Raw genomic sequence first — 243,793 nt, 5'->3', positions numbered from 1 at the left:
AATCATTTACACATGTGCATGTAAGCATCTAAAATAATAAATGTAGTCTCTCTCCTAACAAAGATAGCATAATTTTCCCATTTCAAATTCTCTGAGAATGTGTACAATTATATGTACACCAAAATATATTAGGTCATTTGTTACTATAAAACTATAATCTAGTTATTTTTATGCATTGAATAGGCATGGATTCTAACACTAATTGAAGCAAGTTACTTGGTTTAGTGATCTGGCAATTTACATATTTTTTCACAAAACTGATTTGAGGTGGAGTTTGGCTGACTTGTTTTTCTTCTTGCCAGACTTCTCAGTGTTGCATCCCTTTTGATTTTTGCCCAGTCAGCTGCTAGTAATCATTCTGGGTACTCAGATAAATCCAGGAATGAATTTCTTCCAAGTGAGCACTCTCTTGAGAAGTTGTTCTGAGAGATATTTGAAAATAAACCTGTGTTAGAAAGCTCAAAAACATCTGCCATATTTGTGTAATTTTCCATTTGTTACATTGTAAGACTAAGTGGAAGCTGGGATATGTTTAACTCAACCAACCTCTTCAGAGGATATATTGCATTTTTGTCCTTCAAGCCAGATATTGATTAGGGTAGTCAATTTCTGTTGATATTTCAAAATGATCTTTGATTTTAGGGACACCAACATAAATGCCAATGATTGGCTGTGCTTTCATTTCTCTTTTTCTAGATTTGGGAATTAGCTGTAAATTAAAAGTGTAAAGCAGCAGCTCTGATTTGTAGTTCATCAGAGTTCATACAAGTTCCGGGAAGGTAAATGCAGATGGCTTATGTATGAATATCAGTTCACATGTTGTCTATATTGATCAGTCACTTTCCTGAACTCCTCTGTTGAAGGGGAGGTTTAATGTATGAACATTTATTATATCCTAATAATCAATTATTTATTTTAATGCAAATAATTATTGAAAAAATGCCCTATGTTGGATATATTTTAAATTCTAGTGATTTAACAAATGACTGTTACTAAATTTCAAATAATGGAATATCTGTAATATTACCTGAGATGGCTCTAGACTATGTACCACCACTGGGCATTTATTTTCTTTTTAAAAATTTCATCTAGGAATTATTCATCTGAAAAACATACCTAATACAAAATCACCTCTTGGTTAGCAAGCATCTCCATATCAATGTTGTTGTATTTCTCATACTTGCTTTTTCACAGTCTGGATTTTACTGCCTTTATTTAAACAAACTTCATACTCTTAAATGCAACAAGAGGAAAAAAAGAGAGAAAATAAGCTTGGTTTTTTTTTTTTTTTTTTTTTTTTTTTTTAACAGAGTTTTGCTCTTGTTGCCCAGGCTGGAGTGCAATGGTATGATGTTGGTTCACTGCAACTTCCACCCCCAGGTTCAAGAGATTCTCTTGCCTCAGCCTCCCGAGTAGCTGGGATTACAGGCACGCGCCAACACGTCTAGCTAATTTTTGTATATTTAGTAGAGGTGGGGTTTTACCACATTGGCCAGGCTGGTCTCAAACTCTTGACCTCAGGTGATCCATCCACTCCGGCCTCCCGAAGTGTTAGCATTACAGGAGTGAGCCAACGTGCCCACGCCAAGAAAATAAACTTTCAAAACAGCTTCCTTTTGGGAATGGTTCAGATGGAGGGCTTGATTGCAAGGCTTGAGGAAAGAGACATTGTTGTGAGTGTCTAATGAGAACTAAAAAGTACTAAAATGTTTGGTTGACCTTTGGGCAATTGTTGGCTTTCTCCTTTTCAGATAAGGGGAACCACACATGTGATCCCCACGCTTTTCTAAATCTCATCTGACAAGAGTGAAATATTACATTCAGTAACAGCATCTGTATTATCTTCCGCATTTAAAATTATTTTTGCTTTTTCCCTTATCTTCATTGTGTATTTTATATTATTCATCTTTTCATGTAACATTTTTAAGCTTCATAAATTATTTTTCTGAAAAATGTGAACGATAAAGTTTAATGAAAAATGCATTGGTTCCAATAAAATAAAAAATTATAGAGTTAATTTATCTTTAATACATGTTGGAGGAGTAAATTTTCTAAAATGCATATCTGGTCCTACCATCCCTTTAACATCTTAAGTTGCTTTCAGCATAAAAATCTAACTATTTTCTGTAGGTTATAGTTCACATTATCAATGTGCCTGCTTGTTTCTCTATGTATGTCCCATATTGATCCTCTTCTCACACCCCATATTCTAGTCTTCTTAAACTTGTATTTGCAAAACATAATATTCTTTCCAAATTCTATACAGGCTTCTTTCTTTACTTTTCCTCCTTTTCATTGTCTATGTAATTTATTCAAATCTTCTAAAACACAATTCCAATATTCTTTACTATAAAATACTCTTCAAGATCTTCCCACCTTTTTTAGCCTCACCCAATTCCACATCATGCATGAGTTAAATCACCTTCTTGTTTTCCCATAACATGCTGTGTAGTTATGTTTCAAAACATTTGCTGTATTTTAATTGTCAGTCATTTTGAATAAGTTTATAACGTTTTCCCTTTATTATTTTCTATAACCCTGGTGCATACAATAACACCTACAACATGACACGAAATTGGTCAAACAAGTGATTGTTGACTTAATACTTTTAAGTTCATGGGTCTCTGTGAAACTTTGAAACTCCTGTACGTGACTACTAACAAAGTTCATGTAAATCGGCAAGAGATGGGGCAGATTCTATACATGGCACAAACTGCTTCCATAATTCTCAAGTAAGAGCTTCCCCCATAAAAATCCATGCTTAACAATTTCAAAAATTATCATAAAGTATTGGGGAAAAAAATTACAAATAAATACATAAAAAGTGACTAATCTCTTTTTGGCTCAGGATAATAGAATATTGGTTTGAATAGTGCTCATTCACAGCTTTTCTTCTATTCCAACATTTTAATTCTCATCTGAAGAGGAAATGACCCTCTTCAAGGCTAAGTATGATGCATACTTAGCATACAAAAGTAAAAAATTTCCAAAGCAATTTTTTCCTATGACTTAGCCATCAATAAGAATTTTATCAATTAACAAGCCTCAGTTTTCTGATTAGTGTTTATTTTTTAATCACTACATATTTCTAACATAGTGTAGGTATCACTTTTCTAAATATCTTCCACTTAATATCTTCTTTAAGAGTTGAACATCAACTCTGTAATGGCTGGCATTCTATACAAGATTCTTATATTTAATTAAAAAATCTATAGTTAGATGAGAGATTTTATTCACATGTCCAAATCTAGATATTTTTAAAAAGTTGTAGGTAACATGAAATATGAATCTCAGTATGAAAAGTATTGGAATATAATTTCACACTACAAATGTTATATATACGGAAAGCAAGAGCCAGTGAAGTGAAACTTGCAGAGTATTACAAAAATATGGGACTATAATATAATTGTTTTATTCTTTGCCCACTTTTCCCCTCAATATAGCTTGCTTTATGAAACTAAGAAATCACTTAAGCTGTGAGGTGGATGGGAGATAAAAGTTGGTAACAAAAAGAATAATTATTTAGGAATTTTTACTAAGAAAGAAAGCCATAAATCTCATCAGACTTCGCAGCCCTCTGTATGACAATGGGATACTAGTAGAGGATATATTTTCGTCTTTCATTTACAAAATTAAACCTGCATCTAAATGGTATTTTCTGACTTGTTCTTCTCACTGAGTCAGTCACTGAAACTTAAAAATTTATCAAAGTGTCCACTATCATGGGCTCATCCAAAGTCGCTATATACACTTCATTGATCACCTGGTTAAAATACATCGGAATTCATTTCTAAAATTAATTTCTAGGCCCCAAGTTTTTATACATTTTACGTGTCTGTGTGGCACAGTAATATTTTTCTCCCAATAAACACTGATACCAGCTCTCAAGTTGATCTACTGAAACTTAAATCTAACCTTGACATTGTTTTAAGACTATAGGGTAGGGTAGTGAACCAAAAGAAAGTGGACTTGAGATACATTCTTAGATTCAGAATACTGAAGTTATAGATGTTAATTTTAATCCATTTTGTTTTGTTTTGTTTTATCTTCCACAAAGAAGTATAAAATAAAATAAAACCTGGCCAGACATTTGTTCACAGACTGTGACAGAAATAGATTTTTAAGAGACTAATTAAGCAATGTATGGGTAAATATATTTCTTCACAAGGAAAGATGTCATTAATAGCAATAAGTGCCTTCTCTTGTTTTAAAATGTTCATAAATATACTTAGATTTGGGAAAGAACATACTTTAAAAAATTATTCTTATATTCTCTTTTTATAAACGGGAAGAAGAAAGAAATGTTAGTGAGGTAGGCAGAATAATGACCCCCAAAGAAGTTTATATCTTGGTATCTGGAACCTGTGAATATATGACTTTACTTTGCAAAGGGCACTGGAAGATGTGATTAGGCCAAGGAACTTCAGATTATGAGATGGTGAGATTATCCTGGATTACATACCCCAGTGTAATTGCAATGTTTCCCACGGTTGTTAGAATAATGTAGAACAGAGTCACAGCTAGATGTGTCTATAGAAAAAAGGCAAAGAGGGAGGTCATTTTGCTGGCTTTGAGGATGGGGGGAAGGGCAAACCAAATAATGTGGATGGGCTCTAGAAATTGGAAAAGACATGGAAATGAATTCTCTTCTAGAGCTGCCAGAAGAAACTCAGCCCTGGTAAGACATTGACTTTCGCCCAGTGACAGCAATGTCAGACTTCTAGCTTCAGAACTGTGAGACAGGACATTTGTGTTATTTAAGCTGCTAAATTTGTGATAATTTATCACAACAGTGATACTATAGTCTAATTAAATACATTAAGTTTGTTCATTAAGACTCAAAATAACTTAAATATAAGCATTTATTTATTTATTTATTTCTGAAATTACTAAAACAATAGTTGGGGGATATTAAAGTATAGTAGAGCAAAGAGGTCAGAAAGGAAATGATAGCAAGAAACTCACTGAAAGCCCATTTAAGGAGCAGATTCCCTTCTAATCAACTCAACTTGTTGATTGCTTCTCTCATATCCTGGCAGAAAACTGAAGGTTTATTTCTGGATGGGGGCATAATTGTATATAGAATCAGAAGCCTAAACAGTCTTGAGAATGAGGATACTGTTCTGAAAGTAGGATAGTCATACTTGAACTCACTCTTCCCTGTAAACACTGGTGGCCAGATACAGACCCTTCAGAGACTGCAAGAGGAGATTGAAAGTCTTACCTGGGCACAGTTACTGACCTTAAATAACAAGCTGAAGGATATACTAAGCTCAGGTAAATAGCTCAACCACATCACACATCAGTGAAGATCAGTTTGATTTATTCCATACATTTGAACAGAACTTCATTGATCATTGCAATTGCTCCATTTTTAAGTATGAGAAAAGACCTAATAATCATCAGATATATGAGAAAACAATCTAATATGAAATATAGACCCCCAAATCATACATATAAAAAGAAATCAGAAATAGGTACAACGCAGAGAGAAAGAAAACATTTAAAACATGCTATCTTTAATAATTTGAGACAGCTAAAATTAGCATTCATGAAACAACAAACAGACTCAAAAAAGGAAACATTTATAGAACAGGAAAAAGTACTTGAAAATTAAAACTAGTATAGCAGAAATGAAAATCTGGAAGATAAATGACCTAAAGTGTAATAAATGGACAGAAATAAAAATCATGAAGGATAAAGTCAAGAAAGTCCCCAATAAAGTACAGAAAAAAATGCAAAAAGACAAAAGAGGAAATATGAAGGTATTAGAGAATCATTCCAGGAGCTCCAACAGTCAAACAATAAAAATTTCAGAAAGAAAGAATAGAGGAAAATGGAGAGGACCATGAGGATACAGATTGCAAAGGCCCAGCAAAAGGGATTAAGTGGGCCCATACGTAGGTAGATCATTTGAAAATTTTAGAACACTGAGGAAGAGTAGAATATCTTAACAGCTTTAAGGAGAAAAATTAGTTTCATACAAAAGATTAAAATTCAAAACAGTATTAGACATCTCAATAGCAACACTGGAAACTAGAAAAAAGAGAACAATGTCACTGAAATTCAGAAGAAAAAATAATTTCTACAGGAGGCCAAACAATTAATTACAAGGTAAAGATTTATTTAAATATATTCAAGCCTTCTAAAAGCTAATCACTATTTGTTTCTCAGAAACCCCTGGAAAATGTGTTTTATCAAAATAAATTTTATCAAAACAAAACAAAGGGTAAAGACAGAAAGAAAAAAACATGTTCCATGAAACAAGGTTTCTACACCAAGACAAAGGGAATGGACTCTCCAGGATGATGACAAAGGAAGATCCCAAGAAAACACCTGTACAGCAGTCAAAAGAATTTTCCTTCATAGAGCAGGTCAGGATGTCTTGGTGGAGGCTTCTTCAAGAAGATGAAACTGGTAGATTATCTAATGAGTCTGACAAATTAACAGGAAATCATTTACATAATTGGGAAAGATTCTATGGCTGTATTAATGATATATACATAAATGAACAAAGAACAAAGAAGTCAGTTATCAACTCTAGGAGGAAGAAGCTGCAAAGGGTGAGAAAAATCAAAATACATGGGGCTCGATTGTGACAGCACTTAATGAGGACATTGATAATTAAACCATTAAAATATAACTGTTGGAAGTCTAACCATACTAGAGTGGATGCTGAAGACATATAGTGGGTAGCAAGGGTTAAAATAGAACTAAATCATTTACCACAGTGGAAGGCAAACAAATAATACCCCTAAATGGAAAACCAAAAGAAACAATAAAAGAATGATTAGAATCTGCATGTAAATAACAATGGAGTCATTTAAAAGGGTTGAAAGTCTTTGTCTCTGGAGCGAGAGTGAGGAGAGAGTAGGTAGAGAGTGGGGGCTGTTTTTATTGTAACAAACCTTGTAAAAATTTCATGACTTTTTATATGTATGTGTGACTTTCATCTATCTATCTATCTGTCTATCCACACATATGAAACAACGTCTTTAAAATTCAGCAGTTTCTTCCATGTATGTGTGTGAGAGAGAGAGAGAGAGAAAGAGAGAGAGAGAGAGAGAGTAAATTCAAGAGAATTAGACATGGAGATAGGTTCTAATTTGGGTACTGAGATTTTAACACCTATAATGGGAAAGGTGCAACTTCGACACCTGTTAAACAGGAAACTAGAACTGAAGACCCTGAATAAGTCTAGGGCTCTGTAAAACCTTATCAGGAACCAAACTTTCCACCTAAGGCCCAGTGACAAGGAAGCTTGTCTGTGCACGGGGCTATGGAGACAGCAGAAGGCATTCTGGGAGAAGCTGAAACCTCAAACCTAAGCATCATGCAATTATGGATATTTTATCCAGGATATCCCATGTGAAGAAATTTTTGTTACCTGGCTCCTGATAAATGAAATCCTAGTGAAACTGAAGAATATGAAAATATCTTGCTTCCTGAAAACACATCAATTAGACATATAATATATTTTTAATCAACAAGAATGTCCAGAAATAAAAAATGTAAAAAAAAAGAAAAAAGACATTTAAGATGATCAAGAACTGCGGCTTTCTTATCACAGATGCTTGCCTAAATAACTGTTAAAATATATACTTAATTAAGAAAAAAAGAAGAATGAAGGGGTAGGATGCAAGAAGCTATGGTGAATGATCAGTAAATATATAGGCAATTATAAAGATGCATTGACTTAAAAATAACAGTTTTTTGTTACAACATTAAAAACAAGTGTAATACTATGCAAAAATAGCAGAGAAAACAGGAGAAGATGTGGCTGAATTTAATATGCTGTAAGATCCTTGCGTTGTTTGAAAGGAAGGTGGAGATGTTAATTAGCTTTGGTTTCATTAGTTGCTGTACGCAAGCTTAAATTTTGAACGTTACTAAAATAATAGACATGGCACTTTTTTTAAAAAAGGCAATGAAAAAAATACAAAATCCAAGAGAAGAAAAAATAAAAACAAATTTATCAGTAGCTATGTGTCTATGAATATTTATATTAAATATATATTTATATAGCGTGTTATATATAACATATTTTATAGAAACATATTTATATAACAAATATATTTTATGTATTTATATAAAACATTTGTATAGAAATATATTCAAGTAAAATATCAGATTGTTATAGTATGTATTACATATAAATTTATGTATATGCAGTATACATATACACACCAGCACAGGAAATATACAGTCATTTCTAAGTAGTGATGGCTTCCGACGAGGAAGAGAAATGGAGTAGCGTAGAGTTTGGAAGAGACAAAGTGACTGTTTTAGGTTTCCTTCTTTTTCTTTTTATTCTTTCTTTTCTTTTGAGACAAGGTCTCACTGTGTCACCCAGGCTGGAGTGCAGTGTCGTAGTTCATAACTCAATACAACCCCGAAATCCTGGGCTCAAGAGATCCTCCCACCTCAGTCTCCCTATTAGCTAAGATTATAGGCACATGCCACTATGCCCAGCTAATTTTTTTTAAACTTATTTTTAGTAGAGATGAGGTCTCACTGTTGCCCAGGCTGGTCTTGAACCCCTGGGCTCAAACAATCCTCCTGCCTTGGCCTCCCAAAGTGCTGATACGATAGGTGGGACACTATGTCCGGGCTGTTTTAGATTTCTATGACACTTTATTTATTTAATAAGTAGGAGGTAAATACAGCAAAATGTTACTGTATCATTTTTTAAAAAAACCTCTGGGTCTGAAGTACCTGGGTTTGAAGAAACTTTCTGCTTATTTGAGGTATTTTTTCAAGTATCCAGTGAACTCTTGATTTTTTAGCTTGTCTTTTTCATTTTACCTCTTTGCAACTTAGGTATGTCTTTGTGCAACACTTCAAGTGTCTACTTTCCTCCACATTTTCTTCATTCTTATTTGTCCTTGCTTTCTACCTACTTTTTTCCCCCCTCTAACCAACACACAATTCTGACCACAACTACTCCTTACACTGCTATCATTTTCCATCCACCACTTCTCCAAATGACAGCTAGGAAAAAAGCAAACTCCACTGTAAAAGGCATTCTGTTAGGTTAGAAGCCATTGCACACAGTCATTGAATATTTATGTTCATGCATCCAAATTTTCTGGAATATGCAGTTGTTTAAAAAAGGGATTCTCTCTATTCTTTATCCTCCCAGGGAGCAGAGACTATACCTCATGTTTGTGTATTTAATTAAAAAGCCCGCTAAACAGCCTCTCTGAGAATAAGTTTCTTCAAGTGTAAAATAGGGATGATTTTTACCATGCAGAGTTGTTTCTTAATATTTAAATAATGTGTACAAGTCACCATGTATGTGATTGATACATTCAGAACTGGGAAAGGTTAAATAGAAGTATGGATTTGATTCTTAGTAAACAAGGAGGATATAGTAGGTCCTACTGTATTTGTTCTCTATAGCATCCATTGGTCAGAAAAAGCCCAGATAGTATGAAAGAGCTATAATTTCAAAAAATCTTTACAAGTGGATTAAAAAATCCCAGAGAAATCACAGTGAAACTGAAGAATATCTAAGTCAAAGAGAATGTGCAAACATCCTCCTCTCTGAAAACACAGCATTCAGACATATAATAGACTTTTAAGCAACAAGAAAGTCCAGAAGAAAATTGTAAACCCAACAACAAAATGTATTGTGAGGAACAACTCTAACAATTCTACTAAATGATAAAAGACCATCTGCATGGAACGCTACCAGGTCAGAAGCTGCAGCAACTTAGCTTTTCTAAATTAATTCTCTGAGGTGCCTGGGAGTTGGGTACATAACACATCACAAAACTCATCTAATCCAAGATTAAGAACACATTTTTCTATGAAACACAGGTGAAGCAACTGAATGCTTTATTAAAAGATGATTAGATATTTAAACAAAATTGAAAAACTATGCATTTTACTTACTGCTTTACTTACTGTAGCTTTTAAAACACTGGTTCAGCAAGGGGTAGGATAACCATGAAGCTTCCTCCAAGAAACATAGGTCCTGAGTATCTGCATTATTAAGCTGACGTTTGGTACTGCTGAAGCATCTTACCAATAAGCAGCCAAAATAAAAGGAATTATCAAGGAATGACTTGTGATGGATTTAATGATTGTCTTTCAGGAATTAAGAGTTTTATGATAAACAAATGGAGTCAAGAAATGTGAATAATTAAGTGGTCAAGAGTGCAAAAAGGATGAGTACACTAAAAATTAAACCCAATCATGTTTCAAAAGTTTAATACCATTTTTTATAAAATTGAACTTGCAGTATTGAATACATGAGTTTATATTTTTGAACCTAAATGACCTTTTACACTTAAATAATTATAGATTGCATGCCAGAAAATGGAATTAGGTTGATGCTAATTTAAATATGTACAATGTAATTCAAACATAAATTCTGAAGAATGTAAGAACTAATAGCATGTACGCCAGCTTTCCCATGACCCAGCCTTCCTCCAGTAGAAATACTGTACTATGAGCCATTTTGTCCAGACAAAAAGGCTCTTCTCATAATATTTTTAGCCATATATAGATAAATTTAAAATAGCATAAGAAGAATCTTTCAGAAATAATTGATGGTAAAATATCCTTATTTTTCATTTTGTATATATTTACAAAAGTGTATTTACCTATTTCTGAAAAGAAGAAACATTTAAAATGAAGATAAGCATTATCAAAATAATTGTTTCTTTTATTTACACCATTTTGATAAATAGAATGAAATATCTTACTATAACAGGACCTATATCATGAAAATGCTACAAAAAAGGTCTAGTTTCCACTTGTTATGTAGAATTATTCAGTTCAATGATCACATTAGGTTTTCCTTTCCAATAGTCATGACATTGGTGGTTTGAAAACGATCTTGGCTTAAATTGACTTTTACTTTCTTTAATGTGAGCTCTTACAACTTCCAGAAATGGAAATAGCAGAGGTTAGGTTTTTATTCATTCAACAAAATGCATAACTTTTCATTACTGAAAGGCATGTCACGAACATATTGAACAAGTGTTACATGAAATAACTTTGGTAAGAACTACTTCAGGCTGAAATATATGAAGCTGAGATGATTTTGCTTAGAATGATGTATCAAAAAATCAGCAAAAGGAGAAGAAAAGCAATTCTTTATTTTTATCCAAATATATCAGACTTCATAATTTAGTTTCAACAAAAACTTCACCATATATCATCCAAACCAAGACATTGTAAGAGTGAAAGGGAGTGCTACCAATAATTACACAGGTACAACAGGTATAAACTGGAATCTTCCTGGGTAAACTGGGACCTACGATCAACCTAGAAATAAGGGTTAAACTGCAATTACATGCAGAAATCATACCTTTCCCACGCATGTGTGGAAAAGATAAAAAAAAAACACCATTCACTCAGATAAGGTAATTTCAACAACAGTAGCTCTTTCTCATCAGATAGATTTCTGTTCACATATTATCCCTGTCCTAAGCCAGTGACATTTTTCTAAAATAATCAATTTTTACCCCACACAGTTACTTTGCATTATGTTACCCTGTTTTTATTCTTTTTTTTTTTTAGATGTTGAGATGGAGTCTTGCTCTGTCACCCAGGCTGGAGTACAGTGGCAGAATCTCGGCTCACTGCAACCTCTGCCTCCCAGGTTCAAGCGATTCTCTTGCCTCAGCTTCCCCAGTAACTGGGATTACAGGTGCCTGCCACCATGCCCAGTTAATTTTTGCATTTTTAGTACAGATGGGATTTCACCATGTTGTCCAGGCTGGTCTTGAACTCCTGACCTCAGGTGATGCCCCAACCTCGGCCTCCCAAAGTACTGGGATTACAGGCGTGAACCACTGCGTCAGGCCTGTTTTCTTCTCTTAACTGATACTTTGTCTGAAGTGGTCTTATTTGTTGTTTGTCTCCTCCCCACTCTCCTTCTGGTATACAGTGTTCATGGTGAGCAACAGCCTCCTCTGACTTAGCTATGTCCAAATCCCCAGGAACTAAAAATGCCTACGACATAGAAGGCATGCAAAAATTTTGTTGAAAGTGTGAATACACTTGGAGAGTTTGTTTTTGGCTCTGTCTTCTCGTTGGTACCAAAGACAAATTCAAATGACTCTCCAAAGTAAATTATGGCTCTATTTAGTTTTAAGTTCTTGGACTAAATGATCTATGCACTTTTTTCCCACTGCTGATCAATATACCATGCCCTGTGTACCCCTTTCTCTCTCTCTCACTATTTTGTTTCCTACATCCACAAAATAAGAAAGCTTGGTTATCAATGGGTATAGGGCAGTTCGCTCCATTCACAGTGGATGCACACTCAAGATAGATCATTTTGCCAGTAAGAATTCCCTGGTATATGTTTGCACCTACAGAATTTGGTTGATACAGAGGTAGCCAGAAGGTATTATTATAGTCAGTGATTTAAGTGATGTATTAATTTGCCAATAATAAAATTATCACAAAATTGTTAAAAAATAGGAAATAATGAGAGCCCAAACTAGCAATTAATGACTTACATATTAATGAGAACTTTTTAAAATTTGGGGCAGACTTAAATTATAAATACTTAAGTTTTATAGGAAAACCCATGATATTCTGTTAAGGAGCACTTTTACATTTTCATAAAAGTCTCTGCATTCCAAATTTTTATTTTGAAAATGTTCTACTGATCACTAGTTTTGATTCCTGCTTATAAGTCATAAATATCAGACTTCAGGATTAGAAAAAACAGTACTGTTAAAATTATTTGGGTAGACCAGGGATCCAAGACACCAATAAAATCAGTGTTCACCAAAAAACTGTGTGTAAGATATCTTCAATTTATCTAATTTTAATTTCTCTCTGGTCTGTGCAAAAACTTCCTCCTGAACTATAAGTGACAAGCATGGGATAGGTTCCCCAGGTGAGGAAAAAGTCTATCCTGTTACAACAAATGCCATAAACAAGAAAACAGAGTTAAAAAGAGACTCAAATAGACATACATATTTTAAGCATAAATATTTATCATCTGTTTCATTGCATTGTCATGTCTTCTTAAAATGATTGGTCTTTAAAATGGACAAAATTTCCAGAAAAGGAATGAAAATGTTTCCAATTTACTCAGTTTGAAAACAGGGACCATTAATTGTATAACTTCACACAGATTCTGATATATTCAATATAACCTGGCTACTGTCTAATAACATGATTCAGTGTTTGTTCAGAGCTCATCTTTGTATTAGATCATATACAAAATAGATTTCCAGATTTTAATTAGTCTAGGAAAGGAATGATTCTCAAATTAATCAATAATTATTTCTCCCCAGTACTAGCAACTTTTAAAAATCATAAGAAATGTTCGGTGCTATACTGAGTACTGGTATGCTCTAAAGTTTACAATTTAAACATGTAATGGTTATATTTTTGCAGGGCCATAGATAGCACAAACTTGTGTGATTCTCTCATATAAAATACAATTGAAAGCCTCCCAGGACCTTAAACAGCAGAAAACATTAAATCAGATTTTAAAATGACAAAAATTTAAGGCTAAAATATTTGGTATTAATAATTAATGCCAGTAGCCTTCCTACTCTAATAAAGTAAACATGCACAAGAACTACAACTTTGAACAAAACATCACAATTTTATCAGATATATATGTATGTATGTATGTATGTGTATGTATGTATATATATATATGTATATGTGTGTATACATACACACACACACAGACATATATTTAGTTTTATCGCCCTGAAAACTATTCACTCATGTTTGGCTTAATATATATGTTAGAAATGTCGGGGAGAGTATTTCCCCTTTAAATATATATATATATATATATATTTTTCCAGAATATACAATATAAATATGCCATATATAAATCATGCCATAAAACTAAATGCAAAATTTGCACATTATTGCATGCTTGATGTGATAATACATGCCCGTTAATAACTTCCTTATGATGTCCTCCCTCCGTAACTGTTGCTTTCTGCACATTAGCAATACTTGGGAAAGGAAGGGTTCTCAAATATGCTTGTAGAACTGGGAGGAAAATATACTTTCAGATTCCTTAGGGAGAATTACCTCATCGCCAAATATTGGACTATTACTAAATCAAACATTAAATAATGCCTAAGGGAGTGCTTTGTTATGTGAAGCGATCAGAGTTCATTTTTCTTAATTTGGCTGGAAGGTTCCCTTCCATCCTAGCTGCTCCTCCAGCCATCTTTTGAAGCTTTGGTGGCAAATCAGCCACAGACTGGCTCATGGGATCAGATAACATCTTGGTCGTTTTAGATACCAGTTTTTCTTCTGAGTTGCCCGGAACTGAACTTATTCGTTGAAGTTTCATGGGCAAGTCTCCCAAGCTGTAGGCTTTTTCTGAAGTTGTAGAACTCATCCTCAAGAGTTTTTTGGGAAAGTCTTCTCTTCCAGTAATTTTCTGCAGCTTAGATGGTAGTTTTGTAGTAATATCATCTAGTCCATCTAAGCATTCCACAGAATTATGTCTTTCTTTGCTGTTAGTTATGGCTGGTGCTATTAAAGGGGATGACATGAGAAGCATTTCCTCCTGCTCTTTCACACTGTAAGGTGGGGTGGGGACTTCAAATGTTGCATGGAACTGGGAGTAATCAACTTTAAAGAATCCCTCTTCTAAGGAAATTACAGGAAAAAAACGGTGACCCCAAAGAACTTCATCTTCAGTATATGATGTTCGAGCTTGACAAGTCATCCCTACAAGAAAAGAGAAAATTCTTGATAAATTATACATAGTGGAAGCACATGTAAAGCTGGTTTGGCCTAAATAATTCATTTCACTTTCTTATCTAGGTTTTGGACTGTTTATCTGAAGCCTGAATAATAGAATAGATTAAAAGTTGTATTCTACGTTAATAGCTTTGATACACAGAAGGACGATGCGTCATTACATAAATATTAACCACAAACCAAAAGCAGAAGTAGCATAGAATAATTTCAGAACATACGTGTCCCTATAAGGAGATAAGTGGAAAAATTATGTAACAATTTTTCATCATTTAAGAAACAGTGTCATAAATAAAGCAAATCTGACATTGAATCTAAACTTTAATACTGTGTAAACTTAGAAAATATATTTAACTGAGTATCACTTTATTCTTCTGCAGAGTAAAGCACTGTCAACAACACCTGTCTCACAATGTTGATGTGACCATGAATTAACACATACAGAAATGTAAAATTTGTCATATAATATCTACAATAGGTGACTCCATTAATGAGAGCTTACCTTTTTCTCTTTACCTAGCAAAGGCTTGCTATGGGGCGGGGGGGAGGGGCGGGGGGCAGGAGGACAAAAGGTAACTCTCCCAAGTATTTGCTAAACCAATAAAAGGTAGTAATATTTACATGCTAGAAAAAGAAAAGCCATTATGGTGGTTCCATTCTTTTGCATCTGTAAGGCCAGAATAAACTTTTGCTCAAGTTTCAGAAATCCATAGGCTAAAATCAGTGATCTGGGCCATGTGATGTATCAAGTTGCACTCTTGCTCTAGGAATATCTGGACCCGGATGCTGGCTATCAGATGTAAATTTTTTCAGTTTATCAATTATGTTCCTTGAATATCATTTGCCTCATGGTATTCTAATTTACTCAATTTTGTTCTCTTCATAAATCATTTATTTCGATTGTGTTACAATCAAATCAGTCAACTTGTGAATATTCATTTTGTGAAGACTGGAAGTACAGGAATAAATTAAAAACATGTATCAAGTTTCTGTCTCATGTTAGTCAAAAGACATGATTTTCTGTAAGTAGTAAAATTCACCAATTTCTCTACTTTAATAGAAGTCTATCAGACTTCTATTAAAGGCTATTAAAATGTAAGATAATGATGAATTTTAAAAATCATCCCTTCAATAATTAAGTGTAATTTAAATAAATGATGATAGTTTTTCTTCATTCATTTCAATTCTCCCCCATCCATTATAAGTAATTTCTATTGTTTTTGAGCCTGGCATAGTTTGGAGGAAGGGATGTCTGTCTTTTTTCTAACTGACTAGCAATCACACATACAATACATATAGATAATTAGGATATAATGCGTAATTAAGAAGCCACATTTGAATCCTTCCAAAATCTTGCCTTATGAAAATTGTTGGATATTACCAAAGAATTAGTTACCACTATATACTATTTTTTATGACAGTTTTAAAATAAACTCATGTAGAAAATTAGTATCTATCATGTGACTAGCACTGTGTTAGGTGCTCTCTCTCTTCTTCCCTCTTTTTTTTTTTTTTTCCATTCTAATCCTTAGTATGGTCCTGTTAAGAAGATATTCTTGTATGTATTTTAAAAACAAGGAATTTAGTGCTCAGAGAGGTTAAGTCTCTTGACCTTTCTTGAGCACAGATCTAATAAGCTATAGAGAAAAAATGTATCATCCTATTTATGTGTGTGTGTGTGTGTGTGTGTGTGTTTAATTGTCATTGTTATTTTACTTTGCTGCAATGTCTCTAATATTTTAGTTAGGAATGCAGTTATCACTTAAACTCTGTAATGGTGCAAATCTGACCATGATCAAATATCCGTGTTTATAATCAATTTTATGTGAGGAATAGCCCCAGAAACATTTATATATAAGACAATAAAATGAGTTTTAAAATATTAAGTGTAAACACACACATAGCAGCATTCCGTATTTTCTAATAACTTTCTGGCCTCTAAGTATTTCATAAGAAAAATCATAGATTATCACTTAATCAGGAAAAATAAACGTATTTCCTGATATATCTACTTGGTTTTATTTTGAGAAATTTAAAGATAAAGAGAAGTATCTAGAATAAAGAATAAATATCTGATGTTATTGTTAAGAAATAATAAAACAAATAATGTGGAAGTGCTTTATATTTTCTCCCTAAAAGCAACCACTGTCATTTTAAGTCTTTCCCATCCAAGACATTAATTTAAACTTGAGAAAAAAGACTATATTTTTACTAAGTGATAATACTGCCTTACAATCTTTTTTATTTTTATGTTTTCAAGATGAGGTCTCTGTCGCCCAGGCTGCAGTGCAATGGCACGATCTCAGTTCATTGCAGCCTCGACCTCCCTGGGATCAGGTGATCCTCCCACCTCGGCCTCCCAAGTAGCTGTATTTTTTTGTAGAGACAGGGTTTTGCCATGTTACTCAGGCTCATTTTGAACCCAGCCATTTTTTTAATTTTAAAAACTTCTTTCATTGAAAATTGATGTCAGGCAGAATTATCCTAAGTGAGGTCACATACTTAATATCATTCAGTGTCTTAAAATGTAAGGAAAGTTTGTAAGTTTGTCCTTTGATTAATATAAATACATATTAACATCAAGTTAAAGTAAATTCAGGTTATGAAGTCTGTTCAATTATTTCTAACAATCACAAAGTAAATTTTGAAATAAAATTTGATGATATCGCCATCTTAGCCCATTTCATTTTGGTGGTCTTTTTTTTTTTTTTACATTGGGAAAATAATATTAAATAAGAAATCAAAATTTTGCCCCTGCTTTTACCATGACAATTGGGAAAATAAAGTCTTATAAAATGTTAACACTGGGAAAACAGGCCATCAATTATTAAGTTACTTAAAGTGCTACGACATCTACAGTGGAAACGTGTGTTCAAATGTTTGTTGGCATTAAAATACTTGTAATCATTGTTACTGAAATGCCAATGCATGATTTCGACTGAAAAGGAAGGTGGAGAATCTATTTTACTATATAAAATTAACTTTACTTATTTTCCCAGCAAACTCACATACATGAGGCAACATCTGAAACATAATTAAAAAGTTTATGAATTTGGCTGTCAATGTCACTATTAAATAGCTTGTGAAAATTACCTAAAGCTCTCTCGCCCTGTTTTCTCGTTTATAAATTAGGCATAACAACATATCTTCTCTTAGAAACCTACTGAGAGTTTGAAAGTAAAAGACATAGAACCTTGCTTGCTGTGTAGGCAATGCCCATTAATGACTAGTGTTTTTATTGTTCTATACTAGTCACTTGCATTTCCTGTTCTTCCTGAAAATTAGTAAGGTGACTTAATATGTGTGAGAAATTTTTACATTTTTGTAATTTATCCCATATGAGTAATATAGAAAATTAAGAATTAAGTTTAAAAGTCACTGGCTATGATATAACATTCTTTTTTTTTTTTTTCAGATGGGATCTTGTCCTGCCACCCAGGCTGGAGTGCAGTGGTGGGATCACAGCTCACTGTAGCCTCAAACTCCTGGGCTCAAGCAATCTTCTTGCCCGTTGCTCCCAAGTAGCTGGTATTACAGGCATGAGCCACCAAGTCTGGCTAATTTTAAATTTTTTGTAGTGATGGGGTCTCACAAAAGGCTGCTCTCAAATTCCTGGCATCAAGTGATCCTCTCAGTTCAGCCTCCCAAATCCTAGGCTGCTCTCAAATTCCTGGCCTCAAGTGATCCTCCCACCTGAGCCTCCCAAAGTGCTGGAATTACAGGTATAAGCCATTATGCCCGGCCAGTAATTTGCTTTTAAAATTGTCAGACAATTAAACATTCAAAAATATTTAAAAATATAGAAAAAAGTTATATTACTCATATTTCCAGCTTTTAGGGTTTCTCAACATTTTCCACCTAACTATCCCTAATAGCAGAGGAGACTAAGTATGGACATATGGGGTGTATTAAAAGGCTTGCAGCAAGCAGAATGGCTAAAATCAATGTTAATACTATGTTAAACATGCCAAGAACATTTGCCAGCACCTTAACCTTTGTTTGTTTTTCTACTGTTCCTGTCCTACTTTCATTAGATGTAGGTACCCAAATAGCAGACATTTCCAATTCACAATCATAGTTTTAAAACCTGGTTTCATCTCAGGTTTTATGAATTTGCAATCAATACATGGATAAGGATATGGAAGATTTATAAATTGGATAACAGAAAAATGTCTATGTTTGCCAAACTGCATCTCAGACAATGAACTAAGATAAATATAATTGAGAGAGTACTTCTTTTTGCAAAAGTTATCCCAAAATGGTGATGAAAAAATAAAATGCAAATTTCAACTGAGAAGATTTAAAGTAGATATCATTATGGTTTCTAAGAACATGCATGTATCATTTCATTCTTCCTTCTAGAATTAGAATGCTTTATATTTCTTATTCTAATTAAAGTTATTTTAAAATAATCCATGCTTAGATTCATAACTGGAAATGCCATTTGAATTAAAATAAATGCAAGTGACTACTATTATTCAAAGGGTACTATGCGATTGCACCTCTTAGCCAGCAACACAACTGTTTGCATGTTTTAACCAGATTCCAGACTTGAACAAATGTGGTGAAAATCAACACGAGCTCATCTCTGTGGAAACTGGCAAAGCAACAGATGCTGCTACTGGAAATAGCTGGAACTTTTGAATCCTTAGATAAAAAAAAATTTGTATAAAGAAAAAAAAGATTTATTCTGTGCATTGCATTGCAATATTCACAGATTTAAAAGGGTATATATTACTGTTTAGTGTAATTTATTCCAGTATCAGCATGTCCATTTAAAATGGTAGAAGCAACATAGTCTAACCTCTTTATTTTTGACATTTTCCTTTCCTGACTCTGCCTTTAAACTGAACTAAGTTCATCCTTTTAACTGAATTAAACATTCATTCAAAGAACAGATCTGTGGAAGGTTTTAAAGTGAAAATGACAAACTGAGTTGTTATTTGACAAGTCCTTAATTAAACTTTCAGGATATCTCTAACTCAGTTATTTTCCATTGTTTCTCCTAGCTGGAGATGGTGGATGTGTCACTCACACAAAAGGGGCACAATATGGTTTAAAACAATATAACTACAGGCCAATAGGGAATGTCTGAATGCTGTGACACAGAAAGTATCACACAATCAATAACTTCTGCACATGGAGGCTTTATCTAAACCTTACCCAATATAGATGTGTTTGGGGTGGTTGGGGGAGAGAAGAAAGGGAAGGAGGAAAGACGGATAGAAGGATAGAGAGAATCAGAGCCAGAGAGAGAAAGAGAGAGGAGAGAGAGCAAAAGAGCATTCTCCTGTAATGGTGGCTGTGGCTGTGTTTTGTCACACATACGTTAAACAAAAGCAGAAAAAAAAAGAGCAAATCCCCTTCAGTTAAGCCATGTGGTAATACTGCCTCTATAGGATTATATGTCAAGTATCTCTCTAAACACTATTTGCAAGTTGTCTTTAATCCTCACAACTCCTCGAGGAAGAGACTGTTATCCCCCTTCCTGTTTTCTAGAGGTGGAAACTGAGTCACAGAGGGATACAAGATAGTAGGATCCCATAAAGTTGAAGCAGCTGGAAATTGAACATAAGAAATCAGGCTTGAGGATTCATGCTCTTAATCCTGTCTCTCTATCAAGTAGTACTGTGTAGGCAAAAGAAGAAACAAAAGAGAGTTTAGCACTAGTAATATAATTAATGAATATTCAAATTAAAGTGTCAACTTTTGGGTACAAGAGCATCAAGTCTGTGATTTTGTGGTCAAGGGGACCAGATTTGACACAATAAAAATAAAAGCAAGTGATGAAAGAAATGAACCTTTCTTCAGGGATGAACACCAGAGGCACTCTGCACAACTCCCTGGAGTAAGTACTGTGGTGTCAGACAACCATGGGGCCGCGTCCCACCTCTAGCACCTATGCTGTTTAACTTTGGGACAGTGCTTTGCCTCTCTGAACCCCTGTTTTCCTAATCTTGATAATAATAATAATAATAATAGTACTTGTATTCTAGGATAATTGGAATAATTTTATGAGATATTGTATGCAATGTGTTTAGCAAATGTCTTAATAAATATTAGTGATATTTATTGTAGCTGCCATTACATGTGGAAAAAGTATGGGAAACCAATTGATGAGTGAATTTTTAAGAATTAAAATAATGAATGAATCATCTTCCTACTGGATGGGAAAAATAAATATTTGCTCATGTGACTGTTGGTTAAAATTGCTAATTATAAACATAAAAATCATAGTGGTGATAATAATTACATGTTGAGTAACAATGTACCAAGTAGTGTGCTATATATAGGTTTTATATATTTCATCTCACTATCTCATAAAGGCAAAACTATAAATAAGATTTTATTATTTTCATATTTCCAGGAGAAGGATAGAGCTTGAAATTTCAAGTAACAGAGAGTAAACAGCAGAGCTAAGTCCAGAACTCATACTGATTCCCAAACCTAAGCTCTTAACAAATAACTTTACTATCTAATGACTTCCTTAGTGAAAGCATATTAAACCGAAACATAGAATTAAACATTAATATTATTTGTACAAATATATACAGGTGGTATATGTGTATATGTATATACATATATTTGAGTTATTAGTTATTAAGTAAATTGTACACTGTTCGTTTCTAGTGTGGGATCCAGATTTCTTAATTACTTTCCTGAATAAACAAAACCTTTTGGTATCACTATAAGGATCTGAAGCAAAGAGATTCTATAGGACAATGCTAGTTGATATTCTGGTATCCACAGTAAGCAGGTCATATCAGCCCTAGAGGCCAGTTGCAGAGAGGGTAAAGCATCGGTTTTAATGCCAGATGCACCTAACATCAAACACTGAATCCCAGCTCCACCAGTAATTAATACGTGACCTTAAAAAAACTAATACATCTCTTTAAGCTTTAGTTTCATTATCTGTAAATTAAGGCCCACCCTAATTTCACATGAAGATTGTGAGAATTAAATGAAATTAAGTGACATATGTGAACTACATGCACAATAAATATTGATAATTTTTTCCCAGAAGAATCCTTAAATACAGGCTATATGACTACAGCTTTAATTTACACAGGCACATACACAGAAGAATAAAACCTGAAAATTTAACCAAATAACATATTAGTTTTTTTCCCTGAATCTATTCTATTATTTTCTTCAAATTGGCAGTTGTTTCAATAAATGAATCAGCTAATAGCTTAGCATGCAGAGCATGTTGTATATCACCAAGTAACTTCTTAGTCCACTCTACATATTGCCCTGAGGATTACTAAATGAGGACTATAGCTGTTTCTTCTCTAAGGTACTTCCAAAATTTCACCCATCTCCCAAGATACATTAACTATAACACTAACTTGGCATTCTCTGCATGTTCTCTATTGCATTGTACTGAGCTGAACCCAAATGCAAAGTATAAACTTTCTGAAGAAGCTTATGATGTTTTTATTTTTAAATCTTGTTTATAAAACACAAAGACACTGCATACAATACAGTTCAACAATATAAGGTTACTGGCAACAGGCTCTTTTGAGATATAGGTTGCAAAGTCATTAAGAATACATAAATTGCTTCTAGAAACTGCAGTTTTCAAAAAGATGGAATCTCTTTATCTCCACATATTCTGCTCAAAATAGACTTTTAGTGAGGAGTAGAAGGTTCTGGCATGCATTCAACTCAATATTATCCTCTATTATTTACAAGCACTTGGTCTTACAACGTGTTCTCAGACATCAGTTTGCCACTACTGTTCAAGCTAGGTCAAAGAATTTTAAAAAACTAAAAATACAAAAGAAGAAAAGCCCAGTTATATTTGTCAGAAAATAAAGCTTCAGTAAGAATTTTATAAACAAATATTTCAAATACAATACTTAAGGTTTCTAAATTCTCAGAACAAGAGAAAAAACAGATTTTTAGCAATGATTAACAGAACACAACGTTAGATGTTCTAAAAGGAAGATAAGGGCAGATGCTAAAGGTTCACGGTCAGGTAGAAAACATGACAGAAACTTCACAATCGTATTGCTGAAAATAGATTTAGGAGAGACAGGGAAATATTAAGCAAAAAAACATGGGCTTTGAATATAAACTTGAGATTGTTCCTGTTTGGATATCTCACTGTTAGTAAGACCTTGGACATGTTATAATTATCTGAACCTTGTATAAAATATGGGTAGTAGTACCATATAAAATATATAATGTATATGGTTATTGTGACTACAAATGATATAACCTAATTATGGGCCTACTATATTAGCTGGTAAATAATAAAGGTTCAATCATTGATCACTATTATCAGTCATGATTATTAAGTTTCCAATTAATTAAAAGATTAGTTCAGATATATTTTAAATAATTCTTTAGTGATCATCTAATTTCTCAGAAACAGATCAATGCATAGAATAATTTTCACTAAGTTAATTTCTGGCAATTTGATACAGACTATGTTGTCTATATTTCTGGAATACGAGGAAGTGTATATAATGAACTGAGTAAAACAAACATGAGGAACTGAGCCCAATTTACTATCACTGTCAACCTGGTCTTCTCTGAACAAATTTGACTTAACTTTGTAGTAACTAACTTTGTAGTAACTACTTTCTTCAAAATATAATTGATTTATCTGCTGTGTTGACAAAGCACTACCTTTAACTCTCTACTCTTACTTCAATTAGAAGCATTGCAGAATTTGCCAAATTCACTTTCTTTCTTTTTTTTTTTTTTTCTGAGACAGAGTCTCACTGTGACGCCCAGGCTGGAGTGCAGTGGCACCATATTGGCTCACTGCAACCTCCACCTCCCAGGTTCAAGTGATTCTCCTGCCTCAGCCTCCTGAGTAGCTAGGACTACAGGCACATGCCACCATGCCCAGCTAATTTTTGTGTTTTCAGTAGAGAAGGGGTTTCACCATACTGACCAGGCTGGTCTTGAACTTCTGCTCTCAAGTGATCCACCCGCCTCAGCCTCCCAAAGTGTTGAGATTACAGGCGTGAGCCACCGCACACAGCCCAAATTCACTTTCAACTGATTATTATTACTTAATAATAATCGAACCGTGGAACAGTGGAAATGTCCCAGTCTCCTCACACCTTTTTCTGCTTTCTCCTTATGATATTTATTAAAGCATGTTTCTTTGCATTGTTAATTATAGAATAAAAGCAATAGCTACCTAAATAAATTCATGCTATTGTTTTCCCCAGTAAGATACAATTTTTAGCTTTCAAAATATCTTCGCTATCTAACTACAATATAATATAACTATTGTTGAAAGATATTCCATAAGACTGACATCAGAAAAGATATTTTTCAGGCCCAGTGTGGTGGCTCACACCTGTAATCCCAGCACTTTGGGAGGCCAAAGTGGGTGGATCACTTGAGTTCAGGAGTTCGAGACCAGCCTAAACAACATGTTAAAACCCCATTTCTACTAAAAATATAAAAATCAGCCAAGCGTGGTGACATGTGTCTCTAATCCCAGCTACTTGGGAGGCTAAGGCATCAGAATCGCTTGAACCCAAGAGGCAGAGGTTGCAGTGAGCTGAGATTAAGCCACTGCACTCCAACCTGGCAGACCTAGCAGACTCTGTCTCAAAAAATACATTTATTTTTCAAAAGAAAAATAGAATAAATTTCTGGCTTAAGGCATTCCAAAATGGCCGAATAGGAACAGCTCTGGTCTACAGCTCCCAATGTGATCGACGCAGAAGATGGGTGATTTCTTCATTTCCAACTGAGGTACCTGGTTCATGTCATTGGGACTGGGTGGATAGTGGGTCCAGCCCACGGAGGGTGAGTTGAAGCAGGACAGGATGTCGCCTCACCCAGGAAACGCAAGGAGTTGGGGGATTTCACTTTCCTAGCTGTGGGAAGCTGTGACAGACTACCTGGAAGTGCCCAAATACTGCACTTTTCCAAAGCTCTTAGCAACCAGCAGACAAGGTGATTCTCTCCTGTGCCTGGCTTGGTGGGTCCCACGCCCACAGAGCCTTGCTCACTGCTAGCACAGCAGTCTGAGATCAATCTGCGAGGCGGCAGCCTGGCTCGGGGAAGGGCATCTGCCATTGCTGAGACTTGAGTAGATAAACAAAGGGGCCGGGAAGCTTGAACTGGGCAGAGCCCACCACAGCTCAACAAGGCCTACTGCCTCTAGACTCCACCTCTGTGGGCAGGGCATAGCTGAACAAAAGCCAGCAGACAACTTCTGCAGACTTAAACATCCCTGTTTGACAGCTCTGAAGAGAGCAGTGGTTCTCTCAGCACGGCGTTTGAGCTATGAGAATGGACAGACTGCCTCCTCAAGTGGCTCCCTGAACCCTGTGTAGCCTGACTGGGAGACACCTCCCAGTAGGGGCTGAGAGCCACCTCACAGAGGCGGCTACCCCTCTGGGACAAAGCTTCCAGAGGAAGAATCAGGCAGCAATATTTACTGTTCTGCAATATTTGCTTTTCTGCAGCCTCTGCTGGTGATACCCACGCAAACAGGGTCTGGAGTGGAACTCCAGCAATCTCCAACAGACCTGCAGCTGAGGGGCCTGACTGACAGAAGGAAAACTAACAAACAGAAAGGAATAGCATCATCATCAACAAAAAGGTCATCTACACCAAAACCCCATCTGTAGCTCACCAACATCAAAGACCAAAGGTAGATAAAACCACAAACATGGGGAGAAACCATAGCAGAAAAGCTGAAACTTCTAAAAATCAGAGGGCCTCTTCTCCTCCAAAGGATTGCAGCTCCTCGCCAGCAATGGAACAAAGCTGGAGGGAAAATGACTTTGACAAGTTGACAGAAGTAGGCTTCAGAAGGTCGGTAATAACAAACTTCTCTGAGCTAAACGGGGATGTTCGAACCCAATGCAAAGAAGCTAAAAACCTTGAAAAAAGATTAGACAAATGGGTAACTAGAAAAAAAACAGTGTAGAGGAGACCTTAAAAGACCTGATGGAGCTGAAAACCATGGCATGAGACCTTCATGACACATGCACAAGCTTCAGTAGCTGATTTGATCAAGTGGAAGAAAGGGTATCAGTGATTGAAGATCAAAATAATGAAATAAAATGTGAAGATAAGGTTAGAGAAAAAAGAATAAAAAGAAACTAACAAAGCCTCCAGCAAATATGGGACTATGTGAAAAGACCAAATCTACATTTGATTGGTGTACCTGAAAGTGATGGGGAGCATGGAACCAAGTTGGAAAACACTCTTCAGGATATTACCCAGGAGAACTTCCCCAACCTAGCAAGGCAGGCCAACATTCAAATTCAGGAAATACAGAGATCACCACAAAGATACTCCTTGAGAAGAACAACACCAAGACACATAATTGTCAGATTCACCAAGGTTGAAACAAAGGAAAAAATGTTAAAGGCAGCCAGAGAAAAAGGTCGAGTTACCCACAAAGGGAAGCCCATCAGACTAACGGTGGATCTCTCAGCAGAAACTCTACAAGTCAGAAGAGTGTGGGGGCCAATATTCAACATTCTTAAAGAAAAGAATTTTAAACCCAGAATTTCATATCCAGCCAAACTAAGCTTCATAAGTGAAGGAGAAATAAAATCCTTTACAGACAAGCAAATGCTGAGAGATTTTGTCACCACCAGGCCTGCCCTACAAGAGTTCTTGAAGGAAGCACTAACATGGAAAGAAATAACCAGTACAAATCACTGCAAAAACTGGCCAAATTGTAAAGATCGTTGATGCTATGAAGAAACTGCATCAATTAATGGGCAAAATAACCAGTGAACATCATAATGACAGGATCATACTCACACATAACAATATTAACCTTAAATGTAAATGGACTACCTGCCCCAGCTAAAAGACACAGACTGGCAAATTGGAGAGAGTCAAGACCCATCAGTGTGCTGTATTCAGGAGACCCATCTCATGTGTAAAGACGCACATAGGCTCAAAATAAAGGGATGGAGGAAGATCCACCAAGCAAATGGAAAGAAAAAAAAAAAAAGCAAGGGTTGCAATCCTAGTCTCTGATAAAACAGACTTCAAACCAACAAAGATCAAAAGAAACAAATAAGGTCATTATATAATGGTAAAGGGATCAATTCAAGAAGAAGAGCTAACTATCCAAAATATATATGCATCCAATACAGGAGCACCCAGATTCATAAAGCAAGTCCTTAGAGACCTACAAAGAGACTTAGATTCCCACACAATAATAATGGGAGACTTTAACACTCCACTGTCAATATTAGACATATCAACGAGACAGAAGGCTAACAAGGATATCCAGGACCTGAACTCAGCTCTGCAACAAGCAGACCTAAAGACATCTACAGAACTCTCCACCCCAAATCAACAGAATATACATTCTTCTCAGCACCACCTCACATTTATTCTAAAATTGACCACATAATTGGAAGTAAACCACTCCTCAGCAAATGTGAAAGAATAGAAATCACAACAAACTGTCTCTCAGACCACAGTGCAATCAAATTAGAACTCAGGATTAATAAACTCCCTCAAAACTGCACAACTACATGGAAACTGAACAACCTGCTCCTGAATGACTACTGGGTAAATAACGAAATGAAGGCAGAAATAAAGATGTTCTTTGAAACCAATGAGAACAAAGACAAAATGTACCAGAATCTCTGGGACACATTTAATGCAATGTGTACCCAGGGCCTGTCGTGGGGTGAGGGGAGGGGGGAGGGATAGCATTAGGAGATATACCTAATGTAAATGACGATTTAATGGGTGCAGCACACCAACATGGCACATGTATACATATGTAACAAACCTGCACGTTGTGCACATGTACCCTAGAACTTAAAGTATAATTAAAAATAAATAAATAAATATAAATAAAGCAATGTGTAGAGGGAAATTTATACCACTAAATGCCCACAAGAGAAAGCTGGAAAGATCTAAGATCGACACCCTAACATCACAATTAAAAGAACTAGAGAAGCAAGAGCAAACACATTCAAAAGCTAGCAGAAGGCAAGAAATAACTAAGATCAGAGCAGAACTGAAGGACATAGAGACACAAAAAACCCTCCAAAAAATCAATGAATCCAGGAGTTGGTTTTTTGAAAAGATCAACAAAATTGACAGACCACTAGCAAGACTAATAAAGAAGAAAAGAGAGAAGAATCAAATCGACGCAATTAAAAATGATAAAGGGGATATAACCATCGATCCCATAGAAATAAAACTACCATCAGAGAATACTATAAACACCTCTACGTAAATAAACTAGAAAATCTAGAAGAAACAGATAAATTCCTGGACACATACACCCTCCCAAGAGTAAACCAGGAAGAAGTTGAATCTCTCAATAGACCAATAACAGGCTCTGAAATTGAGGCAATAGCTAATAGCGTACCAACTAAAAAAAGTCCTGGACCAGATGGATTCACAGCCGAATTCTACCAAAGGTACAAAGAGGAGCTGGTACCATTCCTTCTGTAACTATTCCAATCAACAGAAAAAGAGGGAATCCTCCCTAACTCATTTTATAAGGCCAACATCATATTGATATGAAAGCCTGGCAGAGACACAACAAAAAAAGAGAATTTTAGACTAATATCCCTGGTGAACATCGATGCTAAAATCCTCAAGAAAATACTGGTAAACCAAATCCAGCAGCACATCAAAAAGCTTATCCACCTCAATCAAGTCAGTTTCATCCCTGGGATGCAAGGCTAGTTCAACATTATGCAAATCAATCAGTATAATCCATTACACAAACAGAACCAATGACAAAAACCAAATGATTATCGCAATAGATGCAGAAAAGGCCTTTGACAAATTCAACAGCCTTCATGCTAAAAACTCTCAATAAACTAGGTATTGATGGAACGTATCTCGAAATAATAAGAGCTATTTATGAAAAACCCACAGCCAATATCATACTGTACAAGCAAAAAATGGAAGCATTTCCTTTGAAAACTGGCACAAGACAAGGATACCCTCTCTCACCACTCCTATTCAACATAATGTTGGAAGTTCTGGCCAGGGTAATCAGGCAAGAGAAAGAAATAAAGGGTGTTCAATTAGTAAATGAAGAAATCAAATTGTCCCTGTTTGCAGATGACATGATTGCATATTTAGAAAACCCCATCGTGTCAGCCAAAAATCTCCTTAAGCTGATAAGCAACTTCAGCAAAGTCTCAGGATACAAAATCAATGTGCAAAAATCACAAACTCACAGCCAATATCATACTAAGTGGGCAAAAGCTGGAAGCATTCCCTTTGAAAACCAGCACCAGACAAGGATGTCCTTTCTCACCACTCCTATTCAATATAGTGTTGGAAGTTCTGGCCAGGGCAATCAGGCAAGAGAAAAAAACAAAGGGTATTCAATTAGGAAAAGAGGAAGTCAAATTGTCCCTGTTTGCACATGACATGATTGTATATTTAGAAATCCCATCGTCTCAGCCCAAAATCTCCTTAAGCTGATAAGCAACTTCAGCAAAGTCTCAGGATACAAAATCAATGTGCAAAAATCACAAGCATTCCTATACACCAGTAACAGACAAACAGCCAAATCATGAGTGTACTCCCATTCACAATTGCTTCAAAGAGAATAAAATACCTAGGAATCCAACTTACAAGGGATGTGAAGGACCTCTTCAAGGAGAACTACAAACCACTGCTCAACGAAATAAAAGAGGACACAAACAAATGAAAGAATATTCCATGCTCATGGATTGGAGAATCAATATCATGAAAATGGCCACACTACCCAAAGTAATTTATAGCTTCAATACCATCCCCATCAAACTACCAATGACTTTCTTAACAGAATTGGAAAACAAAACAAAACAAACAAAGAAACAAAAAACTACTTTAAGTTCATATGGAACCAAAAAAGAGCCCGCATTGCCAAGACAATCCTAAGCCAAAAGAACAAAGCTGGATGCATCATGCTAGCTGACTTCAAACTCTACTACAAGGCTACAGTAACCAAAACAGCATGGTACTGGTAGTGAAACAGAGATATAGACCAATGGAACAGAACACAGCCCTCAGAAATAACACATCTACAACCATCTGATCTTTGACAAACCTGACAAAAACAAGAAATGGGGAAAGGATTCCCTGTTTAATAAATGGTGCTGGGAAAACTGGCTAGCCATATGTAGAAAGCTGAAACTGGATCCCTTCCTTACACCCTATACAAAAATTAATTCAAGATGGATTAAAGACTTAAATGTTAGACCTAAAACCATAAAAACTCTGGAAGAAAACCTAAGCAATACCATTCAGGACACAGGTATGGGCAAGGACTTAATGACTAAAACACCAAAAGCAATGGCAACAAAAGCAAAAATAGACAAATGGGATCTAATTAAACTAAAGAGATTCTGCCTGGCAAAAGAAACTAGCATCAGAGTGAACAGGGAACCTACAGAATGGGAGGAAATTTTTGCAATCTATCCATCTGGCAAAGTGCTAATATCCAGAATCTACAAAGAACTCAAAGAAATTTACAAGAAAAAAAGCAAACAACTCCATCAAAAAGTGGGCAAAGGATATGAACAGACAATTCTCAAAAGAAGACATTTGTATGGCCAACAAACATATGAAAAAATGCTCATCATCACTGGTCATTAGACAAATGCAAATCAAAACCACAATGAGATACCATCTCATGCCAGTTAGAATGGTGATCATTAAAAAGTCAGGAAACAACAGATGCTGGAGAGGATGTGGAGAAATAAGAACGCTTTTACACTGTTGGTGGGAGTCTAAATTAGTTCAACCATTGTGGAAGACAGTGTGGCAATTCCTCAAGGATCTAGAACTAGAATTACTATTTGACCCAGCAATCCCATTACTGGGTATCTACCTAAAGGATTACAAATCATGCTACTATAAAGACACATGCACACATATGTTTATTGCAGCACTATTCACAATAGCAAAGACTTGGAATCAACCCAAATGTCCATCAATGACAGACTGGATTAAGAAAATGTGGCATATATACTATGCAGCCATAAAAAGGATGAGTTCATATCCTTTGCAGGGCCATAGATGAAGTCGGAAACCATCATTCCCAGCAAACTATCTCATGGACAGAAAACCAAACACTGCATGTTCTCACTCATAGGTGGAAATTGAACAATGAGACCACTTGGACATAGGGCGGGGAACATCACCCACTGAGGTCTAACAGGGTATGGGGGGCTGGGGGAGAGTTAGCATTCGCAGAAATACCTAATGTAAATGATGAGTTGATGGGTGCAGCAAACCAACATGGCACTTGTATACCAATATATCAAACCTGCACGTTGTGCATATGTACCCTAGAACTTAAATTATAATAATTAATTAATTAATTAATTAAAAATTTCTAGCTTAAAAAAATGGAACATTCAGGCAATGCTGGAATTTAATTATTTTGGAAAACATTATCCCTAGCATAGGGAAGAAAATCTTTTGAAATATCGTATAAAGCAATGACATATGTGTCAACTTTTTCTAAATCTTACATGCAAAGTACAATAATCAAGTGCTTAGATTAATCTCTGTTTTCAACGATTACTAAAGCTTTCTTTACAGTGAAAAGAAAGAAAAGAAAGCTTTCTTTACAGCTATGCTTTACAATGTTACATTTACATAAAATAAACAATAAAATTTAAGTAGGAAATAAAAAAAAATAAAAATAAACCCCAAATGTTCTAGCATGTCTTTCTAGTTCCTTCAAAATCTAGTTCTAACTTACCACTACAGTTTTCACTCTCAAAAATCTTTAAAAACAATAACCACACACCTAGTAAAAAAAAAAAAAAAAAAAAAACAAAAAAACGTGCCGGATCCTAAGTGTCTCTTTGTGTATTATCATATAATTCTCCTCACTACCCTAGGAAGTAGGTACGGTTCTTTGTCTCACATGACTGATAAAGATACTGACGTATAGGGAGGTAAAGCCACTTGTCCAGAATCACAGGACAAGAGATGGTTGTAGTCAAAATACACACTCAGTCTCTCAATTCTAGAGCCAGCCTTTCTCACCTCCACGCTATTCTGTTATTTTGTTTTCATAAATTATTGACTTTTCCGCTAGATAGAAACACTATTTCCTATTCATATTACTTGGTTGATGCTGTTTCAACTGCCTGGCATGTCCTTTTTTTTTTTTTTTTTTTTTTTTTTAAGAATTCTAAACATCACAAAGATTTTATTTCTTCCTAAATTAATCCATAAACTTAACCCAATAAAAGTATTATTTATTTATACATTCGCATGTCCTCTTCCATCTGTCCATCTGTTGACATAACTCCTCACATTCAAGGCTGACCAAATGGCTCTTAATTTTATGAAGTCATTCCTGACTTCTCCATTTTAATTTGTCTTTTGAATGTGTCATATTGTCACACACACAAACATACATTCATATACACACACTCATCTCACACCTGCTACGTACTGTAAACGTCTCAATGACATACATACTTGAGTTCAATCAGTAATAATATTTAACATTTATTTATTTATTAAAATTTCCTTTCTGCCAGGCTTTCTAGACGCTAAATTACAAGATGCTATGGCAATAAAGTGAAGAATAAACTCTCTCAAATTCCATTTTTAAACCTATTCTTGAAAGACAAGTAGCAGTTTACCATATAGTCTATATCCACAATGTGAGAAAACTACATTCTGGAGTGGATGAGAAAAGAGCACATGCAAAGGCATCACCAGTCAACATATAATTCCTATTTATAATCCACTGCAGTACAGATACATTTCAGATTACACTAAGCTTCTTAAACGAGCTCTTATATACATTATTCATCCCCTTACCCAGCATTGTGCCAGGTATGAGATGATTAATTCATTCCACAGGAGAGACAGCAGAAGGAATGGAGAAAGAGGAAGAATGGGAAGGTTGAAAATGTTAGCAGAGGTGAAGTCAACTTTCTGAATAATACAGATCTTCCATTCCCATTACTATACCAATCCACTTCACCACCACTCCAGAGGGTCACAAATACAAATAAAAGGAATATAATTATTATTGAAATAGATATATGCAACATTTCAATCTGGATTATTTCCTGTGCTTTTACGACAATGATATGTTAATCAATTCAACTCATGAACTCAAAAATAGACTTTGAAACATCCATACAAAGAGCTTCTTATATTGATTAGTGAGGGGGAAAGAATGTCAACATAAATTATATATAATCGTTGTTTAAATCATGAATGACTTTTACACAAAAAAGTAAGATACACTTGCTGACAAATCAAATTCAGTAATAACCAGATGTGTTTTTTTCTTTCACCTTTATGAAATTATACACAGATAGATCCATATCTAGTTACATTTACTAAAGAAGTTGGCTTTATCGTCATTCAATCATTAAACCATAGAATAATTACAAGAATTGGACATTTTGATACACTTAAATACTTGACCTCTATGGAATCTAAAGTTTTGGTGAAATTTCTATCCCTAGTGCAATTATAATTGATCACCTTTAAAATACACTGTTTCTATTTTTACCTGACAATTTTAAAATTGTTTTACCCCAATTCATGAGTCTTACCCTTTACATAGGCTGCCACATCTTTTTAAATCACAAACTATGGCTATTTTTTAACATCTCCTTTGGCAGAAATTCAAATACATTTTGTTTGCTTGCAGGCTTAAAACAGGGCCTGAATAAATAATTGCAATTCAGCAGTTGTTCTGGTTCTATGCTTTGCAGTAAAAGGTCAGAGAATTTTGCTTCTAATTTTGTTTTTGTGCTATTTATAGAACCTAAGTGAAAAATAAATTCCCTATAATTTTATGAAAACATTTTGGAATGCTTTTTATTTTGGTTGCGAAAATGCATCACACTGATAATCACAAATATATATTTTAGTCACATGTATTTTAAAAGAAAAAATAAATGATTGCTTTGACCATGTATATACAAGTCTGATAAAGGAATTTAATTTTCTGCCATCATATAAATAGGCATTTAAAGTCAAATTATTAAAAGTTTCCTAAACTACATGGTTTCTCATTTCCTTAGATGTAATTTATTTCAATTAAGAAAAAAAAAAGAAAATCACTTTTAAAAAGTCAAAGATATAAAAATGCTGAGACAAATAACATATGAGATGCAAACAGTGACTTCCTTAAAATTGACATTTTCAGAAAAGAAATGATAATTTAGCTCTGTAAGTTTAATGCTGAAATGTAGCTCAACTCCAAGGCAGGCTAGATTTTCTCCTATATATATATATATATATATATTTGAGATGCAATCTTGCTCTGTCACCTAGGCTGGGGTGCAGTGGCGTGATCTTGGCTCACTGCAACCTCCGCCTCCTGGGTTCAAGCTATTCTCCTTCCTCAGCCTCCTGAGTAGCTGGGACTACAGGCGCATGCCACCACGCCAGGTTAACTTTTGTATTTTTAGTAAAGACAGGGTTTCGCCATGTTGGCCAGGCTGGTCTCAAACTCCTGACCTCAGGTGACCCACCTGCCTCAGCCTCCCAAAATGCTGGGCTGGATTTTAAACTAAAAGATAATCTGTCTATAAGCATTCTGTCAAAATAAAGAGACAAGGTCTAGATGTAAAATTCTCTAATAGTCTGGTGACCTTTCAGAAAATTTTTTTCATATGTGAAGAATGTTTTGACATTTACAAACATAATTATCCATATTATATGAATGATGTTAAGACATAAAATATATTAAACTGCCTAATATTCAAAAGCTTGTTAATATTACAAAATGACATAGCTAACGTCTAAACAAGGAAGGGAAAGAGAAAGGAGGAAGGCTGGGTAAATTAATCCACCTGGGATTTTGGAAATCGAGCTCTTTGGCCATATACTCACTTAGGAATCATTAGATAGTAATAATAATTGGTGAAGAAAAAGTTTACGTTGTGACCAAACTTATCCATAGGTATGAATTATTATGTCATTCAGAAAATGCCTACCTTCATATGTAATCTGCAAATTTTTAACATCCTTTTAGCTAGTGATATTTACCCTTAAATATATTACTTTTTGAACAGTAAACAAAAAAAACAAAAAGTAGAAAATAATTTATTGTCATGAAGTTATTTTAAGTAACATTTTAAGCTGCCTATAAGCATTTCAAAAATTAACAAGGTAATAATCCAATTAACCTGAAAAATATATAAACTGTATATGATTAAATCCTTTCTTACATATATTGACAAAAGCATCCAAAATTTTTCTGAGCCTACTTAATGAAGTAATGACTGATTCATGTCTTATTTAACAAAAGTTTCAGAGAAATAAAATGACAGAAATTTTCCTGTACTTAGTTTATGAATCAAGAATAACAGAAATACTTTAAGCCAAATCAAAAGGAAGAATATCAGAGGTATTGATGTTAAAAAAGAAAAAAGAAGAAGAGAAGCTGGTTGGTGGGGTGAGGAGGAGTGAGCAACATTTGGTTCTAATTATTATAATTGATTAAAATAATTCATAAAGCTATAATTAAAGGTATTTTAAATTTTTAAATTTACTATTAAGGATGGAATGAGAAGTTGTTATTAAGTATGTTATTATGATGTAGATAACTCATAAAAATGGCATCATTTAAAATTTACTGCATATATATTATATGCTAGGTTCTATGGTAAAAGATTTAAATGATTTATTTTCAAATCCTTGTAATATAATTAATATTTTATTTGTCAGATGAAAAATCTATACCTGAATAAATATGGGCAAAAGACCTTAACAGAGACTTCATCAAAGAAGATATACAGATGGCAAGTAAGTGTATGAAAAGATATTCAACATCATATGTCATCAGAAATTGCAAATTAAATTGCAATGAGATACCATTACATGGCTATCAAAATGGCTAAAATCCAAACCACTGACAATACCGAATGCTGGTAAGGTTATGGAATCACAAGAACTCTCATTCATTGCTCATGGGAATGCAAAATGGCACAGTCACTCCGGAAGACAGTTTGCCAGTTTATTACAAAACTAAACATATTTTTTACCATATGACCCAACAGTTGTACTCCCTGATATTTACCCAGTTGAACTGGACAGTTATGTCCATGCAAAAATCTTCACAATTGCCCAAACTTGGAAGCCATCGAGATGCCTTCAGTAGGAGATAGACTGTGGTACATCCATACAGCAGAATATTATTTAGTAATAAAAAGAAATGCACTATTAAGCCACAAAAAGACATGAAGAAACCTTAAATGTATATTATGATTTGAAAGAAGTCATCTGAAAAGGCTACATCCTGTATTATTTCAACTATATAACATTCTAGAAAATGTAACTATGGAGAGAGTAAAAAGATCAGTGATTGCTAGGGGTTTAGGGAGAGGGAGGGATGAATAGATAGAACACCAGAGATTTTTAGGGCAGTGGAATTATTGTTTGATACACAGTGGTGGTTATACATCATTATACCTTTGTTAAAACTCAGAATATACAACACAAAGCATGAACCTTGATGTAAACTATGAACTTGGCTGAATAATGATGTGTCAGTATGGTTCATTGATTGTAACAGATGTACCACAATGTGCTGCAAACTGATGGTGTGAGAAGCTGGAGTAGAGACTGGGCTGGGGGGAACATGCATGGAAACTCCCTGTACTACTTGCTTAATTTTGCTGAGAGTCTGAAGATGCTCTAAAAATAAAGTCTATTAATTGGAAAATTTTTAAGTTTAAAAAATTTAAATAACAAAAACAGAAAAACCTTGTACTTAAGAGAAGTTACATAACTTGCTTAAGGCCTCACAGCTGGTAAGTGGTGAAGCCACATTATTTCTATACTTTAACTATTCCACAAAGGTTGTATGATTATATGCTACATTTCAACCATTTCACTATGCCATAAAGGACCTATGTACCATGATTCATATAATGAAATGAAATAAAAATTATTGACATAAAGATTTACCACCAAATCTGCTTACTTGTTTAACAATTCCTAAATTTTCATTATAATAATTCCTAGAACCAAACTTAAAGGAATTTTAAAAATTTAAAAACAATACCTTTAAGGGTGGAATGAGAAGTCACATAGTCAAACCCTATTTTTGTTGTGCTGAAATTTGTGTATTCTAAATACCCTGCTCACCACATTTGGCAACATTTTCCCTAGTGACCTAACTAAATAGGCAAATCTGTTTTGTCATACCTATTGCATATCTCCACACAACTCCCCAAAACAAATGAAAGCAAGAAACATGTTGATTTTCTGTGCCTTATAAGCCAATTTAAGAAGCCTCAGTCTAATGTTAAAGTTTTCGTGAACAAAGATAAAATTATTTAATCATTCTTCAAAATGTAAAGCATCTCCATTTAAAGCCATCACTATTGCTTATACACTCTATAAGCTCCATTTCCTCTGATGTTAATAACTCCAAGTTATGTATCGGCTGCTATCATACTCATTCATATCTGCTTCTTCCCTCAAGCAATACATATTATTTTCTTAATTTTCCTTTAGACATCAATTAGTTAAGTACATAAAATATCTAATAAATGGTGGAAGAAGCAGAGCTTACTATAAAGTATTATCACATAGGATCCAAGTTTAGGACTATAATGAGAATATGCTATAATCTTAAAAGAGAAATGTTCCCACACCATCAAACAAAGAGAAAAATGCATAGACTATGTTTCAAGATAACTAAACATTCAAAACTTCAATTGGCCAGAGGTGGATTTAACATACTTGTGAAGATTAAGCTTCAGGGACTCACTAGCACAAGTCCTTTCCATTTTCATACATTTGATTTCATACTTTTTTTTTTATTAAATTGAAACCCACTCCTACGGTTTGGATACTTGAACCCTTCAAATATCTTCCTGAAATTTGACCCATAATGTTGGAGATGGGGCCTGGTGGGAGGTGTCTGAGGTATGGGGGCAGATCGCTCATGAATGTCTTGGTGCTATTCTCCAGGTGGTAAGTTCTCACTCTATTAATTCCAAAGACAGCTGGTAAAAAGAGCCTGGCACCTCCTTCTCTCTCTCTCTCTCTCTCTCTCTTGCTTCCTTTGTCACCACATGATCTCTGTGGTTTCTGCACACACTGGTTCCCCTTCACCTTCTGCCATGACTGGAAGCAGCCTGAGTCCTCACCAGAAGCAAATGCTTCTTGTACAACCTGCAGAACTATGAGCCAAATAGACTTCTTTTCTTTACAATGTACCCAGCCTTGGGTATTCTTTTACAGTAACACAAATGGACTAAGATACATCCCCACCTAGATGTGCTCCTGCAAAGTGCTACAACATGTAATCAAAGCAATGTTCCCTGACCTAGACTGCATGTACAGTTAAAAATATTTGCCAGTACCTTGGTGGTATTGTTGCATAAATTTTCTGTTCTTAATATTTATGAATACTGAGAGCAGAATACACATTCTGTACACCTTTTATAGACATTGCCTATTTTCCCTCAATTACACATCTTATCCGTACCTATAGCCCATTGGACACTGTCCTTACACCTGGTATCATCTCCCCGACCTCATGCTAAAGCTAGTCCTGACAATAGTCTTTGACAGACCTGGCAATTATCCTGACTTTAAAACTGTTCCTCACAATCGCCCTTCTTCTCGTTCAAGGGCTACTCAATAAATATTGACTATTATTAGCACCATAATTATTAATATTTCAAGATTTTATCTTATGAAATGGGGTCTTATACAAAACTATTTTTAGAGTAAAATAGATTTTTCCATTTCTTTTGAATGATGACAAACCTCCATCAGATAGGGAGTATTTGGTGTTGTATATTGAAGGGAAATTGCACTTATCACCTGAAAAAAATGTTATTCCATTCAGTGAGGGGTAACTGTTGTGCTTTATCAAAGGCTGTGACACAGTCTTATGAGACTGTGTTTTGCAGAGATCACTTTGACTGCCCATTGGAGAAAATATCTGATGAGGTCAAGACTGAAGCAAGTAAACCAACTGGGATGGTTTTACTGAAGCTGCAGTAAAAGACAATGGCCAAACAAGTGACCACAGAGATAGATCAAAAAGATATTTAGGAGGCAAATTTAGCAGGACTTGACAACTAATTGGATTTAGCAAGTGAGGAAGGCTGGCTACGAACAATTTCTTATTGCTGCAGTGATGAAGATGGACATACTCTGAAATTTTACTTGTACTTCTTGTAAGAAAGAAAAGATAAAAATAGTAAATTAAATCACGCCCTTTCATTTTCTGAACTTTTTGATCAAATTTGTCTGACAGTTTTGTAGAGTCATGCCTGCCAACAGTCTTAGCAGCCAGTAGAATGAGAAAAATAACCATTCTCATCTAATCATGTGCCATTAAACTAAGAACAATTACTTCCAACTAAGCTGTCTCTCCATTCTGCCAAGTTCAAAGGAAATGTTATGACCAAAGTGTCACCTCAAGTCTCAAGTTTCTATATCTGGCATTGATTTCATTAATTATAGCCTCTTTATTTTACTCCTGATCTGCTGACAGAGCACTGGCTGGGTCTCAGCCAACTAATCAGATTAAATACATTAAGTTTGAAACACAAGATGTGCATCTTAATGCAACTGTTTTTTCCAAGGCTCTTTTCTGGACAAACAGGTATAATAATCTTATAGTGTTTTGGTGACGTTAAAATACAGTTTTAATAAAAGCCATTAACTTTCTTATAATCAACAGGAATCTGCTGGAATATAGCCATAATTCAGTGCTACATTTTCAGGAATATGAGAACAAAACAGGCAAAGAAAATGTACTTTATTCAGATCTGATGAAATAAAAATTACGTCTTTTGTAAGTGAATAACCTTATCGCCTGAATAGTGCAATTTAAAAATCTAGACTAATTTGAGTTGAAGAAGCCTGCGGAAACATAATTTAAAACACTAGCTTATATCAAAGAGGGAAACTGAGGTACAGAGGAGGAATTACCTGTACATATCCTAGCCTTATCTATTTTCACTTTTTATAACATAATTCAAGGTTTTCTAGATGAACTTCTGTACAGGTTTACTTACATTCTGAGTTACCTCTTATTTTAACTACAGGTTGCTACTAGTATATGTGAAGGAAACAGCCATCTGTGTCCTTCTCTACTATCATTTATAAATAATATTTAGGACTTTTCAAAAGAAGACATATCTGTCACCAACAAGTATATAAAAAATGCTCAACATACTAATCATTAGAAAAATATAAATAAAAACCACAATAAGATATCATCTCACATCAATCAGAATGGCTATTATTAATTGATAATAACAATGTTATTATTAATATTTCCTATTGATTAATAAATGTCAAAAATAGAGGCTAGTGAGGTTGCAGAGCAAAGGGAACACTTATACACTGAAAAGCAGCGTGGCAATTCCTCGAAAAACTTAAAATAATTACCATATGACTTAGCCATCCCTTTATTGGGTATATACCCAAAAGACTATAAATCACTCAACCATAATGACATATGCACACATATGATCATTGCAGCATTATTCACAACAGCAAAGAAATGGAATCAACCTAAATGCTAATCACTGGTTGACTGGATTTTAAAAGTGTGATACATATACATCATGGAATACTATAGAGCCATAAAAAAGAACAAGATCATGTTCTTTGCAGCAATATGGATGGAGCTGGAGGGCATTAACCTAAGCAAACTAATGCAGGAACAGAAAACTAAATATTGCATGGTTTCACTTATATATGGGAGTGAAACACTGAGTACACATGAAAAATAAAGAAGGAAACAATAGTCATCAGGGCCTACTTGAGTGAGGGTAGCGGCTTGGAGGAGGGTGAGAATTGAAAAACCACCTATCGGGTACTACGCTCATTATCTGGGTGACAAAATAATCTGTACACCAAACCCCTGTGACAAGCTAATTGCCTATATAACAAACCTGGGCATGCACCCCTAAACCTACAATGTCGGTTATAAATAAATAAATAATGTTTGAGTTTCAGTCCCTTAGTATACCCATTCTGAAGTCCCTTCAGATATTTCAACCTCTACCAGGGCACAGAAGAAAGTAACACAATCAAGATGGTACAGCAGATATAGTCATTATTAAGTGTTTATTAAGTTTTTTAACTTCAGACATAAACATTATCTAAAATCAGATATATATCATAAGAGCACATACCTGGCATAATATATTTTTTATTTAGTTAATTGGTTAAATAAGTTTTATTTTTTCCACTGTATTTTGTTCGAAAAACAAAATTAATCAAACTAAATATTTTACCCCTAAATCTCCCTATTTAGCAATATAGAGCAAATGTTATTTATTTTGAAAAGATACAAGACTTTACATACCCAAAGGCATGGAGAGAAGAGATAATTAGTTTATAAGCAATTTCTCACCTCTGCCAAAGGGAATAGCATTCAAGGGGCAGTTTGGGAACTGAGGAGATGCCCAAACTTGTGCTTCACATTGGACTAGAATAGCCCTGTTTGGTCTGAGCTAAGAGTCTAGTTACTGTTCTTATTGCCGGGTAATGTTGACATCTCTCAAACTCAAAGTCATGAAATACACTGATTATTTCAAATCTCGACCAGTCTTGACAAAGCACCACCCAAAAATTCCAACACTTATGCCCCATTCAGTAAACTGATGATCCTGATCATACTGATGCTTCTAACTCAACTTTCCCCACTCCCAGAACATGGGAACTTCCACGCTTCCCTTCCCTGATGGCCTTTGCATGTGGGAGGTGGGGAGGACTGCGATCACTGGGAGCCCCAGTAGGATATCTAAAGCTTTTAATATCTGTTTAAAATACTTGGATAGCTTTTACAAAGTTCAGGTTCATGTGGTTTTCATATGATGGCTCTCACCAGTGAAATCTACCCATGTAGTAACGTAAAAACCGTGCCTTATAATTTTTAAATGTTGACAATAATAGGTAAGTAGTAGTAATTCTTCAGAACTTTGTCATTACAGTATAAATGTTTGTCTTCTAAGACTTAGTTTTAGCGTAACTACAATGAGGATATCAACTTTGCCAGCCATTTAATGTGAAAAGAATTCATACGAAGATAATGAAGTATAGAAATCAAAAATTATGTTCTTTTGCCTAACACAAGAATAAATATCTGACAGTATCTGTTTATATTTTCTAAAATCTAAGTTAGTTACAGAAAATATATTGTTCTTTCCAGAATTTGATCATTAGAATTGTTAAGCTATATTGAAGAACAAAATTGCTTATAATGCTTATAAGGTATTCTATGACTAGGATGTGTTTATATTTATTAATGTCTATTAAGATGCACTTGATTACAGTATATTACACTGGATATGGCTAATATAGTAAAAGCCTGGTTAAGAATAAAACCTTAAATGCACATGCCAAAAAACTAATAATTTCTTGAACATTTATAGAAAGCACCTATATAAGACTATATTCAATTTGTTTACACCTTCCTCTCCTCCTGAGTCTTCCAAATGTCACTAGACTGAGAGGCTTCCAGAGGCTTAGAGCCTGTTGTAAATTGTGTTTCAAGCAGGAGTCATTACTGGAAAGGGTCCCTGTCTCTTCATACTTGCCAAGCAGAAACAGTCTCATTAACATAAAGCAGGATATTAAGCAGAACATCTGTTATATTGATTTAGGAAAAATATCACCTTTGAAAGGCCTTAGGGGAAATTTCTGGGTTAGAGCACTAAATCACAGGACAATGATAGATTTTATCAACATACAAGTGAAAAAGAATGAGAGGTTCTTTTGAAAATCTTTTTGAATAAAATAGAAAAATACCCCAAAGATTAATGAAGCCAAGAAATTAAAAAGCTAAAGAAAAGCCTATGCCTAGAATATTTTGCCTTTAGGAGTCAGATTTTCTCAGCAAATCAAAAAAGATATAAGCCAATTAAAAGATACGCTTATTTTGAACTATCAGAATGGAAAAAATTCAAGCAAAATAAAAACAGACTTATTAAGCTGGGAGAAGGATACGATTCGGCAAAAGGTTGTTCATCCCCGAGAACAGGATATACCACTCAGAAAAGGAAACAAGGATCTTGGAGGCTCAGCTAAACAGAGACACACACACTCTGACCTGCTCTGAAAAAGGAAACTGTCCAAGATGCCCAGAGGTCCCCAAATCACACATGCTGTTTTGAACAAGAAATACAAAATATACAAACTTATTAAGTCCAAAATTCTGATAAATGAAGTGTACCTGCTTTAAATTAAAATGAAATTGCAGAAAATATCTCCCCACTCCTGACATGCACACACATTCACACATGTGCACCAACAGGTTCATTAATAAAAATAAAATGTCTGATCTAAACATGCATAACAAAATTGGTGCTCTCTGAATTCACTGTGGAGCATTTTGTAACAGGGAGTCTTGCTAACACTCATCATATATCATGGTGGGACAACCCCAATCCTCGAGGTGCTCCTGTCAAAGAGAAACAACAGTCCAAAAGTATCAGCATGTATTTATTTCTAGCTCCATATAAAACGAGGTTTAACTTTATGTCTGCAAAGCTTATATTATTGACAATTTTTAGTAAATTATGTATGTGAAAATAGTAATGGCTTTTCCAACATTAAGTTAAATTTTCAAAACTTCATTAACCAACACCGCAAATGACTAGCGTCTTCAAGAAATTCCATTTTATACAAGAGGAAAATATAAGGATCTGAAATTCTTTCAACAGTTTGTAAGTATTTGAAAATTTCTAGATGCCAAAGTTAACATTTCAGAATGAAAAGCTGTTGTTAGCCAAACTGCTATGTATTCTGAACCACTCTTTATAAATATTTTCACATATCCCATTGGGCAGACTATTTCTTATTCATCTGTGCCCCTTCTAATGATTAGTCTAGTACATAGCTGGTCCTCAATAAACAACTCATGAATCTTGAAACCAAATGACAAAGGATGCCATAGGTAAGTTAGTCAGAGCCTCAATCAATTTCTATTATTCTTCCCTCTAAGTTAAATATGGGAAATATTTACGCTATAAGACCAATAAATGGGAGGGAAGTATTAGCAAAGATTTGTTTCAATAGAACAAATTGTGAGTTTATGTTAGGTAATTCTACCACTGACTATTAACATTTCTATCACAGCCCTGTATGGGTGGAATGTGATTGCATAATTAAGCTTGTTTGTAACAGGTTATTAATTTAAAAAAAAAAAAACAACAGGTGCAGTGGCTCATGACTGTAATTCTAGCACTTTGGGAAGCCGGGGTGAGAGGATCACTGAAGCCCCATAGTTTGAGACCAGCGTGGGGAACACAGCGAGACCTCATTCTCTACAAAAAATCAAAAAAATTAGCTGGGTGTGGTGGCGTATGCCTGTGGTCCCAGATATTTGGAAGACTGAGGCGGGAATATCACTTTAAGTCGGGGTGGTCAAGGTTGCAATAAGCTGTAATCATGCCATTGCACTCCAGTCTGGGCAACAGAGCAAGACCCTGTCTCAAAAAATAATAAATAAATAAATAAATAGATAGATTCATGAGTTCTTGGGGCCCCTGAACCTTCATTACTATGACTAGATCTTTGAAATTGCTACTTGCTACTCAACATTTCTCCTAATATTTCAGTTACATCATTAACATTCACTCATACATTAGTTATTGAACATTGTACTAGGCACTGAAGATAAATTGGTAAGCAAAAGAGGTTAGATTCCCACTCTTATGGACCTAAGAAACAAACAATGAATAGATTTTTAAATACAACATTTTGGCAAAGTTTGAGAATTCCATCCCAGGCACTTTTGGAACACAAAGCTGGGCATTCACCCTTAGCATGAGGTCAAGAAGAGTGAGAAGACTTCCCAAGGTAGGAAAAACACAGAAGGATGACAGGGAAGGGTAAGTTGAGAGGAAGACTATTCCAGGCCAAGAGATCTGCCTACCAGCATGCTCAAAAGGGAAGTCAGAAAGTACCTTCAATGTATTAAAGAAAACAAGTTATAAACAAGGCATAGACTATTCAAAAGGAAGGGGAGAGACATCAAGTAAACAAGCAGTGACCGGGTCACAGAGAACCATGAAACCATAGTAAGCAGATTGAACTTTATCTTAAGAGAAATACTCAAAACAGATGGCACAGAACTGCAACACCAAATCATCCACATACTATTTTCCCATAGAGGATTCGCACATGCTTCACTGCATTACTTTTGAGAAGACCCCACTGCAGTCATTAGTGCACGGCAGTTGTTTTGGTCTGCACCCCTGCAAGGTAAGTTATTAATGTGGTTTTCATATAAGCCATCTTCCAGTTACACAACTATTCATCCGGTTTCTGAAACGTTCTTTTCTTGTGGCTGGATTCAGCTTCCTGATTTCCATACATGACAATGGTTTGTATTACATAATTTAAAAATAAACACTGTTTTCCTATTTTTAAAATACATTTATATTTTTTCTCAACACAAGAAATACCATTGCAAATAAGAGGTATATCTTAAGCTTCTTATAGATCATTCACTAGTTTTATTTCAGTGTTAGAACCTTGAAAAATTCTTGACTTTAAAATCACTTTTAAAACACAAATTTGGTGCAGTGAAATTTACATAGTCTGTCATATTTTAGGCACTCAAACCATTGTTAAAATGAAAAGTTGATATTTAATATTTAAGGAGACTGGTGTGAATATATCAAGAATAAATATTAATAAAAATAATATGACAGTAATATATTCTTAAGTATAGGGCAATTTTTTATTTTTATTTTTCTTGAGATGAGATCTCACTCTGTCATTCAGACTGGAGTGCAGTGGCACCATCGCAGCTCACTGCACCTAGGACCTTCCAGGCTCAAGTGATCTTTCCCGCCTCAGCAAACCAAGTAGCTGGGACTACAGGTGTTTGCCACCACGCCCAGCTGATTTTTGTATTTTTTGTAGAGATGTGGTTTCACCATGTTGCTTAGGCTGGTCTCCAACTCCTGAGATCAAGCGATTCATCCACCTCGGCCTTCCAAAGTGCTAGGATTACAGGTGTGAGCCATACTACAACAGGCCTAAGAATAGGGTAATTTAAAGCCAAATATAATTTTCTCAATTTCTCATTCCAAAGGGAACAAACAAAACTCTATACACCAATAAGTTTTAATTCAAAGAAGTTGTAGCTCTTCATTCATTAATTAATTTATTCAACAATTATATGATGAGTACTTCCTTTATGCTAAACACTAAAATGTCATAAGATCAAAGATGAATAAATTACACAAAACCCCTGACTCCATGGACATCACAGTCTTCTATAGGGAGGCCGAGGCAGGCAGATCACGAGGTCAGGAGATCGAGATCATCCTGGGAAACATGGTGAAACCCCATTTCTACTGAAAATACAAAAAAATTAGCCGGGTGTGGTGGCGGGCACCTGTAGTCCCAGCTTCTCGGCAGGCTGAGGCAGGAGAATGGCGTGAACCCAGGAGGTGGCGGAGCTTGTAGTGAGTGGAGATCACGCCACTGCACTCCAGCCTGGGCGACAGAGTGAGACTCCGTCTCAAAAAAAAAAAGAAGAAGACAAAAATATAAATATAAACACCTTACAAAAAAGAAATATAAATAAACTAAGATGTATGTGTATAAATATTATGATAACAGGAAACAAACTAATTTATATTGGGCTACGATTGGGGGACACCACTTAGGAGGCAATATATGAAGTGAGTTTGTAATGCAGATATACATTATATTGAAAAGGGCAATAAAAAACAAGGAATTGATATATTCAAGAGTCAATGAAGGCAGTAAGATCAGAGAAGGAGTTTACATTTGAGAGATGTAGGCATTAGGATCTATGTTCTTACCACGTGGTAGATGTTCTAAATATCTGCTGGTTGAAGAGATAAAAGACTGAATAAATAAAACCATTATTATTGCTGGACTTTAGTCATTGACTTGATGTAAAAAAAAAATAATGTGGTAAGTTTCTATGGTACTGCAAATCTCTTTACTTTATCCTGGCCTCTTTCTCTCTCTCTCTCTCTCTCTCTCTCTCTCTCTCTGTTTTCCATCTCCTTCTGCCCTTTTAATTCTCTATCAAAACATTAGCTGTTCTTTATTTTATCACTGCTTTTTGTCCTTTTGATTATTATTTATATAATTCCATTAATTGTGCAGTAATAAAGGATTAAAAGTCAACTCAATATTGCATATGCATGATTGTATGTACCATACTTTTTATTAGTACCATATCAATATTATTTTGCAATGTAAATTATTAGAAACATCTGTTCAGGTTCCCAGTAGTCAAGCAATGTATTTCAAACATGTACTTCATAAAAATAATATCTTTCATGTTATAAAAATATCAGATTTGAATATATTAATATGCATAAGAAACATATTAATGTTAAATATTAATTACATATGATTAATACATAGTAATTATATACTTGTATTATTGGTTTCATATAATATCCAGTGCCAAATTTAACAAATATTACACTATTACTTAGTCAAGCTAAAAGCATTTAGAATTATGGTACCACAAACTGTGTCTACTATATCAGATTATTTTATTCAACTATTTTTGATATACTGTGAATTCAACTGCTGGTACTTTTAGAAAATATATTTTATTTTAATAATTTGAGCAATTTGAAGATATATATTTAAAAGTATATTAGCATATTAATTAATGTTTCATTTACTTGGAGGAACGAAAACTTTACTCCTGTAATCAAATAGGTATGTTTACTCCCATTCAAACATAGTATTCATTAGCACAGCAAAATGTTCAGAAACTGCTACATAAAGTGTCAACTACATTAACTAAACTGGTTAGTTCATCTTGTCAATCTTGTTCATCTTGTCAATGAAGAAATGACAAGAGGAAAGAAAACTATTTTATTTGTAAAAATGAATGGATAGATTTTCACGGATCCAATTCTAGTATTTGCCACAGTACTATTCCATTTGGTCAATTAGAGAAACTGAACAGACCATTTGTAAATGTCATCCTAGGTCAGTTAGAGCTGCAGAAATGCCTTAGTGGTTCAAGATAATTATGAGGCATACAGATCAAAAATATAAAGTATAATGAATTTTAGTACTGTAGATTTAGTACTGTAGTTTCAATCTCACATATTAAGAAAATTTACATGATCACATACATTTGACTTATTCCACTTCAGATATTTGCAAACCTGCTCATGTTCATTTGTAAACATCTGCAAATATATTACAAAACTATTTACTGGAGTCAGAAAAATGTTACACTGCTGCCTTGTTTCTGACGGTTTTGTGGAGAACATCATCATTAAGTTTGGCAAGTGTAATACTGTATAGGTAGTGAACAGTAACATTGTCATATGTTAAGTCCAGAAATAAGAGAGTAGAATGATTGCACTCTTTGGTGTAGTTCTGTTGTCAATAGATGTACATTTTTTAAAAAAAATCACGTATTCAGGCTGGGTGCGGTGGTTCACCCCTGTAATCCCAGCATTTTGGGAGTCCGAGGTGAATGGATCACCTGAGGTCAGGAGTTCGAGACCAGACAGGCTCACATAGTGAAACCTGGTCTCTACTAAAAATACAAAAAAATAGCCGGGTGTGGTGGCACACGCCTGTAGACCCAGCTACGTGGGAGGCTGACACAGGAAAATTGCTTGAACCAGGGAGGCAAAGTTGCAGCGAGCTCAGATCATACCACTAAACTCTAGCCTGGATAACAGAGCGAGACTCCATCTCAAAAAAAAAAAAAAAAAAAATCACATATTCTCTTGTTCTTTTTTGGAAAAGTCACTGCTAGCATATCTGCTCAGTCACTGTAAGCTTTTGAGGTAGGCTGTTCTTTAAATTAGAAAGGCATCCCAAGGAAGGTACAAAATACACTAATGAAATCTTGTTGCAATTACTGTGCAGAAACTGATTTGTAGATAGCTTGGCTTTGAAGGGATACAGGGAAAATATTTTCAAAACAAAATTTCCTACCTTAAACTTTGTAGTGGATTGTTTTCTAACAGTCAGTTGCCTAGTAATCTGCTCATGAAAATAATGCACTTTCAAGAAATAGTGTCTATGTCTTGACTCTCACATCCAGGCTATGATCTCCTAATACCATTTTCACTTTCTTTCACAAAGAGAGAAATTTGGGCTTTTGGAAGGATCGGCTCATTCCAGATCTGGGGCAAAAAAAGCACAAGATGAGACTGACAACTTGTGCTGACAAACAAGAAAACTGCCAATGTCTAATGAAATTGTGTGCAAAGGGCATGAGGGCCAGCTTGACTGGGCTAGTACTGATAAGAGACAAGGAATTTGAGCACGGAAAAGAATAACGAGCATAATTAAGAGAAACATTGAATGTATAATATCCAGGAGCTCATAATGATACCTAAAAACATAGATGTGATAGAGACAAATTACTCAAACAAAATGAAAGAGAAAATCAAATCTCTTGTCGGCTGAAGGTAGTTACAGCACCAACCCTTTACTCTAAAAGTTGGTAATTAAAGGGAGAAATTAAAATTCAGGGTAACTAAATCACTTGAGTTGTTAAGGGCAAATTTTCTTTTACAGAGTAATTCTAGACAAGAAATCTTAAGAGAAACAATAAAATTAGAAAATTACCATCATTTTGCAACCTCAAATGAAATAAGTGATTCATGCAATGATTATCAATGGATACTATGAATAAACGTTCTCTGAAAAGGAATTTAGACACTGAAAGCTCTATCTGCCGGGTTGCAAACTGTTCACTAGAATAAAGTTTCTGTCTTCCAAATCCCTTTTCAGAGAACTTTTGTTCATAATACTAAAACCATCAGGAGAAAAGTTGATGGGAAAATTTACAATAGAACAACCTGGCTGCAAGCATCTGCACCCTTCAACCTCCAAACACCACTAAAATGGGACAAGCAAATGTTGTGTCTCCTGATGTGATACAATATTAAGTATACAGCATCACCTTTGAAATATTTTAGTCAAAAATGATGACACTGAATCAAATCAAATCATTTGGTCTATCTTCTAATTTTCAGGGAATACAATGGATAAAGATACATAGTGACTAACATTCTGAGAAAACAGAAAAATTCAGAATGTAGAAATCCTATCAAGTGTTTCGGTTTCTTCAATAATTTGATAACGTTGGGAGAGAAAGTGGGCTGTCTATGCAACAAGGGATCCTGGGTTGGATCCTGGAAGAAGAAGGAAAAAATAATTAATGAAAACAACTGGTGGAATTTGAATTTACCAGTAGGTTAATTAATAATATTGTGACCAATGTTAATTTCTTGGTTTTGATTATTGCACTATGGCTATGTAAGATGTTAATACTAGTAGAAGCTGAGGGAAGAGTATTATCCAATTCTGTGCTATTCTGCAATGTTTCCATAATTCTAAAATTATTTCAAATTTAAAAATCTTAATAGACAAAAACACAACAAATGCAAAGCACACAGCTTGTTTTGTTCTGAAGTTGAACATACCCACTATAAATGGATTTTTTTGCCAATCTGGAAAACTTAAATATAAATTCAGTATTATATGTTAAACTTAAGTTTGTTAGGTATAATAATGGTATTGTGGCTAGGAGTGGTGGCTCATGCCTGCAATCCTAGCACTTTGGGAGGGCAAGGTGGGTGGATTACGAGGTCAAGAGATTGAATCCATCCTGGTCAACAGGGTGAAACCCCATCTCTACTAAAAATACAAAAATTAGCTGGGCGTGGTGGTGCACACCTGTAGTCCCAGCTACTCAGGAGGTTGAGGCAGGAGAATAACTTGAACCCGGGAGGCAGAGGTTGCAGTGAGTTGAGATCACGCCACTGCACTCCATCCTGGTGACAAAACAAGACTCCATCTCTAAATAAATAAATAAATAAATAAATAAATAAATAAATAAATAAATACAAATAAAATGTTACTGTGTTTAGAGAAGAAGATATCATTAATTTGAAAAACACAGAAGTATTTAGTGATAAAATGTCATGATTCTAAGTGTTCAACTGAAAAAGTCAACAGAAAAAGAAAATTAAGCATTGATTATTTGTCACTGATACTGAGTGAATCTGAGGATGGGTACATGGAAGTTTACTATATCATCTCCACATTTGTGTTTGTTTGCAAACCCTAACAATAAAAAGTTATTTAAAAGTTTCCATTTTTAACTTTTGCTTGGCCATGAAACTAGAACAAAGTTCTGGGCCCATTTCAGCCTCTGCCCATACCTTTCATTCACTATATGCTGAGTTGCAATAGTTACCTCATGATCTTTTGTTTTTTTCTTTTCTTTTTCAAAGACATGGTCTCACTATGTCGCTCAGGCTGGTCTCGAACTCTTAGGCTCAAGCAATCCTGCCTCTGCCTTCAGAGTAGCTGGGATTATAGACACATTCTGGCCTTGCCTCATGATCTTGGCTATTGCAGGGACTGCCTGACAGTCCCCGATGGCCTGCAGTAGAATTTCACAAGATGATTAAAAAAAAAAAAAAACCAAAACGGCTTTTGCAGCTGCAGCTCAAGCTCTATTGGATTTCTATTATGTTTAGCTGGCTGCTGAATTCTAACAAAACGGACAAAATGTCAAAAGAATCACTTGTGTTTTGTCCACACTTAAGCTTTTCAGAAGTTTTGAAACTTCTATGCATGTAATCACAGACCAATTAAAGAAAACAGTAGTTTCTTAAATGTCTGCATACTCTTGTCATTACACATTTTTTTAAAGTTTCAAAATAAGTATAGAATGGCAGCATAGAAGTAAGGTTAAAACCAGGATTTAGAATCAGACATTTTTATTAGGTGTATGGCTTTTCTAGTCTCTCTCTAAGCTTCAGTTTCTTCATCTGACAAAAGAGAATAATACCTGTAGTTGGAATTCTGAGAAATAACTGAAATATCACATGTAAAACACTCAGGAAAATGTTTGATGCAAGTAACTGCTAAGTAAAATGAAGTAATAATGATGCTATCTCTATTCTTCTGTTCTCCAGATGGAGAAGTAGATGTTTCTTTTGAACAACAATGGTCTATGACAGGATGCAAACAACTAGTTTATGTCAAATTTAAAAATTTGTATCTAGTTTCCCTCCCTAGCCATTTCAGTGGGAAAATATTTTCAATGTTAACTCCAATCCAAGACCCATACTTCAAATAATTTCAGAAATTGAGAAAGACTATGTTGTTCTCCATAACCTAGTGGAGTCCAAGGTTATATATGGTATGATAAAAGTATCAGGAAATAAAGTATACTTTTATCATACCATATAACCCATATATCATATATAATTTAACATATGATAAAGGGAATATTTATTCTAACTTTTCTTCCACTGAAAAGGGGGTGTAAATAGCTTTGCATGATCAAGTGTGGCTCATTATTTCATATAAGAACATGGAGAGAGAGATAAAAGCACTATTCACAATAGCAAAGACTTGGAATCAACCCAAATGTCCATCAGTGACAGATTGGATTAAGAAAATGTGGCACATATACACCATGGAATACTATGCAGCCATCAAAAAGGATGAGTTTGTGTCCTTTGTAGGGACATGGATGCAGCTGGAAACCATCATTCTTAGCAAACTATCACAAGAACAGAAAACCAAACACCGCATGTTCTCACTCATAGGTGGGAACCGAACAATGAGATCACTTGGACGCAGAAAGGGGAACATCACACACAGGGGCCTATCATGGGGAGGGGGGAGGGGGGAGGGATTGCATTGGGAGTTATACCTGATGTAAATGACGAGTTGATGGGTGCAGCACACCAACATGGCACAAGTATACATATGTAACAAACCTGCACGTTATGCACATGTACCCTACAACTTAAAGTATAATAATAATAAATAAATTTTAAAAAATGATTATATCAGTTTCTACAAGACATGAAATAAGAAATTTTCTATTTGATTAATAAATATGACTTTGTTGGACATGTTTTTATTGACCATATTTTGAATCTCAATTTGGATGCGGGTTTTATACAAGGTACAGGAACTAATGGACAGTAAAACAAAGGTTAAAATACAAGAATGGAATGAATTAAAGGGGGTGAATGGGAAGGCTTAGTAATTAGGAAGCACTTCCTAACAATGAAATCTATTAGAGCAGGGAAAGTTATCCTGAGGGAATTATAGAAGTCTTATGGACCAAATCATTTCAGTTGACTAGACAAAATAATCAAAAATGGCATTAAAAGAACAGTCCCTCAAGAGAAAGAACGGGGAGATAGGTTGATTAGATAATCTAATAGAGCTGTCTCATCTTTAAATTTCCATAATCCTAAAATTCTATGAGTTTTTTAGACAGTTTGATCACTCACTAGAGAGACTTTAATTTCATTTTTTATGACACATCTAATAGGTGAACAGCAGTGATTGTGCAAACTTGGCCCAGCTTGCTCTCTGAGGCTTGGATTTCTGGCAAAAAAGCTAACTCCGGCTCTAACATAAACCTCAATGAAACCAATAATTACTAAGTAATCCCTGTGCAGAATTTCCATCAGACATGGAAGGTTCCTATCGGCACTGCTAATGTAGAATTATTGAAATTTAAATCAGAAGTGTTTATCCAACACTGTGATGAGATAAAGTGATTTGAGACTGCTTATCATGATTAAGGCTGCAGACTACAGGTTATTATTGGAATGCAAAAGAAGTATGAAATTAATGGGAAGAAAACCAAACATAGGTTCTTATTATCAGGGGGAAGAAAAAGATTGTATCTTGAATGCAATTAATGCACTCAAATGATTGTGGTATTCTTGTTTCCTCACATTAATTATTTTTATACTGAGGACTGCCATAGATGTGATATAATGCCTCAGGGCCAAATGACTTGCCAGGAGAAGAAAAATAAAGTCATAAACTGTTTAAAATCACTCACAGGGCTTTATCTTTAAGATATGAAACTAATATCCTGATTAATGTAAAGGCCAATAAGAAATTGCAATAAGGATAGAAGGGCTACATTTTACATCCATATTTTAGAATGTGTGTACAGAATTAATTCTTGCATGCAAGAATTAATACTTGCATGCAAACATCACCTCGGGAAAATCTGTTTTTCCTAAGGCTTACATAAACTGAAAGTTTAATGGTGAAAGTTATTTGCTATGACATCTGCTGATGTATTCAAAATTTTTCTATCCATTATTTTATGGTCCAAATTTATAAAGATAGAGCCTACCAATATATAATTATTTGCATTTATGAAACACCATATGTATAACTTTTATTACAGTCATTTGTCAGTACTTTTCTGTTTTCACCAGTTTACATGCCTTTAAAAATATTTGTGAATGTGCTTTTATTTCCAAATAGAAATGAGCTCCTTCAGCTTTGGGATTTCATTTATTCATATACTACACTGTGTGATACAGCAGGCATTCTAAAATGTATGCTGCATAAAAGGAAAAGTTAAAAACAGGTCAAAAACAAAAACCAAATGATGATGCTTTTTTTCCTTTTTAATCAGTGACATCCAAACTGTAGTGTAGAAGCTATTTTTAAATGAGCAACTTTTTAAAGACTTTGATCAAGTCCCAACAGCAATATTCTTTTTGCATAATATTGTGTAAGGCATTTTTTACTCACATACTGCAGCTACTTTTATAAATTTTTTTAACTGATCGTGTTAAGTAATTTACTCCTTTGTATTTAAGAATATTCTGAATTTCAAATACAGTTTTCTTCATTATATCATTCACAGTTTTGCGAATCTACTACATGCGGGACAAAACAACACCCTCATGAAGTTTGCATTCTAATGAAAAGAGAGGAAAAAAGTAAGCAAGCAAACAAATAATTGGCTTGCAGGCAGTGATCAATTCTCTGAAAAATGGCGGGACACACATTTATACACTGGCTGCCAAGCAACACTTCCCTGATGAGTAGGTATGTAAATAAAGTGAGCAAAGAAAACCACGGAAATAAGTGGAAGAACTGGGTTTCAGCAAAAGGACAGTAAATGCAAAGACCCTGAGATGGATACAGGCTTGGTAAGTAAGAACAGCAGTATTCTGTCTAGTATGGCTGAAGGGCCTGCAGTGAGGCAATGAATATTAATAATTGAATCAGGGAACAAGTAAGGAATCTGCTTATGCAGGCCTCATAGATTGACAGAAAAAATATAACATACAAGGAAGACAGGAAGGGCATTTCTCTCTCAAGTCAAAATGCATGAGCACTTCATATATGCCTATGCATAAGTACACCCAAGTTCAATACTGGGTTAATTAATACATTTTCCATCTATTTAGTCATTGATTCTTTCTGGTGAACATGGGCATGTGTGATAGTCCTATAAATAAATTACAAAGGACAACATTGAAAGCTGACTACACAATCAATACTAATGTCTAATGCAGATTCAAAAGGAAAAAAGAGGAGATAAAAAAGAACTGAACAAAAGACGCAGTTCCTGCTTGCTATTACCAATTATTGATATAGATCTTTGGAATAGAATTAGCCATTGAGATTTTTTTAATTTCTGGGTATTGTCTACATCTGAATTAATAACCATGTATGTTTACCTTTTTAGGATTTAGTTAAAATTGAAACATATATTGAAGAAGCTGCGAAGACCCTCTTCCTTAAGGAGAAAAGAAAAGATACAGAAAAAAATAATTTATATACAGATATGGCTTTAAAGGAAATGTTTATATTGAAAAGAAGTCAAGCGAATTAGGCAACTCATTTGCCTGACTCCTAGGGACAGTAGCAGCTATTCCTGCATATTCAGCACACCGTATACACACAAGCCTTGCTTTTGTGCAAGTCATGATGCCTGCTTTAACCGTCTTACTTACTTACGGTTATAATCTTGTCCAGAATTGCTTTCTGGCTCTAAAAGTATTAGCTGTTAAATTTCCTATCTTATAGTAAATGCTGTTTCTACCACTTTATTCTTAGAACTTAGAACTTAATAAAGATTACAAAATGTTCCTGAGTGTCATCTTTCATGATAATGCATATAAAGTCATTGACTACAAATTTTTACCTGAAGGCCTGTGAAGGCATTTCTATGGAGATAGTTATAAAATAAAAAGACTGAAAAGTGAGTAAAAATGATTTTTGTACATTTTATGTATTGAGAGATTTCCTCCCTCAACATACTTCATTTATTTTATTTTGTTTCATTTATTTATTTATTTATTTATTTATTTATTTATTTATTTATTTATTTTTTGAGACAGAGTCTCGCTCTTGTTGCCCAGGCTGGAGTGCAGAGGCGCGATCTTGGCTCACTGCAAACTCCGCCTCCCAGGTTCAAATGATTCTCCTGCCTCAGCCTCCTGAGTAGGTGGGATTACAGGATCCTGCCACCAGGCCTGGGTAATTTTGTATTTTTAGTAGAGACAAGGTTTCACCATGTTGGCCAGTCTGGTCTCGAACTCCTGACTTCAGGTGATCAGCCCACCTCAGTCTCCCAAAGTGTTAGGATTACAAGCGTGAGTCACCGCACCCAGTCAATATACTTCATTTTATACCTGATACATACGTTGAGGATTATAATATTTTTATACTTATACATTATATTAGACACTATATATGTGAAAGATTTGCTAGTAATTTATCATATTGCATGTGCCCTGGGAATAGAGCTGTCACCTTATGTCAAAAGTCACACAATTAGGTGAACAACAAAATAAATTACTCAATTTAGTTTTAAAAAGAAAATTAAACTCTTCAAAAATATGTCTTAGGCAATAATATTAACAGAACTGTTGAGGAAGCAATGACAGGGTAGGAGAGAATGTGATGAGACTAGAATTTAAGACATTGTAGGAGAAATGTAGCAGTTGACCAGTCAGTGGCAAATATGTGGACCACACAACAGGTTGATTAATACACACATTTTTAAAGGCAACAAATTGTGACTATCTGGGCACGTAAACCCAATAACATTAAAGGAATAATGCATTTATCTCTGGTTCAGTAGGAGTGTAAAGCATTGTCCTATATGAGGAAGATGCCGGTTGACATCATCAGGGCCTATAACTAAAGGTCCCTCTCACACAGTGTTAACATTGTATCCTTAGGGCAAAAATGCTGCATTTATAAGGTCAATAACAGGAGTTATACATTTCCATCTCTAGATATGAAATTTGATTCAACTGACTGGATAGTATCAAGATAATTTATATTACATATTTTACATAGTACATATTTTGCTAAACCAGTGATAAAACATCCCAAATGACAACAAATTTGTCTTGAGAAGCGGCAAATTAGCGTATCTATCTAAACCTATGTTCTACCAGAATTCACTGAAGCAGTCAACAACATAAGAAAAAGAAAAAAAAATCTTTGGATTCTAGTAAGAGTAATTTCTGCTAAATAGAGTATAGAAAGAACCAGAGGATGGAAAGGCCACTTTGATCCAGGGCTCCATGCATGATGAAAAAGTTTGTTCGGGAAACAAGTGGAGCAGAACTCAGGGGACCATTAACAATATGATCTCGGAGAGATTACGGATGGGGGTTCTTATCAGCAGTGCTTCAAACAGAAGCTTCACAGAGCTTTCCATGATTTGCACGTGGAAAAGACCACAGTGCCGGGCAGGAAATGAAGCACAACTGCAAGCTAGTTACTAAAGAGGGCAAGTAGATTAGAAAAAAATATGTGATTGGTCCTGCTAACTACTAAGTTATGAATGAAACTCTTCAGCAATCCAACATAGTGATTAGGAGTGAGTTCCAGCTATTTACTAGCTGTGTAACCTGGGTTAATGAGTTAGCCTTACTAATATCAGTTTCTGCATTTGAAAAACAGGAATGATAGCAATACTGCCTGGATTAGTGAACACACTAAATGTAAAACATTAACATATATAAGATATATATAAGATAGTATATCATATATGATATAAGATATACTATATAAGATACACAGGAAGTGCTCAATAAATGTTACTTAAGATTATTTTATACAATACCCAGAATGAAGTTTTACTGCCCTTTTTCCAGCTTGATTCACAGTCAATCTGACATATGACCTAGCAAAGAAAATTATAAACTGTTTATATATTTTAACCTGGTTATAGGAGAGCCAAAATAAATCAAAGCAAACAGTTGAATAGCCTATATCAACTCTCAATATTATACTGCACCTGTATGAATGAAAAAACAGAAAGTTCCCCAGATTTAAAACAAAAAATTATTTAGTACAAAAGAAGGGGTTACTCTGGAGATCAGAACCACTGCTTTACGATGAAATCAATGTCCTACAAGAAATTCCAAGCAACTTGAGGTTTCTAATTTGTCTTCTCAACAGAATTCCGAAGATTCTACAGCTTTCACAATAGAAGAGTCATGAATTAGTAATGGTAGATGAGGAAAGCTTAAAGATTTTTTAAAGACCCTTTTAAAATTAAAAGTGTATATATATATTATAATTTTTGTCCTAACTCTTCTTTTTCACCTAAAAGTTGGATATATTCTGTGTCCCACACACCATGACAAGGCAGTTTGTCAAAATTTTCTTGATTATGTAAGCATCTGCTTGGTTCTACTGGGCTTTGGATTAAAATTGTATTAATTTTAGAGATAAATTTGAGCCAAGTTTTACCTTTATAATATTGACTCTTCTCATCCAGGACAATGGTATTCAAAGTTTTTTGTACAATAATCTCTCAGTAAGCATTTATCAAAGGAATACATAAATGTCACCCAATTATTTTTTGCAATGCTCTTAAAATGTGTCCTAAGCATTTCTTTTCAAGGTTATTCCAAGTTATTTTGTACTTCTGGTAAATGAGATCATTTTCCTCTTAAAGAATTTTGTTTAGTTGTCACTAATAGAAAAGGAGTCTGAACAGGACTTTTTTCTTTGCCCAACAATTGAAAACTGGTGAAAGACCTAGAAACACAGGAGGCTTCAAGTATTTTTTATTCTAAAGATAATCTGAAAGAACAGGAAGCAGACCCTTCATTCCAGGCTAGTATATTAAATGTGGCAGAATTAAGTAAAATACCACCCATCTCTGCTACAAACCTACAATTCTTCTTCCTCCATCCCATTTCCCTAAGATGGCTGAAAAACACAATGAAATTTGCTTCTTAGCTAGATGTTTCTGGATACCAAAGGCTTGCTAGAGCTCATGGGAGCAGCGCAAGAAGTGACAATGGTATAGCGGAGTGAGGGCTCATGAACTGATAGGGGACAAAAGGCAACAAAGCTTCCCCCTATCTAAGAAAGTGATAGAGTGGGCCGGGCAAGGTGGCTCACGCCTGTAATCCCAGCACTTTGGGAGGCCAAGGTGGGCGGATCACAAGGTCAGGAGTTCGAGACCAGCCTGGCCAATATGGTGAAACCGCATCTCTACTAAAAATACAAAAAAAAAAAAAAAAAAATTAGCCAGGCATGGTGGTGCGCATCTGTGGTCCCAGCTACTTGAGAGGCTGAGGGAGAAAATTCGCTGAAAACTGCCCCCAGAACACTTATCTTTCCTGAGGAAGTATTTCATTGGCAGAGACTCCAAGAGCATATGGAACCAGTTTTGAGCCACCACCCTCCCATCACATTTTAATATAACCTGTCATTTGACATATACCAAGTCTCCTAGCTGTCTCTGGCCATGCCTTCCAGAAGATTTAGAAGGTGTGGGGGAGGAGACAACCCCAAGCCACACCCCTACTGCCTAAGCTTCTGAATGTGTACATCCTGATTTTCCCAGAGTTGTGCTTGGTACATATTAAGCATATACTAAACGTAATAAGCATATGAAGGTGAAGAAAGTTGTTCAGGCTTTGTCCCACACACGAACAAACCTAGTCATCCTATTTTCATTCGGACAAGAGAATGCAAGATAACGTGCTTTAAAATAACGTTTAACTTGGGATAGTAAAAGGATCGTCCATGAGCACTGGCAAATAAAATATCTTTATTCTGACAAAGTTTTATATGAATCTGAGATCATTTGCCAGGAAAGAAAGTTATATGTTAGATATCAGTCTTTAGCCATTATAGTTTCTTAAATTTTAGTAGCCTGAGAAATAGCTTAGCCGCACTGAGCTCAAATAAATACTTCAATTATATTTCTAGCTAGTTAATTTTGGTTTAAATTTTGTTTTTTTAATTCATCTGTAGTTTGATTTGATTTTTTTTTTACTAGTTTTTTCAAATAGTAAGCCAACTGTTATGCCACTTAATGATTTTTTTTAAATAAAAATAGATTTGAAATGCCAGTTAAATGCCAAATTTATTTTTGGTTCTTCTACTTTGATTAACTGATCTGGCTAGTCTTATAATAGTATTATTTTAAATATTGGATCTCTTAGTTTTCAATAATTGATTCAATAATTGGCCCTTATGATACCTTATCTGGTAGGAAATGTTTTCTAAATGTGTTCTTGTTTTGCCTGTTTTTCTTATTCCTTGAATGTATCGTAGAGAACCATATTGACTGGGCCACAGTCAATTGTAATTGCAATTGTAACCACAGTTACAATTACGTGGCTCATGCCTGTAATCCCAGCACTTTGGGAGGCCGAGGCAGGCAAATTCCTTGAGTCCAAGAGTTCAAGACCAGCCTGAGCAACAGGGTGAAACCCCATCTCCACAAAAAATACAAAAAATTAGTCAGGTGTGGTGGCACACAGCTGTAGTCCCAGCTACTGTAAAGGCTGAGGTGGGAGGATCACTTGAGCCCAGGAGGTCAAGGCTGCAGTAAGCTGAGATTGTGCCACTACACTCCAGCCTGGGAAACAGAGAGAAACCCTTCTAAAAAGGGAGGCAGAGAGAGAGAGAGAGAACAATATTAATCATTGTTTAAACCGTATTTAGTGCCTTGCACATATAAATGTTCCATATATGTGATACTGAACTGAACTTTGGAAAAACATGAATAAAATAAATCTGTGCATGCATGTATGTGCGTATATCCAGATAGTATATACGTGTGTGTGTATGTATATATATATATATATATAATATTTTCTATGATGTACAATTTCATATGTAATATGTAAAATAGACAATGTTATTTCTTTATAATATTCACACACAGGTATAAAAACTTGCATAAACTAGCTATGCAACGTTGGCTTTTTGAGTATTAGGCAAAAAAAATTATTGTGGATAAGATATCACTTTGCAAAGTATGTTACTGCTCTGTATGAGTACACGACCAAGACTGCTTTAAGTTTTGGTTTCAAGTTCACAAATAGACAATGGACCTTTCTGCCTATAATAGAAAACCGGTGAACAAAGGAAAACCTCAAGCCAAGGCTCTCTATGGTAGAAGGTCCTAAAATGGAAAAACTGACCACTCTTTGTCAATCCAATGTTACTTATTCTCTGCCTTGTCTGAGTGTTTCTGATAATTGCTTTTATAGACAATTCACTTTACTTCTCAATTTGGTAATTAACCTGATTATCTCATTTAATTAGCCAACTATCCAGCCTACTCATTTTCACAGCCTTATTGTAGGTAAGATCATTCACTCCTCTTCTCAGTCTTCTCTGTAATGAAATAAAATTCTAATCTCTCAGCATTAATGGAAAACCTCCTCTCATTGGGTTTTTACTTATCTGACTGGTAAGATCTAGAGAAAAAACCTGGTTGATTTACCAAGAGTTGCAGGTTTCTTCTCTTGCCTTTCCTCTGCTATGCAGTAAGATGCTCATTGCTGGACCGGGCTACCCAAAGCTGTCCAGGGCTGATTATATCTGAGGGAATAAGCTTGTAGGGTGGGGAGGGGTCACGAAAACTGTTACTATTCCAAGCTGATTAGCCAACTCCAGCTACCTCATTGTGGCCCACGAAACTAAACTGTGTCATGCTTTTAGCTTTCCAGACCATTTTCCATCTGACAATGATACAACTTTTGTCAGAAAGGTCACCTAGCAGTGGGCCAATAATCAAGGTATCCAATGGACATTTCATACCCCTTTTCATTCTTAAATGCTGATGTCATTAAGAGTGGGAATATAAAAATATACTGTATAAAAATATACAGAAAAAGATTCATGACCCCACCTCCTTCACCTTCTCCTGATCCATACACTTTAGTAAAGGCAATTTGGTCACAGAATATGGCAGTTTCCCCAAATGGTTAATTTTTTTTCTTGATTATCTCATGGGTAATAATCAAAATAAAATGGTTGAGGAGTTACATGAGTCTATTTTTTAAATTTGGAATGCCACCATGCATTTTTTGGTCATGATGCTACTTTTTTGGCCTTAGAAACAACCTCAAGCCAGCCTGGTAGGTACTTAGACTAGGTGGCAACCTGGACCAAAGGTGGTCTAAGGAATTAACACTTAATTCTTGTTTGGCCACCTGAATTGTCTTGTTGGGTTGTTATTGTTCTTAGGTCATAAGGATAATGATCACTAACTGAGTGCACTGATCCTGAGTCCGTGATAGAGGCCCACAGGAGGCAAAGTAGGGAGTGTAATCCACCTCAACACATTTTATTTAAATGCCCTTATCCTGTCGAGTGTGGTCGCTCACCCCTGTAATCCCAGCACTTTGAGAGGCCGAGGCAGGTGGATCACCTGAGGTCAGGAGTTCAAGACCAGCCTAGCCAACATGATTAAATGCCATCTCTACTAAAACACAAAAATTAACCAGGCATGGTGGCATGTGCCTGTAGTCTCAGCTACTTGGGAGGCTGAGGCAGGGAGAATTGCCTGAACCTGGGAGGCAGAGGTTGAAATAAACCGAGATCATTCCACTGCACTCCAGCCTGTGTGACAGAGTGAGACTGTCTCGAAAAAAAAATTGTTTTAAATGCCCTTATCCCTCTTCCATTTGACACTCCAGATGCAAGATTTGGGTGCAGGTAGATTATGATTGAGGAAAAGTTGAGTTTATGGGTACTAGAATGAGACACACGGATGTTGGGGGAGTACAGAGAGAGCACCAACTCCAACACCTGGGGAGGAAATGCCTTAGAATCCAAGAGGGATAGAGCAAGGAGAGACACTAATGATATTTTTGTCTTTCAGAGTCACCCTGGTGCCTTCCTCACAAAGAAACACATCCCAGTGTCCCAATGCATCTCTCCTAAAGGATAGCAAGCTGTTTAAATTTAAAGAACTCCTAGATTTGCCACTCTTCACCAGATGGTGGTGGCCATGACTTGATCACCAGTCTCTTAAGTTTACCAAGGAGTCAATCAGAAACATTAAGAGGCAACCCTAGCTCCTGTAGCTCCAAGGCAAAACACCTGTCACTACCTTTAGATGTCTTCTCATCTCCATCCCCATTTGTATCAGTAGATCGTCCCATGGGATAGATGAATGCCACCTGGTAGTTGGTATAGACAAATATTATAGATCAGACTGCTGTTCTCAGGTTATCCCTCCAAAGACAAAGGCCTAACTGAATTGGAGACCTTAAGGTTTACAACCTAGCCAGGAAGCCACATCAGAGGTATTGTCAACCTGTGTCCTTGACTGATGTAGGTCACACATTGGGTGAATGACTATCATAATTAACTTTTCACTCCAAGGGTACTATGTGTGTCACCAAGATTGTACTATTTTTGTGAATGCTATGCATTAATTGTCTTTCCCCCAAGCCTGCTGTAACCTGTACCCAAGGAATGGTCATAAGAGCCCTCCAAATATTTGATGAAACACCACTAATCAATCACGTAGTCCCCCGATGAATGTGGAAATCTCTCTGGAAAAGGCCACTATTCAAGGAGCTTCCGGGGGGAAGAAATGACCGAATGTTTCTGTGCACTCTGTGGGTGGTTATTTTTATGACTGATATGATTCAATTAGAAATAGTGATAATAAATATGTCCCTGATTTTAGCTGAAATTATCAATGACACCATTATGGAAACAGAGGCATTTATGTCACCTCAACTATCTGGCAAGACTCTTATGGAGAACAGTATTGTCCTATGCATCCCTCTTTGAGACCAGAAATCTGTGCAATCTAATATACCCTAGTGTACCTGGATTTGTTCCCTTGGACAAAAGGAAAGGTCAGTGCAGAGACTTAAAGAGAAAGCTACATGTCTTTTTAAGCTATATTTTAAATTTTATAGGATTTGCTTAGCTAGCTGAATCTGGAAACCTGAGGAAGGCAGACATGGTTGAGGTGAATAGTGTAGGTCGGTGCCATCTTGCTGACTGGAGTCTGATTGATAATAGCCTTACACATGATGTGAAAATCTGAGTGCAGCTAAGAATATGTAGGGCCACAGAGTGTTTTTTTGTGGGGAAGAGGTAGTCTTCCAGTTCTCTGAGCATCCAGTATGTTATTGCTGAGCACGCCAGACTTCAAGGCTTATTTGTCTCTTGATACTTAGCAGTTTTTCTAGCTAATCGCATAAGCAACTAAATAGGTCAAGTCTACCAGCGTATGACAACCATGTAACTGCTTGCTCCCTGGTGGACAGGGAATCTGCTCGTTTGCCATTTCCCACAATGTTTGATCCTTGATCAAAAAGTTCTGGGCCCTTAGTCCTGGATTCCCCAGCTGTGAAGCAAACCCACTGCTTGTGTAACATCTACCTGGTTCCACTGCATTGCTCCATTGGTACCTGAGAGGCAAAGGAGACAGATATAACTATGCTGATGCTCATACTGCTCACTGTGTCATGAGTAATAACATCCTTTACGTCTGACCCAAGAGTCTTGTGTCTTCTGTCAGCATTCATGTAATGGAGGAAGGCTGCCTTTTCACTTGCAAGTAGAGTAAAATTAAATCTCAGAACCTTCACAATCTTGAGAGGAAATAACATACACTTTGAATGAGATAACTGTACTCTATTTAAGCATCTCACTCATTTTCAAAAAACAGATGGAATATATCTTTATAATTTGACAAAAGGCACACTACTTAGAAAGTAGCCAGACTCGGACTTGAACTAGTATATGAATGTAGAACATATTTTTGGCTATTGTCTATGCTTCCCTATATGTTCATGTAGAATATTGAAACATTAGAATATTTTACATTTTGTTTATAAAATTTCCATATCTATCTTATGTAATTCTGCTTATAACTCACTAAGTATGATTTTTTTAAATCCTATTTTCTAAATTGGAAATCACTTCATGTAAATTTGATGAGTCTCATCATTATTCTTTTTAATTTTGTGTGATATATGCACATTCTTAAACTAGAGCTTTAATTGTAATATGCCCATGCTACACATCATAATCTATCATTTGCATATAACAGTTAAAGAGAGTTGATTCAATATTTAAAATAATTTAAATATACTTCTATCATAGCCCTTTAACTAAAAAGTTCCACAAATTTAGATGCCAGGAATTTGCTAAGTAAAAATACAATCTTTTAGCTCCTTTGCTCCCAAGTGTAATTCATATGATGTGCTGACTTTAAAATTATCCCTGCACTACCATTCAATAATTAACCAGAAGGAGAGAAAGGCAAATTTAAAATCATTTCAAAATGTTATTGAAATGTTTTCTGAAGCAGAGAAAAAAATACTTCACAAGATTTCTCCTTCATTTTAGCCTGGCGTTCTTCTACTCCCTCTGAAGCTTTTGTTCCTATCAAGGCACTTACACAATTTCAGCAATCTGCCCACCCCAGGCTGAAGGCAATACTTCGTCAGCACAAGAAGAAATTATCTTGCCTCAAATTAGCCCTCCCTTTAGTCTGTTAGGTCACAATTTGTACCCCCCAAAATTTTTTTTTCTGTGATATTTCACAAGTTATTAAATTCACCTCTCTTGAACACAAACTTACAGATTGTGACTTTTCAATTCCATACCATAGTCCAATTTCTAAGTTTACTTCTTAGGAAAATTGTTCATTCTTCTTCGGATTTCATTTGTCAGTCCTTCATTGTGTTTCTTATCCTTACATTCTAAGATCTGATAATGGAAATAAATTTCTGAAACGTAATCCATTTCTAATGTGGGGGTTCTCTATAATTTTATATTGAAATATATTTCAATATAAACAACTCAAATGATGTAACAATAAAAAACTGATAATGTGTAATTCTTACTGTAGACTATTTTTGTTTAATGTTTACAAAGTTTAGGAGCATGTCAGAGGAACGATACTTCCTCCAGTTGGGAACTCAGCTTCGGGTCATACTGACTCAGATTTCAAAATCGGCACCATTACTTTTTAGTGTATGAATATGGATAAGCTCCTTAACTCTCTCTGTCTTGGAGTATCTGTCAATATAATGTAGATAATACCTACTTCACAGGATTGGATGCTATATAAACAGCACCTTGCCTAATACTTGACACTTACTTGTTACAGAATAAGTCAGAGCTCTTATTACCTGATGAGAAATTTAGCAGAAAATTCAATAGGAGTACAGTAGATGGCTTCTGCTTCATTCTTACTCACTTGACTATTTCTTCCCATTACAACAATGTGAGATATCTTCTAAAACAATAGGAAAATAAAGAAATTTTGCAAATGCAGACAGTGGAGGAAAACAGAAAAGTTTGAGACCGACAAGAAAATCAAGTGACCCAGTATCAGAAACAGCTCAATCATAAATATGTTTAACTAGTTTTTCAGTAAAACTAGCACTTTTCACTGAAGTTGAAACTTTTATCATTATTTCCTTAGGGACATTTTGTACACCTGCACGCTTGGATTCAACATTTACCAACATTCATTGGGATGCCCCATGTATCATAGGTTGTGCAATTTTACATGTATTATATTTCTCCTGCCTGAAGACTACCCTTTGAAACAGATATTATTTGTATCTATTAAAGCATTGGGGTTTTTTTTTAAATCATTTTATTAGCTATGTCTTTATAATAGCCAATAACATTTAAGGACTCCAAATTTTGAAAAGGCCTTCAAAATACTGAAATCATTCTTAGAAATACAAAATCTTTTTAAAAAATAAGCTTGAAAAACTTGTTAGAATGCATTAAAATACTCTAACGCAACAATTAAATTTTGTAACTTTCCTTTGCTTTTTAAAATTTTTTCCTTCAGTTCAAAAATGATACTTAAAATGTCATAATTTTCTGAATCCAGAATTTTTATTCACATACAACCCAACCACTTACTTCACAAGTAAATGTAATGTAACTTCACAATCATTACTTACTCTTTTTATATTAAGCTTCAATTCAAATTCAGCATTAATCTTGACTGCATTTCATTTCCATACCACAATATATTTTTATTTCTGTATGCATATTGTCAGTGAGATGTTCTAATTAACTATTTTTATTCTTATTTCAACTTCATCAGAGAAAAAAATAAATATCAACCTACCATCATGTAAATTAGAACTCAGAATTTAAATCTTAGGTTTTTGAAGTAATAATTAAAGGGAGACAATAATTTGGTTTAAGTTTAATTATACTAGATTCTTAGCTCTGTGTAGGAAAGAGTGTGATTTATCATTCTTTATTCTTTTGCCATCATACTTGAAACTGCCACTAAATATTTTATAAATTAATATATTGAATCCTTATCAATTATTTTCTGTGTGTTTGTGTGTGTGAATTATTTTAATTGAAAAATAACTTTATAAAAGACAAAGGTTTGAGAATGATTTTTAAATTATTCTAATTCTTATTTTTTAAAACAGATGCTCATTTAATTCAATTCTGATTTCATGATATACCAAATTTACGTTTCATAGATTTATGAGAAAATATAGGAAATGAATACTATTTGCTAAAAAGTAGCTTTTCGGCTTCTTGAATAATACATTCTCTGAATATGAAAAATGCATTTAAAATAAATTTTAAAACACTTAATATTGATATAATCTGTAAAATTTAAGAAATCTCCAAATTTATTCCCACTGTGTCATGGAGATCATCTAAATAACCTTAAGCAACAGTAAGTTACAACTTAACATTGTTCTCAGCTATTTCCTTAATCTCTGTTATTTTCATCATTAGTTCCAATAGTGGAATTACATTGCATCATTGGTTTCAGAGACTTTAAGATATTATTTAATTTACTGTTAGAAATTGGGTAGGTTAATTGCAAAATCTAGAATCTGTAAACTATTTTACTCAATCCATACAGGCAATTCCTCCATCTCCTCAAAAAAAAAATGTGTAGTTCATTTTAAAAGCCAACTAAAAGTCACTAAATTATCCGTATCACCTTCAGTTAGTTACCTTATAAAATGGCTGTGCTGCTATGTATCTTACTACAAAACTGATAATCAATGTATTATATGTTTCACATATCTATGAAACTATGAGATTGAATAAGACAGAATTAATTTCTTAAAGCCATGAATTACTGTGTATATGAAAGAGAACTGGGAATATAAATTATTTTATTATAGGAAAATGTAGTCATGCATATGTATCATGCAAGTGTACAGTTGATCTTTTAGTCAAAATGTCAATATACTTAAAAGATAAAATCATGATTAAAAGCATGCAACCCAGGTTTCCTTTAGTCCTTTTCTGCGGCTCGCTATTTATTCAGAAACACTATGAAAATATACAGCTGTAAAAACTGGCAATGTGAAATGAACTACATGTGAGATAATACAATCAAGTCATGGCAGGGACCATAATATCAGGCAACCATAATCCTGATTAAGATCCCTAATCCAAGCCACGGGGAACCATGCTTCCTTACATGACCACACCTATGTTCCCATCTATGGAACATTACAGCACATTCTATGTCACTGTAAACAACTGGAGTGACAAGCAAGCTATAGGTAGTGCATAAGAGGAAAGTTGTTGCCTTCAAAAAAGAAACTCCCCAAATCCTTAAAAACCTAAAAAAAATTACATAATGGGCAGCAGGTTCTTTTATCAAAGATATATAAACATATAGACATTACTCCTGACACAATTGCAGTTAGAACCAAAGAGCCAGAGCAGGAGAAAAATCCCAAAGCAGTAGTTCTACAGATGCAAACAACATTAATGGCAAGAAAATGAGATGGGGGTTAGGCTAATCACTTTTGTTGTTGTTCTGTTTTGTTTTAATTCTAGGTGTAAAAAGAAAGTAGGAAGACCAGTTGCAGTGGCTCACACCTGTAATCCCAACACTTTGGGAGGCCAAGGCAGGTGAATCGCTTTAGCCCAAGAGTTCGAGAACAGCCTGGGCAACATGTCAAAACCCCGTCTCTACTAAAAATACAAAAATTAGCCAGGCGTGGTGGCAGATGCCTGTAGTCCCAACTAGTTGGGAGACTCATGTGGGAGGATAGCTTGAATCTGGAGTGTAGAGACTGCAGTGAGCCAATGTTACACCACTGAAATCCAGCCTGGGTGACAGAATGAGACCCTGTATCAGCCTGTCTCAAAAACAAAAACAAACAAACAAAAAAACAGAAGGAAGAAGGAAGGAAAGAAGGAAGGAAGAAAGGAATGAAGGAAAGAAGGAAGGAAGGAAGGAAGGAAGGAGGGAAGGAAGGAGGGGGGGAAGGGGAAAGGGGAGGGAGGAAGGAAGGAAGGAAGGAAGGAAGGAAGGAAGGAAGGAAGGAAGGAAGGAAGGAAGGAAGGAAAGAAAGAAAGGAAGGAAGGGAAGGAAGGGAAGGAAAGGAAGGAAAAGAAGGAAAGGAAGGAGGGAGGGAGGCAGGGAGGGAGGGAAGGAAGGGAAGGAAGGAAGGAAGGGAAGGAAGGAAGGAAGGGAAGGAAGGGAAGGAAGGAAAGGAAAGGAAGGAAAGGAAGGAAAAGAAGGAAAGGAAGGAAAGGAAGGAGGGAGGGAGGCAGGGAGGGAAGGAAGAAAGGGAAGGAAGGAAGGGGGCCTTCCAAGCCCCTGGAAAAAATTGAGGTAGGTAGACAAAATTCCTTCCTGGTACCAGAAGCTAACAATTGATACGTGTTCTCCTTCAAAGATTGGGAAACAGAAACAATTCACTAAAACTGTGGAATTTATAAGTAATAGTAAATAAAATTAAGAATAAATATGCTAACATTCATAGAGTGCTTGCATTCACTCATTTAATCCTCCTGAAATCAGTGGTTATTTCTATTTTATAGATCAGGAAAAGGAAGACCAGAGAAATTAAGGTAAGTAGCTTTCCCTGAGTCATGGAGCTGACACAGGTCAGTCAAAGTGGGTTTTAAACTCAGGCATCTGGCTCCAGAGTACACAGGGTTAATACTACACTGTACCTGCTATATCCAAGGCTTTAAAACAGTGAGACTGTCTAATATAGATGCGAAAACAACTAAGAGATGCCTCCCCCAGGTCACGTGGGAGCCAGAGGGGCAGGAGGCTCATAGGGATAGGAAGGCCAAGGAGCTTGTTCTTTTGATGGTGATGGTACCGCCAAGAATTCTGCATTGTGTAGCCATCTTCCAGTTATACTTTTATACACTGTACTTTAAATATAATCTACACAAAAAGCAGAATCTTTCTCTAGAGGCACTATAGAACAGCACAGCAGTGACAAATATTGTTAAATGGGATTTAAAATGCATTTCTGAAAATAATTGCTTGGTGTCATCCAAAAGTGTCAAGATCAATGAAACAGGAAAATGAGCCATAAGGAAAAGACAAGCAAGGATGAACAAGATAGTATAAAGAGGTCGGCAGAAATAAGAAAAGATGCAAAATATTCTAAATACTAAGGCTCAATTAAAAGTCATCTTGAAGGCAATAAAAAGTAGAATTTAAAACACAAAATTGATGAGAGCACTGTGAAAATGAAGAAAGTCACTGGAAGAAAAACTACAAGAAATGTGATAGGTGTGGGAGAAAGAGAATGGAGTACAAATCTTTACATTCCTTCCTCCATTTCACAAATACTTAACAAGTATTTACCTAGGACTGACCAAAACCGAAACCTCTTGCCTTTAAAATCATGTCCATATTTTTACAGAATTTATAAACTGAAAGAAGCAGAACACTTGATTTCATTTTGCTTGACTTTTAATGCCTGCAGAGGAAACCAGAGCAGCCTAAACTATATTCAAAGTTATTAATAGTAAGCTTTCTAGAGCTGGAGACAAAGAGGTCACAAACCTATAAATCAAAATAAAACAATGAAGACCAGGCAAGCATCATGCAAATGGACCAATATATACATCTTGTTTTGAGCATCAAGGGTAATGAAAACATGCTATTTAGTGTAGAGTCCAGGTATTTCCACTGATAAATCCCCCAATCTTTACAAATGTTATCTTGTCTTTGGCTCTGTCCTGACCATCCTGTTTGAAATTTCAACCCACTCTCCAGCTAGATCCCACTCTGTTCGACTTTTATTTATCCTTTGCACTTAAAATCTGCTAACACACTACACAATTTCTTGTGAATTATGACTAGAATGTAAGCTTCTTGAGGGATGGGACATTTTTAATGCTGTTCAGGTATGAATTCCAAGAACAGAGGACCCTGATGCATATTAGGATATCAACAAGTGTTCGATTTATTAAGGAGTGAAGTACCTAGGAAGTTGGTAGAGAGCAGCCTGCACACACAGTAGGAAATAGCAGGCCTCAAGCACTTACACTTAAAGAACCTGAAATGTGGTTGGAATGGTAGATTGGAAGAGGGAACTGTATGCTAAGTCTGGAGACAGTTCTAGTGGCTATAGATTGAGCCTTTGCACTGTCCAAGGTAAAAGAAAAAAGGGTAGTTGCGTCCAGCATGCAGAGCCTTGGAAACATCTTGGGGTTGATTAGATCATTGTCTTCTCCATCCTCCTCCCTCCAGACCCAGTCACCCCTCCTCCTTCCTCAGAATTTTATCAGGAACTGCTTTAAAATTTTACTCTTTTGACTGGACATGGTGGCTCATGCCTGTAATCCCAGCACTTTGGGAGGCTGAGGTCATCAGGAGTTCGAGGCCAGTCTGGCCAACATGGTGAAACACCATTTCTAATAAAAATGTAAAAATTAGCCAGGCGTGGTGGCACACACCTATAATCCCAGCTACTGGGAGGCTGAGGCAGGGGAATCATTTGAACCTGGGAGGAGGAGGTTGCAGTGAGCTGAGATCGTGCCACTGCACTCCAGCCTGGACCACAAAGCAAGACTCTGTCAAAAAACAAAAAACAAAAAACAAAAACAAAAACAAAAAAAAACAAAAAACCTTACGATTTCTTTTCTTTTGACTGTGGAGTTGCTAAATTCATAGAATTACATACATAATTCTCACAGATCTACCATCTAATGTATTCATCCCTATTTCTCTCCCACTTCACACACTATATACACACACCTGACACACCACACACACTACACACCACATACACATACCACATGGCATACACACACACACGGCATGCACATACACATCACTATATACACACCATCAGTACTATTCATAACAGCCAAGATGTGGAAACAATGTTAATTTTCTATCGATGGATAAATGGCTGAAAATAATGTGCTATAAACATACAACGAAATAGTCTGCCTTTTAAAATAAGGTAATTTTGCAATATGCAACAACATGGATGAACCTTGAGGACATTATGCTAAGGTAATATTCCCATTACAGAAGGGCAGACTACCTTTTTAAAAATATTAAATGAAGTTGCAGGGACTAACCTGGTTCACTTATCTTAATGCTCAGGTTCCAATATTCACAGACTCTATTTTTTTGTCACTGATATATCCCAATATATCCCAGGACACCAAACCATTCTATGTTAATCACTGCGACCTTCTGTATGTTTTGATAGCAAGAAATATCCCTTAATATTCTACTTTGTTTTAAGAAATATCTTGGCTATTCTTGCACAATTTGTCTTCCAGATGGACTTTAGAATAAACTTGACACGCTCTCAGAAAAAAAAGCAACCTGCTGAGATTTTGATTAAGATTGCACTGAATTTCATATGTATTTGGGAAGAGTTGACGTATTTGAAGCATAGGACCTTTAGTCCAGTAATCTTTTAAGTTTAACCATATGTCTTTCGTTCGGTGTTGTAGTGGGCAGGAGTGCTGTGGCTAGAGAACAGATTGTGTGTGTGTGTGTGTGTGTGTGTGTGTGTGTGTGTGGTGTTCAAATGATGGGTGTTTGTGGTGTATGTACACTTAGAGTGTGTGTAGTGTGTATATGTGCATGGTATGTGTGGAGTGTATGTGAATGCTCTATGTGTAGTGTGTGTAAACATGTAACACTGTTTCCACATCTTGGCTCTTATGAATAGTGCTGATGGTGGTTGCCAGAGGCTGGGAGGACCAGGAAATGAAGAATTGTTCAATAAGTATAAAATTTCAATTATGCAAAATGAATATGCTTTAGAGATCTGCTGTTCAACATTGTGCCCACAGATAACAATACTGTATTCTACCCTTAAAAATTTGTTGAGAGTATATCTCATGTTAAGTACTTTTATGATAATAATACAATATAATAACAATAAGTAGAAACAATCTGAATGTTCAATCTAAAGGGAATGGTTTTATAAATCATCATATAGTCTGTAAAACATTTTATATAGGAAGAGTGTGCCCAATGTAAATTTAACTTCTAAGGAGAAGGCAAGTTACAGTGGGACATATGTACATATGTGATTTTATATGAATACATATATATAATGATTATATTTATATGTATATATAATTACACCAATATACATACATACATCTTTTAATTTTTATAAAATAATAACACTGAAAACAGCAACAATATCAAAGTTAAATGTGTTTGCTTCTATACATAACCATGGCTAAAATCATCAGATACCACACTAAACTATAGACAGCAGGGTTTGCCCTGGAAGAATTTCACTTTTTATTTTATGGAGTTCTGGTTTATTGAATATTTTAAAAAGAAGACATATTTCATATTTTACTTTTTTAATTAAATATATATTTGTGTATGTATCATAGTATCAAATAAAAGGCTTTTTCCAAAAATATATTATCTAATTTAAAGTTCATATTAACTTTTGTGAAACACAACCACACATTAATACCTCAGTTTTACAAATGAGAAAACAAGTCAAAAGATGCTCCACAGAATGTAACTAAAATGCTTCGGCACCAGACAAGTGACAGCTGCCCACATTTGCCAAACACCTCCCACATTAGGTGGAGCATTGTGTCTCTCAGTAAAAGCTCAATGGCATGAATAAAAGATAGACTGTTTCTAGAGACCAGCAATCTCAACATCTAATTTGAGGCTCTTTCTCCTCTCACGCCTTGTACAGGTGAGCATTTTGCTAGACATCGCTCAACAGGTATGTGCTAAAGTCTCTTGGCCAGCAGTCCTAGAATAGAATGGGCTACAATGAGTCTAGAATAAAATGGGCTGGCTCAGCCAGCTATAGCCACTGATTTTGATGCAAGTATTTTGAAAACTATTTTTTATCCTTAAGAGAATATTTTATAAAATTGAATAATATAGCTTCTTCCAATAAGCATATTCTGTGACTCTTAAGCACCCTTCCCAATTTAAATTAATAAATTGCAATAATGCTAACAAGGTACAACTAGTATTCTAGGTAACCTACTTTAAATGTTGTCAACATCAGGTCACTCAACTCTGTTATATAGCATGCTTTTTCATAATTATCACAAAAAACTTTAAAACATGATTTGAGTTCAGTGATTCAAACATTAATAAGCGACACAGACTTCTACACTGCCTTCTCAAATGCTAAATTCTTTGCCTGCATTTGGTATAAAACATGACCCAGGATCCTTAACTGAGTAATGCCCAAAAGGTATCACTTCATTGAGCAAGGTGGTCAGGTGTTTAAAAGATACAAAGCAAATAACTATGTCAATATAACAGTGAAATCATTGAGATATAATAATAAAGGAAATTGGAATACTTCACTACTGTCTGGACAACATAATTGGCAAACTGCATTTTTAATTTTGGTATGAAGAGGTATTATACGTCCACAGAAATCCACAGAAGCTTTTGAATGTCCACCCAGCTTGGCATTTCTTCTTTTCTGACTGCATCTTCTCAGTGCCACTCTTAGAATGAATCCTTCTATTGTACAAATAGACACTGCACCTCAGCAGTAGACCTCAATTCCTTTAATTCCTCAGATAACCTTACACGATTACAGAATTTAGCACTGCATCCCAACCTTTGTTAAGACAATCTTCACAGTTTGCGTTTCAGTCCATCACTCAGATTATATGCATGATAGTTAAAGAAAGGCACATGAGGAAATTTACAATCTAGTAGGGGAAAAGAAAAGAACACTAAAATTATGGCCCAGGATTCTGTGAACTATTCTACAAGGATATTCCAAAGATGCCCTTTTCTTAGAGTTTGAGTTACTGTCATTCATACTCCACTGGGGAAATCCAACTCGTCAAAATCCAATTTCCCAAGTAGAAATTCAATTCTTTCCTTATGCTGTAATGATGCTTTGGGCTCCACACTGATTTAGCAAAGGGGATAAAAGGGAAAGCACTTCACAAATAAATGCAAAAATAAAGCAGCAGGTATTCTTATATGACTCAAAAAGAGGCTTGTTTTTCCAGTGTGCATAATAAAAAAAACTCATAAATTATTTCATCTAGAAAGCTACCAAATCAACATGAAACATTAAAGACTTTAAGCCTATTAGATTGACTCTGGAACATTAAATAAAAATGCCCTTCATAAGCTAAAGACATAAAAATTCCATTAAATGTGGAAACAATGCTAACTGCAACAGATTACTGATTTAAAATCTCCAATTTTATAGAACACAGATTTTCTTCTAAAATTGTGGAAAATACGTCATAATTATGCACCAAGCCCAATTAAGGAGTAACAAGAGGGTCAGTAAACATCATAGATTGCCTTAAAGTATAAATGTAAGAAGAAAAAAATTAAAATTGAGACATTCTTGATAGAGAAATCAACATGTTTAATATTAAAAATCTAAATGTAATCTAGTAAAGAGTCATTCTTTCAATCAAAATTGTTTACTGAGGAGCACTGATTTGTGCCAAGGGATATGTGTATTGCTGTTAAACAATGTATACGTGTTTGCTAAATTAAAACATAGCATTCATATAGAAAATAAAAAGAAACTATGGCTGTTTAAAAAGCAGATTATTCAAAAAGGTGGAATTTCAATCCAGTTATTCCAAGATACTTGTAAATGTCACTAAGAGGACAGTCTTCCTTGATGAAGGTTCCTTAATGTCCTTAGTAATATTTCCCCCTTAGTATTATAGGTCTGTATCCCTCACTTCACTGTGAGCTTCCTGCTGGCTAGAATGTTGTCTTATCCTCATTTTTATGTCTAATTAAACAGTGCTTGGCATTTAGTGTTGGGTATTAGAAAAGAAAATTATTCTTTGTTAGGACGAGTAGTAGGCTTTCTTTTAAGGATGTTCAGTACCTCATCATTCACTAGTATTTACTGAATACCTACTATGTGCTCAGCATTGTGCACAAACATCTCAATATGACTAATCACTAAACTATTTTGATTGAAAATGAGAAATCAGATAATTCATTTATTCTTCAGCAATATTTTGTGCTTCACATAAATGGAAATATTCATCAAAAGTAACTATCACACTTGTTCATCAATGAGATTCATTATGACTTTGAGGGCAAGATGCCATTTGGCAAGTTAATCTTCTTTGCTGGGGAAATGAAAAGACAGAATTTTTCTGTGAGCACTCTTCTAGATATATTTATTCCTGGATCTCTTTCTCTCCTCCACTCAGTCATACTGCAACATATTGCATGCTGCTCTAACTTGGAACAAGCACCAACCTCAAAATTCAATTTGGAGAATCTTAAAAATAGACTGAACATATCATGACAAATCAAACGTTTTGAAATAACACTGTTGGCAAGGTGGTTTCTACTTAAAATTGAAAATGTTAACATTTTGCAAGAAGGTGAATTAGTTTCATTGGCAGATATTTTTAAAGAACGTTGAAAGGAAATACTGAATAAGAATAAAAGTTTTAATGTAAAATCATTTCTCTTAAAGGAAATAAAAACATCAAAGAAAAATGACAAGAAAATACATGTCACTTTTTATCTGGCAAAAACAACCTTATCTGACCAGCTTCCTAAAAATAAAGCAATTGAAATTCTTACCCAATAGCCCAAGACATAAAATTGTAGAATATATTAATCTGGTTCTTTAGTTAGATTTGAAATGTCATCTCCCAATTCAGCAAAACCAAACTTTTCTCATAGATTAGCTTTGAGGAGATTCCAGACACCTCCACATTACATTGCTGAAAGTGAACACATAACAGTCCCTGAAAATAGCAAGGCATTTGCTTCAGGAAAAAAAAAAAAAAATACCATAATGTTTGGGCTCAGAATCTACAGTACAAGTGCCTAGAGGCATTAAATCCAATTACATGTATTTAATCCATAGCCATTCCCTCTGATACAACTCACTCATTTATTCATTCAACCAGCAAATATTTAAATGCCAGGCTCCCTGTACTACTTGAAGAGCTTACAGATAAACATATTAACGGTTAGTCATTGGATCTCAGGAAAACTTAAACCTCAGTTCAGTTTATGTGTGTATCTGTGTTTATCAGAAACTTCTAGTGGCTAATACTTCGCAGAACTAAAATTTTAGAAGTGTATGTGTTTTAAACTACAGATACAGCTTTAGACAACACTTTAGAAAATTTAATTTGATAAGAAATATTTTTTAAAGAATTCAGGGCCATGTAGTCATGGTAAGCCCAAGCAATCACACTTTTCTGATACACTATTGTCCTAGAAATCATGTTTTTTAAAAAAGATGTTAAAAGGAAGATCACTCATACAGTGTGGGTTTCTTGTTTTTATCTGTTTGTATATAGGCCTGCAGTTGCTAGCTTTCACCATAAATTGATAAGCATGTTCCTAGAAGGCACAAACCTGATAGGGTTTATGCAGTAACCTTTGATTATTCAAAATGATTCACTGTCATCAGTGAATATTGTCCGGTGAGCAAAGAGAAGTCATGAAAAGAAGATTGCAAGTATTGGATTGCCTCAAAGAGATGGAAAAAAATACAGTTAAAAACTCGCCAATATAATATAATCCTTATGACCTATGCTTCCATTTTTCATGAACTCACTTATTTCCACAAACTCTGGAAGTCTTTCACTTTCGAATGTCATGATACGAATACTTAGAAACTATACTATATTCGGAGGGAAAAAAAAATCTTAAATCAGACTGTGTCCTAAATTTATTCTGTTCCCATAAAACAAACCATGTAAAGAAGCACTTTCCAACATGCTAATTAGTACAACTCTGGCCTTTCATTTCAAATAAAACTGTTGTAGACATCTTTTTAAAGATTCATCCTAGGGATTTGTGGTAAACATTTATCTTTCTCCTACCTCCATGGTCTCCATTTATAATTACAAGACAACTTTGTTCAGAAAACAGTTTGCCAAGTGGGTTGAAGTATGGTTGACAGCATGATAAACTAAGCAAATATTTTTAGGTCGAATAGTCATTTCTTTAAAAACACCCAAATAACGAAAAGAGAAAACAATAAACAAGGACAACCATTCTGTGAGGCCATAGATATCTCTGCCTTTGGGCTTGGCGATGAAAAAGTAGAGAATGATTCTGCTGGCAAACACAATCTCATACTAGTGACTGATTGAATAATCTGCATGGCTCCTAAGAGGAGTCTGTTGAAATTTTACCCTACTTCAATATGTGTGATATTGGGAGGGGACCTTGTAGCAGGACGATTCACACTGCAACAACTGTATAAGCTAACTGATTAGCTTGTGGAGCTCCATGGACTTTGACAGCAGACACAGGACTCCTGGGTAACAAAAGCAGAAATATCAGCACAGTTGTTGATCAGTTAGTGCTGATTCCCCAAGCCCTAAATTCCACAGGGCAACCCAAAGGGCTAGGTAGAGACTGTATATTCAGTAGGGTGCATCATCAGAGAGGAGCCCTGAGTTTAAGGAGCACACTACTTTTACAATACACATTAAGCAAGCCTCTGTTCTACTCATGGGGAGACCAAGCATACCTCAGGTAAACATGATGCATTCCTGGGATGCATGGCCTCAGTTTCCAGAAATGGCTGCTGCATAAACAATCCTGAGAAAAGGCACAGGTGAAGGAATAGTCAGGGCCTTGTCATTTTGGCACACCCAGGAAGACAAGTGGGAGCACAAGATGACGGCGGTGGACTGCCTTCCAGCAGATCTGAACACTGTTTTGTGTTTGGGAAGCCACGTGTACAGGACTAGAAACATAAAAGCAGCTAAAAGACAAAACACCCACTTTTACTTTGCCTCCTAAAGAAGCCACATGAGGACAGAAGCCCTGATTTGCTTTGCTGACTAATGCAATCTCTGGGCCTTATACAAAATCTCGCCTGTACTAGAGTTTTTAATATATTTTTCTTGAATGAGTAAATGAATTCTGTTTGCCAGTGTACTTGTCACATTCTATTAAGCATTCTGCTGATTAACCACACAGATCTTGTGTATTTTCTGCTTGAAGCACTAACCCTGGCTGTATTAAAATTTGTCTTGACCCTGTAGACTAACACTAAAGGCTTTCTAGTCTCTGATTTTATCCTCTGGTTCCCAAACCCTGGCTTTAAATCTCCTATACTTTATCTATTTCAGAGCTTTTATACCGCTGCTGTCCACAGTCATGGGCTCTTACCTCCCATTTTACCCAGTTCTCATACCTATCCATCCTGGATAAGGGTTAGTGTCTAGTTTCAAAATCTGGCCTTACCATCCACTAACTGTGTGAACTCAGACAAGTTTTATAACCTCTCTTGAATGCACATTCTTCAAATAATAACAATAATAGAATCCATCTCATAAGGATTCAATGAAGTAAAGCACATGTAACCAGCTTACAGAACAGGCTGGACTCAGAAGGCTTAAGGAAAGAATAACAAACTTTACTTGTTTCTATCACTTAGTTTTAACACCTCCAAAATCAGCTTTGGCGCCCTTATCTTCCTCTTTCCTGGACCAAATTTTGGGCATACGCTTTAGCACTTTAACGGCTTTCAGAAATTAATTAATAAGCAATTCTTAGGTGACGTATTTTAAGCTACTAAGACTCTAATCTTAACCAAATAAAATTTCAACACTTCCCTAGATCAGGAAAGACCAGCAAATCTCACCGGCCAACAGTGGAGTGAGGCTTCTGTCTTTCTCCAGTACTCTTTCCTGTGTTCTTCCTCAAATCCTGCAAGCCCCACCCTGTACTCACTGTACAGCTTCTGGGGCCCCATACTGGAGATAAAGGGGACAAATGTGATGATAAGAGGAAAGCCTTACTTTACTAAGATTGTTGAAATACAAATATTGGTAATCTCTTATTATTTTCTGACTTACTCAAAGATCACTCTCTCCCCTTTCTGGGGGTCTCTCCACTACCCCATTCCTTGTCAAAACAGGCAGATTCTCCCTGGCAGACCTCTCAGGACTCCCACGCAATTCCTGCTGTATATTGCATACATCTTTCTGCTAGGATCATCACATGCATTAAAAGTACATGGACTTGAAAATGCAGGCACTCTAGTAAGTGGCCTACGTTTTCTACATCCCCCTAAAATGCAAAATTTTAAACATGAAGAAGTAAACACTCTTATATCTTGTGATAACTGACACTTTATAACCTGTTTGATTTTTTGTGGGGGCGATAACTTTCTTCAAAGCATTTAACTTCACCATGGAAGTACAGTGAGAAATGAGAGACATGCAACATAGCTAAGCATTAGTGTATCTATCATTCTATCATCACATCCTCCTAGTCATTCTTTTGGGAAGCCTCAGATGAGTTCAAGGGTGTCAGGTTCAGAAAAACTATGTAAGAGAAATAACAAAAGCAAATGGAAGAGATGATTGAAGTTCATGCAACACCATTAGGAAAACATCAGAAGTGTCAGAGAGGGTACAAATTATCTTTGATGTCTGCTGCTCTGTTTCCCTAGTCATTTAGTTTCTAGAGTTGGATTACTAAAGTTATAGTTTGTTCTATAAATCACTGCATCACCTGTGATGGAAAAACAACTATTCCTTGGCTATCTTTCTAGTTCTCTGCTTTACGTTGGATCATCTGGTCAATCTGTCTTGAACACCATGCTATTTTTGGACATTTTCTGTTAAAAAGTGTTCTCTCTGTCTGTTTATCTGTCATCAGAGAGAGGTAAGATCATGCCTCCCAATGACACTGGCATTTATGAAACATGTCAGATCATTTACTTTCCTTTTTTCCTACAGGGAGTGAAACTGCCTCTTATTAAGACCTGATGGAACTTGATTTCTGTGAAATCCTCAAACATTATAAATTATTACACATCATATTCCTATTAAAGAATTCTGATAAAATTAGTGTTCATTTTATATTCCTTTATTTTGCCTCAAATTCTCTTTGTTGCAAATCCTTATTTTCCCCATTGCACCATCTTTGAACTCTCGATTATCTCTAGACCTATTTATGTTTGAATAGCTAAAGCCTTTCCTAGGCAAGTATTTCAATAACAAAGTCACATATTTTACACTGAATATCAACAAAGATTTTTAAAATTATATGACAATTTGGATTACTTGAGTGCAAATACATACGTGTGTATATAATGTGAGGACAGAGGATAAAGGGAATAAGTTTAATTACGCATATGTATTTTCTGGCTACTTTTTTACCTTGCCCAGAAGCTTATGTTTTAATAAACTAACAATATCTAACATTTGAATGGTGTTTCGCATGGCACTTTTGAATGCATTATCCCAGTAATCAGGTTTGACTTCTACACCAATCTGTTAATTATATCAAGGGCGCAATATGTTTTCTAAAGAAGGTAACTCTAGGTCCCTAGCTTCGTTTGCTCTTCTAATTCCTAATAAAGCCTTGCATAAAGCAAATTTACACAATTTAGATTATTAAATAAAACAAATATGTTTTCCTCACATAAAAGCCCCATGATATTCCAACAAACAAGGAGACAGTCAGTTTAATTTCCCCTGTGGCGACTGTCTTCTTTACTTTACTGATTACTATTAGGCCCTAGGTACATGGTAACTTCTGGTTTTGTTGGTTAAAAATCTAATATTCAAAGATCCTTGTGATTTTTCTTTTTGCAATAGTATGCAACTTGGAAAATAGCCACCGAATGTCCATATCTTCAACAAATTTAAGGTTTTGGAGTCAACATAACACAGGACAATCTATAATAGCAAAAAATAACATTCACACCAACAAATTCTCAACCACGTGGTAAAGGTTTCTCAAACTTGAAAACAAAACTTCAGAATGAGAGTCATAAACCACTCTGAATCAAGAACAGATAACACAGCTTTTTTAAAGAACTGCCATAGACACGCTGAGGCCAATTTTGAGTAACCTTTTTCTCCAGCATATCCTCATTTTTTTTTCATGCAGCATGATGCCTCACTTCTTGAAAATTATCCTTTCAAATATATTTGCTAGTAATTCTTACACCTGAGTTTTTCTTTTTAAAAAAAATAAAAAATACCTCATACTGACATACTGATACTTTCCCAACCATATTAAAATCTATGGAAATTTTAACAGCAGGAAGCATAAACATATTTTAAATCACTATGTTAAAAAGAGGAAAAATTCATGACCATGCAAAACATATGTCAATAATAAGTGTTACTGGCCCTCTCAAATTTTCCCATCAATATTTACTTAAAAGACAACTTTTGCTAGCAGACAAACAGTAATAAGTATCAAAGGAATATGAGAAAAATGATAAAACATCTGTTTAGACACAGGAAAGTTCTAACCAGTAAATTGCTTTTTCTGCAAAATACAAAAAGACCACCATTTTTTCACAATTGTAGCAATATAGCACCTTGATTAAAGTCTAGAATATCACCAGTCTATTATTCACTGGGGCCGCTGACTCTCCTCCTGAACTTAAACTCAAGCAATTCCTATCTACCAGAAAGCAGCTGAATATAATAATTTGCAATATTTTTTTCTAGTTTCTTTATTATAGCTTCTCAATATCTCCATTTTGCCAGCTGCATATTTTGGCTAGACTATACTTATGTTGATTTTATTTACCTTGTATAGCAAAAAAGAATTTAGATGTAGGATGTGTCTGCTTCTTCTCACTCTCTCTGATGGCCTTCTTTTCCGTATCTTAAATATTGCTTACCTTCTATACTCTGTCCAAGCACATCTTCCCAGCTCAGTTTTCATGCATTTTATAGAAATATCAGCTGTTCCATCTCTTAATTTTCTAGACTGAAAAAATGGGTGTGGACAGATGTCTATGTGTCTTTCTGAACACTCTTCTCTCCAAAAACCAATTGGCTTTTGACCAATTAACTAACACAAGTATATGCTGAATCATATTATAAGCAAGGGGTTAAATAATTGTCATAAAAAGTACTAGATCTCATTTAGTTTGACAGCACCAGTAAATTATATTTGGAATACTACAAATGACTGCCAAATGATATACAGGTTTTCAAATGGAAGAGATAAAAAAAAAAAAAAAAAGTTGTGTTCCAGTTAGAGGGAAAGTCATGAAAAAAATGTTTGAGTGCAAAATGACACAGGCTAGTTTCAAGGAACCTGAGCAGTACAGCATGAAGAGTGGGTAAGAGACGCCAAATTATCTACATCTAAATCCACCAATATATGGCTTTGCCATATATTAATTGCTACTTGTTGTGAGAATTGGACTCAGAAAAGTTTGAGAAAACAGAAAGAATAAGAAGAGGTAAATACATGAATCTGCATTGCTGGGAATAGCCACATTCACCCTTTGCTCCTGATGTCCTGAGGTTTCAAAGAGGCTCTTGATGATTGTTGCAGTTGTGGAGGAAGAGGGAAAAAGAGGGTTCAGTCCCTGCACAAGGCTGAGTCAATTCCTGATTGAGAGCAGCTCCATGATATGTTGAAATTCTACTAAAGGTTTTTTTCAAAAAGAGTATTAAGAAAGCACAAAAAAGAAAAAAAAGACTGAAAATTAATTTTTTCACAACAATGCTAAAAGCAAAAGCCACTAGCGAATGGTAGAGCTCAAGAAGCAATTCAAGTAAGACAAAGTTATGTCAATAATACTAAGTGTTATTGAAAATGTGAGGAGGATGAAAGAGAGTCGTAATTCCACAACAGAATATTAAATGTTGTTTTCTTTCCTTTTTCAATTTTAAAATTATCTTTTCAATATACTTTATAACTATTTTTAAATTTACACACATTTTTTCTAGTGGTCATAAAAACACTTATTGGAAGATTCCAACAAGTAAGCCAACCATTATAATTATTAACAGCCTATTCCCACTTCATACCTCAAGTTATATAGACAGCTACATTTTAGAATAACAAATTAGTATTCTCTGGCTCATATTGTAAACATATCCACTAAATCTGCTTTCCCTGTACCAGTGGACATTATCCCCTGAGAGTCCATGTCTATTTTTGGTTTGCTCTTCAATGAAAAACAATACATTTTATAATTCAATTTTGGCAACTACTATTCTAAACAAAGCGAAATGTATTTTTTCTTGATTTTTTTTCAGTTAACTAAAAATTCATTTTGTGACAGCTTTATTTATGGTGTACAGCAATTCATGATGTAGGCAGAAAATATTTTCATTTGGCGTGTTTGGGCCGGGGACAATAAATAATAGAGGAGTCTTAAATACATATATACATACATATCTGCATATCACTGGTACAAAATAGAAGACCGTCAAGTACTCAGAAGCAATTCGACTGACTGAAAATAATGTGGCAAGTGACATTTCATTCCTCACATAAATGGTGTCCAATAACAAATTGTTAATTTATACAGCTTTGGTGGATAGCATCATTGATACTGAAAACATTTTGTATGTCTATTGTCTAATCCTTCAGAAATGAATGAAATATTTATAAATTTGAGTACTTATTTTTCCAGAAAATGTTTGGCTTTCTATGTCCCCTTGGTTCCAAAGGGTCTACAGAAAGAAATGTTTATAATTTTCCTCCCACAGTTATCAAAGTAACGGAATAAAATGTTCGTTAGAAATACACTGAGGTAAAAAGACTAAATTCTTCTAACTGGTGGCTATTTTATCTCTAAATAAATGTAGTCAAAACCCTAATCTAAAAGCACCAGATCTGAAACTTTACAATGGCCTCAGTCTGAGTGAGCTGTGCTTCTACTACAAGCAATCCATTTCCCCAAGAGATGAAGCTCCATATTACTACAGTAGTCCTAAAAGATAGATAACCATCAATTTCATGATTAAAACATTGACACCTTAACATTAGCCAAGACATTTAGTCACAGGTCTTAAAATTCATTTACCTCAAAAGTGACAGCTTTGGGCTGAACTGTGTTTTCTCTCCAAATTCTTACGTTGAAGCCCTAACCCCTAGTATGTCAGAATGTCACTCTGTTTGGAGAAAAGGCCATTAAATAGGTAATTAAGTTTAAATGAGGCCATTAAGATGGGCTCTAATCCAATCTGACTGGTGTCCTTATGAGAAGGAGAAATTTGAATGCACAGAGACACACCAGGGATATGTGCTAAGTCCATATTTGTTGCTATAATTGAATATCACTGACTGGGTAACTTATAAAGAAAAGGAATTTATTTCTCAAATTTCTGAAGGTGGAGAAGTACAGAGCACTGTACTGGCAACTGGGGAGGGTAAGCCCATTAGCAAAAGGCATCACATGGTATGGGAGCCAATGAACCTTTTACAAGGAGCCCACTCCCCTAGTAACTAACACACTCTCTCCATAACAGCATTAATTCACCCATGAGAGTGGATCCCTTATGACCTAGTCATCTCTTAAAGGCCCCACCTCTTCATACTGTTACAATGACAAGTAAGTTTCAGCACGAGTTTTGGAAGGGACAAACACGCAAACCATAGCACATGTGCACAGAGAAAAGATCATGTGAGGACAAGGCAAGAAGATGGCCATCTGTAAGGCAGGAAGAGGGTCCTCAGAAGAAACCGAAACTACCAACGCCTTGATCTTGGACTAGGATCCTCCTAAACTGTGAGGAATCAGTTTCTGTTAAGATATCCAATCTGTGGAATTTCGTTACTGCAGCCCTAGCAAACTAACCCAATGACTTTACCACACATCTTGCTATTTACATGAAATTACACATTTTATTTAGCCATCATATATTCTCTATGAGAGAAGAGTTTATAGCATCAGCATTTGGAGTAATATTTCACTCATGTAATGCTACTATGTCTTATCTGCTCTTTGGCACATTTAGACCATAATTCAGTAAAGCCTTCTTCTCCTCACATTGCTATCGCCATCACAATATAATCTAACTTTTATTGAGCACATAGTATGTTGTAGGCTCTACTTTAAATGCTTTGCACACTAAATCATTTAATTATCACAATGATTCTGTAAGGTAGGTACCATTGCTGTGCTCACTTCAAAAATTTGGAAACAGACACAAAGAAATTAAGTAACTTGACCAAAGTTGCAGAGCCAGCTTACAAATGCAATGTAGATAGCACAACATTACTTGCATTATTTAACCAATATGTTAAAGGGTTACCAAAACACCACTTTGACTTTTAAAAAATTAGACTGCCCAGGCTGGGCGCGGTGGCTCACGCCTATAATCCCAGCACTTTGGGAGGCTGAGGCAGGCGGATCACAAAGTCAGGAGTTTGAGACCAGCCTGGCCAACATGGTGAAACCCTGTCTCTACTAAAAGTACAAAAATTAGCTGGGCATGGTGGTGCGTGCCTGTAATCCCAGCTACTTGGGAGGCTGAGGTAGGAGAATTGCTTGAACCAGGACCCAAGGGGCAGAGGTTGCAGTGAGCCGAGATTGTGCCACTGCACTCCTGCCTGGGGTGCAGAGCAAGACTCTATCTCAAAAAACAAACAAACAAACAAACAGACTGTTTTTCATTCTATCTCAATCGCTCTGTTAAAATAACCTGTCTTCATTACAAAAGTCATGTCCACTTTTCACTCAAGCATTTTTCTCTTTTACAAAATGCAAAGATCTTTTTAGCTCAGATAAGCTAAATCTAAATTTTGTCCAACTTTGCCATTATAACAAATAATATTTCTGTGATAAATTAGAAATTTTAAATACTAAACATGGTTTGAAAATCCTTGAGTTAACATTATCAATTCACAAAATGTACTTATGCTTGTTACAATTGTTGACATATCATTAAAGCAATACCTTCACATCTAAGTAAGTCATTTTATAAACCTCAAATTTTATCACCCAGCAAGAAATTTTAACTACTGGATTTTTATGTAAGGTTGGTAAAATAAAAGAGCACTACACTCTTCTATCATTCCTCTATGAATCAATGCTGTATTATGCCATCATTATATATGTTCAGGAAATTATTTTTGCATTTAATTCAATCAATAATAGTGGTAATCCAAATTCATTCTAAGATTGCAGCATACATAGAATTTAAACTGAGCAAATTAAAAAAAAATAGAATAATGGAAACAGTTGCCATTGAGTTTCTTGTAAAGAGAAGAAACACTATCTCTTGTAGTTAAGGAGGTAGGGTATAAGATCACCTGGGTTTAAATCTGACTCTAGTACTTAGCAGCTGTGCCAACTTGGAAAAATTATTTCACCTCTTTGTGCCTTAGTTTCTCTTCCATAAAATGGGAATGCTTATAATACCTACCTCATGAAGTTTTTATGAAAATTTAATAAGTTAATATTTATAAGGCACTTAAAATGTGATTTGAACATACTATCTTCTGTGTTTTTTCAAAAGTCATGTAAGTATTATAATTTTGAGACAGATCCAGGGTGTTACTAGCGGCAGGAAAATATAATAAAGAGCCTTTCCTTGCTGCATCATGTGAAAGCATAATACGATGTCTCCTTGCTTCTGTCTTGTTCCAAGCAAAACAAAGAATCCAACAAACAAAGAACAGATCTGTTAACATCACTAAAGCTCATTTTAAAAAATCTGAGTTATGTAAAATGCACTGAAGAAGCACATACAAATTTGTTAACAGCTTTGATTATTCCAATTCTATTAAAATCCTACTTGTTGTTTCAGTGTCTCCTCTGCATATTTCTTAACCCAAACATACTAAAAGTACTGTTTTTTGTTTGTTTGTTTGTTTGTTTGTTTTGTTTTGTTTTTGAGGCAGTTTCACTTTTGTCACCCAGGCTGGAGTGCAGTGACGCAATTTCGGCTCACTGCAACCTCTGCCTCCCGAATTCAAGCTATTCTCCTGCCTCAGCCTCCTGAGCAGCTGGGATTACAGGTGCCCGCCACCAAGCCTGGCTAATTTTTTTGAATTTTTAGTAAAGACAGTGTTTCCCCATGTTGGTCAGGCTGGTCTCGAACTCTTGCCCTCAGGTGGTCTGCCTGCCTTGGCCTCCCAAAGTGCTGGGACTACAGGCTTGAGGCACCACGCCTAGACTAAAAGTACTCTTTTGGGATTTAAATTCAGAGCTTTTAGCTCAAAAGGAAATAATGAAGTTTTAATTTAATTTTAACCCGAGTCTTCTTTTGTACTTGTATACACCTTGGCCAACTGAAAAATTAAACCAAGTAGGGATTGGCTTCTCTGTGCTTTGATCTGAGTTGTAGAACACTGTGAGACAACCATATCTCTCTTCCAAATCTTTTCACAGAGAGAACACTTTATTATTGTCATGCATGGCACTAGACAGGCAATTGGGGACACAGATTTATTAGTAGATATTTTATCATGTCATTTTGCCTTCAATTTCTGACCTATAAAATGCATGTTGGATGTGAAAGTCTGCGTGTGAGTATGTGTGTGTGTGTGCCTGTATGTTGTAGGAATATGACTATGTAGGGTATTATTATGCTACATATCATGACAATTTTAAATGCAAGCCTGGCTTATTTTCAATAGAATATGTTGCTTACGTAAATAATTAAAGCTAACATTTAGTTAGCAACTATCATGGGTCAATCACTGTTCAAACCACCTTAAATGTATTAACTCATTTAATCCTTTCAACGTCCCTGTGAAATAGGCATTATTATTATCCCCATTTATACACAGTAAAAATCCTGATGCATGGACAGATGAGAAACTTTCCCAGAATTACTTGGTTAGCAAGTAGCAGAACCAAGTTTAACCAGGTATTCTGGCTCCCTGGATCTTCCTCTGAAGCATTACAATGTTTCTTTAAACTATCTCACTCATGAAGACTTCCTAATAATCACTGAATGCACAAACATGAACATGATGAAGCTCCTACAAGTACCCCAAAACTAAACAATAATTGTATACACTTCAATATCATGGAAAAAATCATTACAAAAACAGATTTAAAAGTGCAAAGAATTATTTATCCGGTTAAATAAGAATGTTCTAAGCACTCAAAACCACTGAACTTAGAGACCAGTTCACCATTTGTTAAACCAGACTAATTAAAACACGGAACAAATGTAATTATACTCCTTAGGGCTCTATTGAGCCCCTCCTAAGAGTAAAGTAAGCATTGTTGGAGAAATTAAAAGTCACAGATATACTCCACATTTACATCATAATCTCTACATTCATTAGACATAGCTATTGCAAACAAATTATTAAATGGTTCAGGCAAATAACAATTATCTAAATATTGACTTTTTTTTCAATTTAAGATCTATTTTTAACCTGCAATATCAGTGGCCAAGAAACAAACCAATCAAAAGCCAAGATCTTGCACGCTATTAAACTCTGCTATCATTTCAGCAATTAAAATACACTTTAAGTGGTACAGATTTCAAAACATTCCTCATAGCTAATTCTTGCATCTGTACTTTGTTTCGTTGTGTGCTGCTTCTTTTTTCTTTCTGAGACTATATTTTTTTCCTCTCAGCAAAATACTAAAATTCAAAGGTAAGGTTTCCTTGGAAAAGTTATGGATAATTTCGTATTCATCTATCAGTTGCAAACTTCATGTAAATAACTGAGCACAAGATGGCAGAAAAAAACATACAGTCATAAGGCTCATTCATGGTCCAGGGTGAATTAATTTCTTGTTGTGGCTATACCACAAACTTATTTGTTATAAAAATAAGATCATTTTACATTTCTATAAATCGAAAACCTGAAACAGGTCTCACTGGGCTAAAATGAAGGTGCTGGCGGGCCTGCAATCTTTCCTGGGGATTCTAGGCTAGAATCTATTTCCTTGCCTCTCCACCTTCTAAAGGCTGCCTTTAGTCCGGCCTGCTTCCATCTTCAAAGGGCCAGTTGTCCTCACATCTCATCACTGAAGCTGACTCTCTTGCCTTTCTCATCCTCATTTATGGACCAAGTGCGATTACAGTGAAAGCGCTTTCCAAGATAATTCAGAATAATCTTCCCATTTTATAGTCAGCGAATTAGCAACTGTAATTCCTGCTGCTGCCTTAATTTCCTTTTGTCATGTAACGCAGCATATTTAGCTGTTTGGGGATAGCAAGTGAACACCTCTGGGCAGCCATTATTGTTCCCACCACAAAAGGACCATTGTTTCTTTGCTATTCAGAAATTATTTATGTCAACTTCTTTGTTCAAAAAAGAGGAAAGCTGGAGGGACATATATTTCTAAATACATGTGTATGATATACATGTATAACATTTATGTATGACATATATGTATGAAACAAAAAAATCATAAGCATAAATATCCTGTAGCCTATATCTGAGAGACCGTGTAAGCTGGAACTCAGGAGCCCCTCCCTGGCCCCCAACCCCCAACATTCCTGCTAACCCACTGCACTAATAACTAGCTTCCTCTTCTCTGTCTCCACTGCTTTGCTCTGAATCCCATTCACTTTTTGCCTGAATTCTTCCTATTGACTGTTACCAGTGGTTTCCTTTCCTAACATCCTTCATACTGATGACACAGTCATTATACATCATGTAAATCCTATCATGTCCTCTTTGCTTAAAATTGTTGCATCGTTCTCCATCACCTACAGGATAAACTTAAGTCATTTAAGAAAGCAACTGTTTCTATCCAGCAGTCATATCACCTAAAACACAAGCCTCTCTCACAATATAGGCACATAAACCTGTGCGAATGTGCATGTACACACATGCACACCTTAATCCATGTTGAAACACTTATTATAACCAGAACGTACCAGGTTGCCTCCTGCATTTGTGCCTTTTTTTCTTTACTGCAGTCCCTCCTTCATGTGTCTCAAAAACTCCTCTTCATAATCCACTTCAAATATTTCTTTATGAGTAAATTATTTCCTGACCTTTCCAAGGTATTACATTTCATTCTCTGTATTCCCATGGTACATGATATACTGTTCTATTAGAGTGTTTATTACATTACTCTTGAATGTAAGCCCTTGCTTCTCTCTCATGCACACACACACCTGTTTTTCCTCTCTTCCTTTCCTCTTCCTTTTAACAAGACAATAGTACAAACAGAGGCATGTTGTGAAGCCATAGAAAATAAAATATAATACCTTATCATAATCCTAAACTAGTAAGGCACATAAAAGATTCAAACTTGGCTGGGCACGGTGGCTCACACCTGAAATCCCAGTGCTTTGGGAGGCCAAGGCAGGCAGATCACGAGGTCAAGAGATTGAGACCATCCTGGCCAACATGGTGAAACCCTGTCTTTACTAAAAATACAAAAATTAGCCAGGCATGGTGGCGTGTGCCTCTAGTCCCAGCTACTTGGAAGGCTGAGGCAGGAGAATCCCTTGAACCCAGGAAGTGGAGGTTGCAGTGAGCCGAGATCATGCCAGTGCACCCCAGCCTAGGGTATAGAGCAAGACTCTGTCTCCAAAATTATATATATCAATATATATGTTATATATACATATATATGTATATCAAGTCTAATAAACTGACCTCGTAAGTCTCCGAGGATTTGAGTCCACTAGGATGCAGGAGGAGCTCTCCTGTTAGAGAAGCCAGTATTTTGAGCAACTTTTAGGTTCCTAAGCACCATCTCATGTGGTCTCTTTTTACCAATAATTTGTTTGCACAAGGTCAACAGAAATCACTTTTGGGCTAGAGGTAAGTGACTCAAAACCAATACCATTAAACTTCTCAAATGATTCTGCATGAAATCTTGCTCTAAGCTATACAACAAGTGGTCAGTGTATTGTGTGGTTTTCCCTGTACCACACAAGAATAGAATAAATCATTTAAAAATTAGCACTAATTTTTCTTTCATTTCAGAATAAGTACTGCTAAGGTTTTATTAGGTACCGACCATTTGCCAAGCACTCTCCTATGAAATTTACACATATTTAATCCTATGGCACCTCAGACGTATATTATTATCTCTATTTCACATAGGAGAATACTAAAATTTAGGGCATTGCATCAACCCTTTGGTGCTAAGGTAAAAAGTTTTAGACCCCTTCAATAACTAAGCTGATGCCCTAAACTCTTAAGTTTTTCTACATCCCCATAGACCTAAGGGAAAAAAATATTTCAGTAATTAACCACTCTTCTAACCACAGGAAAGGAGGAGAAAAAAGAACTATTCCCGATCTCAACTATAATTTTATAAGAATATTATTGTTTTCCAAAAAGAGCATATGCATATGTATAATGATTAAATACATCAATAATAATTAAATAAAAATTATCTCAGCTCCTAAACCTATTCCATCATTTACATGGTGCTCAATTGTCTTAAGGGAAATCTATCCCTATCTAATTCTGTGACAAATCTCATTATAATGTAATAGGCTAAGAGTTTGAAAGGAGCTTAATGTTTTCAGTCACTATAAACAACACTTCCTGACTGATATTGCAGAACATACTTCCCGTCCTAGGGATTTTGGTTACTAGACAGAAATTATCACATGGAAATCTGTCATTTATTCTTGAAAGAGTTTCAAGGGACAATTTGATCCGTTGTTTTGCACTAGCCTTTAAATATCTCAACTCACTACAGTAATCTTGGTAACCACATACTAATTAGAAGCTATGATTGCTAAGTCTTTGTTTTAATAAAAGAACAAAATGAGTTATTACATAACACTTTTTTCAGAATTTTTTTTTTTCAAAATATGAGTTTCAGTAGTGAAACTACAAATAAGCATTTGGTCATAAAAACTGAAGAAACCTTTATCATTTCAATAATCAAATTGTGTAGCTAGACCTAAGGACTCTTCAGTAAAGATTTAGAAGGCAACACAATGCTATAAAGTATTACACCTAGTATCTTTTCTTTACGATTTCTAATTATTCCTCTCCTTCGTGAAGAAGAATTAGGAGAGAAAAAATTAATAAACTAGCTAGGGAATACCCACTACTTTGGCATAGCAGGAAACACAAACTATTGATGAAGTGGTTTATTGAGCTCGTTTTTGCCATGAAAGCTCCATATTAAAGATCCATATATATGTTCATGTTTTATTTTATAATGGCTACCATAAAGCCAATCTCCCTTTTTCTCCTCAGTATGTTTTGCCAACCGAGTCTAAATTAAATTAGGACAACTGACTCAGAGAAGCTAGAGTTGAAAAATTCAGTAGGTTTATGCGAAAAATATTTTAAGCCTTTGCAAAAGCATTACTGAAGAAATACATTTCAAAAGAAAAAAAAATTAAAACACTCCCAAAGTCCTATGTATCTAAACAGGATATACCACACGGTGGGGGTGGGAGAAAAACCAGTTACTGATTCAACTAATAATAATACCCCTTCCAATATCCTATATCATGCAGACCTATAAAAAAGTATCAGTTTGCAGGCAGGAAATGAAGAAGGGGAAAAAGCGAAGTAGAAACAAAAGATAAATAAAATTTGTGACAGAAAAGGAAGATAAGTTATAAATTTCACAGGACTGTTTGTTTTTGGTTTGCTCTGGGTCAGTAATTTTCGATAGCAGACAATGCCAACCTGGCTAACCCAATAAATGTACATGGTTTTCACTGAGGATGGGAAATTTAAAAGAATATTTGCTTACGTTTGAGACACACACAAACACACCAACCACCACACACACATATATTCAAGAATAAGTCACAGAAACACTGTAGTCACAGGAAAATAATGAGGCCTATTGCAATGCAATTCAAACATTCTCAATGAAAACTGTTTGAAAAGACCCTAGTTACACAAAATGTTTTCATATATGTGCATTATGTATGGAGATATTTGCAGGCTGGATTTGCTATTTTGATCCTTTGGACAAATTTAGCTCATGTCCCAACTGCATCTTTCCAATTTAATGAGTGTGTGTGTGTGTGTGTGTGTGTGTATACGTGTGAAAACTGGTTGGAAAGACTTCTGGATAAACTAGCACAAGATTTCCTTGGAACATTAAGAAATGGAGTGTGCCTGGTATGTGTGATGTCATTTTAAAATAGAACACTAGTACATAACTCCACTCTTCTTAAGTTCCTTTTTGTTAATGTAGAGGAATTTTTTTCTATTTATTGCCAATGGATTGCTAAGAAATGTAAAAATAAAGACCAAAGATAATAACATTTCAATCATCTTGGGAACACTGCTAAATGTCTAGTACTGTCATAATCATTTAACTATGGTATTTTTTTCAACTGAGATTGTAGTTATATATCTTTTCGTCAGAGGGACTAACATATTAATTCAATATAATCATATGAATATTTTCAAAGTACCTATGTCTCCTTACTGAATTATATTCTAGAGGTACAGTCATATAATTGAAAGAATGTTTCCTAAATTAGATATGTGACAATTTCAGGAATGATAAGAACCTGTTTTACTAAATAATGAGGTTTGAAAGTTACCATGAAATAATTGAAATCTTCAGCTTCAAATCCACTTAATTAATTAATATATGTGTCAATATATTATGTGTACATGATTTTGTGATGGCCAATAACGAACAAATGCTTTTGTTCAAGTTCCCTCCCCAGCTATTTTCTAAACCTCTTAGCAGATGGGGGTTGGGGGTAGGAAACGGAACTGTGACGCAGGAAGAGCACAAGTACTAAGAATCCCTGGCCGGGAGTGGTGGCTCACGCCTGTAATCGAAGCACTTTGGGAGGCCAAGGAGGGCAGATCACCTGAGGGCAGGAGTTCGAGACCAGCCTGCCCAACATGGGGAAACCCCGTCTCTACTAAAAATGCAAAAATTAGCCTGGCGTGGTGGCATGTGCCTGTAGTCCCAGCTACTCGGGAGGCTGAAGCAGGAGAATCACTTGAATTCGGCAGGCGGAGGTTGCAGTGAGCCGAGATCGCACCACTACACTCCAGCCTGGGCAACAAGAGTGAAATTCCATCTCAAAAAAAAAAAAAAAAAAAAAATCCCCTTCTCCTGAATTCATTTTTTTAAAAAGCTTATCTGTCTGAAATATAGAAATGCTACTATGCACTGCAGAATATAATATGAAGAAAACGAGCTCAGTATTTTGGAAGGAATTTTTGTCTGCCTCATAGGTAAGTTTACTTAAACTTTTGTTACATCATCCCCTTCTCCTGGTACTTTTTATATTTTCCCAAAGTTGTCCTGGTCTAAGGTTTTGTCTTTTCATGTTTTACGCAATTACTTGTACCCAAATGCTTCTAGTGGAGAACCTCTGTAAACTCCCAAAGGACATATATTGAATTTCCTTAATCCTAAAATGAATACTGAGGTACATAGTGACATTTATAACAATAAAAATCTGTTCTAAATTCAATTAGTATATTTAAGTAAATGGTATTATTTGATCTTTTTTTTGTTTACTTATCTCATAAAATGCTTTGTAAGCTCAATCTTTTATTTTTTAGCAGTCTGTGATATTTACGAAAGTAAAATACATTAAGGAATGTACATATTAAGGAAACACCTAAAAAAATCATGCCCAATTCTGGGAAGCAAATAGCACTATGATACAGGAATCAGATACGAATAATATAGATGAGTGGTTTAGCAAAATGTCTGCTGCAAAATACTGATTCCAGAATAGTGTAATAAATTAACCAAGCATCTTTGAAATGATTTTTTTAATTCTACCCAACTGAAAACATGTCATTTATAATTTTTTGTGATATTCACTAAATATTATGAAGAAGGCAATTCTTTCGTCTTACAACAAAGAAAACTTAGCAAAAATAGGCCAGGTGCAGTGGTTCACGCCTGTAATCCCAGCACTTTGAGAGTCTGAGGTGGACTGATCACTTGAGCCTAGGAGTTCGAGACCAGCCTGGGCAACATGGTGAAATGCTATCTCTACAAAAAATACAAAAATTAGTCAGGCATGGTGGCTTATGCCTGTGGTCCCAACTATTCTGGACACTAAAACAGGAGAATCGCTTGAGCCAAGGAGGTAGAGAAACTGCAGTGAGCCATGATTGTGCCACTGAACTCCAGTCTGGGCAACAGAGTGAGATCCTATCTCTAAAACCAAACCAAACAAAAACAACAAAAAAAGAAAAAAGTTAGCAAAAATAAAATTCATTGGGAGATGTTAACAAAAATAGGATAACTTCAACATTTGTTTATCTAAATTTTAAACATAAAAGTTCCCAGTGATTGTCACTATAAAAGCTTAAAAAATGTGACATCCTAAAGGGCTTATCATGATTTCATAAAAGTAACTTTGCAATTGCCTTTTCCCCGTTTCTAATATCTTCATAATTTTAAGAATTTTTTCCATGTATTACAGAATAGTGTTCCCACTTGATTTAACCATTTCATGAAAATATTTGTGTTTTTGTATTGCAACAGGTCTTTAAACCAATGAAAATCATTACCCCTCTAAAGGCTATAGTTTTCTTCATAAATATTAATTTAAATAATTAAATCTTAAAATAAGCCAAAAATGTTGTCAAAAATTACATCATTTTTTCTAAATGAAGACGTTAATATTTATAAATATTTTATATAGTATGTTACAGTTACCCTTCTGACCATAAATTGCTACATTAAAACACTGAAGCAATGCAAATGATGAAAAGGTAAATGAGCATAGCCTTATTTATCCAAGTGTTGTAAAACTAGTCTTGGAGATGAGATGAAATGAAGTAGAGTTTACAGGCATGGAAATTGGTTTTTATTTGAATAAACTAGTTCTATTCTATAAAATCTCCTTTAAAGAATTTGTCCTGGACCAGTGAGTTGTTTCATTTTGAGAATATATGTCATTTCTAAAATAATGTGCTAGAAGCTAATTATGATTGCCAAATGAGAGTCAGTCTACTTGGAAGTGATATTAAAGTATTACTGAATGAAATTTTAAACGTAATAAAATAGGAGAGCAATATGCATCTTTGGTAACTTAACATGTCAAAATTACATTTGTAAACCTTCTTTGCAGCTCATTGGGATGATATATATGGAAATACGAGTCCCAGGGAAAGGACAGAATTGAAGAACAACATCAGGCAGTTATGAATTGGCGGTACTAAAGCTGGATAGTAAGTATAAAAATAGCTAAAGACTAATACATTTGCAACGAAAAAGTCATTCTCTGACAAAGTATTGAAGAAAGTTAACATCTCATAATGACTACACAATGTTTTTAGTAGATAAAATTTACATATTAAGACATGCTTCAAGTGTGAATATCAGACATTCAATCAATTTAATAACCCTTCAAAACTTCTGAAAATGCATAAATGAAAAATGTGCAACGTAAAAAAGATAGGTCTGAATTATTAAAAGAGCCATTAAAATACAGAATACTAGTGATATCAAAGTCAGAATAAAAAGACATTAATTGAAACATGACTTCACATGACTCTGGCTTAATCGTCCTTGGCATGTGGAAGAGCAAGTGAATTTGACAGCACCATGGATCTAAATATCACCGGAAATTATTTCAAAAACAAAGTTAATCTCTGGGTCATTAAATCTCCCCCCATACCCAATATCTTAATGTTGCCTTTAATCTACCCCAAAATTCCTATTTCAGAATCACACTTAAGCCAACCAGCTGGCAAAACAGCCCATGCTCCAAAGATACATATCATCCTTAACTACCACACACACATGCACATGCTCTTAAAATTTATATTTTGGTGCTAATCTCAACAGGTAATCAAAAAGAAAGCAATCCTATGATATGATGTGTAGGCAAATATAGTAAGTCATGCAAAAAGATGCTTACATATTAAAAGCAAAGACTAAATGCATTAAAATAATGGATATTAACAGTTAATTTCAATAGTGAAAATGTGCTATTTTTCCCCAATTACATGTGATAACTTTTCACCAAAGGTTTCTTTTTTATCCCTTGCTTAATTTAGTTCACTACTTTATATTAATGTATTCAGGGCAATTTGCAATCCCACTTTTTAGGGATTCATGGATTATAGATCTTATAGCACTAAATATTCCAATGATTTTTTTCTAGAATAAGGTATACTTAAACTTAGAAATACTATTTTAAAACAAAATTGAGTTAATAAAATTACTTTGGGGAAAAAAAATCATCACACTTGGTTAACTGCAGTTTGTATGATTGAAGCTTTCTGTGACTTTCAGACACTGAGATGAGTAAAGACACTGAGGCTTGAAGTTTGCTGCAGTCATCTCTACTTAGGTTTACAGGAAATGGTCTCTGAAAACAGAAGTTTAGGGATAATATTGCAGCATGACTCCCAGACTTCAGATGACTCTTATTTTCTCAGTTAATGTTTAAACTAGATTAAATATTGTAAACATTCATTCATTATACAGTACATATTTGTTTTTAACAATTTGAGGGAAAGTAAAATGGAAAGTTAAAGGTTAAAATGACCATGTAGCATTGTACTTTCAAAAATCCTATTTCAAGAATAAAACCAACATTTAAAGTAGATTTTATAGTACTTGTGTTTCAACCATTACAAATTCCATGAAGTATTTTTAATACCCATGAAAACACATTAGGCTTTTCATATATTCCAATGTATGTAGCAAATTAAGAAATGAACTGAGATTAAAAAACAAACCCTTCGTCATAGTGAGTCTCAGCCTTTATCTCTTGTTCTCTCTCTTTTTTATAATATACTATCCCATATGTAAGGAGTGGGAACAGGAATATGAGACCGATCCACTCAGGACAATATTCACTATATAAAATACAAAAATATCCTATCTTTTTGCAAAACAGTTAGTAAAACATTCATCACTATTTAGATTTCCGCTTAAATTCAAATTGTCATTACAAATGATTAGTTAGTGTCAATGTTGTTTTACGGCTTCACTCAAGGCCAATCAGTCATCTTTCAGTTTATGTATTTTTAGCTTCTTGACAACAGATCTTTCATTTCTGTTCCTGCATCTGTTTCTAGCACACATGAAGTTAAATGTCCTCAACCTTGGGTGGTTTCTCCAATTACAGTATTTGCAAACATAAGCAATAGGAATTCAAGCTAGCATATTACTCTAATACTTAGTAACAAGTGACCGTGGGTGTGAAGCCACCACTATTGTACTCCAGGGTATCTATTTAGTAATTTGCATAGTGCTTCAACCTTGCTGATACCAATTCCTCCCTTAAGACTAGAGAAGTACAACCCATGACCCCAATCTAAGGTATGGTCCTGCCATCTCTCAACAATGTTGTCTAGTTCCCAGAGTGTATTTGCCTCTTAAACCGTATTGAACTGTCCCTTTTCTACTGGATTCTTAAAACATTCTAGCCAAGTTGGACACAGTTGATACCAACTGTAATGGAGAACAATTGCTTGATAACTGGTCCAAAGTATACGGGGCTCTACCTTTTGGAACAGACAACCTCTCTAGTCCCATGGTTGAGTATGCCCTATTCTGCACACTCATTTTTATCCCTTTAGCTGCCCTACTTCAGTAGTTCCAAACTTTCTTCTAGATTCCTGCTCACTGAAATCAAATTAGCTTTTCACAGGATCACTCCATGCTTATAAAGCAATTCTCCAGTATTTTCATCTACTACTTTCATGCTATCAGGTTATATATTTAAATATTTGATATATTTGCAATTTAGCTTATGCAAGTGATGCATCTAAATTTATTTTCTCTTCCAGATGATTGTTCACTTGTCCCAACATCACTGATTAAAAAGTCATGTTTTACATAGTGGACGGAATCAATAGCTTTTCCCCTTCCTCTTCCAGATAAATTTCCTTTAATAAATAACCATTAAAAATTATCTTCTTGGGAGGGCACGGTGGCTCACACCTGTAAGTCCAGCACTCTAGGGGGCTGAGGTGGGTGGATCACTTGAGGTCAGGAGTTTGAGACCAGCCTGACCAACACAGTGAAACTTCCTCTCTACAAAAAAATAACAAAAATTAGCCAGGCGTGGTGGTGTGTGCCTGTAATCCCGCTACTTGGGAGGCTGAGGCAGGAGAGTCACTTGAACCTGGGAGGCTGAGGTTGCAGTGAGCTGAGATTGTGCCACTGCACTCCAGCCTGGGCAACAGAGAAAGACTCCATCTCAAAAAAACAAAAGAAAAAAAATCGTCTTGAGACTTACTATGAAAATAAATTTAATATTTTTACAATCACAAATTTATCCCATAAATCAAATTCTTTTCACACCTTCAAAATGATGTCTTGAGTATTTTGTTGTAGAAAAGCTGTCATCCAGAGACTACAATAGGGAGTAACAAAACTACTTTTCTAGTGAATGAAAATTAGAGGATCTTTATGGATCTCTATGATTCCTAACCTACACTTAAGTACTTTTCAAAATCCAAAACAACAATAAAACTATGATTTAAAAAGAATCAGCAGTGGAATAAATGAAATAGACTGAGGACAACTCATTTGAATTACAAAATCATCTATCAACAGTGGAAGGAAATGATCAAGATACTACACAATAATATATCCTTAAAACACTACAGACAAGAAAGAAAGAGAAAAAGAAAAAATTGCAGCAAAAAAAAATCCCATTTCTCAAATTTATTCAAGCTGCCAAAAATGCTCCTCCCAGTTTCCAAGAGCTGTGATGGAACAGAATTAAGAACTAGGAAGATTTCCACCAACATGAAATCCACTCTTCTTTCTAAGAAGTCTCAGTGATACAAATTCTTCACAAATTACTTTAGTGTACAATATCTGGGATTTCAAAGAAGATTGTTCAGAGGGCAGTTAAATGCAAAGCTATGTACTAAGGAGAGGGTGTAAGGAAGCAAAGTAAAGCTCGTGATTATAAACTTTGTGGTAAATATATTTGATACTGAGAATTGCAGATTGTTGAATTGCCTCCCGATGACATACTTGTCTCCTCAGTTAAGGTGGGCAACTCATTCTAAAACTTAATCTTTCACTAGAAATACTTTTTCAGAACCAGTAATAATATAGTGCTGAAGACATAATCATCTTATTTAAAATGTCTTTTTAAAAGCTTGAATTTATTACTGAAAATTTCTTCATTAAAACTATCAATGGAGGAAAAATACCAATAAGCAAAATTTATTATTAGTTTTGTGATTCATAAAGCTTTCTTTCCACCCATTTCTGCAGTAATTCATATAACCACAGAATGTTGGGATAGTATATAAAGTCCATTAAAAAAAAGGTAAAGAATGTACTAGCAGTTAAACAGGATTTGCATTCGGTGGCACGAATGAATGAAAATTACTGAAAAAACAAAAAGTAAAGAAATTTATAGTTTAATGAAAAGTGACAGTTAAGACTTATTCCAAACAAATTCTTCTAAGAGCCTTATCTAGTACAGTCAAGATATTAATAGCCTATGAGTAGCTTAGTAACCCTCTGGCAGATACAGTGATAAAGTCTACTCAGCATAACAGTTTAGTTTCGGCATTACCAGATAGATGGTCCCTATAAAAATAAAAATTAGGCCGGGCACAGTGACTTACGCTTGTAACCGCAGCACTTTGGGTGGCCGAGGTAGGCGGCTCGCAAAGTCAGGAGTTTGAGACCAGCCTGTCCGATATGGTGAATCCCCGACTCTACTAAAAATACAAAAATCAGGCAGGCATGGTGGCACACACCTGTAATCCCACGTACTCGAGAGGCCGACGCAGAAGAATCGCTTGAACCCAGTGGTGGAGTTTTCAGTGAGCCAAGATCACACCACTGTACTCCAGCCTGGGTGACAGAGTGAGATTCCGTCTTAAAAATATATAAAATAAAAATAAGTAAATAAATAAATAATATATAAATAACAATGGATCATTTTTATTAAAATTTCTTTCTACTTTGGGTAACCTGGAAAAGTCTCTAAAATCAACACCAGTTTCTTTGAATACTGAGCTTTAGCATCACAGCAGAAGAAAACCTGAACCTATATCTTTCCTAAGTTTCTTGCCATATATTCTACAGATCACAATGATATATAATGGCATAAATATATTACACTCAGACCTGTTAAAATATATTATTGCTTAATAAGGAAATGCAAAATAGTGTCTATAAAAAGAAAGTGGTTAGAATGAAAATGGTTAAACTGGTTAATGCAGAGATTCCAAATTTTCTCACTTCATCACCCCCTTATCATTTTTGCTAATTATGCCCCTTTGCAAAAAGGAATATCTATTGTTCTGCTTCTTAAGCAGTTAAATTCAAACAACCTACTAATTATTTATGTCCTTAGCAACTTGATGATCATTTCAAAAACTAGTACACATCAATAGAAAAATAGCATTTCATTTCATTCTTTAGTAACGACAGTTACTTACTAATGGCATGTGTGCACCTGTTTGGTGCCACACCATTTCTGGAATCTTAGAATCAGACTAAACATCACCACCCTCATTTTCTGTTCCACATTGATTTTTCTTCTAGTATTTGCTTTTTCATCACAGCAACTGTCAAAAATACAGCTTTGCAAAGATATGACATCGTAAGAAGTAATGTAATGTGCTATAGTGTTGAAGCTGTGAACTAACTAGAGCTACTAGTTTCCAGAATGTATGTAAATGTTATTGCATTTTCCTTGAAGATTAAAATATTCCACAGTCTCCCAAGAGTTCACTGCAGTGCTGTGCTCCCCAGTTAAAGAACCACTAGGCTAAATATTAATATAATCACAATAACAAAATTCACTGTTAGGATTCTGATCACTGCAAATATTCGCTAGTTTCAAAAATACTAGTTTTACATAGTAGGAATAAAGAGAACCAAAATCAAAGATCATTAAGTTCACAAATGCATATTGAGTGCCAACTATGTGCAAGGCAGTATGCTAGGCACTAGAAATACAGTAGGGAACCAGGCAGAACAAGTCACTTCCTTTTGGGATTTACATTCTAGCAAGAGAAATTAAAGCAAAATATGTATATAAATATTCATTCTGTAGTTGATACTGGTAATAAGTGTCACAAAGGAGACTTTGATAGACGAATAGGATAGAATGACTTGAGAATAAATAAAGGTTGAAAAGACCCAAGTTATTTCAGGGGATAAAAGAAGGCTTCCTTAATAAGCAAATAAGATTTGCAGTAAGCTCTAAAGCAGTAGTTCTCAGTCAAAGGCGAGTTTGCTCCCCCCGGGACATGTGGCAAATTTCTTTTGGTTGCTACAACTGGGGCGGTGGAGAATGCTACAGGTACTATGGTGGGTAGAGGCTAGGGATGCTGCTAAGCACCTAAAATGCATAGCACTGCCCTCATGCCCCTTTCCCCCGACATACTACCTGACCCTAAATGTCAATCGCGTCCACCTTGAGAAATAATGTTCTTAAGTGTAAAAGTTTTTAAATAGCCAAAAGAGTGTATGTGGGTGTATGTTTGGGGGGTGGAGAGCATCAATGGGCATTTCCGCTAGAGCAAACAACATGTGCAAAGACTCTGAAATGCAAAAAGCATGGTGCATTCAAGGATCCAAGAGAGGGCTGGTGTTAATGAAGCTTGTTATACAAGCTTGTCCAACCCATGGCCCTGTATGCAGCCCGTGACGGCTTTGGATGAGGCCCAACACAAATTTATAAACTTTCTTAAAACATGATGAGATTTATGCCCAGACCTTTTTTTAAATTAGATTATCAGCTATCGTTAGTGCTAGTGCATTTTACATGTGGCCCAAAACAATTATTCTTCCAATGTGGCCCAGGGAAGCCAAAAGATTGGACACCACCGGCTGTAGAAAGTTGCAGTAATTCTCAACATTCACTCAAGAAAGTTAGAAGAACATGTAATCAAAAAAGTGAGTCTGCCTGAATATTCCTTAGAGCAGAAGGAAGATTAATGGCTATTATTTTAATTATTCATGCCAGTGCCAGGCTGTATATAGTATTCGACATTTTCTTCTACGAAATGTGATACAGGATGCAAGGCAAGTTGTCTATACAAAAACCCACACAGTCATTAAGTGGCCATACCATGGATGTGCTGGCAACTAAGCAGCCAGGAGATTCTGAAGGCTGATCAAGCCTAACCTGATCAAACCAAAGCAACCAAAGGGTAAAAGAGAGGAGGGCATTCTAAAAATATAATCAGAGCTATTTTCACCCCTTAGCTTTCCTTTTCAATAAATACTTTCATTACTCTTAACAATATTCATGTTAGCCTAGAATATAACTGAGATAGTGCTAGCACTTTTCATGCTTAAACAATTCAATGATGTAGTAAGCTGACAACTAACATTGATATCACACTTGAGAACAGAGAGACTATCTCGGTTTGAATAATTCTGGATATTTCAAGGGTGATACACGTAATCAGCAACATCCTAATTTATAGACCATCAGACAATATCTATGATAAGCAACAACGACTCTTTAAAAATTGTTCCTCATATTAGCACTTGAACAGAGAGAAAGAGAAGGGATGTAGTATTTGTTAAAGACCTAGTTTGTATATGCCACATTTAAAGCCAAATCTTTTCACTTGTTTCTATTTAACCTCTCAAATATCTTCATTTTACGAAAAAGAAAACTAAGTCTATACAAGGAAAAGTCACTTGCCCAGCTCTGGCAGCTAGAAGCTAGAAGCTGGAAGCTAGAAGGTAGAGCTGGGATTTGATTATCAGCATCTCTCGCTATGCAAGTTCGTACCATATCATACTTCCCTTCTGTAAAGGGGAAAACCTAGCTTTCCTCTACTCTGCAAGTGATTCTTCTTCTGCATTCTAGCTCCTTGGTGTTCTAACAGCTGCTGGGAAGACCCTGAATTGAGCACCTACATCCAAATCTTTCTCTCATGAAGAAAGCCTATCACATCCTGTGCCCTGGGGTCAATGGTGAATAGAGGGACGGTGACATGGATCAGCACTATCTCACATCCTCCAGGTCACCAAAAGTAATGCAGATAAAAGAAGCAGCTGAAAAGAACAAGCATTCATGTCAGTAAGAAATGCTAGTATTCCAAGCAGCGTAGGCCTGTGCAGAAACACCTTAAAAGGATGAAAACCATAGCCCCACCTAGAGAAAATCCAATGGGGAAGAAAAAGATTCCGTTTATGTCTTCTAGACAGCACATTAGCTTCTAAGCCTTATTAGGTAGACACAGACAAGTGACTAGATTCATTCTGTTAGCAGCATATAAAACAAACTTAAAAGGTGCACTCTAAGATATTTATGCTTTTAATAAAGTTCTCACAAAATTGTCAGAAATGTGAATCCCAAAGTTACAGATATAATGGAATGGGTATTGTCATTATATTATTTCCCTTTATCATCACAACAGTTCTGTAATTGTCATGTTACAGATGAAGAAACTTAGGCTTGGAGAAATTAAATTTCGAATCTGAGAAGATAATTCATGGTAAAATGAAATTTTCTCTGCACTGTCCATGACACCACTTACAAGGCATTGTATCCACCCCTCCCGGCCCCCTTTTTATTTCTCTAGGCCATGTAGTTTAAAGTTTCCCAGCCCTCTAACCATTGAGGCTATTTACATTTTTAAGTCAATAGCCAGTGTAATGTAATGGCAACAGTTAAAAGAGTCTCACATCCATTGTCATTACCAATTTGCCTTCCTCTTTCCAATACTGCTTCCTTTATGTGGGTCCCAGGGAGTGGAGTTCCTCTTATCATATTATGTTGTATATAATTTGAGAATTAGTTAAAAGATTTTATTTACTTCTCCCAACAACCCCTTGAGATAGAATATACTGGCTGGGCGCGATGGCTCACGCCCGTAATCCCAGCACTTTGGGAGGCCGAGGAGGGCGGATCACGAGGTCAGGAGATCGAGATCATCCTGGCTAACACGGTGAAACCCCGTCTCTATTAAAAAACAGAAACAACTATTAAAAAACAGAAAAAATTAGCCGGGCGTGGTGGCGGGCGCCTGTAGTCCCAGCTACTCAGGTGGCTGAGGCAGGAGAATGGCTTGAACTCGGGAGGCGGAGCTTGCAGTGAGCCAAGATCGCGCCACTGCACTCCAGCCTGGGCGACAGACATAGTGAAACTCCGTCTCAAAAAAAAAAAAAAAAGGAAAAAAAAAAGTTATTATAACCCTATTTTACAAAAAGAAACCAAGTTCCCAAGAGGGGATTTGGCTTTGCTGGGAACACTTTTGTAAAGAAATGACTATCAGATCTTTAAAAATCTAGTCTAGAACTTCCTTATTACAACTGGCTACCTCCCTTATATTCAGCCAGCCTTAAATCCTAGCCCACTCTCCAGGGGCCTGTGCATAAATCATGAAAGTCTAACTGCTAAGACTGAACCTTCTCTAAATGCCTCTCTACTTCTAGATTAATGTCACTAAACGAACATTTGTTATTTGACACATAATATTAAAGGCGCTTTATTATTATTATTATTATTACATTGAATCCGATCAGAGTCTTGCAAAACAATTTCATGACAAAGTATATTTGTTTCCTATTATTGCTGTGAAAAAATTGCCACAAACTTAATGGCTTAAATCAACACACATTAATTACCTTACTATCTGGAGATCAGAAGTATAACACAAAGGCATTGAGAGGGCTGTGTTCCTGCTGGAGGCTCCAAGGGAGAGTTCATTCCTTGTCTATTCCAGGCTCTAGAGGTTACCCACATTCCTTGACTACTGGCTGCATCAATCTATTCTCCACTTGCATCATTATATCCTCTTCTCAGACTTTTTTTTATAAGGACTCTGTGACGTCACTGGGTACACCTGGATAATCTAGGTATGATACTTAACATAACCTCATGATATTTAACATAACCACATCTGCAAAGTCTCTTTTGCCATGTAAGGTAAAATATTCACAAGTTCTGAGGATTACGACCTGGATATCTTTAAGGAGTCATTTTTCTGCTTACTACAAAAGGTAAATTTTAAAAAGCAAACACCCTAACTAATTACATTTTACATAATTCTCATAGGCTCTGATATAGCCATTTCCAGAAGTTAAAAAAGGGATTCACATTTAATGGCAAAAATTAAATTATTCCCTTTAAAGTACAAAATGGAATAAAGTCAAAAAATCCTATCTATTTCATTCGATATGTATGTGTGTCCTAGAAAGCATAATAAAATCAGATGTAATTAAAAGACATATTAGGATGTAGAGACCCAATATTATCAAGTTCATAGTTCTCCTAAATAAATCTAAAAGTGCAATTAAATTCTAATCAGCATCACAGTAAGCCTTTTTCTAGAGCTTGATAGAGCTGATCCTAAAATTATAAAAGAGATCAAATGACAAAAAATAATGATGGGGGCATATGCCCACAAGATATCATGTCTTATTTTACAATTGCAATAATTAAATTAGTAGGAATTGATATAGGGATAGATATACATATCTCTGAGGAAGTTAATACCTAAAAACAGATGGCAATATAATCAGAAACTTGTGAAGGTAGAAGTGGCACTACAGTTTGATGGAGAAAATACGCTGTTTCTTCTGTTAAAGTCAACTACCCATATTAAAAAAAAAAAAAAAAAAAAAAAAGGTTGAAGTTAAATCATTACCTCATATAATACTGATAAATGAATTGTGAAAGGATTACAGACCAAAAGTAAAAAGCTAGCCTGGGCAACATAGTGAGATCCTGTCTCTACAAAAAAAAAAAATTTAAATAGCCAGGGTGTTGGCATGAGCCTGTAAGCCTAGCTACTTGGGAGGCTGAAGTGAGAGGATTAGTTCAGACCAGAAGGTTGAGGCTACACCAGACCACGATTATAATACTACAATCCAGGCTGGGTGGCAGAATGAGATTCTGCCAAGAAAGAGAGAGAGAGAGAGAGAGAGAAAGATTCTGTCGAGAGAGAGAGAGAGAAGTGAAAAGCAAAACTTCACAACATTTGGAAAAATTGAATTCACTCAAAGTAATTAAGATCCCTTAAAATAAAACAACTAATTTTTAAAGGAAGAGACAATAAATTTAATAATATGCTGAAGGCTACTATGCAACAAAAACTCCTACATAAATATTTAAAGCCCAAAACTTAGAGAAAACAGTCATAACACACATATCTCATAAAAGGTTATGTTAGAAAAATAATGACTATCTCATGTAAGTCAGTAAATAATAGATAATTCAGAAGGTAATCAAATGAGTAATAATTATATGAAAAAAAGGTTAAACTCTACTAGGATCAGGAAAATGTAAATTAAAACAATGACAGTGTAACATTTCACAGTAACCCAGCTGGCCCAAAATTTTAAAGATTTAATAACATCAAGTGCTGGTTAGTATGTCTTAGTTATAGAGTTCATGAATAGCTGGTAAGAGTGTAACTGGAGTAATCACTTTGCAGAGCAATTTGGCACTGTGTTACAGTATTTAGAAAATCTGTTGATGTATATTCCCTACCAATCAGTACTTCTTTAAATAGTTCTGTAGGCTTGTAAAACCCTGTCTTATCTAAAGAAACATCTAAAATGATATGGATTTCAGTGGCGCTGGTTAATATGTAAAATTAGAAACAAATGATCCATCAATGAAATACTGATTATTGAACACTCTTTCATAGCATGCAAGACTATCCAGCGGTTCAAATACATGAACAAAATTTTATTTTTTGAAAAGTACAATGAAGTTAAAGAAACAAACTGCAAATGATACAATTTACCTACATTTTAAAAGTAGAACAATATTTGTTTTCATGAGCTTATATAAATATGATTAAAATAAAAATCAATACATGGATTTGAATTTCCTTGGGAGAAGTAAGAAGTAGAGAGAAAAAGGTGCTTTGGCCTTAGTGATTATGTATACAGATATGTGTCTATATATAATATATCTATAGACAGATTTTTTAAAAAGAAAAAATAAACATTTCAAGAAATACAAAACAAATATTTCAAAATATAAACAATTATTATATCTGGAGGCTATATACACAAGGATTTATTCTTACCTATATGTTTGAAATATATTGTACAAATAAAATTAAGTTGAATTTAACACCAATATGAAGGTCCTTTAGGTATATTGCAAAAAACAAACAAAAAAACCTAGCTCAAATGGTAAAAAAGAAGACTTCTAAAACCATTATCAATATAAAAAAAAATCCTTCTGGTGCATTAGAGACTCATTCTCAGTCCAAACACACGATCAAAGTATTATATTAGTTCCACTATACAAAAAAAATAAGAACAAAATTCAGTGTCCCAGCACTAGGAGCTGTGGCAGTGTTCAATTCTACACAATCCTGTGCTTTCATAGCCATGAGACTTGCTCTGTGTTGGCTACAGATATGAACATTCTAAATGGGCATTTAATAGAAGGATTATAAGTACCATCTGTTTCTGAGTCAGCATAAACAGAGAATTTCCACCAACCATTTTATTTTTTTGCTTATGAAACTTGTTTTTCTGTTTTTAAAGGCCTCTAGGGCAAATCCAAGACTCCAATCAACAGCATGAGAAGCAAACTTGAAATAACTAAACATAATGCCCTGAAGAAAAAGCTTAAAAAAGAGCTGTCAAGACAAATACTTTAGAACGCCCTTTTCCTTAAAGCTGGGTTCTCAACTGGTTCAACTGTCCTCTTTCATATTCAGTTTAATGTTTAATCCAACATGGAGATCAGCATTTGATTCAAGTCACAATTTTTTCAAGTCAACAAAAGAAGCTTTCTCCCTTAACACATGTCATCTGATTTGCAAGACTGCAATTTCTCCAGAGACATCTAGTATTAGAACACAACTGTATTTTACTGGGTATTCATGGGGTTTCCCATCTGTGGATTCAACCAGCTAGAGACTGAAAACACTCAGAAACAAAATGGATAGTCATGTCTGTACTGAACATGTAAGGACATTTTTTCTAGTCATTGTTTTCTAAACAATATAATATAACAGCTATTTATATAGCATTTACATTGTGTTATGTATTATAAGTGGTCTAGAGATGAATTTAAAGTATACAGGAGGATGTGCACAGGTTATATGCAAATACTATGTAATTTTATATCAGAAACTTCAGCACCCACATATTTGGTACCTGAGGTAGGTCCTCATACCAATCCCTTACAGATACCAAGGAACAACTGTACTATGTTGCATGTTTGTCTTTAATTTTTATTCAATTTCATTTAATGTACCACTTCTCTAGAAGTCAACACCAAGTATAAATTCTAAACAATGCTACTGATCAAGTGCCATAGTAGCCATAAGAAAAACAATCCTTACTCTGAAATTCTGAGATTCCCCACCAAAAGCCCTGCAAATGCACTCAGCTTAAACGTAGGAAACAAGTGTCAAGACGTTCTCTATTGTTAAGAAATTTTAAAAGGCCTGAAATAAAGGAACCTTATCTATCTAGCAGAAATAATGTTCAATAAATTTGAAATGCTGAGTACTTCTCAAATACTAAGCATATAATTTTTTAAATGCCATCTGCTATGATGTGAATATTCATGTCCTCCCAAAATTCTATATTAAAACATAATACTCAATTTGATAGTATTAAGAGGTAGGGTCTTTGAGAAGTGATTAAGCCATGAGGGCTCCACTCTCATGAATGGGATTAGTGCCCTTATAAAAGAGGTTCCAGGGAGCTCCCTTGCTCCTTTCCACCATGTGAGGACATAGCAACAATGCAACATTGCTGAAGTAGAGAGAGAGTCCTCGTCAGATATCAAATCTGTTGGTGTTTTGATCTTGGATTTCCCAGCCTCTAGAACTGTGAGAAATAAATTTCTATTATTTATAAATCACAAAGCCTGAAGCATTTTGTTATAGCAGCCTGAACAGTTTAAGATACCATAAAAATCAGAGACTGAAAACAAATTTACAAAATAAAGTGAAGTATTACATCTACATCCTTTTTTTCTAATTTTTACTACATAATAAGATCCCATGTGGAGAAAAAACAACAAAATATGCACATATATAGAATGGGGAGATATGGAGAGAAATTTTCAGCGGGGGGAAAAGGGCACAGAATTAATTTAGTTGAGTAAAAATTGTATTTTATGCTCCTATTCCTCCTTTTGATACTCTAGAAACACTATTTCTGATAAGGGAACAGCTTGAGCCAGCGTTTGCAATACTAAACTTTCTTCCCAAAAATATTTACCTCACTTATTTTACTGCTCTACTGCTCACAAATAGAAAACCAGCAGCTTTCCTTAGTTGCTCATCTTGAAAAAAGCCACCCCACCTGCCCAAAACACAAAATAAGGACGGAAAGGGCATTCTGTTGAATTCAAATGTCTTGACTTATACTCTTGATTTATAATATTTTATCTACTCATATATGTCCTGTTCCACTTTGAAAAATCCATATTGCTGTGAAAAAAATATATATATAATACTTCGACATTTAAAAATACTTTTTAAATTCATTTTTAATTTATTTCTAATGAATTGTGAAATTATCCTATTTTATACATTTGTCCTGGAAGAATATAGGAGTTTACAGATGAGTTCAATTTTTCCAAGATTATATAGTTTCCAGGAGTATATTTCAGTCAAAATCCTCTCACACATATCTTATACTCTTTCTACAGTACAAATGTCTTAGGTGTCAAATTTGTAAATTTGCTTTTGTCCTAAATATTAAATTAAACTGAAAACAAAGGACTTTGCTCTATTATATGATGCAACACTTTTATTTTATTTTATTTTAATTTATTTTATTTTATTATTATTATTATTTTTTATTATACTTTAAGTTCTGGGGTACATGTGCAGGACGTGCAGGTTTGTTACATAGGTATACATGTGCCATGGTGGTTTGCTGCACCCATCAACCCGTCATCTACATTAGGTATTTCTCCTAATGCTATCCAGAAAACCAAACACCCCAAGTACTCACTAATAAGTGGGAGTTGAACAATGAGAACACATGGACACAGGGAGGGAAGCATCACACATCAGGGCCTGTCAGGGGGTGGGGGTCTAGGGGAGGGATAGCATTAGGGATAACATTAGGACACAACACTTTTAATGAAAATGGCATTATGAAAATATTACTCACAGCACCAGTTATATAAAATCTAATATTATATATCTATTTGATATTCACTAAATTACCAAACATGAGTCACAATTAGGCTGGAGGATATCAGAGCATAAGTATATAATACAGTGCTGTTTTGAAAAATAAAATACCAACGGTATTTTAGCTAGAACCTTCCTATAAGAAATAATATATATGACAATTGCTACTATCGTTATCATTATTATTTATCTAGATAGGTAATGGTTAACTCTAGTTGATACTGGTATCAAGTTCTGTAGTTTATTCAAAATGAAGACTGTAAGAAAGATCGATCAAATATCAATAATAAAAAGTACGTAATAAGTATGCTGCTTACATAAAGATATAAACCCGTCTGAATATCTAGGAGGCACAATATAAAGATGCTGAAGACTGAAATAAAAAAGGTCTGCCCCAAAGTGACATCTTTAGGGGTAGATGATGTGCAGGAAAAATGGCATATTTAAAATGTAACAGAAATTGTTTTAACATCTTCGAGACAGTTGTATCTCTATTAACTATCCCTATTTCACATATGAAAAAGCTCAAGGAAACTTTTATTAATTAACTTAATATCACAAAGCTAGTACAAGACAGAACCAAATCTAAATTGCCCACCCTATCACACTAGCCTTTAGATGGAATTATTTGTTACATTTTCTACATTCCTTTTGTATAACTTCATTTCTAAGCAAACTTAAAAAGCAATACAGAACATATTAGTTTGCATTCAATTTCAAGCAAAGAAGAAAAACAGATTTGTAATAACAATGTGAATAAGAACCTTAGTACAAAATATTTATGCCTTCATAGATTTTATGAACATAAAATGCTGACCATGGTCAGAAATAATCTAGTATGCTGGAATAAAAAGCAAAATTACTTGAATTTGAGTACCTCCTATGGCTACATTTATTTACAGGTATAAATTAACCTTTTTTGTGGCATAGATTCCTTAGACAGAATAATGTTTGTAAATGCCTAATATCAGATTTTGTAAAACATTAAAATATTTGAAAATTTAGCAACAAAACTCTAAAGACACATGACAAAACTTATGCAAATGAAAACCAGATAATACTCATATTTTGAATTTAATTTAAAAACTCATTAATGTAAGCTTACATCTCAAAACAAACATGGTAAATCAATCTCAAGAAGTAGAATAAAGAACAAAAGAATGGTAATAGAATAAATTAGTGGCAAATATGCCAGACATACAATGGAGAAATTCAAAATTTTATTCTCTGAAAAACTTTAAAAATGTGGAAAAATCTCTAGCAATACTGATGGGAAGAAAAAGGTAAAAAATACACATTTCCAATTATAGGATAGTAATGAAAAGAGACGTATCACTACAGATCTTGAAAATATTATAAAAATAATACAAAGGTATTACAAACAACTTTACATCAATAAATTTGACAACTTAGAATAAATAGACAAATTCCTTAAAAATATAACTGACCAAAACCAACACAAGAAAAAGTAGAAAATCTTAATAGTGTTATATCTGATTTAAAAATTAAATTTGCAATTAAAACTTGCTACATTAAAAATTCCAACCACAGATAACTTCACAAGCAAATTTTATCAAATATTTAAAGCAGAAATAATATCAATCTTATGCATTCTTAAAAATAGAGAAAAGTTTTACCAACTAGTTTTATAAGGCCTGTATAACCTCATGACAAACTTCACAAGGACATTATATATAACTTTCACTGAAAAAATCCTGTAAGCTTGTATCTCAAAAATAGACATGTAAGCCCTAAGTAAAATAGTTCCAACTCAAATTCACCAAGATATAAAAAGGATATTATACCATGTATTGAAGTATCATTAAAGAAATGTTTACACCCAGGTGCGGTGGCTCATGGCTGTAACCTCAGCACTTTGGGAGGCCAAGGCAGGTGGATTGCCTGAGGTCAGGAGTTTGAGACCAGCCTGGCCAACACAGTGAAACCCCATCTCTACTAAAAATACAAAAAATTAGCTGGGGGTGGTGGCACGTGCCTGGAATCCCAGCTACTCGGGAGGCTGAGGCAGGAGAATCGCTTGAACCCAGGAGGCAGAGGTTGGTTGCAGTGAGCTGAGATCGTGCCATTTCACTCCAGCCTGGGCACCAAGAGAGAAACTCCGTTTCAAAAAAAAAAAAAGAAAGAAAGAAAGAAATGTTCACACAAGGTTTATTGAAAGAGTGCTAAGTTAATATTCAAACATCAATGTTGTTTATCACATTAATGTCATAAAAAGACCATTCAGTAGATTGAGAAATAGTATTTGATAATGGTTAGTATTTATTCATGATACAAAATGGGAATAGAAGAGAACTTTGTAAATCTTGGCAACTGTCCTATAAAATCCAAAACTATTCTAAAGTAAAAAGGTTATTAAAAACAGTGGTGGGAAAATTGACAAAAATCAAGTAAGATTCGTAGTAAAAAATTATGGAGTCAATGCTAATTTTCTGTTTTTGATAATTGTACTATGGTTCTAAAAGACTAAAATTAAAAGTGAGGTTAAGTGTAAGTGGGAACTCTGCTAATTACGTAACTTTTCTGTAGAATTATTTCAAAATAATATGTTTTCTAAAAAAAGGATAAGACAAATTTCATGAATAAATGAACAAATCTATGTATTATACAACAGAAGTAAATGTATAATTTTTTAATGTCTTCTGAATGACGTTTAAAATCTATCACTTATAAATGCCACAGAGTCAGCCCTTCCCAACACCTGCAGTACCTTCTAGAAGTCTTTTCCATCTCCATTCTTTCAGAGTTGTCAAATACATAATATTTTTAAATGTAATTTTAAAACCATGATTAAAAACAATTCATGTAGTTATAAGAAATCAAAATATTCAGGATCCGAAATCATAACATAAAACACAGTAAGTGTGAGAAAAGGTAGTTCCACTGAAAATTAAAACTTGAGTGAAGGACTGGGATTTATACTTCAGTGCTAAAATCTGGGGAAAAAAAACTCCACAATTAATATGATTTCTTACAAACTTGAATGTGCATAAAGGCAACAATAAATAAATAACAAAAGAAATACAGACATTTTTCCTAACGTTAGTAGCAACAAAATTTTAATAAGCCAACATGCCATGCAATTTCTAAATGGCTTTTAGTCAATCAGAATGTTTCTATTAATAAACATTACTATCATCCATTTCTGTGGGAGTATAATTGGTATAACCTGTATTGAAAGCAACAGGGGATTGTCATATCACTGGCCTTTTACTTTATAATTATAGTTTTAGCAATCCATTACAATGAAATATTTTAATCACTGAAAAAGTCTTGCTACAAAAACAATGGTCATTGCATTAAACATCATTAGAGAAAAATTCTTATCCAATAAGAGAGAATTAGAGTCTTCATCTGAGGTCAATAATGCTAACCAAATAGAATTGCTGTCTTAGAACAATAACTGATACCTAAAGACTGATCAACATATTTTTATTAACAGTGTCACATACTGATTGGTTATATATTTTTAATGTTTTAGACATAATTGTTTTGTTATTGTTTCTCTTCATGATTTTTTTTATGAAACAGAAATTTTAATCTGCATCAAGTCACATCATGAATAGCTTCCTTTACTTACAGTGTTCTATATGTTTATATAGTTTAACAGAGTTTCAAGCTAACTAACACTTTGTCATACTGGCACAATTATTGTCCCCAATTTACAGTTGGGGATATCAAGGATAAAGAAGTATGAAGACTCACATAGAATCTTACAAATAGTAAATATTTGAGAAATTTTTGGACCTGACAAATAATATGCACTTGAAAATTTACAAATAGTAAACAGTCAGGAAAACTTAGTGATTAGCTATTACTGGGATCATCATAGAAAGTTTCATAATATTTCCAATTTTTATACTTAATAATGTACCATATACATAATTTTTAGTAAATTAATAGCTTATAAGTTTTGTTTTAACCAAAAACATATATCTCACAATTTCATCGTTTTTTAAATCCTTCTTTAAAGTTCCATACTTTTCATTTTGTCTATCTTTCACATTCTTTCTTCGATATATTCATCTGTATTTTGTAGTTTATGTGGTAGTTTATGTTGTTATTATGAATGGATTTGTTTTTTTCCATCACATTTCCTGGTTGACTATTGCTATTGCAAAGGAAAACTACTGTATTTTTGTTGTATTACTTTTATTATGACAATAGCACTTTCTAAAGAAAAACAATCTCAATTTGAATACACCAAAATGTTTACATGTTCAAGAATATATTTTTCAGCACTTAAGAAAACATCAAGCTATTTTATTTGTATGGAAATGTATAAGATGAAATTACTTTATAATGAAAATAAACAAAGTTACATTGCCTTTAATGAGTAAAAAGTAATTTTAATTGGTGTTACGGTGTGAATTGTGTCCTTCCAAAATTCATGTGTTATACCCTAACCCCCAATTCCTCAGAATGTGACTGTATTGGCAAAGGAGTATTTAAAGAGGTGGTACATCAGTTAAAATGAAGCAATTAAGGTGCCCTAATCCAATATGACTGTTGTCTTTATAAAAAGAGAAGATTAGGTCACACACAAACACATAAGGAAAAGTATGTGAAGACACTTGGAGAAGATTCCATTGATAAGCCAAGTAGAGGGCTCAGAAGAAACCAGCCCTACTGATACCTTGATCTTGGGCTTCAAGCCTCCAGAACAGGGAAAAAACAAATTTCTATTGCTTAAGCCACCTTGTTCGGTACTTTATTAAGACAGCCCTAAGAAACTACTATAATAGAAATAAACAAAACCTTTTTTTTAAAGGATATAATTATTTAATTGTATTACATATTATGAGAGACTGCTTTAACCTTTCAACCTTTTAGGTGAAATGTAATAAATACACAGAAAGGCACACATAATAAAAATGGATAGGTGAATGGATGCAGATCGTGTAGGACATATTCTTTGTCTATAAAGCAACTAAACTAGATATTAATAATAAAGCTTAATTTTAAATGTCACATATTTGGAAAATTATGAAATAAAGTACTAAATATCCTGGTTCAAAAATGAAAAAAAAATTAGAAATTATTTTGATATGTAATGAAATACTATACTATTCAAATTTATGAGATATAGCTAAAGCTTTCCTTAGAGAGAAATTTGCATCTTAGAAGAAAGTGTACAGCATATATTAAAAACATAGGCCAAAAGTCAATAAGCTAAACTTCCATTTCAAAAAACAGAAAAATATCAGTAAAATAATTTATGATTTTAAATGTTTTTATTTCCATAGGTTTTTGGGGGAATAGGTGGTATTTGGTTACATGAGTAAGTTCTTTAGTGGTAATCTGTGAGATTTTGGTGCACCCATCACTCGAGAAGTATACACTGAACCTGATTTGTAGTCTTTTATCCCTCACCCCCAAGTTATTATTATAAAGCAATATAGACAACGAAGGGTTTTGCTATTACAATGATAATATGCAAAACTCAGTTTTTCCAAATCGCAAATACAAATTTTCAGTTTTTCTGGAGAAAAATAATTATCTACCACCATGGAAAAAAGTGAAATATACTTATTTTTGACTAGAAAATATAAATAATGAGAATTTTCACTGTTATTTGAGGCTCCAAACCTACACCTTTGTTCATTTTGATCTATAGAAGGAAGAGTTGCAATGAAAACAAAATAGCAAAAGCTGCTGGTCAATCACAAATCCACAAGGACATATCCAAGCCATAGACTAAATTAGTTCCGCATGGTGAAAAAATTGTAGGAAAGGTACAAGCAGCTATGATAATAAATCAATAATGTAAGGTTTTTATTGTTGTTGCTTATGTATTTTTCTATTTGTTTATGCTAGCCGGATAGCAATAAAATTATGCTGTTCAGAAGCTACCTCATAAATAACATAATTTCAAGATAAGAATTTATAAAAGTTACAGAAATAGAATTCTTATCAGTTTTGGAATAAGTTACCATTGCATTAGGGAGCAACGTAACTTTATAAATGTTTAAAAGTTCCATAATTTACATATATAAGTTGCATCTAAAATTTCTTCAGTACAGATATTTTAATTTTATTAGCAACAATTAGTAGCATAATACTATTAAAATTAGCAAAGTTTATGACTTAACACTATAGATACTGAAACTAAAATGAAGTCTTTGTCAATTAATCACTTAATTAATTATAGCAGTGTAATATAATTGTGTACAAATAAAACATAAGGAAGCTCTTATTTCATTTATATGTTGCATATAATATTCATATAATCTATTCTTTAATGCTGTTCAATAGGAGAAATATGAGAAAAAATATAACTTCTGGAAATGCAACACCTTAATAAGAAGATATACTTGCTTTATTCCTATTCGCTAGGCTTTCTTCCACAAGACATTTACAATAAACTACTATTTTAGGCATGATTTTCAGTTTTGAGTCCATATAAAGGTAAATAAATAAGCATTTATTTCAGTGGTTATGGTCACTAATCAGCTAGTTTGGAGACAGGGAGATTGTTATGGATTATTTAGGTGGATCCACTCTAATTACATGAGTCCCTATACATAGCGGAAGAGACAGAAAGGATGTCAGAGAGCCAAGACATGAGGAAAGCTTGACTTCCATTGCTGTCTTCAAAGATGGAGGAAAGGGGCCAAGAAAAAAGAGAAAAAAAAAAGAAAATAAATTACATATATGCACTCACTACCACTCCCTCAGTAATAATCTGTTCCCACTTTACAGATAAGGGAAAATGAGTGTGAGGAAATTTATGTTACTTTGGCAAGGTCATAAAACTATGTGACCAAACCAGCAGCCAAACACATCTTAAAATAAAGGAAAGCACAAAACACATGATCTTGCAGTACAACCCTCTGACATGGGCTACATATTCACAGAGTTCAAAATTTCAAGTTATATCTATGGAAAATTATCACAATTAGATGCAAGAAAAAAAAATTTTGCTTATTTTCCCACAACATGCTTGACAGAGAACTAGATTACCATCCTAAGGACTGGCAAACTGATTACTTGCATGAACCATAACGAAGCAGATCTGTTAAAACTGTTGAGCATATCCTACTTTTCCATGGACATGTAGATGAGCCTGCTATAAAGGCACATATCCCAGAAAGTTTAATTAATTTTGAGGGGGGTCTCTTGGTATCATCGAAATTCATTTGAAAGGTCTCTTACTTGTTAGTGAATCTATTATTTAGTGTTCAGTGGCTAATTTCTAAATGATAATTTATAACTAATGGCTTCTACAAGAACAGCTTGACTTCTGCATGGGCTCAGTTCACTCCACCACTGCCCATTCCAAACAAAAACAAAAGTAATGATTCTCGGTACACAGCACATCTGGTAACTTTTAAAAATTAAATGGGAATAATATCTGTTGATGTTGGAGAATAAAAATATTGGTAGTTCTCCATTGTGATAAGTCAGGTCAGCTGAAACTTGCAAAGTGCCTTGCAAGCCACTTCATTTTTCACTGTAAAGCGAGGAAAAGTCACGTAGCTGACAGATAACTGTTAATATGTCCATTTCCATGGTACATTTACCAAATGTCTAATCTCCAAAGATTCGACAGGTGAAACGATTTGTGTTTTCTAGTATGTTGATCTGTCTTCTCACTGACAGCTGTACTTAAAAGAAACATTTGAATTTTATCACTGTTTCTTGAGGGTGTAAGTAATTACTTATTCTATTTTCCTAATACAACTCAATGAAGACAAGCATAGGTTTCTATGCTATTGACAGTAATCTGTCAATTGATGTACGACTGATAGTGTTCAATTCACTCATATTTATTTTAAACTATATATCTTACAACTGGATGAGTTTGGTTCCAAGGCACAGGACAAAGGGCACTGGGCATCCCAGAAATGTCATGTAGAATTGCTTCCTCACTTGCTCTCACTAGACGACATCACACTCCATAACAATTTGAAAGGAAAACCTAGTTTTTAACAGAAACTCCACACATAATTTTCTACTTTTCGTTTCTTAAAGGGAACAAGGAAGGAGCACTATCAAATCTTCAAAATGCCAATGTATTTTTATTTTTTTGCAAGTTTTACTTGAAAGGCCACTATATCCCTAGCACATGAAAGAGAAAAGGAAATAAATCAAGTGATTTTAAGTTAATTTTAATATGAAAGTCACAGTATATTTTTTATTTAAAAAAGTATTATTTAATAAGTGTATTTAGGTATGAATTTGGTCCATGAATGTCATTCAAGTGAAAGAAAAGTCATTTCATAACTTTTCAAAAAATCAAAAATAATCTAATACGGTTTATTTCTTCTTGTCACATAGGGTTGACAGAAAATTTTAAATCAGTCATGTATTGTATTTTGGGATGGGAGATGGAGGCAGGGACCCTCAACAATCTCTAGGGTTCTAGGATTTTATTAGATTCCCAAAGAGGCATTCTCCATCCAGAAAACTCGAAGAAGAACATTGGGTTTGGTAAGAACTGGTCAGGATGCTTCCTGACCAAGACCATGTACTTGACCAACAACTGACTCTTTTTCTGCCTTGGCCACTGGAATCTTCCACCTTATTTCCCCAAACCAAGGTCCCTGGTATTCAGCTCCCAGGAGCCATACATCAGACATCAAACATCAGGCCTTTATCTGGGGTTCTGTAAGTTTTAGGCTAAAAGTTTTTCCACTTCCAAGACCCACAACTCTAATTTCATTTCTCTTGGGAAATTAACTCCACGCAGGGCTATTTGTCTTTTTCAAATTAAAGCAATAACCTCTCCTTTCTCTATTCTGGAATAGGAATGAAATCACAAAGCTGTTTACTTATAATGGAGACAGGCGTAAGATAAGGAGAGGTCAGACTTGTGAAAACATTAAGGCTATTCCCCAACCCTGCCTACCTGGAAATGGGGAGAATACAAATTGGTATCACTTTTCCCTAATGGTTCCATAGCAACAAAAAATCCTGGGCACTGCTTTTTTTTCTTAAAAATATACCTTGTTATATAAGTTTTATAAATATATACATAAGCAAAAAGATTACAAATGAAGTAGAATGTTAATTAAACCTTTTCAAATTCCCCCTCAAAAACCCTTTAATCTTATCTCTTACAACTCTTCTACTTTACAAATAATTCTATAAGAACTAGGGACCACAGCCCTAATCATACTGACATATGAGTAAAAGGACTAATTGTTAATAGCTCAAAGGGTGTATCTTTTATGACAAGTACAACACTGATTTCCTTAGACAGGCAAATTATAAACTATTACCTATAGTCACTAAGTAAAAAATGGAAATAATTCACTTCTTACTCAGTAACCATAAAATACAACTCTCAAGTGCTTTATACAATAAAAATATACTGTAAGTTTGAGATGTGCTACCTGTTGTACAAAAGTAATGGGACTTCTCTGTTCTTTCAACAGCAACAGTAGAAAGCAGTTTTCCTGTTTGAAGTTCTGTCATTTTACAAGAGGCAGACTAGATGTTACCGGTAAGATTCAAGCAACTTGCTATTATTGCTAATTTAGATAATAACATTGTCCATATTATTATGATGTAATGACTTAGGGAATATATTTCACAAATCATTTTCCAGGAAGTTATAGAAAGAAAACCTCCAAGTGGAAGAGTTTGGTGCCTGTTAATTTCCTATGTAGTTTTTAAACGACTTTATGAATTGTCTTGTGCTCTCTGTGTTTCCTTTTCCAAATAAATTTCAAAATTGAAATATCTTGAAATATTTGAAAACATACATACATATATATATATATATATATATATATCTGTGTGTACACACACACACATACAGTTGGCCCTCCATATACAGAGGTTCTGTACACATGGATTCAACCAACCGCAGATACAAAATATTTGTAAAAATAATAGTACGGTAATAAAAAGAATATAAATAAAAATCAATATAGCATAACATCTATTTACATAGCATTTATTTTATACTAGGTATTATAAGTAATCTAGAGATTATTTAAAGCGTATAGGAGGATGTACATAGGTTATACAGTTCACCCTTAAACAATGTGGGGGCTAGGGCTGCCAACTTACCATGCAGGCACAAGTTTACACACAACTTTTGACTTTCCAAAACATAACCACTCTACTATTTACTGGAAACCTTATCAATAACTTCAACAATCAATTAACAAATATTTTAATGTTATATGTTTACATATTGAATTCTTATAGTAAAGTAATCTGGAGAAAGGAAAACATTATTAAAAACCCATCACGAGGAAGAGAAAATCTATTTACTATTCATTAAGTAGAAGTGAGTCATCATAAAGGTGTTCATTCTTGTCATGTACAAGTTGAATAAGCTGAGAAAGAAGAGGAAGAGGAGGAGTTGGTCTTGATGTCTTAGGGGTAGCTACCTGGGGAACAGTAGTGTGGCATTTCTACACCTCCCAGACAGGGAATGGAGACCTAGCAGGAGGCCAGTACCCACCTCTGCCTAGCAGTAAGAAAGCTATGACATCAATGACGGCTGAGTGGGAATCTGAACTTCTACCTACAACTGGCAGTTATGATGTGGTACTTCACCTTCCTCTGCTCAAGTAGTATGAAAGGAAGCCAGCTGAACCAGAAAATTTAGATAAGGTTAAGTTTCAATTAATGTCCTGGTTTCAACTGAAAATCTCTAGTTATTCCAAGAACCATGAAGATAAATGTTAAAGACAACCAATAGATGGCCAAATGAAGATGGCAAAGGTATGAGACTTCTCTAGAAAAAAGTTTTAAAGCAGACATTCTAAAAATGCTTTAATGAGCAATTGTAATCACACTTGAAAACAATGACAAAATACTGCCAGCAAAGAAATGCAAAATATAAAAATGAACCAAATGAAAATTTTAGAACTGAAAAACACAATAACTGAAATTTAAATTACCAAGACAAAGAAGTATATTAAATAATGAGTCAATCCATCAAGAAGATATAGCAGTCCTAAATGTATACACACTAACGTCAGAGATTTTTAAAAGTGTGAAATAAAATATAATAAAAATGAAAGAAGAAATATACTGATTGGCAGCAAGAGTTAAAAACTTTGCACCTGTCTTTCCACAATTGATAGAACAATTACACAAAAACCTAGTAAGGATATAGAAGAACTCTAGACACCATAAACCAATAGGATCTAATTGATAAAAAACATTCCACCAATTAACATCAAATACATATTTCTCTTAAGTACCAACAGAGCATGTATCAAGATAGAGTCTATACTGCACCATAGAACAAGCCTTAGCAAATGTAAGAGGTTTTAAATGAGGCAGAGTGTGTTCCCTGAACACAATGGAATCAAACTAGAAACCAGTGACAGAAAGATTACAAAAAAAATTTCCAAACAGAAACCAAGCAACATATTTCTAAATAGTCGGTGGGTCAAGGAAGAAATCTCAAGGAAAATAAAACATAGATTAAGCTGCATTAAAATGAAAACACAACATATCTAAATTAGAGCAACACAGTTAAAGCAGTGCTGAGACAGAAACTTATAGCACTATATAAATCCAAAGCAAGCAGATGGAAAGAAATAATAAAGACAAGAGCAAAATCAATAAAATTAAAAACAGAATAACAACTCAAAAATCAATGTGACATGTACCTGGTTGTTGGAAATGATCCATAAAATTGATAAACCTTTAGCAAAGAAAGAGAGAAGATGCAAATTACCAATATCAGCAATGAAACAGAGAATATCACTATAGACAATGCAGACATCTAAAGGTTAACAGAGAATATAATATACAACTCTACATATGTAAGTTTGACAACCTAGAAGAACTAATTCTCTAAAAAAATGAACTACCAAAATATGATATGAAATAGAACATTTGAATAGTCACATAGCCATAAAGAAATTGAATTCCTAATTAAAAATGCCCAAATAAAAACTTCAGGCTAATTTCACTGTAGAATTTTATAAAAGATTTAAAGAAGAATTAACACTAGTTATAAACAATACCTTCCAAAAAACAAGTCTATTCAGTTCATTTTTTGAAGCTAGTATTACCCTGATACCAAAAGCAGACACAATCAGCATAAAAAAGAAAACTACACATCAATATCACTCACGAATTTAAGCTATAAAAATTTCTAACAAATTTAGGCAAATAGCATTCAGCAACATATAAAAAGAATTATACATCATAACCAAGTAGGGTTTATTATTCCAGGTTTGCAAAGCTGATTCAATATTCAAAATCAGTCCATTTAATCTGCAATATTAACTAACTGAAGAGAAATATCACAAAATCATATCAGCTGATACAGCTAGTACAATAGCACTAACACTTAACAAAATTCAATACCCATTCATAATAAAAACATATAGAAAATAGGAGTAGTCAGGCACTTTCTCAACTTTGTAAAGAATGTCTACAGAAATCAGATATCTTTTATTTAATATTAAAAGATTGAAAGCTACTTTTTAAGATAGAGAATAAGGCAAGAAAGTCCACACCTATCACTCTTACTCAACATAGTTCTGGAAGTTCAAGACTCTACATTATGGGAGGAAAAAACAAAACAACAACAACAAAAAAAACAGAAAATGTGTTCACATTGAAATGAGAAAAATAAAACTGCTTTTTCGGAGATGACATGATTTTCTTTGTGAAAAAAATTAGCAACCTTTAAATACAAAACCTCTTGGAACAATACGTAAGATCAGCAAGTTTACAAATATAAGATAAACAGAAAAAAATCAGTTTTATTTCTATACACTTGCAATGAATGAGCATATAGACACTAAAACAAAAAAATACATCATGTATAACTACTCAAAAGAATACACTTAAGAGTAAATCTGACAAAATGTATATAATTACAAAACATGACTGAAATAATAAAGAAAATATAAATAAACAGAAATACATCCCATCTTCATAGACTGGAACACAATATTGTTAGGATGTCAATACTACTCAAAACTATTGATAGATTCTATGCAATCCCTATCAAGACCTCAATGACATTTTTTGAAGAAACAGAAAAACCCACCTTAAAATTCATTTGGAATTTCAAGAGACCCCAAATAGCCAAAACAATTGATGGAAGATTCATACTTCCTGATTTTAAAATTCACTATAAAGCTACAGTAATAAAAAATAAAAACAGTGTGGTATGGGTATATACAGATATATAGACCAATGGAATACAATAAAGAGCCCAGAAATAAACTCTCATGTACATGGTCAAATAATTTTTGACAAAGATATCAAGACCATTTAATGAGGGAAAGGACAGAATTTGCTACAAATGGTGCTAAGAAAACCTAATATCCACACGCAAAAGAATGAAGTTGGAATTTTACATATCATCACACACAAAAATTAATCAAAATGAATCAAAGACCTAAATGTAAGAGTTAAAACCATAAAACTCCTAGAAGAAAACACAAGGCAAAAGCTTACAACATTGACCACTGATTTTTTTTGGCTATGATACAAAAGGTAAAGATAACAAAACAAAATAAAAAACAAATTGGACTTAATGAAAACTTAATTTTTTTTGCTTCAAAAGACACTATCAATAAAGTAAAAAGGCCACCCACGACATTTGCAAATCATATATCTGATAAAGAATTGACATCTGATGTATAGAGAGAATTCCTAAAACTCAACTACTATAAAACAAACAACCCAATTCAAAAATGAGCAAAGAACTTGAATAGACATTTTTCCAAAGAAAATAAACAAATGGCCAATAAGCATGAAACAATGTTCAATATCAGTCATCATTAGTGAACTCCAAATCAAAACAATAATCACATACCACCTCAGATCAATTAGGATGACTAGTATCAAAACAGAAAATAACAAGTGTTGGTGAACATGTAGAGGAATTTTAACCCTTGTGCACTGTTGGTGGGAATATAAAAGGGCATAGCTGCTGTAAAGGACTATGGTGGTTCCTCCAAAAATTTAAAATAAAATTACCATATGACCTGGCAATTTTACTTCTGAGTATATACCCAAAAAACCTGAAAGCAGGGTCTTAAAAGAGATATTTGTACACCCATGTTCACTACAGCAGATTCACATTAGCTAAAATATGCAAGCAATGCAAGTACCTATCAACAGATAAGCAAAATGTGGTATATACATACAATGGAATATTACTCAGCCTTAAAATGAAAGACAATTCTGACCATGCTACAACATGATTAAATCTTAAGGACATTATGGTAAGTAAAATAAATCAATTATAAAAAGACAAATATTATATGATTCCATTTAGATGAGGTACTTAGAGAAGTTAAAATAATAGGGTCAGAAAGTCAAATGGTGGTTTCCAGGGACTGAGCATGTCTGGGAGAATGAGGAGTTATTGTTTAACAGGTACAGAGCTTCAGTTTTAAGAGGAAAAGAATTATGGAGAGGGATGATAGTGATGATTGCATGACATTATGAATGTGTTTAATACTACAGAATTGTATATTTTAAATAGTTAAGATGTAAACTTTATGTGTATTTTACTACAAAAAAATACAGAATTTGTATGCTGAAAACTACAAAATTCATCAAAATGTCTTAAGCTACATCAATAATTGTATGTATTCTTTTCTGTTTCCCAGGATTGTTACAGACTCATTTCTTTGCACATATATTTCTCTGTCATTTCAAATAAATTTGGATAATGAGGGGAACTAAACTCACATGTTTAATCTGCCATCATAAACCTCAAGTCAGTCCTCTAAATTCTGTTTTCAGCTATGATTTTCCATATAATTATTGTAAATTCATTTTACTTAGATTTTCATCTGATTTTACCTACTTCCATAAGCAGATGATTTGACTGAAGAAATGACCACATCCCAATAACAATAAAACACTTTGATGCTGATAATTTTTAACACAATTGATTCTCTGTCAATCATTTTAAGGAAGACCAAAACAAAAAGCCTAAATGGAAAAAAAAATTCGTTAAAATGCAACTCTATAAAATGACGTATCAAAGTTAACGAAAACATATTTTTGTTTATAAGGTAGTTAGAATTAAACTCATCAGGGAAATGTGGGTCAAAAGAGGGCTTATAGTTTATCCTGGAGATAAGCAGTTATCAGAATGTGGTCTGTGGTCAGACTGCAAGGGTTCATATCTCAGATGCACCATTAACTAGCTGTGTGGCTTTGAAGAACTTACTTAATCTTTCCTACAATCAGATTCATCCAATGTAAAATGTAATAATAGTTTATACCTCATAAAGTAATGTGAGGCTTAATAATCTATAAAAACACTTAAGATAAAGACCAGCATCTGACAATTTCTCAATAAATATTTCCTAAGATTATTAAAACCTGTGTTTCTCAGAAACCATACATGGAGTGGTTCCCAGAAACTCAGACTGAATATTCTCTCAACATTAATTACAGTTACAAGATTCTATAGAAACCTATATTGTGCTGGATGAAATATTCAGCTATTTGGTGCCCAGTACAAACACTCAAGGAAGGTGACTAAAGTGCTTTGTACTGGTCTTATTTGCAATTTGCATTATTTTCTATCTGACAAGTCAGATGCAGATCTAGAACTGGTAGATTCTGACAATCCAAAACTTGTGGTTTTGATTTCATCTCATGTACCACATTAAAATGATTTTGTACTGATTTTCTATGCAAGAATTGTCATTTTTTGATTATATAAAACTTTCACCAAAAAATATAGAAAGGAGATTAAAAAGAGAGTCAGTGCTAAAACAGACTCTTTAAAAGCAAAAGCCTACCATCTGTAGCAGGAGGACTTTATAAAACCCAGGGGTGTCTTCTTACCCAACTGTCAACACCAGGAAACATGCCAAGGGGACAGATGCTAAAACTGGAAAGTCTCATCTAGGGCGTGACATCAGAGTCCTATAATTTCTCTCGAAAAAGGCAACAGTCACCACAATGGCAACGAGGTATTATTGAAAAAACAAAACGCCCTCCTTAATGAAGAATGGCTTCCATTAAATAGTTACACTACTAAAATTCTAGTAACAAAAATGAATATACTGGTCTGTGGGATTGGAAGTAAAATCTGTACTCTATTGAACAAGTTTCTAAGAGACCAACAGGTACTTTTTTAAATCACTGGCAACAACAGGAAACATAAAATCAATCAGGGAAATAATAACAGAAGCCATTACTAAAAATAGTTTCCAATCCCAATGCAGAGTTAAAAACAATAAGGAAATATATCCGTCTTTTTTAACAATACACTGACAACTATGTGATAATAAAAATTGGTAACCCAAAGGTAACATCCAGCATTAAAAATGAAAAATAATCTATAATTACTACTATTATCTGGGGAGTTTATGTTTGCTTTATCTCATTTTACTCTAAGGCTAATAGATTAAGAGATTTTCTTCTCATCAGTCAGTCCTTTCCATTTCTGTACCCCACTGCTTCTCATTTCTATTTACAGAGAGGAAAACTCATATATGTCCCTATAGGATACAATGCCATATTCGTTGCTGAACACATATGAAAATGCTGAGTTACTTGCCAAATAGTGAAATAAAGGCAGAAAAGACACATTTGTCAAAACACATTTGGTGGGCTGTATCTTGAAGTATTAACCCGAGTACTCTTCTGTATACATTTTGTGCACACTTCTCATTCCGTAATCTGAAGGGAACTCCAGTTTGTGAGCTAATTTTCTTTTCCCCTACCCATATTAAAGCAATGACTCAAAGAAGCCTCAAGCCTCTGGGCATAGAAGAAGTATTTGAAAGACTTAGATGTATGCTTGAGTCGTTCTGTTCCAAAAGCCAAGATAGGATTAAGGTTGGGAGTCTCTGGGGAGTAGGAAATTATAGCTACATGAAAACGAAGGTGAAGAAGGATTGATGGTCCTTCCCCAAGTGGTAATAAGGAAGCCAAATGACAGAAGAAAGATAGAGAAAAAGAGAGTAATCAACTATTGTGTGAGAGCACCAACTCATCAGTCATGGAAAATTCAAGTGGACGCTTATTCTAAGAATCTTAAATAGAGACTGGGAAGTTGAACTCTTTATGTGGGAATGAGGACATGAAAGAAAAAATATCTTGCGCTCTGTCCAACGTGAAATTTTGGACACAGTTGAAAATTTTCTCAGAAGCTGGTACAGTGGTTATCGTATAAAAATAACATTTAGTTCTCTGTAGTAATTTAAGATCTCTTTTTGCATAGGAAATAGTATAATAGGTTAATACTCCCGCATGCTATAGATTTTATAAACTCCCTTATACTAAAAAGTATAAAAACAGCACCTGAGGTTCTACCTACTCCCACAAAAGTAACTTTAGAAGATAATAAGTCTGAAAGTTATTTTTTCTTAATTATACAATTTATGATTTCTGCTTTCTAGTTTTTTAAATAAGTACTACACTAACAACAATAAAGTAATTTAAAGTAAGAACTTTGGGTGGGTTTCTAAGATATTTACTAATGTAGTCCCCATTTCCATGTTCTTCACTTCATCTGGTACTATTTTTCTCCTCCTCCTGAAGGACTTCTTTTAACAATTTTTCATGATGTGGAGCTTTCGGTGATTATTTCCATTTAGTATGTATGAAAAAAAATTGCTTAATTGCACCTTCGTTTTTTGAAAGATAGTCCTTGCTGTTTACAGCAGTCTAGCTTGGTTTCTTTTCCCCTTTTCAGTATTTTACAGATATTTTTCACTGTCTTCTGGCTTGCATTCATTTTGAGGATTATCTGCTGTCATCCTCTATTCTATACATACGTGTCTTTTTGTTTCTCCAGTTACATTTAAGATTGTCTACACTAATTTAATTTTTAATTCTTTTTTTGTAGTACATAGTTTTTAATTTTTGTGGCTACATAGTAGGTGTACATATTTATGGGGTACATGAGATGTTTTGATATAGGATTCGATGTGAAATAAGCACATCATAGAGAATGGGTTATCTATCCCCTTAAGCATTTATTCTTTGAGTTACAAACAATTCAGTTACAGGCATTACATTATTTTAAAATGTGCAATTAAGTTATTATTGACTACAGACATCCTATTGTGCTACCAAATAATAAGTGTTACTCAGTCTTTAATTACTTTTTTGTACTCATTAATAATCCTCATCTCCCCACCCCCACACCCCCACCTCCCTTCTCAGCCTCTGGTAACCCTCCTTCTGCTCTCTATCTCCATGAGTTCAATCGTTTTGATTATTAGATCCCACAAGTAAGTGAGAACATGCAATGTTTGTCTTTCTGTGCCTGGCTTGTTTTACTTAACACAATGATCTCCATTTCCATCCATGTTGTTGCAAATGACTGGATCTCCTTCTATGTTTGTTGCAGCACTGTTTATACTAGCAAAGATTTGGAAGAAACCTAAGTGTCCATCAACAGATGAATGGACAAAGAAAACGTGGTACATATACAATGGAGTACTATCATTAATTTTAATGAATTTAATTATGGTATGTCTTAGTGTAGTTTTCTTTGTTTTAACTCCTTGAGATTTATTGAGCTTCTTGAATACATATGTACATGGAGTTTTAGTTTTCATTAAATTTGGAAAATTTGTGGCTACTGTTTCTTCAACTATTTTGTCTCCCTACTCTTCACCTTTAAGAGAACCCCCACCTGACTGATGCTCTTTAAAAAAAAAAAATTCTGTGTTTCATTTTGAATAGTCTTCATTACCATGTCTTCAAAATCACCAGTCTTTTCTTCTGCAATGTTTAATTTACCATTAATTCCATACAGTTTGTTTTTCATCTCTAACATTATAGTTTTCATGTCTAGAAGCTTGGTTGGAGTATTTTTAATATTTCTAGGTATCTCTACTGGTTCAGTCCTTCCTCGAGCTTTATGTACATAAGGAATACAGTTTTAATAACTGTCTTAATGTCCTTGATTGATTTTTCTCCTCTTTGTGGATCATATTTTCCTGCTTCTTTGAATGCCTGGTTACTTTTAATTGGATGCCAGAAATTGTGAAATTTACTTTATTGGATGACAGAAACTGTGAACTTTACATTGTTAGGTACTAAATATTTTTGTATTTCCATAAATATTTTTGAGGTTTTTTCTGAGCAAATTTATTTGTAAATAGTTTCACCTTTTCAAATCTTGCTTTTAAACCTTTTTAAGCAGATCCAGAACAAACTTCAATCTAGAGACAATTTTGCCCCAATATTGAAACAAAACCTGCCTGCATATTCTACACAATGTCACAAAATTATGAGGTTTTCTTCTCTGTCTGGGTGAACAAGAACTTTCCCTGGCCTTGCCTGATTTCCAGCACATGACCTCTACTCACTTTGAGTGGTTCCTTCTCAGCCTCAGGTAGTGTCCTCATTCATGGACATGAGCTCATCAGTCCCCAGGTGAAGACTACAGATCTTTGCAGATGTCCAAAGTTATTTCTCTGTTGTAGCTCTCCCCTCTCTGATGTTTTGTCTATAAACTCTAGCCACTACGATGACCTCTCCGGATTCCAACTTCTCCTCAATTCAAGGACACCTCTATGCTTCACATGGGTTCCCCTCTCTGCACCCACAATCTGGAAAAAGGATAAGCAGTAAGCTGGGGCAGTTTCAGGTCTTACCTCATTTGTTTCTTGTCTCTCAGGAATCACGGACTTCCTTGTCTGACATCCAATTGTCCTGAAAATTGGTGTTTAATATATTTTGCTCAGTTGTTTCAGGTAGAAGAGTATACCTTGTCCCTGTTACTCCATCTTTTAAAGTATGGAATTTTGGATTTGCTTTTCTTTCATATATATCCTTTTAAAGATAAGAGTCTGTTCTTTTGTTCTTTTCTCCCCACACTTGTTGCTCTTTACAAGTTCTGTTGCTTCATTGCATATATACATTGTAAAACCCTCTGAGTTGGTAAGAGTAAGTTAACTCAGGGTCTCCACAGGCAGAATCCAATGTCAGGTTTGTTTTTGTTTTTGTTGTTGTTTTAGAGTAAGTCAAATCAGGGGGCCACAAGCAGAATCCAGTGTCAGGTTTGTTTTTATTTTTTATTCTTTTATTGTTATTATTATTTTATGAACTAGTTACTCCTGTCACTCTCTTCCACTATAAAAGGGCAAGATCCAATGGCAAACAGGTACACACTTTTGTCGCCTTGAGTGTCTCTTAGTTTTAAAATAGGCTGAGGTTCTAAGTATTAAAATGACCCACAATAAGAGCTGCAATAATTAAGATTATGACTTGTTATACCAACCGACATATGACAAACTTAGAAAAACTATATATCATTTACAATGACAAGAGAGGAAAGAGGAGCACAGGAAACAGAAACTCCAAGAATAATTCAGGAGACATTGCAAGGTTCCAAAAAGTAAAGCCACAAAAAATTTTACGCACTGTCCTCGGACTTAAATAGAGACACAGTAGTCTCTCCCTAGTAGTAGAAATTATAACTTAAAACTCAAAATGGGACTTATTACAGATTTTAATGTATCAATTAAGAAAGATAGAGATAATTTTTTAAATCCAAGCCATAACAATTTGCTATGAAACAGTGAAAGGCATGTCACTCCAAGATTACTCAGTTTTCTTTTGCTTTGAAAACTATAGGGCAGGCGAAGTGAAAGATTTCCAAACAATGTATTTCTTCAAAAATGTGGAATATTCTGCAGAAAATAAATATTAAAATAGTAATTAAATGAAGTCATCTAAGATAACTTATAAAGGACAAACTGCATTTCAGAACAATTGTTAATGCCTGTATGTATGTCTAGTTCCATTTTTAAATTGAACATCTGGAATTCTTAATAACCAAAAACGTTTTGTACTAACATCAAAAAGTCAAGAAAATTAAATTAACTACTTCCCAGAAAAAAACAAAATAATACAGAATTTTATTAAGTGTATTTCTAACGTTTCTCTTCATGTTTGGAGAAAAGCTGCCACATAATTAAAACAATTCTTACCCCAATAAACTGTCTTCCAATCTCAGGTGGTTTAAGTGAACAGGAATACAGAATAAGAAACAGGCCTGTGGCTGGGCGAGGTGGCTCACGGCCTGTAATCCCAGCACTTCGGGAGGCCGAGGTGGGCGGGTCACGAGGTCAGCAGATGGAGACGATCCTGGCTAACAGTACGGTGAAACTCCGTCTCCACTAAAAATACAAAAAATTAGCCGTGCGTGGCGGCGGGCGCCTGTAGTCCCAGCTACTCAGGAGGCTGAGACAATAGAATGGCGCGAACCCAGGAGGCGGAGCTTGCAGTGAGCCGAGATCGCGCCACTGCGCTCCAGCCTGGGTGACAGAGCTAGATTCCGTCAAAAAAAAAAAAAAAAAAAAAACACCAGAAAGAAAGAGAGAGAGAAAGAAAGAGGCCCACAAGGGGAGTGAAAAGTTAGCTAGCTAAAGCCATGACTATTACTTGACTAAACATAAGTGGAACTTGTTTACTGAACAGCCTGAAGTTGATGTGGGGCTGGGGGTAACGTCTCCCTTTTTCTCTATTTTCTGCCGTTCATTTCATTCTGTTGAGTCCTCATTCTTAAATACTCTGACAACATCTCAGCCTTTCAGGTAACTTCCTGGTATAAAAGAGTACCTTTACCGATAACTACAACTCACTTTTATTACTAAGTAGTTCAAAACTCTCTAAAATCAAACCTCACTCTCAATTTTTTTCACTCGCTATCAATAGGGATGTATAGCCTGACCTTTCACTCTCTCCATCTCCTCCCTCACCCTCTTTCCTTCTTCTCTTTCTTACAAAATTGGACAGGACAGTAGGCATGGTAATTAATAGTACAGGGGTGAAACACAAGCACCTCTCGATTCTATCTTGTGGAGCACACGCTGGTGGTCTTGCTCTCCATTCTAGCAATCAACAGATGCTGGGTTTTTTTATAGGACACCTATAGGGTTGTTGTTGTTTGTTTTGATTTGTTCTGAGGTGCCTCACACTTAATTATGGTTGATACTTTACTAATTCACTATTTGTAGAGGATGAAGGAGAGGGTGGGCTGTAATTCTAATGACTTCTTTCTCAGATTCTAACCACGGAAAATCATCCTAGATTTTCTTAAGGTTAGGAGGTGCTCCCCTCCAGCAAGTAGCCCTTTTTGGCAAATTCTTCTTAGGACAGGTATTTCCAGCTATTTCCTCCAGAATGCAGTTCGCTTATGGCAAACTAAGGCATCCTTGCCATTTAAAATGCTAGACGCATTATCTGCTTTCAGTCTTGCAGAATTCTGTCTTCTAGGGTATCTTCAGCACATTTTCATGCAAGTGGGGTGCAAATATTTGTTTCTGTTAGAAGTATATTCATTTTGAAATTAAGGATATTTAAACTTCAGCATCCCTTCCATAAGACTCTTCCAAATCCCTGATGAAGGACTTAGAAATATGTTGATATTGTGAAAGTTTGTAAAATTTGCAAACGTAATATAGAGTTCTTTATATTGTATAAGTTTCAGGACTCACAAATCTTGGATGCTTCTGACAGTCTCTATTCACTTAGGCACACGAAACCCCAACAGCATCAAACACGTGTCAGGTCTCCTAGGAACTCTCACTAGGATTTGTCCTCTTCAATCTTCTATGGGATAAGAATGATGAAATGCCCCAGGACGACAAACTCCCCAGTAGGCTGACACATTCTGCATTAATAATTCTTGTCAACATACTTCCACAAATCAAGGCTGGCAATGGGGGTGAATAGTCACTGAAGCAGTTTTTCAATCATTTTTGACAGTCCTACATGAATGTAGCTAGGCACTTTTTACCCAGTAATTTCAGCTTTGGGGCTTCAACCTTTCAATTTAAGACAGCAAGGAATTTTTCATAGAAATGTCTATTATATAAGCATTCATTCACCTGAGACAATGCAAGGGGATATCACTGACTCAGGCTTCCTCCTTCATCCAAAGAGGGCCTCAACTTAAAACTAATGAAAATATGCAGGAAGATAAATTTATTTTATATTTTATTTTATTTTCCTAGGAAAACTTGTTTTTGTTTTTCAAGGCAAAATAGAAACAAAGCACAACATTCACTGTTTATTATAAATGTTCATTGTATCTCAATGAAAAGGAAAACACTGCAAGTTAATTTTGCAGGAGGTAGGACTCTAAGATTTTTAAATTTAAATGTATAATTAATATAGAGCAAGTTAATTTAAAAAAGCATTCACTTGAGAATTAGGTTTAAGGGTAGATAGTTCAAATACAGACACTAAAAAATTAATTTTGTAATAATAGAAGTAAAACAGAATCTGCCAGTGATAGAATCTGTTTCAACACCCAATATGGGTTCTTACCATAAGTAAAATGACCGGTTTATCTCTAAGTTTGTAAAAAGGAAAGTAGATTTTATAAAACAAAATATGTACATACAAATAGGTTAACCAAAAATCAACACTAACTTTTTATTAGTTTGCTTTTTCCAGTGTTGTTCTGGGCAGACTTGGCTTCTGTTTCCTAGAAATGCACTAAACATGTGATTTATTTTCCACTTTTAAAATAAATCACTGATAAATGCTAAATGTGCTTTTGTACTTTCCATCCTTGATTAATCCCTGGTACTTCCAAGTGATCTGTAAATAATGCATGATTTTGAATGATCTCTTGCCAGACTGTTTACAGCAGGCCAAAAGCTACACATTGGATTTTGATAGGCAGTTAACAAAACAGTGCAAAGAAAACAGAAATGAGCAGCTAATGAGCTACTTGGAATGGCAGCTCATGGAGATGATGTGAGTAAACAAAAGGTATATTTTAACATGTGTTAGTCTCTTCCCTGGCACAATGTAATGAATACACTATTGCTATACTAGCACTACTTATCAGTAGAACATGATGATAATTTTTTATCACACAAAACTTCAAACCGAGTGGTAATACAATGAAAAAAACTGATTGAAGTCACAAGTCTTTTGAATCTTGTTCCAAAACATGAGCCTGTAACATGTTTTTGTTTGTCTGTTTCTCAAGAATCCATTAAAGTCTGCAATTGTCTTTCATTTATCCAAACACCAATGGGTAGGAAAAGTATTGACTGTCATGAAGTAAAGGAAGGAATGAAAACCAGAACCCATAAATGCTATTCTAATTAGGAAACAGTGACAAATTCCCGTAGCAACCAAATTGTCCTGGGATAAATAAGACATTTAGAAATAAAAAATGCACACGTATGCAAGGGGCAAAACTCACTTCTTACAAAACTCTAAAAATTGCATTTCATAAGGAGATCAAAATTAATAAAATGTATTTCTAGTACTTTTTAACTTAATAGGCAGTACCTTGACTTTTTATCACGCCGATCAAAGTTTAAATTGAGACTTTGACTTATAAGAGGCAAGTTAATCTCTGACATTTCCTCATTTACAAACATGGGGAAATAATGCCTAACTCATGGAGATAGTGTGAGTTAAAAAAAAAAAGGTGTGTTTTAACATGTTTACTGTCTTCCCTGGCACATTGTAATGAATACACTACTGCTGTACTAGCATTACATATCAGTAGAACATGATGATAATTTTTTACCAAAGACCCACTGAAATGAATTATTTTCATTTGATAGGAAAATTTATCTAAGAATGCATGGGCTTACCCTGGAATCCCCTCCACTTAAAAGAAAAAAAAAAAAGTGAATCAGATTGTTTTATTTGAAAAAGTACTGAATACGGCCGGGCGCGGTGGCTCAAGCCTGTAATTCCAGCACTTTGGGAGGCCAAGACAGGCGGATCACAAGGTCAGGAGATCGAGACCATCCTGGCTAACCCGGTGAAACCCCGTCACTACTAAAAAATACAAAAACCTAGCTGGGCGAGGTGGCCGGCGTCTGTAGTCCCAGCTACTCGGGAGGCTGAGGCAAGAGAATGGCGTGAACCCGGGAGGCGGAGCTTGCAGTGAGCTGAGATCCGGCCACTGCACTCCAGTCTGGGCGACAAAGCGAGACTCTGTCTCAACAAAAAAAAAAAAAAAAAAAAAAAAGAAAAAGTACTGAATACAAAAACTGTCTCTCTGTTTTTTCCAGAGCAAGACCTGTTCACCTATCACTATTTGAAAAGGCAATTTCATATGACAACAAATATATAAGACAGCAATGCATAGATACCATCCTTACATTTATAAACAAAAAGCACTAGTTTATATATATTATATATATATATATATTTAAAAGATACCAAAAGAAGTCATTTGCCTTACTCAGAGCAACTCAAATATGTATATGACACATACATTTCAGAAAAAGTATTTTCCTTTAATTAACTAGATAAATTATCTTATTCACAAAACAGATAAATTCACAAAACAGATAAATTTTACACTTTGTACTTAGGTACAAAGTGTAAAAATGATATGAAATTAAAGCTACTAATTCTAACATAAAATTTTCATCATATAAATTTGAGTTTTCAAAATTGTTCGGGATTTTGCTAATCCAAAAGAATCTATTTGAATAGCTTCATGATATGGCAACTCCACCTCTTATTTTTGATAGGCAGAATTTCAGAGTTCTCACACCCTGTCTCACATAGAAGGGCAGGTAATGTTACTCAAATCATACCATACTGTGTCACTCCTTCAAGCCTTTGCTCTTAGTGCTGGCTAAAATTCTATTCATCGTTTTAAAATTCTAGTGAGATGATATTTCATCTGAATAGGCTACCTTGACCTCAAACTCTCAGAGGCATTTAATCATATTCTTATCTAAATGATCCTTCTGTACTCCACATCCTTCTATTATAAGAATCATAACACAGAGTCTAAATGAATTATATTCTTACCTCTTTTTAGAAAAAAATATGCTAAATTACTTTTTAAATGTGATTTCAATTTTTGGTAGGTTTATTTCACCATACTTCAAATAGGGAATAATTATAGGTTAGTGCAGAGTGTGATTTGACAATGTATCGTAGATGAAGAACCATCTAGTAGAAGGGCATTTTTAATCTATGATGAGATTCAAACTAGAATGTGTTGAAAAGAATGGAAGAAAAGAGCTTCTCATCTGAGCACAGTTAAGGTTACAATAAAATTTGTTGTTTCTGTAATATTTTATGAGGTTTAATGTTTATATCTGCAAAATTAATTGGTAGTTAAAAAAAAAGTTGATGCAGCTTTTCTTTATTTACACCTTAGCTTTATTTCATATTTAAAAAGCAATACAGGTTAACACCAAATCACTAAAACTAATAATTTTAATACTCTTTACCACTATTTTTCCTACTTAAGTTAGCTTTTATGGGAAAAATATTAAATATCTTCATCGTCTTACTTGGACTTTTAAATTATTAAGCTTGAGAAATTTTATATAAAATAATACCTTTTCATTTTATTGCTTTATTAACATAACTTTTAAAACTTGGCTGAGCAAGGATTTCCTTTTTTTCTCGGATTATCCATTCTTTCATCTCATTATTTCTTACTAAGAGAATCTTTTAATTTAATCAAAAAATATGTACAACTAAAACTACTCCATTTTTTAACTCTTCCGGTTGGGGTCAATGGGTAGGAGGAGGTTGTTCTGATCAATGCAATGGAGAGATAATTTCCTAGGCAATGTCCTTTTCTGAATAAAATGGCAGAGTCTCTCCCGGAGAAAGCCCTGTTGGTCCTTAGTTACATCATTTCAGAGTTATAAGCAGAAAGCAGGGGCAACTGAATGAACCCATCTCAATGAACCCAACTAGGAAAAGCAAGCGTTAAAGACGGTAAAGGAGGGTAAGAGAAGCCTGGGCCTTTATATGAAGTCTTCGAGCAGATGGACCAGCCTGACTGCCTGCTGCTGAACATCTCCTTACAGATGAAAAATAAGCACTCAGCTATTTAAGTCATGGTTGGTTGGGTTTTCTACTATTTGCAATCAAATGCATTTCTAACTCATGCAATATTATTTAGAAGAAAATCTACTGCAAGTATAAACCCAGATTTCTGATATAAAGTTATTCTGATTTAAAATTATTTCATTGCAGTTTGCTTTCTAATAAAACATTATTCTTATTCACTCTGTTTTTAAAAATTGATTTATGTAGTCTGTATTACTTTATATATAGCATCTTAGTCCCCAGTCTCTGCTTCTCATTGATGATGAGAAGTCATGGTAATTAACTTTTGTTATCAAACATTATAAGCCAATATTCTGCTTCATTGCAGATGGTTCATATAATGATTAAGCTACTGAAAAACACTTTCAAAAATGCTATATAACAAGAACAACAACAACAAAAAGGCCTAAATCAACTAGGAGTTAAACTTACAGTTGTTGATAAAATAAAATCTACAAGGGGTATTGAGAACACTGACTACTATATTTAGGTTCATAGTCTAAGTCAAAGGAACTTAATTAAATGACTGTGGCTCAATCAGTTAAAAGTTTCTCCTCTTATCACTTTATGACATTTTATTGCATTTAAAAATTAAAGGATTAGTTAAACTCTTCTATGATGATCTGGCTGGCAAAGCTAATTGTACAACATATAAATTTTGGAAGTGATCCTCCCAAAATGGCATACAGAAACCCGATTTGCAGTTTGTTCAAGTCACGCTAAATGTGCACTTGTCAACTAAAAAAATTCTGAAACTGAAGAAGACTTCATTTCTGGCACTCACTAAAAAGGTTTTCTTGTAAATATGTTGTAATTTCAAACAATTTCCATTCTTGATTAATGATTTTAGAGAATTTATTTAAGAAATTGGTATATATTACAGATGTTAAAACATTATTAGTCTTCAAAACTGAGTTTAACTTAGAACCCTATGATATTAATGATTTTGATGGCAAAAATGATCATTACTAATATTTACTGGATGGCCTGGAGTACTAGATAATGTGCTAAGCCCACTAACATGTTTTAATATTGTTAACACCTTAATATTGTTAATTTAATCCTTCCCTTTCCCACTAAAAAAATAAGACTGGTATAATTTCTACCTTCATTTTACGTATGAAGATACCAAGGCCAGGGGAAGTTATTCAACTGACCCAGAATCCCACAAATACTACATGGCATATAGAAACTAAAACCAGGCAATCTGACTCCAGTCTAGACCAAAATTCACCACAGGTGCTAAATCTTCAAACTACTATAGCCCAATCACCTGACATATTTTTAAATTGGCAAGTTTTAAATATCACGTGCTACTTTTTTTTTTTTTTTTTTTTTTTTTTTTTTTTTTTGAGGCAGAGTCTCACTCCCTCGCCCAGGCTGGAGTGCAGTGGCGCGATCTCGGCTCACTACGAGCTCCATCTCCGGATTCATTCCATTCTCCTGCCTCAGCCTCCCGAGTAGCTGGGACTACAGGTGCCCACCACCACGCCAGGCTAATTTTTTTGTATTTTTAGTAAAGACGGGGTTTCACCGTGTTAGCCAGGATGGTCTCAATCTCCTGACCTCGTGATCCGCCCCTCTCGGTCTCCCAAAGTGCTGGGATTACAGGGGTGAGCCACCGCGCCCGGCCTACATTCTTCTACAGGAAATTCAGACAACTCTGTGGATATTGAATTTTTTAACTAAAGGTGGCAAATTTGTTCCAGTGTTTCCAGGAAACAACCACGTAAATTCCCAAAAAGTGAGACCAAGCCTGTGGTATATTTATAGGGAAAAGGTTTATTGTAACTTCACAAAACTTTGAGAAGATATGCTATTTTAGATATCCCCTTTCCAAACTGACATCAATAAAAAGTAGTGCTGACATTTGTATGGCTGCCCAGCATCAGAGCACTAGAGCAAAGTATTGGGAAAATACATAAAGACAAGCATCCAAAAAGCAAGTAGATAAAATTAAGACACAAGTTCATTTCTGTAAATAATAAACAATGCCAAGAGTATCAGCAATTTTACTGGCTATAACCACACTATCATTAAGAGTAATGAGATCTAAATGAATAACCAAGAATGTATCTATACTAATACGTATGCAATATGACATAGGATACTAAGGAAATTTTGATATAATCAAAAAAAGAGCTAATGAAATGGAATTGAGTGAAATACTAGTAAGAATAATGGGAAAATAATATTTAAGTTATTTTCATTAATCAAAATCATTGTTTTTCACATTATGGAACTTGATAATTTTATAAAATATTTCACTTTATTTAGCAAATTCCAGGATAATATATACTCTAAATCCATATACTCTAAATAAAAAAATATATTATATATTATATATAATATTATTATATAATATTATATATTATATATAAATAATATATAAATAAATATATAATATATAAAAATAATATATATAAATATATATAATATTAAAAAATATTATTATATATTATATATAATATTTATATATAATATTATATATAAATATATTATATATTATAAATTATATGTTATAAACAAAGATAATTATAGTCAAGATGATTATGTGACTTTGGCAACAATAACATGACCAGTAAAGGACAGAACTGGATTCTAACCCAGCATTTTTTCTACTACGACAGCTGACCTCGTAGGTATTAGACTATCCTAAACGCCATTTTTAAAAAGTTAACATCATGTACAACCGCCGCACCCTAGAAATTTTCAATCTAAGCAAATTTTTAACATGAGAAATCATATTGAACCTATGATATTCTGTAAACACTAAAAGAAACAGTTTTAAAATAAATTGAATTCATGCCTTCCCTTCTTTCCTTCCTTCCCTCTTTCCTTTCTTTTCTTTCTTTCTCTCTCTCTCTCTTTTTGGACGGAGTTTTGCTATCCTTGCCCAGGTTGGAGTGCAATGGCGCGATCTCGGCTCACCAGAAACCTCGGCCTCCTGGGTTCATGCAATTCTCCTGCCTCAGCCTCCTGAGTAGCTGGGATTACAGGCATGCACCACCACGCCCAGTTAATTTTGTATTTTCTTTCTTTTTTTTTTTTTTTTTGTAGAGACGGGGTTTCTCCATGTTGGTCAGGTTGGCCTCAAACTCCTGACCTCAGGTGATCCTTCCGCCTTGGCTTTCCAAAGTGCTGGGATTACAGGCGTGAGCCGCGGTGCCCAGCCATTTATGCTCTTTTCATAAATTAATATAATTTTCAGGTCACTGTAAGATCTGTCTAGATTACAACAAGTTGATAAAAATGGGAAATTAAGAGTATTGTTAAGATCTAGTAAAATAGAGGTTTTAAATTTTTTTTTTATTTCTATACGTTTTTGAACAGTGCTGCTTGGTTACATGGATAAGTTCTTTAGTGATGATTTCTGGGATTTTGGAACACCCATCACCTTAGCAGTGTACATTGTAACCAATGTGTAGTCTTTTATCCCTCAGTCCCCTCCCACCCTTTCCCTGAGTCCCCAAAGTCCACTGATCATTCTTATGCCATTGCGTCCTCATAACTTAGCTCCCACTGAGTAAAAACATAAGATATTTGGTTTTCTATTCCTGAGTTTGAATCACTTAGAATAATGGTTTCCAATTCCATCCTGGTTGCTGCAAATGCCATTATTTTATTCCTTTTTTTCACTGAGTAGTATTCCATGGTGTATATATATACATTTTCTTTATCCACTCTTTGATTGATAGTCATTTGGGCTGGTTCTATATTTTTGTGACTGTGAATTGTGCTGCTATAAACATGCATGTGCAAATATCTTTTTCATATAATGACTTCATTTCCTCTGAGTAGATATCCAGTAATGAGATTGCTGGATCAAATAGTAGATCTACTTTTAGTTCTTTAAGGAATCTCCATACTGTTTTCCATAGTGGTTGTACTAGTTTACATTCCCACCAGCAGTGTAAAAGTGTTCCTTTTTCACCACATCCACACCAACATCTATTTTTTTTGATTTTTTGATTATGGCCATTCTTGCAGGAGTAAGGTAGTACTGCTTTGTGGTTTTGATTTGCATTTCCTTAATCATTAGTTATGTTGAGCATTTTTTAATGTGTTTGTTGACCACTTGCATGTCTTCTTTTGAGAATTGTTTATTCATGTCCTCAGACCACTTTTTGATGGGATGGTTTCTTTTTTTCTTCCTGAAACAAGAAACTTGTTTAAGTTTCTTGTAAATTCTGGATATTAGTCCTTTGCCATATGCATAGTTTGCAAAAATTTTCTCCCACTCTGTGACTTGTCTGTTTACTCCACTGATTATTTCTTTTGCTGTGCAGAAGTTTTTTAGTTTAAGTCCCATCTATTTATCTTTGTTTTTGTTGCATTTGCTTTTGGGATAGTGGTCATGAAATCTTTTCCTAAGCCAATGTCTAGAAGGTTTTTTCTAATGTTATCTTCTAGAATTTTTATGGTTTTAGGTCTTAAAGTCCTTGATCCATCCTGAGTTGATTTTTATATAAGGTGAAAGATGAGGATCAAGTTTCATTCTTCTACATGTGGCTTGCCAATTATCCCAGCACCATTTGTTGAATAGAATGTCCTTTCCCCAATTTATGTTTTTGTTTGCTTTGTCAAAGATCAATTGGCTGTATTTGGCTTTATTTGTGGGTTCTCTATTCTGTTCCATTGGTCTATGTGCCTGTTTTTATACCAGTACCAGGTTGTTTTGGCGACTATAACCTGATAGTAAGTATAGTTTGAAGTTGGGTAATGTGACACCTCCAGATTTGTTCTTTTTGCTTAGTCTTGCTTTGGTTATGTGGGCTCTTTTCTGGTTTCATATGAATTTTAGAATTTTTTTTTTCTAGAAGAACTAATAAAATAAAGTCTGATACAGGAAAATTACCAAGTATTTCTAAGAAAGAAACACTGGGAGTAGAACAATGAAAGTTTATGGTTTTAAATAATTGCAGGGGATGGGGGAAATGAAAAATGGAAGACAAAATGACACACTGAGCTAGAAAACGTTTCTCAGGATAAATCTGACAGTTATGTGGAGAAGCTATTATTACTACTATATTATTACTACTATTTTCCGGGAACAAAAAAAAAAAAAGCCAACTTACAAAGAAAAGATATCTTCCCAAAACATCTGGGTAGTTGATGAAGAATGGTGAGATATAAAACATAGAAAGTAGTAGAGGGCATGTCTATAGAAGAGAAGTTTGAAGAAAAAAAAAACAACATAACCATCTATTGTTTGACTAGAGAATGACAAGGTTGGAATGTGATCAAAACCAGTAACAATTAGAAAGATATTATTTTCAAACAAACAATAGACTATAGATGATATGATACCAATAAAGTTATATTTCTTGAAGGAGATATTTGAATGTCTAAGAAAATTATTTTTGAAACATGTACCATTAAGGAGCAGAAGAATCTCCCAAGGGAAACACTAAAAGCCCAGGTGAGTCATTAAAATCTCTTCAGAGTAAAGTATTTCTTCATGTCTCAGGTCTGCCTCAAAGGTGTGCGTATATATATATATGTATATTTATGTGTGTATATATATATCTTGTATATATACACACATATATAATAAAACATAACATTTTTCTATTTATAAATAATTAAAATAAACATTACATGTATGATAGTAGTATAGAGTTTACTTACACCCATTCCAGTAAGTTTTATTCTCTCAGGCAGTTAAAAAATCTTCATTTTCCCATTGGACATGAGATTACATTGGAGAATGGCAAAGCTAAAGCTAAAAGGCAATAAATCATTCCTATAGTACATAATTGCTGGCACAGTTCCAGGACTTGAAATGTGTAGGGAAGGCATTCTTCAACAGGTTATGCTCTACTCTCACTTTTGCTCGCTCACTGCATGGGCAGGAAATGTTTAATAACTTAGGCTGACCTTGGCGACACATCAAAAGAAAATTCTCGAGCTGTAGGAGAAGTGCACTTATCTATACCTTTCTCTCCCTGAATCAGTTTAAATGCATTTTGTTAAAAAAAAAAAAAAAAATAGGGCAGAATTTATCTATAGTCAGCACTTACTGAACTAAGCTATTCTAATAATAGCATAGATAAAATAATAATAACCATGATTATATTTTAATGGTCCTTGATTAACCTTAAGTGTGTGCATCAGAAGCCAGAAGGCATACACAGACACACACCCACAACAACACTGTGTAATCTCAGATCTTCCTGGTGTTTATTAATGGGACATTGTCACCATAAGACTAATTTCTGTAACTATAACATTCATCATTTTATCTTCACACAAAGCATAAATCTAATTTAACACATATCAAGTTTCTGATATTTTATTTTTTCTTCACAGTCATTCTTTTCTTTGTCAAAGAATTCTGAAAGACAAACGGTGCATGATTCAACAGTCCTCTCTAGAATTTAATTTTAAATTATGAAATACAAATGTATAATTGGGTGATTCAAATGCTTTCACAGATTTCCTGTTAAAAAGCTTTTTAGAAATCTAATTATAATTTGGAATTATAATTTAAGCTATAAATTGTAATTTATTTTTCATATCACTCTGAAGGATTTTTAAAAGACTATGTTTTGAACACAAACTAATTCTAGGTAGCTAAATACTCTCCTAAAAATAAACTTTTGTAATTTTTTTACTTGTAAAAATAATAATTTGGACAATTTATTTTTACTGAAATACTGAGCATATTTAATCTAGTTTTTAAATGTACTTATCCCATTAATGTAAAGCATTTTTTACAAAGCTAAATGAATTCAAACTACATTCACTTATCCTCTCACAAAAGGGACAAAATGAACACAGAACATAATAAAATGAGAAAGACAATCTTATGTATACTATTGTTACTTATTTTACATATTATTACCCAAAGGCCTTCAATACAAATGTGATCCCAGCGATCTCCTGCTCAAAAATCTGTGATAGCTTCTTTTTTTGTTTGTTTGTTTTTTGCCTCATAAAGTGAAGGTCTGGCTCTCTCAGCTATCCACAACCTACTCCCAATACATTTCTAGCTTACACCTTACTGTTTAATCTTATTCCTCTTCATATATCTCACCCTGCAGTCCAAACCTGAATTTAGAAACTCTTCCATTATATATTTCCTGCTTTTATTTTATCTTTTTATTTTTGAGACAGTATCTCATTCTGTTGCCCAGGATGGAGTGCAGTGGCACCATCACAGCTCACTGCAGCCTTGACTTCCCAGACTCATGCAATGCTCTCATCTCAGTCGCCTCTGTAGCTGGGATCACAGGCACGTGCCACCACACCCAGCTATTATTTTTGTAATTTTTGCAGATAAAGGGTCTTCTTCTATTGCCCAGGTTGGTCTTGAATTCCTGGGCTCAAGTAATCGAACTGCCTCAGCCTCCCACAGTGCTGCGAGGACAGGCATGAGTCACCACGCTCAGCCCATGTCCTGCATTTTCATACCCTAAAACCTGCACTGTTTTACCATCTTAAATGTCTTCCTCTCCATCTTCAAGCATGAAACTTTATCAAGGGAAAAGTTAAATGTTACATACTTTGAGTTTTCAAGTCTTCCCCTATACCCCAGCCAAAAATGGATGCTTCTTGAAACTTCCTCTAGCAATAAATGAATAAATGATCATCTCTCAACTCAATTTCTGCCGTAGTACCCCAATTGTTCTACCCACCTCCAGTTTTGTCCTATTTTACACTGTCTCCAAGGTCAGCCAGTGTGGTTTTTTTCTAAAGCGCAATTGTGATTATGTCATTTTCCTGCTTAAAAACCATCTGTGGCTCCCCCATTGCTGTTTACAATTAAGTGCCCATACGTGACTTAGAAGTGCTATGTTTTCCAGCCTTTACTCTTCCACTAACATCTCCTGAAACACACTTAGCTCACACACACTCTACCTCTAACCATATGAATATCATTCAGTAATTTGAACAGCAAGTTTTTCTCTTCTCTTACACTTGAGGTCTCCGAACTTTCTTCACTCTTCTGATAATCTTCTTTTTCCCCTTCTTTGCCAAATCTCACTCATTCTTCCTCAGCCTAAGTTGTGATCTCATCCATCCCCTAGTAGCATGGTACATTTCCCAATTTACACTACTCATCACTGCCTGTGTACATGTTTTTGTCTCTCACTGGATTATGAATTACACTGGCTGAGACCCCTGGACTTTCTTATTCAACATTGTGTACTCAGTGTCTGGCACAGTGCTTGATACGTAGTTTGTTTATGCACAGTTACAGACAATATGGCTGTCATAATAGCTACAATTTTTAGTGTATTTGCTGCAAAAAAAAAATTCTTTGCAATTTTGTTCAAGAGAAGGCCTACCTATAAACAAAAATCTATTGACTTGCCGTCCTCTCTAGTTAGCTAGGTAACTATCGGATCTGATCTGAAACTTAGACCCTAGAAATAGAAAAGATTATTGACAAATATTAACAAAATATAGTCTTTATGTCATTATAAATTATTTTAAAGTGGGCACGCAAGACATGCATTTAAATAACTGAAACATTATTGGTAATGGGAAGAACGCTGGAATAAGAATCAAAGCACGAAAACATATTCCAGATCATTCCACCAATGGACTCTGAGAAGACAGACAAGTTGTTTCATCTCAATAATCATAGTTTCCATTTCTGTAAAATGGAGAGTTTTAACTAGATTATCATTAATATGCATTTTATCTTTATAAAAATTTTATCATTCCAATTCTACTATTTAACTTGATGACAGCTAAGATTTAAAAAATCATAAATGTGCCTTTTTTCCAACTCTCATCGTTTTCTGGTTCCAATAATATTTTGGCTTCCACTATAAAAAAATAAAGAAATATACTTTCCAAAGCTGAACATGTCATGTTAGATTTTACGAAGCATATCCAAGCCAGAGAAGACATATCAAGCAGGTATGATTAAATGATCAATTCAAATAAGAAACAATATTTTAAATGTACTACTGGTCTAGTAGGACTTGGAACCTAGGAGAACTCTCTGTTACATCTCTTCATTTAGTAACATTTTAGATATATTTAGCAGACAAGACAAATTCAGCTTGTTAGACTGAATTCCAACAATATGCAATTAATTAAAACTGAATTAAAACCAATAGATCAGTGTGCCTCACAGCATGGGACATAGAAAGTTCAAGACCAAAGCCTACCCTCAAGTTTAGAAAACTTGCTTTAAACATTTAAAAGACCTGACCTTTTGCATAAATGATTATTGTAAAGGACTACTGTTCTACAATCTACAGGCTATAAGACATTAAAAATCTTAACTGAATGAATAGAATAAATCACATGAGTTTAACAAAGCTTTGCACAGAATGCAGAAAAATTAAAATGGAGGGTAATGAAGCATATTTTTTAAAAGGCCACTGGGAAAAATGTATAGCAAAGCAAAAATAGAAAAAAAAATCTAGATAACACATGCTAAAACATTTTTAGAGCCGATAATGCTAATCTGAATAAATACACACACACACAAAGAGGCTACATCATTTTCCCTCTACATTCTCTAAGTAGTGCTGCCAAATACAGAAGGATTGAAGCCATTTCTGGGGAACTGCTGAATCAGGAGCATGAGTCAGAAAGTAAACCCTTAGTGAAGAAAAAGTACTAAAATAGTGCTGAAAGCTCATACACATACACGTACGTTCAGTTCATAAGGTCCAAACCTTCTCTAGTCATTAAAGCACTATGCACTCATCCCTTCCTACACTTATCCTCTCATATTCATGTGTGTTTGGGAGAAAATTTTGTTTCCAAGGAACCAGATTTTACCTGTATCTAAATGGTAAGGTATAGCACAGAGTTGGTACTACGTGTGAATAAGATGGCTCTGAAATATGAACAGGACATTTTCCAACTTAAATGACAAGGAATCTGAAATGGAAATAGAGTAAAATAAAATTAAGGGCTTAAATTATATTAAAAATTAATTTAGAGTCATATGGAAAATTTGCTTGACAGTAATTTAAGGGAGACTAAGATGTTCTTTCTTCAAAAGGCTTTAAGATCTAATCATCCCTCTAAAATGGTCTAGACATAGCTATTCTCTGAGGTGGGCAGCAGGAATGGATCGGAACTAGAGCTACTCTTAGGCTTATGAGTATATTTTTGACATAAAAGGCTAAACAAATACACCCCATATGTAATCACCACAGTTAATAATATGCTCCAAGGGTAAGTCACCCCTGGACAACAAAGGATTGATGGTCTTCCTTCCTTCCCTCCCTAGCCTGTCCCAAGAGGATATTTTCTCAATATTCTGATGGCACTCTGCTTCCACCATTAATAAATATTAGGATGTTCCAGTTTATAAAATAACATCATATTATTTTATCTAATTGAACATGTATTTTCAACAATAATAATAACAAGAGCAGCTATGGTTTTCCACTGGAATTTGAGTGCTAAGGTCACTGCTATGAATCGAGTAGGTCAAATAATCTCAGCTCTTTCTCAGACAGAGCCTGCGGCATAGAAATAACAAAGTTAAAATGAATCAAATTGAGGCAATGTCACAGTAGGCCTAGAATGTTTATTTGTCAAGAGAGACTCACTCTATCTGGACCTCAGACCTTATCAACTCATTATCATTACCTCTTAAAAGCCTATTTATATTTAATCATTGTTAATTCTGGAAATTTTTCCCCAGAAAAGGAAGCCCTCAAATAGTTTAGTTTTAATGACTAACAGCCAGGGTTAGCCTCCGTGTAAAACTATGAAAATTGTCATTTTGAACTTTGCTGTAAGCATAATGATATTCTCTCCCATGAAACAGTAAATAATCGCACATGGTGTTCTGGTTTCATGAATGTGTAGCAGTTTCAAGGATCAGAATTCTCTCCATCAGTGAGTGGCACTAACATCCTTGTATGGCATTTATATTACATCTTCACACAATGTTCCACAATAAATATCACATCTTGTTCTTGGTTATGATAATGAATAGTCATGCATTTTAATTCATACTCTTGATTTTCACTGTTTTCTACCCACATTAATTTTCATTTGGCTACATTGATCGGCACAGTCTGAATTAACAACAAAGATTCACCTCCAAAGACTTCAGAAATTTAAAGGGCTATGTTCTCTTCGAGTTTTACCACATGTCAATGGTTTAGGTTAAGTCAAGCTATTGCAGTTGAGTAGTTAATTCAATAAATCCTAGTGGCTTTCCTAGTTGCTAGATGGAGGAGTCCTACACTTTAGTGCTCTTACTAAGAATCATCTGTGTGTTTTTTTAAAAATGCACATTTCCTGGACCACAAACCTCAGACATTTTAACACTGTAAAATCTAGGTGAGGGCCCGCAAGTCAGCATTTTAATAAGAATCCCATGAGATTACGATACAGGGAGTCCCAAGACCTCATCTTGAAAAACTCTGGAAATGAATTACTGTAAATTGTGCAGTTCCTTGTCACTGCACGATGACACATCTTAACCAAAACTGCTTGTCCCCCAACTACAATTTTCCTGTGCTTACATTTAAAAATTAACTAGATTATCCATAAGGCGTGCTGACTTCCTTTATCCATATAAGTCCTGATCATGACAAATGTAGTGTCAGCCCTATTTCAACCCACTTCACATTAGTATGGTAATTCACACATACCAATCTCCCACATAGCAAATGAAAAATGTCCACCCTAAGATGTTAAAGGCTGTATTAATGAAATTTTCTATAAAACACTGCAATGAAAACCATACAGAAAATAACATATGTGCAAATATCCTTTCCATGTATTTTTGTGATTTCAGCCTTGACAAAAGTAAAGTCAGGAAATGGTGGAATACACCAATCCTAAGTGCAAAAAGATATTTCACTATCAATAGAGTAAACTGCCCAATTAAATTGAGGCAGGCAGTTAGGAAGGCTGAATTAACATTCTCAGACTGCTGAGTAAGGTGGCCATCACAGTTTGCACCGGACTTTCTTGGTTTTAGCACTGAGTTTCACATGTTCTGGAAAACCTTTCAGCCTCAGGCAAACTAAGACAGTTGTCACCTTACTTTATGCTTCAATATTTAAGTATTTTTTTTTAAGTCTGCAGAAAATTTCTACAATTACCTATCAAAATAAAATAAGAAAGTAGGATTTTATTTAGGAACTCCTCATAAAAAGTTGCTTTAGATTGAAAAGGAATCTGTGGTCCCAAAAAGTTTGAGTTTTGACCTATGAATTACTTATATGTCTTAAAGAGAAATAAATTCACAATTAAGAAGCAATGAATAACAAATTAATAACAATGGAAATTACCAGGAGGAGCCTAATTCGAGATGTCCAATCTATACAAATACATGTGTCATTTGTTTTTCCTGATAAGGTAGCAAGTCTTCTAAAACACCAGGAATTAATTTAAAAGGAATCAGCAATCTGGGCAGAAACAGGGAAACTAGAGAGGTAAACACGACACCCCTGACTTAGATTATGGCTATAACAAGAGTGTGGCGCTCTCAGGTTAATGACCCAGAAACTGCAATTAGGAAGGATAAAGAACATTTCCAATGGTCAGTAGAGTCCTACCTCACTTACCATAACACTAGGTAGTTTGCTGATCACTGTCTTTTGACAGATCACTAAAAAGTAATGATTAATTACAATTAATAAAGCTAAATATTGTCCAATCATTCAGAGAGGAAAATTACAGGTATACCTCAATTATTCACAAATGGAGCTTCTACTTTATGATATATTCATTAGAAAATTCCTAGCTGTTTTTCACTAATAAGGAAAAGAGTCAATGGCTTGATAGTGCTGTTTTATTTATCATTCTCAATTTATCATTTTTATTTATCTAGGTGTCTTGGCTTTTTAAGTAGCCTACAGAACTCTGGGAGGAAGAATCCTGGGGCCATTTTTCCCTAATCACAAGTAACATCTTGGAAACCAAGGGCTTTTTTTTTTGTTATTTTAAACAGTCCCAGGTTGTCTGAGCCAGAAAATTTCATGAAGGACCCAATTACCTCTGGTCAAGCCTATTGTAACAGCTTAATAACTGGGCTGTCTCCAGTCTCAGCCACACTCAATCCATCCTCCACCTGGAGCCAGAGGCATCTTTCTAGCACACCAATATGATCATAGCATTCTCTTGCTTAAAATCCTTCAAGAGCTTTATGGCCTGCAGAATTAGGTCCAAACTGTTATCCAGGGCTAATTCTAGGCCCATCTCCAGTCAGTTCCCCTAGACTTGTTCTACACTCTCATTATACCAAATTATTTATGACGCCCCTAATAAAATGAATCCTAAGTGCCTGCACTTGTCTCTGGCCAGAAGGCTTAGCTCCCTGTACTCGCCTGTTGAGCTTCTGCTTCACTTTCAGGTTTCAGTTCACACCATGTTCTCAGGAAAGACTTCTCAGACCTCCGTTGGAAGAAATCCATTAGGGACCACTCCTCTAAGTCCCTGCTGTAGCCTAATTTATTCATTTCAGTACACAGTGCTACTACTTGATTTCATTCAGTTCCTTTCTCCCTCTGGACTTCGGACTTTCTCCTTAATCAATCTTATACTATCTTGAACCTAAAATAACATGGGTCACCAACAAACACTTATTGATTAATTTCCTGTAAGAAAAAATTCCACAAGAGTAAGCTTATAAGAGGAAGGCAACTCTATTAAAATCAGTTAAAAATAAAAACAAACAGATCAAGTGTGTTTGCTAGGTCTACCACTTTCCAGGATCTATGGCATATAAAATAGCCATAAACAAGGTCCATAACCAATATCAGAAGTTTATAGTTTATTCAGAGATGTAGCAAAACACTTGAGATAAATATAATATAATTATACACATATACATTAGGAAAACATTTTGATAAAAGTATTCAGACTATTAGAAATATGATTTTGTCTAATAATGTGCTAATTATATGAGCAATGTATGCATAAGAAGAGTTGCAAGCAAACGACCGATATTAACTGACAATTTGCAAAATAAAATTCATAGCCAATAGAGAGACACAACAATTTCAATCTCACTATTATTAATAATCAAAGAGAAAAAATATTGAAAAAATAAAATAATTATGTCCATTATTAGCAAGGGTATGAGGAAATGGGCACTTGGTAGCAACCCTGAAATATGTATTATGAACCAGCAGATATATGTGGGCCTTTACCCAGAAATTCTACCTGCAGAGAATTTATCTAAAATGGTAAAGTTGGTGACAAGTACATTGAAACTAGGGCCTATAAATGTATTTAAACTTATTAAAAATGAAATGCCTCAAGATCCAAAGCTAGGAGATAAATAATAAAAAATTGAGATAGATATATAAACTAGCATACAGTAAAGTCATTAAAACTAATGGTGTAGATCAGTAACTTGACATGAAACAGATTAATAATAGATTAAACAATAAAGCCAGTTATAACATGGCACATGTAGCAGAAGTATAATATATCTGAATATAAACCCTGGAAGGTTACTCACAAATGTGTTGACAGTGCAATAGATAAAATTAAGAGTAAAGTCTTTATATTTTGCATATTTGTACATTTTTTCTATAATAAGAATGCATTTAATAGCACTTGCATAGTAAAAGTTGTGTTTTAATAAGGTATTAAATAAAAACTATGGATTAAAGTTGCCCAGGGAAGATTCAACAAATATGTCACTCTTGTGCTATATGAGAAAAGATAGAAATCCTATCCTAGGCAGTGAAAAATGACATGATCACAAATATGGGAGGCAAGAATGAGCATCAGTGTATGAGCAGTACCATAGGAAGGGCAGCCTAATTTTCTCAATAAGAAATGTGTGTGTTTTGATGGAGCAGTCATTAGGGGCTTTGAGCACAAGTATATCAGGAGAGTAGTGCTGTACACAAATTTACCAGGCAGTAGTGTGCTATCTGTATGCAAACAGAGATCCTCCAGGTACTAAATCCATTTCTGAGACAACTACTGCGATTTAGAAGTACCATGATGTGGGCTTAAAAAGGAACAGTTGAATTGAGAGTTATTACTAACAGGGAGTAGCAGCCAGGTACCCTCCCCGCTTGGAGCATTTGTAATTGCTGATACTTCTACCTGGAAAGTTCTACTCTGAGTTATTAGTGTTTGCTTTGCTCAAAATACTGAGTTTCAGCTCAACTATCACCTGTTTACTCAGCCTTCCCTGACCTCCCTACATTCCCAATCCCTCTTGCCTCGCTGCATTTTTTTCCCAAAGCACTTATCATTTTCTAACATTCTAGATGATGCACTTCATTCTGTTTATTGTCTGTATCCCACATAACGTAAGTATCCATACAGGACAGGGATTTTGTTTTGCAAACTGTGTCTCCTAAAGTCTAGAATTGTTTAGCCTACAATACCTGCTCAATAAGCATTTGCTGGATGAACAAATTAATTAAATATAATAAAAAAGAGGAGGCTGGGATAAAATAGCTACCATTAATAGATGCAGATTTTCTGAATGAGGATATAATTTGAGGGTATGTCGATGACTTGGTATTTGAACAAGGTGACTCTGAATTAAAATACTGACATTCAAGTGGGAAAAAATGGCCTAGAAATTAAATAACAAATAGAAGATCACAGCTGGGGGGAAGTTTCATAGTTGGAGATAAAAGAAATGATGGGCTTATGGGCACTTTGTGAATTCACTAAAACGAAGGAAATATCTAGACTAGAAAGGAAAAACTAAAAAATATTTACAGGAGAGAGGAGGAGTAAGAAGAGGCAGGGATGTAGGATACATGGAACAAATGAAAAATATAAAGAGAAAGAAAAAAGAGAGAAAGCAGGGAAAATGTAGTGTGTCTGAATTTCAGAAAGAACCTTAAATGCATAAAGGGACAAATAAATAACAGGGTTTTATTTTTTCCAGTATGAAAGAACTGAAAATATTTCAGAGCAAACAGAAAGGAGTCAATGGGATTTTAGATGTCAGGGATGCTAAGAACTGGAGCTGGAGTCATAGGTGGTGGAAAGCAATGCATAAGAAACATTTGTAGCTATAAAAGACATAGTTTTGGAAAAGAATAGACACTTTTCTCCAGACACCAGGAAAGAGAAAGAGAAGCTAACTATGAGAAAAGAATAGAGATAAAGAAATGTATAAAAATTGAAGTGTCACATTCTTTTTAATAGACTAGGTGGAGAGATGACATGCCAAGGCAGGGATGGGACAGCTGGGACTGGGAATGTAGAAAGAGAGAAAAGGTCTAAAATAGATCCCATGGGGAGCAGGCCTGAGAGTACAGAAAAGACAATTAAAAAGACTGCCAAATAGCAGCAGAAACCAGATTGAAGTTTGAAAGCATGGAGTTCTAATGAGCCAAATCTGCAATGCTTTGTTTGCCGCTAGCAGTGCTCTCTCTCCTGGGAGAAGTTGCAAAGAGAGCAAGAGCGAGAGGTAACCTCTGTTTTGAAATTTGCTAGATGAGCAAAGATGTAAAGCTTAGTAATGAAGAGGCAAAGCTTAAGAGTGAAAATCCAACTCATCTGAAGCAAGGAGGGCAACAAACCTGTGTCTGATCAATGAGGAGCACTTCGAAAAAAGTGGGGAAAATAACATTTGAGTCCTAGGCTGAAACCTGAAACTTTCAAGGAAATTAGAAAGCTAATTTCTCACTCCCCTCCCCCTACCACTCCTGCTGAGACCACAACAATGGGAATGAGCGAAAACTAAATGAAATGAGAAGATTATTACCACCAGCGCAGTGCTGTGAATGGAGAAATTGGGTAAGGGTGCTAGGGTAGGAGGGTAAAAGAGGGAATACAATTAATACAAAAGTGGTAGCTGTCTAAAATTTTGTGCATTTTTGAGACAGAGTGTCTCAGAATGCATTTCCAAGACATTCAGAATGACTAATTTTTAAATTAACTACATGCAACCCACTATGGGTAAAAAGTGGATTTTTTGTTGTTATATACACTTTGAGATTAGTAAATTATTACTCTTTCATATAAATACAGGCTCTGCTTTTTAATGAAATCCTAACACTTCCTATTGGTGCAATAAAACCATCTAGAATGCAGATATGGCCCTTCCTCCTCTCTGACTTCTCACCCCACTCTCCACATGGCTCACTCTGCTACAACCACCTCCACCTTTTTTTTAGTTCCCAGAATAAATCAAGCTCATTCCCAGCTCAGGGCCCTTGCACCAGCTGTTCCACAGCGTCTGCCACGCTCTTCCCCCAGACTGGCCCAGAAGGGCCTTCTGGATAGTCAGGTCTCAGCTTAAGTGTCCCCTCTTCAGACCTTCCCTGACTATTAGCTTAAAGCAGCCTACAGGAACCCTTTATCCCTATCCCATCACCTTGGTTTTGTTGTTTGTTTATTTTTAGACACAGGGTCTCACTGTGTCGCCCAGGTTCAAGCGATCCTTCCACTTCACCTCCTGAGTATGGTTCCCCACTCCCCAGCAGCACAATGTTATCTGATATTTCCCTTATTTATCTGGGTGTGTACTGTGCCACCTCCTTAGAATATAACCCCCCTAAGGAAAGAAATTCTGTCTGTCCAGGTCACCGCTACATCTCTAGCATCTCACACACTTTCAAGCGCACAACACACATTCAATACATACTTATCTAATACATGAGTGACTGAATGATGAAAAGCTGTTTTTTAATGCTAAATATGATAGAAAGTTACATCAACTAACTTCATTCACAAAGTAGTGAAAAGTTTATTCACAAGATAGTAAGAAGTAAAAACAGTATCCTTGTTCCCTGAAACAATCCCATAAGATCATATTTCTCTTGTTCTAGGCAATACATATTATGAGAAGGTAAAGTTGATTATGAATGAAAGGATAAAGGAAGAAACATCCTTAAAGATGAACCTAAATAAATCTCAGTAAAATTTTAAATGATCAAATGGACATAAAAATGTCTTTGTTATTTTTACCAGGCTCAGGGAGGTCTGGAAATATACAGAGATTTTATAGAGTTTGAACAGTGTGGGATTTAATTAGTTAGGGCATGCACACAAACAAAATGTCAGATAAATTTTCCACAAAATAAATTCTATAAATTATGAGTAACGTTTTTCTTATTTGTCTTGCTATATTAGATCTAGAAAACAGGCATAATTAAGAGGTTAAGAGGAAGTGGACTTTAAGCTCTTCTCCATAAAAGGCAATATCTAAATAAGAAATTCAGTCTCCAGCCAAGTTTTCACATTTTCTGTGGAAAGTATTATCTTCCAGCTTATTATTTTTTTAAGGCAGGAGGGAGGAAGTGGTAAAATAACATTTATAATTCTGATAAACAATTTATGTTATAAAACTCTTTATAATCTCATATAGGATATTATGTACTAACCATGATCCTCTGAAAAATAGGTAAAATTTACAAACAACCTGCTTCAGTATTCCCTTAAGATGCCATGTAAGAGCCAAATATCAAAAGAATGAATAAGGATACCACAGACATATCCAAATTGAGAGACATTCCACAAAATGCTTGGCCCAATTTTTTAAGTATATTAAGGTTAAGAAACACAAAATAATGTTGAAGAACTATTTCATCTTTAGACTGTGATTTCATAGAAAAATGCATTCACGCCTAACAAATATATACAGTATTTAGGGAAAAACATAAATGAATGAATGGGTAGCTAGATAGATAAGTAGATAGATAGATCTAATAAAACATGTTTAAGGCTATCAAGTGAAACAAAAATGCATTAATGTCAGTGATGAGAATAGTAATAAGCAATTGGTAAACTATAAGCAGATGTATGAAAGAAAGAACCATATGCCATAAGAAATAAACCAATAAAAATGGCAACATCTGTTTTTAAGCCCTAATACATTACTACTTTAATAAATGAGATGAATCAAAATGGAGATGTAAAGATTTCTTGGACTAAGAGCCTTTATAAATTGGTTATACTTTTTACCAATATATGGTATTTTAAAAAATATTATGATATTCAATTATAAGTTGAAAAACGGGTGGGAGCTTTAAATAATAAAATAGTATGCAGAAATAAAATTTCATATATAGATTAATACATTAAATCTTTTTTCACTGCCCTTAAAATTGTAATAATAGTGCTTCAGTAACTAATAATAGTGCTTCAGTTTAAAATACTACAAGCAGCTTTGAGGTGGTTATTATATCATCCTCACTTTGAAGAGGAGGAAAAGAAGCTTTAAGAGAGTAGATATGTTGCGCAAATTTCAGATAGGTGTTATGTGACAGACATGCTAAAATTACAATGACTTGCCTCCCTCTGTTCCTTGGACAATACTGACTGTTACGTAATCAAGGATCTTCCACCTTGGTATAAAGCTTGAATTTATCTATAGTATTGCCAGTGCTAATTTCAATATTGCTATAGCTTATACATAATCATTAGCATTATATAATTCAGATGGTACTAGTAGAAAACAATTAAAAGCTAAAATATTTCTTGTCTTCTCAGTACTTGTAGAAAGTGTAGAACTCAAAATACACACACACACACACACACACACATACATATACATACAATCATATGGATACTACATTATTAATCGCAAACATCCAGTAGGTTCCAGACTAACTAAGAAATGTTTAGGCCCCAAATAATATGCTCATAACTATTGTTTATTTCCTTTGTCAACTTAACTGTCCTCAGACAATAGCAAATGGTATTGGTATTTGGGGCAGACCAATGTAATATTGCATGCTAAGGAAAAACATATAGCACATAGCTATACAGGAGCAGAAAAAGAATACAAATCTCTTTTTGAAATGAAATTTTGGTCAAGGTTCAGCTGGGGAAATCCGCTGACCCACTTCGAAATAAAATGCTGCTTTAGCACACACAGCATACACAGATACACACACAGGGAATTTTCCACTGAGGTTGCACATAGCGGATATCAAAGCTCTATCAATGACACCCTAAATCACCATCCCCAAGGCCAGAATATGCATGCTGATTTCAGGCTGCTCACTAATTACCCTACATTTTTTGAGCCTTAAATCTTTAAAGAAAAATCATGATGATAAGAAAGCCAAGTTTGTAATTATAATAGAACATCATAATCATTTACAAGAAGTCAACTCACTTTTTTTTTACAGTGAGTGTTCCTGAGTTAATATTATGTATGTAACCATCAACACAGTACATTTTAATTTTCAAAACGGTATCAATTTAATGTTACAAATAAATAAAAGGCAAATCATTACTTTCACTATTGTAAACTCTGAGTCATTTCACCCAATTCATGACAAGTATTGTGCATATCATATAATGTCATTATGGTATAAAGAAACTTTATGGCATATCTGTTTTTACTCACCAGTTGTTTCCACAATGCCTTCTAGGATGACGACAATCTCGAACTGTTCAGTTTGCATGCTTCGCTGGGATAGGTCATAAAAGGGGCTTTTGGCATCGATCACGTGGCAAATTGTGAGGGGGGACACAAGAAAAAGTTGATCTGCCCCTGTACTAAAACCTACATCCAGTTCAAGTTGGTCAAGGGGAAGGAACTCACCCTCAGGTGTCTGCCGAGACTAGACAAGCACACAGAAAAAGAGAAGAAATCACCACTTGTACTGAAAATTTCAAGGCAGCCCAACAGTAATTTACATCATTGCCAACATTCTGCACTATCAATCATCTGCAACAAAATCCAAACAAATCATTATGCAACTATGTTCTAGCAAATGGGCCGAAATCCCACATAGCTCATGGGGAACATACATGCATTATTTATAATACACAACTTGCTATAATTACCATTCCCTAACTCATGAGCTTTGGAGAAATGCCTGGTCCAACAATGGTTGTTAGCACAAACTGTGGAACTGAGTGTGCATGTGCTGCTGCTTGACAGCAATCACTGCAGGATAACTCATTGCATGCCAGATATTTTTTTTTCTCGACAAAGCAAATAAGTAAGTAGGCAACTTTATGGAGTGTGTTAAAGCTGACAAAGATTGACCATCATTTAGAGAGAGATTTATTGATTACTGAAAATCAAAACACAACAATTTATTTTTCAGACTTTCGAAAAGTAACAAACATATAAAATGGAACAGAAGAGTGAAGATGTTCTCATATTAAGCTCTGTTATGTACACAAGAGCTTACATAATAAAAATAAATGGCAGATGTTGTTAGCTAATGGTTTTCAAACTCCTAATAATAAACTACATTATAAATATTTGCTTCTCTGTCATTCCATGAGTTTTAAAACACAGTGAAAAAACTGCACTAAATTGAACTTTCTTTAATCAAAATGCAATTTCGAAAAGCTATACCGGAGAAACATAATTTAATAAAATGTTTCTAAGGTAGTGACATTCAGTTTCAGTATAAATCACTCTGATTAAGTAAATTGGGTTCATGCTAGGACTCTATGAGAAAATTTAATATGACTATTAAAAATTAGCAAACTATGAGAGTAAAATTACTCATCTTCATTTTCTCTTTGTTTTCCATATCTGTCACATAAAATAATCATGCACAAGCAAACATATGCATTTAATTTATGTAATTATGGGGTGAAATAAAGGCTAGGTAGTTAGGAATTAAATACAGAAAAAATGGGGGGAAGGTGGAGCATGCTGCTGGTCAAATGGGACTTTGATGAATCCAATATATTTTAACAGATTCCATGTAAAACAAATTTAATAACAAAACAATCTATAAGACTGGTCTGCCCAATGAAATTATAGTTTGAAGACAAAATTCTTACTCTCAGAGTTCCAAAAAAAAAAATGCATTGACTTTTTATGTGGAGTAAGTGAGTCTGAAAACACTGAGAAATGTGGCTTAGCAACATGTCCTTTGTGGCAAAAACAGAACGAAGGGTTCCAAATTGGTGGTGCTTTATTATGGCAGCAATGGTTACAAAGAGTTTCAACAGGAGAATTAGTCAACTGGAGAGGCTACTTTGTAGTTAGAAATATTCAGGGATACTATTTGTGTAGACAAAATCCTAATGAAAGGAAGACTATTTTTCTTCTGTAACTTGTGTGTAGCTGAAAAAAGAAGACTATGAAAAAAACGATTACTGACAAACAAATAAAAGAGCCCATTGAAAAATCTGACGCTGCAAAAATTAAGACAGCAGCTCTAGCAACCAATGTTGGAGAAAACTAGGCGTGTCCAAGACATCCTGAAAATGCTCCCAAAAGAGCTTTTTTGAGTCACCTGTTTTTCTAAATCTATTCTCAAATTAGTAAAATATAAATGAGACCAACATCTTTCCAACTACATGGCTGTATAACAAGTATTGATTAATATAACAAAATAAATGCCAAACACAAAACAAAATTAAAGCAGCAAAAACAAAAACCTTGTGTCATTTTTCTCTCACCTACTAAGAAACAGGTGCTATATAAACACAAGGTGGTATTCTGATGTGTATAATTAATTTGGGTCTTTTTGCTGATCATTCTAAGTTCTGCTTTTCCTGAACTACATGGCATTGTTGACAATAATAATTCTTTTAGAAACTAAATCTCCCATTTATTCTAAAGTTAATTTTCCCCAAAGAAGATATATTTTCCCAAGTATTATATATGTACACAAATACTAAAATCTGTCTTCCTTTTTCATACATTTGTTATTTATACCTGTGCCTCATTCTAAAAGGCTTTAGAGTAAGCTATTAAATTTTGTATTCCCTAATCACTTAACAACCCATGGATATAAGTGGCCTAGAAACAGGCAGGCTATCAGGAGGATGACAACTTGGAATAAGAAATACTTTATTTTTACCAAAGTAGTTCACTCGGACATAAGTAATTTTGGCTTAAATATGCATAGATCTGTTCCATTCAGACTTAATATACCTTCTGATTTTAAATATTTGCTCTATACACTCAAAATTACACCTGTACTCAAAATTACCCTATCCCCACCCTCCCACCGCAAATACTTTATATCCTATCCAGGTCTTCCTATTATATGACACTTTGGGAAACATGCTTTCAATGTTTATATATTTTTCAGATAAGTGAAATTCTTTACATATGTATTGAATTATTTACATATGTATCCAGTGGATACTATATGACTTAACCTTTCTTAAAATGACAAAGATGCTACACATATTCACAATTTTATTGCCCAGTTCCTTCTTCCTTTATATTAGGTCACCAAATATTTCAACTATTAATACGTTCACTTCCCTGATTTTCTTTCTTCCTTGACTTTGTAGTACACTGAGGAGCTTCTTAATCCCTGAAATTCCATAGACTTTGGCTCAGGTCAAAAGTGAAGGGTGTGGTTATAATGTGGCAGGTGCCTGGAATACTATAGTTGTTTGAAGTCTGAGCTTCTGACTACAGCCAAGTTATCTTAGCAGGATTTAGTCACATGCTTTTGATGCTCTCAAAACCTACACATGCTTACCAAATACATTTTCAGAAGCACATACATTCTGCTTTAGGCTTCTAAATAATTCTAAGATTATTTAGGCTTCTAAATAATCTAGGCTGCCCTAATTCTGGTGCAATTCTGGGGATTTGCAGGAGGAGAAAAAAAAAAAAAAGCCTGTGTCTTAGTTTTATTTTTTTTCATTATTTATTTATTTATTTATTTATTTATTTATTTTTTGAGATGGAGTCTCACTCTGTCGCCCAGGTTTGAGTGCAGTGGCCGGATCTCAGCTCACTGCAAGCTGCGCCTCCCGGGTTTATGCCATTCTCCTGCCTCAGCCTCCCGAGTAGCTGGGACTACAGGCGCCCGCCACCTCGCCCGGCTAGTTTTTTGTATTTTTAAGTAGAGACGGGGTTTCACCGTGTTAGCCAGGATGGTCTCCATCTCCTGACCTTGTGATCTGCCCGTCTCGGCCTCCCAAAGTGCTGGGATTACAGGCTTGAGCCACCACGCCCGGCCTGTGTCTTAGTTTTAAATCTCAACTTGTATAAGAGGAGTGAGAGAGTGTTTGAATGTTTGTTCAAGGAACTGTGATAAACACATGTATATGAAAGTGAAAGAAAAAATAAAGGTGAGTTATGTATGTGTCTTTATAAAATCAATTTTCTTCTGTAACTTGAGTATATAATAAATTGGCACCACTGATATTCCATCAGTTTCATATTATTTAGCGATTAACTACCATATTTCACTCAAAAATATTTGATAATAAGCAGAATATTTTGAGATAAAAACCAATTTAACCTTTCTTCATTGTGTCATATTAAGCATTACAAGAAACCTTCCATTGATAGAGCAATTTGTTGATGATGCAGTTATCTCCTTTAGCTCAATAAACTTTCTAACTCCCAAGGAAACATAGAACTGGGATCATTTTCTAGATACAAATGTATAAATTGATATGGTCTAGATCAACAATAATTTAAATTATTTTCAAATTCAAAGTGATTGCTAAAAGTTAAGATTTATGCAGTAAATTATTTAAATTTCTAAAAAGGTTGATTACTAAGTTTAACTTTTAGTTTATAAGAAAATTATTTAGAATCCCAAGAACTGTGGAATAAATAAGGAAGAAAGAAGTTTAAAGAAAGTGAATAAAAATTATTAATTCTTAAAAATTTAGAAGATAATTTGAAAAAACTATGGCTTGAGAATGACTTCCATACAACTTCTCCTTTCAATTTTATAGAATCTTGGGAAGGAAATAAAGGTCCTTCCACCATTTTAGTATATCTTGTTGACTGCATTACAAAAAATTCTGGGAGTTATAAAAGTTGAAGAAATCTAGAGCTTAAAATTTATTTAAATAAATTAATTGTTTAAATTAACTGTCCAAAAAGTTATGTGAACATTAAGCATTTTTCAATAATTCTGTAAAATTTTGGTTGTGGCAATAATTTTGAAGTTACTTGTAATATATATATCATTTAATAATAATATTTCAATTCTTCACATTTTTATTATATGTAAATACCTTATGTGTAGAATTTAAGTGTTGTGCCACATTTTATAGTCATTTATACTAATTTCAAAGAAGCAATTCAAGTCAAAGGCCTTTGAACTTCCTTAGAGCCCCAAAAGAGGCCTACAAGATAATCAACTACAATTCTCACTATAGGTGGAAAAAGAACCAAAAGTCACAGGTGCCTAGAAGGGATCATCATTGTCATGTACTTTGCAGACAAACAGTCTTCATATTACAGAGGGCAACTGTTAAGTGCTTATTCAAAGACAGACAGACACTCACATACATATACATACATGATTCTAGAATACACATTTAGCACTGCCCTGGCACAAGCAGATCCACATTTGGCCCCTCCCTTCTGGTGGATATGTGGCCAAGTGTCCACATTCATTTGTCAAGGCCACATTTCACCAATGCCATTCGTATCTTTGCTCCCTTTCTCTCTCCCATCTCTCTAATGTGTAACTATGTTCTTTCCTACCTTGGAGTGAGGCTTAAGGAATTCTGAATAGCACATTAAATCACTACTGCCCTACACTATAGATTTATCTCTATTATATTCTAAAGTTTGATCCATGCCTCACCACATTTCACAAGTCCTTGCTGGAAAAGGGCCCACAGGGCCAGTGGTCTGGGAAGGCAAGCAAAGGAGGCTAAGACGGAGAAAGCAGGCCATTCTTGCCTACCACCTCCCCACAATTTTATCTGTAATTTCACTTATCCTCTTTATACCTGTAATATGTATTTATGTGTGTGTGTGCGTGTATGTGTGCATGCTGAATATATGCTGCAGTCATAAAAAAAAATTACATGGAATGAGGTCAGAGTAATATCTGGAAACTAACGTTGGGAAATGGCCCAAATGCAGGTACCAGGATCAGGGACAAAAGTACCTTGTGACACAAAGCAGTTAGGGCAATGGCTTTGGTGCCCAGACCAAAATTTAAGTAGTCAGGTGGAGGGGAATGCAGACCTAGAATTTTATTGGCATTGTCTACAATTACATTGTGCATTTATTTGGACTCCTTAAGCTTGAAATTACATGAATAGTAGGTGAAAAACTATGACCCAATGTCAAGTCCAAAATAAGGATTTTTAATGCTGAGTCAGTTAACCCACAAAAATGTGTTCAATTTTATGAAAAGAACATTTCTTATATAATGCAATGTAATTTATCTTATAATAGATTATGTGAGACTTTCATACCATTCAAATGAAAGAGCAGCTTTCTAATTCTTTGAGGGCCTTTGTGGCATTTATTATAACTGAGGACAGGCTTTGTAACCCTACTGCACATTTCCTCCTACTCGCCAAACACCTTCCAATCTATCAAGTGCTTTTCCCTGCTTCTCTTTATCATTTGTTCTTACCTACTGCTGTTTATTTGTGGGTCTTTATGCCCCTAATTTCTGTTCACTTTTTATTCCCTGAGCACAAGCCACCCTTTACTTTTCAGGAATCATATTAAAAATAAAAAACCAAACCAAACAAAATGTATTACTACTATTTCAAAAAGAATAATAATTATATTTTTAGAAGCCAAGTTCTACACTTATTAAAAGAATTAGTATACTTGTGTCAGAGAAAGAAAAACTGGACTAAATAGGAACTGTGCTAATTTTAAGGATAAAATGAATCTACCTGAACAACTCACCAACCAATATGGGACCTAGCTCCTGAGCATTCTGAGGTACTCAGCTTTAGACCTCTTGAGTATTTTTACTAATGGCTTAGATGATATTCAGAAGAACAGGGCTTTTACAAATATAGCTATTCATTTGTGGATTTTATTTTTGGAAAGGGAGGTAAATAATTGTCTCATGATTAAAAATAAAGTTCAAATTGGCCATGGTCAATTGAAGAGTCAGTTATAAAATTAAGATCATACTGAGTCAAAAACATAATCACATTTCATTGCAAGATATAAAATGAAAGCAAACCTATAAATATATGAGAAAACTGCAGGAATCCTGTGATTCAGGAATCGTGGTTAGATTAGCAAAATGTTAGGACATATGAGGAGGATAAAGAGCTTAATGGTTTTTCAGACCACCATATTTTATTTGCATCTGCACTTGATAATAGTCATATGGAGAAACAAGACAATATCCAATTTAGAATATATATATAAATATATACATATATATATGTGGAGGATAAAAGAAGGTGAGCACAAAAATAACGTATGTGATGTTAGAAGAGGAAAGGAATGTACTCTATTACCTTTTGACAAGTGAAAGTTAAGGACTGCATAGCTGACCTCTTAGGAAAGAAAGAGGATGCCTATTGGCAATAAATAGAACTACAAGGAAGTAACATTATGCTTCCAGAAAATTAATCCTTATCTTTTTGTTTCAAAATATGAATGCAATCATAGTTTATTTTATGTTTATATAAAAAATGTGTGCTGACTGGATGAATATAACCATATACATGATGGCACTGAGATAATAAATTTGTAATTTATTGAACAGTGTATCAAAGAATAGTAATTAATTCTTGCCCTAACAAGTTGTATGCCTAGGTCTATTAACCATTATTGTTAGATTGGTAGAAAGGAGTAAGTAAGACTTCCAAATCCTTTAAACCCAGCACTAAACTATAGGGTTCAACATTACAACTACTGGTCTCAACTCCTTAATCCAGGCATTTTAATACAAACTTTCAATTGGATGACATAGTAACTTACCACAGCCATGATACTAGCTAGTCCCTATTTTCTGGGTAAAGCCAAAAAAGAAAAGACAGCTAAAATAAATGGAAAATTCAAGTAAAAATTCAATATGGGGAGGAGAGGAAGAAAGAATATTCATCTTAAAAGAGCTGTCTATAGCTATATTTATAGTTCAATCACAGATTTTAATGAGGAACTTCACACTATAGCCTTTGATTTTTATTTAATCTACTTTCTTTTTTTATGAGTAGAAAAAGGACTGACCCCTCCAGGCATAAAGTTGAAAGATCTATATTTGACTACTGAAAGAAATTTTAGTGTTTGTAAGGCTGGACGACAGGAATAGAGGTGAGATAAAATGTGCTTTCAAATTAGTGAAATGCATAATTAAAAATTAGGCAAAGAAGTTTTACAAAAAAACTTCCATCAAAAGTTAGGCATTTGAAAACTATTATGCATGAGAAATTTCATAACAGAAAGCATTAGAAAGCCATGCCCATGTTCTTATTGTCTCCCCAAGAATCAAAAAGTGCTTTCTAATTATTAAATAGAACTGCTGCATTTATCTAAAGAAGCTTTTATTTAGCAAATAAGAAAACAGCAATAGAAAAATTAGTAAATTAAATTAGGTAATAGGAAAAGCATACATGCACTATCGTTACTAGCATTAAATATTATACTGGATTTTGTTGCCTTAAAAATTCTACACATTCTGCATTAAAGACACATAAATTTTGCATTTAAATTGTTAAATAGAAGTTTAAAGGGGGAACTGTGTGTACATTTAATAATAATAATGCATAAAACTGATAGGGACATATTATTACTTCAAGATTTTGGTATAGTTTCTCTTTAAAAATAGAGTTGACTGTTTTAGGTCACTTAATCTCAGTCCCTAAGAGAAAATGAGAACAACTTGTTAAAGGCAAATCTCCCCTCTAATTTTGCTGAATGTTATTATTTCCCCAATAAAACATGACTCCTTTTTAATGAAGTCTGAGGAATGACAAGAGCTACAATAATTCATTTAAATTACCATGGCTACAGGAAATATTAACTTTGAACAAATTACACTAACTGGCTAGTTGAAAAGTTACCCACGGATCAACTCTTTCTCTTTACAAAAAACAGGGGAGAATTTCACCATCATTGTGTTTAGATATAAATTGATGCCACAGGTAAATCGTGTTTACATCTAGCACTGACATCTTCCTAACGAATCAAAAGTAAAAGACTTTATAAGAATATTATATGTATTATTTTAATTAGATGTTTTTATCACCTTGTGTTAATATAGCACCTTGCTCCAAATTTGTCGACAGTATAAATCTTTCATCTTTTTAATTAGCATACTCTTTATGGTATATGTGGTACATTCCTTAGGCAGAAAAATTATAATCCGTACTCTGCACCAGTGTAGAGACTGGGTGCCTCAGAATCATCGTACCTTTGTATCAAGAAAAGAAACAAAAACTAACATATGGGTTAACTCTAATTATGACTGGCTTTGCTGAAATAAAATGTCATAAAATCTATAAACATCAATAATATTTTGTCTAGAGAAGACATCTGTCATAAATAACCTTATATGTTTAAAAAACTAGAGAATGACTATAAATAACCTTTAATGTCTAATTTTCAATTTCCATTACATCAATTAATATGGTAAACTACTCTTCAGCAAGTTTCAAAGTGATTCATAAACATGGATTGCTTGAACAGAAACCTTGCCACTATAGTAACAAAGTATTTCTATCTGTCTAGTAGGCCTAACCTAAAGAAACAGGTGCTATATTGTGGTCTATGCAAAGATACAGACATATACAGTTACCATTGTAATAACATATCTACAACACAACTGCTCAGCTTGATCTGACAAACTGCTTGGTTCAAACAGTGGTCAATAACAATACACTAAGTTAAATTTTGTATGCAGTTCATTGAAATTAATTATATATGAATATGATCTACCCAAATTATTTATTCATAGTTACCTTAACGAACACTTACATCAGAACCAGGTTGATAATTTTCCATCATGGTATACAAAATTTAGTTTATTTACTGTATGTAGCACAGTAAATATGTATATGATATGAAGTGACAGGACAAGTGAACTGCTTTAATTTAAACACTTTACTGAGCAACTTGGTCAAGGATAATTATGTTAACATCTTGTAAATGAATAATGAAAATGACACAAGAGCAAAACTTTTTAAAAGCACATTGGATCCCTTTTAACTACAACATTAAGTTGGGGCTGTGTAAAACAGTATGTACTTGTAGAGTGGAAATTGAAATCTCAAAGGCAAAATCTCAAATATTGATCAGATTTTCATTTTATTAATACTAAATTCAGAATCTGGCTTCAGTTCTCTACACAACCTCAGATAAATATTTTTCATTGTATGAACTATTTATTTAAGGCCATCTTTTTCAATTTATGAACATTTGAAAACTACTAAGACAAATCCCCCTAGGGAAAAAAATGAATTGTAAATTACACAGAGACAAACAACTGGGCTTTAAGTCTCCCTTCCCATACTCTAATTGGATGAGTGTTTAAGAAGGACTTCTCTGGTTTGTGGTGGTGCCCTCTAACGACTAGACGGACCTTGCTTTAATAATCACTCCATGTGCAATTTGTTTTAGCATTTACACCGTTGATGGTAGGAAGCAATCTTCTTTAATGGATACTGAAAGCTTCAAGTGAAATCTGTAATTGACAAAGGCTTCATAGAAACAGGCAATTAAGAACAAAATTAACAAGAGGCCCTACAGGAAAAGCACTCAAGCTTTCAAATAATACTTCTCTAAGAAAATATTTGGTAAAAATAAAAATTTAAAAGAACCAAGTGTAGTTTCTTCCACTTTATTATCTGCTTCCTGTATCTGTTAAAAAGATGGCCATAGAGTTAAAGTCATTGGGTCTAGAGGAGTAATCCGCCTCCAATATTATTAGGTGGAAAATAAATAAATAAATAAATAAATAAATAAATAAGAAAAGCCCATCGTGAAAGTTGAGGCAAGTTCAGCACCTAATTCTTCAAAATAACAGCTGTTAGTTGAGTTCTAGTACCTCACATTGAATGAGGTAGTGTGTCGACAACAAATAAAATCGCTCTGGAGAGCGAAACAACAGAGACAGGAAGGGGAACAGGGCACTAATTGCCCTCATGGCTCCAGGAGCCAACACCAGTCCTCAAGTGTTACTAGTCCAGTAAGTGATACAAGCACATCCGAAATGACGAATATAAACAAGAGCACGAGAGTGAGTGGAAAAGGAACAGAACCGTCAACCGCATTTTTTGCCCAGTCCTCCAACCCCCAACCTCACAAAAGGAAGTTTACCTGTGGCGATAGGTAGAACCAGGGGAGGGGGCCCGGGCTGGTTCTCAGACGAGTTACTCCCCGGGTTTGGGGGACGCAGGTCTCCCGGTGGGGAAGGGGCGGGGAGCACTTACTTTGAGCAGCTTGCAGCGGATCTGCGCGGAGACCATGTGGCTGTTGCGCAGGTTGCCCACCCGGAACATAAGCGTGAGTTTTCCGTCCCTCATGGAGATCACCGCGTGCTCGCTGAACATGAGGGTCTCGGCGCGCTTCTTAGGCTGGGACATCTTGATGAACATGCAGCCGATGAGGAAGGCGTCCACGATGGAGCCCAGGATGGACTGGAAGAGGAAGAGGATGATGCCCTCGGGGCACTTGTCTGTGATGTATCGGTAGCCATAGCCGATGGTGGCCTCGGTTTCAATGAAGAAGAGGAAGGCAGAAGGGAAGTTATAGACATTGGCCACGCAAGGCGTGTAGTTACCGACGTGGGCTTTGTTCAGGTCGCCCCGAGTGTAGGCGATCACCCACCACATGGATGCCATGAAGAGCCAGGCCACGGTGTAGGTGAGAATGAAGATGAAGAGGTTCCAGCGCCACTTGAGGTCCACCAGCGTGGTGAAGAGGTCCGAGAGGTAGCGGCTCGTCTCGCTGCCCAGGTTGCCGTGCTGTACATTGCACCGGCCGTTCTTGTCCACGAACCGCTGCCGCTTCTTCTTGGGCACAAGCTGCTGCTGAGGGTCCTGGCCTGGACCCTGGGGCTGCAAGCCCGAGCCGCTGGACGATGTGGTCACTACCTGGTAATCGTCCCCAAATTTCCTTCGGAGTGCAGACATAATACGAAGGGGCGAGCCAGATTCAAACGCAAAGCGAAGGCGCAGGAGCTGGGCGCTGCAAACTAGCACCAATAAAGAGGTGGGGGCGGGGGAGGAAAGGGGGCGAAGCGAGCGCTCCTGGGTGGGGGGCGCACCCGGCAGGTAGCTGCGGTCTCTGCCCCCTGCAGAAGACGCCTCTCCTTCTCCCCTAGGACGGAGGTTTTCTTGCCAAGGTGAGTCTTAAAAAAGTGTTCTCCCGCACTCAAGGCAGGAGGGATGCAAGGACCAGGAACCCAAGCGCAATTGTGCCTCCAAGCTTCCCGAGGCTCCTCTTTTCTTTCTCCACCACCGGCATCCCGGGTCACCTCTTGACTCCCCACGGCCCTCCTGATTATCCTGCAGTACCCCCAAACTGGCTGCTTAAAATAAATGATTTGACCAGCGAGCCCCAACCCACCTGCCAACTCGCTGGCTGACTAAGAAGCTGCCTTTACCTGCCTGGACCAGACCCTCCCCCCCCTCCCCGCCGCTCCCCAATCTCCCGCCCCCTGGGACCGTTCCCCGCACCCCCGGCGCACCTGTCTCCTATCTTTTAGCCAAAATCCCGCCCAAAGGCATGTCTGCCGGGTACTGGTGCAACGCCCCCTACCCGCGCCCTCCGGGCTCAGATTCCCGGGTTCCGGACTCCAGAGACCTGTCCGCCTGGCGTCCCCCGACCGCCGAGTTTCCGCGGGCGCCACCGGGGCCCTCCGGCGGACCCTCAAGGGCCCGCAGGCCGCCCCCGCGCTCAGCTGAGACACGGCAGTGCGCGAAGCCTGGGCACTCACCCAGCGGGAGAGGGCAGGAGGCGGCGCAGCGGGCGGTAGCGGCAGCCTGGCCTCGCACTCTGCGCTCACGGCTGTTTTCCTCGTTCCCACTTTTCCTGGTGTACCACGATGGGCGCCAATGCAGGTCCCCCAAGCTCCGCACCTCCCTGAGGGCACCGCGCTGTCCCTGCCAGAAAGATCCTTGGCGCACACACCACAGAATGACTCGAGCGGGGGCTCGTGGGTTCCTTGGCGCTGTGCCCTCCTTCCAGGCGACAGCGGTGCTGCTGGACGGGGTTCGAGCCTTGGACTGCCGGTCAGACTTTCAGGTTAAACAGTAGCGCCGCTCTAGCTTTTCCTCTGCCTCTTCCTTCTTCTGTCCCCCACTCCTTTTCAGCGCCTCGGTGGCCCCGGGTGGAAGATGCGAGGCGCAAGCTGGGGCAGCAGGAATGTGGTGTGTGTGGTGGTGCGTGTGATCAGCTGCAGAGCCGCGCTAGCCCCGCCTGTCCCTGCCTTCCCCCGCTGCTCCACCAGCCTGAATTGCACCTCCGAGCCTCAGTTGAGCCTGCAGTGTCTGGCAGCTCAGGAAAAGCGAGCCCCTCCAATGAGAAGCGGCTCTAAATCTGCTCCCAAACGCCCGCCAACTCTCCTTTCTCGCCCCCTGCATCAGTCAGAAAGCCCCCAGCAAAAAGCAAATGCTGCTCTCTGAAAGAAGAGAAGTACAATATGTCTCTATAACTGGGCACTCGTTTAAACGGATGCCTGGATTTGGGGTTGCATCATAAACAGAGATCCCAACTGGCTCTGAGGTAGGCATATTCAGAACTCAAAGTTGCAGGAAGCAGGAGGGGCCTTAGGATGAGAACAGAAAGGAGAGAGACACTAATAGAAATCCTTTCTGGAAATGACTCTATTAGAAAGGCTCAGAATATCTAGAGTTAATGTGTGCCTGTAATTGAAGGAAGAAGGCTGGATTTTAATGGCCTCAGCCTGGCAGTTAACTTAATGGAGGGGCAAAGTGCAGAAATAGCTAATAGAGTGCCCATGAGTAAATACCAGCTTGTTTACCACATTTCACGTTTGCTTTAAAATGCCATGGTATCTTATGGCATATTTCAGTCAGCCCAGATACATGAAGTTGATTTTGTTGGAAATTCATCAAATCATGGCATTATAAAAGCAAAAGGCTGCTACAAGTTTCCCATGGAAAGGAAAATAAGTACATAATTTACTCTATGCATTCTCTGCCAATAGGTACTCCTCTCTACCTCTCTACTTATAAACCAACTGCAGGAAAGTGCGTGTCAGGTTGTCAGCCATAAGCAGGGGACTCTTTCACTGTTATTTGGTTAAAACATCTATCCTCAGTTACAGATGCTTCTCCTGCCAGTTCGCTGATAAAAGGTCAGTAACTCTCTGTTTGTTCTCTTAAGATTACATAAGAAGGGAAAGTGACACTGTGGGAAGTGGAAACTTCTCTGGTCCTAGAATCATAAGACCTGATTTGAGTCGCATCTGTGCCATTTACAAGCTGTGTGACCTTGAGCAAGTAGCTGAACAACTTTGAGACCTAATTTTCTCCCTTGAAAAATTGGGAGTTTGAACATTTTCCTAGTGTTGGTATGAAAAAAGAGAGTAAATGTGTTTTTTTATTTCTGCTATGAAGAATGTTGTATAGTGGACTATAAAGTTGCAACGAGGCCAAGAAGAGATTACAAATGAGCTTTATGCTGTGAACTAACACCTATATTCTCATCTCATCTCTGACTACTCTCTCCCAAGCTCATTATGCCCTTGGCAGCCTGGCTTCTTTCAATTCCTGATACACACCAGAGCATAGCTCCAGCCCTGGACCTTTGCACTAGATCTGTTCCCTCTACCTGGAAAGTTCTTGCTCTGCCGCTCCATGTTGCTCACTCCTTCACTCATTCAACTCTCAATCTAAATGCATCCTTCTCAGGGAAGCCTTCCCTAGCATCTCAGGTATTCCCATCACATCAACCTTATCTATCTTCCTCATCACGCTCTTTTTTACAGCTACTGTTTTCTTCATTTGTTTGTTGTCTTTCTCTTCCACCATTATCAGTTGTAGAATGTAAGCTATACAAGAGGAAGGACCTTGTCTGTCTTATTCTCTGCTATGTCTCCAACACCTAGAAGCATATCACATACTAGGTCCACAATAAATATGTATTAGATCAATAACGTGCCAATCTATATCACTGGAAACTACATGCATTGAAACTCTCTGAGTAATATGGAACTAAATAAAAGTAATCATTAAATCAGATCACTTATATGACAATATAAAAAACATGTAAGTTTTTGTTTAAAAAGAGTAATACTTCCTATGCTCATTAGCTTTAGAAATGATAATCAGTTTCCAAGTCTTTTTTATTGTTATTGCTGCAATATCTCTCATAATTTCCCCTCTCTTTAAAAAAATGTCATTACCCTTCTTCAAATTCTCATTTCAAGTTAGGCCCAACTTGAATAACTTTCTTGCCTTTATTCAGTTTTCCTCTCCTTCAAACTGCCCGGGATAGTAGTACTAGATCTCTCGCCTTAAACCATATGTTTAGCATTGCCATAGAAAATAAAAGTTCTCCAGTTATTTCATCTGGAAGATTTTAAAACATTCCCACTTTTTGAAAGACACTTTTTCATGAAAAACCTTTGCCATTTTCTAGCAACCAAATTTGTAAACAAATAAATTTATACTTCAGGAGACATGGTCTGGTCTAATCCTCTCATTTTACAAGTGAGGAAATTGGGGATAGAAAGGCAAAATAACTTGTTCAATGTCACAGAGTTGATTAAGTGGAAACTGAGATTTGACCACAGAACAATATGACTGTAGAACCTGGATGCGCTGCCATCCCTTACCAGGTAGTGGCAGAGTAAGAAAGGGACTTAGGATTCCTGATTCATAGCGAAGGTCTTCTTCCTTTATAGGCCTAGCTTCTCATGCAGGTGAAATCTAAGATCCTCCAACATATGGCATAATCTAGCTTTCCAAATTATCTCCTGTCTTCCTTTTAATGGGCACTTTGCCCTAGCCAACTTTCACTGTTAGGTATTTCTCAAACGTGCCGTATATTATCTTCATTTGCTCGCTTTTTTTCTCATCACTTAGAATATCTTTTTTCTACACCTGCAAAGTCCAAATAATAGGCACTAGTATGTAAGGAAAGGGAAGGATTTCTTCATGTTTTATTTCAATTGCTATTGCTGTCATAAAGTTTTTCCTTATACTCTCACTAAGAGTAATTCATCCCTCCTCTGAACTCTCATTTCCCTAGATTTGCAATGTGGCATTTTTCACATTCTAACTTGTATTTCAGCTTAGAATTTACCAAGATTCCCTCTGAGCACCCTGAGCATCGACTTCTTAATAATTTGGTACCATCCATTATTCCATGATCCAAACTGACCTTGTGCATGATAAACACTTGATAGAGTTTTAGAGAGAACCAAAATTTATTAAGAGCCTTCTTTAATGTGCCAGGTAATGTGCTTAGAACTTTACAGGTTAGTGTTTATATTATATAGATAGAAAGGCAGTGAAGCAGGAATTCCAAAACACATCTGCTTATTGTCAAGATTTCTATTCTTTTAATGACACAGTCCTGCCAGGGAAATTAAATATTTTTAAGGATGCCGTTGTGTCACACTTTAAATGTGACTGAGGCTTTGACCTATTTGTGACATTGAGTCCAACTCCTTGAAAATGTTCACAGATGAACCAAACTCATCCTTTCCTGTGAGGGCAGCTGCTTCCAGGATGAGGTTCTGGAGGGCAGCCAGCCCCGTGGTGCAGAGGCCAGGCGGATGTGTGGGGAATGGATGATAGAAGGCCTCCTAATCAGGTGCTGTCTGATGAACTGAAGTGAAACACTGCAAGCAGAATGGGTCAAAGGAGAGAGAGGCATACAACTTCAGGCCAAGTCACAAAGCCAGGAAAGATCTGGAAAATGTAACTGCAGAATACAAAATCATCTGGAGTCTAACATTTAAAGATAGGGTGGTAGATTACGAGAAAACTACCATACAGTTCATGAGGGTGGGGGGGATCAAAGCTATATTTAACAACCTCGGCTAGGAGCAAGCTACATATTTATTCTGCCTGGAAAGTACTTCTGGCAATGTCTTATTTGCTGTGTCCAAAATTAGTAATATCATGAATAACTATAACTTCAAAAATGAATATGATTCTGTGTTTTATACTAAAAAGGCATGACTTTGTACATGCACTTATCCTATTATGTAACTGAATGGTGTGGGGAAAAGAGTGTATCTAATATGAAAGAAAAAACCTCTGCCCCTGAGAAGTCCAAATTCTAAAAATGACTTAATCGGCCAACTGTGACAAAAGCAAGGCTTTGAACATCTCAGTATCCCTGGAGTCTGTCTTCTCGTCATTCACTTATTGCCACTGTGACATACCACGTGACAGTCTGCATGGCCAGAAATATTAATTACTCTCTGGGAAGATGATATTATACTTAATACTCCTTTACTCCTAATCCTACCATTCTCCAAAAGTACAATGAAGAGATGGGCAGGCCTGGGGATCTAATGCTTTCATACTTCAAAAGGTGACACATTCCCATTGCCACCATAAGTTTTGCTATATCTGGGAAGAGGTCACTCTTTGAAATTCTATATGCAATTTTGGGAAATAGAATGGTGTTCCTTTTTTTTACCCTCCTAAAAAAGAATGCTGAAGTTATTTTCTCTCTTGCCAAAAAGAGAAGAAAAAAACGAGAAGGAGAAATCAGTTTGAGATTTGATTGCGCAGACGTGAGAACAGAGGCATTGCCATACCATGGCAGATGACTCATCCAGCCTTTAATCTTGGCTCCAAACCCTGGCCTCTGCCTGAGGATTCAGAGAAAGGCAATATGCCATTCTAACTTGTAGACCATTTATTTAGCAAGGTTTTCCTGACTTAAACCCTCTCTTTACTGCAAAGCTATACATTGGAGTATTCTGATTTATGAAAGAATAAGGACTTTTAAAGTCTTCAAGAGCTCGACATCTGTTTAAAAAGAAATAACTTTTATCAGACCTAAAGTTTTTCTGGCAGGGCTTCACAGAAAAATAACAATTTCCTATTCTCATCTATGTACATGGAAGTTATACCGAGGACGTCTCCCCTGAGAACACCAATGAAGTTGCAAATGTCAAAACGTGTAAGAATTTTGCCTAATTCAGTACAATAAACACTTAATGTGCACAAACTATGTATCTAGCACTATGCCAAGGTTTGTGCAGATCAGAAAGGAAGAAATTATGCCACAAAATATATTATGACAACATGTATTTTTTCAAAATAATAATGAAAATAATAATCAATACAATGTGGTAAGTACCTAAAGGAAGAGGACTGCTTTATTTGCAGTCAGAGGAACTAGTAAGTCCCTTCAGGAAATATGGCTCTGTCTAATGGGAGTTTTCCAAACCTATCAAACTGGGATCACTTACATTTGGTTCAGCATTAAATTCTCTCTGCTCAGACTACTTAATTTTAGAACTCTGAAAATGGATTTTTAATGACAACATTTTTAAGAGGTAAGATTTTTACACAATTAGAATAAAATAAGAAATAATTTGTAACCACATTATAGAACCTTTCAAATATGTATTAAAATTCTAGGAGAAAAATACAAACAGTAGATTTTAGAGGTGGTAAAATTTTCACTCTAATTTTCTGTGTATATATATACAGAAAAGATTGAAATTATTTTTTAATAATTGGAAAACAGTAATACAACTTTTAAACAATGTTTAAAAATATTAAGGCAGATAATAATGTCAACACAGCTTATCTGGGAAGCAGATGCTGAGAGAAAGCTAAGAGGGGAAATTTCTCAGGGTTCAATGCCTAAGAAAGATAAAAGGGGAAAAAAGAAAATGAAGCAGAGACAGCCTTCAACTCTGATGCAGACACCCGTGAAGGGAAAGATGGAGAGGTGTAGGAAGAATTGAGTAGAGAGGGACTCAGACTATGATGTAAATCAGATGTAAGTCAGATAAAGTCTTGGCTAACTCAATCGGGGGCTCCCGAGCCCAGCTTGCCCGTTAGAAGAGTACCACATTGGGAAAAGATGGCCTGGTCCTAATGGCCCACCGAGTTGTCAGTGTCTGGGAGCTGCCCTTGTCAGTCCTTGTCTTCAGCTGAATGCTGCTTCAGATCTGGAAGGGTGCTGTAGCTGGAGGCCGTGAGCTAACTGCATGGCCTCCAGCTGAAGGGCAAGCTCTTCTTGAAGGAAGATCCAGTGGCATATCTCCATGGCTGCCAGACAGAGTAGAGAAATGGAACTTACGGGTATCTCTTCAGAAGTTTTGTTACGAATATCCAGAAATGTTTCTATAATCTAATCAGCTGATTATGATGTATGCATTAGATTTTAGTTTCGGTGCAATCACATGAATTCCATTTTGTGGAGTGAAGGGTGACAGAGGTATAGGGCATAACCCATAGCCATCCATGCTCATCTTTGTTTTGATTATAATTGGCTAGAAGATATACATGTATCTATGTAACTTCCTCTAGCATCCTCCAGTACGGAGGCGGAGAAGGGAGAAACAGAATAGTTGGACAATAGGATGTACGGGGAATAAGGGAGAAGCCAGAAAGGCAGGAAAGACCCTCAGTGACAAAGGGGTAGGGAACAGAACTCAAACATTTAATGGCAGGTAATACAGGTTAGAGTGGTAAACAGAATGGTGAATATAAAGGGAGAATGGTGAAATGAATTTTCTGAAATTAAATTGCTGTGTTTATAATTTTTAGCCATGCATTAGAATCACCTCAGGACTCCACTCCCAATCAATTATACATCTGGGGGAGGACCAAGGCATCAGTATTTTTCAGAAGCTCCATTGGTGATTCTGACAACACAGCTAGGATTAAGAAACTGATCAATGGGAACGGCATGCCTGTTAGCAGAGGAGCTTCCCTGGGAAATGTCACACACAGAAACACCATCAATCTTCCTTCCTCACTCCTGAGAGCCCTCATTCTTTGGCAGCAGGAACAGCTGAAATTAGTAAACCCTGGTTCCCTGCTCTCTCACAGATCACAAGAGTCCAATGTGTGGATATAAACTTGCATTCATGGGAGGATCTTCCCCTCAGTGGAAAAACAACTGGGAAAAGCAGGACACACTGTACAGTGACTGCAGTTTCATCCAGTGCCACCACCCATGCAGGCATAAATAACGAACATGGATGGTGGAGTCTGGAGCCACTGAATTGTAAAGACCATAAATGTTTAAACTTTTTCTGTTAGTAATATTTCTGCTTTCTGTGTATGTGTGTGTAGAAGTTCTGTCTTTATAATTCCCACCACTACGCATCATACTTCCCAGGAGGAAGGAAGAACACAAAAATTAAAATTCTCACAAAGGCTACCATTAAGCTGGAGGAAGACCACATCACTGTGTGTCCACAAAGATACAGAGCCAAGCCGGGTTCAGCCATGCTGGTCATCTGCTCTATATAATATGATTATTTAGATCTCTAGATAGTGGGTAAAAAACAACTACAGAAAAAAAAATGCTAGAAACTAGAATGTCATTTTTTACACACTCATTTGTAGAATTCCTCCCAGTTTTTACTCAAGGGAACTTTAAAATATTTTCATTTGAGGAAAGAACTGTTTTGAGTTTACCCTATAAAATGGCCACTAAAACTCATCCACTTTCATGATTACCCAGCCATTCTCAAATCATCTTCATGATTTTCCTGGAAATAACAGAAGAGGCCCTGGGGATGATTTTATTGGTAGAGTGGGAATGTATTAAAATTCTCTACTTCCTTGTTACATGGTCTTTCCTCCACCCTACAAGATGCGTGCTTGTAACTCAAATTTCCATTTGAGTAATTAACAATTATTATTTAAAACTAACCTGAAAATAAAAATTGTATTCAATTCATTCATAGGGAGCATCTACCTATTTATTATTACCACATAGGTGATGTGACTCTAGAAATATCTTGGCATTCAAATAGCCAATTAAAATATAAAATGTAATGATTTTCAAAAGCTACTCTTTTTCCTTCTCTCATCTCTATCTACTAATTGGAAAATCTATTTGCCAAGATGATTGACAGAATTTTGAAAATACACAAATTTCTCTATTAAAGAGGGTGAATGGATGTTAGCACTGTATCAGACACATAATATTAAGGAGATACCTATTGTTTAACATTAACATTCTGTGTAGTTAATGTTACAAACAGACGTCAAAAAGTGAATAAAACATATCATGAAATTACCAAATAATGAATTAACTTCCTGGATACAAGGAAGGTTCTGTTAGCAAGTTCTTTTTAATAAAAGCAAAGAATGGGGATGTAACAATTAGAGAAATGTGGAAGAAAACATAAGGAAGTTGGGAGAGGGAGGTCAAATCTCACTTTCAGTTATCAGTAAAGTGCACATTCTTTTTTGCATTCTGTGAGGCTGGAGGTGCTGCTGATAAAATGTCCTCACATATTCTGTCAATGTCAGGATGCAAACATCACTAAATAAACCCTCATGTCAAAATGTCACCTAGTGATTATTTATGCTTCTTGACAACACCAATAAATGACAAGGCTGCCTCTATGTCTGTGAAAGGTTGCATACCAATTGTTATAGGTAACATAGATGAAGTACAAAGTAGTTATCAGAATTCATTTAAACTGTGCTATTAAATTAGATATGTCTGCAATAGCCATCACAGTAAATACTACTGTGATTCTCCTGAAGGAATATTGCCTAAACAATTTAATGCAGGACATTTCCTAATTACCATGCATTTCTGAATCTCTGCTACCATGTAGATACTCACACTGAAAGAGAAGTGTCATTTCTTTTTCTTCTTTAATTTGTCATTGTTTCCCAGTGTTCTTGCTTCTGGGATTGAATTTGGAGTCTACATTTTTTAAGGGTACTGCAATTATTAACGTAGTCTGGGATGATAATGTCTCAGCAAAATGTACAGAACGTGAATAAGATAGTTAACACCTTAGTTGTTCTAATTCTATATTGCTTCCTGTTCCAAATCTACTAATGAGTAATAAGAGATGTAGCACTAATCAATGGAACAAAAGCATGCATTTTGAAAATACTCTATCAACTCCATCAGTAAAATTTGTAAGGTAATTATACATTTGTTATCAGACATTTTAAATTGTTAAGGTATAATTAATTAAAAGGTATTTATTGGGATAACCTTCCACTCTGTTAATCATACTAAAACACTTGATGCTCAAAACACAATTCAAAGTCATCTTAATCAGTGTGAACTTCAAGATCTTCTTAAAAATGACCTCTGATACTACCCTGAGATTATTGGAGTGTAAATCCTTGCTTTGTACTTTCTGGCTGTGTGTACTTGGGCAAATGACTAACTTTGCTGTTCTTATATTTTCTCACTGTTAAAATGAAATAGAAATAGCACCTGCCTCTGTGAGGTAGTTTGATAAAAGGATTAAATGAGAAAATCTACATAAAGCATAGTGCCTAAGATCTGTCACACAGTATTTTCAAGATACGTGAAAACACATTCTAAAATTATCATTTCTTGAAAATAAAATCCACATGGAGAACTTCTAATTTGCTAATAAGCCTACAGATGATTTTGTAGCTATAGAAATAAAGTGAAATTAAAGCAATAACTAAGTTCAAAAGAGTTCTGTGTCCTCCCTTCTTTATAACATTCCAGATTTATAAACTGCAAACTATGTTTTCTCAGCTCAACTCAACAGAAATAAGAATGTGCTTGCTTTTTCTCTTTACGTTTTCCTATTTTCCTGTTACTTTTTAAATGTTAGCTGTATCTGAAATTCCACTACTCTGATTTACTATCTCTGGTTTAATAGATACATCAATTCATTCTTATTCATGATATTTTTGCATATTAATGAAAGGGAAAATCCATTTATGACCATATTCCACAACTTAGGAAATCCTTTCCTTTATATAAAGAAGTGGCTTAGCAACCCAACAAAACTGTCACCCCCTCCAACTCTCAACAACTACAAAACTACTACAAGTAGCAAAATAAAACAAAACTTTCCTTAAGTTTTTCCTGTAATGAAATGGTGAAAGACTTGTTCACCAGAACACTTAAGAAGTGAGCCTGGCCAGGCGTGGTGACTCACGCCTGTAATCCCAGCACTTTGGGAGGGCAAGGTGGGCAGATCACCTGAGGGCAGGAGATTGAGACCAGCTGGCCAACATGATGAAACCCCGTCTCTACTATAAAGTACAAAAGTTAGTTGTGGTGGTGGCCACCTGTAATCCCAGCTACTCAGGAGGCTGAGGCAGGAGAATCGCTTGAACCGGGAGGCGGAGGTTGCAGTGAGCTGAGATCACGCCATTGCACTCCAGCCTGGGCAACAGAGTAAAACTCTGTCTCAAAAAAAAAAAAAAAAAAAAAAATGAAGTGAACCTGTCAGACTCTGGGACATTTGACAGCGGATAGAACTGTCTCAGGGGGAGACCTGAAGAACTGCCTTTTACTTCTGAGAGAAAGAAGGATAAGAGGAAGAGAGGAAGAGTTGGAAGAGGTGTCAGCACTAGGAGTGGAGGCCTGTCGCTCTGGTAGGTGACTCTCTCTCATGATAGTCTTCAATATTCACAAAGCTAAACTGTCTCATGATTTTTCTGAAGCCAATGAATTACCTAGACTTCACATTCACCCTGATATGAGGCAAAGCTAAGGCAGTATTTATAGGTACAACAGCTTAAAGGTAAGGAGTCACAGGAGGAAATAAACCCTAAAAACTCAAATACCTCTCTTTGAGGGTTTTAGATTGGGTTAGGCCGTAGGTTCAAGTCGAGTTGCAATAGTTCTCTAAGAGACAAGGGGATTCCCAGATGACTCTTGCTTTATAAATTGATTTCAGGGTTTTGTTTGTTGGTTGCTGGTTGTTTGGTTGATTCATTTAGAAATATTTTCCTCACCAAGCCAGAGACCAGACACTGTACCACATCAACTTTTTCACCGTTAACCTTTCACTGTGCTCTATGTAGGTTACAAAATAACACAATAGGAAAAACATTTTGAAATTAAGAGATAAAGGTGACCAGGCTATTAAAATAACTATGCAGATAACAATCTAGCAACACACAGTATTTCAAATAATGACTTTAGAAACTAAGACCACCAAAGATAATAATGCACATTCAAATTGGCGCTATTTAGAGGCAAAATAGCTGTACTATAAAAAGTGTCACGTTACTTCAATTCTACATGCCTTTCAAACAGTATGAAAAACTGTAACTATAGTGTATGCCTCAGCAAAGCAAAGACTGTAGCAGTGATAAATATATTCAATCTCCTGAGAAAAATCTTTACACACATATTTTAGGGCGAGAGAATTTAATTTTCAAAAGTGTATTAGTCCGTTTCACACTGCTATAAGGAACTACCAGAGACTGAGGAATTTATTTAAAAAGTGAGGTTTAACTGACTCATAGTTCTATATGGCTGGGGAAGCCTCAGGAAACTTAACAATTCTGGTGAAAGCAGAAGCAAGCACTTTCTTCACAAGGGGGCAGGAGAGAAAGAGAAACTGCAGGGGAAACTGCCACATGTAAATTATCAGATACCATGAGAACTCCCTCACTATCATGAGATCAGCATGGGGGAAACTGCCCCTATGATCCAATCAACTCCCACCAGTTCCATCCCTCTACATGTGAGGATTACAATTTGAGATGAGATTTGGGTGGGGACACAGAGCCAAACCGTATCAAAAGGCAAGGACACTTAAAAGTAATGTTAGTTTTATGCAACTGTTAATAATGAAAGTTTAGGGAGAAGACAAATTTTACCCTGAAAGTATGTTCTTCTGAATTGCCTGATATTCACCATCTATTTGCAAAAAGTTAGGATTGACTACACTAATACCAGTTACAGCTAATAGCTATCAATGTTGAATAACTTATCACTCTGACCACTTTTTAGCACTGATTCGAGATTGGGAAATAATAAAATTCTTGGAACTTTTCCTTATAAAGGAAGCTCATGAGGGAGAAAAAATAAAACAGATAGAAGCAGAGCTACTGTTGTTGAAGCTGGGGCACAAAACACCACCAACTTGGACCCTTTCTCCTTTCTCATGGTGGCCCCAAGGGAAAGCTAAAGAAACTAAAGGGTTCTGAGGGACAGAGTTCATCCTTTGTCATTTTCTGGAATTCGGTAGATGGAATGGAAGTGGGATTGGGTTGAGGGAGAGATGCCAACTTCATCCCAAACTCTGCTCACTTACGGGATTCTCTTAAATTTGGATGAATGATGAGGCAGACTGCAAAAGTGAATTCCTTGAGGGACTTGAAAATCTCATGAAAGACCTAACTTATCCCCTTGAAGGGAAGAGAGAATAAAGCAGAGAAGCTAGTAACAAAGTCTAATCACACAGGGAAGCGCCTCGTGTTACTTATTTTTTGTTACTTGTAGTTTGAAATATCTGTCATCTAGGCAGTAATGGTCTAATATGATACATGAGTCTTGCAAATGTGCAGATGTTGGAAGGATTGGTGGGATTCTAAATAAAAAGGGAAATGTTTCATTAAGATTTCTGTAAAAAAAAAAAAAAAAGACAAAGGTTGAGCATAAGCAGCATGTGTTGGTTCCCCTGTGGAAAAGTATAGCAGTGCAGAGGAAAGGGTTGTTTAAAAAAAAAAAAAAAAAAACCTGGGTGTCTGAGCATTTGGAATACCCAAAATATGCCTAGCCCAGCTGCTATGTGATGGAATGCACTTGATTTCAGTTTCAAAATGGTAAGAGTGGGAGCGGGGATATTATCACATCTGGAGCATGTGATGCCCAGTAAAGGTAGCTCCACACTTAATTCCTCAGGCAGGACCCAAGAGAAGCCAGAGAACTGGAAGCATACAGAGGTTTCTTCTCTGTGTGGTATATTCCCTTCCCTCAGTGGGCAGAACAGGAAAAAAGTGAAAAAAAGGTTATGTTACTGGACCAGACATCAACTTATATATTAACAATAATGTGTGACCACCAGAAGATTAAAAAAAAAAAAAAGTGATGGACAGTGGAAGTTACATTAACTAAAAAATAAAATGTTGGGATCAAGTGGCAATGAAAAGGAGCTTAGTAATATAGAACGGAATTGCATAACTTTTACTATCTTAAATTTCGAGAAAAGAAATGTTTACATTCCTCCTCTACTCATTGTCACATCCTATCATTGCCCCTTTTGAAATTTTTCAGTCACTTCACATTTTGCTAAGTAGAGAGCCATGATCCACTGCAGTTCACACGTAGCGGGTGCCCTTCCCTCCCAGTTGCCTAACAAGAGAGTGAATGTGTAGATTTCCCCTTCTCTTTGGTAGGGAAAAAAAACCTGGCACAATGTTACAGGCAAATAAAGATGAGAAATTACTGTAGAATCACTGAGGGCAGCTCTGGTTAGATGGATAATACATCTTTAAATCACTGGGAGTTGCTCTCCTTAGTAATGGCTAAGAGGCCATAGCCTTGGTTTGTTAAAGGTTGTGGCCCCACGTGGATGACAGATGGGACACTAGGAGCTTGGTGTTCTGGGTTCATAAGGTGGCAGAGAGCTGGCTTCTGCCCTGACCTTGTGTTCATGGGACTAGATTTGTCTTCGTCGAGAGGGAGCCACATATATAATAAGACAATCTTACTCATCAGAGCTGGAACTTTGGGCAGAGAAAACTGTGTCCCAGATGTGTACCAGATGCAACCGTCAGGTGCTGGTTCAAGCAGTGCTTCCCTTTGAGCCACCTAATTCTCCCTGAGTGGCTGCAATGTGCCCTTCTGCTAGTATGCACCAGAGCCTGCATCTAGGTCCCTCATATTCATAAAGTGGCAGAGAATTAAAAGGACTTGAACCTTACAGGCATTAGCCTCTTTGTTGGAAGATTTTCCATTTTGAAAATATTTTGAGTAGGTGGTTTTTTTGTTTGTTTGTTTGTTTGTTTGAGTACTGTAGAGTTCCCTAATGTTACCTTCCAATTGCAGGTGGGACATGCTAGCTGCCTGTGACTCCTCCCTTGGCTTCTTGCCTTTGCCAGTACAACTCCTGCTCTCCATTCAAGAGAATCCTTGGGGTCCTTTATGAAAAGTCTCAGAGCCAGCTGCATCCCCCAAAATGCTTTGCCCAAACAAGCATAGCTTGTTCCACATGAAAGCCCTTTTCCCAGGCTTCCTCAGTACTCCACTCAGGCATAGCCCTTCCTCTTTACACTTTGCAAGTGTGATGCAAGTCCTTGTTTCAGTGATCTTCAAGCTCCAGTGGACCCATATTAACAGCTCCAGAGTATTATCTTGAATTTTTTTCCATTTGGCTTTCTCTTCTTCTTCCTCCCATGGGCAGTTGAGAGGAGGTCATATCATATTCTGTCAACTCTTTACAAAGCAATTCTCCCTACAGAATTTTTAATCTCAGATAATTCTTTGTTTTCTTATATTCAGCTGGAAATGGCTAATGGAACAATGTTGACTGAGCCAATTTCACAATCTCTGAATATGTCTTAAAGACTTCTAGCACCTAATTTTAGAAGTGTAGGGACTTTGTCACATTGTTCATGACTTTTGAGGTCCATGTTGAATGAAACGCAGATATAATGATAATATTACCCATTAATCACTTTATATATTTATCACATTATATTCATATAATCATTATATTAGTCACATATTGTCTTAGCCCACTTTGTGTTGCTATAATAGAATAGCACAGATTTGTCAATTTATAAACAATAGAAGTTTATTTGGCTAAGAAATCCAAGACCATGGCATCAGCACTTGGTGAGGGCCTACATGCTTCATCTCCCATAGCAGATGGTGGATGGGTAAGAGAGGTCAACAAACCCACTCTTCTGATAACTAACCCACTCCTGAGATAACATTAATCCATTAGTGAGGGCAGAGCATATTAACAGATTAATGACTCAATCACCTCCTGTTGGATCTACCTCCCAACACTGTCGCATCAGGGATTAAGTTTCCAACACATAAACTTTGGATGACACATTGAAACCATGGCACATATATTGATCACGTTAATAAATGATCAGTATGATAACACAATATGATGGGATGATAACACAATATGATGGGATGAAGTAAGAACATTTGGAAAATAGTGATAGCTCAGAACACCATACCCTAAATTATGGCATTTTAGAATACTGTTTTAAACTGAAAAAAATAAGAAAACCACAGAAGCAGGAAGGTGTATCTCCAGGCCCTCTGAAGTGGGTCACAGAAACTAGAATTCTTCTACCCTGACCAAGCCATAAAACCTAAAAAGGTCACTGTCTGACTTCTTCCATCTCTTATCCCCTGAAGACCCTCATATGACAGATGTCCTACTCCATACCCAAGGGGAAGGAATGGCACACAGAGATGCAGAAAAAGCCTGAACAAGCCAGGCGCGGTGGCTCACACCTGTAATCCCAGCACGTTGGAAGGCCGAGACAAGTAGATCACGAGGTCAGGAGATCGAGACCATACTGGCTAACACAGTGAAACCCTGTCTCTATTAAATATACAAAAAATTATCCAGGCATGTTGGCAGCTGACTGTAGTCCCAGCTACTCAGGAATCTGAGGGAGGAGAATGGTGTGAACCAGAGAGCAGAGCTTGCAGTGAGCAGAGATCGTGCCACTGCACTCCAGCCTGGGTGACAGAGTGAGACTCCATCTCAAAAAAAAAAAAAAAAAAAAAGGCTGAACAAACAGATCCTGCTGAGTACTCCCAGTTTATTATCATTAAACCATACCCCTTTTTGTGTAATCCTATTTCTTCATAACTATCCATGTCCCATGACTTTCATCAAACTTAACATACAAATACATGTATTTCCCTGAGTCTTTGAGTCTTTATTTCCAAATGTTCTTGTGTCACATAAAACTTTTAATAAATCAATGTATATGCATTTCTCTTTACTATGACTTTTTCAGTTTTACTTTCAGGCATACCCAGAGACACTAAGTGGATTGAGGAAACCTTTCTCCCCCTTTCTATTCTGTAGACAGAAATGATCTGTATGATATTAAAATGTGTTATGTAACAAAAATAAGCTAACTAAAGAAATGTCAGCTGAACAGATTACACACCCAGAAACCCACCTAATAACCTATTATGGTATAAACAAATTACAAACTAGTGAGAAAAGAACAGGTTCATAATAAATACTGATGCTGTTGCTATTGATGAGTAATGTTAGGTTTGGATCCATGGAATGCAGGTCCTAAGGCAAAGACTTATACAATACCCCTTTATTAAAGAGCATAATCCAAGACAGTAAGAGTGAAAGGAAGGGGAATGAGGCAAAGAAAGAGAAAAACCAATAGAGGGAGCAAGAATGAATGACTGAGTTGACTGACTGCTCCACCTTGGAAGACCACTTTCTAAGAGGCTATAAAAGCAACTGCTTCTCACCACACTCCACCTGGGGTCAGAAAGCAGAAGAATTAATCTTTAGGCCCACTGTCTGTCATGGATTAGTCAACAGTGTGCCCCAAGGAGATTAATCAATCCAAACCCCTACCTCTGCCAAACACATTGTTACACAAAGAGAAATGGTGACCTCTCACTTCTCTACATCAATAGGGAAGCCTTAGAGTAGGAGGCAGGAGTCCTGTATTGGGAAGTTGGCCATAGGCTACCCCCAGTGGGTCCTGACAGTAGTCACTGGGGCCAAAACAAGTAAAACACGTGCAACAGAACAGTTGAGGCAGAACCACTGTAAAGTGATGCCTGTCTGAGACAGATAAATTGAATTTGGATTGGAGTAGGGCATTAACTTAAAAGTATATGTGACATTATATTCAAAATAAATGCCAATAGTTAAATATTTACATTTAGAAAAATGAAACTATTAAAAAGGGTGCATTGTTTAATTGCACCTTTGCAATTTGCAATTGGTAAATTGATGCATGTTTAATATCTCCAAAGAAGAGCTTCTAAGGACACCAGCAACAGAAGAGACTCCAAAAGAAAATGAGAAGGGAAATACAATCTCTGTGCTTCACTAAGGGATGCTTAGATATACTTCTTGAAAGTTTTTTTTTTTTTTCACTATCATCCAGAATACTATTTCTCTCCTTGTTCCTCTTGTATGTTTTTGAATTGCTTTATCTTGGTCTCCTTCAAGGACTCCCCCTCAGTAGTTTGTACTATACATGTTAGTCCTAACCAGATCCCTGTCTTGTTTCTGTTTCTCCCTCACTCTGTATGCTCTCTTAATGTTCTTGATGCCACACTCCAGAATTAATTATCTATAGGCTAAAGAGCTCCAAATCAATTTTGCCAATTTTGATCTTTTTTGAGTTCCATATCAATATTTCTATCTCTAACTGGATATGCCCATCTTTTTTCATTACAGGAATATCAAACTCTGTGAATTCGAAACTGAAATCAATACTTCCTTTTCTAGGATATATCATTGTCCCTTCCTTCCTGTCTTGCAAAGTATTGGAATTAACATCCATGTAGAAATATAAGGTAGAAATTTTAGAGTAATATCTTTGACACCCCTTTCTTCCTACCTTCCTTCCCCATATTCAACAAGTCAATTTCTCTTGTCAGTTCTTTCTCGGAATGTCTCTAAAATCTGGCCTGTCTTCAATTCCACTGCAAATGCCTTAGTTCAGAAACTCAGGATCACTTATCTGAAATATTGCAATAGCTTTCCATCTGTTCTTTCTCACACCAGGCCCTCCCAACTACAGTCTCTCCACCAGATTCCTGCCAAATTATCTTCCCGAAAGCATTTTTAATTGATCTTGCCCCTTTCCTGCTTTGAAACCTCTTCTTGATTTCATTCCTCATCGCAAGACTTTAGTTTTTGAAACAACACTTTTCTTTAACCTCATGTTTACCTAAAAGACAAATACATAACCTCAAACCCTTATACCACACTGTTTGGGCTTCTCTTAAACATCTAGGTCATAGTTTCACAATTTATCCATGTATGTGTCCAAAAATTCCAAACTGTGGGTTCTCTCACAGTAGAAACTCTATGTTATTCACAGTTTTATGTCTCAGAGTGTAATACATTGTCTAGAGCTGTGTGGGAGTTCAAAAAAGGCTATTGTTGAATGAATTAATCATTAAAGACAGGATCTGTTAAATCAGCATTTTCCAAAATATATGCAACAAGTATGTTAAATAATGTAGTATAAAATTGTGGCTTTATAGACGAACAACTCTCAGGCATTTTTGAAAAATAAATAAAACATATTTTAAACTGGAGTACTTCCCAAAATCATTAATATTCTTTAATGCATATTATGACTCTTTAAAAAAGCAATGTAGCATAAAATATGAAATAAACTTTTTGACTACTGAATGAGTTTTTGAAATGAGTAGTGCTCTAACAAAATGACTTTGGAAATGCTTTTATAAACAAATACACAAATTCACTGTATGAAGGTAATGAAGACAGCTTCCTCTCATGTATATCTTTATTCTTCAGGATAATATATCATATGACCCAAGTATACAATTTTATTCTAATTAAGTTTCGGATATTATGCAAGGGAAGTGAAAGCAGCTTAGGCAAGGTTATTTTTCCAATGGCATTCCAAGCAAACATTATGGATGATGCCCTATTCCACACAACAACAACAATAATAAATTAAATAAATAGTCATGTAATATTGCTTTTGGATTATATTCTCACTTTTGATGAAAATGTACATTTAAGTCCTTGAGAACCCAGGGCAATGCTGACAACAGAAAGCAGATAAATGGATTGTGACTCTGTACATAGTAAAGCAAACATTCCAAGGAAATAATTATATCTATGATTTTTTTTCTTTCAGAACAAATACAAACTATTCTCAACTTTTCCTAGGTGGAAAATGATTTGTTGTCCTCATTAAAAGAGGGAAGTCCTGATTCCATCAATCTGTGTTGGTTGTACAAATGCCTTGATATGCATTCACAGATAACAGTCTATTTAAAGGCTACATGGAGGAAAGAGGACAAACTGGCTATGATTGTTAATTTTATGTGTCACCTTGCCTGGGCCACAGTGTTCAGATATTTGGTCAGATATTTTTTGGATGTTTCTATGAGGATGTTTTGAACTAAATTTACACTTAAATTTCTGAACTTTGAGCAAAGAACATCGACCTTCATAACGTGAATGGGCTTCATCCAATCAGCTGAAGTCCCGAATAGAACAAAAGGCTGACCTCTCATGAGCAAGAGGAGATTCTTTAGCAGGCTGCCTTTAGACTTTATCTGCAACATTGGCTCTTCTTGGCTTGCCAGTGGACTGACTTTGGAACTAAATTGCAACTCTTTCCCGAGTCTCCAATGTGTTGGGCTCCTCCATCAGATTTTGGACTCACCAAGCCTCCACAATCATGTGAGTCCATTTCTTCAAGTAAATCTCAGTCTATCTATCCAAGCCCCCTCCTTCGCATCCCCAGCTCCTGCCCTTCTGATCTCTCTGTCTCTGTCTACATACACACACACACACACACACACACACACACACACACGGGAAACCATGGCAGTAATTGCATGATCACTCTAGTCCAAACATTTCCCAAGCTGGCTTATGGAATTTCTATCGATTCATTTGCAAGCACTATATAATATTCTGGGAACTCCTATCCCATTTATTCCTCCGCCTGTCCACTCTAACCTGTATGTCTGGTTAAGCCAATCAGATTCTTTCTCCAGAACACTACAAATAAAGCTGAGGAAGTGATGTCAGTCTTCCTTGGGGCATGTGGAATACCCTAAAAGAATTCCAGATGTTTATAATATGAAGCCAGGGTTGAGAACCCAAGATACAGGACCTTATGTGCTGAGGACCCATGATACAGGACCATCGATTTTAACCTTATTTCAAGATCAGTGGTTTTTTTTGTTTGTTTTGTTTTGTTTTTAATCCTAAGAGCTATAGGAAACCACTAAAAGCTACTAAATTTTAAGTGTTCTTACCAGGGTTGAGTTTTTTAAAATGCATATCATGGCGGCTGGGAGAGAATGAATTGAGTGAAGGGGACAGGTGTGGATATAAGAAGATTTAGTGACTTAGATCAGAAAAGTAGCAGTAAGAAATGAAAAGCTGGTAGATTTGAGGTACATTAGGAGCTGGAACTGACAGGAAATTATCAATTGATTGTCTGGGTGTAGGCATTAGAAAGAATGAAAGGTCAGACTTCACTCCTAGGTGTCGAAAGCAACAGATGATGGCAACAAGATGCTGGCACTTACTAAACAGGAAACAGTGAAGAGGATCAAGTTTTGACTCCATTTTTGGCATTTGAGCTTGATGTGCAAGAAATTTTATATGTATGTCTAGAATACAAATATAAATTTGGCAGTAAGCATTAAAGTGATAAACTCAGTAATCTCTTCTTTGATAACACTTATGCTGGTTGCAAGGACTGTGAATTATTACAGAGATGAGATAAGGGCTGAATGCAGAAGTAAATATAAGATGTTGCAGTGGGAAAAGATTTGTGTGTGTGTTTACTTACTCAAAGTACAGGTAAGATGTGCCTCTTTTAACTACACTTAAAATGATAATCCTACTCTCTTTTCTGTCTCCATAACAGAATATCACAAACTGGGTAATTTGTAAAGAAAATAAGTTTATTTAGCTCACAGATCTGGATGCTAGGAAGTCCAAGACCATGATGCCAGCATCTGGTGAGGGCCTTCTTGCTGTGTCGTAACATGGCAGAGGGCATCACATGGTGAGAGGGCAAGTACATGCCAGCTTTCTCTCTTTTTGAAAAGCTGCCAGTCCCATCATGGGGGCACCACCCTGATGACCTTATCTAATTCTAATTGCATTCCAAAGGTCTCACTTCCAAATACCATCAACATGTGAACTGAGGGGTTAAGTTTCTAATACATGAAATTTGCAGGACACATTCAAAGCATAGCGGTAGTGAATTGCCTGGTCTGAAAAGGAGAAACGAAAAAGAGATGACTAACATTTAGAAACAATCTTTCAAACAGTTTTTTTTTTAATGTTCTTTTTTTTTTTTTTTTGCCAGAATTTAAGGGAGGCCACAATTAATAAGCACTTGCTAGTAATACTTAAAGTCAATAATAATCTGGCTCTAATCATTTTGATAAAAGTTTATTTGATTAAGCTATTAATAGATCACCATAGGCTGTTATGATTTATTCTTGATGCACCACAGAAATATGTCTAAATGTTGTGTGACCTATCAAAAGGACTGATTTTCCTGACTCGAGGGTTTTAACTTCTGTGGTGAATCTGAAAACAGTGAGTATGCCATCAGGAAATTTTGGGTGTCTGGAAAGCAGTGGTCACCAATCGTTTTCCAGAAATTATCAACAGTGCCTCTCCGAGAATTGTTGAGTTTCCCAACAAAATCAACATTCTCTTATGGCTAGGCGGATCTCAGGTATGGACCCTGTAATCACTCATCTATGAGTTTGATAGGGCTGCAAATACAGATAAACAATTGGTGGATGGCAACCAAAGACATGGTGACTTTCTTTCAGCAAATGCATTCTCCCAAAAGGTAAAATAAAGTTATTGATATAGGAGCAACAGATGAGAAACAAAACAAAAAATTGTTATGACTGTAAAAGGAATAATTTATAATGGAAAAGTTTATCTGTTCTTACAGGTCAAAAAGCTAATATGTTTGAGAACCATCTATTTAAAGAACAGCAAGTTTGGACCAACAATAAAGACCAACGGTGAAAGCAGGCAGCCCCAGAATAACTAGAAAACGCCAAAAGGAGGACCTCCTACTCACAAATATCAAACCATTTGACAGCAACTTTCAACACTAGGTTTGCATTTTTAAAATAACTTTTCTTTAGGCTCATCCATAACAACTCAAGGATTTCCTACAGAAGGACCTAACCAGGGCTGTCATTCAGCCACGACTCACAGGTTAGTGACATCAGCTGGCAATCCAACTTTCAGCTTTGCTGGGGACATTTTAATTGCCAGAAGTTCACAAAATATCTGTTGTTAAATATTTTGAATATCTCTCCTAAGCCTACCTAAATCCTGGAGAAATAGGTATACCTTATCAAAAAGATATTGTTAATCCAAAGTGATACATGGTATAAAAAGTATTCACATTTGGCTTTGAAGTGTATTTTTGTGCTAACATTTGAATGTGTGTCTGATGTTCTGAGAAATTACTTCAAAGAGATTAATGAAGCCATACAGTGAAGACCTGACTCAGGAGAGCTGGGAAATTGTCCAGCTTTTTCTTCATTCTGTTTCCCTGCCGAACTCCTCTTTGACACCCACTCTCTGACACCAACAAGGTATAGCTAAAATATCTTTTAGAATAATATCAATCCTTCCTTATAGAATGGAAGATGGCAGTTTGAACACTGCAGACTTTTTTTTTGTTACAGCAGACAATGCAGAATTTAAAAATGCATCTATAATCTATCTTTGTTGATTGTATCTTTAGTACGCACTTTCCTTTCATCCTTTTGAAAGAGGCTCTGGTTTTATTTAGAGATCCTAGTGCTTTCAGGAAAACTGGGTTCCATCTCAGCTTCAGGTGTGGAAAATGTGACCTGGGCATCCTCCAAGCTTCAAGTGTGGGAAATGTGACCTTGACACAGTACATCCCATTTCCTTCATCATAGTCATTGGGTTCAGACCTGAATATTCATCCTAAGCTTGTATAATAACAGTAAATCCCAGAATTATTGAAGGATTGCAGCTAAGCTCTCTTTCTTTGGATGATGTCATATATAGATATGAAGCTTAGGCCTGCTGTAGACATTTTAATATAGTTATTGTGAAGATAAACCAATGTAAAAGATGCACAGGCTGAGAAATACAGAGCTGGATCTCTCATGATACTGTAAACCTCTCCATGAAATCATGCCTGAGCCCTTCCCCATCCATTAACACATGCACTTAACCAAATATTTTTTTCATTTTTTAAGTCAATTAAAGTTGAGTTTTCTGTTATTTGCAATTTATGGCCTCCTAATTGAAACAGTAAGTCAACAAACAGGTAATTAAACTGATTAGGAACTGTCAATTATGTGAAAATATAAATGCTTCCAATTAATATGAAAGAAAATTTCACCATAGATAATGACAAGTTGATAGACACATTTGCCTCTGTGTTGTGTCTTTCTCTGTCTCTCTCTCAGCATTTACATGCAGGCACACACACACACATATCACCAATCTATGTTGCCTGCTATATTTTAATTCAGCTGAGCTGTATATTTTCAAAAATTAAATGATAAAAAAATAATCTCTATGTTATGAGCTAAAGTCCACTTGATCCTGGAAGAGTAGCTTGTGAGAAGGTCAATGTATATCAAATATCAGAATGTTCGGCTCCAAAAGTTCCAGTAGCTTAAGCTTCTGTGCTTTAATCAGATGTAGATTGTATCTTTTTGTACAAAGAAGTAAATAAATTTTGACTAGAAGAAGAATAACCAGAAATGGTACTGGCAATAAATGAAAATAAGAAATCAAATACTATGAATTAGACTTTTTATCCAATCCTCGTATTGACAAGACATCATTGTCAATATTTTGAAGTATTCAGAAGAGTCTAATGTACTTTATTATTACACAATAATAATTTTCTTATGTATGGTAGAACTGAGGCAAAAAAAAGAAGTCAATAGTCAGCAAAATTAACGTAAAAATAATGCTTTATCACCTTTTAGAATATGGTGATGAATATAAATATATAATAAGCATCTTGTATAAAATTTTGCTACAGCAGTTTTTTTAACCTATGATTCAGGGGTTGCACAAAAACAAATTTACTAGATAAAATCTTGTCAATATTATTGGGTATCTGTATAGAAGTAATTAAAAATTAATAAAGAGAATTTCACAATCAAAGGTCATGTTGCTGTTGTTCAAGCCCTTATAGCTAGGTAATTGCTTTCTCTAAGAAAAAATCTTGGCAATGCATCATTAGCCTTTCCCTGTAGTCAGAACAACTGCAGCGAGGCTGTTCTTGAAAGTGCTCAGTGACACATCCTGCCAGGGCAATGGCTTGTGTCGGCACTCTGCTTTCTGCTGCAGAGATGTATAGGACCAACCGACAGGCACATCATTAGCAATAACTGGGAAACAGGAATTACGACACAATGGAAAGATAAATGCATTCCACCCAAAGCAACCTGAGAGAAAGGTAGAAAGAAGAAGCTTAGTGATGGAATAGGTGGTTTGGGTGGCTTCAGTTACAAACATATAAGGTTGAGTTAGCAACTGAAATTGTCTTCAACAGAATCTGAGAGATATCAAGGGAAGTCCCTCACTAGCAAATCAACAGTTGATACTCGTACAAAAGAGTTCTGAAGAGAGAAGCTATATTTACTCTACAATGAGGCAAAAGAAAAAATGCTCTCACTTGTAGAGTCTTAATTTTTTTAATTCAAAAGAAAAGGCATTTATGATACCATAGGATATTATGTAATATCAATGTTATACTGATAATCAAAGAAATTGTTTAATATGATGGACTTTTTTAAAGTACCTGGAAACAATGTGATGCACCTGCCTTCGATTACTGCCTTCTCACTGTGTCCTCACATGACCTGTTCTCTGTGCATGTGCACATGTCCCTGGTATCTCTTCATCTTCTTAAAAGGATGCCAGTCATATTGGATTGGGATGTAGCCTCGCATTCACCTCATTTAATCTTAATTACCTCTCTGAAGGTACAAACACAGTCACATTCTAAGGTACTGAGGGTTAGGGCTTCACCATATGAATTTTTAGGAGACACAATTCAGTTTATAATAATAGCTATTCTAATGCAGTACATAAACTACAACTTTGAAGAGAAGTTATTTATTTTAGTTTGATGAAATCAAAGCAAATAACTTATAAAGCAGCACCACATGGCCAGGATAATATGTGTACTACAGAAACTAAGCACGATAGTTTTGAATATCAAGACCAAAATGTTAGATGAAGGCTGTTAAAATATTTTTGTCAGGTAAAAACTACTTAAAATAACATCCAAATAAATTTATCAGAGTTAGGACTAGGGGAAAAAATCTGTTGTAAACTACCAAATGACGACCATATCTAGTGGAGGAAACAAAATTATCTATTTCTAAATAAAACTAAACATTTTTACTTCTTAGCAACTAGTTGGTAATTAGAAATAGGTGAATATTACATACAAATTTAAATTTATAATAAACTAAAAACCTAAAGTATGGAATTGGGAGCTTTTACTAGCTCATGAAGGAAAAGGCATGTCTCGTCTTCTGCATCGTCACTACTCCAAAATAAATGATGCAATGAGAACTGTCTACATGAGGAGAAGCATAAACATTGACCACTATGTTAGTTTGAAAAGATTTTTCTTTATCATATTTGTATATCTACAGTAACAGGTATTGAAGTTTTAAATTCTCTACAATATACAGAATTTATTTTTGCTGTTGTTCATATTCCTAAGAAAAATACGAACATAAGACCAGACAAGGCTAGTCTACTTATATAAGGCCGCATTTTTAATCCTTTTCAAGAATCATCTTCTTGTAAATATAAGACTATGGAAAGAAGTGACTTTAGAACCCAAATGTTGTTGGTCACAAATTTTGAAGTGTCCAGGTCAAGTTTCTCTATTTATTAAATTGGATAGAAATAGTATTTACTATTTTTATGAAGATTAAACAAGTTACTGTAAAGATTAAGTAAGATAATGCCTGTTAAGTACTTAACACCCACAACAGGATTGTTAAAAAGGGCTTTCACTCCTTCAGTTCCTTCTCGTTTTCATTTTTATCTAAAAACTAGAGAGAGGTAATATTTCAAGTTTTGAAAACAAAAAATGTAGAAATCATATCTAAGTGCAAAATTACTATTATTGCCATTTTCATGATTATTTTCATTGTGTGCTTTTCTTTTTTATTATAATATATACATTTACATTGTACAACATGATGTTTTCATATGCATATTCATAATAAAACTACTACAAGTAAACAACTTAACGTATTAATTACCTTGCATTGCTACCACTGTGTGTGGTCGGGTGGAGGGATAGGGAAGTACACCTCAAATCTACTCACTTAGTAAATTTTAAATATAAAATACAACATTTTAACTATAATCTTCCCACTCTACATTAGGTCTCTAGACTTACCTATTCTACATAATTGCAAGTTTGTACCATTAGACTGACATCTCCCCATTTCTTGCCCCTCTTTCTCCCTTGCAACCATTAGTCTACTCTCTGTTTATATGTACTCAACTTCTTTTTTAAGATTCACACATAAGTGAGATCAAGCAATATTTTTCTTTCTGTGACTTATTTCACATAGCATAATATCCTCCAAGTTCATCCATATTGTTCCAAATGGCAATATATACTTTTTTAAAGCTGAATAATAGTCCATTACACACACACACAATATTTTCTGCATTCATTGATAGACATTTGTTTCTATATCTTGGCTATTGTAAATAATGCTGCAATGAACATGGCAGCTCAGATATCTCAGATATTTCTTTTGGGTACATACTCAGAAGAGGAATTGCTAGATCATATAGTAGTTTGATCTATTGTACTTTTTTGAAAAACCAACATATTGCCTTTTCTTTCTGTAAGAGCTGTCTCAATGTTTCCTGCAGGTTACAAAGTTTGTCTCTGGTGCAAAATCCATCAGAGAACCAGAAATACCATGTTTTTAAAAACTTCATCTACTTTTCAGGTGTACTATATTATTTTCCTGAACTTTCACATTCTATAATTCATCAGTTGATTTCAAAAATTGATCTGTCTTCTTTAAAATAAAAATATACTTGAAAGAGTAGGTTTTACAACCTAAATGTTGATCAATGATAGACTGGATTAAGAAAATGTGGCACATATACACCATGGAAAACTATGCAGCCATGAAAAAAGGATAAATTCATGTCCTTTGAAGGGACATGGATGAAGCTGGAAACATCATTCTCAGCAAACTATCGCAAGGACAGAAAACCGAACACCACATGTTCTCACTCATAGGTGGGAACTGAACAATGAGAACACTTGGACACAGGACGGGAACATCACACACCGGGGCCTGTCAGTGGGTGGGGGGCTGGGGGAGGGATAGCGTTAGGAGAAATACCTAATGTAAATGACGAGTCGATGGGTGCAGCAAAACAACATGGCACATGTATACCTATGTATCAAACCTGCATGTTCTGCACATGTACCCTAGAACTTAAAGTATCATTTAAAAAAAAATAAAATAAATTTTTAAAAAAAGGAAGAGTAGGTTTTAAACCCTTTTCAGTGGTAGCACAATGCCTTCTCAAAAACAAGCACTAATAACATTTGAAAATACAAAACAAGTAAAAACTGAGCTACTGTGGTTGAAGCAGAGTCTGGAAACCAAGAGTTTAGAGCACAAAAGTAAAATGGCAATTTAGAAAATCATTAGCTTAGAGACTGTCAAGATTTCCAGTGAATAAGTTTAGTAATTCATTTTACACAGATGCCATAATAATGTTGAGTGCAACCAAATCAGAAAGGCAACAGAAAATGAGGTGTCTTTGAAATTGAGGCTACTCCTGACTGGCCTGAGTCTTTTCTTCTGAGGATGCTCCTGTCTGTGCGGAGCTACAGTTATAGGATGTAGGCAAACAGAACTTATTTACTTTCCCACTGACTGCTCTGTTTTTCCTAGAAACATTTTATTGGTGTTTCCAGTCACTCACCAAACCATGTAGTTGTCCATCTTCAAAGAGTTCACTGTCACACAGACTTATTTAGGATTATAGAATATTATAATTTACACAAATAAGTGTTTCAAATAGGCCTAGTGGTTTTAAATGCTTAGGTGGTACTGTGGCACTTACACTAAGAAATTAACAGCCAACACTTCATTGATTGATCTGGAAATTATCTACTCAATTATAAGTCATGTAGCCATTTCCAGATGTTTGTTCATTAGTTATTGCTTATTCAGAAGATTGGCTATATTGGTCCTCATATATTTTTAGGTTTATTAGAGTGTGAACGAACATATACTGTAATTACAAGATGCAGATGAGCAACCATCTGCAGACAGTTCTCCTCTCAAGGACTTTTAGATCAAACTGAGTCATATTCCACTGATGAGTTTCCCCTGGATTAAAGCTTTACAGCACTGTAAATGACAATAATTATGGTGCTGAAAATATAATGTTTTTTTGGACTGGAAACTTCCTTTTCTGTCCTTTCATGCTTTTAAAATAACTTCTAAAATAAACAACTTCTTGTATGATATGTTAATAAGTCCTTTAGGTCAACATTTTTGTGAGGTTGTAAATGGACTATTATTGATAAAGGAACAATTTATTTTTAGGTCACAGTTTGGGCTCCAGAAACTGTAACTTAAATATTTGACAATAATTTTCAAAGATATATCTTCATCCATTAGTCATCTCACCATATTTCTTCCTTTTTAGTGCAAAGATTCATCCTATCTCAACTATGGTGTGTTTTTGTTTGATTTGTATTTTAGGAAAATATTTATTGGAAATGTCTACAGTGGAGAAGTTCTCTGGAGTTTCTCCAGGTATTTCTGCCATAAACTAACATTGCAAACAGAATATTCAAATTGTATTAGCAAATTTTTCTCATGCAAAGTTGATTTGCAGAGATTGTTGGAAATAGGGATATTTTTCTCACTGTGGTTTTTCCTTTGTCTTGTGGATTACACAGTGAGCGAACTATTATTTTAATATTATGAAGCAAAATAATACAGCTTTGTATGGTCTCTCTGAGAACAACAGATTTAGTTTTGGATTATAAAAATATTAATAGGCTTTGGCAAGTAAATTCAGAGACTTTTAAAACTAGTATATCCAGTTTGAAAGATTTTCTCCCATTTTTAATGTTACATTACTCAACACATATTTCCTAAATGTCTAAAATAGGCAGAGCTCTATTGTATATTTGCTAGTTCCTGAATGAAGTAATAGAACATTTTTAATGTTGTACTTACTAACTAGTAGGAGTTGATAGACATAAAACTAGCCAACTGTAGTTGTAAGCAGAATTAAATTGGTGCTAAAACATAGACTCGAGCAACATCCTGGAAGGAGAAAAATGAATGGAGAAAATGAACTCGAGCTGGTATTTTTCAGCCTCTGTTCTGTGAAGAGGCTGTCTTCTCATTTCCTGGCTTAGGTCTTTATGCATTTATATGTTCTTTTCTATCATGTTTATGGATTTAATATAGGGAGTAGAAGACTGCAATGTAGACTCTATCTTAAAATCAGAAAGCCAAACAAATGAAAAGCTCCTCACCATGCCCATGGAAATTCAGATTAAAACAAGAATGTTACAGCAAACAAAGTAAAAAAAAAGGTTGACAAGTTTGATGAAGGTGTAAAGAAACTGGTACTCTAAATACTGCTGGTGAGAGTATAAATTTGGGGTGGTAAAATTGGCGATATGTATCGTAATTGAAATAATCATATCCTATTTTACAGCAATTCACCTTCTGCATATTTACCTTGGCTAAACAGACATAATGTGCACAGAAAACAATGTATAAGGGTGTTTAGTTCAGGCTTTTCTGAAAGAGCAAATAATAGAATCACCTTTCCCCACTGAGTGTCGATCAGCATGTGAAAAACTAACTTCTCCAAGAATGAGGTAGATCTCATGTAAACACAAAATAAATTATTATGTGAAACAGTTTACCCTGATAAAGGAAGACATCATTAGAGACAGTGGTAAAATTGGATTTTAGCTAATATCTGACATTTAACATATTATAAAAGTATAATACACACATATAAAATGGCATGCCATAGTGTCCTGCTTGATGGCCTTTTTTAAACTGAATACATCTATGAAATACTGATACCCTATGAAACACTGACACCAGAGAAGTCTGTCTCATGTCCCATTCCAGTCATTAAATGTCCCTCAACAGTAACTTCTACGTGGTTTTCTAACAGCATAAATAAATGTGTCTGATTTGTATTTCAGTTAAAGAGAATCATACAAAAAGTTCTTTTTTGTGTCTGCTTTCTTTTGCTCAACATTATGTTTCTAACATTTATCTGCAAGGACATATGTAGTTGCATTTTATTCATCTCTTTGCTGAATAAACATTTATTCCATGTGTGAATCTGCCACATGTATTTATTCATACAATTAACACTTGCATAGGTCTCAGTTTGAGATGATCGCATACAGCATTTGTATGAACACTTTAGGATTCATCTTCTGGTTAACATAATGCATGCATTTAAGGAGAGAGCATATACCAAGGTGTGCAATGGCTGGGTCACAGTGTGTACATGTTTAGCTTTAGCACACCTTCTCAAATATTTGTCCAACCAATTAGTATTTCAATCAATTGTGTATAAAAGTTCTGGTTGCTCTACATCCTCACCAACATGTTTTCAGACTTTTCATTCTATTCATTCAGGTGGGTGTGCAGTTGTATCCTATTACCATTTCAATTTCCATTTCCTTGATAAGCGATAGTTGAATAGCTATTAAAAAACATTTTTAATAGGCTTATTTGTATTGGAAAATACTCTTTTATGAACTCTCTGTTAGGATCTTCTGTTCATTTTTCTCTTGTGTGTCCCTTATTTTTGTTATTGGTTTTAAAGAGCTGTCTATATATTCTGGTTTTGTGCCCTTTATCAGAAATAGCAAATATGTGCTACTCTGAGGGTTACAAATTCACTCTTGTGATTTTTGATGACAGAAGTCCTTAATTTTAATATAGTACAATTTATCGATTTTTTTTCTTTTATAGTTAGTGATTTGTAGCCTCTATTTAATAAGTTTGCCTATTCTAAGGTCACAAAGATGATTTACTATGTTTTCCTTTGTATCATCTTTATTGTTTCATATTTTATGTTTAGATCTGTAATCCATCTAGAATTAAATTGTGTATGTGGTGCGAGGAAGCAGTCAAGACTCATTTTTTTCCAGATAAATATCCAATTGATTAAGCACATCAAGAACACTGCATTGTTATAAATCAAACAATTGCACGTGAAGGTATTTTCTTAGTCCATTCAAGTTGCTATAACAAAAATATTATAAGTGGATGGCTTATAAATAAAACAAAGTTATTGCTAACAATTCTGGAGGCTAGGAAATCTAAGATCAAGTCCACAGCAGATTTGGTGTCTGGTGAGGGCCCTCTTTCCCATAGTCTGACATCCTTTTACTATAGTCTCACATGGAAGGAGCAAACAAGCTCCTTAAGGTCTTTTTCATGAGGGCACCAATATCATTCATGAGGGTTCTGCCCTCACTTTCTGAAGGCCCCACCTCTTAATAATGTTGCATTGGAGATTAGGTTTTTTCACATAAATTCGAAGGGACACAAACATCCAGACAATAGCAAGTATCTCTAGATTCTATTTTGTTCTGTTGGCTATTTGCCCCCTCCCAAACTTGTACCAAAACCAAATTGTCTTAATTACTATAGCTTTACAGTATGTCTTGGACCTTGGTTGTATAACAGGTTTGTTGCACTTCTGCATGATGGCTTAAGTATCCTTGACCTTTGCATTTCCATGTGAATTTTAGAATTTCCATGAAAATACCTGTTCTAATTTATATTGGGATAGTATTAAATGTATTGATAATTTAGGGAGATTTGGCTTCTTCACAATATTGATTCTTTCAATCCATAAAGTATATCCCTTTCCTACTTAGGTCTTCTATAATTTGTCTTAATATGTTTTATATATTTTAATATAAAGATATTTCATATGTTTTAGTATATATAGTTATAGGTATTTATGGGCTTAGCTGCTATTGTAAGTTATAATGTTATTTGTTTGAGACTGTCATATGCAAATTTAATTGATTTTCTTCTTTTTTTTTGAGACAGTGTCTGACTGTGTCACTCAGACTGGAGTACAATGGCACAGTCACAGCCCATTGCAACTTCAACCTCCTAGCTCAAGTGATCCTCCTGCCTCAGCCTCCTAAGTAGTGGCATTCTAGCTGCATACCACCACATTCAGCTTAATAGATTTTTTTAACATTGACCTTGTATCCAGAAACCCTACTAGCTCACTTAATAATTCTCATAGTTTGTAAACAATTAGAGATACAAACATGTCATTTTACAATAATGACAGTTAATCCCTTACTTCTAATTCATGTATTATTTATTTCTTTTGACTTTTTGCACTGGCTCAGACTTCCATAGGAAGTCATAGTGGGCTTACTCATCTTGCTGTCTCTGAGGGGAAATAATTCAATTCCTCATTATTGCATACACTATTTTTATACATTTATTGGTAGACATTGTGTATCTATTTGCTAAAATTGGTTCATTTAGTAATATAATAAGTTTATGTTGAATTCCATCGAAACCTATTTTCTGTGACTATCAAGATGATCATATGGTTTTTCTGGTTTTTTTCTTAATAACGTGAAATTCATTGATTGATTCTTGAATGTTAAACCAACCTTGAATTCCCAGAATATAAGATACCTAGTCATGACACAGTTTCCTTTTATAAGTATTCCTTGATTGGATTAGATAAAATGTTTAAATTAAATCTATTAATTTAAATTTATTTCCTAGCTAGGAAATTAATCTATAATTTTCATTTTTTTAACATTTTTGCCAAATTTTGAATAAAAGTTATGCTGGACTAATTAAAAAAGATAGTGTCCCAAATTTTCCCTTTCTCTGAAATATTAAAATTTTTGTTATTTCTTCCCTGAAAGTTTGGAATATATCATTGGTGAAGCCAGACTTTTGGTTTCTTTCATTAAAATTTTCTTAAATAATTGATTCAATTTCCTTAATAAATACAAAATTCTTCAGACTTGTTTATCTACTTCGGATGTTTGTATTGTTTTTAGAAACTTGTCTTTTTTATACATATTTTCAAATTCATCAATATAAAGATGTTATTAATGCTTTCTTATTTACTTTTTGAAGTCTCTAAAATTTGTAGTAAATCTTTTTCAATTCTAGATATTGGTGATTTGTGTATTTTTATCTTTTTTTAAAAAATTCAGACTTGCTAGGGTCTATTTATTTTTTTCAAATAATTGACTGTTAATTTTTTCAATAAGAAATTTATTTTCTGTTTTATTGAATTCTGAACTTATTTGCATTATTTCTTTTCTACTGCTTTGCCTAAATTGGATGTATAATTGTTTTACAACCTTCATAAAAGAAGTGTCATTTTTTCCTTTCTAAGAGATGCATTCAAGCCTATACACTTCTGTGTAATGCTTCTTTAGCTGGACCTCACATGATTGATGTCTTGTGTCTTCATTAACTTTCAGTTCAAAATATTTTATAATTTTTGTTTTGATTTTGTATTCAATCAGCAGATTATTTAACAGTATACTGTTTAATATCCTGGTAGTTTTGATTTTCTAACTTCTCTTTTTGTTATTTATTTCTAGATTAAGTTCACTGTGGTAAAGAGAACATACTTAGTACATTAGGAGTGTGATTTAGTTATTTTGGATTGGACCCTTTATGATTATGCATTATCTCTGTGTATACCTAGTAATGCCTCTTGACTGAAAGGCTATTTTATCTGATATTAGAGTACAAATTCCAATTTTCTTTTGGTTAATGTCTAGGTTATATATTTATTTCAACCATTTGTTTTCAAATATTTTTGTCCTATTTTTAAAGTGTGGCTTTTGTAAACAACATATATTTGAGTTTTATTTTCTTACCCAGTTTGACAATCTTAATCTTTGACTTAGAGTACTTAGTCTACTTACATTTAATATACTATCTAATATATTTTAGATTTTACCTACCATCTTAGCATCTAATTTTAATTTGGTCCACGTAGGTTATGTCCTTTTCCTCTCCTTAATTGTTTTATTTGGATAAATCATTTTTTATTATTCCATTTTTAGCTTCTATTAATTTTTTAGTTATAGATTGTTATATACTAGGTTTTATGTATATATTATTTATATATTATACACTTTGATTTGAATATATATTTGATTTAATTTCAAATTTCAAATGTTAATATTAATCACAATTGCCTGGAGAGCTTCTTATATAACAGAGCTTTACTAAGCCTTATCCTCAGAATTTTTTATTCAGTAGTTCTGGGATGAGGTCAAGAATATGCATTTCTATTATATTTTCAGTTTATGCTGATGCTGCTGGTCTGGGGACTATGAGTACCACTACTCTAGACATTACAGAATGCAACCTTATTGTGCTACAGTGTATTAGTCAGAGTTCTCCAGAGAAACAGGACCCACAGTGGATATAGATATAGATATAAATACATAAAAGGGAATTTGTTATGAAACTGCTCACACAATAATGGAAACTGAGAAGTCTCACAATATGCCATCCGTAAACTGGAGAAACTGGGAAGCCAGTAGCATCACTCGGCTCTCAAGTCTGAAGGCCTGAGAACTAGGTGAAACTCTCAGTCCAAGGCAAAAGGTCTGATAAACTGGAATTCTGATATCCAAAGGTGGGAAAGGATATGTGTCCTAGCTCCAGAAAAGAAAGTGCAAATTTACCTTCCCTCTTTTTTTTTTTTTTTTCCTACCTAAGCCCAATCTATTGGATGATGTACATCCACACTAGGTGAGGGCAGATCTTCCTTACTCAGTTCATTGATTCAAATAGCAATCTCTTCTGGAAACATCCTCATAGACATGCCAACAAATAATGCCTTACCAGCTATCTGGGTACCTCTTAGCCCTATCAAGTCACCTTGTAAAGTTAATCATTACTTACTGTCTCATACAAAACACTGCTTTAGTATTTATCATTAGAAACTTAGACTCTTTTAACTTTACATTATTCTACTATCTGTATTATTATTACTATGCAGTTTATTTCTGGATATATTTTAAATTTTAGAAAATATTAAAAATAATTCATTTATATTTATCTACACATTTACCCTTTCTGTTGTTCTTAATTTCATTTGAAATTTCTGAACAGGATTTTTTTTCTTTAAAGAATTCGTCTTAGAATTCCTTTTTATTCAGGAATCTGGCATTTTTCTCGGTTTTTCTCTTTTTTTAAAAAAAAGCTTTATTTTATATTTATTTTTGAAGCGTATTTTTTTACCAAGTATTGAAATCTAAGTTGATTTTTAAGCCTTTTAAAGATACCATTTCATTTTCTTCAGGCTTCCAGTGTTTTCCTTGAGAAGCCAGCTGTCTGTTTTATTATTGCTCTTTAAGATCATGTGTCTTCTCTGGCTGGTTCTGAGATTTTCTCTTTGTCTTTGATTTTTAGCAATTTTACTATGATGTAACGGGGTGTGGTTTTCTTTGTGTTTATTCTACTTGGGGTTCATTAAGATTATTCAATCTGTGGGTATACATAATTTAACATTTGAGGAAAATTCTTAGTCATTTACATTTCCAATATTGCTTCTGCCTCATTTCCTCTCTGCTCTCCTTCCAAGAATCCAGTTTTACATATAAAGTCTTTGAACAGATCCCAAATGTCTTACACTGTGATTTTTCTTTTCGTTTTTTTCCCTCTTTGCTTCAGTTGGACAATAGTTACTTAATTGTCTTCCAGTCTATTAATTCTGTCTATTGCTGTATCCAATCTGCACTTAAACATGTATATCAAGTTACTAACTTTACTAACATTATTTTTCTAGAATGCATATTTGGTTATTTTTATAAATTTAACATATCTAGTAAAATTGTCCATTCTTTTATTCATTTTGTATAACTTTTCCCCCTTTACTTTTATATAATAAACACAGTGATTTTAATATTCATTTCCATTTTCACCAGTATCAGGGTCATCCATGATTTTACTTCATTTATCTTTATTTTTATGTTGATGATTTTTGTATTTTTATACATGTATATGAGATATATACATATGATATATTTATATATATGATATAATTCCAGAAAACAAGATATTTCTTTGCTCAGTTGAGCAGATAAGATTGATCAGCTCAATCATATTAGCAGTTGAGATGAGAAGGGGCTGTGCCATGTTATTCTTGTGATATCATTCCAGAAAGGAAGGTATTTATTTGCTCTGTTAAGTAGATAAGATTGATCAGCTCAATATTAGTAGTTGAGCTGAGGAGGGGCTGTGCTACATTATAGTAAGGTTCTGTCTACCTCTAATTTCCTTCAGTTCCTAGGGTGCAGCTCTTCTGAGCTTTCTCCAGTCCTGAAAGACCATGGGAAATCTATGCACTTCAGATGCCCTTCCCAGGTGTGTGAACTTCTGAGTCCAGCCCTTCTACCTCCAGCCCCATGGAAGTTATCTGACAAACATTTTGAGTGAGTCTCATCATGGACTTAGACCAACTTATTTTCCCCAGAAGAATTTTTCCTAAATACCATGGAACTACAAGATAATTGCCTTTGTCATTCAGAAGCATTCAGGCTAACTTCCCAACTTCTCTTGAAGCCTCCTGACAAAGCAAGCATTCAGTGCTTAAAATCAACCATGCATTTCGGGCATTTGTGGCCCATCAAGATCAAATTGTTCACTTCAGTCTTATCCAACACTACACACTTTTCTGTTTTCTCTTGTTCTCAGTAAAGGCCCTTGACCTAAGTATGTAATCTCTAGTATTCTCAAAGGCAAAGTACCAGGCAATCATCAGTTCACCTCAGAAAAGTTCTCTCACTATCTAGCATTTTTGTTGATATAGTCTGCATTGATTTCACAGCTCTCTGATTTTTTTTTAAATATGGGATTTTTTGTATAATTTTTTTTTAACAGGATGTAGAGTGAACATTTCTTTGATACAACACACTACATCCTACTAGAAAACAGAGATCCTGTGTGTAATATTTTAAGCTTACAAAGGATATTATTCTATGATTATTATCTTGCAATTAGAAGTAAATACAAAATTCTGTCTTAGGATATATCACAAAGAGTGTGCAAGAAGAAATGACATCTGAGCTATCCTTTAAAACGTATGTAGGTTTTACAAACCCTGGAAAAAGTTTAAGCGTTATTGGAAGCTACATTTAATCGTGTGAACCAAGTCACTGAAGTATGAAAGTTGATGTGATAAGAGATAACCGATGTGATGAGATAATACTGTAATAAGAGATAATTTAGGTTTATATTTATCTCAAATTATGTTAATTTTGAGGAAGATGTTTTAATTCACCTACATAATTCTTTAAAGGTACAAGGTTTGTTAACATATTGCCAAACAGTTTGGAAATCAAGTAAATACTTAGAAATATATTGAGTTCTTATAATCATTTTTGGATCTATTTTTTTAGGTAGCATGAGATCCATTTTTTCAAAAGAGTTCTTTTTACAAACGTGTAGTATGTATTGTTGCAATATGAGGACTTATTTAACACTTTTAAATCAATAAGATTTATTTATACATAACAATTAGACTTTTGAAATAGATGATATTCTGAAATGAATATTTTACTTTCATTTTATATACTGAGTCTAAAATACATTTTTATAATGTATTTTAATTCGTTTATGTACAAATTTTCACCTTCACATTTTTCTTTAAGTTTTACATGACATTCTATTGGTGGTTATTCTTAGTTGGAAGGTCATCTGAGAGAGCCACGAATCCTATCTGTTACAAGATAAGAACTTTCCCACAAATGCCCTGAAAAATGTTACCCAACCAGCAAATAATTCATTGTTTCACCTACAATATTTTGGATCTTACCAAAATATAATACGAAGACCTATTTGTTCTATATTAGCAACTTTTATTGCATACGAGATCCTGACAACTTTGCTACTTCCTTTCACTCCTCTATAAAAGTAAAATCATTTATTCATAGTTACAAGGATAATTGAGGGAGGGAAAGAAATTCAAAAAGCATAAAATGTGATAAGTATAAATAAAATAATTCACCACTCAGAAATGTATATTTCTCCATGCAATATCCTTTCTAAATCAATTGGGTAAAATCAAAATTGATCTCAATGGTCAACACAAAAGTTATTTGATTGTGAACTTCGAGCAATTGAAACTACGATTGCAATGAAAATAAAGCCCCATGTGTCAAATGTGGAAGAGGTTGATAATCAAAATCTACCTAGTATATATTTTGCAAAAATGCTCTGGGATTATATGTAAATGACTCTTCTGCCAGGTAAGTAATCCATGCTTCAATAGTAAATACAGAAAATAAATAGGTAGCTAGAATAACACACAAAAACTCTTTCAGAGTTCAAATCATTTAGTCTAATTCGTTATCACTTCAAACATCATCTAATGTAATGGCCTGGGCTCCTGTGTGAACGTAGTCCTCCCAAATTTTCTTTCAATTCTATGAATACACACTTCACTCTATGGAACTTTTGCAGCCATCTCTCAAATCAAATCCAATTCTGCCTAGTATTTTGAAACCCCATCATTTTACAGCTACCTACCCTGAATTGTTGGTCTGTCACCACGTTCCAGTTTATCCTCTTTCGGGAAGCTAGAATTAAGAGATATTGCTGGGTTGTGCATATGATCATTTTTAGGTGATGTGTGTGAAATGGAAGAGAAAGGTGGTGAGTTGCTGAGGTTGCGGAAGGCAAAAAAATTGCTGTGAATGTCAGACAGTGAGATGTGAGGAAAATATTGAGTTTTCATTCCCCAGTGGTGGTTACATAGAGTTGCCAGAAGCAAATGCAGTGGCATCAGAAACACTATCATAGATAAGAGTTTAAGAGATCAAAAGTAGAAAGCTGTTCCTAGGGTAAAGAATGAGACACAGAGTCTTAGGTTCAGCATTCAGTTAGACACAGGAATAGAGAAAAGGATGATAAGAAATAGAAGTAAAGCAATGAGACTACAGTAATAAAAAGATCTGCAATCCCCAGAGCTAGTTTTTAGTGGGAGTGGCACCATGTTGTATAATTGTGATTTCCATGTGTGGGATTAGAGTGCATTGTCAATGTAGTGAAGATGAGTGTACAGCAGTAAAACTCTCCCTCTCCTGGTTCCTCCTCATTACAAAAGCACTTAAAGACAATAAGGCTAAATGCACATGAGTATCTGATTAACAAGATCAGATATCTAAACCCCATCCCCACAATTGCTAATGACAGATCCCTAATGTTTGCTTGACATACCTTTCCTTCTATTCACAACAGCCAAAATATGAAATCATCAACAAATGATCAACAGATGATTGGATAAAGAAAATATGTTATATATACACAATTGAATACTATTCAGACATGAAAAAGAAACAAAATCTTATGTGTAACAGCATGGATGAATCTGGAAGACATTATGTTAAGTGAAACAAGCCAGGCCCAGGAAGACAAATATCACATAATTTCACTTTTATGTGGAATCTGAAAAAAAATTGGTCTCATAGAAGTAGAGATCAGGATGGTGGTTATCAGAGTCTGACAATTACAGGGAAGGCAGGGTGAGGAAATAGTAGTCAAAGGATATATAATTACTGTTAGATGAAAGGAATAAATTAAAGAGATTTATTGTACAGCATGGTGGCTATAGTAATGATGATATATTGTATTCTTTAGAAATGCAAAGAGAGTAGATGTTAAACTTTCTCATCACAAGAATAACTGTGAGAGTTAATACATTTATTAATTAGCTAGATTTAACCATTCCACTATGTATATAGACTTCAACATAATGCTGCACATGATAAATACATACAATTTTATCTGTCAATTTGAAACATAAAATAAAGAAAAGAATGGTGGTGGGCACCTGTAATCCCAGCTACTTGGGAGGCTGAGGCAGGAGAATCACTTGAACCTGGGAGGTGGAGGTTGCAGTGGGCCGAGATTGCGTCACTGTACTCCAGCCTGTGAGAGTACAGGGTGAGAGAAGGAGAATCCATCTCATAAAAAAGAAAGAAGGAAAGAAAAGAAAGAAAGAAAGAAAGAAGGAAGGAAGGAAGGAAGGAAGGAAGGAAGGAAGGAAGGAAGGAAGGAAGGAAGGAAGGAAGGAAGGAAGGAAGGAAGGAAGGAAGGAAGGAAGGAAGGAAGGAAGGAAGGAAGGAAGGAAGGAAGGAAGGAAGGAAGGAAAGAAAGAAAGAAAGAAAGAAAGAAAGAAAGAAAGAAAGAAAGAAAGAAAGAAAGAAAGAAAGAAAGAAAGAAAGAAAACAGAAAAACTTTTTTTCCGCCAGTTAGAGCTTTGAGACTCAAGGCACCAGTAAAATTTCTGATGTATCATTACACTGTAAAGAGAATTTTAAACCATCTCGTATCCTCTTTCATTGGTTGGTGAGCTCCTTGAAAGGTTACCCCACAAATCAGAATCTGACTTCTGCTCTTTGACTTGTTTCACTCTATTGGTAAATCTGAGATTTATTCAAGCCAGTAACTTCTTTTCTTTCCTTTTTTTCTACTGTTGCCCATTTTGGAAATTTTTTAGTGATATTCACATTAATATTCATGAGAAGGTGCACAAAATTTGAAATTCAGATCAAATATATGTGTAGCATTATAGCAGAGCTAGTAAGCATTTATGTGAAAAGGAGGATTTTTACAACTAAAATGAAGACATTGAACATTTCAGAAGTTATATTCTCATTTTTTATAGTTTTTGTCCCATCTTACCAAAGATATCCAAAAGATCACTCATTTGTAAAACTCATGACATTGATATTTATTTTTCTCTTAAATTCATTAGTAGTCATATTTGCATTCTCATGATGGACACAATCTATTGAATATAGTAGGAGCCCATTAAATATTTTTTAATCTAATGAGCAACAAATGAATGCATATACAAATTGGATCCACTCAAAACAAGAATATACATTTACTAACATTCTAAATTAACTGGTTAATTCATCCAGGATGACTCTAACTGCAATGACATATAATTGCATCTGCTTTAATATCTGTGTTTTATCCTCTAATAAATGTTATAGCTATATTTTTGACCAAGGCCACCTTGTTAATCTCATTTTAAATTTAATACTAAGCATTTCTAATGAGGGATTCTATACAGTCCTATAAATAATTTTATTTGGAAAACTAGCGGTCTGGTAAAACCTTAATTCTGGGAAGGCCGAGAAGCAAAGCCTTAGGACCTACAAAATCTCAGAATAAAGTACAAAAGTGCCAAACACTTGGAGTCTTCTCGAATGACCCAGAAATAAGGTGGACTAATGAACAGTTGTTCTCATTTTTCCCTTCTCATCTTTTTTCTATCCTGGGAACTGGAACAAAATGGTGTCAGCTAGAGTAGAGGGCAGATAAAACACTATTTACCCAAGTTTACATTTGAATGGTTAAGTGCATAGGCTCGGGAATGGGAGAGAAATTTGGAGATGTAAATCTGCAAGTACTAAAAAATCTGGAGCAATACGGTTAATCTTTCTAAGTTTTCATTGTCTTCGCTGAAAATCAGAACAACAGTAGTACCTATCTTATGATTCTTCTATTAAATAAGACGATACATGTAAGGTATGTATCATCTCAATGTATTTTGGCCTAAAGCATGTGTTAGCTATTAAAATTATGTGGCAAGCATTTACCAGGTTGTCTTTTTCCTTTTGTGATACCACTGTTCAGCTAGTACCCTTTTAATGTTAACTTTAGGTATAGTAAATGGTTTTATTTCACTTGTCTGTAAAATAGGAAAATGGCTCTCTCTACCTATGGTGGTTCAATTCTCTATAGATAAATGATAGATAGGATTTCTTTATTAAAAGTTTAATATTTAAAATGTGATTTAAGGCCGGGTGTGGTGGCTCATGCTTGTAATCCTACCACTTTGGGAGGCCGAGGCAGGCGGATTACCGGAGCTCAGGAGTTTGAGACCAGCCTGGGCAACATGGCGAAACCCCATCTCTACTAAAACACAAAAAATCAGCCAGGCATGGTGGCGTGTGCCTGTAGTCCCAGCTACTCAGCAGGCTGAGGCATGAGAATTACTTGAACCCCAGAGGCAGAGGTTGCGGTGAGCCGAGATCGTGCCACTGCACTCCGGCCTGGGAGACAAAGCAAGACTCTGTCTCAAAAAATAAAATTACACAAAATGTGATTTGAAATCCACAAGTAAAATGTGATTATTTTATTTTTACTCCAGTAGACAAAGAGGATCAGGTACCAAGAAAAAATGTATGTGTGTCACTGCTGTTTAAGCATTGTCTTCGACCACTCTTTTTAGCTGCAGTTCTTGACATTCAAGAAAATAGGGTTCACTCCACTCTTAAATCTCAAAATAATGTTCTGTTCCCTGAATATTAAGAAAGGGTGAGGGAACAATAGTGGGCTGCTAGAGTATAATTTTACAAGTCCGAAGCAATATGAAATTCTTTATGTCTATTAGAACTGTAATATTGTATGCTCTATCAGAATATACTAAATTCCATTCATTGATGGATGAGATCCTGAGGCTCAATACCTCTGAAATAAGCTATACTAAAACTTACATTTGGATTATAGAGGCATTTTAGGATATTACCCAACCAAGTAAAAAACTGAATTGCTTATCCATGTCTACAAGAACAGGATATTTGCTGAGAATGCATATTCAGAAAAAATAGTTCTTAAAAGAAGAAAGATAAACATTAAAATTATCCCTAAGGCACACTTGTTGTTTTGCATTTCACAGTTTGCTAATGAAGGTAAAAGAAAGAATCCTTTTTAAGTGTTATCCAGTTTTATTTCAGGGCTCTTGGATCTGTTGACCTATATGTCCTTCATTGTCAAACATTACGCCCATGTCATATTATGGCAGAGGCAACAAAATTCAGAACTATATAAAAAGAGAACAATTGAACAAAATTATCACCAATCAATCCACAATATCTCCAAGCACTTATCTTTTTGCATGTACAGAAGTGTGTATGGTCATACAAATTGAAAGTTAAAATGTCAGCCATAATAAACACAAATTTGCTTATAATACTTCCTGTAAATACTTTAAACAACTTCTGAAGAAGTTTTACATATTCTCTACAGATCCTTACCAAAACTAACAGAGTTCAGTACCATCTGGTACCTTGTCCAAATCCAAGTTATGAGGTCAAGAAAACTCTGTATTTCTGTGTGTGTGTGTGTATGTGTGTGTGTGTGTGTGTGTGTGAGAGAGAGAGAGAGAGAGAGAGAGAGAGAGAGAGAGGAGAGAGAGAGGGGCCTATATTTGTAAGGGTAAGTAGTGGTAATGCAGAAATATCTAGATTCTTCAAACAGGGATGGAGGACAGGGGATGTTCCGAGAATCTCTTAATGTTCTTACCCTTTCGTTCTATACTAATAACCCTAAGCCTTCTTTGCATTCATTTTCTCATCTATTAATTATGTGGTCAGTATATAACCATCCCATTCAATTAACGGTATTATTGCAATAATGAGTGTTTATTCTATGTACAAAGAAATTTTGCATCCATATAACACATTAAATATTATGTCATATTATAATTGTTTAGAAGAGTGTCAGACAGATTCAGGATGTACAGTTTCCAAAGGCTTTACATCAGGAATGTCTTAATAGGAACTCTGGTTTTGGACATACTGATTTGATTATCTGGTATCTTATTGTAGCAGGAGCATAGCTGAGAGGGAAATGTCACAACTCTAGAGCTAGGACTTACGTGTATTAACACTGAAGCTCCAAATTCATTATACAATTTTACACAAATTGTATAGTACTTTAGCTTAAGTTTCTTTGTTTGATAATGGATATGATAATTTTCATTCATATCATTAAATGTGTTTATAAAAAATACCTAGCTTACCAGAAAGCAGATGCTTAAAAAATATTGGTTATATCCAGTGGTCTATTGAATAGAACATTACTTGCTTTATAAAAACACATAAAAATCTCTTTCTTGGTTAATTTAATAACTCTCATTTCAACCTATACATAAGAGAGTAAATTAGGAGGAAAAAAATGCTTAGAAAAAAAACAAAAACTTCCCACCTGATGATTCTTGCATGAGACTGACGGTGCTGACCTTTCATTTTGTCACATCAAGGGTGAAATAAATTAACTGTTACAGAATGTAGTTTTAGAATTGCATCTTTTCTCTACTCTGTTTTGTCTTTATATGTTCAAGGAAGGAAAAAAAAATCCTCAATCTCTAAATATGACTTAAGGATCATAGAATCTTGGCAAGAAGTAAAATTACCATGCTGCAGGAGTACCATTTTTACTCCATTTATTTAACTGTAAATTTTAAAAACTGTAAAAATGGGTAACTAAATAAAATGTCCTCTTTCTAAAATAACAAATACACTAACCTCCAACTAAACACTGTATTTGTAAAATAGGCATGTTCAGTTCAGGTAGTGTTATACTTTTAGTACATTCCAAAATAAAAATCAGGTTAAAGATAAACTGCCAAATATTTAGGAGAACTACTTCAGATTCCATTTCTGACCATTTTTGGCAGTTTAGTAATCTTTGGAACCACTGTGTATAACAGTGTTTGCAAAAGCAAACCTACCAGGAAGATAACTATGATTAGTAAGCTGTATTTTCTATTATTCAGAGCTCTCCAAAAATTCTCCTGCTGGGCTGACATTTGCAAGGTTAGTGAAACAAAAAGCATTTCTCCTTTCAGAAGTTCAAAAAATTAAACATAAATTTTACAGATCCAAAAGAGAAGATAAAAACCTCATTTTCTATAAATTGGAAGCTTGTAACACTCCCTAATATGCACATCATATGTAGTTAATGACAGAAAGTGCTTTCAAGATATTTCAACTGCAAACTTGTTTAGTTTTGAATTTACATTTAAATTTTAAAACAAAAATGTATTTATTAATAACATTCATTGAAATAATTTATTTACATAATATGATGAAGCACATTAAAATTAGAATCCTAAGATGTATAAAAGGTAGTCATAACATTGTGTGTAAATACTAGATTATTTCCTCATGGTTGAAGTTACGAATAAAACAGACATGCACATCCATAGACACATTGTTTGATTAGGCTTGTTTCAAATCCCCTATGGTAAGAGTGAAGGGATATTTTTCTCAGAACACGTTAGAATTACTGGTACAGCTTCAGAAGGCAGAACTGGAATCAATCGATGCCCATAACTGGGAGAGAGATTTAAGTTTGGCAGGAGACATTTTCTAACCATTAGAACTCTCTGACCTAGGATGAGTAACGTGGAAGCATTCACCAGGAGATTGAAATATCTTCCAAGGATGGTCGACAGAGGATTAGTGCAGTAACACTAATCTAGAGTTCTCCTAAGGGGAATTTCACTGCACATTTTCACTGAACAAACTGAAAATGAAGTTGTGCTTAATTTATTGGTAGGTGAGGAAGATTTGTTTAAAAGCAAGGAGAGACTATGACTTTTTACAATTAAGACAATAATGTATAAAATATTATAATTAGGAAAACTCCACGGTAATAAAACTGTGTTGATGATTGCAAATAGCCATATGGTTTTTTACCTGCTAACATGTTTTATATAGTTGCATTAAGTATACTACATTGTAATTTTTCCCAGTTATTATAACAATTTTGTGAATTTTTATCTGTTCTATACAAAAGTGTGTGATAATATAATGATTATAAAAAATTACAAACATGAAGATGGTGATGAGGATCAATTATATCAGTTGAGTGCTCCTTATATGCCAGGCACTGTTGGAAACATTTTGCAGTGTTTGTCTTATTTAATCCTTACAACCCATTTGAAGATGGGCTTATCTAGGCAGAAACATAAAATATTTGTTCCAGTATAGTCCTATTATGTGACGTAACCAGGCCTTTATACCAGGTAGATTCTCCATGCTGTTATCTGAGAATTTCCTAAATAATGAAAGCTTGCTATAGAGACCTAGCAGAAGCGACTAACCACTAGAATATGAGGGGTGGAGAGGGAGATTTCTGATGTCAAATGTTATTTAAATAGTACTTTTCCGTATCTTCATAGAAATAAGAATGTAGGCATTTTTGTATAACCCTACTTTCTAATAAACAGAATTAAAAGATGATAATCTAGATTTTGTTTATTTTGTTTTAAGAATCTTCACCTTGATGTGCAAGAATTATTAATCTAGTATTCCACCCTAGGAATACCCCTGGAGCCAAGGTGTCAGAGAGCCCAGATAGACCTAGAACATTTTCCAGGGTGGAAGGAATAGCACTGTGTGTCATAACATTTCAAACTTTCACAAGAATAAGGCAAGATTCTTCACTGCGAACTACAAGAGTAGATACCCATGATGGCACAAGGTGAAATGAAGGTCTCTTTATTTGCCTCCAGACAGTGACAATTATAGGTTGGTATTTTTTATTATTATGGCAGTGGAAAGGGACTAAACTAGGACAAAGGTTTTCAAATGTTACTGTGAAAGAATTGTTTAGAACTTAAAGAAAACTCTGCACCTAATCCAATGTAGCTAGGTGACTTTGTGGAGGTAATATCTGCAGTTTTTCTTTGTCCTCAATATGATAACTGGTAATCCCAAGGACTGAAATTACAAAAGAGGATTGTTTCTAATTAGTTGGTTTGTTTACAGAGTACGGGGGAAAAAAGGGAAATTTGTTTGCAGGCCTTCAGAAGTATTTTTATTTTACTTAAGTGTATTTATTATTTTCCCGATGCATTTACACTATTCATACCCTAGAATAATGCCCCAAGATTTCATTAATTTGCTCCCACAGAAACAAAAATTTGTCTAGAAAGCTTTCTATCTTAGGCAAGATTTCCTCCAGTTTCAAGACTTCGCTTTTCTTTGCTGTCTTTGTTTCTGAGCATTTTTTGACCTAGACTTAAATCCACAACTCTAAATTTAATTCCAAGTTCCTGGCTTCTGGACAAGTCTCTTGACTTGCTCTGAACACACTCTCCTTTGGATTCCTGCCTTTCTTTGAGGGGAAACGGTGAGACTAGAAATGGTCATGAAGGTAGTGAGTGTACATAAAAACCAGGTCACTGAGCTCTGAGACCATAGAGTACTTACAGATTTGGGAAATAAGAAAGAACTAGCAAGACAGACCATTAAAGGTCAAGAAAGGATTCCAGAAGTAATAAACTAGAAAGAGAAGGGATATTGGTCTGAGGTTGAAATGCAATTCTTAGTAATGACAATATCTAGTTAAGATACAATCATAAAAGTGATCAGTGGATTCACGGTGGAGGACACGATCACTGGCAAAAACAAGGGCAAGTGTCTGAGCGGCCACTATATTGGAAAAATAATATATATTAATTTTGCAGTACAAGAATTATTGACAGTGAGCCAAGAAATCTTCAAGGACTGAGAGATCCTGACCACAGATGACTACAGGGGAGTAGAGGGGTTCCAATTTCAATAATGAAAGATGGGGGAATATGGAGTAACTCTCTCACTGAGAAGAGTTATAACTGCTCAAAATATTTAAAAACAACAACAACAAAACTTCTTAAAAAGCGTTAGAGAGCTACAAAGACAGTGAAGAATTATGAGCCAAGACCACCAGAGGTAGGAAGAAAACCAAGAGGTAACCCGGAACTTGGGATTGCTTTCCTCAAAAAGATACCCTCAATAATTGAAAAAAAGAAAAAAAAATCCTAAGAGGATGAGTAAGGACTTATAATACTCCCAAGAGTATTTGGAAGTATAAGTATTTGTAACCTTAGTCGTAGGTTATAAATTTAAAATTAAATTCTACTAAGGATTGGAGGAGGTACTGAAAAACTTCCCAGGCTTTGGATAGGAGATTTCCAAGTCTCCTATCAGAACTATATTGGCTCTCACAGAGACAGATGCTTAGCTTTAAATTATCTCAATTCCTGATCTGATTAAAATTATCTTGGATTGCAAGTTCCTGTAGACCAGATGTCAGGACACTACAGATTTGTCTACAGGTAGATTCTGGCCTTCTACCTATCTTTAAAAATTATGTATGCAGTGGCTTACGCCTGTAATCCCAGCACTTTGGGAGGCTGAGGCGAGTGGATTAGCCAAGGTCAGTTCAGGATGAGCCCAACCAACATGGTGAAACCCCATCTCTACTAAAAAATACAAAAGTTAGCCAAGCGTAGTGGCAGGCACCTGTAATTCCAGCTACTTGGGAGGTTGAGACAGGAGAATTGCTTGAACCCAGGAGGCAGAGGTTACAGTGAGCTGAGATCAGGCCATTGCACTGTAGCCTGGGCAACAAGAGCAAAACTCTGTCTCAAAAAAAAAAATAATAAAATAAATAAATAATGTTTCACTGGATAACAGCCATATTCATTTTTTTTTTTTTTTTTTTTTTTTTTTTGCATTGTCTATGGCTGTGTTCTTGGTACAGTTGTAGAATTGACCACACGGCCTTCAAAGACTAAAATACTTACAACCTGGGCCTACACTGGAAAAGGTTTGGCAGTATCTGCTTTAGACAAGTTTCCTTGCCAGCAAATAACTTAGATCATCTTTAAAGGAAGGTAACATCATTCACAACCTCAGTTTTTTTTTTCTTATATTTTTAAATATATAATGTCTAACTCTCAATCAAAATTAACAAAGTACAAAGGAAGAGGAAGCAAAGTTATATAGGTTTCTCTCAGAACCAGATCCTGAGAAAGTGCATCAAGCACAAATATTTTTGAGAGCACCTACCTGTTCCTAGAAAACTTTTTTAGAGTACTGAAAAGGTAAGAAAGAGGGAAAAAAGAAAACTCATGGCAGATGCATTACTGAAACAATTCCCTTTAAGGATAACTGGAGTTCAATCTCTCTGGGAAACTTAAGGAGATATTTTAAAACATGTCACAGAGTCATCCCAACCAAGGGATGAGAAAGCTGTTGTATTTGTCCATCAACTTCCCAACAATCATTGGATGAGAGCTACTTCTACAGGCATTCCCTCTTCAACGTTTGCAGCTTGCACTGTGTATAAGCCAAGCATACTCCAACTGGCAAAACAAAGGTGAAAAGCCTGGAGGAAGAGATGTTTGAAGAGTGCTTAGATATTTAGAGATAAATACCTAGGGGATATGGGCAGAGTATTGATAGCACCTGCCACACAAGAAAGACATATAATGGAGTTACCATAACTTTACTTAATATGCTCAAGGAAATAAAATATAAGATTTAGATGTCTGGAAGAAGCTGGGTCATAAAACATAACCAAATGCGAAGTGCATAACCAAAAAAACCACATTAACTGAAATTAAGATCTCAAAAACACTGATTTAACAGTGAACTCCAATGGCTGTAAAGAGATTTATTGAACTAAAATATAGAGCAGAAGAAAATACTCATAATGATGCACAAAGTGACAAAAGGATGAAGAATACCAAAATAATAATAATAAAGTATGAGAGTAAGTGAAAATGTCTAACATAAGTGCAACTGAGGTCCCAGAAAGGAGATAAAACACAATGCTGGAGAAATAGATGAAGTGATAATGCCGAATAATTTTCTCAAACTGGTGAAAAACATGAAACCACAGACTTAAGAAGCAATATAACCACAAGCACAATAAATAAAAATAAAATCACATTAACAGCATAGCAAAATAACTGAACATAAACGCCAAGGGGAGAATCTTAAAAAGAATTGTATGTAAAAAGAGACACTAACTTCAAAGGGGCAACCACAAAAGTGACAGCTGAGTTGTCAGCAGATAAAATGGAAGCTAGAATAGTATAGACTTATCTTCAAAGCACTGAAAGGAAAGAACTTGCAACCTAGAAACTGGTACTCAGAGAATGTAGTTTTCAAAAATGAAAATAAGTTCTGCTCATTGATATGATGGGATAACAGAGCTAGACATAAACAAAAAACTGGGAAAAATACATAAACAACTATTTTAAAACACCAAGCAACACACAGCACAGAACTGTGATCCTTGCAGGAAGAGACACAAATGTAATGAACCTTCTATTTGTTTCAGTTTTCGACCTGGTGGCAATTTCTGCAATGCAGAATAGTCTAGGGGAACCAAAACAGAACTAGGCAATCTTGACGTTTTGCAGAGACAGAGGTTGGAGCACTAGAGGTGGTTAAAATTTGCAGGGTAGTGTACTAGAAAGGAGGTAGCTAGTCAGACACAGAGCTCCAGAAATCTACATTTGGATTTATATTTGTTTTCTATTCTACATAATGAATTACCACAAATATAGTGGCTTACAACTATGCACATTTATTACCTCACAGGCTTTTAAAGTAGGAAATGCAGGCCCTGCTTCATGGTGTCACCAGGCTGCGATCAGGGACTACTGGGGCTGTGGCCTCATCCAAAGCTCAACTGGGGAAAGATATGCTTCAAGTGGGTCTCAGGGTGTTGGCAGAATTTATTTCCTTGTGGCCATAGAACTGAGGACCCTGGCCTCTTACAGGATGTTGGCTAGAAGTTACTCTCAGGCCCTAGAAGCCACCCATAGTTCCCTTCCTGATGGCTCTCTGGATAAGGAGTTCTCTAAAACAGTTGTTGCCTTCTTTAAGAGCAGTAGGAGAATGAGTCTCTTCTCTAGCCTGCTAAGAAAAAGTCTTATGTAGCACAAATATTTGTGGATTTGACATCTCATCACCTTTGCCATATTTTATTGGCTAGAATCCAGTCATAAGTCCTGCCCAAGCTCAAGGACAGGGGATAATAAGGGCTTAACACCAAGAAACAGAGATCATCAGGACCACAGAGTATTCTGTAGTTCATGGATGAATATTAATCTTCTCACATATAGAGTGAAAGCCTACAAGCCTGAGTAGAAAAGAACTTCAAGAGAAAGAAAAATAATGTAAGTCAAATAATTTCAAGCTCTCACATAAGGTTAAGAGTCATTCGAGTTTCCACCAATCAGAGTGAAGAGATCTTGTTGGACACATGGGACATCCAGTAAAGATTTGATTAGGGTCATTCCTTGGGACTTAAACAAGTCTTAGAGTAAAGGCTACTCTAGAGTCCACTAAAACTCTTAAAAACAAGGGTTGAAAGCATGACATCCATAACAAAGAATCTGACCATAAAGGCCAGGTATGTGTGACTGGACTCAGATCTTTCCAGGGCCTCTGCCTGCCCAGCTTTTTAAAGTTTACTTGAGCAATAATGGTGACATATTGATTTTTGCCTCAATGCATTTACTTCATTTTATATAATTAACAAACATTAATTACTGTGAGCTCCTGGAAATTGGTACTTAGTATGAAAAGCACACTATTGGGATGAGTGTGCCATCTTAGGAGTAATATGAGCAACAAGGCTCAAGAAACCACTTAATAAATGTAAGTGATTCTGCCAAGCATGAAGAAAATGAATTGTTTCTGAGCTCCATCTCAAAGATGTGAATTAAAAAAGCAGTTACTGTTATAAAATTATCTTTCCTCTGCTACAACCAATTTTCCATGTTCTTTTACCTTCCTTTTCTATTCCTTGTTCCCCATCTCAAACACAAAATTTTATCAGATATTTCTTTAAAGTAAAAGCTTAAAATGAAAGTTGAACAAGTAGAAAAAAGAAACTGGGAAAAATACGTAATGAGACATCATCAGTTGGCAGTGCAATATTAAAGCCATAGTGAAATTCTCTACATGTAAAAATTCAATAATCATTATAACAGGAAATGTTCAGAACTGAAATATGTACATGACATGATTCCTTGAGTAGATTACCTCTGACATAACTAAATGTATATCTTTATGTATTTCAAAACAAAGAACAAACTTTAGAGTTTGTTCATTAAACACCTTTGATGCATATTCCCTTTGACACAGCAATGCCATATCTAGAAAATTACAAACATCTTTATATTCACATGTGTGAAATGACATAATGCAATAACACTGATGAATTGTTTATGGAAATAAATCTCAACTGGGTGAATAACTTACGTGCATTTATTAGTAGAACACAAAGCAGCAGTGAAACAAAGTAAATTAGGAAACAATATAGTAATTTTAGGAGACTTCCACACAACAACCCAGTGTGTTATTATTATTTCCATTACACTGGGGAAATAAACACTGAGGCGTATAGAGACTATGCAACATTTCCAGACAGGTTATACCACTGGTAACAGTTGGAATGGAACTTTAGCCTAGGCAGTCTTTGAAAATACCTTTGCCACCTAGGATGAACATACATGCCAGTTTGTCTGTAGTAACTGTTAATAGTACTTCAATTCATGATCAGATGTGTCCTGGTATACATGATAATTTTGGGTAACCTTATATACAGCATATACTTGGAATCTCTTCCTAGGAGAGGAGAAATGACAGAAAAAGAAATTCTGCAAGTATGAAGTATTGGCTTTTATTTCAGTAGTTGTAATTGTTCTCATTACTATCTTTCTACCATACTAAAATGATATTTTCATTTTCCACCATAGCACTTCAATAACCATTCATTTATTCTAATCTTCCAGATAACATTTTAGATTTTCCAAGTTCTCCAAGGTTGGTGGCTTTGGTTTATAATAATTACCTCACGTGTGTTTAAAATCAATCTCTAAATATTAATGTGTCTCCTCCCTTCTGTTCTCTAATAGTTATAGTGAATTTCATATCTTGGAAAAGAAACCTTTAAAATTTTGCATCTTGCACAGAGCATGAAGCAAAGCTAAACGCATTCATTTGGCTTTTAGAGACTATTCTGACTTTATAGTTGTTTTCTTTTAACATATGAATTATGATTTTTTTTTTCTTTTTTTTTTTTTTTGAGAAGGAGTCTTGCTCTGTCGCCCAGGCCGGAGTGCAGTGGCGCAATCTCAGCTCACTGCAAGCTCCGCCTCCCGGATCATGCCATTCTCCTGCCTCAGCCTCCCGAGTAGCTGAAACTACAGGCGCCTGCCACCACGCCTGGCTAATTTTTGTATTTTTAGTAGAGACGGGGTTTCATCGTGTTAGCCAGGATGGTCTCCATCTCCTGACCTCGTGATCCGCCCACCTCGGCCTCCCAAAGTGCTGGGATTACAGGCGTGAGCCACTGCACCCAGCCGCATTATGACCTTTTTAAAGTATCTTATGTTTCTGTATTATAATATTGAACAGAAATCAATAATATAACTACATGCTTATTATCACATGAATGGAAACATTTGCTAAATAATTTTAAGACTTCCAAACGTGAGATATTGGAGTTCAAAGACTAAATCTGGTTGGTTTAAGGAAAACATCAAATAAAAAGTAAAGCATATATAAAAATTAGAGATTACATTGTAAAGTTGAAGCTGAGTCAAAGGCATCTTCTCTTATGGTTTTGATACAACAATCTGTGTGTTTATCTACTATATCAAAACTCCGATGTAAAAATATAGTACATCATTTAGTTCCATGAAATTAGGAATTCTGAGGGGTCGCCATTATTCAAGTCTTCCTTATAAATTATGATAAAGTGTACATACTTTTTTTGTATTTTAATAACAAATTTGATTCTCCTAGTCATCTTTGTATTGCTAACTTCTAACTATTTTTCATCGACATTATGTCTGTGGGTGACAAACTAATGATCTGTTACATAAAATGATGCACTGTTTTTCTTGCTACTCTTATAATTCACTTTTGCAATGCATTTTTGGATTAGGACTGCTTACTGAGAAAGGTCATTTTCAAGACTTCCTAGCTACATCAACATATGACAAAAAGTGCTAATTTCTCATAGCATCTCAAAAATTATCACTTTTTACCGTTTCACAATTTCCTTTATTCTTGCTATATGTAACATATTTACAATTAGAATAAACTAATTTATTTTATTACCTACCTTCAATATTCAAGAAATTACTCACTTTGTCTGCCAAATCAGAAAGATAAACATTTGTTCAATATCTTCTCACAGTGGTCAAGAAATATAACAATTTTCACTTTTATTCTACTGTAATAAGACATAATCACCTCTAATTATGATGAGTAATACAACTGAAAATAAAAATGTGTATGTACAATCGCATGCAGTAAGTACTTACAGAGTTGCCACTCGGATCCTGAGATAGCAAACCACAAGACTTTATGAGAGGGATAAATTAATAACACTAATGTTCTTCCACGTCTTTCTCAAAGCTTTAAAGAAGGTAAAAAACACACAGAGTGGATTCTATTATAGTATAAAAGGCAATGTGTAATAAAAGGGATATGGGAAGAATTAGGCCACAAAAATTGATGTGTGCCTGTGAAATGAAGAACAAATACTGAACATGTATAACAATACCTGTGTTAGTTCTTTTCAAATTGTTTGTTACTACATGCTCACATATGACCAACGTACTGAGTAATACATGTTTTGAAGTGTTTGATTCTTTTTGAACCATCCTGTATATAAGGTGGACTAGGGAGAAGAAAATTATTAAAAAGAGTAGTTTCAGACATTTACCTGGCTTAAAAGACAAAACATAAATCAAGGACAATCAATAGTATGAACAATGTCCCTATTAGATATGAACATAATTTCTCTAAAATGTTTCACAAATATTGGCTTCCTAACAGCCTCAGAATCACAGAAGAGCTGAAGTTATTGCAATCAGAGTTCCTGTCAAGCCAGAGGCAACACAGATTCATCTGTAACCAAGTTAGTGACATAAATTCAGATTTGCAGATTGGAAATACTAAAGTGGTTTGGAAAATGTATCTTTTTCTTTATAGATGGCATCTAGAGTTTTTAACTTGCTTTTTTTTTTTTAACATTTGCTAGCTGCTAGATATGAATAGTCATGATTCTTCAATAGTATTAGGTAGGGTGAATTTTGTGTTAGCTCTAAAAATTGCATAATTACTCCATTTTCAACTACATAAAGTAAAATTAACTAATAGATTGAGTTCAAGTAATATATGAATTTCTTCTCAGTTATTTTTATATATTTCCTGCCTTTGATTTAAAAATCAATTCAATTCTGTACAAAACAAATAAAATATTAAGCCACTAGTATATGCCAAATAATATGTATTCTGTAAAATCAGTGATATAGACACATTTTTGAATCATAGAACTCTGTGAAAATCTGTTTATGGTTACAGAGGCAGTGGGGTTGACAATGACATGTGCTTTCTCTTAGCATTCATCTATGATGCAGAGTAGTTTATTTGTTGTCAGATATCTCAGGTACAGAGAAGAGCCTAGGCTTAGCCTTAGAATTGCCCACTGAGATAATAGGGGTACTTAGAAGGGGCCTGAGGGGTAATGAATATTCAATATAGCAGGTGAGCTGTTTGGTAGCCTCCATTCGCTATTCAGACCGGGGGCAAATTGAAATACACTTATGCACCCGTAACTATCTTTCTGTTAATGATGGATCACATATGCAGTGGTACTATATGATTATAATATTGTATTTTTACTGTACATTTTCTGTGTTTAGATACATAAATACTTCCCATTATGTTACAATTGCCTACATAGTACAGTAACGTACTGTACAGATCTGTGGCTTAGGAGCAAGATACTTTACCTAGGTATGTAGTAGGCTACACCATCTTTGTTTGTGTAAGTACACTTTATGGTGTTCACACAACAACGAAATCACCTAAAGACACATTTCTCAGAATGTATCTCTGTTGCTAAGCAACACATGATTGTGGTAGGAATCAGGATTCAAGTTCCTAGGGAGAGGGCCAGAAGAAGTCTAGTTCTTAAAGGAGTTTGAGGAACAATAGAAGTTTTTGAAACAGAATCTCAAAATAAAGTCTGAACCATGGACTAGAGGATATAGAAAAATTCAGGCTGGGAACATGAAGGAGGGGCAAGGATGCCAGAGGAGCCTATCTTGGCCCCTCCTTCATGTTCCCAGCCTAAATTTGCAACTCAGGTAACAGTGGAGGACTCAGTGGATAGCATTAGCATATTAAGTTACAAGTCAGAATTACACCAAAAAAAAAAAAAAAAAAAAAAATCCTTACTATGGAATTGAGAAAGGGCTCATCTTACTTGAAGTAAGGGAGTTAAGAGGCTGAGAAAAAGTTAGTGTGTTAAAAGGTTTGATTTGGGAACTGGCATGGTTTTGAACCTGTTGGTGAGGTTATCAGTAAACTGTATAGGGGAGGATAGAGGCTGGTGACTGGCAATTATTCAGTGTTGGTGCAACTGGTGACTGACTGCATTATCAAAACTCATCTTCCCTACATCTTTGCAATCATACATACATATTTATGTTCTTTACACCTAAGTTCTCTCCAAGTCCTTGAGTCAATCCAAACTCAGACTGGAACTTCCATCCCTCAGCAGGCGGGTTTGACATTACTGTTATCAACTACTGACCTCAAATATGGGATTAAACCCTGGAAATCTCTCTGCAGGTCACACAGTGTCCTTCTCTTAACCTCAGTCATGTTGGCTGCTACTCCTTTTGTCAGCTGGGGTTCTGTCAAAACCATCTTAAACTTCAACCCATTTGTTGGGGTACCCAATAACTCACAGTTTTTAAACCCGTTTCATTGGTGGTGAATGGTGGTGGAACACGATGACAGGAGTGTCAGAGATAAGAACAGACCCTAATTCTTTGATCTGGACTGAGTTCGAATCTTGATTTTATCATATGCTGGCGATACGGTCCTATGCAAAGTTGAGTATCTGTTGCATCGTAGTGTTAAAAGGATTAACTATGATAACCCATGTAAAGAACTTTGCAAAATATCTAGGATTGAGACAGCACTTAATAAATGTGAAATATTATCTACAAATAGTGCTTGAAGTCTTGCGCTCAGAAAACCAATGTGGTGTCATGATGGTATTGTCCCACATACAGTCCTATTTCCTTTCTGCCCTAAACATTTTTTAATCCCTTAAAAAATTCCTAATGTTATATATGAGTGCACACCAACACGACTGCATTTTAGTAACTGTTGGTAAGCATAAAGTGCACATTCTACTCTTTACAATACCAGTATGGTAGAGACTGTTGTTTGCTTATCTAAAAACCATTGCTTTTATTACTCCTTTCTAATATAATCAACATTTTATACAGGAATCTACCCCTCCCAGTTCGTCCTATGTGACTCAAGAAAAGTTTACATCATTTTCACCTCTACTGTACATTATTTTCAGTAGATCCTAATTATTCCCAGTTATGTTAATCCTATACCACCTGTCAGTGAGCTGAAATGGCCTTTCCCTAGTGATTGTTATTTGACCAAGGATGACTGGATTGTTTAATTGTTCTTATCCATCTGAAGGGAAGATTTTATTTTTACGGCTATGGGAGTGTTTCTGTATCTCTCTCTTCTCATGCATACAATCCCAATTGCTTCTAGCAGCCATTTTTTACTGATAAGGGAAGCCAGGCTGGGAAAGAGTTTAAAGTTGAAAAATCATTGTGACAAAAATTGGGAAGTTTAGATAGGGACTCTCTCCCATTATAGATAATTCCTCTCATGATTAAGCCAGGTTAAATTAGGATTTTTGTTCATTGGATACAAAAGCACCTCAATTAAGAAAACCATTCTCTGCATTTCTTCCTAATCATATGATTAGATCAGATCATTCTGTTCACAGTCATTATTTTGTTCTTGACCTAAGTACCTCCTTGGTTGATGTGATATAGTCTCCCCGACTCTAATGACCCTCTTTGTGTTGACATATCCATGTCAGACGTCACTACTGAGCACCGAATTCTTATTTGTCTTTTCTACTTCCGAAAATATTTGTCTTTTCTACTTCCGAAAATATTTCTGAATTTCCTCTCTGCCTTGTATTACATAACTCTATATGCCAAGATCTTTGTCATCAATCACATGGAGTGTGGCAATCACCTGTTATTTGAACACGCAACCGTGATTTTTTTCCCTTCTATCTTTCAGTCACAATCGCCACAGTGATCTTTCTAAATCAAAATGTTATTCACTCTTTTTGCCTACAGGATAATCATACTGCTCAGTATGTCTTCCACAGCTCTTCATAACCAGAACCTGTTCCACCTGTCTAAGCTGATTTTCTTCTACTACTATTCTTTCGCACGTTTCTAGATTCTGACCACTTTGAATGTCTCACTGTTGTCACAAGCATGCCATGTTTCCTCTTGACTCCATGCAGTTATATATGTTTCTTCCTCTGCTTTAGTTGTCCTGGAAAACAGTTCCATTCTTTTGCCTAGAAAACAATTACTTATTTTCAATACCTAGCTCAGTAGCTTCTCTGAAAACCTCTCCACAGCAACAACTTCACCTCCCAGGCAGAATTCATCTCTCCTTGTATTGCATTCGAATCACGTCGTTCTGTATCATACTATTATTTAGGTTTGTGATTCTAGATCTGTTCTTATCATGAATGCTCTGAAAAAGACAGAATGTATTATTCACCCATGAATCTCTCACACCAGTTAACACAATAGTGTTTTAATAAAAGTTTGTGAAAGAAAGGAGTTACAGAATCTCTCAGGGCACTATCCAGAGGGAGACCCACACTTTCTCAGGAAAGACTCAGATTTTGTATTGATTTTAGTTTGTGGACTACACTGGTACTTTATCATCACTCTATAACACCTGGCAATCCTACTTCACCCTCCAGGTTATCCTCAAGGACAAATAACTTGGAAACTTCTCTTCCAGCCAAAACCTCAAAAAGTACATAGCTATCTCCTAGATCTAAAGGAAAAAATAAAGATAATCACGAACTCATTTCTAAAAAACAAACTATCACATCCTAAGGCTGTTAGAGGTGAAAATAAGTCAGCATATCTATGAAATGCAATGAGGGTTGAAATAAAATCAATAAAAATATAAATGGATAAAATGCCTTTTCTGTCTCTCTGCTACAGCTGTATTGGGATATCTTTTTCCCAGAATACAATTATTTTACAATAATGGGGACTGTTTGCCAGAGCAGAGTAGAGAAGGCAGAGCCAAACTTATCTTGACCCAAACACAGATAACCTCTCAGGAGTCTTCATAAAGAACAGTTACCATATGTGCTATAACACTTTGTGGGACACAGTGATATTCTGCTTCCAAGCTTCCTAACAGAGATGATGGTTTGCAGCCAAATATTACTTGCTGTACTTCTAAGTAGCTCTGCAATGGTGCTAAATTCTTTTGAAGTGTTGCTTTGCCCTTTCTTGCATGAAGGTCTTGGCACAAGGATCAGGAGCCTTTTTATGGTTTATGAGAATATAATTTGTGAGTTCCATGTAGGCCTGGCACATTTATGAAAATGATGAAATTAGCCTGATGGAAATGAAACCCAAATTGTTATCACGAGACAGTTCTGAATAAAACACACGTTCCCTCATGAATTTATGTTAGAATACAGCTGTAAAACTCCATAGCCTATATGAGGCATATTTATATATTGTAGCTAAATTCTAAACACTTTTAGTAAGAAAAATAATTCGGAAAATCTAGACTAGATTCTTTCTGCAATCATAATAATAGTAATGGTAATAATAACTTATTAAATGCTTCCTATGTGTCCAGTAATGTATTATTTTAAGCACTTTGTTTAATGTTTGAATGTTAAATTTCATAAGAATCTTCAGAAATAAAACACTGCTACTATAGATATTTTAGAGAAAGGGAATTATGGAATATGTAAACAACTCATCCAAGGACACGCAGATATTGTGTGACAGAACTAGTAATAGAATCAAATCCGGCTTCACAGCCTACAGATTTGACCACTATGCAAATTGCCTCTTCTTTACTATTATCCAAGGAGAACTGTTGACATTCTGAAAAAAGTGAAAAAATTCATTGTCCATTGCTGAAGTCAACACATGGTCTCCAATTATGAAATGTATTTTAGCCTTTACTCATACCATTTGCACTTGTGCATAACCATCTTAAATATTCAGAAACTATCTACATGTAAATTATATTTACCTAATTTCTATTAATTTAACATGATCTGATCATTGAATTGTATATTCGAAATGAATTTTAAAAATACACAAGAGCAAAGACCTGAATGTCTAAAACAGTGAAACTTTGCACTTCCTATAAAAGATACGTGAGTAAGTTATCAAAGGTTATTTTGAAGTCCAACAGAAATCCAACTTAATCAGTAAGTCATGGTCAGGTCGACAATATTTCATGATACAAATGAAACTGCAAGGAGTAGTTCCCAGAGAAGGCAGAAGTAGGTTATACAGTCACCACACAAGGGAGCCTGGAAGAGATTTATATGTGATTGAATGATCTAATTAAAAGTATAATTAATGTTTTTTAATGATCAGTTTGCCCCGATTTATATGAGCAATGAAGAGGTTACTCTGAGGAGTAAGCAGAATATTTCATCGTAGGGGGTATGAATTAAAACACTATGCTTTCACTGCTAGAATATCTCCGTATCAAGTGAAGGAATCCTTGCCAACTCACCATGAGAGGGAATGCTATCCAGTTTTCAACTTCCTACAGGAGCTGAGAAGTAAAATATGTTCAGAAGGCAGAATGAAATCAACCTCTTAGCAACAAAAATTAATCTTTCGTTGGCAAATAAAAATCACATATCCTCATCCAATCTCAAAAGCTAAATAGTAAAAATCCCAGGAACTTAAGATAGAAAACATTCCATTAAAGTTTGAAAATCCCATTTATCAGTAAAAACAAGTTCAGAAATCCAACGCTTAATGCTTTCATAATTTATCAAGTCCAACTTCCACCTTCAGTTAACATATTAGGTACGGAAAACCTCTTTATGTGAGTCATGCTACAGAAGAGAATGAAACATTCATACAATAGAAAGCTTGATACAAAAGAAGAGAGGCTAGAAATGGAATCTCCTCACCAACACTGCAAGCAAGAGGAGAAAGCACTGTACTACAGAAACTTAAGTGGGTCCAAAAATTATGGGAAATACAGACACATTTTAGAACTGTTTAATACGCTATAATCTCTCCCCTTTGATTTGGCTAAACCACCAAAGGAGGCAATCTGGACTTTTTCAGAAGAAAAGAAAAGGAAAAGAAACACACACACACACACACACACACAGAGAGAAACTATGTGTGTGTGTGTGTGTAAATATATATGCATATATATATGTAATATGCCTATATATTAATATATGCTATTAGGCATAATAAGTATATATATTTATATCTGGACATTTTCAGAAGAAAAGAAAAGGAAAAGAAATACGTACATTTTATATATATATATATTTGTGGCATATATAATAGGCATATATATATTATGTGTGTATTTCTTTACCTTTTTATACATAAGACATATAGTAATATGTATAAAATATAGTATATAGTACTATATACTTATATATACTACATAAGTCATATGTATATACTTATATGTATATGCCATATATATTATGTGTATTTCTTTTCCTTTTTATACATATTACTTAAATTGTAATCTGTATTACTTATATTGTAATATGTATAAAAGATAGTATATAGTACTATATACTTACATATACTATACAAGTAATATGTATACATTTTACATATGGGCGCACAGTCCACACAGTTTTAACTGCTATTTTAAAAGTCATATAAAGAATGCCAAATTGTTCACTAAGGCTTTCAGGTTTTGTAGTACCCATCACCATAAATATGAGATTCAAGGTGAAATTGGCTTTGTATGCTGTGATAGCTCATGAGGCAGGAGCCAAATGTGATGTGGCAAATCTGTGCCTCAATATTTTACAGATTGGCATATTTTGTTACCTATTTTTTCAAGAGTATTGTTCACCTACGATCTTTATATGAACGTTGTAACACACTACCTACTCTGTGGTTGAGAGAGCCTTGGAATCAGAAATTATGGACATAAGCTCTGCTTTGCCACGTTCTATCATTTACCAACAGGGTATTTTTACTTTTAAATGGGGAAAATAGAACAAAAACAGCATGTTTGTGATGATAGTTAAGTGAGATTGCATGTGTGAAATCAACTTGTAAACTACAAAACGCTATGCAAAGAAATAAGAATAAAACTACTTTTTGGTTACCATTTGTCAGTTGTAACTTATAAGACATCACTACTTGGGTCTAAAACATGGCTTTTTAACAATGAATTTATAATCAGAAAAGACGAATTACCTGTATATATGGTGTATTTTTGTACAGAAATGTTGGACTCCCTAGTTAATATGGTAGCAAGATTTTCCAGTTTTAATACTTGTCCTCTACACTTCCTTTAAAATGCCTGTGAATATATCCAAAAAGCCAAAACCAAATAGTAGCACTGGAATGAAAGATAAAATTAAAACCTTGTAACAACAGGCAGAAGGAAGTTCACTAACTTTATTGTTGATAATGTATTGAGAAGCAGAGGCTTGAGTTATGTATCAAGTATCCCATCTTTGGGAAACAAAAAAACAACAATAACAAAAAAATCACACCCCAGAGGTTCTCAGAGTGTGCACCTAGAATCACAGGACCACCAGCAGCACCATCTCCTGGGAACTTGTTAGAAATGCAAATTCACCAGCCCACTTCAAAACCTCTGAATTAGAAACTATTGGTGGGGCCCAGCCACCTGGGGTGGGTAGTGGTCTAACAAGTGCTCCAGGTGGTCCTTATGCCTGCAAACATTTGAGAATCACTGTCACAGACAAACTAACAGAAGATGGGAAAAATATTTTGATTGCTGCCCACCTTACGAAAAAACTTCAAAAGCAAACTTTTCAGTGGTCCCAAGCAGATAAGTATTATTATTCACACTTTCAGGTGAGAAAATTAAGAAATTTGACCCAACCCAGCACAATTAGGAAGAGTCAGAGGTCATGTTTTAGTTATTTGACCTTGAAGACCATCTCTTTCTTAACCATGGTTTTATAATGTTTCCTTAGTGTTGTAGCTAGTAGTTTCAAAAGTACTTACATGAAGTAAATAGGAAAAAAAAAAAAGGGAGATTTCTGCATGATGCTCTCAAAACCATTGTAAAGCACATAGTCTAGGTAATGGTAAGATGAAAACAAAATTAAATGGGATCAGGGAGACCAAAAGAAAGGGTGATAAAGTAAGGGTATAGGAAATCCCAAAAGACAGTGACAGAATTAAATTTACCTTAATAAGGGTAGAATAAAAGTACACAAACTGTTTTGGAGAGAAAACAGAAAAGAATAGAAAAGTAAAGGACATGTTAAAACTATGACAGAGAAGATAAAAGATACAGAATTCTGAGATTTAAGACCTAAACAAGAACGACACTTGCTTGCAAGTAAGAAATCTAAAAACAGAAAGAGAAGCAACAATATGTGACATGCTATGGAAAAAAATGTATACAAATCAAGAGGAATCACAGAATTCCACACAAAACTAATGATAAAAGACCAATCTACAGCCGGACATACAATGATAATTTTATATGGTTCTAATTTCAAAACTCCACAAAGTATTCAGGTTCAAGACACATGTTACAACGAAAGGAAATGAAGATCACAAAATGGGAAGAGAACCTATTTATTCAGAGCGTCCTATATCAAAAGAGCCAGCCTTTGCCAGAGACTCAAAACAAAGGCAGTCAGGGAAGTGAGAATACAAAAAGGTTTTTGTTTTTATATTTGGATATATTTTCAGTTTTTCATTTTATTATTTTAAGTTTTACATTTCACTCAATCTCACTATAAATTTCCAATTGATAGAATATTATGCTGCCTCTTTTCATTGTTTCAAACAATGTAATAAACCATAAGAAATTATTAATGTTACACTATTAGATGAAAATAAGTAAAACACAAAGATATTATGTAGCTTTAATCTGTGTAAAGTTTTGTAAAGATAGATATATGTATACATATAATCTTTGATGATTAAAATTAATGTATTTTCATAAAGTATATATTCACATATTATTTATAATATATACACATTAAAATGCATACATAAATTTGATCCATTAAAACATATATATCTTGTTATATTAAAGTATATATATCATTCAGTATAACACTATGAGGATAAAAAATATAAAAATTCAATTTATGGAATTCATATTCATAAATATACAAAATAAACAGCTTAAATGATAACTAAAATAAAATGAGGTATAGTTTTTAGTTTGCAATTGATAATATGAACACATTGTGAGATAAGCATTCTCTCAAATGTTGGTATAATCATAAACCAGAATATTTCTGGAAAGCAATTTGCCAAATAACACAGACTTTTAAAAAATGATCATATACCTTATTCTACAAATATACCTAGAAAATAATCAGAAATTTGTGCATAAATATGTTTATGAAAATATGCATTGAAGTTTTGTTTGTAAAAGCAAAGTTGGAAGCAATCTAAATAGAATTTCCAGTTGATGGAATATTATGCTACCACTTATTCAATTGTAAACAACTATGAGATCATGAGGAATTGCTGACCTTATTACTCAGTTAGGTGAAAATAAGTAGGATATTAAGTCATAAATATAGTACAGTGTAGACTGGAAAAAGAGGGAGAGAGAGCAAGAAACACATATACACAAAGAATTGTAACTGCTCTGTTGTATGCTTTTCCAAATTTCCCAATTTCATTTGATAAAATCAGTTTCAAAATAGAAAAAAAAATGCCAATAGCAGTTTAAATACATATTTATATGGAAATAATATCACATATGGAGAAAATAGAATAGAAATGCAAAAAATGATAACATATTCTTTGAAGCTATAGAATTATGTTTTTTCCTAAGAGGGAAAGTGTTTTTAATTTGAATTTGAATGTTTTTCAATCCAATGAGAGACATTCCTACTTTTGAAAACAAATTCTGGAAACAGCTTTCAAAATTAATATGATTAATACCCTTAATCACTATTCTCTCACAAACCAAAATAGCTAATGCATTTGATTTTTTGAAGCTGAATATTTCATGTTTAACTTACCCTTTTTTATTTGATGATGGTTTATTTATACCTGACTTTTATTATTAGTAATTTAATCAAGAGATTCATCTCTAGATAGAGTTATATGAAACTCAGATTTAAATGTTGATGGGAGGAGATGTAGACAACATTTCAGGATTAATCTCCAGACATTTCAGAAATAATTTTAAACCATACTTGCTCCAAGAAAAGCAATGACACATATTTTTATCCTTACCCAAGCTTTTACTTTTGCCAGAAATTTCCCTTCTGAAACTCTGTCTTCTTTTGTGCAGTGTACTATGAAATCCCTCCAGAAATTGTCATCTGTTCAACTACTTAATAAGAATGAAAGTGTAGAATAAGGCTAATTATAAACTGAAATAAAAAGAAATGCCGCTTAAATGAATGAAGACATCTTGAGTATAAAATGTAACATTAGAGATACTCACAAAGTGAAAATAAGTGACATTAGATCTGTCCACATTGAGAAAACCTGAAGACCTATTTGTCAAGACTTTCAGTAAAATATCTGATATTAAATGTTTAAAAAAATTATGGACATTTAAATATGTGGTTTTGCTTTTCTGATATTGTTACTGGTAATTTTAGAATGTCTCCTTGGATATTTTCCCTCAAAATAGAATTCCTTGACCTGGAAGAGAAAAGTGAAATATTATAAATTACCTTTATTATTTTTCAGGACTACGTAGGTCATTCTATTTAGGAAAAAAAAAAAACTATTAAAATTTATTTTTCATATATTCCAAATTTTGAAAAGTCATAATAAAAGAATCAGAGAAAATATACATAGGTTTTCAAAATTTGCTCTTTTCTTCATTGTATACCCAAGATACTCAAGTTTTTAAATCAATATAACATTTTTCAGGACATCTGCCCTTCCATCCATATACAAACCCCTTCATTTATCCATCCACATATTCTAATATTAAGTGTGTGCTTTCTGCCATATATTATGCTAGCTTTTGGGTGTACTGGTGGAGCTGAGATGAGATGTGGTATAATCTCACTAGGCCATCCTGAGCATGTGGCACTTCCTGATTGTCTTTGTGTAGAAGGAATAACTCCTTTGTCTTTCCAGAATAAATTTGTGTGCTGACAACAAGACTCTGCTGCTGATTTGAACAGTCTTTTGACGATTTGACCATGACAGGTGGGTGGGAATTGTTGAAAAGGTCTAGAGGATTACAAATGTATATTTTGTCCACTTAATTATCATACCTAAGTTAAAGACCCTTACTATGGTATTCGCGTTGTCAATTGCAACATTGTTTCTGTTTTTATCCTTAGCTTTCCCTTCATAATAAGAGATTTTTTCACATAAAATAATTAAGCAGAAGAACCCACTGATGCTGTTACAAGAAGGAAAACAAACACATATTGATTAGTGGTGAAAGTATAAAATTGCACTACCTTTCAAATGGGCAGTTTCAGAAAACAAATAAAATGCTTACTTAGAAGTATCCTTTGACCCAGTGATGAAAACCACTTCTAAAAATGTATCCTAAGATTGTCTTCTCAAACTTGACTTTCCTGTGTATCTACAAGACAGTGAGATGGCATACTAAAATATATTCAAATTATCAGCATCTTGATTTGATATAGGAGAATTCATTTCTTTTCTTGACATCAAAAAAGTAGCATTCCTATAAGCATAGATTGACAAATGTGGAACTTTCATATTAGTGAACCTGCAAAATGCAGTCAATATGAATTGGGCTAATGGCTAGTCTCCACTTCTTTGTGCAATTACTCTAGACTGTGTGATTTCTTGGTGAGTACTAAGAATTTACTAAAATTCATATTTTTATATGTCCTTGTCATTTATAATCTTTCTCTGTGTCCTGATTCACCTCCCCCTGGCCCCGCCACCAAAGAATCATATATTCAAGTAAACCAATTCAACCCCTTGTGAATGTTGCAAATTTTTACAGTTTTTACTTTTTGATTTTATTTTCTTAGAGACAGGGTCTAGCTCTGTTGTCTGTGCTGGAGTGCAGTGGCGTCGATAGGTCATGGCAGCCTAGAACTCCTAGACTCAAGTAATCCTCAGACCTCAGCTCCTGAGTAGCTGAGACTTCAGATGTGCACCACCACACCTGACCTTTTTTTGTTGTTGTTAGATATGGTCTTGCCATGTTGCCCTTGGCTGTTCTTTATCTCCTCACTGCATCCCACCTTGGCCTTCCAAAGTGCTGGTATTACAGGCCTGAGCCACTGCACCCAGCCTAGTTACACTTTATCTTTGAGTACTTATTAACGGCAAATATTAAAACATGTGATGTTAGCAATTTTAATATCAATATTTATATCCATTTTAAAAGTATGATTTAATCGAGAAAGTAGATTTGTGGTTAAAAATAAAAATTGGATATATAACTGAAAACTCTGATGGAAAAGATCGGTAGGAAAATGCAGTACATAAAATCATAAATCTTGCTCATCATTGTCTTGACCTGAGGCTTCTGGATAATGAACTTGACACTAAAGAACTGTGGAGTGATAGTTTTTATCCAAACCTTTATCTATCAGAATCCACCTCCTAATTTTTCATCAAATATATGTTGCATCAAAGTTTTGTTTTTTAATTGTGCTCAATAGAAATAAACACAATGAAAAAATATGCTTTTTCTTTGGTGTAAAAAGTCTTGAATTTTTTTTAAAGTAATATTTAATTAAATGGAGAAAACTTTTAAGAATAATTTATCCTAGGAAGCTATATGCTGATGTAATGTGAAAGAATGTTCTGATAAAAATGTTAAATTATCTGTTGTATAGATTTTTATGAAAGAAAGAAAAGAACATTTAAAAAAAGAGAGAAAACATCTACTTAAGATCAATAAGCATTTCTCCAACCTTAATAATAAATTGTAGTATTGAATTAACTTATTTCATAAATTTAAAAGTTTTTTTGTTGAAATTGTGTATGTTAAAAGTGACAAATGGGTGGCTGTTTTTACTACACATGACAAAACACAATGAAAGCAAATTTGATTTATAAGTGATAAATCTTGCTGATGGATATCATGAATTATTAGTGAATTTTGGTTTATTTGCATAGGAAAAAAAAAGAGAGAAGACTTTGGATTTTGAAATAGACTGAGAAGTAGATCAGATATTCTTTTAATCCACCACAATACCCAAGTGTCTTCACATCCAACCAAGATGAGACCTATCAATGTTCTCAAAGAGTAAACCGAAAAGACCGTACTTTGTCCTTCAGCAGCAACCTGCCATTTCCCTTCATGAATTATTATAAAAGAATAAAGTAATGAAAATATTATTGTCATTTGTACATACACATACATATGACTTTAGTTTCTTGAAATATCATAACACAAAGAAGAATACAAAAGTTAGCAGGATGTTGGATTTTATAGGCCATGTAATTTGGTTCTGTTTTCAAAAATTTATAGACTCAATGCAATAATATCTTACTAATTACACGGTGAAGCCACAGGCTATCATTAGTATTTTTTGTAAACAGTTTCAAATGTATTGTTAGAACACACAGATTATAAATTGTATTTCAAATTTATCTGCTTTTATTTAAAGAAAATATTACATATGTATGCACATATAACATGCATATAATGTAAATATAATATAGGTATATTACGTATGTGTGTATAAAATCCTCCATTATTATAAGAGCCACTTTAGGTGTGGCTGGCATTCTTCTATTCTCTTCTGCTTTAGGGATACACCAAGTAAACGACTTGTAGAACACTCTCCTTGGAAATGATCAAGGTAGTACACAAATACATAGTTTTCTGAATGGTTATGTAATTGTTTTAATAAAAAAATCAAAACACAAAGCAAACAAAACAGGTAAAAAATAGTAAGAGTATTCAATTCCTATGATTAACTTCTATACAGTTTACAAAAATCAATGCAGATTTTTGTGAGAACATGTACATATTGACAATTTATTGAATTTGCAGGTGAATACAACAGGTTATAAATGGTATGTACTGTATAATTCAATTTTATAAAGCTCTCTTTTACAGGGATGGATGAGTGTATCCTATGTTGAGACGTGTCATCTATAATGCAGTACACATTACCAGCTTACCAATAGGTGGTTCTTCTCTACTTCTACAGTGGACTTAATAGTTAATGCCTGACGGTGAATGAAATGGACACAATTCCCTCTTCGGAGAGCTTCTCATCTAATGGAAGTAATATGTTTATGAATTATAAAATATTTAGTACTTTGACGAGTTCTGGCAGATTAAGATATTATATGAAACAAGCAGAGTGTATAACAGCATCTTGCTCTAATACAGAGTCTCAATAGTCTCTCCTAGCTAAGTGTTTCTGGGGTGGACAGCAGAAAATAAGCAGAAGTTGAGTAGTAAAAGTAGAATGGGATGAGCTAATGTGATGCTGACAGAGAAGAGAATACCAAAAGACTCGAGACGTATGAAAATATTGCATGTTTGAAGAACTGAAAGACATCCAATATGGAAAAATGAAGAAAAAAAGATGACTAAATGTACCAAGATAGAAGTGGAGAAACAGACAGGAGTAGGAATACATTAATTAGGGTCTAGCACGACCAGTTAACATAGCTGTTTTTTTATTCCCAATGCAGTGTTTCAAGCAGAAAATGACATGAGCGATTGGAATTGTAAAGGATATCTCTGAGTACCATTTAAGAGGAGATTGGAAGAGAGTAACAGATTCAAGGAGACCCCCTTAGGAGGCTACTGCAATTTTCCAAGCAATATATGATTATGGATTGGAACATTATGGAGAAATGGATATAGACCATAGGTAAGACATTGAGGAATAAACTCAAACAAGAGTCAATAACATATTAAAGATGAGAAAGAGAGGACGGTTTCAAGAAATACTCTTTTCCTGACTGATGAGACACTGTGAATGGTGGGGATAATCAGTGAAAGAACGAGTAATGGAAGAGCATCGAGAGTCATACTGAAAGGTAATCATAAGTTTAAGATGAATTTATACTCAGAATATGGCAATTAAAGCCCAGAAGCTGTTGTGCAAAAACAATTCAATTGAACCCCTCACTTTGCAGGTAAGGAGGTGAGGGCCAGAGATGATAAAAGTATGGCTTTTTAAGCATTATATAAAATGTGAATACATATGTACATATATTGCAAAAACCTAGTATATTACCAAATTGTCCACTTTAGAATGAATATGTACCTATAATCTGTTATTCTGAAATATTTGAAAATTCATGATCAAAGAAACAATTTATGATGTTTATATAATTTCCTAGAAAAAAATGTGTAATGGGAAAACAAACATCACAACCCCAAATTTAATAATTATTGAAAAATGGATGAAGGAGAAATAAAAAATATAAATTACAGAATTATAAAGCTCATTTTCCCACTAGCTATCTATTGCCAGCACATAGGACAATACTGCTTAGATGGCCAACACATCAAGAATATTCCAATGGAAGATATTTTTGAACAGCAAGCACTAAATTTATATTCTCTGAAATCAAAATTGAAGCCAGGCATGGTGGCTCAGGCCTACAATTCCAGCATTTTGAAAGACGAAGGTTAGAGGACTATTTGAGGCCAGGAGCTCAAGACCAGCCTGCGCAACATAGTGAGGCCCCATCTCTACAAAAAAATGTAAAATATTAGCCAGGTATGGTAGTGCCTGCCTGTAGTCCCAGTTACCTGGGGGACTGAGGTGGGAGGATCACCTGAACCTGGGAGCTGGGATCGCACCACAGCACTCCCAGCTGGGTGATAGACCAAGACTCTGTCTCAAAAAGATAAATTTAAAATTAAAACTGAACAATTAAGATAGCAATTGTATAATTCTGATACTGATAAAGTTTGAAGGGAAATGGCTTACTCTATAATTTAAATGGTTAGTTAAAATTAGAACATCAACACAAAGTTTATTTTTTAATATATATTGAGATATTTTAAAGCTTTTTGTTATATTAAACTGAAAAGAATTGAAAAACTGAAGTTTCTAATATAAATATATGCTAAAGCAAAACCTTAGTTTTCACAATAAGCTTGATACTTTGGAGGTTAAATCTTCTGTACCAAATATGTCAGGTAGGGGAATGGCCTTACTCCTTAGAATTCATGAAGTATTCCTTGAAGTGCCAGACCACCTCAACACATTTCAGTACTGGCAGGGATCTATTATACAAGTGTCAGTAAAGACAAATTATTTAGGATAGTCATTCAATCAGTCCAAAAATGTAGAACAAATATTAAGATGAACTGAATTAACTTCCATATATATATGAATTTTCTCTCATATATATATGAATGTTCTGTCTACATATTTATATATAATATATAAATATATATTATACATGTATTTATTAAAAATATGTATATTATATATTATATTCACATATATGAATTTTCTCATATATATGAATTTTCTGTCTACATATTTATATATAATATATAAATATATTATAAATACATATATGTAAATAAATATGTATTAGAAATAGGTATATATTATATTCATTTATATGAATTTTATATATATATATATATATAAAAGAAAAAAAGTCTCATTCTGCTCACTCTGTCACCCAGGCTGGAGTGCAGTGGTATAATCACAGCTCATTTCAGCCTAAATCTCTCCAGGCTCAGGTGATCTTCCTACCTCAGCCTCTCAAGTAGCAGGGACTACAGGCATGTGTCACCACACCCAGCTAATTTTGTATTTTGGGGGGTTTTGCCAAGAGACGGGGTTTTGCATGTTTCCCATGCTGGTCTCAAACTCTTGGGCTCAAGCTTCCCTTCTGCCTTTGCCTCCCAAAGTGCTGGGATTATGCTTTACAAGCGTAAGTCACCATGTCTGTGTCCCCTATGTAGCAGTGTATTTGATGCCACTGCTACATGGGGGACACACTGTATTGCACATTGTTAATTCCAGTGGACATAATACAATGGTTATGATTCTTTAAAATTATGTATATGGCCGAGGGGGGCGGAGCAAGATGGCCGAATAGGAACAGCTCCAGTCTCCAACTCCCAGCGCGAGCGACACAGAAGACCGGTGATTTCTGCATTTTCAACTGAGGTACTGGGTTCATCTCACTGGAGAGTGCCGGACGATCGGTGCTGGTCAGCTGCTGCAGCCCGACCAGCGAGAGCTGAAGCAGGGCGAGGCATTGCCTCACCTGGGAAGCGCAAGGGGGAAGGGAATCCCTTTTCCTAGCCAGGGGAACTGAGACACACAACACCTGGAAAATCGGGTAACTCCCACCCCAATACTGCGCTTTAAGCAAACAGGCACACCAGGAGATCATATACCACACCTGGCCGGGAGGGTCCCACAAGCCACGGAGCCTCCCTCACTGCTAGCACAGCAGTCTGTGATCTACCGGCAAGGCAGCAGCGAGGCTGGGGGAGGGGCGCCCGCCATTGCTGAGGCTTAAGTAGGTAAACAAAGCTGCTGGGAAGCTCCAACTGGGTGGAGCTCACAGCAGCTCAAGGAAACCTGCCTGTCTCTGTAGACTCCACCTCTGGGGACAGGGCACAGTAAACAATAACAAACGTAGCAGAAACCTCTGCAAATGCAAACGACTCTGTCTGACAGCTTTGAAGAGAGCAGTGGATCTCCCAACACAGAGGTTGAGATCTGAGAAGAAACAGACTCCCTGCTCAAGTGGGTCCCTGACCCCTGAGTAGCCTAACTGGGAGACATCCCCCACTAGGGGCAGTCTGACACCCCACACCTCACAGGGTGGAGTACACCCCTGAGAGGAAGCTTCCAAAGCAAGAATCAGACAGGTACACTCGCTGTTCAGAAATATTCTATCCTCTGCAGCCTCTGCTGCTGATACCCAGGCAAACAGGGTCTGGAGTGGACCTCAAGCAATCTCCAACAGACCTACAGCTGAGGGTCCTGACTGTTAGAAGGAAAACTATCAAACAGGAAGGACACCTACACCAAAACCCCATCAGTACATCACCATCATCAAAGACCAGAGGCAGATAAAACCACAAAGATGGGGAAAAAGCAGGGCAGAAAAGTTGGAAATTCAAAAAATAAGAGCGCATCTCCCCCGGCAAAGGAGCGCAGCTCATCGCCAGCAACGGATCAAAGCTGGACGGAGAATGACTTTGACGAGATGAGAGAAGAAGGCTTCAGTCCATCAAATTTCTCAGAGCTAAAGGAGGAATTATGTACCCAGCTCAAAGAAACTAAAAATCTTGAAAAAAAAGTGGAAGAATTGATGGCTAGAGTAATTAATGCAGAGAAGGTCATAAACGAAATGAAAGAGATGAAAACCATGACACGAGAAATACGTGACACATGCACAAGCTTCAGTAACCGACTTGATCAACTGGAAGAAAGAGTATCAGCGATTGAGGATCAAATGAATGAAATGAAGCGAGAAGAGAAACCAAAAGAAAAAAGAAGAAAAAGAAATGAACAAAGCCTGCAAGAAGTATGGGATTATGTAAAAAGACCAAATCTACGTCTGATTGGGGTGCCTGAAAGTGAGGGGGAAAATGGAACCAAGTTGGAAAACACTCTTCAGGATATCATCCAGGAGAACTTCCCCAACCTAGTAGGGCAGGCCAACATTCAAATCCAGGAAATACAGAGAA

General features: G+C 35.1%; 1 protein-coding gene across 4 annotated transcripts; it reads right to left on the bottom strand.

Annotated features, from left to right (window-relative positions):
* Window positions 1–10,198: 10,198 nt before the first annotated feature.
* KCNJ3 (potassium inwardly rectifying channel subfamily J member 3) lies at window positions 10,199–171,157 on the bottom strand. 4 transcript variants are annotated; one of them, XM_065525500.1, is made up of 4 exons: window positions 169,211–171,157; window positions 158,511–158,727; window positions 123,145–123,179; window positions 14,565–14,682 (listed from the first exon to the last, which is right to left on the bottom strand). In XM_065525500.1, exons 1-4 carry the CDS (start codon window positions 169,910–169,912, stop codon window positions 14,677–14,679), a joined length of 960 nt encoding a protein of 319 aa, XP_065381572.1. In that variant the 5' UTR covers window positions 169,913–171,157; the 3' UTR covers window positions 14,565–14,676. The 4 variants fall into 4 exon arrangements, 3 of the variants coding, with proteins under 3 accessions (XP_005573262.1, XP_005573263.1, XP_065381572.1); XM_005573205.5 differs by lacking the exon at window positions 123,145–123,179 and having other exon boundaries at window positions 10,199–14,682; XM_005573206.5 differs by lacking the exons at window positions 123,145–123,179; window positions 158,511–158,727 and having other exon boundaries at window positions 10,199–14,682.
* Between the last annotated feature and the right edge of the window lie 72,636 nt (window positions 171,158–243,793).

Source organism: Macaca fascicularis, chromosome 12, assembly GCF_037993035.2.
Source record: "Macaca fascicularis isolate 582-1 chromosome 12, T2T-MFA8v1.1".
NCBI lineage: Eukaryota > Metazoa > Chordata > Mammalia > Primates > Cercopithecidae > Macaca > Macaca fascicularis.
Note: the sequence above shows the minus strand (reverse complement) of the source record. Positions and strands in the feature narration are given on the sequence as shown.

Bases quoted from the DNA above. Each gene is read 5' to 3' on its own strand.
- KCNJ3 (XM_005573205.5), bottom strand. From the start codon at position 169,912: ATGTCTGCACTCCGAAGGAAATTTGGGGACGATTACCAGGTAGTGACC. The intron at 158,728-169,210 runs GTAAGTGCTCCC...GTGCTTGTCTAG, and splicing joins TCCGCTGCAAGCTGCTCAAA to TCTCGGCAGACACCTGAGGG. The intron at 14,683-158,510 runs GTGAGTAAAAAC...CTTTTCTTGTAG, and splicing joins AGGCATTGTGGAAACAACTG to GGATGACTTGTCAAGCTCGA.